Genomic DNA, 226,696 nt, shown 5'->3' on the forward strand with positions numbered 1-226,696 from the left:
GATTGCTTTGCCTGGAATGCTCTTTCCTGGTTTCTTCCCTCAGTTAGTTACTCCCCAAACCTCACATCTCACCTGAAGGGTCATTTCCTCAGGGAGGTTGTCCTGCCCTGTGGCTTTTGTAGTCCCTGTCACAGGAAAGCCTTGCTTTCCTTCACGTTCCTCAATTTGTGATTTTAGGTGGTTGTTTTGGTGTGATTTTAGGTGGTTGTTTCTCCTCCCTTGGGCTGCCCTGAGGTAGGGGCTGCCTCTGGTTTTGTGCCCTAGCAGATCCCCAATAGTACCCAGATCTTATACTCAGCATCCCCTCCAAAATCTGTTGGGTGAATGAATGGGGTGCAAGAAAACCAGGGGTAATAATGCTTATTTATGGAGCACTTACGGTGTGCCCAGCACTGAGCTAAATTCTTGACTCGTAGCATCTTAATCTCCCCAACAGCCCTCTGTGCCAGGTGGTGTGATTATTCTCATTTTACAGACGAGAATAAGGAAGTCCAGAGAGGTCAAGTGACTCGCTCGAGATCACTATTTGTTAGTACAGGGGTGAGAGGCAGAAGTCACCTCCAGGTCCTCCTGCCTCCAAAGCAGCAAAGTGGTGTGGGAAGGGGCAGGGGGAGGGGGTTGGGGTGGATTACATTCGAATCCACGGAGAGTCTCTAGGGAGGGATTGGGAAGCTTCCTCGGCCCAGCTCCAAGCCGGTGGTGCAGCACCCGCCCCCGGTCTCGGGCGCAGACTGGAGGCCGCCTCCGGGCCACGTGGTGCTCGCGGCGGGCGCGTCCGAGGAGCCCGCAGAGGCTCCCAGCTCAGAGCGCTCCGGGCGAGGAGAGCGGGCGGTAGGGCTCCGGAGAAGGGCCGGTGCGGGCGGTGAGGTGGGCGAAGGACGCGCGGAGGGAGCGAGGCGGCCAGGGGCGCTGCAGCTGGCGGCGTCGGGGCCTCAGCCTCGGCCTGGGCCCTTGGCGCGCTCCTCGCCCCTGGTCTCTGCGCCCAGGGCGCACGGTGGAGAGGAACGCGGCGTCGGCCGCCTGGCTGCCATGGAGTCGGCCTCCTCCACCAACGCCGAACTGCAGTCCCCGCTCCATGCCACGGCTTCAGACGCCTTCCCCAGCGCCTTCCCCAGCGCCTTCCCCAGCGCTGGCACAAATGCGTCGGGGCTGCCGGGCGCCCGCAGCGCCTCGTCCCTCGCCCTGGCCATTGCCATCACCGCTTTGTACTTAGCGGTGTGCGCCGTGGGGCTGCTGGGCAACGTGCTTGTCATGTTCGGCATCGTCCGGTGAGTCCGCTGCCGACTGGCGCCACAGACCTGGGCCCGGGGGAGTGTAGGGACTGCGGACTTGGGACACTGACCTCGGACCGTAGACTCCCTGGACCTCCGTACTTCCTGCAGGGGGCGCATGGGGCCAAGCAGGAAGACCACTTCCATTGAGAGGAGGATGCTGGAATTTGCATTCTATCCATGTGTGGTGTGCCTGTGTGTGTGTGTTTAAATAACATTTGATCATCTGCTGGCATTCGCTTACTTCTGCATCGGGCTCTGTGGGACAGTTTGGCAACAGTTTGTGTGTCTGCCAGCTTGTGAGGGGGTGATTCTGTGTTGGTGACAGTACAAATGCACTGTTTGTTTGGACCTCTGAAACCCATAGGGGTGGGCAGGGGAGATGTCGGATGTGCTGTGGGCCTCTGGGGAAACAGCTGTATATAGGACGTCTCTGCAGGTGGGGGCAGAGGACAGTGTGTGTGTATCTGCTCCATGCTGAGGGGGCACTTACCAAACTACATTTGGTGATCATCGGTGGGGAACCCTGTGTTGGTGTGTGCTTGTCCCACACTGTCAGTTTGTGATTCTCTCTGTGTGAGAGCGTGACCATATGTTGTTTCTTGTCAAACCCCTGAAACCTTAGAGGGAGGGGAGCTACTAGAATGGCCTTGGACACTTGTATTTGTGTACGTGTGTGTGTGTGTGTGTGTGTGTGTGTGTGTGTGAGTGTTGAAGGAGAGCCTAGGTACAGTGGGCATCAGCTGTGGGTCAGCCAGTCAGTTCTTTGCTCCTGTCCGCAGTGGCCATCTGGTCAGGAGCTCTGGTTGTGATTTTGAGAAGCCTCAGATCCTCTTCACAAATGCCCTTCCCATGTCCTCCTCCTCTCCTCTGATAGTCTTTTTTTCAAAAAAGATATCATTTATTTATTTATTTATTTTAGGGAGAGGGGAAGAGTGGAGACAGAGAGGGAGAGAAACATCAATGTGTGGTTGCCTCTTGTGTGCCCTCAACTAGGAACCTGGCCTGCAACCCAGGCATGTGCCTGGACTAGGAATTGAACCGATAACCCTTTGGTTCACAGGCTGACACTTAATTCACTGAACCACATAAGCCAGGGCTCTTTTAAAAAATTTTATGCCAAAGGCAGCAGTGGTTTGCCTGGGTTGGAGTTTGTACTTTCACATCAGGAAGTGAAACTCAATATCTGTGGACCTCTCAGAGAGTCTAAAACATCACCGGCTTGCCCCAGAAGCAGTTCCCCAACTGAGCTCTACTAGTTCAGGCATGGGCAAAAGGATTGAAAGGAAACTCCTATTCTTATAACAAAGATGCCCTGGTATTTACCGCTAGTTGAAAATGGGTCCTCTGTGCTGGTTGATCAAGGGCCCAGCCCTAAACCTCTCTGGGCTGTGGTGCCACCAGGCAGGGCAGAGGGAGATTGTGGACCTGGAAGTTGGAGATGTGAATTGTGGTTTCAGCCCAGTCCCTGATGCCCATCAGAGCGAGGGCAACCATTTCCCCTGCCCCAGTGTCTCTTTCTGAAGGGTAGAGACTCAGTCTTCTCCACGGGGAAGTGCAGGGTTTCTGCAGGACAGAGCACAGTGCACTGGGGCACAGTGTTGGATGGCTGTGTGGGTGCTGAGGTGGCTTGGGCATCCATGATCTCTGGGAGATCTTTGCTTCCCCGGGAAGAGTGGAAGACACAAGAATTTCCTGTGTTTGCAATGAAGCATCACCAGCTACAGTGGGCAGATTCTCCCAGCATTGATCTTTGCTTTGTGTCTTTGGCACTGATTCTTTCCACTTTGCCTTTGGAGATAGTGTTGGGTTTTAGAGTTGGGCCAACCTGGGTGTATATTAATCCCAGGTCTGCCATGAACTTGGGTAGGTCACTTAGTCTCTTTGAGCCTCACTTTCTTTACCTATAGAATGGGGTAGTAATAGGACCTTCTACAGGGTTTTTTGTGAGGTGTTGATGAGAGAGCATACATAATGTACCAGCCTGGTGCCTGGTGCCTGGACCCAGTAAGTGGAAGCTGTCTGTGTGATGAAGAGGAGGAATTTTCTAGGTCCTTTAGAATCCAGTGCCGATTAAAGAAAGGAGAGTGAGGGAGGCACCTGTCCTAAGGTGGGCCTGAGAGCAGCTACTGTTCTGAGAGTTCCAGGGTCCTGGCATAGACACTCTCTTGGGGAGCCCTTGGTGCTCTAGCCTGGGGAAAGCTGAGCTCCAGTGCGTTCGGTCCCGTTCCCAGCCTCTTCCCCAGAGCCTCTGGCTGGTGCCCCCACTGCCATTGAGCTGGGGGAAGGCCTCTCATTTCTGGGGGTCTACTCAGGGAAGGCCCTGGGCTCAGCCTGCTAGGGTTACCCCCAACCAATACTTCCCAAATCACATCAAGTACACCTTGCCAGCAGTGCAGCTACGCCCCATGGGTCCCCACTTGCTAAGGCATTTCCCTGGCCAACCATCTATGTGATAACTGTATCTGGGTCAGAATGATTTAATCCTCACCTACCTCCCTGTCAGGTAACCATTAGCATCATTATCATCATGCCTGCTTTACAAATGAGGAATCTGTGGTTCAGAGAGAGGCAGGGTGGCTTGTTCTCCTAAAGGCCCACAGCTAGCCTAGACCTGGAGCTGAACCCTGGGCTTGTGACTTCAAGTCCAGAACCTTTTCCAGAGCTGCCTGGGAGAGGGAACAGACAAAGAAATGCATGGAAGGATGGGGCAGAATCCTGTCCCTCCTCTTGTCCTAGAATCCTCAGAGGATGATGGAGACAAAATGAGCCTACACAGTATTTGGCCCATGTATTTTAGGCTGCAGTCCTTGGGGGGAGGAGAATGAGGGAAGCTCAGAGTTAGTCCTTCCCCACTGGGTGGGAGACTGGTGACAGGGCGGCTGCCTGGGGCTCGGCTTCTGCTGGCAAAGTCCCAAGAGCAGTGGGCGTGGGGAGCCCAGGACAGAGCAAAACCTCTGCTCTGTCTGTCTCTCTGGCCCCCCATGCAGGGGCTGGCACAACCAATAAGCAAGTCAGTTTATTGGTTGAATGAATGAATGAATGAATGAATGAATTCTGCTTGTCAACCTTGAGCTTAGGCAGTTTGGAGGTAGAAGGAAGGTTAGCAAGGGAAGATCCAGAGGCCCCCTGGGGCAGGAAAGCAGTGTGGTGTAGTGTCAGAGCTGGGGCTCTGAAGCCAGATATGTTGAAATTGAAATCCCGAGTTCAAAGCCACATTCTTGCTGTATATTCCGGCTAATGACTTCACCTCTGAAGCTCATTTCTTTGCCTGTAAAGTGGGAATACAATGCATCCTGGCTTGTGAGGATTAAATATGATAACGTGTTGTATGTGAGCCTTTCAAGCTTGCTGAGAACAGGGAGGGTCGGTCTCTGTGTGAAGGAATGAAAAGAGTTAACTATTTCAAGAAAATTCTATGTCTGCTCTGTGCTGGCTGCTGAGACGAGGAAATGGGGAGGGAAAAATACATAGGCCCTGCCCTCATGGAGCTTAGAGTCTGGTGGGAGAAGCCACATTCATTGGCTCTTCACCCAATAGGCTTAAATTTGTAGCTGTGGAAGACTCTGTGGGGGCTTTGGAAGTCCACGATTTTGGGAGGGTCTCACCTGGATGGGGAGCTCAGAGGAGGCCTCTGAGGAACGGGTGGATGAGGAAGGGGTAACTGAGTAGAAAGCTGAGGGAGGAGCTTCTGACGGGAAGACGACATGGATGAGGTGCTGAAGAACAAGAACACAGGGATCTCAGAATCCGACATCACGAAGCACCCTCCATTCCTTTTCCTCTCACATCCCAGCCCTCTCCCCACTTTGTGGGCCTGCCTGAGAGACCCACTCATTCTTCTGGATGCAGAGAGGGCCCTCTGTGAATGGCATTTTTAACAAACATCCTGTGGTTCCTGAAGTGTGAGCAGGATTTTTCAGGACGTCTGGTCCCTAAGCAGAGCATCACTCCTTAGTCCTGTGATGTGAGTTCGGCTGGTGGGTGATTCCGGGGTCCTCAGAGCAGGTGCTGGACAATCCCTGTTTCTGGGTGGAGTGAGTGTCCTGAGCAAGGATGGCATCCCAGAGTTCCCTTTGGCAGTCCTCTGGGCAAGATGGAGGGTGAGGAGCTTAGCGGGAGGTGCCCCCCACCCCCCGATTTCTGACACATCACTTCATCTTCCCTCTACATGGCCCAGAGCTTCCTGGTCTGCCTGCCCCAGAATCCAGGTAGGTGAACAGAGTCTGTGCTTTTCCACTTGGCCTCCGGTCTGTTCCGCAGACTGCTCTGTTTCCCTTCCTCCACTTCTCCCTGGTCCTGGCTTCAGCAGGTCTGCACCCTGCTATGTCTCTTACCACCTAACTCCACCCTCACCATGCCCCCCTGTTCCTCTTGATTCTGTTTTAGGCTCTGTGCTTCTCTGCCCCTGGGTCTCTCCCTCAGCTCATGTTTCTTTGTATTAAATGCTGGCTCTGCCACCTACTAAGATCTGTTAGCAAGTTGGACGGCCACTCCGCATCCCAGTTTCTTTATTTGTAAAATGTAGATTATAGTACCTGCCTCATAGGCACCTTTTTCCTAAACATAAGATGATGTTGATAAAGTGGAGTTTTCCCTGCCATCCCAGGTGACTGGAGCATGGAGCTGGGAGGGGAGGCCGAGCCAGGCAGCAGGGGCTGGGTCAGACTGCGACGACGGGATCTGCTCCTCCACAGGTGCCAGGCGTTACTGGGAGGTGCTCAGGTGTCAGCTTTTCAGAATCGGGAGCTCTGAGTCCCTGCCTTTTTGGGGCCCGGCATAAACTCTTTGCCTTTTGTCTCCCTCCCCTCTCTTGTGGCCTGGGTTGGGGCCACAGAGTCATTGTTCCTAGGCCAGGAGAGACCCCAGGGAGGCACACAGCGCAGTCCTGAAGGCCACAGCTGGAGCTCAGGTTGTGTTCTGTCTCAATCCCAGTTCAATCACATCCTGGGCAAACAGCCTAACTCCCCTGAGCCTCACTGTAAAGCTGGGGTGATCATTGTAGATTACTGGGAGGATTGTGAGCTCATGGGAGTGAAAGGCCACAGCCCAGCAGCTGCACCCCCCACCCCCCCGCCGTGAGCCCTCAGTTAGCCAGCACTCCTGCCACTGCTCCAGGCACGTGGAGTGGGAGGCTCTGAGGCCTGGCTGTATTTTTCACCTCGGGCCCTCTCCGACTTCCTGCAGCGTCTGCACATTTACTCACTCAACAAGCATTTGCTGATGCTGACCCCTGCCAGACCTGTCCAGCCCCAGCTCCCACTCCCAGACTCTCAGCTTAAACCTCAGCATGGCCTCTGGCTCTTAACACAGCCACACCCCGCAGGACCCCCTGGGCGGTCACATTCGGTGGAGCATTCCAGGCAGAGGGAACAGCATGAGCAAAGAAGGGATCGGTGGATGTTCAAGAGCTGCAGAGGGCAGGGAAGTTCACTGTGGCTGAGCTTACCAGGGCTGAGTGGCTGTGGCAATGGAGAGGCCGTAGGGACAAAAGCCGGAAAGGCCTTGCCAGCAGGTGTCCTCCTCACCACGGTTGTCATGGTGCCTGCTATGTGCTTAGCTTTGGCCAGGCTTCAGAGCCAGTGATGAATCCACCAGCTATGGTCTCTGCTTTCCAAAATTCCCAGTGAGGTGCAAATGTTAGAGGAACTCCACGGACCAGCCCCAGGTAATTGGAGGGAGTCATGCTGGTGGGGAGTGGGGAGGGAGGACTGAGGAAGGAGAGCCTGGCAGGACTGTGTTGAGGGCCAGAGGTCATACTGAGGCTCCAGTGTCAAGTTTGGACAGTGGGAGCAGGGGCTGGAGAGGTTCTCAGGTCCCATGGTAAGGTGGCCATGCTAGGAAATGAGGCAGCTTTGGGTCACAGGCCATGGGAGAAAGGACTTGGGAGCAATCAGTCTGTCCAGAATGGTGTTCAAGAGGATGAATTTGGTTGTGAGGTGGATTGGATGGGGAGGGCCTCAATGTAGGGAGAGGCCAGCTCAGGAAGAGAGCTGTGTGACCTTGGACTGGTCACTGAAACCCTGACCTCATTTGTCCCCTGAAGCACTGTTGGACTTACAAGAGGGCAGGAGGCTAGGCCAGATGACCTTTGGTGAGGAGGAGCAGGGACAGCGAGTAGTAGCCCTGGCTGGTGTCCCTGCTCTGTCTCCTGGCCTTGCCTCCGAGCCAACACTTCCCAGGCCTTGGGTTCATTCCTTGGGGAGTGTGTGACTCAGAGACAAGGGATTGAGTCCAGAGGAGTCACAGAGAGCACTGAGGAGCCTCCTGAGCTTCTGCCACATGCCAGAGGCCTGTCCAAGCTTCTCAATGACTCTGCAATGGGGGCTGTAGATTCTCATGTATAGATGAGGGCGTAGGTGCCATGCACAGCCAGACAGGTGCAAACCAGGTCTTTCCGACTCCAAAACCACTCTACTCTGACTCTGCTGCTGCCGTCCATGAGACACAAGGGGAATGGGGGTGAGAGCTGGGGGTGTCTGTTAGAGAAGGGAGAACAGAGCAGATCGCAAACCTCTGAGGCCTCCCTCTGTGTGGGGTAATAGCTGTTGAGAGCCTGGACATTGGAGTCAGACTGACCAGCTGTGCCACTTGCTATATACAACCTCTCTAAGCCTCAGTTTTCTTGTCTGTGAAATGGGAGTAGCAACAGACCCATATAAGGTGGTTATGAGAAGTTCAGGAGGCAAGGTGTAAAGGACTTCAGCACAGAGCCAGGCTTTTAGTAAGTATTCAATAAACATTTTCTATTACATCTAGTTAGAAGAGGAGTGCGACTTGCTTCTCATTCATTTGATCGACATTTATTGAGCCCCCATAGTAACAGAATTATTGCGTAGATACTATAGGGAACTTTATCAGTTCAATATTAGAAATATTCTTTTACTATAAAGATAACACAGTAGTTATTTCAGAGAAAAGCTTTATCATTTTGGTGTATTTCCTTCCCGTCTCTCTCTCTCCACCCCCCTTTCTGTGTGTCTTAATGACATCAGGATCACACTATAAATAATGATCACATTACATAAAATATTTTGTAAGCTGCCTTTTCACTTAACATTATGTCACAAGCACAATCTCATGTTATCAAATGTTCTTTGAAAACATGATTTTTTGATGGCTGCATTATGTGAATGTGTTCTATTTGGGGAGACTTACGTTATTTCCAATATTATGCCAATCTAAATAATACATCTGTGAACATTCTTGAACACTTACGTTTGTGCCCATCTCCTATGATTTCTATAAGAAATTTCGCAACTGTCAAAGCTCTCCAGGAAGGCGTGGGCTGCTGTGTCATGCAAGAGGACACTGGACCATCCCTGGGTGCAGGTCTGGCACTGCAGATTTGGGTGGAGGAAAGATGAGACTTGGCTCCACTCACCGAGGCTGAGATTTGCAGAATGCTTCTCAGATGCTGTGATCTCAGATTGCCTTTCTCCCCTTCCTGGCAGATGACGCCTGGACTTTGAGAGGAAGGGGGCTGTGCAAGGGCAAGGCATGATTTCATTAAACTCAGAGTCCTGGGACCTCTAAATCCAATTGGCTACCCAGACCATCATAACATGCCCAGGAAGAGGGGTAGTCGTGGGGTGGGTAGAGCAGAAAGCCTGGCTTAAATGAGCAATTTAGCATGATGCAGGCTTCAGCAGCCCCATTACCAGTGTGGCACATGGGGTGGGATGGGGCGTCTGGGTTGTGCTCTGTTGATTTATAGCTCCCGGTGCAGCTGCAGAAATCAGCGGCTTAGTCTCTGGCCTGGGTGGGTGTGTGCGGAAAGAATTGTGTCTTTTGTAGCTTTCCGAATCTCTCTTGATAAATGGAAAGAACTCAAACTTCAAAGTCCTCTGAGGTCAAAAAGCCCTGTTCAGTGAACATCACACAGAGAGAGGTGGAAACAGCCTCGCTCTTCTCCCTGCAGAAGTAACCTTTCATCACAGCGTAGAATTTTGAATCATGGATGATGATTCTCCTTATTGAACACTTATTCTATGCCAGGTGCTCTGCTTAGAGCTGTGTATACAGTATTTTATTTCATCCTAATACCCATATGGAGTGAGCCCCATTTTACAGATGAGGAAAGGTGAGGCTCAGAGAAGTAATATAACATGCTCCAAGTCCCCGAGTCAGGTTGAAATCAGGTTGTTCCGATTTTAGAGCCCATACTTGTAACCACTGCCCTGGCCTCTGCCACCTTGCATGTGAAGTTCAGCCCATCTGACTTACAAGTGAGGAAACTAGGGCCTGGAGATATTCTGTGTGTTTCGAATTAGTGGCCAAGTCAGGACTGGAACCTGCTTTTCCTAACCCCTTGCTCCCTCTTCTTATATCTCTTTCCATGCTTGGGATTACCCGGGCTAAGGGAGAACCAAGGTGCTGGAAATAATAGTACCCGGGAGCATGAGAAGTGGGTTCCTGCACAGGGCAGTCCAGCCTGGGGGCCATTGACAACACCTGATAGGCCCTCGGAACCCCAAGTTTCCTGGGGCAGGGCCAGCAGCTGGCAAGGCAGCTATATCTTTCAGAGGCAGAGAGATTGGGGTTCAAATCCCACCCTTGAGCTCACCTCACTGAGCCTGTTTTCTCATCCATGAAATGGAGATGATAGAAAAACACCTGTTGAGCAAAGAGGAAAAAGGACTCATGGACACGGGCAACAGTGTGTGGGGATTGTGGGGGTGGGGGTGTGAGGGGGCTAAATGGTAATGGAAAAGGAATACATTAAAAAAAGAAAATGTACACTGGAAAGAAAAGCACCTATATGGCAGGATTGTGGTAAACATCCACTCAGCAGCCCCTCCTAAGTACCAGGGACACATCTGGGCGCAGGGCAAGCAGCAGTGAGCAAGACACAGTCCCTACTTTTATGGAGATGATGTTCTTGTGGAGAAAAGAAAGACAATGAAAAAACAGACGTGAGACCAAGGCTATGGGCAATGAAGTCAACTAAAACAGGCATGGGGGGGAGAGCCTGGCAGGGCTGTGGTGAGGCTGAGGAGGAGGAACTAACAGAGGCCTGTTTCTGGGAGGAAGTGTTTTAGGTAGAGGGTACAGTGAGGGCAAAGGTCAAGGGAGGAGCTGTATGGCCTTAGTGCACAGCCTGGCCCATAACAGGAAATTGTTGGTGATAATGATGTCTTTTGGCTGGTTGCCTAGCACTTGGGCACCAGAGAGAGGGATTAAGCTGAGGGAGAAAGGCCGCTTCTCCAGGCCAGCCCAGATACCCCTGCAGGATAGATGGAGGTAAATCTATTTCCCTTGGTTACAAAAGTTTATCCTCCTGAAATGCTAGGAAATGCCCCTCATCTAGTGATTTTCCATTCCTTCCTGGAGGCAGGGAGCAAAGCCCTGCACACGCCCGGGGGCTGTCCTGCCGGGAGGGGCAGGTGGCCTCCAGGTGCTCCCTCCACCTGTTTAGCCTTGTCCTCCCAGATAAGAGAGGGCTCAACAGCAAAGCATGGCAGATTGGCTCCATGGGGCTTCACACCCAAATTAGGTCCCTGACCTTTCTCTAGTGCTGACAAGGTGGTTAGATCTCTGCTGAGCGCCTCATGTATTATCTCACTTAATTCTCCCAACTCTGTGAGGTTGGCACCATACTTCTTTCCATCTGGCAGATGAGGACACGGTGGCTCAGAGGTGGTGACTTGTTTGCTGAGGGCCATGGTTGGTAGTGGCAGTCAGCCTTTGCACGCAAGGGCCCCTTGCCTCCCAGAATCCATGTGAGCCAAGTGTCTATGGAGCAATGTCCATGAAGAAGGTCAAACTCATGATACTCTCTGATTCCAACAGTAGAAAAATGATTTTTCCATACGGCCAGAGATTGGGAGAGGCCATGGAGCAAGGTAGACGGGTCTGTAAAATTTTTAAAATAATAAATTGTTAGTAAATAAAACAGAAATGAAACTCTGCCATGTGTTAGGCAGAGGGAGATGTGACATGTAATGCACAGCCTGGCCGAAGGCCTAGAGGTGGGACACCTGGGCTTTCTAGAACATCTGACTTTGGACCTTGGTTCTGCCCTTTCTACACTCCCAGACCAGCACCTCCTCTTTGGGTCAGTTTGCTTCTGTGAACAAAGTGGGTATGTATTGATTGATACCCCATCCTGGGGGGGGGGGGGGTGTCGAGTCAAAGGAGGGAATGTGGGTAAAGTGCTCTGCACAGGGCCTGCCTTGCCCCTTTGTCCTCAAAGAGTGTGCCCGGGTGGGTGGGGGACAGGTTATGCAAAGTGTAGCATCCACACAGGGTCATTATAAATGATAAACTTGTGAGCAATATTTTTCCATGGAATTGTGGGATTGGAACCTTTCCTTGGTGATGGTAAGAACTCAAAATGGTCAAGAAACTACCAACTACAGCTGTGGCAAAAAAATGAGCATGTGCCTTGGTCCTAGACTTCGTACAGGAGCCCTTACATGCAAAAATCTTATTTAATCTCTACCGCACACTAGGAGGCAGGAAGAATTTAATGTGCGCCTTTTACAGATGAAGAAACTGAGGCTCAGAGACGTTAGGCTTTTGCCCAAGGACACCAGTGATAGTGCTTGACCGCAGAGACTTCCCTCGCTTGGTTTCATCACATCGCCTCTCATTTTCTCTGACCCTGGCAACAACCCTACCTGGTGTGGTTGTCATTGTCCTTTTCCAGGTAAGGAGGCCATGTGGCTCCTGGCACCCACCTCAGCCTAGAGCATGGGCTTTCAGGTCTGTATCAGTGAGGGTCCTAGCAGAGAAAAAGAATCAGTAGGATACGTTTCAAGGAATTGACTTACGTGATGGTGGGGTCTGGCTCCGCACGTCTGAAATCTGCAGGGCAGGCTGGCATGCTGGGGTCTCTCAGGCAACAGCTGAGGCTGTGGTCCACAGGGAGCCTTTCCCTTTCCTCTGGGAAACCTCAGGGTTTGTTTTTGTTTTTGTTTTTTAACATGTTAATCACAGTAATTTCAATTTTATTTTTGAATTACATGGGAAACCCCATTTTTGTTCTTAAGGCCAACCCTCATTATCAAGGATACTCTCCTTTACTTAAAGTCAACCGATTATAGATGTTATCCGCATCTATAAAACACCTTCATAGCAATACTTAGATTTTAGTGTTTGATTAAATAACTGGCTACTATAGTCTAGCCAAGTTGATACATAAAACTAACCCATGCTTGAGTTCTGGTACTGTGTGGCCTTGGGCAAGTCTCCCTGCCTCCTTGAGCCTCACCCTCTCTCTGCCACAGGCTTACCACAGTCATTTGTTATGAGGATTAAATGCAATGATGTAAATCAAGTGTGTCCGTCCAGAGCCTGTCATATAGAAAGAGGGGAGACGCTCACATAAACAGATGGTCATGAAACAGCGTTTTCTAATTGCAGTGTAATTGTTTGTTCCTATGTTTGCCTTTCCTTTCACACTGGCTGCTCCTGGAAGGCAGGAACTGTTTTCCAGCTCAATCCCTGGTCCTAAGGAGCCATCACTAAGTATTCCTTAAATACCTAGTTGACACTTTGTTAATGGGACTCCCTCTGTTGAATTGGGATATATAATAAAAATCCCCCAACGAGAAGGAAATAAAATGTGCAGGGACCTCAGGCTTCTATTCTCTCTGCAATAACCCTTCCCAGGGTAGGGAATCTTGCCTTCAGGTGGCCTTCGCTGGTACTTCTCCTCTGTGTCCCCACAGTGCCCTAGGGGGCCCCCATCAGAGCAGGGACCACACGCATTTTCAAACACGTGATAGCTCATCTCTTTCTCTCCTCCTGAAATGAATAGATGTGGGGTTAGGGACAATCCTTTGTTCATAGCTGGAGTCCACTTTAGGGGCTGACACCTAGATGTCCTGTCAGTAGAAGTTTGTAGCAGGGACATGTCCTACTTGCAGAGACCCATGGGGTGACAAGTCACATTTGAGGAACTCTGCTTCCTTGGGGCCTCCCTTACGTCCAGCTGCCCCATCACTTTGTCTGGCCATCCTTAAGCCAGAAGTAGGGCCAGGCGGTGGAGAAGACCTCTTCCCTGCTTCCACGAGCATATTGTGGTTTTTGAACAAGGAGTCTGCCCTGTTTATTGCTGACCTGGCCGGCCTCCCTACTCATGTTCTTCTCAGGGGCCCTGTGCTTCCTTATTCCAGCTGCTAATCTCCTGTGACACACTCCCTGGACCTCATTATAATTAACCACTTTTCCTTCCTCAGGCTTTGCCAGACTGAGACAGTTAATTAATTTCTGGCCACCCGCCACTCCTGTTAAATGGTGGGCAGGGGCGGAGCCTGCAGCCCTTGCTGCCCAGCTGCCTTGTTTTGCCAGTCTGAAGAGCAACCGCCCTTTGTCTGCAAACAGGGGGAACCCCCCACCGAACCCCCCCACCCCCCGCTGGCTGGCAGCTGCCTTATCTAAGCTGTTTCCCACAGTGGGCAGAGCCTTTGTGATCACTGCTCTAGCTGTGCCTTGGTTTCCTCATTTGTAAAACAAAGGGATGGAACTGTGCTAGAGGTTAGGAGTGTGGATTCTGGAGTCAGAGGGACTGGAGGCCCAACCCAGGCGCTGTCACTCCCAGCTGAGGCCCTTTTGGTGGGTCACTTCACCCCTCTTAGCCTCAACGCTCCTCACCTGTAAAATGGGGTTTATAATGCTTGCCTCCTGTGGTGATTGTGCAGGTTCAGTGGGGTAATGAACACACATGTGGCACGCACTTTGCAGGGCAGCTGGCACCTGGTGAGTGCTCAGTAGACACTCCCGCCAGCCACCTTTCCTTTCAGTGCTAACGGTCTATAGTCCTGATGAAAAAGTCCTTTTGTTGGGAGAGCTGGGGAGTGCAGCAATTTTAGGCCATGGCTGGCAAGATGTTGAACCCCTCTGTTAGTTTCCTGGGGCTGCTGTGACAAATTATGTAAATGGGGTGGCTTCAAGAAATGTATTCTTCACCGTTTAGGAGGCTAGAGGTCTGAAACCCAGCGGGGCCACGTTTCCTCCGAGGTTCTGGGGAGGAATCCTTCCCTCCTAGCTTTGGGGCTCGCTGGCAACCCTTGGCCTCCCTTGGGCTTGCCACGGGGTCACTTCAGTTTTGCCTCTGTTTGCACATGGCCCTGTGTTCCTTCTCTATGTGTGTCTCTGTGTTTCCTTTTATAAGGCCACCAGTCACATTGGATTAAGGGCCCACCCAAACCTAGTATGATTTCATTTTAATGAATTTCATCTGCAAAGACCCTATTTCCAAATAAGGTTACATTCTGAGGTTCCGGGTAGACATGAATTTGGGGGGCACCTACTCGACCCAGTACACTCTCCAAGGCTCACCTTCCTCCTGAGTATGAGGACGATAATAGTAGCAGTTTCATAGGGTTGTTGGGGTGATTAAATGAAGTCATCCATGTAAATGCCATGGTCAGAACAGTAAGTGCTGAGTCTGGCTGTGTAGCTGCTGTGATGGAGATGGTGGGCAGAGATAAAGACCGTGACGGAGGCGGTTCTACCCATGGACCTACCCTACCCTGGGTAATCACTGGACATGGAACCTAGAACGTAGGCATCCACTAAGAGCCCAGGGCCACTCGGGAATTCTGAAGCCTTGGACAGAAGCCCCCTGTTCCTCTGGCCTCAGCTATTTTAAACCCCCATCTGGGACTGGGCTCCTGGGAGGGCAGCTTGGAGAAGTAGGAAGAACTTGGCCTCCCAGAAGTCAGGAGAACTAGTACTCTAGGTAACCTTGTGCCTTAGGTCTTTCCCCCTCCAGGCCTCAGTTTTCACATCTGTGAAGTGGGAGAGGGGTTTTGAATTCACAGTTACAGATCAGAGCCTGTTCCAGTGCTGAAGTTCCAGCACGGGGCTCTGTGTCCCACCCCAACGGTGGCAGGTTACCAAGGATGAGCACAGGAATCAGGCTCCTGGGGCTCCCAGAGCAGCTCAGCAGGTGTCATTCTGGGCCCACTTTCCCCATCTGGACAAGAGGAGAAGCTACTGTTATGTGAGTGTGCCCAGCTGTGTGCTAGGGCACCACAGGCATGAACTCATTCAACACTCTCCACACCTTCACATGGCAGGGTTGTTATGCCCAGTTTGTTCACAGAGGAACAAACTGAGCCTCGGAGATGTCAGAACTCGCCCAAGATCAGACTGTTAGTTAGAGGCAAAGCTGGGGCTTAAATCTGGTGCGTCTGGTGCCAAACTCTGTGCTTCTTCCTGTGCTGTGTTAAGGGCTGCCGTACCACATTGCCACAAACTTGATGGCTTAGAGCAATAGAAATGTGTTCTCTCACAGCTCTGGAGGCCAGAAGCCTAAAAAATGTCTGCAGGGCTGCACTCTCTCTGAAGGCTCTTGGGGAGAAACCTTCCCCGCCCCTTCCAGCTTCTGGTGGCTCCAGGCATCCCTTGGCTTGCTGCTGCATCAGTCTGATTTCTGCTCCTGTCTTCACATGGCCGTCACCTCTTCTCCCTGTGTTTTTCTTACAAGCACACTTGTCATTGGACTTAGGGTCCACCCAGATAATCCAGGGTGGTGTCATCGGGAGAGTCTTAATTTAATTACGCCTGTAAAGACTCTTTTTCCAAATGAAGTCACATTCACAGGTACTGGGGGTTGGGATGTAGGCTTGTCTTTTAAAAAAATTTTAAGAAAGATTTTATTTATTTATGCTTAGAGAGGATGGGAGGGAGAAAGAGAGAAAGAGAAACATCGATGTGAGAGAGAAATATCGATCAGTTCTCACCACAAACAGGAATCGAACTGGCAACCCTTCACTTTGTGGGATGTCACCCAACTGAGCCACACCGGTCAGGATGTGGTCTTGTCTTTTTCAGGGCCACTTTCAAACCACTACAGTTATGAAAGCCTTGGTGGTGACAGTATCTGCTAAGTTCCTGACCCACAATGTGGAGGTGCAGGGAGCAGGGAATTTCTGGAGTGATTTAGAAGTAGAAGGACATGAATCAAGTTGTGATTTGGGGAGGCCAGTCTGGGGGGCATGTGTGACAGAGGGTGCGGCTTCAGCTGATGTTCTGCCAGCTGTGATGCCAGTTGGGTAAGACATATATGGAAGCCACATCTGGTTATGGGTGGATGCAGCCAGCCACGGGGCAGAAACCTGGAAACCTGTCCCCAGAAGCCATTTGTGCTAACTGGGGCATATGTCCGTGTTAGTGCAGCGAGGTTAAAGACCTCACAGAAAATGAATTTGGCCTCATATAGCTGCCTGGAGAGATGGGAGAATGCCAGGCCTGAGCACCCTCTGTGTGCCCCTGGCGTGATTTACCTGCATCATCTCGGGGCCTCCACGAGCCTAAGAGGTGGTGTCCTCTTTACCTAGATAATCACAGTAATGAACACACGAGGAGAAACCAGGATGGGCTCCCAGAAGGGCCCACAGTGCTGAGAAGGCAGCTAATTAACCAGCCATGAGCGCTAATGTGTACTGAGCACTTACTTGTATTAACTCAGGTCTCACCGCGCTGCATGGGGTTGTGTACTGTTAATATCTCCATTTTCCAACACGTGAAAGGGAGAAGGGTTAGGTTTAGAGTCTGTGGTTTCATGGGCAGAACCAGGAAAAATGGTGCCAGGTAAGAAGGAGGCAGTCGTTAGCTAAAACGGAAGGAAGGAAGGAAGGAAGGAAGGATGGAAGGAAGGAAGGAAGGAAGGAAGGAAGGAAGGAAGGAAGGAAGGAAGGAAGGAAGGAAGGAAGGAAGGAAAGAGCGAACTTGCCTGCCCCGTGAGTTGCCCCAGCAATGGGGTAGATTGGCCTGCAGGTGGTGAGTTCCCTGCCTTCCACACACTCAAGTAGAAACTGCGCGGCCATTTGGCTGGAGTGCCGTAGAGGGAACACCCTCACTATGAAGTTTCCTTCTAGCTCAGGTTCTAGGATTTTGTTTTTCTCTCTAGGAGACCATCAGATAGCTGTGTGCATGAAGATATTTATGACAGCATTATTTATAATAACAAAAAGCAGAAACAACCTATATATCTTTCAACAGGGGATTTATTAAGTAACTATATTTGAGAGCTTTAGTATCTGTGAGACTAGATCTAGCCTGAAGTCTATTTTTGGGTGGTCTTTGAGCTAAAAATGGTTTTTATACTTTCAAGGGGTTCTTAAAAAGAAAAAAAAAAAAAAAAGAGTAGCCCTGGCTGGTGTGGCTCAGTTGGTTGGAGCAGCAGCCCATAAACTGAAAGGTTGTGGGTTCGATTCCCAGTCAGGGCACATGCCTGGGTTGTGGGTTCTGTCCCCAGTCTGAGCACATGTCTAAGAGGCAACTGCTCAATGTTTCTCTCTCACATAGATGTTTTCCTTCCTCTCTCTCCCTCCCTTCCCCTCTTTCTAAAATCAATCATGTCCTCGGGTGAGGGTTAAAAAAAAAAGAATATGCAACAGTAACCTTATGTGGCCTACAAAGTCTAAAATATTTACTCTCTGACTCCACAGGAAAAAAGTTTGTTGATCTCTGCACTAGAATAATTAGTTTGGTCACCACAAATTATATTAATTTGTATCTATGATTATAAAAAAGTGGTCACAGCATATTTTTGAGAGAAAGAAGCAGGTTATATAACAGTATTAGAGCAGGATCTCAATGATATAAAACAGGAGTATGTGTGTTTGTATGTTATCTGTAACGATGGTCTGTAATACTAATGATGGTTTTTAAGCTTTCTTAATTAAATGCTTCTGTATTATTTGAACATTTTATAGCGAGCAGCTGTTATTTTTGAGATCTCAAAAAGCATTTGGGAATGAAATTAATTCTAAGTACTCCAAGCAATCCATGCTGTTTGGGATCAAATGAATTTTGATCTAGGCTGAAGCCACTTCGTTTGATTTGGTTCTTCGGGTACAAGGGCGATCAGACTCGGGATTGGTGCTCTTACCTTGTTGCTGTTGCTGTTATTGTTTTGGTTTTTAGGTCTCTTGCCCTGACTTTGGCCCACAAGGGCTTTTGCGCATAAATGGGGAAAAAATTCCCCTTGCTTTAGGTGAAAACAAAAGAGCTCCCTTGGATAAATGCTCTGACAATATTTCCCTTTGTTGCCGCAGAGCTGAGTCACTTCAGATTCAGGGCAAACAGGGTTAGGCCCAGATGTCCTTCAGGGGCCTTGGGTTGGTTCAGGTTGAGGGAAGAACGGAGAGCGGCAGGAATGTCCCTGTTTGAACTCTTCACTCTGTGGCTTGTTCCTTCCGAGGATCAGGCCACCTTGACCCCTCTGTCCCCAAGGAGTCCTCCAGTAAACACTGTGCCCCCTCAGTATAGGATGAAGGGGACACTTTCTGCCTGAAGGACGTCCCAGTCTAGTGGAAGGCTGATTCATTGACCTTCACTCGTTCACCAAATGTGTTTGGAACCCCTGCTTAGTGTGAGGCACTGCTGTGAGTTCTAGGAGCAGAGTGGTGACCAGGACCAATGCCATGCTTTCGGGGAGCTTATATTTTAATGGACAAAGAGAGTATGTGAGGGGCATGCGGAGTACTTTGGGTCCACAAGAGAGAAGCGGAGGTGGAAGCCAAAGAAAGGTACTGGGGTTTCAGGGAAGAGCACTGTATTTGACATTCTGCTCAGCCTCTTTCTAACTGTGCACTTCTGGGCCAATTCTTTATAAATTGGGAATAATAAATACTGTCTACCCTGTAGGGGGTTCTGGGAGGATTAACTGATATGCAGAACACTTCCCCAGTACCTCGTACATAGTCAATGCCCAACATGTGTTTATTACCTATTAAAAAAACAAAAGAAACACAGGTATAAGGAAGGAGTGCATACAATCATGCCTGAGAACACCTTACACTTAGTTGTTTATAAATACTGGTTGCTGCCCCCTTGTGACCAGAGGTGTATGTTTTGTGCTGAATTGATGTCTCCCCCTTGTCCCATAGGGCCCCGTCATTGTGCCTGTGACATTGTTCTGATGTTTGTAAGTCTGTCTCTCCCGACTCCACCTGGATTGTGAGCAGGTTGTCTCCAACCCCCCGGATGTAGCAGGGGCGAGGATCGTGTGAAAGCCAGATGCATGCTATGGAATCAGGCCGCCCCTGGCCTCCGGGTTGGGCTCCTTGCCATGGCCAATGTTTGAGAGGGCAGTGCAGGTGGCAAGGAGGCTTGGGAACAGTGAACAGCAAAGCACAGACCCGAGAGGTTATAAGCGTGGAGCTAAGTTTGCATCCTGTCACTGTCACTTCCTAGCCATGTGTCTTCGAGTGAGCCATCTAACTTAGTTAGCTCCTCTGTGGAATGAGGATGGTACTAACACTCAGGGTTGCAGTGAGGACGAAATGGAATCATGCCTTTGCTGCTTCTGGCATAGTGCCTGGCACATGGAAGAAAAGACACTCAGAGAATATTGCTTAAGGGAAACAAACAACCCACCTAAAGCTGTCAGATCAGCCCCATCTAGAACTTGTACAGAGGAGGGAATGTTTTAGCTTTCTTCTGGGTGCAGGGCATGAAGACATCAGCCAGTCTAACCAGCTGGCCTGGGTCTGCCTGGGGGAGAACATTCTTACAAGGAGCTTACTTGTCATCTGCAAAGCCCAGCTCTTCAGAGGCTCAGGAGGGTGTGCAGATTTAATGTGGCCTTGGCTGTGCTCCAGGCACAGAGCACGCCCAATCTCCTTCAAATTGAAGGAAAATTAATAGGGATGGTAATGATCTTCCCTGACAATGGGGCTGCTTGACAGAAGACGGGATGGGTTCAAGAGCTCTGAAACTCAGTGTTTCGTATAAAGGCAGCCTCGCCCAGGACTGAGATATTTGGGAGCAAATTCCTTAGCAGCTGCATAATTCAAGAGGAGCCAGTAGGGATTTTGATTTAGAAAAAAAGGAAAGGGTTTCCCAGTGCATCTCAGTGGGTTCAGTCAGAGCTTAATGTCCTCACCCCCAGGTTTGAGTCCAATTATTAGAATTGAAGCTTATGATAAAAGAGCAGAAACTATCAGAGGAAAAAGAAAACCAAAAGGGCTGTCAGCTCTTGTCTACATGCTGGCTAGTAAGCTGGACATTTTCACATGTTTTTTGCTCCTAAAAAGCATGATTACACTGAAATTACCAAGAAAACAGATTCAGAGAGGTAAAGTAATTTATCCAAGGTCACACAGGTAAGTGTGTGGTGGAGCCAAGATCTGAACGGCCCTGAAGGACTCCCTCACCACATTCTCCAGCTTAGAAAATGGACAGCTCTTTATTAGTCACAAAATTTTTTTTATTGTGATAAAATACATATAACATGAAATTTACCATGTTAGCCATTTTAAGTGTCCGGTTCAGTGTCATTAAGTGCATTCACACCGTTGTGCAGCCATCACCACCATCTGTCTCCAGAACTCTTCTCTTCTTCCCAAACCAAAGCCCTCTTCTCATTAAATAACTCCCCCTCCCCATCCCCCCAACCCCTAGAAACCACTGTTCTGCTCTCTGCCTTTGTGAATCTGACTAGGAACCTCATATAAGTGGAGTCATATAGTATTTGTCTTTTTTGTGTCTGGGTTATTTCACTTGGCACAGTAGCCTTAAGGTTCAACCATGTTGTTTCCTCTCTGGTTCACTACCCTTTAAAGACACTTGATTTTTGTCTATTCCTGCAGCTCATCAAGCTCTTTCCTGCCACAGGGTCTTTGTACCTGTTGTTCTTTCTGTCTGAAACAGCCTACCCCTTTAGCTTCATGTGACTGACTTCCTCTCATTCTTTCCAACCTGGCAGAAATGTCGTTTTATCTTAGCTCAAACTGCCATAACAGAATACCATAAACTGGGGGGCTTAAACAACAGAAATTTATTTTCTCTTGGTTTTGGAGGCTAAAGTCCAAGATCAAGGTGCCAGCATGGTAATTTCTGATGAGAACTCTTTTCCTGTCTTGTAGATGGCTGCCACCTTGCTGTGTCCCCACATGGCAAGGGGAGAGGGAGAGGATCGAGAAGGAGAGAAAGAGAGAGAGATTAGTGCAAAGTTATTACCAGGTGTGTTGGTGTGAGACTACCTCAGTTAAATACCAGCTCTGCCATTTACTGGTCATGTGACTTGGGTAAGTCACGTTACCTGTTATGCCTCAGTTTATGTTCCTTAAGAGATGTCAACACATATTTGGATGATGAAAAGCAATTGGAAGAGCAGTAACAGGCTGAGCAGGGGTGAGGTGTGGGACTGAAAACAGGGGTAGGGGATTGATGATCTATAGAGGGAGCAGTGAGACCCTTAGGCTTCCCACTCTTGGACCCTGCACACCTAGGTCAATCCTGCAGGAGGTCAAGGTTTTTTCCCTAGAGAGGTTAACCTGGAGAAACTGAACTCAGGGCCATCAGACACAGAAAAGGTCAGAGTGAGATACCAAATGAAAAATGGAGGGACCCCCAGATACCTTTTCTATCTCTGCTACCAGGATCCTGACAGCCAGTCGTCTGTTGCCAGACAGGAGATGGGAAGATTCTTTTCTGAAGGCCCCAGAGAAGAGAACTACAAACACTGATATTTAGATGTCCCCCAGTGTCAAGCCAGATCTTTGCTCAGTCCTCCTACAGTGAGAACCACCAGATCAAGTTCAAAAAGCCCCTGCACCGACACACACACACACACACACACACACACCCCCCTGCCAATCAGTTATTTAGTGCTTCACTGAAAGATCTACTTTGAGTCACATATCACCAGGTATTTGAAGGAAGTCTCCAGGATAGACGAGAAAAGCCAAAACAGACAAATAAACAAAAGCATTTGTAGCAAAAAGACAATGCAGAGAGCAGGAGAAAATACAGAAAACAAAAACTATCATATCCTTAGAGAGATAAGAGAAGACATTGTATCCATGAAATAAGATGTTATATAAAAAAGGAATAGAAGAAAGGGCACTGAGAAAATAAAACACAAGAGCCATAACTTTTAAAGAGTCAATATAAAGGGTAAGAGATAATGAAAAGGAAATTTCTCAGAGGAAGTATCAAAAAGACAAAGAGATGGAGATAAGAAAAGAAAATTAGAGATCAATCCAGGAGGCCCAGTGTCTGACTAGAGGATTGTCCAGGGATACCAGACAAAGCAGAGCGGGGAGGATGACTAAGTAAATGAAATGAGGACATTTCATAGTGAAGGACATGACTCTCCAGACAGAGAGGGCCCAATAAAAATGAAAAAGAACCCCCCAAAAGTACATCATCACCAATGTCAGAATACCAGGGATCAAGAGACAATACTAAAAGTTTCGGGGGTGAGGAGGACAGCTTACATACAAATCACCAGGAATCAGAATGGTTCAGATACCTCAGTAGCAACATGCAAGTCAGACGATGAGGAAACCAGACCTTCAAAAATTCTGATGGAAAACAATTTCCAACCTACTATTCCTTATACAGTCAAAGAAATCAGAAGTGAGGATAGAAGAAAGTCATTTTTAGACATGTAAGAGTAAAAATTTTATTTTCTATGTGTCCTTCCTTAGGAGGTGACTAAAGAATGTGCTCCACCAAAATGAGGGCATAAACCAAGGTAGAAAAGGCTTGCAAGCCACGGAACAGGTGCTGTAACACAGAAGGGCGGGGGTACAGCTGATTTAGAAATCAACCACTCCCAGACTGAAAGCAGAGGAGGGAGGAGGCTCCAGGAGGTAGATCGCTAGGAAAACAAAAGGAACTGGTAGATTACATGACTGTGTGGAAAAGACTGGAGTGTTTGAGGAGATTTAGCAATATGCACACAGCAAATGAAAAAAAGGTGGCAGTTAATAATTCTAGGAAAAAAATCTGCTGTAGAAAATAAATGTAATTATAGCATACCATTTGGCTCAGTGGTGGACAATGTCTACAAAGTCAAAAGAATGTAACCCCCCTCAAAAAAAAAAAGTATAAACACTGATTTTCAATTTAACTGAAAATTAAAAAATTGAGAAGATGGAGAAGGGATGTGGAGTTGGGTAGTGTAAGAGAATTAATCCTCACCTACCATAATAGGGAGTTGTGGGGGCCGTTACTAGTGTTCAGTAATATCTGGTTGTCCCTGCTTCTGGGTACAGGAAAGATTGTACTTCTCAGCCCCTTGCTGTTGGTTGGGGCCACATGACCAGCTTTCCTCAGTCTGCCTCAGGTGGAAGTGCAATGTTGCAGCTCGTCCAGAGCTTAGATGACCCTGCAGCTGTCTCTTCTCCCTCCTGGTGATCAAGAAGGCCTCAGGCAGAGCCACAAAATTGTAGCATGCTTGAATCGCCTCGTGGAATATAGTCCTAGAGACACTGAAGAAACTCTGCAAGGGTGAGAAACCTTCATTGTGTTAAGCCGTGAGATTTTGGGATTGTTTGTTACTGCTGCATAGTCTGGCTTAACCGAATACAAACTTCAACAATTGCTGTCTAAAACTGCTGCATCAAGAAATAGCTATTTAAGCCCTGACTGGTGAGGCTTCGTGGGTTGGGCGTCATCCTGCAAATCGAAAGGATGCCAGTTCGATTCCTGGTCAGGGCACATGCCGGGTTGTGGGCCAGGTCCTGGGTGGGGGGCATGTGAGAGGTAACCAGTCGATGTTTCTCTCCTTTTCTTTCTCCCTCCCGTCCCCTCTCTCTAAAATAAACAAATAAATAGAAAGGAAATAGCCATTTAAGCATACTGTTCAGAATTACGGAGATAGTCACTAATAGAATAACTGAAAACATGAAAAGTGGTAGCCTCTGGGGAGCAGGACAGAGGAATGAGGAAGGGTGGGGCAGAGGGACACCTATTTTGATTATAGTACTATGTGACTTTTTACATTATGTAGTGGTATTACATTGGCAGAAATAAAATTTTATATAAAGCTAGATGCATGTATGTGCTTTGGAAGAATTCAGAAGACAGCAGTGGCTGTCTCTTAGGAGGAGGGTGTGCGCGATCGAAAGTCTGCGGAACTGCAGATGTGGCTGGAAGGCACTGTGGGGAAGGACCCCACGCAGATGCAATGTTGGTGTGAGGAGTTTGGATTTTATCCAGGTGGCAATGGGGAACCACAAAAGGCTTGTAAGCAGAAGAGTGCCCTGAGCAAGTCTGCCTTTTATCGCGAGCACCCCAGCTTATGTGGACAATGAATTGTGGGGCGGAGAGGCCACTGCGGTGGTCCCCGTGACAGCTGATGAGACCTGAACTGTACGACAGATGGCTATTGAAAGCTTGCTACTTACCCGGCACTATTGGTAGGGCTGGTGATACAGCAGGGAACAAAATGGACAAAGCCCCTTGTCTTCAGGGAGTTTACATGAGTGCGAGAGACAAATGGAGAGAAAAGAAGACATATATTAAGTCAGGCAGAAGTTTGTACTATAAAAACATCCTGAGCCCTGGCTGGTGTGGCTCAGTGGATTAAGTGTCGGCCTGTGAACCGAAAGGTCGCCAGTTTGATACCCGGTCAGGGCACATGCCTGGGTTGCAGGCCAGATCCCCGGCTAGGGGCATGCAAGAGGCAACCAATTGATGTTTCTCTTGCACATCAATTATTTCTCTCCCTTTCTTTCTCCCTCCCTTCCTCTTTCTCTAAAGATAAATAAATAAAATCTTAAAAAAACAAAAAAGGAAATAAATGAAGCAGTGAAACAAGGCAGTGTTAGGAGACAGAGTGATAGAGGGAGGGGGGTAACCTTAAGTAGGGAGGTCAGGGCAACCTCTCTGAGGAGGTGACATTTGAATAGAGTCCTGAGTTAAGTGAAGGAGCAAACCATACAAAATTAGGGGTCGAGCTCTCAGGAAGACAGAGCAGCAGTCCAGAGGCCCTGAGGTGCAAATGGGCTGGATGTGTCTGAGGAACAGGGGAGAGGCCAGGGGGTGGGGGACAGCCATCAGGGGTTAGGTTCTGGGAGCTGAGACCCTTGAGGGGGTTGGGGCAAGTCTGTGAAAAGTGGAGAGAACTTTGGAAAGCCACTGGGGCTTTGAGAGCAGGAGGGTGGCATGGTTTGTCTGAGGAGGCCAGTAAGACAGTTCTTGGCGCTGGTTAGCTGCTGGGTGGGGGACCCGTGACGGGGGAGCTCCTGGGCCTCTGGCCGGCCATCAGTGCTGGGCCTCTCAGCTCTGCCTGGATCAACTACAGCAGCTTCATCACCCACTTCCCAGCATCTCAGCACCCCAGCCCCCTCTGGGAATGGAAGGATCCTTCACAAGTCAAAATAGCAGGCAAAGAACAGCCTCTAATTGTTCTGCGTAAAAGAAGCAAAATTAGACGAGTCAGCTGTGGGGTTGAGACTGCCTCCCACACAGCTGTGATCCCACACCCCGCTGCAGACAGACTTCCCAAGACTTGGCAATTCTGCTATCTCCGAGCAAAACTTTTTAGTTCTCCAGCTGCAGGACAAATGACAGCTATTTTGGGAGGGAGTGGGACAGATGCTGGCCCTGGGGGACAATGTGAGTGAGTCAGTATCTTTTTTTTCTTTTTAAACCAAACAAATCAGTGACTTCATGAAGGAACAGCCTTAGCTGACAGAATTTGTTCAGTCATTCAAAACACCTTGACAGTGCTCATCCTGGGTGCCCGTGGCGCTGCATGGTGTGTATGTGTGGGGGGGGGGGAAGGGGTCGGTTCGGCCCTAGAGGGGTAGAGTGGAGAGAAACATTCGAGTTCCTGACTTGGCTCTGCCACTGTCACTGTATGACCTTGGCTCAGTTTCTCCATATCTCCTCAATATGGGCTTCAAGCTACTCATAGTGTTTTTCAAACTTTAGGGTCCATAAGAATCACTTGCAAGAAGGGCAGTTCTTGTTAAGGATGAAGATTTCCAGATTAAGATCTAGAAGGTGTGTTGTTGGGTCCAGGAATCGGCATTTCTTACAGGTTCCTTCAATGATTCTGAGGAAGTCCTTGGCCCACACTTCCGTAAAATCACTTCCCCTCGACCTCTCAGGGCTCCTCTGCTCTGAAATTTGAGGAGCCGCTCATACAATTCTTCTCTGGGTTTCTTGATCATTTCAGGGGCATGAAAGCAGTCCTTCCCCCTGCCTCAGTGTACCTACCTGTGTGTTTCTGCGATGATCACACTGCACTGGGACGGTTTCAGTGTATGCAGCCTCCTGCAGTCTCCTCAGTGCCCAGCCCAGGCCCTGGGTACAGAGGGGTGATGACTGTAAGTGTTGGCCAAACAAGGGGCCAGCTGTAGAGCAAGTTGTTGTGCAGCAGCACAGAGCATGGAGGGATGTTGGAGAGTTTCAGGAGCAGGGCTTGGTTGCAGACATCTGGCTTGGATACCTGGGCGGATGCTCTGATGTCTGACACTGTCACCTGTTCCCTTTCCCTACAGCTGGGTGAGTCCAGCTGCTTGGGAACAAGATGGTTCGGATAGGACCACAGGAAGGACTGGGAGCCCTGGTCTACCGGGGAGGACACCCCAGGTGATCTAAGGCCCCAGTCATTCTTCTAGGCAGAGGCCCTCCCTCAAAGCTGCCCAGTCATATTCTCAAAAGGCCAAGTCAGTGGCAGAGGGTCAGGTCACTCTGGTCTAGCGCCCAGCTTCATTCTTTGTATATGAAGAATAATAACAGCTATCATATACTGAGCACTTACCATGCTTTGGGCTCTGGGCTAAGTGCTATATCATTTCATTAAATTTCATAACAACCCAATGAGGTTGGTAAAAGTGTCACCCCTCTTTTTATGGTTGTGGACTCCAAAGCTTAGAGAGTTCAAGTTACTAGCCCAGAATCACTTAGCTTAGTTTTATTTTTAAAAGATAAGGTTTTTTTCCTAAAATACCTTCTGCCAAAGTCACCCCCAGCCCAAGAAATGCCCTTGCTTCCGTTGTAGTGGAAAAGAATGATGCTGAATCAGGTGGGTCAGGGTTCCCGTCCCACCTCTGTCTCTGACCTTCTGTGTGACCTTGGAGCAGTCATTTCACCTCCCTGAGTTTCATGGCAAACTGAAATCTGTGAAATGGAACAATTACTTATATATGTACTTCCTTTTAAGGTACACTAAGATGAAGACAGCCACCAACATCTACATCTTCAACCTGGCCTTGGCAGATGCGTTGGCCACCAGCACGCTGCCCTTCCAGAGCGCCAAGTACCTGATGGAGACGTGGCCCTTTGGGGAACTGCTCTGCAAGGCTGTGCTCTCCATTGACTACTACAATATGTTCACTAGTATCTTCACACTCACAATGATGAGTGTGGACCGCTATATTGCTGTCTGCCACCCTGTCAAGGCCCTGGACTTCCGCACACCCGCCAAGGCCAAGTTGATCAACATCTGCATCTGGGTCCTGGCCTCGGGTGTTGGTGTACCCATCATGATCATGGCTGTGACCCGTCCCCGGGGTAAGTGACTGCAGAGGGCAGCACATGGGCCTCCATGGGTTTGCAGGCCACTTTCCAGGGTGGAGGTGTGTATTGCTGATCAATGAGAGTGTGGATGACTGGCCAGTGGGAGTATGAATAGTCAGCCAGTGGGAATGTGAATGGCTGGCCAATGAGGAATGTGAATGGTTGGCTGTAGTGAGGATGAATGACTGCTCAGTGGTCATATGAGTTGCTGGGCAAAGGAAATTACGAATGGGATTATAGATGGTTGACCTATGAGTGTGTTGCTGCTGGTCAGAACCGTGTGGATGATTGACCTTTAATGAGAGAGAGGAATGACCAGTAGGGTGAGGGTCACTCACTGATCAGTGAGCAGTGGAGGTCCCAAGATCTTCAGTTCTATCCCAAACTCCCTTCCACCCCAATTGGAAATTATTGGCCCAAATGACCAAAGCAAGGCCTAGAGATTGGCCTTCAGAGAATGACGGATAGGTACATTTCCTCAGAGTAAATGGTAATTATTAATATAGTAACCACATTTATCAGTTAGCTGCTCAGTGGCTTAACACAGTAGAAGTTTATTTCTCACTCACGTTACAGTTTAATACGAGCAAGAAGAGGATGGTCTCTACACCACACAATCATTCAAGGACCCAGGCTCCACATGATGGTTTCGGAATCCTCCGCTGCTGGCATCTGGCCAACAGATGACTATGGAGAAGGAATGATGAGAAAGCACAACCACTTTTAAATGTTATGGCTTATCTCTTCTTAGTGATAGCTGGTCACATGACCCCAACCTTGATGTGAAGAAGTGGGAAAGGTCGTTCAGCAGGGTGCCAAAGTCATTGGTCACTAACCTATCTGAGCCACACTATATTATCATGGGGTGTTGAGAAAACTAAATGAGGTTTTATGTGCAAAATACTTAGGACAAGTCCCGACTCATTGCCAAGGCCCAATAAATAGCAGCTATTAGAATGGTTAAGCCTATGAGACAGACAAGGAGAGACTCCTACCTCCATTTGACAGTAAGAAAGCTGAGAATCAGAAAAGTCAAATGATTTGCTTAGAGTCACACAGACAGACATTTGGTGGAATCTGGCCTAGAAACCAAGGCTCCTGCCCCCGTATCTTGCTCCTCTCGGCCCCTGCTGTGAAGGGTTACAGATTATCAGTGGTGTGCTGGGAGAGTGAAAGAGGCTTGGTGGGAGGCTTCTTGGCTACCATTGACTCCCGCAAGGGTAGAGTCCTTATAAAGTCTTTGAGCTATTGGTCTTGACTCAGCAGCTGAGCCCCATTTTTCACTGTCAGCCTTCAGTTTACAGGCCATTAACTGCAGCGCTACTGGGGGCTGGGCCAGATGGGCCACTACACACACACACATACACACACACGCACACACACACGCACATGCACACTTCCCCAGTGTGTGCCATTGGCACTTGTATGCCACTTGCTGTGTGACCTTGGACAAGTGCAGTTCTTTTCTGGGCCTGGTTCTACCATCTATACAATGAAGTCCTTGGCTTCTGCCATCCCTGTGGATCCTGCCAGTCCGATGTCCTGGGTTCACTCTGTCTGTGGATCCCCAGCCCCCTTCTCAAAACTCTCAGGCTCCAAATCCACTGTGTAGCTCCTCAAATTCCAGAATTCCAAAAGACCTGGGGAGTCTCCTGGGCCAGCCTCAGCCCTCTGTCTGTATCTCACAACATTCCGTGAGGTACTCCTCCAGCCCAAGCCCACACTCTAGGAACAGGGAGCTCATTCCATCCTGGGTGCCCCTCTTATCTTTGGCCAAGTCTGGCAGTCAAAGTTTTTGTTACGAAGCTGAGATCTGCCTCCCCAGCCCTAGGCCTAACCTCTGGACTCCTGCATGTACCTGCCTCTCTGCCTGGTGAATGCACCAAAAGCTCGAACCCCACTGTGCTAAATGGTGTACATGCCTTGGCCCATTTAATCCTCACGACAACCCTGTGAGGTTTAGGTACTGTTATTAGCCCCACTTTAGGGATGCTCTTGAAGTTTGAATAATTTGCCCAAGGCCACACCACACAGTTAATTGGACCTGAGTCCTACTCTTAACTCAAGCTCTTTGTTAACAATATTGTCCCCACTGAAGCTACTTTGGAAATGTGTAAGCTGTTTTGAGTTATCACAATGATTGGCATTTAGTGGGCTTGGGCTAAATTATATCATTATTGTTGTCCATGGACTGGAGTCTCATAAAGAGACTGGGAGAGCATATTGGAAGGTCTTCAGTGTTAGGGCCAATCCTAGTAGGGTTTTGAAGGATGAATAAGAGTTCACCAAATGCAGAAGTAAAGGAGGATTTTCCAGGCAGAGGAATCACCTTAAGCAAAGGCCAGAAGGACGCAGTGGGACTTGACCAAGCTCAGAGGGGAATGGGGCGGGGTACGGTGAGCAGGCAGGCAGGTAGGCAGAGTCTCTTAGGTCCCCAAGCCCCTCACCCCATCTGTCTTTCTTTGTTTCCTCGACTCAGACGGGGCAGTGGTGTGCATGCTCCAGTTCCCCAGCCCCAGCTGGTACTGGGACACAGTGACCAAGATCTGCGTGTTCCTCTTCGCCTTCGTGTTGCCCATCCTCATCATCACCGTGTGCTACGGCCTCATGCTGCTGCGCCTGCGCAGCGTGCGCCTGCTCTCAGGCTCCAAGGAGAAGGACCGCAGTCTGCGGCGCATCACGCGCATGGTGCTCGTGGTGGTGGGCGCCTTCGTGGTGTGCTGGGCACCCATCCACATCTTCATCATCGTCTGGACGCTGGTGGGCATCAACCGCCGCGACCCGCTGGTGGTGGCCGCGCTACACCTGTGTATCGCGCTCGGCTATGCCAACAGCAGCCTCAACCCCCTGCTCTACGCCTTCCTCGACGAGAACTTCAAGCGCTGCTTCCGCCAGCTCTGCCGCTCGCCCTGCGGTCGCCCGGAGCCCGGCAGCTTCAGCCGCGCCCGCGAAGCTACGGTCCGCGAACGGGTCACCGCCTGCACCGCGTCCGAGGGTCCTGGCGGCACCGCCGCCTTACCAGGCTCGGCCGGCCCGCAGCACACCCCTCCGGAGTGACCCGCTGGTCCCGCCACGTTCTAACGCGGGCGGGGGCCGCAACGGGGAAGGGGGCAAAAGGGAGGGGGCACAAGGGGACTTCCATTTTGGAAAACGGAGCTGGGCTTGAGGTGAGGCGGGGTCCAAGAGATGGGGCTCCTGCTGGGGGTGGACCTCTGAGGCGGGGCGGGGGGCAGGACGGCGGGGCGGTGCCTCTGGACTGAGTGCGCAGTCACGGGCTCTGGGTTGGGGACCAGGGAGGAGGAGCTAGCGACTCCCAGGGAGTAGGACAGTGGCTCTAGAACTGGTCGGATAAACGGGGCCACTGCAGCGGGGCAGGGGCTCAACCTTGGGACAGCTTCAAGTGCTGCCCCCGGGCCTGGCTTGCCAGTGGGGATACCGACGGAGACCTGAAGATCCCGGGCCCAAGGCCCAGGAGGGGCAGAGGTGGGGACGGCAGCGTGAGAACTGAGCTGCAAGACTGGGCCTCTGAGTAGTGAGGAGGGGCCTCTTCTCCCGCAAGGGTCACAAGGACAGGACAGTGAGGCCTGGCCACTGCTGAAGACTGGGCCCCAGAGATCAGGTCTGTGGCAGGGGGTCGCGGCCTCGACTTTGGGGGAGAGTCCCAGCCCTGAGTTCTGGCAGGAGGTGGGGCTCAAGGCCAGGCTTGCAGAGGTCCAGGTCCAACTTGACATCTTTATAAATAAAAAGAAAAGAAAATAGGGAGAGAAATATATATATACCTTCCCACTCCTTGCCAGTCATTTCGTTGGAACAGGCAGAGGTCCCCTCAGCATGGAATTAGCGTCCCCAGCACTCAGCACTGCCTCTCAGCGGGGGTTGGGACAGGACACTGGAGCAGGGTGCGTGGTTCCAGGACAGGATACAGCACAGGACCTCAGTTGGGGTAGACTCCTCAGTCCCTGGTCCTTAATGGGGCTCAAAGAGGGAAAGGGGGTCTGGGGCCTACGGTTCCAAAACCGAAGCTGCAGGTCCGCCTCTGTACCAAGAGGTGGTGGTGGGTGGGCTGAGGCAGGAAGTGTGTGGGGGGTGGTTCTGCTTTGAGGTTAGGTCCTGAAGCCAGAGGGCAGATGCTTTTCTTTGTCCCTGGGACCCTGGCTTTCCTGGCCCAGGTGCTGGAGGACAGTGAACCATGGGTCAGAGCCCCATGGAGGGGGCGTGCCCCTGGGACTGAGTGAGGCATCTATTTGAAGCACCAGGCCTTCCTGAGAAGAACCTCTGAGAAATCCTCTTTCCCTACTCCCGCTATCTGGCTGCGCGTACGGTGTCCAGTGTCCCCAGTGAGCTGCAGCTGCCCCCACAGGAGCCTGACTCTGGAGGAACTGGGGAAGAGGCTTCTACAACGGTAATGCTCTGTCAGTGCGTGGTCCTCTGCCTTTTCCCGCACCTGCTCTAGCTGTCCGCCTCAAACTGCCGAGAGAGGGGTCCACCCGGAGCTGGGCAGAGAGGCATTTCTTTTCATTGGTCTGTCATTTTAGTCAGGCAAGTCCAGATCTTTGCTGCCCCCAGTACTAGTGTCTGTCCTTGTTCCCTGTGCCTCCCGTTGCTTCATCTCTCACCCTACCCCACCGCTCTCCCCTTCCTCACAGAGGCAGCTTCAGTCATATGCCCTGACTCCCCATTGAAGCAGTGTTCTGACATCCTTGTAAAAACAAATTTAATCTTCCCTTTTTGGGACAGAAGGAAAGAAATTGACGTCTTTGTCTTAAGCAAAAAGAAAAAGAAAAAGAAAATGTACCTCTTCTCCCTTTGACAGTCATTTCCTGGAACAAAAGCCTTTCCGCTCTCTGGGAGGCTGTCACTCCAGCAGGGGCTGAGAGGGGTGGATTTGGGCACATTAGGGGTAGAGATGCCCTCCCTTAGTGGCAAAGCACAGTCCCCTTCTCAGGGCAAGGTCCATGGAAGCTGCAGACCTGGAGATTTTCTTCATCCAGGAATGGCTTCTCCAGTGCCCAGGGAAAATGTGGGGCTGTGCCCAGACTGCTAAGCTACCTATGCCTGGCATCCCAGCTCACCTAGTTCACCTTCTCCATCCACATGGAGCCTCTGACCATAGAGAACTTTGTGTCTCAGTGGGGGTGGGTATCAGCAAGGGGGGAACACTTCTGGACTTTCCTCATCACTTAGGACCCCTTTAGCAAATGCCTTGGGGAGCTGTCAAAGGAAGCAGACAGTTTAGCAATCAAGGAAGACTCCTGAAGAAGGTGACATTGGAACCAGGTCTGTTCATTTTCCTTGCAAGAACTGTGTCTGCTTCAACCCCTCTTAGAACAGGCCTATCTCAAGGCTGCTCCAGGTCTGTTTGCTGCCATTTTCTGTAGCTATAACAGACTGGCTCCTTTTTGCCACTTCTTATTCATGAATTTGCCCTGAGGGCCTGGGTCCAGACCACATGCATGTAAGGCAAAGCAAATTTGTACTGAAATCTACTTCATGCCAGGCTGTGTGCATGCTGGGCACTGGGACTTGGAAGTGAGTCAGGTACAGCCCTGCCCTCAGAAAGTTCAAGCCCGTTCTCGGAGACAAACACAAACAGATCCTTGCCAGAGGCAGATTTAATGGAGGGCGCACTGGGCACGCGTGCTGGGCTCCAACTTCTGAAGGTCCCTGCAAAACTCCAACTTTACACTTTTTTTATATGACACCAAGTTTGGTTTCATTACTACGCTGCATATGATATGGTTAACATGTATTTTTATTTTCCCTGTCTCTTTTTTTAAGCGGCCCAATATTTTCTTCTGCATCTGGGGCCTCAGCTGACCTTAATCTGCCTCTAATCATTGCATCTCCCTGCGGATGTGTGCAGTGACAGGGAGCCCCAGGGAGGGTGTCACAGGGAAGCACCTTTTCTAGCTTTTTATTGAAACATATTTGTAGCAATTCTGGAAGAGATGGAAAGGGTTCAGAGGGTCTTCATGGATGACTCGGAGTTGGCCATCAAGAAGAGGTAATAGCATGTGCCAAGCCAGGAGATAGTCAAGTGCTTGGCAAACCTGAGAAGTTGTGTGCAGCTGGAGCATGCCACTTAACTGAACATTTCTGATGACATCCGTGGGGGAGCATGGGGAGGGAGTGAAGGTAGTACTATTACTATTACTCTTATTTTAGACAAGAAATCAGGCTCAGAAAGATCAAGCCACTCACCCCTAAGTCACAGAGCTTGTTAGTGGTGGCAGAACTCAGGACCGTGGAATGCTAGGATCCAAGTTTCCAGGAATTTAATGATGAATCCCAGACATTATTGAAGTAGAAGAGCCATAGTAGCTGGAACCCTGGGATGAGGTTGTTGAAGACGTAAGACCAAATGGAAAAACCTGAAGGAAAATGACAATTTTTCCACAAACTTGTGTTCCTCCTGGCATTAACTTCACATTTTAAAATGTACTGCACACAATGCCTTTTAAAGCTCCAAATCAACAGTGTAATTCTAGAGCATCACGGGACTCTAAAAACTAGAGTAGGTCTGATCTCCCTCAAAATTTCCATTCCTCTCTCTTCAGGAGGTGGGAGGGGAGGAAGTTTTTGCCTCTGGTTTCAAAATATCCTACAATTTCATATCTCTTGTAATAGAAGTAGTGGTTGAGGCTAGAGGCAGATCTTGGCTTTTCATCTCTGTGCCTCCGTTTCTTCATCTGTAGAATGAACTTCCGCCCTAGCTGATGTGGCTCAGTTGGTTGGAGTAGTTGTCCCATAGCTGAAAGTTTGTGGGTTTGGTTCCTGGTCAGGGCACATACCTGGATTGTGTTTTTGATCCCCGGTCTGGGCATGTACAATCCCCATTCCCAGCTCATATGTGTGGCAGCCAATCAATGTTTCTCTCTTACATCAATGTTTCTCTCTAATTGCAATGAAAAAAAATGTCCTTGGATTGAGTGCTGGCCTATGAACTAAAGGGTCTCCGGTTTGATTCCCAGTCAGGGCACATGCCTGGGTTGTGGGCCAGGTCCCCAGTTGGGGGCATGTGAAAGGCAACCACACATTGATGTTTTGCTCCCTCTCTTTCTCCCTCCCTTCCCCTAAATAAATAAATAAATATATAAATAAAATCTTTTAAAAAATTTAGAATGAATTTTCTTCATGGCACTGTGAGGATTTAATGAGTTAATGTACAGCAAGTCCACCCTTAACATCATCTATAGTTTATTGGAAAGTGCAGCTTTAAGTAATATGATGTATAATACAACCATTTTACACAGGCTAGTTGATACAAGCGATATATGCAAGACTTAAGTCCTTGCAGGATATTTCTGGCCACAAAAACATCACACAGCTTCTAAATAGAGACCCAACACACTTCTAATATTGAACATTGAAATCAATGTGAGCTAAACATACATTTAAGAAAGAGTGATAAAACCAAATAAGATAATTATTTTTCAACTCTCTTATTCTAGTTCAGGGTCACAGGTGGCCAGAGCCTCTCCAGGCAGCTTGGGGAGCAAGGCAGGACCCACCTTGGACAGGATGTTCTTCTATCACAGGTCACATCACACACACACACACACACACACACACACACACACTCAGATTGAGACAAGGTAGACAAGCCAATTCACCTCATGTGCCCACCTTTGGGATGTGGGAGGAAGCCAGAGTACCCAGAGAAAAGCCACACAGACATGGGAGAACATGCAAACTCCACACAGACAGTGGCTCCAGCTGGGAATCAATTTTTTTTCCTTATCGACATTAAAATGAAACAGCATTTAACACAATAGCCTTATTCGGGGACCTGCTGTATAGGGTCCAGCACATAACTAAGCTCTTAGCACATAGTAAGTCGCTGTTATTATTTAAAAGTGGAGTTGCAGTGCAGGGTCAGAGTTCAAGACCTAAAGGGAAAGTAGCTGAGCTTCCAGGGGTAGTAATGAGAGAATAGAGACCGGAGATTTAGCCTAGGGATCCCTCTAGGCTCAGGAGCCACTGTGGAGAGTGAGAAGTTGTCAGGAAGCCGGAGGAGGATGGGGAGATGTGCTGCCATGGAAACTGGGGGAGGAGGGCGTTCCCAGGGAGAGGGAGTGATGGATAATGTCAAATGTCATATAAGAAAGGTTGGGGGTGGGGAGGGCTGGAGGGTGATGGGAGTAAACCAGAGTCCTCAAGTACAGTCTGCTACATGGCCTGGGAAGCTCCAAATCTGCATTCAAATCTCAGCTCTGATGCTAACTGGCTGTGTGACCTAGGAAAGTGATTTGCCCTCTCTGGGCTTCTGTGTCTTTCTACGTCTAAGTCCAAGGAATGGGTCAGTCTCTGATAGGGTGCTTAGTCTCATGAGAGTCCTGATTTTGCTGGATTCTTGGCCACTTGCTAGCAGTGTTATCTTAGTCAAGTCATTTTACTTCTAAGAAACCCCCCGCCCCCGCCCCAAGGGCTAGAGATAATGCAAGTGAGGTGCTTACCAAAATGCCTGACACAGAGCAGACCCCAAGACAGAGTTATTCTGTAACCATGATGGGGGTGCCAGAGGCAGCTCTCTAAGGAGTTTTGCTTGGGTTGGAATTTGAAATGATCCTCAAGGTGTAGAGGGGCCACCAATGTCCTGAGAGAACTTGGAGGAGCAACAGCCCAGGCAGGGCACCTGGTAGGTCTTCCATCAAAGTCCAGACCTCTCTGCAGCAGCAGCATCTCCCTAGCTTAGGGCTTGGCCTCTGGCTGCCTTCCCTGCCTGGCAACTACTGCAGGTCCACGGGGAACCAATTCCAGAGGCTCAAAAGCCCCTAGGAAGTACTGGCCCAAGGTCATGGTCCCCATGCTTACACACAAAACACAGACACACACATTCATCTCATTGTTGATTTACTCGTTTATTCCTTTTTCCATTTCCGGGCACTGAGCACATAGTGCTGGGAGCTGGGGGTGGTAATGGGAGCTTGAGGATGTTAGAAGACAGAAAACTAGGACAGCTGGCTGTGGGGTTCTGGCTGTTGGCAGTTTGGGAATTCAAAAAGGAGCTGGTGAGGGCCTTCGCGATGGACATCCTGATGGAGTCCTGATTGCTAGGCTGGCAGGGTGGGGGGTGCCCAGGTTGTAGCTCTGTCATCTCCACTGGCCAGGAGCCTCACCTGGTGCCCCGCTCTTCCCAGAGAACAGAGTGCTTTCACACAGCTCTCTCAGTAAGAACAAGACTGTGCAGTTAATTACAGTAGGTAAAGTGCTCATCATTGCTCTAAACAGTTTACATGGGGTAACTTATTTAATCTTCATAGTTGACTATGAGGTAGGAATTATGATTGTTACCCTGATTTTATAGATAAGAAAACTGAGGCTCGAAGAGCGGAATGACTTGTCCAAGGCCACATGGCCTTGTCAATAGCTGGGCCAGCGAGGATACCATCTTGGGTCTGTCAAGTCCTGTTCCTCTGCTTTCCTCCTCCTGCGTCCCAAGACGAAACTATGATTACTCAGAGGACACTAGGGAGACCTTGTATCCAGCACACAGGCATGACCTGAGCCTTCTCAGTGCCAGGTTCTATACCTCATCACCTTGGCAGCAGAGCCACATGCCAGCTTCCCAAGAAACTGCTGAGGCCTTGGCAAGTTCCTCTCCCCTTCCCTTCCTCCCTGCCTTGGATGATCTGCTTGTTCTGTAATTTTTCTGGCTGCCTGCCATGAGTTTGCCCTATAACCCTGGGCAAGTCACTTCACTCTGAGCCCATTTCCTCAATCGTGTGCAACTCTTACCTAGTAAGAAGTAGTGGAGATTTAGAAAGGAGCTGTGAGTGAGGGACCTGGTCCATTTTGGTCAAGACAGTGTTCCCAGCAAGTGGCACTGCACACAGTGGTTATTCTCCTCGGTGGATGAATGAAGTACCTGGTGCATAGCAAGTGCTCAAAAATTGGAGCTTTTTAATATGTAGTGTTTTAGGTTACACATGCTCTGACCCATGTCTCTTAATGCTATGAGTCAGGAGCAAAGGACTTCTTCCTCTTTTAATCACCTCCTTGAGCTTCAGAAGATGGAACACAATGCATTGGAGAAGAAAATTTTAAGAGGCTATCTTCTCTCCAAGTACCTTATACATAGCTGCCCCTTTTTGTCCTCACCGAAACTGCCCTCCCAGGGACCCAAGAGGCAGACACAGCCTGGGAGAAAAGAAAGGTCCCTGGGTGGCACTGGCCTAGACCTTCTAGCTTGAACATTTGAGTCATGGCGATGGAGTCCCTCAGTGGGTGTCAGTGCAGGTGACATCCATCTGATGTAGCTTAGCCTCTAGAATCTCCTCTTGGAATGAGTCCCAAGCCAGGAGACAGGGAATGTGGGTTTGACTCTGTCCTCCACTTCCTTGCTGTGTGACTTTGGGCAGGTCTCTGTCCCTCTCTGGGCCTCTACACAATGGAGGGACAGAGGCAGAAATTGATGGGTTCTAGGGGTTCTACCGTCCTGGGAGAGAACAGAGACATTTCCTTCTTGTTCCTTGACCCCAGAAATAGACACCTATTGATAAAATTCCCTTGCACATCTGCCTAGAGGCAGGAAAAAGGATGCCTGGGGCTGGGGGCTGGTGTTTGTATTTGGAGCTGCTTCACTCTGGGGATGAGGGAAGCAGGCATGTCACAAATGAAGCTTGGCTCAAACACTGGCTTTTTGTTAATCTCTGGTCTCACCTTGGTACCAAGGACCCAACCTTCTGTTTTCCCAATGAAGTTAGCTCTATTCCCAGTGTCCATATTTCTGGCTGTTCCTTTTGCTCACCTTCTGTGACTTCCTTGTGTGTGTGTGTTTGTGTGTATATATGTAGGGGGCAGTTTGCTAGGTGATATAGACCTTCCTGCTCACACTGTGGGAAAAGTGTAGCTCTACCCTCAGGACCTGTCTTGGAGGTAAATACAACACTGTCCTTAAGAATCCCACCTGAAACCCCTGGCTGCTGTGGCTCAGTGGATTGAGTGTTGGCTTGCGAGCCAAGTGTCACTGGTTTGATTCCCAGTCAGGGCACATGACTAGGTTGCACGTCAGGTCCCCAGTTGGGGGCACGAGTGAAAGGCAACCACATAGTGATGTTTCTCGCCCTCTCTTTCTCCTTTCCCCTCTCTCTAAAAAATAAATACATAAGTAAACAAATAAATAAATTACTAAAAAAAAAAAAAAAAAGAATCTCACCTGATGGGAGAGACAGACATGTAAGGCAGCTGTAGCTACCTCCAGAGTACACCCCAGACCAAACCAGGCCTCTGGGCCTCCTTCCCCTCCCCCCACCTCCAAATTGGCTTCTCCTCTTCCCTGTGGCCCACTCTCCCTAATCTAAGTCCCTTGTCCTCCAGAGCCCTGCCCACCCCATATGCCTCCTGGGGCTCCCACTAATTCCCCTTTCCTTCCATCTTACTCCCACCTCCCTTCTCTCTCCCTGCCCTATGGCTACAGAAGTCCCAAATCTCTGTGCATTCAAGGCAGCTCTGGGGATGGGAATTAGAGGCTGATGTCCCAAGAAACCTTTTCCACTTCCTCAGTGTTCTCCTCAAATAGTTGTTGTCCACCCTGAGGGTTAATAAGTAACTCTCTGGAAGGAAAGCTTCCTGATCTGGCATCTGCCTCTCCAACACGGGTGACCAGGTCATTAAGAGAGTACCAGGGCACAGAGCTCCTCTTCCTTTTCGGGGGCAACCTTCCTTCAGAGACCAGAACCTCAGCCCAGGGCTGCCCACCTGAGGCTGCTATGTCAAGGTGACAGCACCAAGGCGATGGGCTGCCCTGCCCCAGACTGGAATCTCAGTCCCACTCAGTTGCATGTTGTGTGGGCAGCAGCCTGGGCAGGGCTACCAGGTTCCCAGGGTGGGGAAGTGGGCTTGGCTGCGCGGTCTGAAGCTGCTCACAGAGAGGGACTCCTGCCAAGGAGCCTTCGCAGAGGCCTGGTAGCTCCACCCAGAGCCAGCTCCCACGGAGGCTGGGATAACATCTCTGAAGGCGAGAGAGAGGGTTCGCACAGCATGCTGGGGCGCGCCTGGGTGTTAATGGGAGTGCGTGTGCACAGTGGACTTTTCCTATTCCCAGAGGAAAAGCATATCTGTTTGACCGCTCTGGGCATCATGTTTCTCTTTTGTAAAACTGGGTAACAATTATTATAACTAACTTACCAGGACTCTCCTGTGGACCCAACAAGACAACAGTTTTGCATGGTAACTAGGGCACACTATTACCGCCACGGAAACACACTCTGCCTCGAGCCTTCAATAGCTGAAGTTGCTCGAAAAATCCAGATGACCTCTGATGCCCCTTCCCTATGGGGAATTCTAGGATTCTAAATTCAATCTTGTCTTCCTGCAACCTCAAATTCCTGCCGTGGGAGAAGGGGACCCTCTACAGAGGAGGACTGTGGAGGCTCAGCCCAACAGGCAGGCAGTTCTCAGAGAAGTGGAGTAGACAGGGCAGGCTCCTGTCCTGTGCCAACTTCACCATCCTTCCAGGTCAACTTGGCTTCCTCTGCCTTCAGGAAGCCTTCTCTGATTGCTCTGTACTGACCCTTTGCCCTGGAGGGACCGTCTCACAGCTGCTGTCAGGGCTCTCCAGCACTGAGCAAGACCTGCTCTTTCTCAGCAGGCTGCTGGGTCCCCACAACATCGCCAGACTCATGGGAACCACACTATACCCTAAGGGGATAAGGAGACTGTCGGGAAGGAACAGGGTTTTTTTCTTCCATAACATTTATGGTTATCATAGATTTCTCAATATAGAAATCTGAGAAACCCAATAAACTTAAAAAGAAGGGGAAAAACGTTATCCAGTTCCCTATTCTATTAACATTTGGGTGTATTCCCTTACCCGGGGGCATCCACAGGTGATTCCAGAGCCCTCTGCAATAGGATATGCTCTGTGTGTCACTGTGCCTTGATGCAGGATTCACTGGAGGTGCCAGGGGTCTGGGTCCAAGACCCAAAAGTTGAGGAGGCTCTGGGAGAAATTTAAGACAGGCTGCCTGAGGACAGGCTCATTTCACGGACGCTTCTACCACCTACTGGCCACACCTGGCATTAGCACCCTTATTTAGTTCCTGCTCCTTTCTTCCACCTGGTGTCCCTAGCTTATCCACCTACCCCACCCTCTCCTCGTCCCTGGAAGCTGTGGGCTGGAACTGGTTCCTGAAAGAGGGACTTGAATGGGGGAAGCATTCTGTTGGGAGACACTAGGTGAGTGTGGGCTGGAGGGGGTGGGGAACTACCGCTGACTGACCACTCTTTATGTGTCAGGCAGTGTCGTACTCTACCGCCATCGATTCATTTATTTCCTCAATTCCATGTGCTTTATGTGATGTCCAGTGTGTGACAAGTCGTAATAACTACTTCAATTGAATATTTAAAAACACTATAAAGGGAGCATTTTTAACAAATGAGGAAATGGAGGGTCAGATAGGGGAAGTGACTTTCCCAGAGTCACAAAACAGCTTCCTCTGATAGAACATTGTTCTGAAGAGAAGGAGAAGGAAGATGCAGCAAAACCGAAAATCCTTAATAAGACCCCCACAGGAAGTCCAGCCCAGACCCCCACCCCCAGGAGACCAGGAGAAGTACCCAGAGGTGGATGAGGTCAACCTGGACGGATGATTTTCCCACCCAGGAGGGTTCCTCTACGCTAAGTTGCTGCCTCAAATTCATTCATTCAACTCACCGAATATACTGACAATAGTGTGTCAGGCTAGAGGCTCAGACTGAGGGCAGCAGTGAACCAGCAGATAAAAGTCCATTCTCTGCTCTCATTTCAGTGTAGTGGTCCCAAAACGGACCCTTCCTTACTGTCCGACTCCCATGGGCCTCTGGGATCCCTCTGAACATCTCTTTGCCATTCTGGCTGTGCTGAGTGGATGGAGGATCCAGAGTGAGAGCAGGGAGATGGGAGTCAAGGATGGGAAGGGATGGTTCAGCCCCCACTCTCCAAACTTGAAATCAGGCAGAGAGCCTCACACCTGGAGTCTAGCAGACCTAGGTTAGAATCCAGTCTCAGCCACTAACTTGCTCTATGACCTTTGTCACATCTCTTACCCTTGCTGGCCTCTCTGTTAAAGCAAAGGGCTTAACTTGAACAGTGATTCCAGCTCGTACTTCCTTGGAAGGGCTGCAAGAGGCCAAGCAGAGGGTCGGATGGGGGAGGCCAAGCACATGGAACTTCTACACCCCTACACACCTGCTATTTCCCTCTGTTTTCCACACTGGGCTTCTCGAAGAGTTTGACAATCACCTGCACTAGTTGATGTCTAAGTTATTATTGGCCTAAAAGTTTTAAGATCCATCCATGTATCTTTTGACCATAAGATTGTGAGCTAGAGGAGGGCTGGGATAGGGTCTGAGTCCTCTCTCTGTCTCCCACTGCCCACCCCCGGGCCTGGCTGCAAGAGGAGGGGCTTAGAATGTGCCCATCTGGACTGACCACATGCGGGCAGCATTAGATTGAGCACTGCAGGGACCCAGACCGCAACCTTGCACTGGCCCAAGGCCTCTGTGCCAAGCAGAATGCTAGCACTGCCTGGAGAGGCAAGGGCAGGCAGAGAAGGCTTCCTGGGGCTTATGGGGTTGGCCCCCAAGCCTAGAAAGCAAAGGAGGGTCTGACTGGGTGGAACAGAGGATCCCTGAGCAGTCCTGTCTGTAAAAACCCAACAGTTAGGATGTGGCCACACAGACGGTGTAGTGAGTATGTACTCAGTTCTAGGTAGGAAGCTCTGGAAATTCTGAGTGAAAGGCATGCCTACCAGGGGGATGGGAGAGTTGGGGGTGATTGGGAGACGTGAACCCACGTCTGGCTCTGGCTTCAGAATCTCTAAATCTCCCATGGGAGACCTCATACTTGACTCCACCAAGCCTAGGGGTGAACTCACCATAAGGCTTATGTGTAAATCAAAGCTTCACACTTGAATAGGTCCTAGAGGGACCCTGGCTTTGTGTCCACAGGGTCACATGTTTCTGTGAAATTTGCAAAGGTAAAATATGTTCACATCAATTTGTTAAGACCACTGTCTCTTTCCACCTGACTTCCTCTCCTTCCAGCTTGAGTGGTTACAGGCATTTTGTATTCTTAGCTTAGCTTTCTTTTTCTTAAAGAGGCCCCCAAATAAGCTTCCAGCCCCACAATCCTGGATCTCATCACAGGGTCCTTGGTTTTCCCAACTGCAACAATTGCATAATGGCTCTGAAGGGTCTTTGCAAGAGTAAAGACTATCCCTTTTAATGTTCTCAAAGGTTTCGAGAGAAGAGATGAAGAGCAAGGTTAGGAGACTTGCCTGGGATCTTACAAATTGTGGCGAGCTGGAATTGCAATCAGGACAGTCCCAAATGAGAGCCCACCTTTTCACTATAGCCCCATGCTTCGGAGCTGACACACTTGCACCCAAGGCAACTCCCCTCAAGTTCCCCGGGCTCCCGGGATAGAGCCCCTGGCACAGCTCCCCTCCCGCAGCCTGAACGTCTCTCTGCGGCTCTGCCCAAGCAGCTCTATGACCACAAGGTGGCAGCAGACACCTTCTTTCCTTCTAGAGCAGCGGTTCTCAACCTTCCTAACCCTTTAATACAGTTCCTCATGTTGTGGTGACCCCCAACCATAACTAAAGCATAGTGATTAATCACAAAAACAATATGTAATTATATATGTATTTTCCGATGGTCTTAGGCGACCCCCGTGAAAGGATCATTCGACCCCCAAAGGGGTCACGAGCCACAGGCTGAGAACCGCTGTTGTAGAGTGTGTTTCTCCCAGGTTCCCTGGCCCCACAAAGGCAGAATCTTAATTTCCCCAATACCTGCCGCCCTCTCAAGAAATAAGGAGTGCTGCCTTCAAGTCCTGGCCTTGCCATATGCTGCCTGTGCAATCGCCAGCAGAACACTTTGCCTCTCGCTGCCTCATTTTACTCATCCATAAAACGCGTGTTTGATGGGTTAGGGTTAGTGGTACCTCTCAGGTATATTATAAGCCAGTCATTGACACCCACTGCTGTTTCAACAGGGGCTTCTGGAGATGACCCTTTCCCTGGGAAGGAGTTCTCCTGATGGGATTGGCCCTCTCTCCACACTGCAGCAAACCCAGATGAACTCCTGGACAGTAGGGTCTTTCAGAGCCTTTAAATGCTCATTGGTGGGCACCCTCTGTGCCCATACATGGGTCCCTCCCTGGAATGGGGCATCCGACTGAGCTTTTCTCCATCCCCGTCAACATTCATCTCTCCCTTGAAGAGGTTTCTACAGTCTCTTGCCCACCTGAATGTTGTTCTGCGGATCCGCCCCAGGCTTCAAATAGATCCTCCTGGGGAGGAGGCTCTCTGAACTGCCTGCCAATTCTCCCTCTATTCTCCCAACACCCAAATCCCCATGACTGCCACACCCTAGCCAGAACATGGCTGTCTCTACCTCAAAGGCTCCCTGGCTAACCCCAAATGTCAGTATCTCTTCCCACCCCATCTGCCCTGGTTTTAACCTGGCATTGAAGGCCCTCCACAATTTGGTCTCATGATCCACTAGACCATTTTCTGCTGCCAGACCCCATCTTCACTATTCCACTTCCAGGCCTTTGTACAGGCTCTTCCTCTACCTGAAATGCCCTCTTCCTTTTTCATATAGTAAATTCATCCTTAAACATCTAGCTGGGTTAAATATAAGAATTGAGAATAACTATTACATTTTTATTTAAAAAAAAAAAGCATAGCCCTGGCTGATTTGGCTCAGTGGATTGAGTGCTGGCCTGCAAACCTAAAGGTTACCAGTTTGATTGCCGGTCAGGGCACATGCCTGGGTTGTGGGCCATGCAAGAGGCAACTGATCCATGTATCTCTCACACAGTGATGTTTCTCTCCCTCTTGTTCTCCCTCCTTTCCCCTCTTTCTAAAAAGTAAATGAATAAAATCTAAAACAAAAAACAAAACAAAACAAAAGTGTAGCTGAAGGTCATCTTCTCCAAGCACTCACTTTTCCCTAACTCTTTACAGAGATCGTTTCCTCCCTCTGGGCTCTGGGTTGACAGTCGCTTTAGGGCTTCTCATACCAGAAATGTCCATTAAGTATGGAAAGCAGCTCTCAGTTTACAAATGGCTTTCCCGTCTTGTATCCTGGAGTGAGGAGAGGCAGGCAGGATGAGCACCATTACCTCATCTGACTGATGAGGAGACAAACTGGGAGAGAATTACAGCATTCCCTCACTTATTACGGGTATTACATTCTAGACCCCCCCGCGATAGGTGAAAATCTGCGAAGTAGGAGCCTTACATTTATTTTAGTATTTATATATATTTTGAAGCTTTATAAACCCTTCCCACACACTTATACACCGTTCCCAGTCCCTTATTTACCTTTTCCACACTTTTATAAACATTACTTAAGTTCTTAAACATATTCTACACTCTTAAACCTACATAAATTTAATAACATACGTACACAGTACCGCAAAATCCTGCAATATAGCGAAGAATCCGCGATAAATAATTAAATATAATATTTTTAAAAATCCCGGGATACAGTGAGGCCGCAATAAGTGAACCGCGATATAGAGAGGGACTACTGTATATAACTGGCCAGGTCACACGCCCTATAAATGGTGAAATCAGGATTCAAACCTGTGACAGATTCCAGCCACACCCCCTGCCTCAGGCCTGAGCTTCCCCCTCAGTTTCAGCTATTCCTTGTGGCCTGGCCTTGTGACTCTTTTCTCTGAGACTGAGCTGGGTAGTGGTCAGCTTTAATTCATATGTTCAATAAAGTTTTGTTGAAGAAACAGATAGTCCCATTTTGGCCCCTTCCTCCCTCCACCCCTAGCCACTGTCCTGGCCTCTTTATCACCTAACTCAAGACTTATTCACCCAGTCGAAGCTGGTGACAGTGTCCAGGCTCTGGAAGGATAAGGATTTGGCTGAAGGCCCAGGCAGCTCAGAGGAGAAGGAGGGGGAGACACAAACATGTACCTTTCCCTGCCCCCAGGCTTATCAGGCCCCCCACAGGCTCCAGGCTGACTGGGTGCTCAGCTTAAGGGGAAGACCTGGCTGTCCTCTTCATGCCCTCCATTACTTAAGAGCTCTGTGACCTGGGGCTGCTGTCACTTCTGCTCTCTGAGGCCCACTCTCTTCAGAACTTTTTTTTTTTTTTGGCTGTAAGAATTCATCGAGATCAAATGAGAGAATGCATGTACAATAGTGATCACTAAATGTCAGTTGCCTCCGCTGGGGGTCTCTCTCTCTTCACAGGGAGCATCTCAGGTAGTAAATTGCTCCCTGTGTTCAGGGGAGGGAGGTGGAGATTTCACAGGCAGAGGCAGTGGGGCAGGGGCGACAGCACCCCCACCCCCACCTGTACAGCGACCAACAAGGTCACATTCAACCTTACAAGTACACAAGTCACCTCAACAAGAAACACATGCTGCCTGGACAGAGAGGCCCCTGGGGCAGGGCAGGACTCTCTAGGTCTCCAGGCCCTGGAACAGGGTTGGGGGGAACCTGTTTATATGACACACAGAGACAGACACAAACAGAGTCACACCCTCTATGCAAACTCAACCACACACGGCACACCCTCACGCACACAGATGCACTCCCCTACACACACATACACAGAGGTGACACACACAAGATCAAGATCACAAGCGCACTTCTACATGTGCTTCTCACTCACGAACTCAGAAACAGAGCCCTCCCTGCCCACCCGCAAAACGCACACACATTCACAGGCACACACCCTTATCAGGCTGGGCAGGCGCTGGCCCTGCTGAGTCACCCACAGGCAGCTCGGCCCAACCGAGCCCGAGCACTCGCCCGCCCCAATCAGGGAGGGGGCGGGGCCTGCGGCAGCTCCTTAGTATAATCCCTGCCGCTGCGGGGATTCTCCCCGCCCCGCCCCTTCGATTGAAGAATGCGGGGAGCTGGAGAGGAAATCCCTGTTTGCAGAGGATAAATTGAGGCATTCTCTCCTGGGTGCATGAATACATGCGGGAGCAATTAAAAAAATAGTGATAGATCCATTACTGGGTATTTGCATATATATTTTTACATAACTCTCGTTTAATTTTCTCAAGAGCTCTATGTAGAGTTGGGGCTATTATTAGTTCTCTTTTACTCCAGAGAGAAAGCGTCTTGCCCAAAGGCACAAAGCTGGTAAAATGCAGAGCCCAGATTAAACTGCCACCAAATCCCAAATTCTTAACCATAGGGCAATGTCACCTGGTGGGCAAGTGAAAATGTGCACAGGTGAAAGGTGTATCAATATGCTTAGGAGCCTGGGCGTGTATGTCAGCATTCCCCAGGGTCCACAGGGCTAGGGACTGGAAGGGCCTCAACTGTCCATATTTTTGGTTAAAGGAACTAAAGCTTCTCTGATGTGTTAGAGCTCACTCCCCTATATCAGAAAGCATCCCTCAGATCTTGGGGCTCAGTCAGACCCTCCTCTGTGACACTGAGCTTCTTCAAGTCAGGGAACAGGGCCCTGGGGCTTAAAACAAGACCTGACTCGGGGGAGACTTCAGCAAACTTGGGGGTGGGGTGGGGCAATACATGAATTTATAACCTTGATATAACATTAACATCTGTAATCATAGTAAGTGCTAACCCTTTTTTGGATGCTTACCCTGAGACTGGCACTATTCACAATACTTTACATGGATTATTTAATTTAATTCTCACAACCGTTGATGAAAATACTTTTATTAACCCCTTTTACTGAGGAGGAAACTGGCTTGGAGAGGGTTAGTAGCTCGCTCAAAATAATGCACAGCTTATAAGTGGCAGTGTTGAAGATTGAGATCCAGGCAGTCTGATTCCAGAGCTCGTGTAATAGAAAGACCACTGAACCATAAGACGTCACTTGCCAACAGTGGGTCTTAGTTTTTCCCACTTGCCCCCCAAAAGTGATTAGCTCTCCATGGCTCTCTGACCTGAAATATCCTATGATCCTATGATTCTGTGATTCCTCTACATCAGTGGTTCTCAACCTTCCTAATGCCACGACCCTTTAATACAGTTCCTCATGTTGTAGTGACCCCCAACCATAGAATTATTTTTGTTGCTACTTCATAACTGTAATTTTGCTACTGTTATGAATCGTAATGTAAATATCTTATATGCAGGATGTATTTTCATTGTTACAAATTGAACATAATTAAAGCATAGTGATTAATCACCAAAACAATATGTAATTATATATGTGTTTTCCAATGGTCTTAGGCGACCCCTGTGAAAGGGTCGTTCGACCCCCAAAGGGGTCGCGACCCACAGGTTGAGAACGGCTGCTCTACCTAGAAGAGGGATTAGGTTTGTTCTCTGTGGGCAGAAATCATAGAGGGCAGATTTGGTCTTAATTTTAGAAAGAGCTTTTGAAGTCTCAAAACGGTTTTGAAATGAAAAAGGCCAGCCTGGGAGGTGGTGAGTTTCCTGCTATTCGAGATATTTGAGCACAGGTCTGAAATGAGGTGGAGGGGAGGAGACTTGGATCCCTGACTATATGAGCCCTGCCTAACACTGACATGGAACAGCGGGAGGGAAAAATCTCTGAGAAGAGTGGCAAGATGGGAATGAGAGGAACCTGAATCCGCATTTACTGAATATCTCCTGTGTGCCAGGCCTGTGCTTGCTTATACTGCTAATCTCAGGAAGGCACGGTAAGATTTATAGTTCAGGAAACGCAGATTCAGAGAAGTGACTTGCTCAAGGTCGCACAGATGAAATGGTGGGCAGGTGATCCAGGTGTCTCGCCAAGGTCACTTCCTTATGTTCCCTAACACGAGTCCCCTCCTACCTCTCTTTCAGCCCTTAGGGGCAGCACTACATGGCAAATTGCATCACACTTTTGCCACATGATGTCAGAGACCATACGAGCGAATCCAGTAGCTCCCCGCTCAACCCTCCCCTGAACCCCTCAGATCAACACGCGGCTGCCCAGGGCTAGGCGTCCGGGTTCGGCCGCACCTGCAGCCCCCGCCCCTTCCCGGTTGCGACGCTCGCACTTCTCGGCCCAGTCCTCTCCGCCGCCCCGCCAATTGGCAGTTGCCCGCGCCAATCAGAAGGCCTCCCGGGTCGGGGGCGGGGCCTCAGTCAGAGTTGCCCTGTCAGTGCAGGTGGAGGCCCCCGGCGGGGCAAAGTGGCAGGAACCTCTTAAAGCGAGAGAACAGCGGACAGCGAGAACGCGGCCCGGCTCGGCCTGGCCCGGCCAGTTCCGCGCCCCGTCCGGCACAGGTGAGCCTGGACCGCCTGCGGAGCGACCCCGGGTCTCCGGGAGGGACGGGATGAGACCAGATGGACCCACTCCCAAGGGCCCAGGCCGTCCCTGTAGGGGAGAGACCAGAGTGTAAAGGTCGAGGAAGTGGGGAGTCTAGGGGCCTCGGGTCCCAAGTTCCGAACTGGAGGTCCAGAGGGTCTTGGGCATTTCGAAGTTCAGGGTGCGGGAGGGGCACTGGCGACAGAAGAGGAGGACCGGGATCTCGGGTCTGGAGCTGGACTCTTGCCGCTGACGGTCCCAGCCGGTCTCGTGCCTGACTGGGGCGGGGGTCGTGGGTTAGGTTCCCGCTGGCCGGCTCCGCGGAGTGGTGCACCCGAAGGTCCCCCCTCCCAACCCTGCCCTGACCGCCCCGCGAGCTCTTGCTGAATCCTCCGCAGCGCGGGCAGGAGCCCTGGGCGGGCGGCGCCCAGCGGGAGGGGGCACCAGGGCCTGGAGCCCCGCGCCCCGCGCCGGGCTCCGGTCCTTACGTAACCGACTTTGAGTTTCCGGACAGTGGGACCCGCGAGCTGGGGCGTCGGCATTGCTCCAGACGCGCCCTTCCAGGCTTGGTCTAGGGGACTTCCCTCTGTCTCTGGTCTCTCCCAAGTGCCTCTGTCCGTCTCAGATTCCTCCTTGCTCTCTCATTCCCCGATGCCCTGTGTCTCTCATCTCTGGTCTCTGTGTAGCCCAGTTTTTCCCTGTCCGTGTTCTCCGTCTTTCTCCTAGACTCTTCCTGCCCGAACCTACACTTTCTGGCAGACCCCAACTCTTTGGGGTAGAACAGTTCTCCCTTCCAATAAATTGGAGCAGTGACTTGTCCAGACAGACCCCAGCTCAAGTTTGCTCCGGGAGAGGGGAGGGGAGGACTCTCCCGGTAGTGTTGGGAGAGGGTATTGCTAGGCCCACAGCTTCACTTGGGAGGGAGTGGCTGGCTTTAGGCAGCCCCTTTTGTGTCTTGGAGCCCTTTCCTCCAGAAGGAGGAGGCTTGGGAGAGCCTGGCTGGGGCTGGTGCTTAGGGCAGCTGGGGGCCCTTGTGAGAACTGCCTGGTGTCAGGGCTGGGTCGTACCCTCCGCTACCGAAGGGGAGAGGGTAGGGCCAGTGCACAGACACAGGGCCCCTGAAGTTTCAGCGAGCTCCCCACCTTCACCCCAGTTACAGGCCTGGGGGCTTGTCTTGGCAGGAGGCTGGGGATGGGGAGATCAACAGGAGAAGGCCAGAGGACTTTTGTATGGGGTGAGTGGCAGGGGAAATAGAAGTAACAAACTGTCAGGTCTAAGGAGCACCTACTGGAATCACTCTGCCTTCAAGGTCTTTCTGTGTGTCGGAGGGACAGACACTTCAGAAATAACTCCTGTACCCTGCTACTGTTGGGCATGTAAACATGGTGTTATACCAGTCAGGAGATGAGAAGTATTAGTTCGGATTAGGAATGGGGGACGAGGTAGAAGTTTTGGGAAGAAGGGGATCCAGAAGCTGTAGAAGTGGAGAGGAGGGAGGATATGGGACATCCTGTGCCCTGTAGGCTTTGCATGCAGCAGAATGGGCTCAAATCCTGGCCCTGCCATTTCCTTGCTGTGTGATGTTGTTGCATGTCATTTCACCTTTCTGAGTCCCAGGTTTAGTCAATAATCTGGATCTCACAGGCATTAGCAGAATCAAATAAGGTAATGAGTGCAGGACCAGAGTGGTAGCTGGTCTGGGGGCAGGCCAGTGGGGGTGTTTTAAGAAGGGAATGGAGTGGAGAAGCCCTGAGGTTTCCTGTGTGTGTATAGGAGACTCAGGTAGGGCCTGCCAGGTCTCAGCAATGTGGGATGCAGGTGGAGCACCTGGGTGTGTAGGTGATACTCAGTGAGGCAAGGAGGTCCACACCTGTCTGTCTGCTGCTCAACCCATCCCTGTACTGCCTAGGCCAGGCTGGCCTCCCTGCCGTAGTCCTCAGGCGTGCCAATAGAAGCTCCCAGTGCTCCCAGGCTGCACCACCCCCTAGGCCAGCTGGGGTGGGGCCCCTGGCAGGGCAGGGCTAGCACCCCCTCTGCAGAGTGGATCCTGGCCAGGAGTCCAGCTAGCTGCACTGAGCAGGAATATTCCAGTCTGACTGGGAAGGTGATGACACTGTACAGGCCTTGGGCGGCCCAGAACTCTGCTGGCTGGGGTCGGGCCCAGTTTATGATACCTGGACTGTAGGGTAAGACAGAGGCCAGGGTGGGAATGACTGAAGAGAGATAACAAGGAGATACCCCTGGAGGGAGAGTCTGAGCAAAGCTCAGAGAGAACTAGAGAGAAACTTCATGGGGTTATACCCTAAGTCTTTCCTGAGTACCCATTGTGTGTTTATACAGATCTGCTAGCGACGATCTGCTAGCCACAGAGCTGAAGAGGATACCCATGAAGGGCTCACCATAGAGGTTATGGTGGGCTGAGATTTGCTAGGGGTTAATAGAGTGGATCTTTATGATAGGCCCTGGGGTGGGGGTCATTCAGAATTTCCCCAGGTCTTAAGATTTGGATGTTGACTAAAGGAGGCAGGCTTTCACTCCATTATAGTCTATGGACCAGTCATTTTTCTCCTTGGATTTCAGTTTCTTTTTCTGTGAAATGAAGTGGGGAGATGAGCCTAGAGCCTCTAACAGTCTTCCGGTATCGATTTTGCTATAGTCTCCAGTACCTGTTTTGGGACTTAGTCGACCCCCTACCTCACCCTACAAAAGGGGGAGTGGACAGTATGGGGTAAGGGCAAGGGTGAGTGTGATGTGCCCCAGATCCTTTTCTAGGCCTACATTCCCTGAGCATAATTAGAGCCACACTTGCTGTGCATGGAACTCTGTGCTAAGCCTTTAATATGCAGCATTAACTGATGTCAACCTTACAACCTCATGAGGGACTAGGAATTATCTTTATTTCACAGGAGTTCAAGGAGGTGAGTTGACTTAACCGAAGTCACACAGTGAGGAAGTGGCTGAACTTGGGATTTGAACCTAGGTCTGTCTGACTTCAAAGCCCAGACTCACTAAAACAGGGAGCTTTTACCCTACAGGTACTAGCCCTTACCTGCGCCCACATTGCGTACCCTTAACCTATGGAACCTGCCTGACTCCGCTGGGTAAGCTCGGAGCTCTGGGATATTCAGGCTGGGGAGCTTGGGGACATGCTATGCCAGTGCCCACTGGGCTAGGTATGGGGGGAAGGAGCAGAGGGAGTGTACGGCGGGTCAGAGTCCCACGAGAAGTTTCTCCAGACAGCTGTCTGCACTTGACTACTGCTCAGGTGCAAGGGCTGGGCACTGAAAGGCAACCTTGGTTATGTGGCCAACTTTGGACTTCAGTATCTCCATTTATAAAACTTGAATTTTAGTATTTGAGCACAGGCTTGGTTCATGGGTTTGTGGTTGAAGTTGATGATGGGGTAAAATGTAGAGGTGGGGTTGGGGTAGTAGTGCCTGAGCCTGTGGAGGAAGAGTTTAGGTCAGGAGCAGTTTGGATCCTGGGCTGGCTGTTGGGCAGCTATTGCAGATGAAGGGACTGAGGTTGGAGAGGTTCAAAGGCTTGTCTGGGGCTGTGCAGCTAGTGTAGCGGAGACTGAAGGGAAAAAAGCAAGGGAGCACCCGGAGGACAAATCCAGGCAGATGCCAGCTGGAATCCTGGCTCGACCACTTAACTAGGCTTAGAGATATGAAATGACATGCCCAGAAATACTCAGAGGAGTGAGTCCCTTCTCGCTGTCATCATCTGTAAAATGGGAACGATAATAATTTTGCCTTTGTCCACTTCCTGGGTTATTGTGAAGGTCAGAGGAGATGAGGCATTTGTAAAATCAGGTGAGAATGGGGGGTGGGGTATTTTTCAGTACAAAGCTGCAGTTCTGGTGTGTGTTTGTGGGGAGAGGGCACTTCTGACACCTACTCTGCTGAAATGCTTTGTGCTGGTGATGTGTGGAGAACAGCCCTAAGAATGTCACCCCATTTATTGAATAGTTACAGTGCGCCAGGCACCGGGCTCAGAGCTTCACCTCTCATTGTGTCCTTTAAACCCTATGTTGTCAGGCAGGTGGTGGCCTGACCCATACTAGGTCCCTCTAAAACCCATGCCTACAGCTCCCTGGAATAATAGTAGCTAACACTAATGGACAGTTCACTGTGTTCCAAGCATTGTGCAAAGTGTTTTACATATGAGAGGGGACCCAAAAATAACCCCCAGAATGATCTTCTGGAGGGCGGGCCCCTTGTAGTACCAGCTTCCCCTGCTAGGTGAGTGTTCTAGGAACCTATCTTTATCAGTGTACCAGCTGGTATGGTTGTGAGAGGCTGTGTTTGGCTTCAGTGAATATGTTTTTGAAAACTCTTTTAACGCTTTTTCCCATTTCATGATGGGTGATTATGGACGCACCTGCCCACACTGAGTGTTCAGCAGTTTTTGACCGAAACACCATGACCCTTGTGCTCCACCCTCCCTATTCACTCTATCTCACCCCCAGCAACATTTTTTTTTCCTCCCCCGGATAAAGAAAGTCCTGAAAGGGAAATGTTTTGCCAATGTGGAAGAGGTGAAACAAAAAACAGCAGAAGCACTAAAAGGCATCAAAATCAAAGAGTTAAAACTGGTTTGAGCAGTGAAAAAAAGTCTTGATAGGTGTGTTGCATGAAATGGAGAGTACTTTGAAGGTGACTGAAGTTTAAACATTTAAGAGTAAATACACAGTTTTTTAATACATAGATTCCCCCTCATATATTTACCCATTTAATCCTCACAGCAACCCTGGAGGTTGCTATCAATGCTACTGTCATTTGACAGATGAATAATTGAGTCACAGAGAAGTTAAGAAATGGGTCCAATGTCACAGAGCTAGTGGGTGGTAGGGCCAGGGTTTGAACCCAAATTCTTAAGTTTTCTCTTTGGAGCATTCATCACAGTTGTAATTCAGTTAATACTATATGATTGCCTCCTCGCTGCACTGTAGGCTCCATGAGGGCAGGGATCATGTCTGTTTTCTTTATACTGTAGCCCCAACACCTGGCACACAGTAGCTGCTCAGTTAATATTTGTCCATAGGGATCCTGCTGCCTCTAGTGGGCTGTGCCCTGGGAGTCATGATGCGCTGAGAGTGGATGATCAGACTGTCAGATTGCTGACTAAGAGGGTATCTGCTCCAGCAGAGACCCAGCAGGGGCAGGGGGAGGGCAGAGTTTCAGGTCCAGGCTGAAGAGGGGCCCCAAAGAGCTTGTTTCTTGGTTGTGCTTGTGTCTCACTGCTGTCCTTTGCTTCCATGTGCCACTGTGACGACGGTCCCGCGGCTGCTCCTGATTGGCTGCATGATCCCGATGGCTTCTTCTGGGTGAGTACTGGGTTGGCTGAATGACTGCCCTGTGGGCTCGATTCTAACATGTGTCCTGTGGCTCTGGGGCCACTACAGGGTGTAAAGAGAGGCCCGGGGTGGGGAAGGAAGAATCAAGAGAGAGCATCCTGCCACAACGAGCTGACTTCTCTCCAGGTGTTCAACACACTGGTGTGATGTTTGGGTCATGTGATACCATGCAAAAGTCTTTGGGGCCAGACTGGTCTGGAATAAAATCCTTATTCTGCCACTTGGAGCTGGTGGATCTTTGCATCTCTGTTTCTTATCTGTAAAATGGGAATATTAATACCAATTACAGGTATTACTGATACAGGTATGCTTGTTCTTTTCTTCATGTAATCTCCATGTGGGCAGGGACTTTTGTTCATCTCTTCACTACTGTATCCCCAGCACCTAGGGTAATAGTGGCATGTAGTAGGTGCTCAGTGAATATTTTTGAATGAGTATTTATTCATTCAGTGTCACTATGTCCCATCAATGTTCTTTGTATTGGATTTAAAGGGTGATGGATATAAAGTGCCCAACATCATAAGAGCTTGTGAATGTGGGCTTCCTCTTTGCTCACTAGACTGTGAGTTCCTGGGGTTGGGGGGCAGAGCTCTGTTAAATGAGCTCTGGGTCCTCTGAACTGAGTGTGGGGCCAAGTACCAAGCCTATCAATCAGCAGCAAGGCATCTAAGCAGGTAGACTCAGGGCCTGTGCTTAGAGCTGGAGAGGGAGTGATAGAGCCTCTAGGTTTCATCAGAGGAGAGGGGTGGTTTGGGAGATCTGGGACTGAAGGTGGGGGGTGGTGAGGAGAGACTCTGCCTCTCCGAACTTCCACTTTCCTCGCTGTGTGACCGTGGACAAATCATTAACTTCCCTGCCTTGGAGACCTCATCTGTGACAGGCGTATCATAATACTTCCCCCACATGGGCATGGGAAGGAGCCAAGAAGTGCAAGAGTCTCTGTGATAATTGTTGGTCCTCCCAGCTGTGGGCTCACTTTGGGAGGGGACTAAGTAAGGTGTCCCTCTTTTTGGCTCCTTTCTCTTACTTTTAACTTCCCACCTAGTTGGGACCTGAGCCTAGGAGTCTGGAGCCCCAAACTCTTCAGCAGCATGGTCAGGGCACTGGGATAAGGGCTGGGCTCTGCCTAGTGTACAAGTAGCTCAGTGGAAGTCCTAGCATGGCCATTCTTTTGCTGTGTGACTTGATTCAGTAATCCACCTTCTCTGGGCCTCTATTGCCTCACCTATGAAATAGGCTTAATAAAGGGCACTTCCCTTGAAGAATTATTTAATGAGAAACTGGGTGGGTTAGGTGTTAACATTGCTATTACTATTTGGGTCTGGCTAAGAAGGCTCCAGGGAGGGCCCCGGAGAATTAATCCCATCTCAGCCTAGGGATCCTGAGAATCTCTAGTCATCATATGTATTATTGCCATTTATTGGATAGTTCTTACATGCTGGGCTGGTTGTTTATGCTATTTTAGATACATTATCTCATGCGGTCCTCCCAGTGACCCAGGCATCATGATCCCCTCTTTATGGAGGAGAGAACTGGTGCTGAGTAAATCAATTCAGTTACCCAGAGTCACATAGTTATTTAAGGGTGGAGCTTGGGCTCCGGATCAAGTCTGCTCACCCCAAAGCCCAAATTCTTAGTATGAAACTCTCTTATTTCCCCCAGGGAGACAGAGACTATGTTTGAGTGGTTTCTGTTCATCTCCAATGCCCAGCACAGGGTCAGGGGGGACTAGTGGAATGTTTGCTGAGTGAAGACACACACACACACACACACACACACACACACCCCCTCCCAGGCCTGCCTGCACACACCCACACACCCCCTCCCAGGCCTGCCTGCACACACCCACACACCCCCTCCCAGGCCTGCACACACACACACACACACACACACACACCCAGGCCTGCTGCTGTAAGAGTTTTGAAGAGAGAAGACAACTGAAAGCAGGGGAAAGCCAGACACAACAACAATTGAGTCAGACAGACCTGGCTTTGAATCCTGTATCTATTGCTTACTTATGTTGTGACCTTGGGCAAGACATTTCACCGCTTGGAGCCTTGGTTTCCTTACTATAAAATGGGGATGATAAAAAAACCTACCTATCTCCTAGATCTTGGAGAGTTCTTCTGAGAATTAATAATGCATATGAGGCACATGGTGAGTAATCACTGATAGCAATTATTGTTATTATTATAATTATAATTATGAGTATTATTTTGGGATTATAAAGATATCCCTTTTGGGACAGTGGAGACCAGGTCTGGGAGGGGTCTGCTGGAGACAGGCAGGGAGCAACCTAGTCTGTCAGGTTCTGAAAGCATCCGTAAGGTGAAGAGAGGGAGGAGACCTCTTGGAAGGTCATCCAGTCACCTAGCTGTCTGCTTTGACTGCATCATCTTCTTTCACTAACACCCACTCTGTGACAGGGCATGGGACACAGAGGTGAACCTGTGTTGTCTCTGCCACTTATCCCTCAGGGAGCTCAGAGTCTAGTTCTGGGGAGAAAGACACAGAAAGCACCAACTCTGCCTTTGATTGATGCACTGAAGTGTGAACTGTGAATATCTCTCAGGCAAAGACCAGGAGAAGGGGTATTCCTAGCTGAAGGCACTGCTTTGCCAACCTGCGGAGCCATGACCTGCACTCGGGGGATTGTGGTTGGAGAGACAGTCTCAGGAGAGTTGTGGGACTTGACCCAGAGACAATGGGGAGCCATCGGCAGGAGAATGACATGGTCAGGCTTGAATTTTGGGAGGATCACTTGATGTGGAGGATGAACAGGAGGGGAGGGACAGAGGCAAATCTCCAGGTTAGAGATGCTGAGATAAGGGGCAAGGATTGAGCCATGGGATGGGGAGCAGTGGGGTGAATGTGAGGTCTGTGTAGGAGGCAGAGCCAGCAGGATGTGATAGTGGATTGCAGTGGGAAGGTAGGAGGAGAAAGAGGTGAATGAGATCTTAGGTTCTGGAGGCTGATGGGGTCTGCTGGGGTCTCTAGCCAAGGGACACAGTGGGAGGAGAAACCAGAGCTGGGTTGGGGCAAGGGAAGCCACCCGTCTCCTCCTTGCCACCTTCTGCCTCAGTTCCCCCAGTATCAGCTATGGCTTAGCTGAACATTGGGCCAGGCCTCTGGTCACCAGGGCCCATACCCCTCCACTCCTGCCTTGGTGGTGGTGGTGGGGGTGTCCCTGTGATGATGCTGACAGGCCTGGCAGCAAGGACAGTTCTTTGGGGTAGGGGTCATGCAGGGGCTGTGTGGTAGTGCTACCAGTGTCACTGAATGTCTGCGTGACCCTGAAGTCACTCTCCCTCTGGCCTTCCTTTTCCTTGCCTTGAGAGCAAAGATAAGAAAGCTGGTTTTGCCTGCCTCAAAAATTCAGTGATCAAATCTAATTAGAGACAACAATAATTCATTGAACACTGACCTTATACTATGTTTTGGGGGCACAAAGATGACTCAGACAGGGTTCCTACTTCTCAGTAAGTGTGAAACACATCCCAGCAAGCCCAGCTCAGCGGGTAGTTAACTCTTTCTAGGCACCAGGGGAAGAGATATCTAACCTGGGATTTGAAGGATAAATAAGTGCTCTCTAGGTGGGTGGTGGAGGGAACAAATTTCTAAGTGTAGGGAACAGCATGTGTGAAGGCTTGAACCCGCTTAATGTACTCAGGGTATGTATGTACTGTAGTTTGGTGTGGCCAGAGCATAAAGGGAGAGGTAGGTGGTGATGGGAGTGAGGTGGGACAGGGAAGCGGGGCCCAGCGCACGCTGGCCTTTGAAGACTGTCCCTTGGCAGGTGGTCACTTGCTTCTCCTCCCTGCATCCTCATAGCTGCCTGTTCTCAACGAAACTGCCAGGGCCCTTCCCACTCTGCTCCTCGCCCACCTCTCTCCTTGTTCCTTTCTCATTCCTACCCTAGTCAAACCCAGTGGCTGCCTCTCTCAGGAGCCAACAACCTGCCACTTACAAGTAGTGTGGCCTGCAGTCCTCTCTGAACCAACTTAATTTGCCCCTCATTGAAATGGGGCCAGCAGGCCTTCCTCACAGGGACGGGTGAGGCTTCAATGAGATAATCCCCACAAGCGGCCTTACACAAGGAATGGACACCCATAAACAGGATTATAGCATCATGATTTGAACTGCTCTGTCTCCTTGGTTCCACCCACTGCTTCCCCTGCCTCTTTTGGCAGCCTCATATGGCCAACAAAGGAAGGAAAGAATTAAGAAACAAGCCCAAATCTCCAGAGGGGGCCTGGCCCATTGCCAGCCTGCTCTCTCCTGCCCCTTGCTCCCCTTGGCTTCAGGCTCAAGGACACAACACTGAGTCTTGAGGCCTGGGCTCCTCCCAACTCCCCACCCTATAGGCTTCTCCCTGGCTAGAGGCCAAAGCCAGCAGCAGCCTTGGAAAAAGGAGAAATACTTTGAAAAGAAACATGTAGTTTTATTTTTTTCTCCCTGGAAGCTGGTAATCAGGTCCTTTCTTCTCCTGATTGGGAGAAGCGCGAGTGTGATGTCTGGTATCTGTGGGAGGCCCCATAGTTTGGGCAGAACTGGGTGCCTGAGTCTCCTGGATTCTACAGCAGAGGCTGGTGACCCAAGTTCTTTTTGGTACAGATGCGGAACCTCAAATCAGAGCAAGTGGCTAATGGTACGAGGTCACGCAGCAGGAACCTAGGGCTCTGGACTCTTTTCTGCACCATCCTATGACTGGGTATGATATGATGACTGACCTTGGCTATCACTGTACCTCTTTGAGCCTCAGTTTTCTCTGCTGTAAACGGGGCTGATTTTACTGTGAGGACTGGCAGTACAGTAGTCCCTCTATATCATGGTTCACTTATGGCGGCCTCACTGTATCGCGGGATTTTTAAAAATATTATATTTAATTATTTATCGCGGATTTTTCGCTATATCGTGGGATTTTGCGGTACTGTATACGTATGTTGTTAAAGTTACATAGGTTTAAGAGTGTAGAATATGTTTAAGAACATAAGTAGTGTTTATAAAAGTGTGGAAAAGGTTAATAAGGGAGTGGGAAAGGTTAATAAGGGACAGGGAACGGTTTACAGGTGTGTGGGAAGGGTTTATAAAACCTTAAAATATATATAAATACTAAAATAAATGTAAGGTTCCTATTTCGTGGATTTTCACCTATCGCGGGGGGGTCTAGAATGTAATACCCGCGATGAGGGACTACTGTAATGCAGGTGAAGCACAGTCCAGTGCTCAGCACTATGAGTCCTCAATGGTAGGTAGCTATGTTATTGTCTTCTCTGCCCTACCTCTTTCCAGTCTAGGGGCTTGGAGTTTTGATGCAGTTTCTTGTTGAACAAATAATACCCAATAAACTGGTTTTAAAAGCCAGAGGCTCAGCATCTCCCTTCCACCCCACAATGTCCCCCTCTCCTGGTTGGCTGGAACACTCTGGCCTCACCCTCGGCCTGAATTTGGCCCCTGCCCCTAGATGATCTCTGTCCTCCTGGCTCCACGCCTGCACCATCTCTCTTCCAGAAGCCGCACAAGGACAGTTTCCCTCCTGCAGCCTTCTCTGATCAAATGCCACTGCATTGGTTTTCTGATCTATAAAAGGAAGGGGATGGATTGAGGTTTCTACTAATATTATAGGATTAAAAAAAGGGGATTTGGGAGCCGACAGACCTCATTTAAATCTCAGCCTCACCACTTGCCAGCTGGGGGACCTCTAACAAGTTGTTTTACCTCAGTGAGCTTTCATTTTTTTTTACTTATAAAATGGGGAAAATATTAGCCTCTTCTCATAGGATTACTTAAGGGCTAAATTAGATAATTTGGGGAAAGTTTTGTCTATAGTGGGTATAGTGGAATTACTGCTTTTATTCATGGTTTAGTAAAGACAAAAAGAAATCAGTGAAGGCCAGTCAGAAAACAGTTGGTCGAGAGGATTCTTTTGTTATCATTCATTCACTCAATGGATATTTTGGATTTGGATGGACAGGACACAGAGAAGCAGAGCAGGGAGCCTGGAGAAAGCTGGAGTCAAATGGACCTGCCTATTCTAGGTGTTTGATATGGGGCCGGTTACTTTTTTTCTTTGGGTTTCATTCCCTCAGCTGTAAAATGGTGAGAATAGTGAGCATAATCTTACCTCCAAAATTGTCCTAAGGCTTAAGAGCGTTCAAGTTCACAGTGGGTGATCTCTGTCTGATTCCTTTCCTCTTCCAGTTCTGTTAATGATTTGGAGGTATGATCTCAGGAAAGTCCTTGAATACCCCAGGCACACTTCTGCCCCGGGACCTTTGCACTTCCTGGTCCTTTGACCTGGAACACTTTACCTCCAAATACTTTTGTGACTGTTCTCTCATCTCCTTAAGTTTTTTGTTTATGCCCCCTTCTCAATAAAGCCTTTCTTGACTACCCTATTTAATATTGTGACATCCTTTCCTTTTGCAACACATACATTCCCTGTCCCCCATCCTGGCATATTTTCCCCCATATACATCATATGTGTGTGTGTGTGTGTTTATGTATATATATATATTTTAAATTTTTATTCATTTATTTTTAGAGAGAGGGGAAGGTAGAGAGAGGGGGAGAGAATCATCAATATGTGGTTGCCCCTTGCATGCCTTCACCTGGGGACCTGGCCCACAACCCGGGCATGTGCCCTGACTGGGAATCGATCTGGTGACCCTTTGGTTCACAGGCCAGTGCTCGATCCATTGATCCACACCACCCAGGGCCATGGCATACTATATTTTATTGAATATTTGTTTATTGTTTGCCTCCCCTGACTGGAATGTAAGCTCAGTGAGTAATAGTGATTTTTGTCTGTTTTTGTTCAGTATTATATTCCCCGTACTTAGAATAATGTGTGGTTCATAGCAGGTGCTTAGTAAATATTTGTGGAATGAATTAATGAATAAATAAAGCTTTTTCTCTCCGGATCTAGCACTGTGCTAAGCACATAGTAGATTCTCAATAATTAATTATACATGTAGTCATCATCCTCTCCGCTTGTCAGGTAATACTTTGGCTGGGTCAGCCCTGAAGCCCTTTTGCTTCTGACATTTTCTGCCAGGGCATCGGTTTCAGTTAGAGTGCCCAAATGTTTTGTTCCTGAGCCTGGGCTAGGCAGTATTTCTAGTTGAGGCTGTTTGGCTGTTGGGCCCACAATGGTTATTATGTCATTATTGGTAATTAGCACTTAGGCTCAGAGGATCCAGCTTTTGTTTTTTCACAGAAATTACAGCAGAGAGTTTCAGCCAGCCACTGGGGCCCAGGCCTAGAGCAGCTTCCTCTGTAACTACCGCCTTCCCAGGGTCCATGGCTCAGGGAGACCAAGATGGAGGTACCCCCAGCTAGGGACACTTAAGTGGCCAGCTCAACTGCTGTGTTCCCTAGGCAGTATTCTGCCAAGTGTCTCCCCCACACTCCTAAACAGAGGGGGCTCCCTGTGCCTCCGGCAGGCGCTAGGTATAGTTTTCCCAGTGTCCAGCAGAGACATTTTCTGATGCTCAGGATCCAGGTAGTATGGGTGGAGGAAGTAACCCTGGGTACAAGACTTAGGAGCCCAGTTGAAGTCCTTGCTTAGCTGCTGAGTTGTTGGGTCACCTTAGGCACACAGATCACTACCTTTGGCTGGGCCTCAGCTTTTTCATCTGTCAAATAGAGGTAGAGACACCTCCTTGGCTTCATTGCAAAAGAGAGACAGGATAGTGTAACAGCTGGCAGAGGGTAGAGTTCTGAAGTTAGACACACCTGGCTTCCCAACTATACCCCTTTTGAAATGTGTGACACTAGGCAGATTGTTCCACTTCTCTGACTTCACTTCCCAAAGCTATAAAATGGGATTAAAACAGAGCTCACTCCATAAGGCTGCTATGAGAGCTAAATAAGAGAATGCAGGTCAAGTATCTAGGCACATAACAAGTGCTCTATACACCTTTGCTGGTATTATTATAATGACCGTCACGGAGATGCAGGTAATCTGTAAACTGTGAGAGGGTACTAGCAATAAAACCAGGCAGATGTGGTTTTGAATCCTAACTCTGACACTTACCAAGTGGGTGATCTTCAGTAAGTTTTTCTCTTCCCTCAGATTCCACTTCCTCATCTGTAAAATGGGAATTATAGTCAGATCTTCCTCCAGGGACTGTTGTGAAGGTTCAGTGACATGTATATAAAGTCGTCGTCGGCGGCGGCAGCCGTCCGTCTCGAGAGACGATGGTGTAGCTTCTTAAGAGTCTATCTGCACCGCCGAGAATGGCTGTGCAGTCCGACTCGGGAGTGACACGGTATCTGTCTCCTCCTGTGTTAAATCGACATCTTGCGATGACGCTGGAGTGTCCTCTCCACCAGTGAAGCTGAAGCTACAGAGCCTGGGCAGGGTGATATGGAGGGTCTGCTGTTGCCCATGCAGCAGACCCCCCCCTCTCTTCGCAGCTGAAGGGTCCAAGGGAGAGACGTAGTCAATACAGCTTGGCTTCAGGTGCGCCGCAGGAGTTGCCGGTGTTGACTACAACGTCAAACCGCCTTAGGGACTCCGGCTCCGGATTTTCTGTCGGGGTTTACTCCCTTAGCCTTTCCCCTGAAGAGGTATGCCGCAAGGCAGCGGAGGTTTTTTGGAGTCAGAGTTTTCCTTCTCTGATCTGATGTGCCCTGACTGGAAGATCGAACCAGCAACACTTAGCTCGCAGGCCGACGCTCAATCCACTGAGCCAAACCAGCCAGGGGCTGTATATAAAGTACTACTTGATAAAGTGGTTAGCACATGTCATCCATATTTTATAGATAAGGAAGAGAGGGAAAGTGACATGATTGAACTTACATAGTATCTTAGTGGTGAAGCTTTGATTTAAACCCATGTTGGTCAGCCTCAGAAGCCCACATTCTTTTTGCCTTTTCTTGCCATCACCTATATATGGGATGATGATGATTATTCTTTAAAAAAAAAGATTTTATTTATTTACTTTTAGAGAGAGGGGAGTGGAGGGAGAAAGAGAAACATCAATATGTGAGAGATACATAGATTGGTTGCTTCTTGCTCACCCCCAAATGGGGACCTGGCCCACAACCCAGGCATGTGCCCTGAATAGGATTAGAACCAGCGACCTCTCAGTTTGCAGGCTAGCACTCAATCCACTGAGCCACACCAGCCAGGGCAATGATGATTATTCTTATGGGTACTGGACTCCTCTCATTCATTATGTGATCCCCAGTGCCTACACAAAGGAAGTGCTCACTAAATGTTGGGCGGATGAAGAAAGGGGGTATCAGAGTGTCCTCATTTCCAGAGAAGCTTTTGCTTTGGGGTTGAAGAATTTTTTTTTTTTTGGCTTGGTTGACAGCAGAATAAAAATAAATAAAAATAAAAATCACATGCAGTGCAAGTGTGGGCTTGGTAATCTTTGGAACCCTTTTTCACCCTTCACATAACTGGACCCTAATTGCTACCCTGTGTGACATCCTGCGTAGGCATTGCCATGTCTGTTTGGTGAGGATATGGGAGCCCAGAAAGGGTGTTATGGACTGGATGTTTGTGTCTCCCTCACTCCAATTCATGTGTTGAAGCCTTAAACCCTAGTGTGTTGGTATTTGGAGATGGGGCCTTTTGGGGGTAATTAGGGTTAGGTGAGGACATAAGGGAGCGGCCCTCATTATGGGATTAGTGCCCTTATAAGAAGAGACACCAGAGAGCTCACTCTCTGCCATGAAAGGACACAGGGAGAAGGCAGCCACCTACAAGCCAGGAAGAGAGCCTTCATCAGAACCCAGCCAGGCTGGCATCCTGATCTCGGACTTCCAGCCTTCAGAACTGTGAGAAAGTACATTTCTGTTGCTTAAGCCACCCAGTCTATAGTGTTTTGTTATGGCAGACCAATCTAAGACAGAAGGTGAGTGACTTGCCCAGAGTCACACAGTGAACATTTGGCAGAGCTAAGGCTGGAAGTTATTTGTCGTCATCTGTCTCTTCCCGACTGAAACCCTCTAAGTGTCTGGAAGGCTTAGAAATTGAGACGAGCTAAATGCTAGACAGGCAGCTCAGGGACTGTCCTGCCACAGAAGCTTTGGAGGGTCCTGGGGCAAGTCAAAGCTAGGCCATTTCTGGGTGCCCAATGGCTCCTTCTTCCCTATACCTCCTTCTCTACCCTCTCCCAGGGGTGGGCCAAGCTGACTTGACCAGTTTTAGAAGGGGCTCCAATAGCTGATGGCACTGTGTTTCTTGGGAAATTCTGCAGCCTAGATGGTTCCTTGCCCTAGGGAGAGAGAATTAGTGGGTTAAGCTTGAGTGAGCTGGAGGCTTTGCTGGATCAGTCATTAGGCTCATTCAAGCTGGTGAGAGAAGGGGGGTGGGAGGGTCATGGGAGGCCAGATGCTTCGATCCCTCTTTGAATGTCTCAGGGCTACAATCAGAAGCAGTCACAACAGATTTTTTTCCTTGGGGTCTTGGGACAGATTATTTATTTATTTATTTTGAGAGAGAGAGAGAGAGAGAGAGAGAGAGAGAGAGACATCAGTTTGTTGTTTTGCTTATTAAGCATTCACTGATTGATTCTTGTATGTGCCCTGACCAAGGATCAAACCTGCAACCTTGGTGTATGGGGACAACACTCTAACCAACTGAGAAACCTGGCCAAGGCCAGGACAGATGTTGATGTTGTTCATTCATATCATTTCCAGACTGCTTTCCTGAGAGTGGTATGAAAACAGTGTGGAGCAAAGGACAGTGGCATCACACATATCTAGTTTAAGCTGTTTGACTTTTAGGCAAGTCACCTAACATTTCTAGCTGTAGTTTCTTTAACTGTAGTTGAAACTAATGCCTTGCAGGGCTACTATTGGGTTGCCCAAAAAGTCAATACAGTTCTTTCCGTACGATGGCTCTAGTAGTGCTTAGTTGTCTTTTTCACTTGCAACAATTTTGTTAGACTGTATTGTGACAGCTGTCGTATCAGTGTGCATTTAAAAATAACTTATCAAAATTGGTGAATTTTTGTGCAGCCACTTTAATAATGAAGATGGAAGAAGATATACAACATTTTTGGTGTATTATGCTTTATTATTTCAAGAAAGGTAAAAATGCACCTGAAACACACACAAAAAAAGATTTGTGCAGTGTATAGAGAAGGTGCTGTGACTAATTGAAGGTGTCAAAAGTGGTTTGCAAAGTTTCTGGATACTATTGACATTTTGGCCAAATAATTCTTTGCTGTGGGACTGTCTTATGCATTGGATGATGTTTAGCAGTGCCCCTGGCTTCTACCCACTAGAAGCCAATAGTGGGAGATAGCCGACATACTCAAAATATCCAAATCAATAAGGTTAATGGTGAAAATGAAAAATGTGTCTTTTATTTTACAGAAAAAATGATATGGACTCTTTGGCCAACCCAATATAAGGCTGAATGCAATAATGCATATGAAGTACTTAGTATGTGCCAGGCACATAGTAAACACCTAATAAACATAGTTGTCATTATTTTTAATAATAAATTACCTCTAAAGTCCTTTCCAGCTCAGACATTCCTAGGTTTTATGGCTGTAGAATTTAGGCTGGCCTCCAGCTTTGGAAAGGAAATGTAACTGAACTTAGAAGAAGGCAATGAACAGGCAGCCTTGTATGCTGTAATAGTATAGTTCTTTCATATTTTTGAGATTTGCTTTATGGCTTTATGTGTTCAATTAAAAAAATTGTTTCACAATGCTTGAAAAGAACATGAAAAACATACTGCTGTCATCCTAGAAAAATAATCATGGGTATGATTTAGATAAAAGGATATTTGTCAGGTATCATATAAGAGAAAAAAAAAGGGTGGGGGAATAACCTAAATATCCAACATTTAAGTTTAACTAAATTATTGTATATCCACTTACTATTTTAATACTATAGCAGGGCTCTGTTAAAAATGCTAATGCAAATATCATAATATATTGTTACGTGAAAAAACAATATGACCTAAAATTAAAAAGCATTAGGTTGAACCATATGCAATTTGCTGATATTTGACCATTTTTAACCTATAAAATCAGCAATTTTATATGACTTAATTAAAAATATATAAAAAGAAAAAAGTGTATCTGTAAGAAAAGGTACTTGAAGGGAAGTTTGCCACCAAAATATTGATGGTGGTTATTTCTGACCGATGGCTTTATGGTGATTGTAAATTTTTTCTTTTAATATAACTATATATTTTCTATGAAGAATTCAAGTCCTACTACTAAAAATCATCCCCTAGAAAGGCATACCACTGTGTGAACAGTAATTTTCCCGCCCTGTTATAGCTTGTTTGATTTATCATTTGTGTTTAAAAGGTCTAAAATGACTGCAATCTTATGACCATGGGCAGGATGGAAAGCTCTACTCCTCATGTACTTTTGGTGCCAGGATTGGTTTTTATTCAATAGTGGCTGTTCAGAACACTTTGCTGGTGGGCCCAGCTTTTCAAAGCCCTCTTCATCTCTTGCCATCCCTCCCAACAGACGAATATTTTCCATGAGCCCTATCACTGGGCTGTCAGGCCAGCTGTGTCCCTAATCCGCCTACGTCCCAGATTTGGGAATGGCTCAGACTCCCAACTGTGCCCCCACTCTACCCCCACTTTTTTTCAATCTCATCTCTTCCAGGTCATTGGAGGTCCCATCTACTCTCCCCGGCTCTCTCCGCTGGTCACCAGCTAATTTCACCATCTAATTTCACCCTCTTCCAGGCAGCTGGTGTTTGCTTTGCTGGAGCTCAGTTTGCAGTGGGGAAGGATTAGGATCCTTTCATGCCATATTTTTTTCTTTTTGTTTTTTGTTTTCTTAGTGGCCTTGACCGCTCCAGGGGCTGACAGGCAGCTAGCAGGGCCTGTATTTCCTAGGAAGGAACAGGAGGGTTGGTGGGGGAGACAGTGGCAGGCTCAGCTGGCAGGCGGGATTGAGATGGCCCCTAGAGATCCCATCCTGGGGCTTGGAGCATGGCACAGCCGTCACCCAGATGTGACCGTGGAGCCGAGTTTCTGTCTAGGTGATTAGCTTCAGAGATGGTGCTTGAGACCTTTCACCTTGGTACCCAATGGCAGCCTCTGCAGGGTGAGCTGGGACTCAATGTCTGTTTTGCAGAGGTCTCTTTTGAGAGGACAGATGGGCATATGAGTAAGGGTAGTTTCTCTGCCTTCAGACTGGGCTTTACTCATTCGCCACCCTGCTATAGGCACTGCTATACTCAGGGAGTGGGCATTTAACTTAACAGGTGATGATGTGCACTTAGTAATAACAAAAAATCCCCCTCGTGTGGATGGTACTTTACTGTTTACAAAGCGCATTCATCTTCAGGCTTAGAATTAAAAGCCAGGACTAGAATTTAAGTCTTTCACATTCTAAAGCCTGTGCTAACGGTTCTTGGTATGGTGTTGCATGGCACTGTGAATTTAAGAGTGGTATACACCTGCCTTTGCTAGCCTGAGATCCCCTACTTTTTCTCAAAGTGATGTTTATTAAATACTATACACTCCATGCATCCAACCAAGCCTCTGCAATATGATGTGTCATTGCCTAGCACTTCATGGCACAGAGAATATTGGTAATTATAAATCTGAATTTGGTGGTGTAGGAAGCCTCTGAGGCACCAAGGTGGCAGGGCTAGAACTTCCCCAATCAAAAGCACAGCTGAACTGGAGGACCTGGCACAGGGGACTGGAGTATTTAAGAAGAGGGACTTCAACCCTAGTACACAGAATGACCTTGGCCAACTTACCGATCTTATAAGCCTCAGCTTCCTTATATGTAAAATAACTTGTTCATGAGATGAAGAAGAGGGACAAAGTCCCTGCCCTCCTGGAGCTTGCAGTCTAATGGGTCTATACTGCAGCAACTTATTGAGAGAGACAACAAATAAATAATACATATATAGTAGAGTCAGGTAGAAGTAAGTAAGTGCTATGAAGCAAAATTGGAGCAGGGCAAGGGAGTGTGAGTGAAGGCAGTTTTAGCTAGGGTAATCAGGTGGTCCTCTAGGGGTTCTCAGGATGTTTCAAACAGATAATTCCTGTAATGTGCTCAGTTCATTGCTGACAAAAAATTGAGTGCTTAACAAATATGGACCTCTCAGTCCATATTTTAGTCTCCAAATAGCAGTAATAATGAACAGTTACGTAGCTCTTACTATGAGCTAGGCACTGTTCTAAAGACCTTTACTTATTTTAACTCATTTAATTCCTACAATAACTCTTGTGAGGCAGGAATTATTATCATCCCCTTTTATGGAGTCCAAAACAGGCACAGAGAAGGCCTAACAATTAGGAGGGCTAGAGTTTGGGAACTGAGCCTCAGTAGCCTGTTTCTAGAGGCTGAGCTGCGCTGTGAGAGGGCTGTGATTAGATACCAAGGGACAGCGTAGCTGGCATATACAGGCTCTGATGTCAGATTGCCTGGCTTCTTATCCTGGCAAGTCTAAGACTCTCTGCTTGGGTTTCTTCTCTAAAATGGGAATAGCAGAACCTGTTTTACCTTTTAGGGGTCATGCCTAAAACAGAGGCTTCTTTCTGCTCTGTGTGTGTGGGGGTGGGGTGGGGGGGCAGCCTGTTCAGGGACCAACTTGGCAGGGAACGGGAAGGGTCAAGGGGCCTCTGAAACCTCTGAAAGGAAATAAAGGCACATAAGGCAATTGTCAGAGCAACCTTAAGTTCAGCTAGGTTTTTATGATTTTGAGGGTGCCCGGGCCGAATTAGGAGCTCTTTAAACCCAGAAGACAGCTGAAATCTTGGCATGGCCACCACACTCAGCTTCCATTTCAGGCCTTACACAGTTGCGAGGAGAGGTAGTCTAACGGAATGTCAGGGTTAGAATAGAATGGCTTCCAGAGATGGTCAAGTTACTAGAAGGGGAAACTGAGGTCTAGAAAAGCTGAGTGACCAAAGTCACTAGGTGCATTAGGGGGCGGTTGGCTGGAGTAACCTGGCAGCAACCTCAGCTTTCCCTGGGGATTTCAAATCTCGGCCTCTTACCTGGCCCTCTTCTGGGTGGAAAGGGCCTCACCTTTGTCCTGGGCACTAGCTACTTCATTACCCACGTGGGTGCTGCAGGGGCTGGGAACACCCGGACTCACAAGCGGGCTCAATTTGCGCGTGCGCACACGAGGACAGCACCTAGCCTTCTCCCCTTTTTCCTCCGCTCCCCTTTCCTTACCCGCCTAGGGGGAGTGGGGAACCAGAAGAGCCCGTTGGCCTCATCCAATGGGCTGAGGGGCCGCAGGCCCGCCCCCCTCCTTCCCTCCGATGCCGTCCAATAGAAATTTACTACAATGTTGTGGCGACCAGAGTGGGAGGGGCGCGTGCCTGCGGGCGGGCTGGCTGCGGGCCGGGCCGGCCTAGCCTCGCGGAGGGAAGGCGGGAGGGCGCGCAGCGGAGCCTCCTGCTTGTTCACTTGCTCCCTCCCTCTGCCGGTGGGTTAGTCAGTCAGTTAGTCCGCCTGCAGCCGGCAGGCCGCCAGTCGCAGAGGGTCGGAGCCTGGAACACCGGCGCCTCCTCCTGCCATTGTTCATCCGACAGCTGCAGCGGCGGGCGGGCGCGGGACCCCAGGCCCCAGAGCCACCGGTGAGGAAAGGCGGCTGCGGTTCGCTAGCGGGTTGCTGGGGGCCGGGGGGCGGGGCACGGAGCTGTCCCGCAGGGCACGGTCCTGGTGTCCTGGTGGCCGCAGCAGTGCTGCAGCCTCTTTGTCTCCTGCCCCCCGCATTCCCCGGGCCAGGAGCACGGGCTCCAAGGCCCTCGCACACCGGAGGCTAAGAGACTGGAGCCGGGAAGCGGGGGGCCTGAGGAGAAAGAGGCGGGGGCTGATCTGGGGGAGCGTTTTGAAGTTAGGTTGGGGTTCTATTTTTGACGCGGGGAAACCGGCACTGTCCGGTCCATCTATCATTGCACAGTGGGCAGGAGCCTCGGAAGGAAACGTAATGGGGGAGAATTGCAGGTTTCGGTTGGCCAAGGTGTGGGGTGCAGCTGCAGAGCGCTTTCTTCGTGATGAGGCAGCTGGCTGCCTGGAGAAGTGGGGCGCAATCTGAGGGGTGGCGGGAGCCCTGCGAGGACTTGAAGGCCTTCCCGCCATAGACACCCGCATCATTAAAAAAATTCGCCAACCCAGAGGGCTCAAATGCTCTCCCCCTTAGTCTTCACGGTTCCTGTGACCAACGGGTTAAATCTATTCTCTCAGCATTGTGACCTCCTTTTTCAGTTCGCGCATCTGTCGCCTTGGAAGTATTTCCTTCTGCTAGCTGGGCTGCGTTTTTTTTGTTTTTGTTTTTAATACCTGTGGAGAGACTGGATGGAGACTCTCTCTCTCTCCCAGATTCATCAGCAGGCTGTTCTTCCTGAAGGGGGTTTGCCAAAACTGGTTTGTTTTCCCCAGCATCTGGCATTCTGTGGAGAGAGAAAGTGATCTCACGTGAAACAAATTGCTGACGGATTGGTTTCTGGCCACATGCTAGCGACTGTCATCCTGTTGTGTCTCTAACTGTACCCTCCACCACAAATGACTAGTCTGTGGAGACGGGTCGGTTTGGGGCATGTAGTGCAGACTAGGAGACAGCGGTGTGTGTTGGAGAGAGGCTGAGCTTTTTTTAGTAGTCTGGGTGATTTCACAGCTGCTATTTCGTTCTTTCTGTTTTTAGGGAAAATTGCAAGAAATGGTTCTGTCTCGTACCTCGGATATTATTATAGTGCATTTATACTTTCTTGAGGATATGTACTCAAGGCTGTTCATCGTTACTGTTTTCAGTATTCTCAGTCCTGGCAAAAATTTTAGTTGGTTTGATCCCTTTAACTAAGTACATACACACATTTTAAAGCTAGCTTATATATATATATATATATATATATATATATATATATGAAATACGCCCCTCCTTTGTATAATTCTTCTCCTCCCAATTTTGAGAGTGTAGCATTAACCCTTACTTTTTTGGGAAACTTACTCTTCATTTTCCTTTTCTGTAAATTGGAAACCTACAAGTTCTTTGTTAGCTGTACAATTTTTGATTTTACAAAATCCTTTCTCAGGGTGTTATTAATATAATCCATGTAGGCAATATAGCAGCGTTTGTGACACACAGTAAGCACTCAATAAATGACATAAAAAATATGGGTATAATAACTGAACATCAGATTACCTTGGTATGAAGGTGCCAATTCAGAATGCTTTCTATGGGAAGGTTATAATTAAGATAAAGATAGGCATTATTCATATCCCTGGGGAGATTGAAGTACAGTATCTTTGCCACTATTAAAAGTGAACTCACTGGTAGACCAAAGCTCAGCATGCTCACCTGATTCCTTTTTCTTCTAGTAACAAAACTACACATTTTTAACTTGTGTAGTTGAGTTTAGGCTTAGAAATAAATGCTTTTAAGCTTTAGGCCTCACCAGAATTCTCTCAACATCTATACCAGTGTTTTCTACCAAATGTCTTATACTTAAGTCCTTGTACAATATGGCACCAATCTAAGTTCCCACCTTTATTCTCCTTTAAAAAAGAAAAGATTTTATTTATTTCTTTTTTGAGAGAGGGGGGAAGGAGAAAGAGAAGGAGAGAAACATTGATGTGTGAGAGATATATTGATCTGTTGCCTCTTGCTCACTCCCAGCCAAGGACCTGGCCCACAACCCAGGCATGTGCCCTGACTGGGAATCAAACCGATGACCTTTCGGTCCACAGGCCAGTGCTCAATCCACTGAGGCACACCAGCCAGGGCTATTCTCCTTTAAAATAATTTTATTTGTTTATTTACTTATTTTTAGAGAGAGGGGAAAGGAGGGAAAAAGAGAGGGAGAGAAACATCGATTGGCTGCCTCTTGCACGTGACTGGACTGGTGGCTGAACCCACAACCCACGCATGTGCCCAGACCAGGCACGTGCCCAGACCAGGAACCGAGCCAGTGACCCCTCACTTTGCTGGATGACACCCAACGAACTGACCCACACTGGTCAGGGCTATTCTCCCTTTTTAAAGCTGCTTAAAACAACACAAATTTATTCCCAGTTTCTGTAGGTATTCTTATAACTTATATTTTCCAATCAAAAAGAACTGCTCAGTAATAACCTATACCTTCCCATCTCTGTACCTCTGGCCACATGGTTTCATCTGTGCTTGTCATATATGTGTGTTCCTCCTGACTTTTTTCAGGTCTCACACCTTAAAAATGTTAACTATACTAGTAATTTGAAGTGGGGGGGGGGGAGATTCCTATGTTGAAGGTACTTGAAGGAATTTTTTGTTTTGTTTTGAATTTTCTTTGAGCTTCATTAGTAGTATGGCTAGCCAGTTGAATTTTCTTCAACTGGTGTTCATTTAAACGATTTAGGCCCTAAGTGCTGCATCAGTGTGTGCAGCCCTTATGGCAGGTGATGGTTGATGGTAGATTAAGGAAAGCTCTTAGGCTTCCATTCTCTTTCTTGGTGGTCCTTAATGTTTGTTAACCACGGAATCATACTTAGGCATTACAGTAGTAGATATGGTGAATAAACCTATGTTTTAAAGTAGGCTTCTCCTCAATAAAATATATAAGTAGCATGATATAATACTTTATATATTAACAAAATAATATACAAATCTCCCTCTTTGTATATTTAATCTTTCATCTTACCTCCTTTTTCCCTTGAGAAACACTTCTAATATCTAAGTAAACAAATGATTTTAAATGATTCCTGTCTCCTCTCAAAAAAAATGGTTGTGGTATTTTGTTGAGACATGACCTATATATTTTTCTTGTTTTGTCAGGTTTGTGCCCCACATTTAAAGTTCACCTGCGTGGTGTTTTCTTGTGTGCAGCTTGAACTTAACGTTTCTGGAAATTACAGAGCTAGCCTTCCATCTAATTTCTTAGTTTATGTTCTTAATTTTTAACAAATTCATATTATGGGGGATAGTGTGCTTACAGTGCTATTTGGTTTCCTTCCTCCTGTTCCTAAGAAAGCTTTCAGCTGAGCTTGTCAGAAGTGTTGCCTAATAGTAGTCAAGAGATTCTTGAATTCTCTGCAGGCACTTTGATATACTTACTAGTAGACTGGTGATTTAAAATACGTAATCTATAATTTGTGATGTGAGTGATTGGGCTTGCTTATATTGTATTCTGAATGTTCAAATCCAATTTAATATTGATGATCTGATGCCACAACTTTAGAATATCAGTGGACATCGGGGACTGATTTTGGTTCTGAAATCAAGAGGCATGTACGTTTAGACCACAGTCTGTTTCCTTCTTACCTAAGAAGCAGGTCAGCCCAAGTGCTGCCACTGTATTTTTCCAAGTCTCATCAGATTCATGATTGGTCACATGCATATTGATATGCATTTTCATTGCTACCTCTAAAGGAATTGTTTTCCCCTTATTGCTTGAGCACAGAATCACCTTTTTTAATTTATGAGCTAAACAATAGTAATTCTAATAACTTTTTTCTAATGAACAATTTTGCTTTATTCTCAGAATATTGTCCCCAAAGATGAAACTTAAAAATTTTTTAAAATAAAAATAACATGATGAATTGATCAGTTATGGGCCTTATTTATGTAGAATTATTGGAAGGTAATTGATTTATTGCATTTATAATGGCTTTTAGTCAGAGAAGAGCCAGATCTCAAATATGTGTGTTAGTTGTCTATTTAAACTTGTTGGCCTGTCACTGAGTATTTATTGTTTGTCCTTTTTATGAGTGGGGTCATGATTTGTTCAGTAAAATGCAGTGTAAGAAATACTCTAGTGTATACACTGGGTTAGATAAGTATTTTGATTTACTTTGCTGTTATTTAGTGAATACACAGTGAGAAGGATAGAGAAAAAAGCTATAGCTATGAACAATACTGAGAAATTGAAGGTCTTAGAAAGGAGACCTTGATATTTTGATTTTAGTGCTGATCTTATTTAGAATTAACTACCTTGCTGACATTACTTCAAATGTTGGTTTTAGAAAAAGTCTGTTTATACTTATTGTTGCTAATTATTTTTATTTAACTGGGATTGTACCCATCTTGAAGTATTCAAAAATAAATTGGTTAGCTCTTTTAACTTTAAAGAAAAGCAACATACTATGGGTGTGACCTATACAGTTCAAGGTATGACTTGGAGAGACTTTAATATCCCCTACTCCCAATCTTCATAGCTTTCCCCAAAGTCACCTAAGTATATATGCTACCCCTAAAAATCTCTTCTAAATAGAAATTTCAGAGCCATTCTGGCATCATGTTTATTATAGTGTTTATTTACTTTATTATTTTATTTCACTTATTGAGATCATTTCTCATTTCATAGTTATCTCACTATCTCCAAGATAAATCCATATGGGTTCAACTGGGATTGTTTGTTAAGTTGCTATTTCTCTTCCTTCAATGGCTGAAGGCTCTTTGGGTCACTTCCACCCAATTAATCTAGGGCCTCTTCTATCATTCTTAACTTTCAGGGCAATCTCTATTTGTAGAAATTAAACTTTTTTCTGAGCTATGTGGAGTGGAACTTGGGTTAAAGTAATTTTGCAGAGTGGGTAGGAGGAGGCAAGATTGTTGGTTGAAAGGAAAGGAACTATGACTAAATATTTATATTGATAAGTAATATTTGAAGAAGAAATAGTTGCTCTATGAATATTTATTCTATATATAATCAATGTATATCTATAATACTATTCATTAATAATATCTACTAGTAGGGATAAGAACACCTCAATTTCTTTGTGGAAATAAGTGGAAAAAGTAAGATAAAATAGGGTATAACATATACTCCTGTATTTAATTGTGATTTATAAATGCAACCTGACTGCTCCTGTGCCTTCTGTCCCCTACAAAAATAATCCTAATCCAAATCAATTTTTGGTAGGCCCTCTACATGTCTGGATTATAGCACTGGACATAATATAGACTGAGGGAGATACTTTCTACATTAATATTCACTCAGAAAACTTTTATATTTTGCTAATATCTCCATTGAACCATAAAAAGGATTATGATAAAAAATCTTGAATAAGAAACTCTCAGTGATTTAACATTAAAGCATAGGATTATTTTGAAATAGTTCAATTTAAGCCTGTGACCCACAAGTGTAATAGAATTGTATACTTTCGGTATTTGTGAATGTATATACTATGCCAAGCCTCATTTGTGATTGCTATTTAGCCATTACTTAATGCCTACATAAATTAAGTAATGCTATTAGAATCATTTTAACACAATGCTGTCTTAACAGTATATCTTTGAATATAAAAATCAAATACCTTAAAAAGAAGTGTTATTTTAATTGATACGTCAAGCATATTTTAATTTACCAATTTCATGTTCTACATATATTCAGTGAAAAGTGTTTCACCTTAATAATACACTTGGTACAGAATGGTGAAATGCATTCCCTCCTTCTTCCCTGCTCCCCCTCCCCACCTCCCCAGTTTTTGACCATATGGACACAGGCAGAACTGTCAAGAGCTCCAAGGATTTAAGCCCTCAAATTTTATCTGCCAACCATTTCAGTGTGCCATGGGGACACATGGAAGGCAGCTTAAAGTGAAGGCTTTTTTTTTTTTTTTTTTGCTACTACCCATTTGCTGTTTCTTGCCCTTTTATATTTTTTAATGATTCAGAGAATCAATACTGTTGCTAATTTACTACTTACAGCGTCCTGCTAGTTTTGATGGTATTACGTAATTATATAAACCTTTTCATGGTGTCGTATGATGTTGTATATATGTCCTCCCACACATGTGTCTTTAGAGTAATTTCTTTCCATCTGGTGTTGGAAATGAGCTCTTTGTGAGGTTATTTTTAAATCTTCAAGCTTTCTGGCATCCTCAAGATTTGAAACAACACAATTGTTTCTGAAGGCAAGGAAATTCAGATAGTATATTTAGTGGTTTTTCCAGTAAAAATGTAAACAGTATTTTATTTCAAAAATCATATCCTGTGTTCCAACCAGGCAAAACATGTATTTTATGTTTAGATCGTCTCTGATAATTTTGTTAGGTAGGAAATAATCAGTCGGTTGGTGCCAAGTAAATAAAGTAAAGGAGAAGTACTTAAGGGAAAGGAGGCCAAGAATAAGAAGCTTGTTAAAGAAAAGAAGTTTTAAAGGTATTTTATTCTCTGAAGGTTTATTGGTATCCTCTTCTGAACTCTTGCAGCATTTATTTGTTCAACACCAGATTTGTCATGTATTATTTTATATTGCATATAAATTTCTTATTCCCCCAAAAGACCATCAGCTTCTGGAGGGCAAAGCGTCAATGTCATGTCTTTCATTGCCCCCCCCCCATTCCCCCAAACAGAAATATTGCTTTATATAGTGGCGAGGTACATAACACAGGGGACACACTAGACATATAGAGGTACAGTGAGAATGTGAATCCTAGGATAATTAAGATTTAAGACCTGGGTTATAATTCTGACTCTGCTTCTGATTACCTCTCTCTGTATGTGTGTGCATATATCCTATTTTCTTGGAAAGTAAGGTTCAGATATCATGACACTTGATTCCTAAAACATTTCACTATGCCTTTCCTGAGAATAAAGATGTTATCCTACATAACCACAATACCATTATCATACCTAAGAAAATTAATAATATTTCTATAACATCAACCAATATCTAATACATATTTTTTAAACAACTGATGTCATGTACTTAGGAAGATTTATTGAATAATTCTTTTTTCTCTGGATGCTATTTTTGTTGACTGATCCTTGCAAATTGTATTATTTCTAATATGGCTGTTAATGAGCAGTGGTTAACAAGAAATGTTCAACAGTTAGTGTATGCCCTTTGGTGTTTTGTAAGATTGAAAAGACTAGCATTGGGGTGGATGATTGCATAATGATTATAGAATCTTATTTAAATAGATACACTAAAGAATATATCAGGTAGCTAAAGGAAAAGGTGTGTTTTTGTTTTTAAAGATTTTTATTATGCCCATGGAGGTAGGCAGCCTTTAAGATAGTTCCAACAACCCCTACCTCTTGTATTCATGCCCCTGTGTAATCCCTTCCCTGGAGTTGTTGCCTGGACCTGTGACTTACTACTAATTGGTGGAAGACACCAGTGAAGGAATATCACGTCCAAGATTAGGTTACAAGAGGTTGTGGCTTCTGTCTTGGGCACTCTCATTCAGGACACTCTCTGGCCCTCTCCCTGTCACTCAGATCACCAGCTGCCATATCTTGTGAATGTTCCAGCAGCCTCAGCAGAGACCTGCTTGGTGAGAAACCAAGGTCTGTCAGTAACTATGTAAGTGAGCGAGGAGTGGATCTCCTGATGCCTGACAACAACCATGTGAGTGAGCTTGGAAGCAGATTGTCCAGGCAGAGTAGAACCTTGAGGTGAATGCACATCTGGCTGACTGCTTGGCTACAACTTCATGAGACATCCTGATCCAAAGGCACCCAGCTAAGCCATGCCTGAATTTCTGACCCACAGAAACTGAGATAATAAATGTTTATTTTTTTAAGCCACCAAGTTCTGGGGGTGATGTGTTGTACAACAATAAATAACTAATACATCTACCATTTATTAATTTAATAACTATTTATCGATTGTCTACTATTACCAGGCACTGCCCTAAGTGCATTGGGACATGCAGTGAATAAACTTATCTAATAATAAGATAAAGAATAGAAATATCTGTTTTTGTGGGGCTTACATTTTAGTGGGAGAGGACAAATAATAAACAAATATACAAATCAGGAATAAAATATAAGATTTTATTGAAGATCAGGGAAAGCAGGATAAGGGGACAAAGAGTAAGGGAGGTGGGGTAGATATTTTATTATTTATTTATTTATTTATTTATTTAGATTAGGCAATGGTTTATTGAGGGAAAATGTGGGGAAGAGGGGGAAGGGGAGAGCCAGCTCTCAGACCAACTCAAGGGCCCGTAGGAGCAAGGGGAATGGGGAACGGGGAATGGGGACTCCTGGTCCTCCTTATGGGCCTTTAGGGGTCCCCTATTTGCATTCATTGGTTGCTTCTTGTACGTGCCCTGACTGGGGATCAAACCTGCAACCTTGGCATATCAGGACACCACTCTAACCACCTGAGCTACCTGGCCAGAGCTGAAGCTAATGATTTCCTAATGACTGTGATCTTGTGAAAGTACTTTTCTGTGCCTCAGTTTCTTCTTCTGTAAAATGAGGATAACACCCACATTACACAGAATACATAGTAATAACAAACCAAAATAAACCTTGCAGTGAGCCTGTCACATACAGATACTCAATAAATAAATGTTAGTTCCCTTTTCCCTTTGATAAAATCTGACCTCGTGGAGATGGGGGACAATAATCTTTGGTAAAGAACAATAATTTTTGTATCTTGACCCACACCTTTTTCTTCTTAAATTGGATATTTATGTATCTATATGGTTATCACATGTAAATAAATATAGCTATAAAGAAATATACTATATGGTTTTGTCTAGTGGTGATCTTTGGATTTGATTCAAACTTATGCTGTAATATTTTTAAGCCTGTGTCTAAAGACCCATTTCACAGCAGCTCTGGCTTCATAGCTTCATTTCCGGGTTGGTAGGACTTGGTCATGTGGTTGATGTCCCTATTGTTGCTTTTATCTTTTGCAGCAGATGTGAAAGTAAACATACAAGGTGAAAAACAGGAAGGGGTTTGGCTGCTGTTCGTTGGGAGGGTATTTTTGTGGGGGAACATGCACACAAGCCACCTGAAATCTTAAGTACCTTGAATCTTCGTGACTTTTGGCAGAAGATATGATACCTTATTGTCTTAAAGTAAATAAGAAAGCAAATGATTTTACAGTTTAATGAATTCATGACTTAGCATGTATTTTTGCCTTTAAACGTTGGAGAAGTGAGATAGTGTGTTTTCCTTTTTGTTTGAAACAGAGAAGTGATGTATAGTTGCCATAATTCTGGGTTCTTATTACCTATAGAATACGTTTCAGTAAGGAAGTGTGAAGTGGTTTGTTGTTGTTGGATATCTGTTCTGATATCATTACACTTGAACTTTTTCAAAAGCTAAAACTTAAGGCAGCATTTTTCTTTTTCTTTCTTTCTTTTAAAATTCTCTCCCGAGCATATGTTTATTGATTTTAGAGCGGGGTGGTGGTGGGGAGCGAGAAAGAGAGAGAAAAACATTGATGTGAGAGAAAAACTTTGAATGATTGCCTCCCATATGCTCCCCAAGAAGGCAGGGATTGAACCCGCAACCTAGGTATGTGCCCTGACCAGGGATGGAACCTGCAACCTTTTGGTGTATGGGGATAATGTTTCAACTAACTAGCTGCCTGGCCAGGGCAAGACAGCATTTTTCTACATGACTCTTGTCTTTCTTCCTAAGAAAGGGAATTAACACATATCAAATGCTAGCTATATATCAGGTACTACTTGCCACATATGCTAAGTGCATATATATAAAATAATATTTCTATCTTTGACATTCAGTCCACAATGAGTTTTTATGCTTCGGCGAAATCCCTTTTTTCCTTTCTTTTCTCCTTTTCTTTCCCACCCTCCCTCTCTTTCCACCTTCCTCCTCTTTCGCTTCTTAAATAATTCTCTCCTATACTTTTGCTGAACCATTTTCTATTTATAGTATTTTAGAGGCAATGTGATGTAGCAGCCAATAAGAATACAGATTTGGAATCAGATAGATCTGGGTTTATAGTAAGGTTAATTTTTGGTAGGAAAAACCGCTTTCTATCTTAATAAATATAAGTCAAGATCTTCTCGAATTGACTTTAGAAGGAGGTTCTGCACATGGGGTGGAATAATTGGAGTTCACAGCAATAACTTTTGTTCCCAAAGATTCACCTTCCTGCGGGGAATACCCTGCTGACATTAGGGAGTGTTGCTTTCTCTTTAATTTTCTGTCCCAGAGTGAGTCTTCTCTTAATATTTCCATAGTACACAGCTGAGATCAGGCTGCAACATTTAGTATTTACTTTACTAAAGGCTCAGAGATACAAAAGGGAAATAAACACAAAGTTACTAGTATGCTCCCGTGTAATCTGGCTCACAAGGTAAAACTCTTCTTCAGTTTGTGATCTTCTATTGGGATACCTCTTTCTTGACTGTAACCCATCTGCCTTCCAGTGGCAGAAGCCTTCTCTAACTCTTACACCAGGGAGTGCCTCCAGCATATCCAGATTGCTTTAAACACAGAGGAGAAGGCCCAGGGCAGAAATGGTTTCTCTATCTTGCTAGCCTATGATTATAACTGAGAGAGGACTCACTTCTTGCTTGTGGTCAACTATACAACCCTTAGGGGAGACCACAGTTACCCATAGAATATCTAATTACTATTCACAGAAGAGAAGCACAAACAATAGAGCGATTTGGTGGTAGATGTGGGAAAGGGGGGCTCCTTTTAATCATTTACCTCAGATCATACAATCTCCGATCACAGCTAAGTAATTTGGTACAAAATAGCTCTCAATAAATATTCCCTTCTCATTCTTTGATTCTTAAATAACGTTTGATACCTAAGGAGCTGCCCTTTAGTGTGTTGTAATTTAATCTCAGAGTTTTGCTTAAGAAGATCCTAAGCACTTAATCAGGTCCAAAGTTTGGCTGAGGACAGCGGTGACAAACATACTTTGGAGTGATCAAGCTGGAACACCTGGTGCCCTGAGCAGGCTGAGTTTTAAAGTTAAAGGAGGTGTCCTTTGTGTCACAGGCTATTAATTCCAGAAGGGGATATAGATCTAGGCTATTGACACAAGGTTCCTGAGCTTGTATCTGAGATAGGAAAGAGTAATAAGGTCAAAGACCTTTGCAGTCACAGCTCTGGTTTAGAATCCTGGCAATACTGATTAGTGATGTGTATTTAGGCAAGGTACTTATCTTCCCTGTTTCTCAGTTTCTTCATCTGTTCAATTTATATAACATTTGACATCATAAACCTACCTTTTAGAATTTCTGAAAAGATTAGAAATAATATATAATTTGCTTAATGTAGTGCTTAGCACATAGTGGGCACTTAATGAATAAGAAATTATTATTATTATTATTATTACTTTAAATAACATGTCTTTAAAATCCAGCTTGTAGATGACTTACATATGTTCTGATCTTTTTGACAGCTTTATTGAGATATAATTAACCCAGTATACAATTTACCCATTTAAAATGTACAATTCAATGTTTTCTAGTATGTTCACGGGTTTCACAGCCATCACCTCAATCTAATTTTAGAACATTTTTGCCCCTCCAAAAGAAATCCCATATCCATTAGTGGTCAATCCTCATTTCCCAACCTGTAACTCCAGCACTAGGCAACTATTAACTACTGTATATCTTTATAGATTTGCCTATTTTCGATATTTCATGTAGATGAAAACATATACTATGTGGCCTTTTGTAATTGGCTTATTTCACTATGATAGCATTTTCAGGGTTCATTCATGTGGTAACATGTATCAACAGCTCATTCCTTTTTATTGCTGAATAATATTTTATTATATGGTTGTACCACATTTTATTTATCCATTCATTAGCTGGTGGACATTTGGGTTGCTTCCACTTTTTGACTGTTATGAGTAATGCTGCTGTGAACATTCACACATAAGTTTTTGTGTTAACATGTTTTCATTTCTTCTGAGTACCTGCCTGGGAGAGGAATTGTTGGGTCATACAGTACCTTTGTTAACATTTTGAAGAACTGTCCTTGGTTATTTTTTAATCTTTTTTTTTCTCTTTGATTCCATGTTCTCCTGTTTTTTTTCAGCTATCTTCACTGTTAGTTACCAATAGCTTGCTGATTATTTTTGATTATGTTCTGTTTAGCTGTACTCTGTCCTGCCTAAATAAATAACCTCATTGAAAATGAATCCGTTTTTCTGTAGATGTGCTACCTGTCTGAGATGTTCTTTCTCATTTGCCACCTTTTCATCACTGTAATTTCTCTCTGGCTGAATGTGACTTTAAGAAATAAAGTTCTAGCCCTGACTGGTGTGGCTCAGTTGGTTGGGTGTCGTCATGCAAAGCAAAAGGTCGCTGGTTCCATTCATGGTCAGGACACATGCCTGGGTTGCAGGTTTGGTCCTGGTAGGGGCACAGATGAGAGGCAACTGGTCTATGTTTCTCTCTCACATCGATGTTTCTCTCTCTTTCTTCTGCCCTTTCCCTCTCTCAAATAAATAAATAAATAAAATTTTAAAAAGAAAGAAATAAAGTTCTAAATAAAATTCTGCTGAAATTTGATCTGTGCCTTGATATAGTGTACCTGGTGAGGAGTAATACCCAATATCTGTGATAGAAGGAGAGATCTTTAAGCAGGTCTTTAGTAATAGAAAAACAATAAGAAAAGAAATTTAAAAAATTATATAAAAGATAAACAGGTCTTCAATATAATGATATTAAAATTATGAGGTAGGTTAAATTATTACAGCAGTATTTAAAATGCTCACCAACAGGGACTTTTAAAAGAAAAAGAATACAAAGTTATGGCGACAAAGTTAGAGAGGAAAAGTATTTAGAAAGAGAAAATAAATCACAACAAATTACATATTTTAAAATGCTGTAAAAGAGCACAAACATCACAGAATTCAGAAAAATAACATGGCATTTTTTATAAATTAACTGCCTGTTATACTGCTGTAAATTTTTCCTATATTTTTGGCTTCATACTGCAAAGATTTTCATATTCTGACTTTGTAATATCATTTTCTATAGAGACAATAGAAAGATAATTCACTCTTTCCTCTACCACTGGGACTTGGCAGTACAAATGAGGGCCCTGAAGCTTAAGTATTTTTAGTTTCACAGTAAATCTACCTTTGCATAGTAACTAATCTTAACATACTAACCAAGGAGTTATAATATGCATATTCTGTGTTCTCTTCACTGATTGCAGTTGTTTATTAAAAGTTACTTCTTGTGAATTATTCTTTCTGGGATTAAATGTTCAATTATAAATTTATTTATGTACATTTCTATAATATCTTTTCTTCTAGGAGTGTGCAATATTACTTAGTCATACTTGACTGCCAAAGATTTTGTTCACCTCCTCCCTCCCCTCCAAATGCAGACATCTTTCTTTCCCAGGCCGTTTGTGTTAGTGTTAGTGTGGGGATAAAAAACAGGCCAAGCCTGAGTTTGGTACAGCCGTGTATTTTTCAGCCTGAGATGCCTAACTCTGTTCCGTTTCAGACTAGTGTGTTTTTTCAGGCTCTCAGCACATTTACTCTTTCATGTCAACTTTAATTATGTTTATCTGTTCTTCTGGTATTAGTGTAAGTCAGATACAGTTAGACTTTTAAAAGACCACATGCTCTGCAAATCACTTAGAAGTAAATTTGCTCCATGATAGTATGACCCTGCTATCTTATTAATATTATTGGTTATTTACAGTTTTATTTTTGGAGTGACTTTCTGGAGGTCAAGAGTTAACAAATAGGACAGGAAAATACAAGAAGTTAGTGACGGTAGAAGAACCAATCTTTTTCTCCAAGGCGTATACTACTGTTTTATAAACAAAAATCTAGACATTTTGTTATATTTTAAATACCTTTATTGACAATTTAAGTATCAAGAGCACAGTACAGTTATATTTTGTTTATTTAGTTTGTATGTAGTTGAGTATTTCATATTTTTCCAGTTTTTAAGAGCTATTACATCTTCTAATGCAAATTTAGTGATAGGTCTGTTAATTTACTTTATAGTGCATTATTTTGCATAATATACTATATTTTAAAAATTAAATGAAAAAAATTAAAAACAATGTGATTTCTAAATCACACTGGAAATTATCTGATATGAAATGTCCCAGTTCAACATTTGAAATTTCTTTTGTTCCTTTTTTTAAAAAGATTTTTTTATTTTTATAGAGAGGAGAAGGGAGGGAGAAAAAGAAGGAGAGAAACATCAATGTGTGGTTGCCTCTCACATGCCCCCAACTGGGGACCTGGCCCCGCAACCCAGGCCTGTGCCCTGACTGGGAATGGAACTGGCAGCACCAGCCAGGGCTTTACTTAATATTCTTACAGCAATTGCATGAGTCAGGTGATGGTATTATCCTTTAATAAAGTAGTAAACTGAGGTGAGGAGAGGTGAAATAACTTGTCTAAGGTCATACAGCTAATAACTGGGGTACTTAGACTTAAACCCAGGTTTAGTTGACTTCAAAACTGATTTACGGCTTGAGGATTAGATTTAGTGCTCCTGTTATGGGTGGGGTAGTGGTAAACTTTCATTTCATCCTATTCAGATTTTTACAAGTCATATTTTATTGAACTCTAAATTATTGAACTTTTACTGCAGTGTTCTTATGCAACATTTTTGGGTAAAAGAATATTAACGTCTCTATTTCAGTATTTCTTAACCCTTAATGTGCATACTGAGGATCTTGTTAAATGCAGATTCTTATACAGTAGATCTGAGATGGCGTCTGGGCCATATTTTGAGTAGCAAGGTCCTGTTAGGTGAGAGAACAATTGTCCATTTTAGGATGGTAGAAAGGCAGAGTGAGAGTCCAGGTACAGAATAGACAGATGAGACATCTTGTTTTTTTCATAACTTTTGGCAAGGATGGCACTGAAAGTCTGTTGGTAACTTTGTTCTGATATTACTAGGTATTCGTACTTTTTGTATTTAAATATACTTGAGAAGTAAATGCAATCCTACTATAGTTGAAGAAGAATAAAGAGCCAAGGTAATTCCTAATTCCTATAGTGCCAGACACTGCTTTGAGTACTTTTCATTGAGATTTTCATCATTGATTTACTTTTTGGGATAAATAAATTTAGAGAGTCATTTTAACTGAATTTGAAGCTCTTAATGTATGGAACTGAATTTTCCTATATAAATTAGTATGTTCTGCTTGATGAAATACTTGACTAACTTAAATGTCTATGCGCATTTCTTTGCCTGTTTAGATGGAACTGTTACCATTAATATGCAGCAGCTTAGTTTTTAAAATTGTGTGAGTTGGGGGCAAGGGCAGCGGGAGAGGAAACACTTTGTGATTATATTTTTACAGTTACTTAATTTTGAGATATAATTTATGTATGATGATGTGCACAAATATATTTTTAAAAAATTGTTTTTAGTTTGATGAGAGAGAGATATTGAGAGAGAGAGAAAGAGAGAGAGAGAGAGAGAGAGAGAGAGAGAGAGAGAGAGATTGAGAGAGAGGAAGAGAAAGATTGATTTGTTGTTCCACTTTTTTACGCATAGTGGTCAGGTTGATTTTTGTATGTGCCCTGATCAGGGATCAAACCGTCAACCTTGGTGTATTGGGACAATGCTCTAACTAACTGAGCCTCCCAGCCAGGGCAACATGCACAAGAGTTAAAGTGAACAGTTGAGTGTCGACAAGTGCATAAGACTTGTGTAACTCACACCTCTTACCAGACATGGAACATGATATAGAAGAATAGTTCTCAAACTCCAGTTTGCATTAGAATCACCAATGCAGAAGCCTTGCAAAGATAGTGCAGAAAGTTCTCATACTCTTTACTCAGCTTCCCATACTCTTAACATCTTTCATACTGTTGGCACATTTATCAAAAGTAAGAGATTAACATTGGTACAATACTGTTAATAACTACAGACTTTATTTCAGTTTCCCGTATTTCCACTATTGTCTTTTCTTCCATTCTAGGCAGGATTCAATGTAGGATACCACATTGGATTAGTGGTCAGGTCTTTCTTAGTCTTCTTTAATTTGTGACAGTTTCTCAGTCTCTCCTTGGTCTTTCATGGCCTTGAAGCTTTTAAAGAGTACTGGCCAGATATTTTGTAGAATGTCCATTAATTTGAGTTTGACTTTTTCCATAATTAGATCAGTTGTACAGTTTGAGAAGAACATTACAGAGATGGTGTGTCCTCATCACATGTCAGGTGATATATGATATCATTACTTATTATTTTTTAAATTTATTTATTTATTTATTTTTAGAGAGAAGGTAAGGGAGGGAGGCAGAGACAGAGAGAAACATCAATGTACAGAGAAACATCACTCAGTTGCCTCTCGCACACCCCCAACTAGAGACCTGGCCTGCAACCCAGGCATGTGCCCTGAGTGGGAATCAAACCAGCAACCTCTCCGTTCACAGGCCAGCATTCAGTCATTGAGCTATATTTAAAAATCTGAATTTTTAAAAAGATAAATTAGGGAGAATTGATTCTTGTCAAAAAAGGATTCCTTTTATTCTCTTCTGAAAACTTATATACTTGTATGTGACATGTTTTATATTGCCTTATATCATTTCACCTGTATATGACATCTTTCCAGCTAGATTATAAATATAATTGTGTAGACTTAGTCTATTTTGTCATATTCCTTATAGCACCTAGAAATCTTAGACATGGTTAATAAATATGACTGATTGGTTAAAAGAAAAGCTCTCTCTTTTTTGTTTCCCTTGCTCCTATTATTACTAAACTTTAAAATAGCCAAATGATTTCTCATTTATATTTCTATTTTACTTTCTTTATAACCATATGGAAAAGCAGGTATGACAGATGACAGATTATTGATTCTTATCAGAGAGGTTACATGTTAAAATTGTCATCAGGACAGACTGGTTTTACTTTAGTGTATATACACATTGAGAAACTCTTTGCCTTTTCCTCTATATTTCAACTTCATTTCTCTAAGATTTTTATCTATTTTTAGAGATTCCATTACTACCTGAAGCAGTTGAATCTAAGAGTTACATTTTCCAGCCCTGCCACCCATGTTCTAGTCTGTCTTTTCACTGTCTGTGGATTAACACCATTTTCGGATACTTTATGTCATCACCTCTCTCCACCATTCGTCTGCCCAGTACCTTATTCTTCGTTAGTCACTGTACAAGAAATAAGGATTTCAGAGGTGGACAGGCTACAGTTCCTGCCACCAAGAAAACCAAAGTGGGAATAGCTCTTTAAGGAAATAAGCCCAGGATATTATGGGATTACAGGGAAGAAAAATCAAGGAAGGAAAGCAGATTCTACCAGAGGTAAGGGAGTGGCCAGGGAAGACCTTCCTAAAGGAAGTGACGTTTGAATAGATTTTCTAAGGACTTATGGGAATTAGCCAGTCCAGCTGGAAAGAAGTGTGTGTGAAAAGCTCTTCAGATAGAGGGAACTGTAAATACAAAGGCGTGAAACATGTTTGGAGAACTTTGAGTAATTCTCTGTCTAGAGTACATGAGGCAGAGAGAGTAAGTGAGAAATCAGATTATGGAGAATCATGGATGCCATTATTAAGGCATTTAAACATTATTTTGCAACATGGTGAGCCATGAGCAGCTTATATTATTGAAAGATTATTCTGGCAGTTCTGTGGAGGATGAATGGGAGAGGACTGAAACTGGAGGCAGGAAAACAAAGGTTACTGTGTTAAATAAGAACAAAGATTATTGGGTCCTGAACCCTGGCTGGTTTAGCTCAGTGGATTGAGCGTCGGCCTGCGAGCTAAGTGTCGCTGGTTCGATCTTCCAGTCAGGGCACATCAGAGAAGGAAAACTCTGACTCCAAAAAACCTCCGCTGCCTTGCGGCATACCTCTTCAGGGGAAAGGCTAAGGGAGTAAACCCCGACAGAAAATCCGGAGCCGGAGTCCCTAAGGCGGTTTGACGTTGTAGTCAACACCGGCAACTCCTGCGGCGCACCTGAAGCCAAGCTATATTGACTCCGTCTTTCCCTTGGACCCTTCAGCTGCGAAGAGAGGGGGGGTCTGCTGCATGGGCAACAGCAGACTCTCCATATCACCCTGCCCAGGCTCTGTAGCTTCAGCTTCACTGGAGAGGACACTCCAGCGTCATCACAAGATGTCGATTCAACACGGGAGGAGACAGATACCGTGTCACTCCCGAGTCGGACTGCACAGCCATTCTCGGCGGTGCAGATAGACTCTTAAGAAGCTACACCATCGTCTCTCGAGACGGACGGCTGCCGACGACGATATTGGGTCCTGAACCTAGAGAGTGACAGTGGAAGAGGCTAGAGATAAGAGGTATTTAGGAGTTAGGTTAAGTTTTATTTGAGGATGCATTGATTATGTGAAGTGAGGACAACTAGATCTTTTATTTGAGGGACAGGGCTTATGATTAGGTTTCATTTTAATATGTCTTGTATTTGTCCTTATGTTTGTATTCTTGCTCACAGCACTAGCTCAGACCAAGGCTAAGTTGTCGCACTAACTTTTTTAAAATATGTGAACTTCTATCAGTTTTAAATATACTGGATTATTGTGAAAATTATACAGAATGTTCCTATTATACCCCACTCCCAGTTTCCCCTATTATTAATAATCTTATATTGCTCTGGGATATTTGTTAAAATCATTAAACCAACATTGACACATTATTAACTGAAGTCCACACTTTATTCAGATTTCTTCATTTTTTCCCAATGTTCTTTCTGATCTAGGATACCACATTATATTTAGTAGCCATGTCTTCTTAGACTTCTCTTGGTTGTGACAATTTCTCAGACTTCCCTTATTTTTGATGACCTTGGCAATTTTGAGGATTACTGGTCAGCTGTTTTGTAGAATGTACCTCGGTTGGGATTTGTTTGATGTTTTAGTCATGATTAGACTTGGATAATGTGGTTTTGGAAGGAAACCATAGAGGTAGAGTGCTGTTCTCATTCTTTCCTAACAAAGGTACATGCTGTCAATGACTTATTACTCCTGATGTTAACCTTGATCTTGACTTGAAGTAAGTCAGGTTTCTCTACTATAAATTACTCACCGCCCCCCCGCCCCCACTTCCCTTCCATACTGTACTCTTGGAAGAAAGTCACCATGCACAGCCCACACTTAGGGAGTGGAGAGTTGTGCTTAGGAAAAAAGTATTTACCTTCGTTATTTGGAATTCTGCGCCAGAGATTGGCCCGTTCTCCCCCACTTATTTATTCAACCATTTACATATGTAGTATAGATTCATACTGATATGGGTATTTACTTTATACTTTGGGTTATAATTCAATACTACTTATTTATTTTGTTGCTCAAATTGTTCCAACTTTAGCCTTTGGGGGCTCTTTTTGTTGGCTTGAGATTCCTTTTACGTACCCTCATCAGTGTGTGTGTGTGCGTGTGTGTGTGTGTGTGTGTGTGAACACTTTCTTCCTTTCTGACACCACAGGATGCTCTGTGCTTATCTTACATAATTCCTGATCCAGTCCTAGAGTCAAGAACCAAGGAGCCCTGGTTCCTCTTATGGGAGAATAATATTAGAAACCAGGATCTGTGTATTCATTATTTAGTTTATCTTCTTGCCTTTAGTCTTTTTCCTTTCCACTTTATCCTGCCATATTCATCTTCCTTAAAAAGAGCTTCCATGGAGTCAGTAATTTTTCTCCTCAAGAGTTATTGTAGCTCATTACTACTTACCTGATCAAATAGCCTTTGCTTAGCTTTCTTGGCCTCACCTTATTTACTTTTTTCATTATTAAATGGTTTATTTCTCTTTTATTTCCTTCTTAGGCTGTTCTAAACCTAGCATGATTTGCCCTTTCTAACATTCCAAGTCTAATGCCCACTTTACTTTTTGTAATCTTCGTGTGCTTTAGGATTTTGAGTTGTTAGACTTGTATATCTATCATGTTTGGTAATTAATAGTAACAATTAGAAATTAAATCCAGAAGAGACTTAAGAAAACATTAGGCCCATCTTCTCATTTAGAGTTCAGGAAACTGTGACTCCCAAATTTGGAGTGACTTGACCAATTCATGGCAGAGGCAGAACTAGATTCTTGGCTTTCAGACTTGTACAGTATTCTTTTCACCACATGCAACTACTCCTTCCCCCTTTCCATATCCTTTTTGAAACAACTGAGATATAATTTACAGAGCATAATATTTCACATTTAAAAAGGTAAAATTCACTGGTTTTGAGGGTGTTCACTATCATGATTATTTAATTCAGAAGATTTTCATTACCCTAACAAGAAAGCTCTTACACATTAGCAGACTTTGGCAACTATTCTACTTTCTGTTTATATGAACTTGCATATTCTGGATGTTTCATAAACATGGGATTATACAATATATGACCTTTTGTGTCTGGCTTCTTTTACTTAGCATAATATTATCAAGGTTCATCCATGTGCTAGCATGTATTAGTACTTTATTCCTTTTTATTGCTTAATGATATTCTGCCATGTTCGTATACCACATTTTGTTTATTATTCATTAGCTAATGGATGTTATATTTATACTTTTGACTATTATGAATAATACTGTTATTGATGTACAAGTTTTTGTTTGAATTACCTGTTTTCAGTTCTCTTGTGCATACACCTAGAGGTGGAATCGCTGGGACATGCAGTAATTCTATGTTTAACTTTTTGAACCATTGCCACACTGTTTTCTACAGTGGTTGCACCATTTTACACTCTACCAGCAATGTATAAGGGTACCACTTTCTCTGTATTGTCACTGACACTTGTAATTTTCCTTTAAAAAAAATTAAAGCTGTTCTAGTGGGTGTGAAATTGTATTACATTGTGGTTTTGATTTGCATTTTCCTGATGACTAATGATGTTGAACATCTTCTTATGTGCTTGTTGGCAACTTGAATATCTTCTCTGGTGAAATATCTATTTAAGTTATTTGCCTAGTTTTTTATTAGGTTATTTGTCTTTATATAGTATTCTGGAGACTGGACCTTATCAGATACATGATTTGCAAATATTTTCTCCCATTCTGTGGGTTGTCTTTTCACTTTTTTGATTGTGTCCTTGGAGGCAGGGAAGTTTTTAATTTTGGTGAACTCCAGTTAGTCAAAAAATTTTTTTCATTGCTTGTGCTTTTGATGTCATATCTAAGAAACTGTTGCCTAATCTAAGGTCATGGATATTTACACTTGTGTTTTCTCCTAAGAGCTTTATAGTTTTAGCTCTTCCATTCATATCTTTGATCCATTTTGAGTTAATTTTTTATATGGTGTGAAGCAGGAGTCCAAATTCATTCTTTTGAATGTCCCAGCACTGTTCTAGTTTGGTTAACAATTATGTTTAATTTTGAGATAGAAAGCTCTTCTGGTCCTAAATTGGGAAACCAAAATATCCAGAGATTGGCTGTTATATAACCAAAAGAAAATATTTACAACTGTCTGACATGTGATATGCCAAGAAATATGTATTAGGATATTCAATGTGTTGCTTGATAAGAAAATGAAAGCATGACATTTAGTTTTTTTACTGGGGACTTTTTGCGTCTGGAAATCTTAATGAATTACCCATTACCCAGGAATATGAGATATGAAAAGCACATAGAATATCACTAGATTGTAATTTTGGTTTTCAAGATATGCTTCATAGTTTTTGACAGAATACCAGATTATTATAACATTTAATGTGGAATCAAATGATGAGGAAAAATGAGTTGTATAGGTGTTTATAAGCAGGTTTTATTAGATGAGTATTTTTTGGAGGAAGAACTGTTTATAATGAATCAATACCGAGTTATAAGAGGTACTTGTCAAAAAAACAACCTAAGTAGTGCTATTAATTTATCAGCAGAGATAGTTTTTCTGCAAAGAAGATTTGTAGAAATAAATTACTTAAGTGCCTTTCTTCCTGATTTTAAAAGTAATAATTGTGGAGTTTTAGAAAATTTTGGCAATAAAATATAAAGACAAAACTAAAATTACCCATAATTTTATCAGACAACAGTAACACTAGAAACATTTCGATAGTGTTTCTCTCTGAACTTAAAATTTTTTCATTTGATGAGGAAATATGGAGCTTTGTGGATTTTATACTCCCTACCTCTCCCACTCTGATTTCATATAGTTTTAGCTCTTTGTTCTTATTTTGATTTTGTTTTCTAAAATTCTAATATGAATATTAACTCAGTTTATTGGAAGAAAAGAGCAAAGAAAAGAAATACGAAGAGTATAGGTTTCAGCCCTGGTCAATGGAACAAACAAACAATCTGCTGTGAGTTTGGTAGAAAAACTTTCTATAAAAGCAGTTTCTTTGATTCTAAAGAATAAAATCAAGATTTCAAAACTAATTTGGAAAAAACAGAATGTAATTCTATTTATAAGTCTACAAATTTGAGGGTAATAAACATAGTTCTTACTAGTGATATGAACTAAATTGGTTCTGATTATGCTATCCTGTAGTTGACTTTGTGACCAGGTAGTCACTCTCGTTACTTGGTTAGTTATCTGATGATAATCACGTGCAGACAATTTTTGGATAATATGCGTACCCGAGGAAAACTGCACTTGGATATAAGTTGTTTTTTTTTTTTTAAGTTATATTGATAAAGATGGTATGCATGTTTCTTTAATGATATGTCTGTCACATAATAAGAGTTCATTTAATGTTTGTTTATGATGACGACTACTTGGTGTTTGCAGTTTTGAATTTTTAAACTGATGGCTTTTAAAGTAGCTATATCACCAACCCAAAATATTACAAATGAGAATAGATATAAGAAGGTATCTTTTACATGGCAACCTAGCATCACCCTATAGTTATGAGTTTCATAACTCTAAAGGAAGAAAGATCTTGTGAAACAGTAGAATGTATTAGGTATATGTATTTAATGTTCTCTTTTTATTTTAAAGATTTTATTTATTTTTAGAGAGAGAAGAAGGGAGGGAGAGAGAGGGAGAGAAACATCTACGTGCGCGAGAGAAACATCGATTGGTTCCCTCTCACATGCCCCCAGCTGGGGACCTGGCCTGCAACCCAGGCATGTGCCCTGACTGGGAATCAAACCAGTGACCTTTTGATTTGCAGGCCGGTGCTCAGTCCACTGAACCACACCAGCCAGGGCTGTTTTTCCTTTTATTTTCTTTGTTAGAAAATGGGCTAAAGTTATTGGATTGATGTGCATTGTAAGGTCATCGTTAGAATACTCTGTATATTAACATATTGCTAGACAACTGTGTTTATATTTTAATTGTCTATCATAGTGGGGTTCCTTAAATAGATTTGACAACAAAGTTAGAAAATAAATTTGCTTTCAATGATACAAATCTTATTGAGCTGACTGAATTAGATTGACATCTAAAATTAGTCGAGATTTGCCAGAGAGATGTTGTAGTAGTATTGATTAACAGAATCTCATTTTGCTTGATAGCCTCAGGCTGCTTTTATACTTGAAAATCAGAATGTCCGTTGTGACTGTGACAGGAGAATGGACATGGTATGGTGTTTGGAAAGTCTGTCTTTGAAGAAGATGAGTTTATGACTTTCAAATAGATATTGTGAACGAATGGAAGGATAAAAATGGTGGTGACACAGATTTGGGTTGTTAATGTATAATATGTTATTCCTTTGTAAATGTAGCTTTTTATTACTGTATATAATACTCTATGCTTGAAAAGAACCTTAAAGTTTATCTGTTTTAACTTCCTATTCAAAAGAGAAATCTCCTTTGCTGTCTCACCTACCCATAGCCAGTTGAATTGGAACTTAGCAAAATGTGGACATTAACAATCAGGATGAGTGGGCATGATGTGAACATTCTGGATATTTGATATTTTAGAGCCCATTTTTTATTTTGGTCTATTGATTTCCATTAGATGAAATTTTGGATTTGTGTAATGTGTAAATAATTGTAACTTGAATAATACTTGATTAGAATTTTACTTGCAATAATGATTCCACTTTTTGTTTCATTAAGGTAGCAACTGCATTTTGTTTTGTGCCTGTACTCCCTCTTCTCCCCTGTATTCAGCATATAACTTTGACCAATAAAAATCAAGTCATGAAGATAATGTCTCAAAGGACTGTCCTGGAGTTCGCTGGCCCGGTTCATGCTCTTTGGTGTAGTCAAGACATTTATAAGGGTAACTAGAGTGCTCATGAATACTTAGGTGTTTATGTCTATAATGTGGAATGAAGTAAACTCATACAAAAGGAGAGAGGTAGAGAAGCTTACATCATGGCTGAAAGGGAAGTTCCTGTGTATGCAAAGGATATGCAGAGTGCAGTGGGAAAACAAAAAGGGAGATGAGGGGAGTATGTAATTATTCAGGAATGGGAATGGAGCAGCTGTGGGTGTGTACAAAAGGGAAGGCCAAATTAATAGGTAAGTGTAACTTCAGATTCTTTGCTTAATTATGAATCTTAAATAGGCCTTTTAATCCCTCAAGGCTGAATGGCTTTCATTTTGATAGATGCAATCGGGGACTCTTCCAGTGTTTGGATGCCATTAAAAATTTAGTTATTTTTAGGTATTCCACAGAATAGGTCGGACATCTTAATGTTTAATTTTTACAATAATTCATATTAATTCTTGTCAAATAGCAAAATTGTTTTAATTACTTTAGTGTAATGACTAAAATGCATTTTGGCTTGCTATAAATTGAAGTTATTTAATAGTTACAATTTTTTTCACGTTATCTTTAAATATTCCCCTGATTCCTTATAAAACATACTTGTGGAAATTGTCACATCTTAGCTTTTAAACTAATCATACTTGTAGAAATTATATTTTGTATGTATCAAGTCACATGGAAATTTTATTTTTTCAAGAGAAATTTGACATGTACTCTGAGAAAGAACAAAGCAAATCAACAGTTCTTGGAAAGCTGCTAAGGAGAGTACAACAGTTATTTGTGTTAAGTGGTGAGAATTGGTTATTGAAACTGAAGCAGCAATTATTTGAGTGCAGCAAGAATGGAATTTCTTTTTTATTTATTTAAATCAGCACTTTAGTATCCTTATTCACTTTTTATATGCTTATTATGTGACATTTGATACATTAAAAGACTATATGAAACATAAAGTGAATTTAGGAAGCATAATAGTAAAAGAAATACCTCTAAACCTACTATCCAGTGTAAGAACTAGGACATTACCAGTACTCTTAAATCTACCAATGTTCCCCTCCCCCATCCATTTTCCTGCATTCCTCTCAAGAATAACTGCTACTGTACATTTTATATTTTACATTTATTTAAAAATAATTTTACTATATATATATATCCTTAGAAATATATCATTTAGTTTTGTCTGTTATTGCTTATAATTGTAGTTGATTCACTTTTACTATGGTATAATATTCCATCGTGTAACTATTCCGCAATTAATTTGTTCATTTTCCTGATATACATTGCGATGCTGCTGTGAAAATTACATTTTTGTTCGTGAGTGCTTATATGTGTGTGAGATGTCTCCTTGTGTATGTATGTGTGTTGGATGTGTAGACATGTATAAGCATATCAAAGTTTCTCTAGGGTAGATGTTTATGAGTAGAATTGTTGGGTCAATAGAGTATACATGTTAAACCTTACAAGATAATACTAGGTATGGTACTAAGCATTAGAATTGAATAATCAGAACAGCCCTGACTATCAGCAGTTTAATAAAGAAACTGACATAGAGATATTGAGTGTCCAAGAAGCCACATAGGTAGCAAGTTGGCTGAAAAGGTTCAGGTTCATGTTTAAGTGCAGGATCAGAGCATAATCAGTAAATTGTTTTCCCTTTCTATGCTAAGTATCCATAACCAGGTTTTAGATATAGTATAACTGGGAGCTTTTTAGTGTGAATGTTTAAATCATAGATTTATTTTAGAGAGTGAAATCTATGTGTTTATTAAACAACAAACTTTCATAGTTCTATGAAATTAGGGAACTAGTCTCCTCCTAAATTATGCTCTGCCAGCCTTAACATATGGATTCCATTTTGAAGGTCATAAGATGACTGCTTACATCCCACTGAGCCATCTGCGTTCTAGGCAAGGAGGCAGTAGGGGGAAGGGTAGAAGGCCAAAGGGCAATGACTTCAATTTATATCTCACTGGCAGACTCTTTATCTGTAAGGGTAGCTGGGAAATGTAGCCTTTTAGTTGGGCACATTCTGCTCTTAATTATGTGGGGATTTTGTTAACAAGGAAAAGAGAGACATCTTGGAAAGGCACTGAGCAGTTTCTGCACGTTTATATCAAGGCCACGTGAAGAAATACACCACTCTTCAATTTACCAAGGATGGTGTTATAGTTGTTGGTATTTAAATTTTTTTCATTTATTGATTTTAGAAAGAGAGAGAGGAAGGGAGAGAGAGAAATATTGATTTGTTGTTCCAGTTATTTGTGCATTCATTTGTTGTTTCTTGTCTGTGCCCTGACTGGGGATCGAACCCACAACCTTGGCATTTTGGGATGATGCTATAACCAACGAAGCTACCCAGCCAGGATTTTAATTATTGAGAAAATGTGTTTATAAAAAAAAACTACCTCTACATGTAATTGATAATCAGGTTCAGGTTGAACATTAGTTGAATCACATGAACTTTTATATTTATATCACCCCAATGTATTGGTGCTTAGAAATAGGGTAAGGATTGAGCACAAAATATACTAAAATAATGAAGTAATTTGCTGTATGTTGGAGGAATTGAAGGATGCGACTGAAAGGAGTACAATAATAGAGTAGAACAAATCAATTAGAAAAAATTTGAATGAGAGGATAACTTCTAAGGGGATGTGGTCTAGGCAGACAGAAGTTGTTTAGAAAAAAGACACTAGTTGGCCCTGGCCATGTAGCTCAGTTGGTTAGAGCATCATCCCGATGGGCCACAGTTGTGAGTTTGATGCCTGGTCAGGGCACATACATGAAGCAACCAATGAATGCATAAATAAGTGGAACAACAAATCGATGTTTTTCTCTCTCTCTCAAATCAATAAAATTTTTTAAAAAAGAAAAAAGACACTAGTTTGTGGATTATTTCTTGAACCCAGAAGATTTCAGACTAGGACGTGATTTGAAGATTAGTGTTATCCAACCTTTGAAGCCAGCCTTTGGAGAAACAGAGGTGACCTGTCTTCTCACTGATGAGGACTCTTGAGAAAAAGATGTCTAGTTTATATTGGGGGATAGAAGCAAGGATAAGGGTAGAATAAAAACAAAATTATAGCCTGTGTTAAGTTGGGCCAAAATGAATTGCGTAATGAGACTTATAATTTAGTATATCATGTGGTATAGTAAATTTTCTTCTGTCCCTGAAGTGGAGGGCTACTTTTTCTTCCCAGTTATCAAAGTGATACATGCTCGCTCATTGTAGTAAATCTGGAAAATACTGAAAAGTAGAAAGAAAAACATCCTTCCACAGGAAGACAACCATTGTTATTTTTAGTATATTTCTTAAATAGTGTATTATAAATATACAATATTGATATGATGGTGTTAGATTATCAATTGTGTATATTATGTTAGCCCTGGCTGGTTTAGCTCAGTGGATGGAGCGTCGGCCTGCGAGCTAAGTGTCGCTGGTTCGATCTTCCAGTCAGGGTACATCAGAGAAGGAAAACTCTGACACCAAAAAACCTCCGCTGCCTTGCGGCATACCTCTTCAGGGGAAAGGCTAAGGGAGTAAACCCCGACAGAAAATCCGGAGCCGGAGTCCCTAAGGCGGTTTGACATTGTAGTCAACACCGGCAACTCCTGCGGCGCACCTGAACCCAAGCTGTATCGACTCCGTCTTTCCCTTGGACCCTTCAGCTGCGAAGAGAGGGGGGGTCTGCTGCATGGGCAACAGCAGACCGTCCATATCACCCTGCCCAGGCTCTGTAGCTTCAGCTTCACTGGAGAGGACACTCCAGCGTCATCGCAAGATGTCGATTCAACACGGGAGGAGACAGATACCGTGTCACTCCCGAGTCGGACTGCACAGCCATTCTCGGAGGTGCAGATAGACTCTTAAGAAGCTACACCATCGTCTCTCGAGAGGAACGGCTGCCGACGATATTATGTAAATTTTGGAGGATAACTATTTCCAGACAAGGGCTGCTATCTTGAAGTTTTTCTCGTCTTTGAATAATTTTTTATTTTTTAAATAAATATCTTGCATAAATTACAATGAAGATAAAGATTTAACTTGCCTTTTCATGAAAGCATTATGACAGATTTTATGCAGGACCTCAGCTGTGGTTTCTCCATCACCCCATTTAGGAAGAAATTGATAGAGTGGCTCAAGGGAAGAAAGCATATGTATGCGCACTATGACCATTTAATAATGCCTTAGGCAGCTGAGGTCATCAACATAATTATCTGTATGGACCTAGGCACTGGGTTGGTAAAATACGGGTTGTATAATTGTTTTTTCTTAGATAATTAAAAATACTTAAGATAACTGAGCAGCTCATAAGAATGTACTGTAACCATATCTTTCCTTAAATTGCAAAGTACAGTATTTAGATTTGTGTTTTTACAGTCTTTAAGTGCTAAGTAGCTTATTTTGAATCTTTTCCTGATTTTAACGTTTCAGGAAATACATGGAAGAAATGTTCCTGTCACAGTTTTGTCCATCTCTTTTAACTTCATTCAGTTTAAAACTTTAAAATTTTGGATAACTTTAAACATACTCGTATGTATTATAACAGGATAATTGAAAGTGTACTATAATGCACCTGGGTACTCATCACCCAGCTTTGACAGTTATCCACTAGCTTTTCTTCCTCTTGTGTTATTTTTAAGAAGATCCAAGAAATATAATTTTATTTGTCATAATTGGTATTTCTTTAAAGATAAGTACACTTTAACAATAATTATAACACCATTATTGTATCTAAAAATTAGCTGATTTATTTATTTATTTATTTATTTAGTCCTCACTGAAGGATGTGTGTATTGATTTTAGAGAGAGAGATGAAAGGGGAGAGACATACACACACAGAGAGAGAAGCATCAATGTGAGAGAGAAACATTGATCTGTTGCCTCTCATACATGCCCCAACTGGGGATCATACCTATGGTATGTGCCCTGATCAGGGGTCAAACCAACAACCTTTTGGTATACGGGATGATGCGCCCCAAACAACTGAGCCACTTGGCCAGGGCAGCAGCAATTATTTAATACCAGATATCTATTAAATGTTCAAATTTCCAATTGTCTGAAATAAAATTTATTTTTTTGTACTTTGTTTTAGTTAGAATCCATTACGGTGATTGATATGTTTCTTAAGTTGTTTTTCTTTTAACCTATAGTTTCCTGCTTATCTCTCTCTCTCTCTCTCCTTTTTCTTATAATTTGTTTTTTGAAGAAATCGGGTCATTTATTCTGTAGAATTTCTACTTTGTTTAGATTTTGCCAACTTCAGTTCCATGGAAAGGTTTAGTAGGTGTCTTTGTTCTTTGTATTTTCCGTAAATTGATAGTTGAATCTAGACATTATTTAGTCTTAAAATTAAAATGAAGAAAGAAAACTCATGTGGTCTTTTCCATCTCAAGGGTTGCCATTAGTCAGCTGACTTGAGAAACTTGCTACCCAAGACCAGATGAAGGATAGACAAAATGGCATGCTAACTTTGGATCTCTTGCTAATGCCAGGCACTTTTATGTTTAAAAAGGAAGCCTGATCTGAGAACTTGACAAATTGAACCATTTTCCAATGAAAGTCATAATAGTGTTAATGATTCATTAAGACACAAGAAAAATTTTCTATTAAAAAATGTGTTAAGTATATATGTATTAGTTAAATAACATTTTTGCCTTATAGGATTAATGAAGAGGGGGTGGAAACCATGGTGTAAAGGAGGGTCTCAGACTTGAGCATGCATCAAAATAACTTGGAGGTCTTGTGAAAGCAGATTGCTGGACATCATCCCCAGAGTTTCTGATTCAGTCAGGGGAATGTCTGGGAATTATGTTCTTAACAAGTTCCCAGGTGACGTTGATGCTATGATCGAGGGACTACACTTTGAGAGCCTTTAGTTTCAATTTTAACCAAGAGTCTGCATTAGAATTACCTTTGAAACTTAAAAAAAAAAACCCAAAAAACAAAAAGAAACACTCTTGAAGATGCTCTGCTGGGGTCTGGGCATCTATATTTTTAACATATTTCACAATGATTCTCATGTGCATCCTAGATTGAGAACCACTGCTATCATTGTTTAGTTTATTCCTCTATATTTTCTATTATTTACCAAGAAATGTTCATTCATTTTCTATTTTAAAATGTTATGGGATTTTGATATTGCTATAAAAGAGGCAAACGATTAGGGAGGATTCATTGTTTTACACTGTGCTATTTATTGTCACAATAGAAGGCAAAGTAAAAAAAAGGCAAAAATAAAAAACAAAGCTGTTGGCTCCTATCCTTGACAGATCAGTATTGATGCTCTTGCTTACTGGAAAGCATAACTGCAATTCCAAGGTGATTAATATTTTCCAAAGGGAGATTGAAAATAGTTAGGTCTGAGGGACCTCACACAGGGAACCCCTTTGTTTAGCATTAGATACTGAACTTTTCATTAACCATTATGTGTGTGAGCAGTGATGATTATTGACATCTCAATCACATTTAGTGTAGAATCTTAGAGGTTAGACATGCCAGTTTGCATGATAAGAAATTTTTAGTTCTTGAATAACATTTTCTAAGGAAAGGCTCTAATTTCATACAATATATTAATATTTCTACTTTACATCTCACATGTTTAAACATTTTAGGGTTTTAAAATCTTTTACCCACTTGAAAAACATGCAGAAGGGAGATTCAGACTCCCCATGTTTAAGCCATGTTCAGTGTAGTTCAAAAGCATATTTATTCAGTAACTCGTATGTGTTACTGGTAACAAAAAGTTAAGTTATATACAGTTCCAGTTCAAGGAGTTCAGCTTCATGGAGTGATTTTCAGCCTTAAGACTGAGATTTTCGACTTTCATTCATCCTTAATTTGCAAACTCAATTAATAACCATCGGTTATGTAGACTCCTTTCTAGGTAAATTATTTTAGTGGATCTTCACGTGACAGTAGCTATAATTTCAGTAATTATTAATTAACAAACTATATGACAAAACCATTGTAAGTCAGTAAATCTTTTCCAAAGTATTTTATTTATTTTTAGAGAAGTGAGGGAGGAAGAGAGGGAGAGAAACATCAATGTGAGAGAGAAACATTGATCAGTTGCCTCTCGTATGCACTCTGATCAGGGACTGAACCTGCAACCCAGGCATGTTCCCTGACTGGGAATCAAACCGACTGAGCCACACTAGTCAGGGTATAAATCAGTAAATGTTTTAAATGTAGTCGGATTGTATTAATCATAACAGCATCTATATACTTTTGAAAAATAGTAGTATATGTGGGAACCATTATTTAGTCTACAGGCAATATTGGTGAATATGGCTTTTTGAACTCTTTGTTAAAAATGCCAAAGCCTCCATGGCCCTTACGTTCAATGAAGTTTATCATTACATTTACCAGTAATAACCATTGCTAATGCAAGCACATTGGCCAATTACAATGGATATTTGTACAAGAGTGAAGGAATTTTCATTCATATTGCCTTACTGGGGAAGGGAAAGGCTTTTATTTCTACTTTAATTTTACTTGTAAATTAAAAGTTTAGCACATGAATTGTTGGTTTTCTCTTCACTTTGATAATGTATTTTTCTACTTGACTCTCCATTTATTGAAAGAGTGTGGGTTGGAGCTTGACAAGGTTAATGACAAGCTCTGCAGAAGATTGAGTGAAAGGTGATGCTGGGTGGGAGCCTGAGGAAATTGGATGGTGAAGGGAACGTAGAACAGGATTCAGAGTCTTCATATATATGCTGCCTAACTATCTTAAAAAGCACCAATTAATCTGTCTGGCTGAAAACTATGACTTTACAGCAAAATCCCAGTAAACTGTCATGTAACAAACACCACAACTTTTGTAGTAATTTTTGGGAAAAAAATTCCTTGACAAATGTGGTTTACTTACTAAGGTCTGCTTTATGACTTGTATTCATAATTTTACTCAGTCTCAGCTAGGTTGTTTCCCTTCCTTTGATTGTGTGTGCAATAAGAAAAGGGATGAATCAATTTGCAGTCAGTGTGGTGAGTTAGCTGCAGCTGCCAAGTAAAGTGCTCTCATTTAGCTGTTGAAGGCTTGCACGTGTAAAATGTTCCTAATTTGTTAAGAACACACACGGCTGTGTGTGTATACACACCATTGTGCTGTAGGATGTTCGTTATTAGAAAAATATAGGTCCCTGTGGGGTGCTAATTATGACTTTGGCTAGCAAGCTGCAGAAAGGCAAATAACAAAGGCAAGGAAAAATATAGAGGAGAGGGGGAGAGATCTGGGCTTTGCTATTTTACACCTCTAGTATAAATGAGACGTGGTGTGAGTAAACACAGCTGTATGGAAAAATTTGTTTAAAAAAAAATTGAAAGTAAGTAACTGCCACTTATTCAGCAGATCTACATTCAGGTCTCTGAGAACAAGAATTTTTTCTTGAAATTGAGAGAACTGTCACAGATTAAACTATTCATTTCTTGGAAAGTTCCTTGACAGATGAATCTTTGTGTTGGGTTGCAATAATTATTACTAATACTGCCTTTATGCAACATGTAATCACAAGTGAACTTTAGGAATTCCATGATTAGAGAATTATATGTAAAGGTTTAATATTTACATTACTATGAAAATAATTCACAATAGGAGTAATTTAAAATGTCATTTATTGAGAACCTTCTGTGCAACTCCTCTGGTTAGGTAGTGTGGAAAATACAGATGCTTAGGATATAAGCCCTGCCTTCAAGAAGCTTGAAGTTTAGTAATACACATGAAATAATGGAAGAAGTAGCATTTAATGAAATGCTGGGTAATGTGGTATAAACAGGCTCTCTAGATTTCAAGGGGAGAAAGACAGATCATGGAGGGCTAGAGTGAAGGAAAGGCTTCCTGGAAGAGCTGCAACATGAGCTCGGCCTTGAAATAGCAGTAAGAATTCTATAGGCAAGACATGAAGAAAGCATAGCTTAAGAAAGATTAAATTGTATATAGTGTGAGGAATGGATAGTAGTGTGGTTGAATCTGTAGTCAGTCAACCATTAAATAGGAAGCTCTTGCATTAACCCTTTGAGTGCCAACCTTGCTGTGAGTGATGCTGACAAATTTTCCCCGAAGTGCCAGCGTTGCTCCCAGCGACTCTTTTTTGATGGCTATAAATGTAAATAACAATGGAATAATTCGTATTTTATGTTTTGTTCTCTTTTTTTGTACCTCAGGTTATATATTGATATAACTTTTTCTCATGTTGATCCAAATTTCGAATTATGCATGGCACTCCAAGGGTTAAAGTTGGGCAGGCAGTGTATCCTCTACATATGGTTTACATCTTTCAGTTGTGGTTTTGGCATGATAGAACCACACTATATAGCAAAAGCCTTTTTAAAAAAAATAGTTTGTGTGTTTGAACTCATTTATTTAATTTTAGAGAGGGGAAGGGAGGGAGGAAGAAAAAGAGGGAAAGTTTAGGAGACGCATACCTGTGAAGAAAGAAGTGGGGGATGAGGTGGGAGGCGATGGCAGGGCCTCCCCCCCAGGGGGAGAGCGTGCACCTATTTGTAGCATTCTTGAGTGAATGAGAGCAGGAATGGTAAAAATGTAAACGAGTTAGGTAGATGCAGAGGTAGAATCTATAGGATTTGGCAGCTGATTGTATTTAATTGGGTACAAAAAGGGGAATTGGATAATCCAAGGTTTTGGGTTTGAGAAGAACAGTTACATTATTCCTGCCTTCTTGAATATGGTATATGGAATTGCCATTCTTTTATTGCTGTTTGTGGAGTGTGATGAACAGTAAGAAAGACCTTGAACTATGTAGGATTTATTACCCCTTCAAATGGTCAAGATTGCTATGCCTTTGGATTTTTGTGTCTCCTTGTTGTCACTTTACTCTCAATACATACGTCTAATAGAACCATAACCTCTTATACTTTTAATTTATCTGATAAATTAGACAAACAAGCTTATTAGAATTAGTTTTAAAATAGAGGTAAATGAACTCTGAGTGAGGGCCAAAAGAAGCTTTCTTATAAGTGGTATGTGTTGTGTAGTGTTGTTTATTTTTACTCTGTGACATTTGAGATTTTAAGATGAATGACCTTAGATGAATTAGGTATTAAGTGTGTTTGAAGTATTTTCTATATTTCCAGAGTATCCTGGTGTGTAAATAGATTGTACTCTATTAAGAATTAATAATACCATAATTTAGAAATTAGTTTTGTTTTTCCACAAACAATGTATTAAAGTATTTGAGCAACAGACTTGTTGAATGAAGGACAAAGCATTCTAAAGCTAGATAACATTGACTTAATGAAAGTAAACCAGTCGTGGGAATCAGAGCACCTGGTTTATAGCCTCTGTTCTGCTATCCTAGGGTCTGGAATAGGTCATGCTAGTCCTCTGAGATTATCTTTTTTGATAAAGTCAGTGTAATATCTGTTTTATCTACTTCTTAGGGATGAAATAGGGTAAGACTGTTGACCAACTTGTGTCCTTCTATGTGTGCATTAATATGTAATACGTTTCTCAAGAATATGTTATATTAACACTCATAACTCTCATACTTTCACAACAGAAAAATGAAGAGTTCAATTTTATACTATTGCAAATTACTGTCATAATTCAGGTTTGATTCTTCCTTTTAGACCCAGATCCAGGAGTGCAATAAATCTCTAGAGTTCATTTTCAATCTGTTGAGGAAACTCCCATCAATTTTCTCTTCTTTTGTGAGAACAGATTGGTTATACCTCTATATAGAAACTCATCATGGGTTGGCAATGGTGACTTTAGTATCCATGTTATTATAGTTCCCAGACTTAGAAGTAATTTTTAAGTTGGTTTTTGCTCTTACTCTTAAGTAGATTTCTCTAGTTGATATTAGTGCTTTGCTTTTTTATTGAGATATAATTTACAGATCACAAATTATACACAGGTTATATACTACAGTGTATAATTCGTGGTTTTACTGTGTTCAGAAGTTGTGGGTTGATCACTGCCACCTAATTCCAATTCGTTTCATCACCCCAAGAAACCCTTGCACATCAGCAATCACTCCCTAGTTTCTCCTTCTCACAGGCCCTGGCAACTACGAATCTCCTTTATTTCTCTATGGATTTGCATATTCTGGACATTTCATGTAAATGGAATCATACAATATGTGGCCTTTTGGTTTCTTTCCCTTAGTGTAATGTTTTTCAAGGTTCATCCACGTGGTAACAGTATTTGTATTTCATTTCTTTGTATGGCTGATTAATACTTTATTGTGTAGGTTTATACAATGTTTTGTTTATCCATTCTTCAGTTGATGGACATTTGGGTTGCTTCCATTCTTTAGTTATTAAGAGTAATGCTGCTCTGAACATTCATGTATCAGCTTTTTTATGAACATGTTTTCAAGTCTATTGGGTTTATACCTAGGAGTGGGATTGCTAAGTCATGGCAACTCTATTTTTAACTTTTTGAGGAACTGCCATACTGTTTTCCACAGTGGTTGTACCATTTTATATCCCACCAGCAATGTATGAGAGTACCAGTTTCTCCACATCCTCACCAACACTTGTTGTTTTCTGTTTGTTTGTTTGTTTAATTATTTTTATTAAAGCCGTCCTAGTGGTTATGAAGTTGTATCTCATTGTGATTTTGATTTGCATTTCATTAATGACTAATGATGTTTAGCATCTTTTCATGTGCTTATTGGCCACTTGTATGTCTTTGGAGAAATGTCTATTCAAATCCCTTGCCCTTTTAAAATTGGGATATTTGTCTTTTTTGTTGTTGAGTTGTAAGAGTTCTTTATATATATTCTGGATACTAGACCCTTATCAGATATATGATTTTCAAATATTTGCTCCCATTTTGTGGGTTGTCTTTTCACTTGTTTGATAGTATCATTGGGAAGCATAAAAGAAAACTTTTCGATGAAGTCTAACATCTATTTTCTCCTTGGTTACTTGTGGCTTGGCTTTTGTATCTAAGAAACCCTTGCCTAACCCAAGGTCATAAATATTTACATCTGTGTCTTTTTCTAAGACTTTTATAGTTTTAGTTTCTATAGTAGGACTTGATGTATTTTGCATTTTTTTGTATATGGTATAAGGTAGGGGTCCAGATTAATTCTTTTGCATGTGGATATCCTGCTACTGTTCTTGTGGTAATAATTCTATCACCAGACATAAAGGAATCATATATTTTAATATTAGTACATGGGTTTATTTGAATTAGTGAAAGGGTTTTTTATATAGTTTATAATTATGATATAACTTTAATTTTTACTTTTCTCAGAAAAGGAAAAGAAAAATATTTTGTTGTTTATTAATGGAAAAAATGCTGTTTTTTTATTGCAATTTTCATTGCTTCCAAGAAAATTTTATATACTGTTTAAAAAATTTTTATAGAACCTAAATAATTAAGGGAAACATTTTAGAATTACCTTTTAAGAATTTTTTGAGGCCCTGGCCAGGTAGCTCACCTGGTTAGAGTTGCATCCTGATACGCCAAGGTTGTGGGTTCGATCACACCAAGAATCAACAAATGAATGCATAAATAAGTGGAACAGCACATTGATGTTTCTCTCTCTCTTCCTTCTTCGTTCTCTCTAAAATCAATACTTTTTTTTAAAAATAATTTTTTGGACGTTATTTCTTGATAGAAAGAACTCCTTATAGGGTATTACTGCTTAAAAGAACAGTTGTTCGTCTGGAGACTATATTAAAGAGAAAGAACATGAATGAATCAGATGAAATATAGAATGAGTTAACAGTGTTTCTGGTATCTAGTTTGGTGCACGGTCCTCTCAGCAGTGGCAGTATTGAAACACAACCTTATTTTTTCAGAGCACGTAGAAATGAAGAATGACCTGGAGGTTAGGTAGGAATGGCTAGGCCTACTTCTCTCTGGACTCAGACTCCTGGGAGCTGACCCAGAACTGTACACCCTTAGGGAATCTAAGGTCATTGCCATTTGCGTTGATTCTCATCACTCTGATTCCCTATGAGTGTTACCTTTGTTAGAGACTATCTGGACTACACAAGAAAATATTTGGAATAAACGAGTACTTTCAAGGTCTTGGCATATTAATTTCCTTTTGTAGCTAGGTAAAACAATAATTTAGCTAATTGTTTTATAATTGAATTACAAAAGCAGTCTTCTATGAGTGAATGCTTTTCTTTAAAATAGTATTTATAAGTTAAAAAAGCTTTAGAAGACTAATACAAAGTCTTTGATATTGAATATTACCCACGATCAATTAATTTTAAAAGGACTTAGCAGTTCTACATCTGAAGTCTCTGAATACCTTGGATATGTAAATAAGCCTTTTGTATTCTTCTTGAGTATGTCTGGACTCTGAATTTCTTTATCTTTTACTAAATTATCTGTGTACATCTTTTATCATGAGGAAAATAGTTTTTGAGCTTTAAGCATATCAAGATCAGTTTCTTTAATTCATTTGTTCATTTTGTTTTTTTCTTTAAGATTTTTACATTGTATTTATTGGGATAACATTGGTTAATAAAATTATATAGGTTTCAGGTATACAATTCTATACTACATCATGTGTATATTGTATTGTCTGTTCATCACCCAAGTCAAGCCAGCCTCCTTCCTTTACCATTTATCCCTCCTTTATTCTCTTCTACCTCCTCCCACCCCCTCCCTCTGGTAATCACCATACTGTCATCTGTCTGAGTTTTTTTTCTTTGCTTAATCCCTTCACCTTTTTCACGCAGCCCCCAACCCTCTTCCCCTCCAACAGCTGTCAGTGTGTTCTCTGTATCTATGAGTCTGTTTCTATTTTGCTTGTTAGTTTATTTTCTTCATTAGATTCCACATATAAGTGAAATAATATGGTACTTGTCTTCCTCTGACTGGCTTATTTCACTTAGCATAATACTCCGGTGCAGCACTCCAGGTCCCAGATATGAAGCAGTGAACAAAACAGGAATAATCCCTTGCTTCAGTGGAGTTTACATTCTAGTGGGTTAGACAGACAATAAGTAAAATAAATAAGGAAAAACTATATAGTATATCATTAAAGAGTAATAAGTGCTACAAAGAAAATTAAAGGAAAAGGAAAAAAATTGCAATGGGGACTCCAATTTTGTGTAGGGTGGCTAAGAAAGTCATATGTGAGTAAAGATCCATTGGGAACAAGCCTTGTGGCTGTCTGGGAAACAGCTTTCCAGGCAGAGGGAAGAGCAAATACAAAGATCCAAATCGAGAGTGTGCCTAGCATGTTTAAGGAAGAGTGAGGAGACCAATGTGGCTGGAGGGGGAGAGGTGGTAGAAAAGATTTTGGCTTTTGTTCTGAGGATTGACTTCAGTTTTCAGTTCAGAATTAGGTTATACAATTGGATTCATATCAGAACTTTTCTGATTACGGTCATTTAGGAAATGTATTTGGTTTCCAGTACCACATATAAAAGAAACATACTGGTACTCTGGAATCTTTGGAGGAGACTGATGAGGATAGTTGTTACTGATGCAAAGACGATGTACCCAACACTTTGAAAGCCCAAAACTCAAAGTCAGAGTCTGGAGTAAGGAAAGGTTTATTGATTGAGAAGATGACAACCAAGAAGATGGGAGACTTAGATTCATCTTCAGAGAGTACGGAGTTCAGGCTTTTGTTATGTCAGGGGAAAGGGGGAAGTGAGAGGGGCAAGAGGTGATTGGTGATTTAGACATCTGGGCACCAGGAGAGGTTTGAGGAAGACTGTACTTGTTGACCCTAGTTGATATGAGTCTGGTCACAGGGTCCTGCAAATCTTTGATAAACAATACACACTTCCCTTATCTCCTCTGGAGAGGCACTTTCGGGTAATGGGCTGATTTTGTAAAATCCAGTCTGCAAGCTGAATTCCTCTAACAATTAGCATGTTTATATGCAAGACTAAGCAGAAGCTATTAGCCTGAAGGCCATCGGGACAAAGCAGGCTTGAACAGGATGGAGTCAGAAGGGCCAAGTGTTTCACTGCGTAATATAGTGAGGAACCGGTAAACTATTCTATATGAACAGTTTAAGGATCTGGGAATATTTAGCCTTAGAAAGAAAAGACCAAAGGAGACTGGAGCAGTATGAAGGCTGAAAAACAATATATTAGGTTGACCCATATTGACAGTTTCATCTGGTTCCAACTAATTCTATCTTCAAAGATTCGAAAAGCCATTTATAAGGAAGCAGAAGTAGGCTTATTTTGCTGGATTATCTGAGGTTCTGGTGTCTACACTCATCATTCTGATCATTGAATATACTCCGTTTTGTTAATGTCCTGCTTAACACGTAGTGCTCAGAATAAAACAATATTCTTTTTTTTAGGATTTAAAGAAAACTGTTGTTCTATTACAGTTGTCCCAGTTTTTCCCCCTATGCCCTCCTTCACCCAGCCTGCCCCCGCCCCCCTCACCACCACCCTCTTCCCCGCTCCCATAGTCAATCCCCACTGTTGTCCACATGTTCTTTGACTAGTCCCTTCCCCTTCTTTCCACCATTATCCCCCCCCCTTCCCCTCTGGCAGCTGTCAGTCTGCTCCATGTTTCCATGTCTCTGGTTCTATTTTGTTCATTAGTTTATTTTGTTCATTAGATTCCCCTTATAAGTGGGATCATATGGTATTTGTCTTTCACCAACTGGCTTATTTTACTTGGCATAATATTCTCAAGTTCCATCCATTCTGTTGCAAAAGGTAGGAATTTCTTTTCTTTCTGTTGCATAGTATTCCATTGTGAAAATGTACCACAGTTTTTTTATCTACTCATTTACTGCTGGGCACTTAGGCTATTTCCAGCACTTGACTATTGTAAATAGCTCTGCTATGAACACAGGGGTGCATAAGTTCTTTTGAAATGGTATTTTGGGATTCTTAGGGTTTAAAACAATATTCTTTGCTTAACTATGAAGAATGCAGTGGCTCAGTGATTTCCTGTAGTATGGGTACTGCATTTCTATCGAGATTATATTAATCTTTTTAGAAATTACATCCCATTTTTGGATCATATAAAATCTTTAAGAATAATATTATCCAGTGGTTAGGTCTTTTCCATAACATAATTACGTAATTCTTTTAAATTTTGTTGAAAAATATTTAATAGGTAGAAAGAGATAAACATTACCCAATTTACAAAATAGAACATCACTCATAATAGTTGAGAGTCCCTGCAGTCTCTCTCTGCAATCTCATTTCCCTCCCTGTCTCTGGAGGTTATCACTAATCTACGTTTTGTGATTATGCATTTCTTTATGTTTTTGTTACCTGTTTATTTCTAGGCAATAGATGTAATATGTATTTTGTTTTTCAATTTTATATAAACAATATTACATGTTATATTTCTTTAGTATGCTTTCTTTTTCATCAAAGAAGGCATGCATCTGTGCTCACATGTGTAGTTCTTGTTTGTTTTCACTGCTGTAGTTTCTGTCCTATGAATTTGTTATTAATTTATTCATCTGTTCGATTGCTGGATATTTGTTTCTACCATTTTTTGTAATTATTTTTCAAACTTCAATGCAGAAACCTTACATTTCTTTAAAATTCACCTTGTTGAGCTTGGTCCATCTTTCTATCTTGAGATATTTTTGAACCATGATTCAATCAAACTAATGTAAATTTGCTAAGGACCCTTGGTATGTTAGTGAATCTGAGATCAAATTTTGCAAGTTACTTCTGAACTCTGAAATATGATTTTTTTCTGGAACTGGAGAAATAAACACATTTTAATATGTAAGGTTACTTATACTAGCTTGAACTGTCTTTGGTTGTAAATTCTTCTCTGTTTTATTTGATTTGAAAGAGCACAGGTAATTTTGTCTCTGACACATGTTAATGTTAACACTATTCTGTTTTTCTCTCAAGTTTTAGTTTGAGTTTGACCTTTCTTCCCATCACCCTTTTCTTTTTTAGAAGTGTTCTTTTTTTAGCTTCATCTTTAGTTGGCCTTAGCCTTTTGGCTATTATTTTTATAAGTATTCTTTTGGAGTGCTATTATTAAAACATTATTATACATATGTCTCCATAATCTCCCTGCTGCTCATGACTGTGTCTTTAATATTTTCCTCATGTTTTTCTGTAAATTTCTAATTGTGTAGAAAAAATTTTACTGTCATATCCCCAGGGCCTAGAAAATAACCTGGAACTTAATATATATCTGTGAAATGTAGTGAATTAACTTCACATTCAAGAATTGCCTTATCCTTATAAGTTCTATATTCCTATAGAATCCTTGGTCATGCAATCATGCCTTACTTTTCTTTAGGTGTTTAAAAAATTTCTTTATAATAAGCTTACTTATTTGACTATGACCTACCTCTTTTCTCAATACACACAAAAATTTTTGTGGAATTATTTTCTGTCCAGGTTCCAGATATGTTCATGTCACCAAAAAATTATTCTTTATTGCTCAGAATTAAGTATACAATAAGAGGGCCTTTCTCTTTGGAGAGAGAAAAATGTTGTCAAGCTTAATCAATAATTTTACTGAATGCTTTTCACAAATAGTGGGTTGTTTGAAATACTCCACCATCACTAAATCTTGTCTGTATGCCAGTGTTAAAACTGTGTGAGAAAGCATTATACTTCCTGGCAGTCTGTAGTATATTTTTCATGTTTAACAATGGTGGGAGACAATTACAGCATCTGTTCCAATCTTCTGATATCTGTTAAAACAGGCCATGATTCATACTTATATTCTAATCAGATGACATTTGTTATTCAATTAATTTACTGTTGCTTTCTGATTAAAGTGAAATTTACCAGTATAATAAATCTTGGATATCTTGAGTTTAGAGATTATTAAATATGTTAGATTGAATTAACTCTAAGATAAAATAAAGATAAGATTCTGTAGTCTTAGGTTAAACCCCTTTTTAGCTAGAAATTTTCGGATTTTGTTTGTATCTACCTTGAGATTTTTAAAAAATATTTTATTTATTTATTTTTAGAGAGCGGGAAAGGGAGTGAGAAAGAGAGGGAGTGAAACATCAATGTGTGGTTGCCTCTTGCGCACCCTCAACTGAGGTTCTGGCTTGCAACCAAGGCATGTACCCTGACTGGGAATCAAACCAGCAACCTTTCAGTCCGCAGGCCAGCACTCAATCCACTGAGCCACACCAGCCAGGGCATGTTCCATGTTCCATGAAGAGTGAAGCCTAGGAAGTCAGGGACTGTGTGTGCCCTTCTCACTGTTGTAGCCCACTGCTTATGATATTGCACAGAACATCATAATGTTCTCTGAAAATACATGTTGAAGAGTCAAATGAATTCTCTGGTTACTGTAAATCTAGAAATGCAGCTAAAGATTATTAGCTACTTTAGAATTTTATGTCGGGAGCATGTTCAACAAAGACCTTACCATCCTTTTCTTATGAATTATCATCAAATTGTAAACCTCCACCCAGTATATGTATAAGTGATATGGTTGAACGTAAGTTATTCTTTTCCCTTATATTTATTCATTTACTGAACAGATATTTATTGAGTATCTACAGTATTCTGTGCTATTTATTACTAGGTTCTGTGCTAGGCACTAGGTATACTGTGGAAGGAAAGACAGCCTTTCTGTCATGGATATGACAGTGTAGATGATAGTGGTGCAGTGTGGAAGACAGATACCACACAGGTACACAAGTATGTTCTTATACACTGAGAGAAGTTCTGTGAGGGAGATCAATGGTAGCAGTAGAGAGGGGGAAAGTGGACTGGTTCTAAATGTATTTTGGAGGTAGACTATTGTAGTGACAGATAGATTTGACTGGGGAGGAAAATGGAGAAGACTGAGGCAAGGATGTTGCTTAGGTTCTGGTGGGAGCTACTGGATGGGAAAAAGAGAGCGAATCAAGAGTTTAATTTTGGGTACGTGTTTTGAGATGCCTGTGAGATATCCATCTCTCTTCCCTTCTCTTTTCTATGGCCGTACCTCCTTTATTAAGCCATTTATCAGAGTGGGTCAAGGAAAGTTTATTAAAAAATTGACTTCAGGATCAGACATGAAACCATCTGGGTTAATGAGAAACATGTTAATGAGTAAGCCAGAGAAACTAAGGTCGACAGTAGTTCTTAAGCTTTGATTGCAAAGGCTTTTCAAGTTTCTCTGCCCAGTATTTGTTTCAGCTTCTCTAGGGATTCCTATTGTGAATTTATTCACTGATAACCTGAATTTACCCAATCATTTGCTGAGTTTCTTTCTTTCTCTAGCCTCTCCTGCCTTCACTTGTTTACCCACTTCACTGTTTAGAAACCTTCAGTAGTTCTTCGGTGCCTTTGGGATAAAGTCCAAACTATTTAGCATGTTATTCAAATCCTTTCATAATCTGTCCTCTTTGCCTGTCTTTCCCTGTTTCCCCATTCCATCTTTATATACACTCTATGAAGAGAGAAATATGTAAATGAGTGGGGGTCTTGAAACTGGTGGGAACAGAGGTAGTCTTGGCCAAATGAATAGCCTGTTCATAAATTCTTAACAGAAAACAGTGGAGTAGAAGCATCTGAAGTACCAAGTTTTAGAAAGACAGATACTACCCTAGGGATTTACAATAGAATCACTACCCTGTAGTATATTAATAGTTTCATTAAAGCATGACTTAGTTTTATAATCTGAGGAAAAATTTTAACCTCCCAGAACCTGTTTATCTGGGAAATGAAAACACCTACCTTATAGAATGGTTGTAAGATAACATGGTGAAGTATATGGTATTCAGTAGGTGCTCAAAAAATGGTAGCTACTATTATTTAATTTAGTTAGAATTAATTTTTTCTCCCCCCATACCTTCTTCTACTTCCCCCCTACCCCCTTTCCCTCTTGTAATCACCATACTATTGTCTGTGTCTGAGGGTTTTTTTTCCCCTTAATCCCTTCATCTTTTTCACCCAGCACTGAAACCTAGAATTAATTTAAAATGGTAACTCTATTCTTTTTTTTTAAAGTATATTTTATTGATTATGTTACAGTAGTCCCAATTTTTTTCCCTTTGCTCCCCTCTGCCCAGTACCTCCCTTCCTTCCAGCAATCCCACCCCCCTTAGTTCATGTCCATGGGTCGTGCATGTAAGTTCTTTGGCTTCACCCTTTCCTATACTATTCTTAACTTCCCCCTGTCTATTTTGTACCTACCAATTATGCTTCTTAATCCCTGCATATTTCCCCATTTCTTCCCTCTCCCCCCTCCCAGCTGATAACCCTCCAAATGATCCCCATACCTATGATTCTGTTCCTATTCTGGTTTGCTTAGTTGGATTTTGTTTTTATTTTTTAGATTCATTTGTTGATAGTTGTGAGTTTGTTGTCATTTTAGTGTTCATAGTTTTGATCTTCTTTCTTAAATAAGTCCCTTTAACATTTCATATAACAAGGGCTTGCTTATGTTGAGCTCCTTTAGCTTTACCTTGCCTGGGAAGCACATTATCTGCCCTTCCATTCTAAATGATAGCTTTGCTGGATAGAGTAATTTTGGTTGTGGGTCTGGTAACTCTATTCTTAACCTTACCTCCTTCTACTTCCCTTTTGTAGCCCTATTTGGACCAGTCTTGACGACTTACTAGTTCCTGATTTCCTACAATATCTGGAATTTCATCTGCCCTTTGCACTTCAAGTTTCTATTGATATCTTATACTCATCCTTCAAAGTATAACTTTAAAACCGTCTTTTCTATATGGCCTTTTATGATCACTCTAGTTAAGTGATTTTTGACCTTTTTCATCTGATGGCACACATAAACTAATAACTAAAATTCTGTAGCACAACAAAAAAGAATGTATTTTTTGCTGATCTGACAAAAAACAAATATAATTTTGATTCGTTCACACTGGTGGCTATTGCTGTGTTAACTACAGCCATTTAAAAAAAAATTGACAGTCTAAGGGAAAAGAGGTCAGTGTCCCTGACTACATAGTCAGGTATTGTGGCACAGCGGTAGAAAATTGCTGCTCTAGTTGAAAGTTCTTTATACTTCTTTGATGCTTAATCGGTTCCACTGGTGAGGACTTGTCTGATTAAGCACCAAGTACTGCCTTGTGTTTTAGTTATTTATATACAGGCTTGGGCAAAAGTAGGTTTACAGTTCATATAGAAAATAATACAATCATTAATAAATAAGAATACAAGAATAAACTGTTTCGTGTACTCACAACTAAAAGCCTACTTTCCCCCTGCCCTATATAAGTCTTATTTCCTTAAGAATTGTATATTGTCCTCTTTTAGTCCCTCTGTAAGAGCTGAGCCAAAACCTTATGCATAGCACCCAGTAAACATTTATAGGTATTCAGTGAGCTAATTTGAATAGTATTACCAATAGTTAAATCATTAAGCTTTATTCCTAAATGATGATTGTAAGGGAAATTTTTTTAATGGTGCCTAAACTGTGGCTTCTTCACCCAAGAAGCATCAATGGAGTACTGACTGTACTGTTAGAGATACAAAAAAGATGAAAGATAGCATCCAGCACTTGCAGTCTGCTCCGTATCAAGTTTTTAAAGATCTGATTTGCCCGAAGTTAACAGATACACATTGTCAAAACAAGTGCATCTTTGATCTGAGATGGGGTATAATTCCTGGGGTTTGGAGGATTAGAATTGAAACCGAATGGGAACTCATTACTTTGTCTTCAGTGCTGTGCTGATTTTTTAAAAAATCACAAGACCTTTTTCTGACATTACATAAACAGATGCCTCCTTTGGATTTTGTATCCAGGATGAAAAATAGTATTATTTATAGAGGAAAAGCCTTTTTGTAAGCATTTACCCTGTTTTTACTGCTTGCCTTCTTTGTATCTTTTTCTCCGGTTACCAATTCTATCAGTTGTAATGTGAAGAATTTGGCTGCATGTATAACACATTTGTCAGGATGAGTTTGTTTGCACTTTTAGTAAATGGCTCATAGAATTTTTCTTTTTTCTATTTTTTATTTGTTTAATTCTGATCAACCTTAGAGCTAACAGGAGATACTTGCCTGGTTTATTGTTTTCATTTTATATATTTTTTCCCCACCTCTCTACATTTGTTTTTGTGGCTCTTACTTACATCACTACCCATGTGCATAGCTGGAAAGAGCATGCATAAAAACCATCCTTAATAATTTATTTTTTATCTACTTTTCATTGCATAGACTGAGTTTTGGCATCTGCTGCATACTGCATTGTCTGATTTCCAGATTGTTTTCTTGCATTTATGATACTACCTGAAGTTGGTTTCAGTATGTTGCAAAAAAATTCTTTTGCCCTTCTGCTTGTGTGCCTGTTCCTTATATTGTGTATTCATTTGTTCTTGTGTGCAGCTTTTTTTTTTTACATATGTCTAATTATATGGCAAAAAGAATTGGTTTTGCACTGATAGATGTTATTCTCTAATTCTTTATTCATGTCTTGATTATTTCTTCCTAAATGTGGCAAAGAGATCGTATCAATGAAGATAGGAAGAATACTGACAGGGCAAGTGTCATAGCTACATGCATGGACAATTTGGAATGACCACAGCTCTATGGTTAAAAATTTCAATTAACTTTTGATTAAGAGCCAAATGAGTTCTGAAAAATGTAAATAGTTTAGCTTCCGCATTTAATAAAATATGTTGCATTCTTTGCTTTGTTCATTAATTCAGCAAGCATTTGTAGAACATTTATTGTGTCAAGTATTTCTCATTGTTCATATTCCACTTTCTTAAAGTAGCTATTACCGTCTTTGCTTCTTAGGCATATTGAGTATGTTCCCAAAGTAATACTGATTTTTTCTGCCTTGCTACTCAATATATGGTCAGTGGGCCAGCAGCATTGGCAACATCTGGGAGTTTGTTGGAATCCCAGGATCTCGGTGCCTATTTCGGATCTGCTGAATCAGAATCTGTATTTTAACAAAGCTAGGTGATTTGATACACATTCAGGTTTAACAAACACACATATAGCATATGAACTGTTATTATTTGGGTGTTTTTGTTTCGCAGTTGGGTACTTATACTCATTCAGCTACCTTCTTAGAGATAAGACACCCTTTTATGTGAAAGCAATTATAGGAGCATCCTTAGAAAATCTTTTCTATTTTTAAAATTATAAGAACAAATTTTAAGACAGACAAATAAATACTGTTACTGTTTATTTACTGAAAGATACAAGTAAAAGATTGTTAGAAAATGAGGTTTAAATGATTTTCATATCTGCTGAAATTTTCACAAATGATGTGTAATTTTTTGTGGGTCTTTATGAGAGAGCTCTTTGTAAGATAAACTCTGTTGTATAGGGAATGTTACTATAGAAGTCGTGCCTGTGCCTTTTCAGTCAGGTGAATGGTAAAGTCATATCTGAAATCCATGGGAATAGTGCAAAATCCTCAGCCTGTCCTCTGTTTATTTTTGCAAAGAAAGTATAAAGAAATTGGTGCACTCAAATCAAACCATTACTCTTTTAGAATAACTGATGATTTGATATCTAAACTTTCTTTCTGGGTCACATTTGATTACTTAGAGATTAAAGAAAAAGAATTCTGGAAAAATAAATTGCCTACTCCTAATGTAAGGAGGAATTGAAGATAATCTTATTTCTTTTATTTAAGTACACGTATACTTCACTTAGGGGTAACAAATTAAGAATGTATGTTGGTTGGTAAATGTTTTAAGTAGTGTTTATTAAGAATAGATTACTTATTTATTAGTGCAGTGTAAGTTTGATGACTTTAGTAAATGAGACTGAAAAATGTGCTTTTGTAAAATTTTTTATTACTTAAAATATTTTTAACACTTAAAATAATTTGAGTAGATTAGCAGTACAGTAGTCCCTCTCTGTATCACGGTTCACTTATCGCGGCCTCACTGTATCGCGGGATTTTTAAAAATATTATATTTAATTATTTATCGCGGATTTTTCACTATATCGTGGGATTTTGCGGTACTGTATATGTATCTTGTTAAAGTTACGTAGATTTAAGAGTGTAGAATATGTTTAAGAACATAAGTGGTGTTTATAAAAGTGTGGAAAAGGTTAATAAGGGAGTGGGAAAGGTTAATAAGGGACTGGGAACAGTTTATAAGTGTGTGGGAAGGGTTTATAAAGCCTTAAAATATATATAAATGCTAAAATAAATGTAAGGTTCCTACTTGGCGGATATTCACCTATCGCGGGGGTGTGGTGGGGTTTGGAACATAATACCCGCGGTGAGGGAATACTGTAAGAGCCAACATAAAGACTTTTTCTTTTAATATACTTCTATTTCGTTTAATACCACTTGAAGTGATAGATTTATCACCTACTAGCAGTGTGATCTTGGGCACCTTACTTTCTGAGTTTCAGATTTCTTCAGCTCTAAGATTAGGCGATTCCTCTTTCCCTTTTGGGGGTTACTGAAAGGCTTAATTGACATAACGTAGTTAATGCTCCTGATAGTGCTCAATAAAATTAATTTCCTTCTCTTTTTACTGCTTTGTTCTATTTATACACAATCATTTAGATTTTGCTCATATTGTAAATAAAACATCTCTTGAATTTTTCATACTGGTTAAAGTTGAAGCAAGAATATAAACTCCATAAATGGCATAGACCTTATTTGTTTTGTTTGTTCGCTGTTGTATCCCCAGCACCTAACATAGGACCTGTGCTAGGTGCTTGATAAGGATTTGTTGAATAAATGATTATCATGCATTTGAAGTAAATTTGCTTAAATACATTTAGAGAATGACTTTGCAGTTTATATTTGTCAGGTATATTCAGTTGAAACTAATTCATTCAACAAACTTACAGAGACCTGTAATGTGCCAGGTATTACTCTGTCCTCGTGGAACTTATATTTTAGCTGGGGGAGAGGAAGGGAGAGAAGGATAATAGACCAGTGAACAATTAAGTTAACAGGACAATTGTAGATAATAGTAAGTGCAGTAGTGGTGGGAGGCCGTCTGGAGGAGGAAGGGCCACTACTTTAGCCAGGATGTATGTGGGAGGCCTTTCTAAGGAAGCGACATTGGAGCAGAGACAGTGATGATGAGGAAAGCGACAGCTTTCAAATAGCCAGGAGAACATCATAAGCAGAGAGAAGAGCGAGTGCGAAGGCCTGCGGAGGGAATGAGATAAATGTAATTAATAAATTTGGATCGTTAACATCCAAATAAATTGCTTCAGCTAAGTAGTGTGGAGCAGATGTAAAGACAATGTAAATGCTGCTTTTTGAGTGGAGTACTCTCAGGTTTAACGGCAAATCAAAGTGTAAGATCAATAGTCAGCTTCATTGCCTAGCGTCTCAAAAGTTCCCTTGTGTGTTGGTTATTCTTTAGTAAACAAGGTGTGACAATGCTCTTTGACTGTTATTGTGAGGCTTGTGTAATAAACTGAGATTTTGAGAGCAAGTGGCTAGAAGCCAACAGATTTGAAATATGTGAGGTCTACAGCCTACCTCCTCTCCTACAATTGCATTGTTTGCTTCCTTAATTTTCTTCTCTATTTTGTTTATTTTTTCTGTTATTACTCTACATTGTAATAGTTTAAATGCCTACTCTTAAAAATGCTGAGCATTCAAGATCATATTTATTAGAAGGAAAAAGGTCTTAAAGAACTTAAAACAGGCCCTGACTGGTATGTCTCAGTTGGTGTGTGACGTCCTGCAAAGTGAAAGGTCGCTGGTTGAATTCCTGGTCAGGGCACATGCTGGGGCTGCCATTTGGTCCCTGGTCAGGGCACGTGCAAGAGGCAACCGATTGATGTTTCTCTTTCACATCGATGTTTCTTTTCCTCTCTTTCTTCCTTCCTTCTCCTCTCAATAAATAAATAAATTCTCTTTTTGAAAACGAACTTAAAGTGGGATACTTCTGGAAGTATTGTAAGATGAAAACCTAAGGAATTTTTTTGTGATTCTTTTAACTGTGTACTTGTCATTGCTGTTGTCAAGTTTCATAAATGATCAGAATTCTTAACTTGCTGTTTTTAATATAGGAGTTATGCATTCTAAGAAATATAGGGAGAAAGAACAGTAAAGAGTTGGAGAACCTTTAATATCATCATCTTTTGGGGTATAGAGGAATAATTCCTGCAAACCTGTACCCTCAGAGGACATTATACAAAAAAGATCCTTTTTTTGAAGGATAAAACTGTTTTTGCTATGTACAGTTCTGAGCATTGAATTTAAAATATTATACATTTCACTAAGGTGACCTCAGGGGTTTCTATTTTAAGCCAATTTCTCTATGTGCATATCTTTAGCAAGCCAAGGCGTTAATAATTGATTCAGGATGTGTAGGTAAATATTTCTGTGCTCTAATGGAAAGCCTCATGTTTAATGGACTATTGTCTGTTGGTGATTAAATACCTAAATATATTAATTTGGACACACTTGACATGATTTAGGATTCGCCTACAGTCATGTGTTTTGCTTATAAGGCTTCCTTTTCCAACTTATTTTTAATAGCAACATCATGACAACAGAGAAGAGTTTAGTGACTGAGGCTGAAAATTCACACCACCACCAACAGAAGGAAGAGGGTGAGGGAACTACAAACTCAGGCCAACAAGAAACTCAGCTGGAAGAGGCTTCTCAAGCAGTAGCTGAGGGAGATAATCAGTGTGAGCAGAAGCTGAAAACATCTAATGGAGACACTCCTACCCATGAAGACCTGACCAAGAACAAGGAGCGGACATCAGAGAACAGGGGCCTGTCACGGCTGTTCTCCTCATTTCTCAAACGGCCTAAATCTCAGGTCTCAGAGGAAGAAGGCAAAGAAGTAGAGTCAGCTAAAGAGAAAGGTGAAGGAGGTCAGAAAGAAATAGAATTTGCAACAAGTCTTGATGAAGAGATCATTTTAAAGGCCCCAATTGCAGCTCCTGAACCTGAACTCAAAACAGACCCATCCTTGGATCTTCACTCATTAAGCAGTGCAGAAACACAGGTAAGGATATGGGAATGTGCAGGAGGTGGGTATAATGAAGGTAGGTTAGGCATGTTATTTTTCATTTAAGAACGTTTGTTTTTATTTCTTAATAGCCAGTTGACTTGGCATTAATAGTAGTAAGTAACATGAAGCTTTGGAGTTTCTGCTACAGAGAAATCGATGTAGTCATGGGGATATAAAGTATAGCATAGGGAATATCCTATATATTTATATGTAATAATGTAATAACTATGTATGGGGGACCACTTTGTAAAGTATGTCATTGTCTTACCACTGTGCTGTACATCTGACACTAATGCAAAATAATACTGTGTATAAACTGTAATTGAAAAATAAAATTTTAAAAATAATTAATGTAGTGAATGGAAACTCGATTCTTTTAAAGATATTTATATCGTATAAATAAAAAAATCAAAGAAAATAATTTATCAAATTATTTCATTCTGACTGTATAGCATTTTACTGTAACAGTGGAACAAGTCCATATTTTTAATAAAAAGTAAAAAATTCAGGTGGTTTAGAGTTCATTTTATTGGCATTATTAGTCATAGGATTGTTATCAGCAGACATGATTCTTTTACGGAAGTCTCACAAAAGTCATGTGATAGATTCAGGCCCTTCAGAGGTATGTGATAGATTTGAGCCATGCCTGCCTTATTTTTATCTTCTTCTCCAACTAGATTATATTACCACAGAGTGTAAGAAACAGATGAGGAAGTCTAGCTCTTTATATCACCATTGTAATATAAAGTAATTTGAGGTCTTAATTGTGTTACAGTGTAGTTAAACTTAAACATGAGTTATGAATTTGTTCATCTATCCAAAAAACATTGGGAAATTTTCAGTCTTTATTTTTGAAGCATCTGAGCATTATCTGCATAGTAAAAGTATTAAGTCATATTTTTATTATAGGCTTTGGGTTTGGACTATACAATTTTATTAGAATTTTCTAAAATGTATTACGTGTATTTCTAGAAATATTATATATTAAAGGTGCTAAGAGTAAAATTTAGGATAAAGTTGTAATTATATTCTTGCTATCAATGGAACAAGATTGAAGACACGATTTACTATATAGTGTAACAGATAAGGATGCAGGCTATGGAATCAGACTAGAGGGTTCAAATCATAGAGAAATTAGACTTCTGCTTTATCAGTTTCCTCCTCTGTGAGGATAATAGTATTTACCTCATTTGGCAATTATGAGGATTAAAGAGATAAACATGTAAAATTCTTAAGGCATTGCCTGGCATATAGTAAGCACTCAATAAATGTTATTTATTGTTACTCATTAATAAACATGAACATTAAAGGCAAAGAAACTCTACATACCTTAATATCGTTAATATTATTTTAAGAGTACCGAAAGAGCTAAATTGTACCATCTTTCAGGATTCCTGGTAATTTCAAGAGGTTTTTAACTGCTTTTTTTTGTTCACTGCTTTATGTAGGGAAGAAGATCCATATCTCATTTTAGTTAGCATGTGAATCAGTTGGTTTATTTCGTCTAAAGATCATAGCATTTGTACTGAAGTTGAAACTGATGAAGACAAAATTCTAGATTTAATTAAAATCTCATTAAAACTTCATTAATCCTGAATTGGGATAAATTGTGTGCAGGTATTTATCTACAGAGAAAGAAAAAGAAACAAAATAAATAATAAAATTTCAAGAGGATATTGTTTAAAGGAGAAATCTATTTTGGGGCTTTTTGGAAACTAGTATTTACAATCAAAACCTTGTGAATAAAGGTTGTAGGAGAATTTCATTTGAGTGATCCCATCCAGGATTTTTTAAAAAGTGAGTTTGCCTTATAGTTTTCATCTAGAGTGCCTTGGGTTTTTTTTGGAAGCCATGTGTCAGTTTTTACTATTATTTATGAAACAAATATTTATTGAAAATCTACTATGTATACCAGGCCCTAAGTTGAATATGCACTGGTAAGTAAAAACTGCAATAATGGTGAAGAGGTTTGAGATCATGAATTTTGGAGCCAGACTGACATGTGACTTATTAACTCTATGATTCTAGGCAAGTTACTTGAACTTCTCTGGCCCCAGCTTCTTATCTGTCAAATGGCGATAATAATAGTGCCCTCATCAGAGGTTATTATGAGGATAAAATGCTTTCATATGAGTAGTCCTTTTACAGTAACTAGCCTATTGTAATTGTTATGTAAATGTTCACTTTATTTTTATAAAACAAACATGATCCCTACTCTTGACGACTTTATAGTCTAACAGAGGAGACAAAAATGTAGCAAATACAAAATAATTGTCATAATAAATGTTATGAAGGCAACACACAGGATACCGATGTGAAGAATAGGATAGATAGGATAGCCAATAAAGGCCTCTGAAGGGTTGTATGTTAAGAGGGTCATGAAGTTGGGAAGGAGCCTTTTAGACCTCTTCCAGTATGTAATTAAGGAGCCAAATAATTAAATCCTTTTTCCTAAATGTCAATCATGTATTCTTTTAAAAGAAAGGAATTATGTTTAATTAAGAATCCTTCAGCGATTTTGTTGTGCTGGAAGTAAAAGTCTTCCAAAATGTTGTTCCACTTACCTGTATAGCTTTGGGTTGTAAATTAAAATATATGAAGAGTCATTCTAAGGTGGATAAAGATAAAAAAAAAAAAAGCCCCGTAACAGTTTAGGCCCTAAGAAACCCAGATTTCAATCTGTCTCTTGCTTCTTTGGACCTTTGCATTTATCATGATTGATAGCTGGTATCAGTAACTAATTGGTAGTTAAAGTTGTTGGCCTACTATATATGTTGCTTTATGCTCTAAAGTTGGTCCCCAAACCCCTCTTAACCATTCATAAAATTTAGAATATGTGACAAATCACATCTTATTTTACGATTCATTAGGCCACCTTGCTAAAATTGAGGAGCATGGTGCAGAAATGTTAAAATTCTGATAGGCTTTAAAAATGTATCATGGCATAATCAGGAAGAATATATAATGCTGAAAGCAACAGATTTGTGTCCTTAGTTTACTTGAAACCTTCATTTATTGATTTGAAAGATGGAATTCTAACTTCTGGTATGAAGATTTAAGAATATAGTCTCTAGATCTTTTGGGAGACCGTAATCTCTTTTATAGGAAAGTAATTATTTAATCTTAAGATCACTTATATTTGTTTCAACAAGTTTTCTGCTTCAGTTAGTGCTTTTATTGGTAGCATTATTATAGGTAGACATGTATACAGAATGTTTTGTGAACTGTCTGTATTACTGACTTGGTGATGTCATGTATATGTAGCCTGCTCAGGAAGAACGCAGAGACGATACAGATTTTGAAACTAAGGAAGGAGGAGGAGTTGAAGAGTGCTCTAAAATAGAAGTGAAAGAAGAAAGTCCTGAAACAAAAGCAGAAGAAGAAATAAAAGCTTCCCAGAAATCAATCAGAAGACACAGAAACATGCATTGCAAGGTTTCTTTGTTGGATGACACTGTTTATGAATGTGTTGTGGAAGTGAGTGCATTTTAAGTTTCAGTTGTCAGAATTCTTACAAACTATTTCATGTAGGGTGGGGTAAGTGGTGCCATGGCCTGAGACAAGACCCAGTATAATGACTATTTCTGTGGGCTGAAATGTTAATAGTGATTTTTCTGGAAGTAGAGGTGTGGAAGGATTTTGAGTGAACCTATTTTCTTCAGTTTTTTTTTGCATCTGTCAAATCTTCTGAATTGAGCACATGTTACTTTTATAATCCAAAACAATTTTGTTTTTTAAAAAGTAGGTTTGTTATTTATGGAGTGACCTTCCATGACAAATGTCATAGGATAGCCTCAATTTCTGATATTAGATGCAGCTGTCCCCATAATTGTATTTTCAAAAAAAAATTACTCTGTTCATTTCTGCTCTTTTCTCTAAACCTTAATATAATTTAGTTTACTTAATGTATTTCTTTATCCCCATGAGATAGGATATAAAAAAGTTTAAATCAAGTAATACCGTTTCTTAAAATTCTCTATTATTTTTTGAAAGAATAAGAAATTAAATCAAGATTGAATAAAAATGTCAGTTATTTACTTAATCTTTTGCTCCCTCAGTGCAAGTTAAAATATTTTAAAATCTATTAGTTATTTTTTTAACTAGAGCAGTAATTATCAATTATATGCTTGATATAAAAGTTATTATTACTAATAATAGCTTTTATTAATAAGAATCATGTATACTTGTATCTTAGGTTTATAACAAATTATTTCTGAATTGAATTACTTATATGCAAATGCGAATATATCAAAGCACAAATAGCCTAAAATATTATACTATATTTATTAATAGGTATTCCCTCTCCAAGTTTTAAAAAATAAATCAAGAAAAATAAACTATTGCCCTTTGAAAATAGCTACTATACCTGGTATCTAGAGGAGACCTAGGGTATGCTCTTTCTGCTTCTCACCACTAGTTAGTTTAGAGAGGAGGAAAGCTATTCCACACTCATTCTTCCTATTTGGACCAAGATCCAGATATGTGTCCCTTATATCTGGAACATTTGAGGGCAGATGTGTTTGAGAATTCAGAATACTTTGGGTTTTAGAAAAGCTATAAGTACATATTCTCCATATTTTAGAACACACATAGTAGAGTGTGTAGCAGGCAGACATTAGTTGGTCAAACATTATTTCTGTGGTAAAATATGTGAAGATTCATTCTAAGATGGTTAATTAAAGATCAAAAATAGCCCCATAACAGTTCAGAATTTGTCTTCCAATGAGCTTTGACCAAAAAAAAAAAAAAAAAAAAAAATTACTTCTAGATTTGGAATTATAAACAACGGAGTTAGTGACCTATACGTGAAGAATTCCCAAATCATCTCTGTCATTTAGAGTGAAAATGTAGGTGAGAAAATGGTGTAATATAAATGGGTTAGGTCTGAAAGTGAATTAACATCTGTATGAATTACTAATAGTCATTAAAAATAACTCAGCTCATGGAGAAAAGGGCATGTTATATATCATATGTGTTTCAAAAGATTATTTCTGATTTTTTGACATTTAAAAAATCTTTCTCCGAAGGCATTAATTAGCTGTTTGATTTTTTTCCAACTATTCCAGTCAATAGGTAGGACAGGTATAAAAACAAAAGCTAATGTTCAGAAATAGAAATTGAATAGACTCAGGTTGTTTATCTTGTGTATGGATGAGCCAGGATTTTTTGACCCTAAATTTTAGCTCCTAAGTTAGGACATTTCCTCCCTATAGACAGGAATACAAATACTTAAATTTAGCAGTGGTTTATTTTCTCGGTAAAGGGACATTAAGAAAATGATTTGTAGCACAACTGAAAGAGCAACTGCTATGGTTAATATATGCAGGATATTTAGAATTTTATATTTTATGCATTTTTCTGAAAAAGATTGAACAGACTTGAGACATAGTTCATTCTCTTGGGACATTTGGTCTGAGAATGATAGAGAGTCTAATGATTTCCGTAGCCATTAATAACTGTCAATGTCAACAATTGATTCAGTTAACTCAGGTGGTCATGATGACTGGCAGCAGCCCATAGCAAGCTGCAGGAAATACTGCACCGAAGAGTAAAGAGTGTCATGTTTAGGATGGAGGGGAGGGTGTGGTGGTAGGTGGAGGAAAGGTGGAATTTTGCTTTGAAGCATAGCACTGTTTTCAAGCCACTATAAGTGTGTTGCATAGTTAAGTTGACAAATTATGAAACAAGATTTTTGTAATTTACATTTGAAAGTGTTAGTGATCAAGGATAAAAGAGGAAATTGGAAAATGACACTTTATTTTATTTGATGATGCGTACAAGATAAGAGGAAACCTCAAGTAAAGTATGCATATCTTTGCAGAAACATGCAAAAGGACAAGATTTGCTTAAACGAGTGTGTGAGCACCTCAATCTTTTGGAAGAAGACTACTTTGGTCTAGCCATTTGGGATAATGAAACCTCCAAGGTGAGGAGACAGCTGGTAATGTAAGAAGCTGAAAAAGGAAATTGTTTTAATTCTTTTGTTGTTAAGAATGTATTTATGTTTGCCTCTCCAAGACACAATGCACTTAGAGTTATCCTTGTTTCTCTAGAATGAACATTTTAAAGGAAAAAAATCATTGCTAGTATGTTCTTTCATCATTGAAAGTATCTACTGTTTATTTTAAAAAGACAGGGGAAGTACAGAGCTATGATGTCCTGATTAGCAAGTACATACCAATACCTATGTATTATGCAATTATTATTTGATCTAAGTGTAGGAGGTTCATAATAAATATTTGTTGAGTGGATGGTTCTATCAATATTGCAATTATAGGATAATTATGATACATAGTTATAATTTGAGAGTAACATCATAAAAGAGAATAAAGTTCCTACAGTGTTGAAACAATTATACAATGAATCTGACATTTTATTCCGGCCTAAAAGAAAACCAGTAACTTTTAACTTTAAAGGAAGTAAAAGAAAGTGTGAGAACATGGAGGAAGTAAAAAAGGTTAAAAGTCAAGTATTTACTTCAGAAAACTTGAATTATTTCCTGGACCAATTACTGAAAGTTACAAATATCTAGCTTAAAATCAAATGATGAAAACTTCAGTCTAGTTTAACAGGCATTTGGAGGTGCTATACCTCCAAATATATAGCTGCGAATAGGTAGACATGATCTGTGCCCTCTGGAGCTTGCAGTTTAATGTGATGATGAATGTCATACAAAAGGAAATAGAAGATGCCATGAGACCTGAAGGATAAAATGGGCAAGTGAAGTGGAGAGAGAATGGCATGGAGTTGAGAAAGTGGCATTGGAGGAACTAAGAGCTATCTAGCCTGCCTAAATGTAGGAACCATTTTAGTTGGTTCTGTTTCTAAGATGATTTATATTAAGAGAAGTTGAGGGACAACATCCCTTAACAACTGCAAGCTCCATCGATTGGGTTGAATTAAATAATGCATCCTATATAAAATGGAATTACCCTTTGCCTAAATAAAATCTATTTGTAAAAAATAGTACTGGTAGTTCTAGAAGTCTGCAGTAGTTTTAGTCCTTCTATGAATGACTGTTGGTTCAGACAGAAGAACTATGTCTACCAGCACTAGGTCAATATTGTTCTTTAAGGGTTTATTCTTTACTTTGTCTCCTTAAAGACCCAAGCCGAACTTGTACTGAAGCCTCTAATTCCCATCACAAGGAAAGATCCAATGTAACTAAAAAACAAAACAATATCCCTAGAACTGCAGTGAAAAACTTCCTGCCACTGTTGAGCTAGAAAATTCTTCCATGAATCAAGGAAAATACTCTGAAGTGTATTTTATGTTATACAAGCACAGTGAGATAAAATTGAATGTTTTTGTATTTGCCCAAGGTTGATCTGAGAATAACTGAGAATGCCTGAGTTTGGTATGTAAATAAAGTCACTGAGTACTTACTTGTTTAATGTAACTGAAAATAATTTTTTTATGAACCAGACATGCTTAAATTTCTGAAGCTGGCTCATCTACAGACATTCAGCAAAGGAAATTCTTTCCACCTGCAGTTGAGCTTCTAGGGCCCACATTGGTGCAAACACTCACCCTTGTTGGTGCCATTCATACTCTGTTCTGTCAGCAAATGTTTCCTTTATAGTACATTTCACTATTTATTTATTTTTTAATAAGCAACTATTAAATTGCTTCATTTATATGCATTTATATATTAATGTACAAAGTGATATTAAAAGTGCATAATATAAACGTTGAATAGCAATATAAACCTGATTGTGTAAAAAAAGGCCGACACGGCTCGCCTCTTTTTTTTTTAAGTATATTTTATTGGTTATGTTGTTACAGTTGTCCCAATGTTTCCCCCTTTGCCTCCTTCTGCCCAGTGTCCCACTTCCCTCCAGCAATCCCTTTCCCCTTAGTTCATGTCCATGGGTCATGCAAATAAGTTCTTTGGCTTCACCCTTTCCTATACTTTTCTTAACATCCCCCTGTCTACTTTGTTCCTACCAATTATGCTTAATCCCTGTACCTTTTACCCTGTTATCCCCCTTCCCCCTCCCTGCTGATAACCCTCCAAATGATCTCTACACCTATGATTCTGTTCCTGTCCTGGTTGTTTGCATTGTTTGTTTCTGTTTTTGTTTTTTAGATTCAGTTAAGTTTTTTGTCATTTTAATGTTCATAGTTTTGATCTTCTTTTTCTTAAATAAGTTCTTTTAACATTATTCTGTTCTGGACCACAATTATCATTCTCAACAACAACCTCTTATTTGGTCTCCCTGTGTTCAGTCTTGTTTCCTCAAGTTTATGTCACTCCATTTTAAATCCTTAAGGGGCTTCCGCCTCACCTAGAACTTGATAAAATCCAAGTTTCTTAGCACGGGATACTGTGTCCCTTTCCCATCTTACATCTCCCCTCCTTGCCTCTGTGCTCCAGCTATGTTGGAGTACACGTCGTAACTCTTTTTTGCATGGCTAGTTCTTGTTTGTCCTTCAAACCTCAGTGTAGATCTCCCAAACATTCTTTTGAGGAGTAATTCCTAACTGCCTCTTATCCCCAGTCCATTTTGGTGCACCTCCTCCAAGCACACTCCTCCTCTCAGCATACTCTCTGCTCTTGCATGGACTTTCATACATTTCTGTTAAAGCATTTATCACACCCAGAACTAGCTGATTGTTTGGTGTTCACCTCTCCCATTGGATAAGACAGCTCCTTAAAGACAAATGCTACTTTCAAATTCCTTTTTGTAACTGTGGTGCCTAGTATGTGGAGGCATTCCTCCAATATTTGTTGGCTAAATAAAATGCTAGGAAATCAATCATTTAAATTGAGCATAAAAGGACCTATTCTTGTGCACACTCATTTTTATTATCTTGTACACACTGTTTTTGATTTTGATTTGGAGGTCTAGAAACTGAAGCAACAATAATGTGTTGTGTAAGGTAGCTTACACCTTGGGGTACCATGTGATTGACACAAATCTGGGCTTGCCTTCTCTATGTCAAATTGAGGGGAATTCTAGCCCCAGAATCATAGAATGGCTTATGGAATCTCTGTATGAAACTTGGCAGCTTCAGGTTATTTGGGGAGGTTTCTCTTAAAAGTAATGGAAAATATGTAGTTGACTCACTATGGTGGGGAGATGTTTACTCCAAAATGGTAACAAGCAGTTTTTGTTAAGAATTCTAGATTACATGGTATAAACCATAGTTCTCAGAGGTTCCACAAAACTTATCAGTTGGCACATTTAAAGTCTTTCCTTGCCTTTGGACTTAAAATTCTTTGGTCTTAATGATAGATGAGGCAGAAAGACCTAGGTTACCCCCTTTCTGACAGGGCTTAAACAAATATGTACTTAGTTTTATACTATGGAACAATTTTATATTGTGATATTTTAAACATATTTTTAAATCATCTGTGTTAATTGTGGAAGCAGGGGAGATAAAGGAAGCTAGTCATCACTCCTGTGCTTGCTGTCTGTTGTGGTGACTATCTTTATGTAACAGTTAAAGTGGTATACAATTAAATATAAGATGGTGGTGGCCCAGCCCATTCCTTGGGTGGGGCAAATCGGATGGTCACCTGTGCTTTGCCCTTGGTGGTAGAGGGTAAAGAGGGGACACCTTACTCTTCTTGTCTAAATACCACTAAAATTCATTTTAAACATTTTAGAGGAGGGAATGGAGAAGGATTGGGAGGAGCTCCTGGGATGCTGGTAGTGTTATATGTTTGCTTTGATAATTTATTGTTCTATACACTTGTGTTTTATGTACTTTTCTGTATGTATCTTATGTCAATAAAATATTTTAAACAGTTTAATTTAGAAATTTTTGTCTTTAAAAATTTTCATAAGAACCTATGAAAAATGTTAAGGGTGAGGCTCTTTTCAAGTACCGTTATTTTGCATGGTCCACCCCAGTGGTGGGCACACTCTAAGTGGGGTTAAAGAACAGTGAAGGGAGAGATTAGTGTGGACAAGAGTAGTCAGGGGAAACAAAACAGTCATTCAGTAAAGATTTATTGAGCACAAACCATGTATGGGGTGCTGTGCTGACATAGAAAAGCTAAATAAGACCGGAGGTCAGAGTTGGAGGGAAATATAAGATCTGGGAGATGTCAATAATCCTGGTTATTGATCTGTACTACCCTTTATAGTGCAATAAAAATATCTAGTGCTTATTTAGCATTTCTTGTTTACTAAAAACTTTACATATACATATTCATTTAATCTTCACAATAACTCTCTGAGGTATGCACTGCAACTATCTTATTTTATAGATGAGGAAACTGAGGTACAGAGATGCCTAAAGACACTCAGCTAGGAAGTAGTGGAGCTAGGATTCCAGCCCAACTGTCTGGCTCCCTATTTTCCTACTCAAAATTACTATGATATGTGAAATGAGTACAAAGAATATTGGAGATGTAGGTTGGCCGTTAGCCTGGAAGCACTATTTGACTATGATCAGTAATCCTGATTCTGGTACTCTCTTATTTATGTTTTGGAGATTTGTGTGAATGCCTTTTCTTCTTTTTACAGACATGGCTGGACTCTGCCAAAGAAATAAAAAAGCAGGTTCGTGGTAAGTGAACATTGCCTTTTTTATAGTTCTTCCCTTTAGTAGGTCAGAGGATTTCTAACCATTTTCTGGCTGTTAGTCACTTTAGAGTCCTGACTATAGAAGATGGCTTTGAAATTGAGATAAAGCCTTCCCCCTGGAAGGAGGAGATTCCATAATAGAAAGATACAGCAGTAGTGGACACTGTTGAGATGTAGGTCAGATCTTGATGATTTTTTTTTTACAACTAGGCAAAGTTGGGGAAGATAGGAACAGTTGAGAGAAACAGAAGGTGGAAAAGAACAAAGATGAAAAGAGAAAAAGGATATGGGAGTCAGTTCTCAAAAGAGTAGTGATTGAAACTGTAGTAGCCTTCAATTAGAAAGAAGTACGCTGCCTGATTTTGTTCCTTTTAAATTGTTCTGGACTGTCTTCATGTTTTCCTCTCTATGGTTCTTTTTTTTAAAAAAATTGATTTATTGTTTTTTCTATTACAGTTGTCCCATTTTTCCCCTATTGCTCCCCCCAACCCCACCCACCCTCTCTGGTTCTTTTGTCCATTCTCAACATTCCTTTTCCAAATTGAAGTATAAAAATAGAAGAGTAAAAATTCCTTGCCAATGACCCTTCTGACCTTGTGGCTTTCTCCTAGCTTTAAACCCTCTAGAATATATTATTGCTGTACACCCTTCTCCAATTAGTACCTAGGAATAGATATTTCTAGGTCAAAAACATATTGATTAGTATTTTCTAGATGCAGACTCAATGGGCTGGCTTAAGGGTAGAGACACCCCCCCCCCCTACACACACACACACTATTAATGACTAGATGTCTTTTTATTTTATTTTATTTTGAGGAATCTTCTAGGAACTGCAAAGATATTGTTCATCATGATTAGTAAGTTTTAACTCTTTATCATCTGAAAACAAATTGTAATTTTTATTTGTTTCTTAAAGGGAAATAATTTTATTATGGTGAAATGTTTTCCTTTAGACCCCATTTATAGTTTATATTTCTTAAGGCAGAGAAACAAAATACTCCTTTGGACTGGCAACTTCCATATTTGCTCCCAGACTATAAAATCTTGTTTTAAAATGCAAGTCAGCAAAAAATATTCAGCATACTTGAGACATGACAAGAAAAACATAAGCCCCTTTCAATGAAAATACTTTTAATATTCATTTTTACTTAGAATTAAATGATTATCCAAGAAGATAATGTAAGAAGTAAAGTTAAAATAGAGTTTATAGGCCCTGGCTGGGTCGCTTAGTTGGTTAGAGAGTAAGTTGCATCATTGCAGCACCATTTGCAATAGTCAAAAGGGGAAAACGACCCAATGTCTATCAATGAATAAGGGGTAAACAGAATGGGGTATGTCCCTACAATGGAATATTATTCAGCCTTAAAAAAGGAATGAAATACTGATAACTGCTACAGCATAGATGAACCTTGGAAATATTGTAAGAGATAAAAGAAGCCAGACATAAAAGGCCCCATATTATATGATGTCATTTTTTATGAAATGTCCAGAATAAGTAGATCCATAAAGACAGAAAGCAGATTAGAGATTGCCAGAGGCTAGGAGAGCCAAGGGAGTGAGTGCTTAATGGAAACAGAGTCTTTTTTGTGGGTGATGAAAATGTTTTGAAACTAGAGGTGATGGTTGTACAACATTGTGAATATACTCAATGCCACTGAAATATATGAGTAAGTATACTGAATTTTTATTGTGGGAGTTTCACCTCACTTTAAAAAAAGTTGCAGTCATGATACTCTTCTTCCCCTAAATACTTCAGTTTACATATCTTAAAAACTAGGGATCGGTTTCTTACATAACCATTACTAAAAGCAGGAAATTAATATTGAAGCAATACTGTAACCTACAGATCTTTTTTGTCAAGTGTTCCAATAATGCTTTTATAGAAAAGAAAGTCCAAGGTGATACTTTGCATTTAGTTATCACATCTCTTTAGTGTCTTTAACCTGGAACAGTTCCTGAGTCTTCAAATTATTTCATAATATTAATGGCTTTGCAGAACCCAGACCAGTTATTTTTTAAGTGGTCACTTTGAGTTCATCTAATGTTTCCTCATGGTACATGAAACTTAAAGTTATGCACTTTTGGCAGGAATGTCATTCAAGTGTTGCTGACTTAGAGGCAGAAATTTTAATGTTAAAACTTTTTAGGATTTTTCCAGCCATCATTTTTTTTTTCACTAAACATTCTCTATAAGGTATTACTAACAAAATGTATCATATTCTAGACATGGTCATTGACTAAAGCTTACCTTTAACATTTTAAAAATTCCAAATGATTAACTTTTTTAGTCTCTTTATTGCATTTAACCCTGAGCGTATGTGCAGTGAAACTGGATATCCTCTCTGAAAAGTATCCCAAACTTGTATCTCTTGTATGAAAAGAACCAGAACTGAAAGTTTGAGTTCCTCTACACTCTTAACAAAAGTATAAGAGTTAATTTTGAGGACATCTCTGTTTAGATACTATTTTTAATACAGTTTAATTTCCTTATTTTGGGTTAAATAGAGAAGAAAAGTACAACCAGAATACAGGGTTGTTGTATTTTGTGTTTTTGTTTGATTAGATCTAGTAACTTGAGGTGATTGGGGAATCTGGATTAATAAATAAATAAATATTTTTAAAGTCCTCCCTTGAGGATGTTTATTGATTTGAGAGAGAGAGACAGACAGACAGACAGACAGACATTGATGTGAGAGAGAAACATTGGTCAGTTGCCTCCCATACATGCCCCAACCAGGGGTGGAGCTCACAACCTAGGTATGTGCCCTGACCAGGAATCAAACCCCACAGCCTTTTGGGATTGATGATCCAGCCAACTGAGCCACCTGGCCAGGGCAATAAATAATTTTAATATATTAGTACCTATTCTTCTTCTTTTATGCAGTCCTTTTTTAAAAAATTTATTTTTTTCTGGAGCTGTAGCATTCTCATATAATCTTCACAACAGTTCATGAGCTCAGTTACTTTATTTCATTCATTCACTCAACAAGTATTTCTTGAACATCCATGATATGCCAAGTACTATTTTAGGCACTAAGGATACACATTAAATAAAACTGAAAAAATTCTTATCCTTAGATATTTGTGTTTTAGTGGGAGGAGAAAAAGATTATCCTTTAAAAATATTACATGTGTGTGTGTGTGTGTGCATATATTTATTAAGTAGTACATGTACGAAGTCTAAAGTTCAAATGTTGTAAACTAGTATGTAGTGAAAGTAGCTCTCCCTCATAACCATTTCTTCCTACCTTCTCACTTCCCTTCCCAGGAGTTCCTCTTCTATTTTCTCAACTACTATAACTAGTTTATTGTATATCCTTACAGAAAAAGACTTTTTATATATAATTATACCTGTAGTATATACTTTTTCCTACCCCAGCTTTCACAGTTGCTCTCTGTACTGTTCTTTGCCTTGATTTTTTTCACTTAATGGTGTATCTTGGAACTGTATCTTCCTTTGCTAATTAAATACATTCAGGTTGTTTCCAGACATTTGCTATTATAAACAATTTCCTACACATATTTCACTTTGACCATATTTAAGTATATGTTTAGATAGATTTATGAAAATGAAATTTTTGGGTGAAAGGGTATATATACATTTTACATTTTGATAGATATTGTCAAATTATTCTCCACAGTTTTGTACCAGTTTATACTCACATTGGCAATAGATAAAAGTGCTTTATTTCCCCCACCAGCCCTGTTATTAAGCTTTTGATATCAGTTACTTAACATGGAGCTCAAAGAAAAAAACCCACACTTTATAAACTATTGCTAATTAAAAAAAAAAAGATTTTATTTATTTTAAGAGAGAGGTGAAGGGAGGGAGAAACAGAGAAACTTCTATCTGTTGTGCATGCCCCCAATGGGGGATCTGGCCAGCAACCCAGGTATGTGTCCTGCTGGGAATTGAACTGGCAATCTTTTGTTTGTGGGATGCCGTACAACCCACTTAGCCGCACCAGTCAGAGCAGTAAACTATTGCTAATTTGATTTCTTTACTGTCATTCTTCCTGTACAATTAAAAATTTGTTATTTATATACATTATGAAATAATTAAATTTATGTTTAAAATTCTTAAATGCTTAATTTACATATCTTAAACATTCTTTTGGCTATCTCGTTTTCCATATTGATTTACTCTAGTCAAACATTTTTATAAGTAATATAAAAATCACCTTAAAAAAAAGTTTGTATGGGAAGTTACGAATTAGCAATGGCTAGATTGATAGGATTTTATCATATCAGAAAGTAAAACAACAGCCCTGAGCCCTGGCTGCTGTGGCTCGGTGGATTGAGCACAGGCCTGCGAACCAAAGGGTTTCTGGTTCGATTCCCAGTCAGGGCACATGCCTGGGTTGCAGGCCAGGTCCCTCGTTGGGGCATGCGAGAGGCAACTACACATTGACATTTCTCTCTCTCTTTCTCCCTCCCTTTCCCACTCTCTAAAAATAAATAAATAAAATATTTAAAAACAAACGAACAAACAAAACCAACAATAACAAGAATAGCCCTGACCACTGTGGCTCGGTTGGTTGGGCGGCATCCTGCAAAGCAAGGGGTCACTGGTTTGATTCGCTGTCAGGGCACGTGCCTGGGTTGCGGGTTTGGTCCCTAATCGAGGTATGTACGAGAAGCAACTGATTGATGTTTCTCTCTTATGTTGATGTTTCTTGGGCATATCTTGGAGATATTGCCCATTTGGTTTCAGACCATCGTAATAAAGCAAATATCACAATAAAGAGAGTCACACAAAGCTTTTGGTTTTCCCGTGCACATAAAAGTTATGTTTACATTATAATGTAATCTACTAAGTGTGCAGCATCATTATGTCCAAGAAAACAATGTACATACCTTAATTAAATAATACTTTATGGCTTAAAAAGGCAAACCATCTGAACCTGTTGGAAAAATGGTGCCAATAGACTTGCTCAATGCAGAGTTACCACAAACCTTTAATTTGTGAAAACAAAAAGAATCAAATCAATACAAAACAAAAAACCCACAATATCTGTGAAGCGTGATAAAGCAAAGTTCAATGAAATGAGATATGCGTGTATTGAGAGATATCACAAATAAATAATGCTAATACCAAAAGAGAACATTCATGGATCATTCAAATGGCTTCTGAGGACCCAGAGTGGCATATAGATTACATCTTGAAACCTTGTTGTAAACATGTTGACCTATAAGATGGTTTCCTTTATGTTATTTTGCCTATATAGTTTTAGACTTTTGTAAACAAGGCTATATTAAGTTGGGTTTTAAAAAAAATGAGATGATCTAACCCTACCTCTTAAATGATATCTAAACAACTTTAAAAAATGAAAATATTTTATTCACAAATCATGAAAATATTAAAACTTTAGGAAAAAAAGGAAAATTTGAATATTTTTAGGTATTTCTAACAATCAGAAACTTAGGCATAAGCATAAAATTCTTTTGCATTTCTTTTTACAGGTGTCCCTTGGAATTTCACATTTAATGTAAAGTTTTATCCACCTGACCCAGCACAGTTAACAGAAGATATAACAAGGTAAACCATTTATTAATAGTTAACTATATAATAAGTAATTCTCATTATCACAAGCTGTGGGAATTTCTCTTCTTAGGATTGAAGAAAAATGATGAGCTATTAAACCTAACATAGAAAGTTTCTGATTACCGCAAGGCAGGCTTGCAAATAAATGAGCCCAAAAGCCTCAAGTATCTGTGACTTGACTGAGAAAAAAATTGGCAGGGGAATTAACCTTGTTTATCTTGGGTATTATGCCAAGGCATGGACAGGACACCTGTAAAACATACTGATCCTTTAAAGAGCAAGACACAAATGTAGTAGTAAAATAGCTTCATTTTTTTTTTTTTTTTTAATATTCCTCTTCTACCATGTTCTTTCTTACGGGGATTAAAAAGCTAAAGCCTAACTAGTTCTTCCTGTCTCTCCTTTAAAGTGTATAATTAGGTACATGATCCTTATGAACTAAGTCTTCCTCAGTAAATTTTGAGCCCACTTAATTTATGAAATAAATCTTGTACTTTTAAAAACAGCTTACTGATTTAAGAATATGGCCTTTATTGGATTCTATAAAAATACTAACAAAAAAGAAAATGGAAAAGCAGTATATTATAAAGAGTACTACTATACATATTTATATACATTAGCATCTTGCTTGGAGCCTATACATAGTAGGTGCTTAGCAAATGTTTTTTAAATTGAACTTTGAGAAATCACTTTCTAGTTCTGTTCTTTGCTGTTCAACTATCTGATTGCAGACAAACATTCATTTCTGGGCTTTAGTTTTTCTCTTTCTCAAATAAGAGAATTGCCTAAGACTTAAAAAGTCTATAAAATGTCTATATCATGTTTTAAGAATTATTCTTTGTCTAGTTACACTTAGTACATTCTTAAAGTTGAGATACCCTATCTCTTCCTGAAAAATTGTTTTGGCTATTACTTTTTCACATGTAATATTCGTCTCAGAGTTGCTACTTACTCATTTTTCTTCATTGAGGTTGATTACGTATACAGCAAAAGAAATCTCTAAAAATCTTTATTAATTATCTATATTTTAGAGGAGCTTAATTAAGATTCTTGTGGTTGGTTGCCATTGTTCTTTTTTAAACATAAATGTAGTAGCAACTAATTACAGATAGCAAAAACTATTGCCAATACATGTTATTCAGTATTTTACTATGGTCAAAGCAAGGATATGATTCTAATTAATATAGAATTTTCAATGTAATCATTCCTACCAGCTTTCCTCTTTGGTAAAACAGTTTGAACTGATCAACTCAGAATGAGTGCTAGGAGGACAGAGTCAGAGGTGTGAACATTATACTGACAGAAACGAGTGTCTTAACACATGTGGAGGGACATTTAGTTGGTTTGTTGGACTGAACTGTTTTAACACCAATTTGAATTCCCAACAGTTAGCACATAGGTGGAATTAGTTTTAAAGGGTGATAGCGTGTGAAGGCTGAATGCAATCTAAGTCCCTCTTAGAGGAAAAACACACTGAAAAATATTCATATTTATTACTAGCCAGCATTGAGCAAGCTTGCTCTTTGAGGGTGACTCCTTATCTAATTTAGCACTGATCCTCCCTGACAAGTTTTCTTTGTGAAGATTAGACAAGATAATATATATATATATATATATGATTCATAGTGCACTCAACAAAACATTAGTTTCTTCACATCCTTCAGACTTTTCCCAACTTTTCCTCTTTTCTTTCTAAACTTCCCAAACATGACTCCAACATACAGTTAAAGAAAAACAAAAACTTTTATATGGAAAATTTCATACACATAGAAAAGAACAAATAACAGTACAAGGAACAACCATATGCCCACTTACCTGGATTGAACAATTATTAATATTATCTCACATTTACTTAATCACTTTTTTTTTCTTTCTCCTTTCTTCTCTTCCCTTTTCTTCCTTTTTCTCTCCCTGTATTTTTTTGTTGTTGCTGACTTGGTAACATCTTTTCTCTTTTGGCTATAGATATTATCTATGTCTTCAACTTCGGCAGGACATAGTTACAGGACGTCTGCCTTGTTCCTTTGCAACCTTAGCATTATTAGGTTCTTATACCATCCAGTCTGAGCTGGGTGACTATGACCCAGAACTCCATGGTGCGGATTATGTTAGTGATTTTAAACTGGCCCCAAGTCAGACCAAGGAACTTGAAGAGAAGGTCATGGAACTACATAAATCATACAGGTAAATATGTCTCCAAGGTTTGTTCTGTGTTTGTTTTGGCAATAAGTTTAAACCTTTGACCTGGTATTGATTCAGTATTTGCCTTAGTGGGAACTGGTGCCATAGAAAGAGTTAGCATAAGCTTAATTCCCTCCCAATTCTTTGGGTAAGTTGTTTAAAGCCCTCTGAACGTCAATTTTCACATCAGAGTAATGGGTGTTGCATTGGTGGAGAAAACTAAATGAGGTAATATATTCAAAGCACTAAGCACAGTGTCTCTGGCACATAGTAGGTGCTCAGTAAATGGTAGCTATTATTATTATTGCCTTACCTTATTTTTCCAAGTCTTAAACTTATGCTGTATTAGGTGTCTTGAGATCCTTAGTGCAGGGTTTCTTACTTGGGGTCTATATACATGGATAGACTTCAGAGGGCCAATGAAACTCCTGAAGGTATATTTTAAAGTCTTTATTACATTTACTGCTTTTTTTTTTTTTTTTCCATGAAACTATTGGTAATGTTGGGAGGTATCATAACACATTGATCAAGAGCAAGGGTTTATAGTCTTAGTAAGCTGGGTTACATTCTTGGCTCTGCTTGATCCTGGCGTTGGGACTTCAGGCCATTCATTTAATCTCTTTGAGCTTCAGGTTTTTTATATGTCTGATAGAGATGATTTACCTCAGAGGAAATAGGGTGGTTGGTAGGATTAGAAAAGATAATGTGTGGAAAAAGTTAATACAACATCTTACACAGTAAAAAGTCAATAAATGTTAGCTAATAGTAAAATGCCATAATAATTTGTATTTCTTCCACTATACATCCCATTGTTATTTGAGTGACTTGATACAACTAAATTTTGTAAACTGCCCTAGCACACTAAGGCGAATATCTGATCTTGGCCTTGAGTTAGTACCTTGAGTTATGTTAGTATGAGTTATGTTACGATGTCCCAGAGGGTCACACTGCTGAGAAATCCAGAACAGTCTTAGTAGGCTTTATGTGGTAGTAACAAGTATTCTGTCTGGCCGTTGAGCAATCTTGTTTTCTTTGGAGTGGTTCCAATAGGATTGTATGGATTGAGATGCTTCAAGTAAGGGAGCGTTAAAACAGGGTGCCCCAATTCTGGCTGCCTTATTGCCCCTGTAGGTTCTGGTATATCAGTCATGAGATCCATGAGGATTTTAAGTCTACAACCTACATAGCAGTACTCTTAAAAGAACCACCCTACTTTCATGGGGTCATACTGTTTCCAAAGAGAACTATGCACTAATATCTAGGAACCGCTATATATACCATTTTCAACTTGTTGATTGTAACTTAAGGATGTTGCATTGTCCTTAAATACATTTTAAATATTTTTATTTATATTATGATTATGATTCTAGAAATGTATGTATATAAAATATGTATTTACTACCTATATATATAAAAGCAAGTAGCAGAAATAAACAATCAGTTAAAATAATTTCATTTGTTAGAATATCAGGATTGTAGGGGAATGCTCTCTTTATTTTCTAATAATTTAGAAATTATTTTTATGCCCTGAATTGTGTGGCTTAGTGGGTTGGGTGTCATCCCGCAAACCGAAAGATTGCCTGTTCAATTCCTAGTCAGGGCATGTGCCTGGGTTGCGAGCCAGGCCCTCGGCTGGGGGCATGTGAGAGACAACCAGTCAATGTTCTAGCACATTGATGTTTTTCTCCCTCTCTTTCTCCCTCCCTTACTCTCACTCTAAAAATAAATAAGTGAATGAATGAATGAATGAATAAATAAATAAATAAATAAATAATTCTTATTAGTAGTAATTTAATCTTTGGGCAATCAGTAAAATAGTAAAAAAGAAAAAAACAATTTACTACTGCTCTGGAGCCAAACAGCAGATGATGTCCGATTATGATCAATACCTAATTCTGTCTCTGATGATTCTTTTAATGGTTATTTGATCATAATAGAATCTCAGGTTCTCATCTAATGCTTGACTCTCCTTTGCAGTATTGTTACAAAATCATCATAAGCTGCTAATTGTTGTGTACCTATTATGTGCCAACTACTATAGCACTTTATGTGCAATATCACATTTAATCTTTTTTAAAAAATATTTTATTTTTAGTGAGAGAGCAAGGGAGGGAGAACAATAGGGAGAGAAACATCCATGTGTGGTTGCCTCTCGCTCACCCCCAACTGGGACCCAGCCTGCAACCCAGGCATGTGCTCCGACCAGGAATTGGACCGGCAACCATTCTGTTCACAGGCCAGTGCTCAATCCACTGAGCCACACCAGCCAGGGCTCACCTTTAATCTTTATAACCACCCTTTGAGTTCGTTAGGCCAGCCTGGTAGTCTTCAAGGTTCTTATAAGGGGTCCATGAGGTCAAAATTATTTTCATAGTGATACTATGATGCTGTTCGCCTTTTTCACTGTGCAGAAAAGCAGTGACACCAAACTAGTTGTCATTATATTATGTACCAACATAATTTTTATTTTACTTTTTAACTTGCAGTTAAAAATGAGATTAGAAATTAGAAATTTTCTTGATGAGTCAGTAAAAAAGTAGATTTAATTTTTAATTTTATTAAATCTTAAAATACATTTCTATTTAACGTCCTGTGCGATTATGTATGACGTACACAGAAAGCAGTCCTGCTGCATGCTGAAGTACAGTAGTTGTCTTGAGGAAAGCACCTGCGTAATTGTTTCATGTTGTGAGCTGAATCAGCCACTTTTTTAATGAACACCATTTTTACTTGAAGAAGTGACTATGATTATTCAGACTTGGTTACTTGGAAGATACTTTCTTGAAAATGAAGTGAGTCAGTACTTTTAGGTAGTAAACAACTGACAGTATTTGCTGCTAATAACAAAATTTAAGCTTTCAAGTGAAAATTAGAATTTTGGAAAACTTGTATTTGTCGCCATGCTCTTGACAGGGTCCGAATACTTAAAGGCTTTTCTGATGAAGCTGTGATGATTTTAATGAATGTGATTTTTTTCCCTTATATTATACAATGAAATGTATCAACATTTGGAAGTCTTGCATTACTCAGTGAATCAATATTTTTCAAATACAAAATACATGATATAAGTCATGCATGAGTAAAAAAAGGCCCATTCAAAACATTCAAAATGCAAGATAGACCAATGTATTTTAATGTAACTCAGTATAAAAGTTTATTGATATGTTTTCAGATTTCACATTGCAACTAACCTTTAAGAAACTGCCATTGTTGAGCTTTGGTGTAGTATCAAAGATGACTATTTTAAATTATTAATCTTTTTCCAACTATGTGTCTGGGTGAGATCACATCAATATATTATAACAAAATCAATATATTCCAACAGATTGAATGCAGAGCAGATAGGAATATCCAACCTAAGCCAGACGTTTAAAAAATTTGTAAATATGTAAAGCAATGTCCATTTTTTACTATGTTTTGGGAAAATATTATTATTTTTTACACAAAAAGTTATGTTAAAATACGGGTTTATTATTTAAAGGTTAATAAATATTTATTTATTTATTTTTTATGAACTAAAAAAGAAATTTGTTTATTGAGGGCATGAGGATACAAGCAATACAAAAATCAAAAGCTTCTCTGGCTTTAATTAGCTTTTCTTTCTCTTGTCAAATGGGGGTGGGATTTTATTTGTACATTTTCTAAGGGTCCCAATCTGCTCACGAAATCCTTATACAGGGGGAAGCTGTGGGGCAGATATTCCTTAAATGATCCATTGGGAGAACTCTGTCAGGGAGGAAGTACCTGCTCCTCTGCCTCCTTCTTTCCCTTCTGCTTCATGTGTACTACAAAATAGTCATTGCATGCGATGGTGAGCCCAGCAATTAGCGAAAAGAAGCTCTGGAAGCCCACTCTGCCATCTCAGCACTGGTCCAGGTCCTTCATTATTTTGTCTACAGCCAGAGGGTCTTTCTGATTTTCCAAAAATCCAGGGAACTCCTTTTCCATGAGAACTCTCAGGTCTTCCTTTGTTAAATAGCCTTTATCCCCAATGAATTTGTGAAATGTGAAAATCATGGTTTCCATGGCGTGTTCCATTTGAGATGGCATTTTGGTGAGGTCTTGGCCCGAGGCGCGGCAAGATCGCTAGGCTGGCTGGGACGTGTGGCCAGTTAAAGGTTAATAAATATTTAAGATTTTTCTTTGTTTTAATTTCTAACATAGTAAATATTTATAGAAATAATACACATAGAGGAAAGCTTTTTGGAATCCTCAATAATTATTAAGAGATTGAAGGATTCCTGAGGTAAAAAGCTTTGAGATCCACTGAGCTAGGTACTAAGACAGAAGCATGGACTCTGGAGTCCACCTGTCTTAGTCTTACTTTGACTTCAGATGCCATTCCTTATTAGCTTTATGGCTCTTAGTAAGTTACTTAAGTGAACTAAGTTTTAGTCTTCTGATCTGAAAAATCAGAGTGATGATGTGAATTTTGTGATTATTATATCAGAAAATTCATGTAAAGTGCTTAGCTTCATGATTAGTGTGTAGTAAGAGTTCAGATGTTTGCTAGGATAATAATAATTCTTGTCCCTATTTTATAAGTGATGAATGTGAGTCTGGGTTTAGAGAACCCCTCTTTGGAACTTAGCAGAATTTAAATCTCAAAAGGATTTGTCTTAGAGAACAAATGGATATGGTTCAGCTGATGTTCTGTTAAGTATGCAGATAGAAATTGAGCAATAATGGATCTCCATGAATAGAAAATTTAATAGTCTGTCATTTTGAAATTTAGTTGCTCCTTTTTAGAACAATCGGCAACCCTCACAGACAGCAGCCCCAATGGAAGTGTTAATTATGTCCAACAGCAAGGCATTTTAACCAATCCAAAAACACTTCTGCTTAAGCAGAAGCATTTTACCATGCATTGAAAAGTACAAACAAGTAGCGCCATGTTCCTCAGATAAGTAGAAGACACCAAGGTAAATGGTACCCTTAGTAGTGGCCCTTTGCCTAGACAGGGGCTTTGAAGCTATAATAACACTTTACATTTACACTAGCAAACCAAGCTTTAAAATTAATTGCCCTCCATTTTATGGGTACTGGGAAGGTATGTAAACTTGTCAGTTGTCCTCCTTAATTATTTGAAATCACAGTCCTTAATGAAGAGATGCAACAAACATCATTAAAAGGCTGTCACACAGCAGTGAAACTCACGGAATGGCTCTGTATCCTGACCCCACTTGATCAAAATAAATACAGGGAAACTTGTTATGACTTTCCTTTTTGAAGAGCAGGAGTTAACCAGTGCCAAAGCTCCCTGGTTGGTTACTTTTGTAAGCTGCAATACTTTCAAGTAGTAAATTATTAGGTGGTATTTAATAATTCACAGAGTCTTAATGGTTTTAGAAGTGTCTAATCTCTTCCCAGCTAATTTGTTACTAGTCTCAGGAGACTTGGAAAACTTCCGAAAAGCCATAATCTTTAAAATGCTAAGTTGAAAATAATTTAAGTTTAACATGTGATATTGCATTTATAAAATATATGTTATATTTACATGCAGGGATGTCTGTGGGTGATGGGATTATAGGAGATTTTTTTCCTGTGCTCTTAATGATATTTTCCAAATTTTATACAATGAATATATATGATTTTTATTATCAGAAAAGGCTTCCTTAAACATTTTTGTTCTAAAGCCATTCGGTGGGGTAGAGCAAGATAGCTATCCATGCAGAAGGGCAGTCTGGCTGCAGATATTCGGCCCTAAGTAGCATGGAAAGAGTGTTCATAGGAGTTGGGGGACAATCCAGAATGAAAAGTCAGAGCTCAAATAGGATGAAGAGGTTAGTCATGTGTGGGTACGTGGTGGTGGTTATCAGAGGCAGAGCAGAGTGAGAAAGGCATTCACATGGGGGTAAGGCCTGCATAGTGTGGAGGGCACCCATGTGGGTGGTACCTGAGCAGGATGGAGATGTCCATGGAAAGGGGTCGCGTAACGCCAGGAGTCAGAACCTGAGTGAGGTAAGGAGGACAACTGTGTGTGGGGAGTAGCCCAACATGGGGAATTCGGAGTCCAAGTGGGTGAAGAGGGCATCCACATGGGGAATGGGTCAATGGCAGCAGTGAGAGATTGGTTATATACAGGAGGGCGATCAAACTGGTCAATACATTAAGGATAGCAGGAGCCAGGTTTCTTACTGTCAGTCAAGGAGATACAAATTTTGGAGAATGAGAAACTAAAATGAACCTTGTGATATTGCATTAAAACTGGAGGTTTCAAAGTGAACTCATGGTTCCTGGTAGATAGATAAATAGACAGACAGATACACACACATGCACACACAGACACTCACATGCTCTAACTACTTTGTACCAAAAGGAGGTGCTCAAAAAATGATAGGAAATGGTTAGAAGGACACAGAATCCAGGTTGGAGAGGCTCCCACTGACGAAATTTGGGACAATATAAGCACAAAATAAATAAGGAAAAGAATTTATAATATTGTATTGAATAAAATGAGAGTCCATGAGTTCACAGTGATATAAATAAATGAGTGAATTGAACATTTGATAAGGAATAGGATATTCAAAAGGTTTCAAATGTTACCTCAGTAATTAAAAAGAAGAAGAAAAAAATAGAGGTTTCAAAATACATTCCCACAAAATGCTTATTAATTACAAAGACATAAAGAGGAGAAGCCTGGCAGATATCAGTAATCAAAATGAACATCACCCATGAAGAGACAGATTGAAACTATGTACCACCTGATAGAATGTAATGAGAACACAGGGCCACTTCCGTAATGTTCCTGTCAAAGATGTGTAATCTGAATCAACTCATGGAGAAACATCAGACAGTCCCGAATTGAGGGGGCGTTCTGTAGAATAACTGGCCTATAATCTTCCATAGGTTAAGGTTATGAAACAAAGATTAAGGAACTGTTCCAGACCAAAGAAGACTAACTAAAGAGACATGAACTAAATGAAACTTGTGATGCTAAACTGGATCCTTTGCTATACAGATCATTTTTGAAACTGGCTAAATTTGAATGGGGCCTGAGGGTTAGATGGCAGTAATATATTGATATTTCCTGGTTTTGACAGTTGAGGTTATGTTGGAGAATGTCCTTGCTTGTAGGAATTACACACTAAGGTATTTGGAAGTGATGGGTCATCAGGTTGACAATTTATTCTCATGGTTCAGGAAAAAATTATTTGTATTATAGATAAATCATTTTAAAGATTTTATTTTTCAATTATAGTTTACATTCAACATTATTTTGTATTAGTTTTCGTATTACAGGTAACTTCTAAGTTAGTGTGTTTCAAATTTGTTAAATTATATTATTTTAAACTAATAAGGAAAGTTATAGTTTTAAAGTTAAAGATCTCTTTTTCCTACCTTCCCATAACACAATTTTAAAGCATGCTTACTCAGAAAAGCATTTAACCGCATAGTTTGAAAATTTAAATCTGTGTTCAAATTGATTGACCCCATTAATGTCCCTTAGAGCTGGAGGAGTGAATTTAGGGAAGATTTTGTCATGATTGCTTCATTTAATGTTTTAAAGTTTGTCTTCAAATTCGTGTGGTCAAAATTATTTCTTTTACGAGCTGCATAAGATAAATCACTGTGTCATCGGAAACCTAAGTTATAGTAATAATAAACATTTACATTTTATAAAGCAGTTTCACAACCATTACCTCACTCTGTCCTACAAGTCACATTTATTCATTCAGCAGAGACAAAAGTCATTGCCTATCCTAGCCTCTAAAAGTAGGTATTAATATGATTCTTTATAGTTAGGATATTAAAGGAGACACCAGGTCACCACTTTTAAATGCAGGGGCCAGGATTCCAGTTCAAGTGATAAAACTTGAGTGTTGACTGAATCCTGCTGCTTTATACGAGGAGTCATAACTTTCCCATGACCATGGGATCCCTCAGGGCCTGTTTCTTCCTTAACAATATGGAAGTGTTGGACTCTAATCTTCAAGTTCCGTTCCAGCTTCAAAATCCTAAAATTCAAGCCATCAATAATAGTAACAACAGAAACCATAAAATGACTGTAGTAACCTTAACCATGAAAGTATTTAACTTATGTGTGTGTGGGTGGGGTGGGTGGTGGGGGGAAAAACTACAAACCTTTTCTGATATGTTTTTAATGACTTAAAAATACAGACTTGTAAATGTCTTAATTTTTCCTTTCTTTTTTTTTTTGTGTGTGTGTGTGTATGTTCAATTTCAGATTCATTAATAAACAGAATTCAGATGTGATAGTGTAGTGCTTGTGTAAAGAAGTTTATTCATGGAGGCCGAGACATTAACAAATCTGCTGCCTCTCTCCTGAGATGATTTTTTTGGGGGGGTTGCGGGATTGTTGCTTCGAGGAAACCTTTGTTGCTTTTAATGAGGGTAAGGACAGATGGGCTAGGAAGAGACTTTTTCCTAAGTTTGAATGAATAGGCCGCTGCTGCTTTGTATACATAGCTTGAGGCAGTCTTATGGGAAACAGGTATTTTCCATGGTTTTTCTTTGGGGGTGTGGGTGCATTATTGTTACTATGAAGTTATATTTGATTGGTCTGAATTGTGCAGCAAGCACTAGGAGTGATATCTTTCTCTTCAAAGCTCAACATAACTGCTCATAAGCACTTTTTGAAAGAGAGGAAAGTTAAAAAGGACAGGGAAAGACCATCACAGTGAGTGTTTAGGCAAGGAGACTGATTGTTTGCAAACAAATAAAATTCATTACATGCCTAGTAATGAAGAATCTTAATAACAGAGAAAGCAGCCCCATTATCTACATGCTTCTATTAACCAATTTATTTTGTTTAGATCAGTGGGTAGGAACACCATCTGTTACCAGACATTTTCTTTTCATCAAGCTTGCCCCCATTAAGAGTCTTCAGTTAAGTAACTTCAGCTGCCCTCCTGTTTAATTTCCATAATAATTCAGTTTAGGGGTATGGAGAGCAAAAGGCAGTTAAGAGGATATTGTAAATTATACTGTGCCCTTAGAGGATTTAATCTGGTCACCCCTTAGCAAGAAAAAATTAGTGGGAGGAGTTTATGTGCATTGGAGAAAAAGGGTGAGGAGAGGGAGGGGCAGAACTGATGGTAGGTGAGGGTGTTTTAAGGAAATTGTTTAGTAGAATATTTTTTAAAAACTTTTTCTGATAGCTTTTTGGTGGACTTTTTGTTTTTCTAAGATCTCTAGTTTTAAGACATATTTCAAGAGTCATTTTCCATAATATTCTACTTCCATAACTCAACTATGTCTATAAGCATATTGGTACATATTGGTGTGTGTGTGTTTATGTAAAATACAATTATTATACAAATGTTATTGTAAATGTTGACACTGTCACACTGAAAGAGTTTTAAATTTGTATCCTATTAAAGGTCCATGACTCCAGCTCAAGCTGACCTGGAATTTCTTGAGAATGCCAAAAAGTTGTCTATGTATGGTGTTGACCTTCATAAAGCAAAGGTAATGATAACTTTGGCCTTTATTAATGTGCATGTGTCATACCTGTGTCATATAATAATTCTCACCAACCTTTATCTGGGATATTATTATAAAACGTTCTAAAGAGATAGGAATTCTTGTTAGAATTTTAAGTCCACAAATTGAATCAATCGAGAGTATCAAGTATATAAAAGGAATTACCCCTTTGTAGTTCCATCATCAGAATTCAAACTTCATATCCAAGCCGCTACATAGATCAAAAGATATAGCATCTAGAGAAAAGAAATTATGTTTTCTTAAAACACAGATGTGTTTGAAAATATAGAATGGCATCAATGCATGTTTCACAGCCAATATCACTTATGTCAGAATCACTTGGAACATTTATTAAATACACAGTTTCCCAAACTCCTCCCAGATTTACTGAATTATTTTGGAGAAGAGGCTAAATTTCCAGATTTAGAGAACATCCCAAATGATTCTCAATTATGCTTGCATCTGAGAACTATTGGCCTAAGGTAACAGTTCTCAAAGTGTGGTCTCTGAACCAGCATTTAGCATCTCTAGGAACTTGTCAGAAATGCACACTTCAGGCTCCACCCTAGAATTACTGAATCAGCAGCTTTGTGGGTAGAGCCCAGCAATCTGCTTAACCAAGCTGTTCGGTGATTCTGGTGCACATGGCATGAACAACAGTGGCTCATTTGAGAACCATTGGGTTTGAAATTGGAAATGTGAGCTTTAATCCTAGTTCTGCTTCATACAACCTAACAGAATGAATACGTAAAGGAAGTTACTTGACTTCTGTCATCTCCAGTTACTGAAATAGCTGGGCTGTTGAGGAGTTTTTGAGGCAAGAGATGATCAGAGGTTCATTTAAAGGAACTTAACTAGAATGCATGCAGAGAGGACTCAAAACTATGTCCAATAAGAAACAAGCAAAGGACTAGGGATACTTAGCCTGTAGAAGAGAAAACTGGGAGGGCATAATGTCTGTCTTCATGCATTTAAAGGATTGGTGTGTGAAATAGAGATTTTACTATGGTTCCAAAATATAAAACTAGAGCCAGTAAAATGGAAACTACAGGGAAATACTGTTGAGCTCAGTTTGACAAATTGTCTAACAGAGCTATTCGAAGATGGGATGGGCTTCCTCTAAGGTAGTGAGGTCTTGTTGGAGGTATTCCGAGATAGGCAGTACAGTCCCTTGGAAGGAATTTAGAAAAGGACATTGAAACAGCCAGTGAGTGGAGAGTAAAGTGCGGCAGTGGGAGCTGGTGAGGCAGCGCCACGGTGTTTCATATCGAGGGCCTTGCGCCAAAGCGGGGCCCCGAGGGGTGCGTGAGGCTGTGATTTCCCCCATTCAGAACTTTCTCATCTACGAGGCCCTGCTGAGAGCCACTCCTTTTATCTTAAAGAACTGGACAGCACACACAGATTGGACATCACATGGGAGTGCGTGATAGGAAGAACCTGGTTACAGTTTCTGCTCTGCAAATGAATAGGCCCAGAAATGTGTAAGGGACTCTGAGTGGATGTAAAACTTCTACTGGTTAAGAACAAGTTTGGTTGTGGTGACTACCCTTCCTAGCTAAAATAAATAACTATTTGGAAAGTATGAGAAGACATTTCTTATGCCTGTGATATTCAGCCTCCATGAATGTTAGTGTAATTGTAAATAATGTCAAATTCCATTTTCTAGCAAGTATTAATTATATAAGAGAATTATGTCTGCAGTAGCTCTGTCTTGTCAATCATTCTGTTGAGCTCCTTATGATTAAGTTATGTATTATGGAAGTCAGCACACAAACACAACAACATGTAAGCACGGGACCATTAGTCTATATTGTTAATAAATGTACCAATTAAGAAAAAAAATATGCTGGGTGGTTGGACTAAAATGACCTTTCAGTCTTCTCCCAACCTGAGTATCTGACATCTGAAGTCTCTTTCTTATTTAAGTTATATTAATTCTATTAAAATTTCATTGCATGTTGGTGGTTTTTCTTCAGATGTTGCCCTGGATTGTTTTGAGTTGGGTACAGTAACTTGAATCTATGTAACCTATGAATCTGTAAGGTAGATCATAGGGAGATCAGTACATCAGGTCAGCTCTACTTCCAGAACTGAAATTGTTTGGTTTGCTTCTCAATTCCTTTTGGAGACTGGTTGCTGATTCAGTAATTATCTGGAATAGATGGAGGAGTCAGGTAGCTTGTTCCTTTCCCAAATGTCGTTAAGCAAATTGTTTCTCCAGAACGTATAATTGAGAGATATGATTGTACCCACAGGTTTTAAGAACTTAAGAAGGTATCTTCTTCTGGAAAACTCTCGGTTACGTAGTCATTGAATTGGAGCTGTATATAATTCCTGCTTCTCAATTGTGCTTGTACCTACACATGTAGGCATTAATATGTTTCTCTATACTCAATTCTGTAAAAGAAGTAGTCAAGAAGCATTTAATTCTGTTTTTATTACATATCTAAATAAGTAATCATCTGTAGAGATTAACTCAGGTGAAATTTAGTTTCCTTGAATTGCAGACATAGATGATTAACATATATTTAATTTTTTTAATTTTCTCTAAGAAATGCACGAAGAGGTGAGGGGATTAAGAAGTACAAATAGGTAGTTACAGAATAGCCATGGGGATGTAAAGTCCAGAATAAAATATGGAGTAGCCAAAGAACTTATACACATGACCGGTGGACATGAAAAATGGTGTGGGAATTGCTTGAGGGAGAGGGGGTTGCTGGATGGAGGGGGACAAAGGGGAAAAAAATTGGGACAATTGTAATAGCATAATCAATAAAAGGTAATTAAAAGAAAAAAATTTTTAAGAAAAGACGTATATAAATATGACTTTTATCTTACTGTTCTTCTTAACTTGGGGATGATACTTATCATTTACTATACTTAATATAGTTATAAGAATCTGTGATTCTCTCACACTGAGTTTATATGGGAATAAAGTTGACTGCTTTGCCTATCAGATTTTTGGATGGTACTTAAGTTATATCCAGTTTTTCACTCCTATAACATTCTGAACATTTTCATGTATAAAGCATTTTCTGTGATTTGGATTATTTTCTTGGAACAGATTACAAAAATGGAATTACTGTGTCTGATTTGGACATTTAAAGATATTTGTAATAGATAATAATATTGATTTTTTAAAAATGTAGTAGAGTAATGGCATTTTTACATAGACCTAATAATCCCATGGGCTATGATTACTACTGTTTTTGGTCATTAATATCTTCAGATTATCTAGTAATAGTCGACAATGTGTCGAGCACTGCTCAAGACTGAAATGCTAATGCTTTTCTTTTTCAGGACTTGGAGGGAGTAGATATCATTTTAGGTGTCTGCTCTAGTGGCCTTCTGGTTTACAAAGATAAGCTGAGAATTAACCGCTTTCCTTGGCCCAAAGTGCTGAAGATTTCTTATAAACGTAGCAGTTTTTTCATCAAGATTCGGCCTGGAGAGGTACAGAACTTGTTTCTTTCCTCCTGAATCAAACACAGACCACTTCGAAAACACCTCTTCCTTCCTGTTTTCCTTGTCATGTCATCTGAGAGGGTCTCTCTATAGTTAACTATGCAGAAGCTGATACTCTGTTTTCTGAATCAGTCCTGAAATGCTTCTCTTCCTCCTTACTACTGGCTTTCTGGGTATTTCTCTCTATGTAAGTAAATATACCATGGCCAGAAGTGAAACTTGAATTGATAAACTTGTTCCTTGTTCACTGTAGATAAAATCTGGATGGAAAATAGTTTTAAGTGAAGTAGCGTGGGATTAAGTTACGTTTTGTACCACCAATCTCTTACCTCATGTGATTAAAATGTATCTGTGTGCATAGCTTCTAGTAGTTATTGGGAATATATTCTAGGGTCAAGTTCTAGATTTTTAATAGAGTTATTTAACTTTGTGTCATATAATTCAGTTATTAGTTGGTGAGCAAGTTTTAGGATATACTAATGCTGACCAAATTTAACTTTCATGTTCAAGAGCGATCACAGTATAGCAGGAAATTTACTAGGAATTAAAGTTTAAAAAAGTTCTAGCTCCTACTCTGCCACCTACTATAAAAGACCCTGGAGAAATCGAAGGCTCAGCTTCTTTATCATTCAAGGTGGGTAATACTTTCTCTGTCAGAGTTGGTTTGAAGATCGAATGAGATGACAGCTGCAAAAGATAGAAGCAGCAAAGCATCATTCTAACGTAAAGCGGCTTTTGTGTATATACCACCATCTGCTGGTGAAAAGGACTCATTATCTGGGCATGGAAATACTGAATGTGCAGCCTTAAAAGTCTCATAAGGTTTATCATTGAAGCATTTATTTAATACCATAATTATTTGCCTGTGCCTGTCATAGGGCAATCACTGTCTTCCATCAAAGTGTTTCAAATCCAAGAGTCATTCAGTTAACAGATATTTATTGAGGGCATTCTTTGGGCCAGGCACTGCTCTAGGGGCTAGGAACAGTGAAGGAAAGTGTCTGTCTCTCAACAATCTTACATTTTAATATGGGAAGGCAGGAGAGATATAGATTAGATATAGGTTTATACATATATACACATACACACAAATTTTAATGTTTTATAATTGAAGTCCTTGGTTTCTTGAATGTCAACTCTATAATGTATACTAAAAGCACAGAACTCTTACTTTAAGAAAGCAATCAGGAGCAATAGGACTTTGAGAAATGAAGCATTATGACTGTAGTAGATGACTTAGAAGTAGCATGGTTTAGTGGAAACCGTGAAATTCTGGTTCTGCCACTTCATAGCTGTGAGACGGAGAAGTAACTTGTCTAGCCTCAGTTTCTTCATGTGTAATAAATACTATCTGATCATATTGGCAATAATAGGCACTAGAAATAAATGCTAGTTTCCTTTTCTTTTTAAAAAGTATGCTTAAGGCAGAAACAAAGAAGCACGAGACTAGCAGGACAGTATTTCTAGTAGTCCTGGCAGGATATGGTTTGCTTCAGTCAAAGAGGTATGAGATAGCCCTGGCTGGTGTGGCTTAGTTGGTTGGAGTGCATTCCCGTAACCGAAGGGTTGAGAGTTCGATTCCTGGTCAGGCCAGGCAGCCAGTTGATGTTTCTCTCTCTCCCTTCCTCTCTCTAAAAAGTAATGAAAAGAAATGTCCTCTGGTGTGGATGAAAAAAGCAAAAGAAGTAAGAAAGAGGTATTGAGGTAGAATAATGGTCAACCAAAGGAAAAAAAGACAATAATTCAAGAATTGACTTGATTCAAAATCTTTAATCTTTAGTTCTTATTACTTAAAAAGAGAGAGAGAGAGAGAGAGAGAGAGAGAGAGAGAGAGAGAGAGAGAGAGCAAGAGGCTATATTATGATATTGATTGATTGGAGGAATCATACCTATCCCATTTCCTGAGCATTGAGTAGTCTAGTGTTCCAACTGCAGATGGTCACTTAGGAAGAGCAGTGTCTGGACAATCAAAAGGTGACTTAATTATGACTCAGAAAAATGTACTCTGTGTGTGTGTGTTTCTGAACAAAATAAGATGCGTGAGTAATATAAGATGCATGTGGAAAAGTAACCTCAATGAGTAAATTTCTTTTTGTAAGTAGGAAAAATTTCAAATATTTTATGTCTTTAGGAACACTTTTTAAATTCTTGATGACCTTTTCTGTAGCACCATATTTCTCTGGTCCTGTATCACTTTCATCAGATAATCCTTTATGTTCTATGTTTATTTGTGTTTTTACAGCAAGAACAGTATGAAAGTACCATCGGATTCAAACTTCCCAGCTACCGAGCAGCTAAGAAATTATGGAAAGTCTGTGTAGAGCATCACACATTTTTCAGGTATTGTTCTCACTTATTTTTCCAGGGTAAATTATTTATGCATGTCTCTGTTTTAGGCCTGCTATTAAAATTACCTTCTTTGTATAGCTGGTATTCTTTTACTTAGCTCAGGTAAGATCATCTTAAATAAGACAAAATGAATCCATTTCTCCTTTGTACTGAAAATCATGCCTCGACATTCCCAGAGCACCTTTCTGTGTATGGTGGAAGGAAGAGAGAAGTGAGGATTAGGAACCCGTGTTGACTAGGGGCTCCATGATTGCCCTAACTGGAGCTGAAATCAGTCCTATCAGGAGGGGTACCCTGAACTCACTTCCACATGCAATTTCTCTAAGCAATGCTTAATTACTTCTTGTGGGGCTTTTAGCTGGAAGGTTACAGGTATGAAGCTGATTGTTATCTTGGCTCTAATTAACCCCAGAAAGGGAACGCAGAGAACCATCTTTGAAGCCCGATTCTATCAGATAATAGAAGAAAGTTTTTATCTCCTCTGGTTTTCAAGAGGCCATATCATTAACCTCCTGTTTTCATTTACCAAGAATTTCCTCTGTGTTTACCCTTGTGTAGGTACTGTACTAGGCACTGAGAATATACCACAAGATAGTTCTAGTCCCTGTTCTGATGGAACATACAGTCTAATAGAGAATACAGCCCACAGACAAATAATTACTTGTACTGAAAGGAGAGCCAGCTTGTTATTGTTAGCTTGCCTTTTATTATGGAAAATTGCATAATAACAACAATAAAGAGAATAGTATCATGAACTCACCTAATATCTATCACCCAGCTTCAATAATTATCACTCCAAGGCCAGTCTTGTTTTATCTATAGCCCCACCGAGTTCTTCCCACTACTTCCCAGATTATTTAGAAGTAAATCGAACACTTCATGTCATGTCATTCATAAATAAACTTGACTGTATGAATGACTCTCAAGAGAGAGAATCATGATATCTTTTCCTTCTATTTGCATTTTCATATCATACTTAGCACAGTAGCACAGTGGACACGGAGAAAAGTCAGGGAAAATAACATTTAGATTCTCATTTCAAAATAAAACATGAGGATACATTTTATACCCAATTAAAGAATCTTTAATTATTGGCATTAAGATATTTCTTTATGCTTTCATCATCTTCTTCTTTAAAATCAAACCAAGAAAATAGAAGTTTTAAAAAGGTTAAGGAAAAATGAAAAAAAGTTATTTTGAATGTTTAATATCTATGGTATAGATTTCAGCAATGTATTTACTAATAGGATAGCATATTTAAATCCATTGCATCAAAATAAGAGGATATATAAACATATAATCTTTGTTACTTAAAAGAAAGTCAGTATTTTCTGAATTAAAATGAACCATCTCCAAGGAAAAACTAGTAGTTGATGTAGTAATTTTAAATTCAGCAAACACTCACTGAGTGCCAAATTCATGCCAGGCAGTATGCCAGAAGTGAAAGCACAAAGATGAGTAAGTCATAGTCTTTATCCTTTACCCTGAGAGAGCTCACAATCTTAGAGTGGAGACCAGCACGTAAATTGTTTGAATTCAGTATAGTAAATGCCATTACAAAAGAGAGCACAAAGTATTGCATAAAAAGAAGATGGGGTTCCTAACTGAGTTGAAAATACACCAAATAACCTATTAAATAGGTTACCAGGCATTAATGGAGATTAGAGTGCATTTGACAAAATTATGCTTGTAGAGTGGAAAAAGAGCTCTGGGCTTGGACTCTGTTACTGCCCCATCTCTTAACAGCTATGTGACCTTAAGCAAATAACTTATTTTTTGAGGTTCAGTTTCTTGTATCTATAAGATGATCACAATATTACGGTGTTGTATGGAAAATACTACAGTGCTATAAAAGTGTTCTGAAAACCATAAGGTCCTATCTATAGAGATATAAGATAATATTATTAATATAGGCCACAAGTAAATGATACATGTAGCTTTGAGAAATGACATAGAATTAAAATAATGATTGCTTGATTTGAAATCTATCCTAGTAACTATAAGGGAACTTTGAGAATTTTGAAACTTCAAAAAAATCTAGATTTTTGTCTTTGATCTCGCCGTCTCATTAAAGATAAATATATAATATATAATCATTATGGTTTTATCCCCCCAGACTGACATCTACAGACACCATCCCTAAAAGCAAATTTCTTGCACTGGGATCCAAATTTCGATACAGTGGTCGAACTCAGGCTCAAACCAGGCAAGCTAGTGCTCTGATTGACAGGCCTGCTCCTCACTTTGAGCGCACAGCAAGCAAACGGGCATCCCGGAGCCTTGATGGAGGTTTGTACTGAATTTTGGTGATTTCTTATGGCCCCAACTCTCTAAGGAGAGGTAAAGAAAGTACAAGTATCTATAAGAGAGCCACCTTGAACAATGTCATTGATAAAATGAAATGGATCTCACTAATTGTCCAAGTCAGTGGAATCATCTTAAGAAAAGAAGAAGTGAGGTTCAGAGAGAGTAGTAACTACACCAAAGTTCCACTGGTAGGTAGTAGATTGAACACAACTTAGAATTAGAATCCAGAATATCTACCACAGAGTGAAAACCTAATGCAGTATGCTGAAATAAAGCCCTTTCGAATGTTTTTAAATAGTTATTTTTCCAAGTAGAAAAGAGACAAAGGGTCTGCCTCACCAGAGCAATCATTTAAAAAGTTTAAATGATCATTTGTCATGTGGCAATTATATACAGAAAGGACAGTTCTGTTATTGGAGTCTCCAAATTTTGTTTAAATAAAATAGTGAGGAAATAAGTTTCATGATTGTATATTCTGACAGAAGATCTGTCTTAATTTTTCTAAGTTTAGTCTCGAGGATTTGTGAGCATTACTGAAATGAAGTGACAAGCCATATTCAGTTCTTTATCCACTAAAAAAAAGGGGGGCTAATAAATAATAAGTTCAGAAGGCAGTAACCAAAGTAGAGTTTTGTTATATCTGGTGCTCAGAGCATCTGCTTCACCAGCTGAAGAACTAAAACTGGTTCAGATCCCAGTTTACACGATAGTCACAAGGAGAGCTAATACTGATGACAAAGATTTTCCAACTTATATTTTTGTTGCCTTTTTGCTTTTCAAATCATTACCATATATTCCTGTTTAGTATCAACAATCATTTAGTACCGAGAAGCATTTAGGAATTCTTGTTTTACTCATGAGCAAACTAGAACACAAAAAAAGATATCTAATTTGCTAGGGTCACAACCAGGAAGTTCATCCATTTGGTGAGTAATGGTTGCAGGGATTTTTGCCAGCAGCAAACATCCCTATCATCTTTGAAACTTTAAAACAAAGTGCCCAAGCCTCTCTCTTAGGTATTATCTGTGGTGGACCTGAGCATCTGCTGGCATTTTTTTGTTTTGTTTTGTTTTGTTTTAAGATGATTCATTGGGTGGTCCCTCTGATGACGGAACGCTGATTCATTGCTACCTACTGTATCTGTACTATACTGGCAGAAATTATGCTAGTAAGTTTCAGAGCTAGAACTGGAATTTAAGTCTCCTTTTACTCAATGTGGTGTTTTGAGTTTTACTCTTTACTGCTATAATATATAAGTATCTAAGTTTCTGTTGTCAGACAGAAGCAATGTAATATTGGAATTAATGGGTCCATAAGATTATCACAACCAGCACTCTTTAGATACAGGAAATAATTGAATTTTCAGGTTACAGATTCTCTATACATCAAAATCTTGTAATAGTTAACAAATGAATTCATAAAACTTAAGAGCCAAAACATCTTTAAAAATATTCACTACCTACAACACTGTGAATGTACTAAAAATCATTGAACTGTGCATTCTAAATGGGCAAATTGTATGGTATGTGAATTATATCTCAACAACCAAAGACACTACCATGATTCTCTGTTGTGGCCCATGGTTTGTTGTCTTCTTATTGAGAAGAGGAGAGAAATTTGCCTCTCTCTAGGGCTCCCAGCTTATATCTTTCACTTGAATTGCATTTCTATGTACATAATTTTTGCCCCACATGCTCTTGAAATAATATTAACCCATAACAAAAATACAAAGACTTAGATATGACATTAAAAGTTATTACTATTTAGGATTCAGTAAGTATTTTTTGAAGATTTTATTTATTTAAAGAGAGGGGAAGGGAGGGAGAAAGAGCGGGAGAGAAACATTGATGTGTGAGAGATACATCGGTTGCTTCTCTCAAGCCCCTAACTGGGGCCTGTAGCTGGCAACCTAAGCGCATGCTCTGACTGGGAATCAACCGGTGACCTTTCGATTTGCAGGCCGGCACTCAGTCCACTGAGCCACGCCAGCCAGGGCAGGGTTTATTGTTTTCATAGCCATTGAGTATGCTTCCCCAGTTTTCCTACGGAGTTAATATCTTCCACGTTTTACAAATGATGAAACTTTCTGCCTCTGTTTCTTAACTGCCAGTTTCCACACTTATATCTACTTTTCCACATGTGCTACAGATTGCCAGGGCCAGGAATGCTGAAGGCATAAATCATTTGGCTCTGCAATATTAGTATTGGATTAAAACCAAATGCAAGTGGCAAAATAACACATGGTGAAAACATGGGCTGTGTTTCTGTGATGCCAGTCAGGGTTGAATTAATTCTTTGAGAGGAGGTGTGAATGCACATGTATAATGATACTTCAACACAACTGTGAGCAAAATATTTTGTCACATTCCCCTGTGTTGTTAGTCTGGTTTACCATCTGCCATTCTTGCATTAACTGTCTTAGAGCACCCATGAGTAGCAGGGACTTTCAACAGGGCAGTTTTCATTGAAAGATAGAGTAGATTCTTGTGTTTCTGCTGTTTTTGTTTTTTGTTTTAAAATTATTCTCTGAGGAATTATTTCTTCAATGGAGATCATTACAGGGTAATGAGCATTTCCTTCTTGCTGTTGTCTGAATGAAGTAGTTGTGAATTTCAGGTTTTTAAAAAAGAATTTGTTCTGATTCATGGATTTCTTTGTTTTATCTAATCCTTACTGTTTATAAATCTAAATTTATCAGGATATATTAAATTCAGTATACTCAGTTAAGAAGGCAGGAGCAAGGAGGGGGAAGGGGGGAAAGGGAGGGAGATAGTACAGGAATTAAGAAGCATAGTAGGAGGGAGTGGAGTAGACAGGAAGATGTTGAGAAGAACTATATGCACAACCAATGGGCATGGACTAAGGGTGGGGGGACAACTGGAGGGAGGGGGGGGGCCACTGGGTGGAGGGGAACAAAGGGGAAAGAAATTGGGACAACTGTAACAGCATAATCAATAAAGCATATTTTAAAAAAATCATAAAGGTTTTCACCATTACCGATGTGGCTCAGTTGGTTGAGCATAGTCCCACAAAGCAAAAAGTCACTGGTTCAATCCCTAGTCAGGGCACATGCCTGGGTTGCGGGTGTGGTCCCCGGTCAGGGCATGAAGGAGAAGGAACTGACTGATGTTTTCTCTCACATCGATGTTTCTCTCCCTCTCTTTCTCCCTTGCTTCTCCTCTTTCTAAAAATAAATAAATAAATAAAATCTTAAAAAAACAAAATTGTAAAGATTTTCATACAAAATAATTAAAATTTAAAACTCTCAGTACATGAAAAGATAATTTGTTATCAGAACTATTAAATCATGTGGAAACACACTGCAATCCTAGACACTGCCAGATAGGTGAGGTTTTACCACAAAATGAACAGATGTTTTCTTTTAGTCTTTGGAAGAATGAAGATAAAAATCATAAGAGTGTGAGTGATTGTTTTGAAGTAAGTGATCTTAAACTTAGATGACAAATAGTCCAAACCAAAACAGCTATTAACTCTGAAAAGATCAAATTTTATCATAAACCTACATTGAATATTCTCTCTAAAATAGTCTACATATAGCCTTTTGCAAAATTAATGTTTCTTAACCTCAGCCATCTTGGCCTCTACACACTGTATGCCAGTACCCTCCCCCCACTTCTCTTCCCATTTGTGGCACCCCCACATGTCTCTCAGGGGGCGAAAATTACCTCTGGTTGAGAACCGCTGCTCTAACTACATTAGAGAGTAGGAGTTACAATGCAACTTGGTCAGACTTGAGGAGATGGTAGAACAGAACTCAAAATGTTGGGGTTTTCTTTGTATTTTTCTTTTAAAGACTAACAGCCAAAGGTTTTGAATTCATATTATTTTAATAAAATGACTTATTAAAAATCAAAGTGTTTGGTTCAAAGATTTGCCCTAAGCAATTATCAGAAGTATATATCTTAGAAGATCCATTTATCAAGTGATTTTATCCGTCGTCGGCAGCCGTCCGTCTCGAGAGACGATGGTGTAGCTTCTTAAGAGTCTATCTGCACCGCCGAGAATGGTTGTGCAGTCCGACTCGGGAGTGACACGGTATCTGTCTCCTCCCGTGTTGAATCGACATCTTGCGATGACGCTGGCGTGTCCTCTCCAGTGAAGCTGAAGCTACAGAGCCTGGGCAGGGTGATATGGAGGGTCTGCTGTTGCCCATGCAGCAGACCCCTCCTCTCTTCGCAGCTGAAGGATCCAAGGGAAAGACGGAGTCAATACAGCTTGGCTTCAGGTGCGCCGCAGGAGTTGCCGGTATTGACTACAACGTCAAACCGCCTTAGGGACTCCGGCTCCGGATTTTCTGTCGGGGTTTACTCCCTTAGCCTTTTCCCTGAAGAGGTATGCCGCAAGGCAGCGGAGGTTTTTTGGAATCAAAGTTCAAGTGATTTTATAATCATTCCGTAACAGAAGAAACGAGACTTAATCCTTTTTTCCTAGAATATATTTTTAGGTTCTTGATATTACCAAAAGTGAATAAATCTTTATTTCAAGAAGGCTTCGTGGAAGAGATAAAACTTAATTAACCCCCCTTTTCCCTTACATAGACTGCATTATAGGTTCTTGAGACTAACAAACATATTACAAGGTTAAACCATTGCTAACTTTTTAATAAAATGGACTTTCAATTTCTTTTCTTATTTTGACATCAGTATTTCCACCCCTCAACCCCCATTTCGGAATATGATCACCAACATATGTTAGCTTTTCTATTTTAGCTTTCTTATTGCCATCAGTTACCTGGCAGAGCACTACTAATGATTTATTTTTATATCTTCTGTGCAATAGTCCACTGGACACAGTAGCACTCGTATGTGTCACCTGGTGACTTTGCAGTGGTACAGTGACTCTTGCCTTCTTCATTCATTCTTTTCTTTCCCTCTTCTCACACAACAGCGGCTGTTGATTCAACAGACCGAAGTCCTCGGCCCACTTCTGCACCAGCCATTGCTCAGAGTCAGGATGCAGAAGGCAGTGTGCCAGGTGCACCTGCCAAGAAAACAGTGGTTTCAAAAGAACAGAAGGAAACAGTGAAGGTTGAAGTGGAAAAGGAAGAAGTGCCACCTGAACAAGCTGAGCCAGAGTCCACAGAAATATGGAAGGTATGTCATAAGTCCAAGTATCTGGTGAATTCACCTTCTGATTTACAGGTGGTAACTCCTTGACCAGGACGGTTTTCAAAGCATTGATTCTTACAGAATCCTAACAAAGTTATTTCTTCCTCACTCTTTCTGAAAGAAGGTATCTCCCATGAGCCTGTAAAATGCTTTTATAGAATTATGTCATGAAGACTATAAGCTATCCTGGAAGTTTTCATGTGACCCAAATTTTACCAAACTTTTATATTAAGAAAATGAAATCTATAAAACATGGCAACATTATGATCATCTGATTTTAAAAGTAAGTTTTACTCATCCAGAAGAAATTTCCACAGTTCGTTTTTTTAAGAGTTAGCAATGCTATAACTTGATTTCTCTAAATTGGATATGTGTGCAGCATAGCCAGAGAATATTCAGGTATTACATAAAGCACATCTGTGTGGTTGTTCAAACCTTAAGTAGCTTCAAAAAGGCGGGGGGCGGGCGGGGAGCAGGATCCGTTCTGTAGGAGGGGTTATACTACTAACTTGCGTACAGTTCTGAGCTGAGTGTACCCTAGTCACTGAACCTTGTTGAAAAATCACCAATTTAATTAGATTTCCCAGGAGTAACAGTAATGGGACTGATCTTTTATGTGTTGATAAGCTTTTTAAACACATTTAAGCAGTGATAGAGTTGAGATACTAGTTCAGATTTATTGAAGCATTGTAAATACAAGTCTCAGTATTGACAACAGGAATTAATAGACACCGTCTTTATAAGGAAAATGATGTTTTTATATCTGTTAAGAAATTAAAACCATATAAGACCTTAGTAAGTGCTCTCACCCTGTCAGATGGATTAATCCTGTTCTTTTGGAGTCAGTTCAGTATTTAGTTTATATGTAGAGCAGAGGCCAATCTGGCTCCATTATGACTGTATTAAAAAAAAAGTTCAATGTGACATGCAGTGTTACTGCTCTCTGAGGCCAACTTGAGTCCAGAGAGAGAAAAAAAAAAATTGACCGAAAGGTGGGCATTTGCATTTTTGTATCTAGCCAAATGTGCATGATCTTAGTCATCAGGTTCAGTGTCAACAGTATGTTTTTAATGTTAGAGTACCCCAGTTTTTAATGTTAGGATCTCTCACCTGGCACTTTGATCTATTATACTAACTGGAAAGTGTTAGATTATTGGAGTGAGCAAGGGACTCTCTTTGAGTAGCTAAGGTTCCTTTGGCTTCCAGCTAACTTGTTCTTTTGCCTATAGGCAGACACAAATATCTTCAAGAAAGGTTCTTTTTGCTCTTGGGACCTTGGCAGAGTGGAGAGATCACTTTCTGGTATATACTCCCCATTAATTGGGCTTCTTTCCAATTAGTTCTGTATAATATTGTTTTGAGATACTTATGTGGCAACTAGACTGAAAGCCACTTCTAACAACCTTCTATTACCTTAGTAGTAGTAACAGAATGAAGAGTAACTCTGAGTTGACTTTATTTGTAACAGTTAGAAAATAATTATGGAATTTACCTGAAGGTATATTTATTGTATAGAGCAGTAATAGTAATAAAATAGTCTTGTAACTGTGTACATTTCATTGCCTAACACTAATTTAATGCCAGATAGAGCTTTTTGGCATCTTGAGTCATTTGGCAAGACCTGTTTTGCAGGTGTGTACATCTTTATCTTATTTAATGTTCTCTGTAGGGGCAGATAGAGAACTACTGTTGCTATTTGGCCTCCATTCGTAGACTGAAGTAGAGACTCAATTTCTTGCTCTTGGATTGCTAAGAACTCAAAGCAAAAAGTCATTGTTCATTTACACAAGCAATTTAAGCTTTACAAAAATGATTTAAAAAACTACCATTTGCTAAGCATTCACAACTCCGTGAAGATATTATTTCCACTTTATCAATAAAGAACTTAAACTTAGGTGAAATAACTTGCTAATGGCCACACAGCCAGGATACTGGGATTCAGAGTAGAACTGACCCAAATTGTTAATTAATTGCTTCTGGTAGTTAAAAGTGCTATTGCTGGATGTGCTTATTATTTGAATGTCACAAGTTTGGTGTTATCTTATATTCTTCACGTTCAGTCCTAGAGAAAATAGAACAATGACATTGTATTCTGAAGTAATGCTGCCAAATGTGATTTTTAAAAGTATGTCAAAATGACTGATTGATTTGGTTCTGTGAAGAACTTAATGATACAAAGTGATTGACTTGACCCTTATAAAAACAGTTCTCTAATTTTGAGATATCCAGAGTGTTAGACATCGCCGACTTTGTTATACTTCTTTTTAATAGTTCTGTCTAGGTTTTTTTTTTTTTTTTTTTTTTTTTTTAATTTATACTTACTCCATTTAGGGTATATAAAATGACTATTACAAAGGTATTTTGAAGTTAGTCAGGAGTGCTTTGTTATACTCTTCCTGGTATTAAGGATGAATCTTACCCATTCACCAAACACATGAGTTCCTCCCTAGAGAGGAGATTACAGTGTGTTGAATATTGCAGCTTAGCCCTGTGTGTGCTTATTTATAAATCGGCCTTGGTAATTATTGCATGCATCAGTAACAATTTGGATTAAGGTTATTTTGATGTTTTGTTGTCTAATAATCTCAAGGGTGAAACTGCCTCCTTAAATATATTGATCAACTAACAAAATGTTTTATATTTACTTGCTTGGTGTTTATGTGGTTTATTTATATATGTGCTTTAACTGTGAAGATTTTCTTTTTGTTTCTAACTATATGTGTGTCATACATTGATATCTTCATTTGTAAATTTGTTTTTAAATGTTATTTAAGGTACTTCTACATCATTAAAAGTCAAAACAAAAACATATACTTATTTAAGCCTAATTAACATATGGATTATTTAAGCCTAATTATTATCTTTAGTAAGTACTTTTTTATAAATAAGTATGAAATGTTTTCTTTATCAGTAGAATAATTACCTTAGTTTTTTTCTTTTTTCTTTTTTTTCTCATTTGGCTGTCCATATTACCTCGTTAGCCTTGAAAATATGATGGTGAATTAACAGATTACTCTTGAGAGTAATGTCTGTCCCTGTTACACCCTCTAAAGGCTACATCATGATGATTACATATCAGCTTATTTTACAACCAGCTTAAAGATGTGGCTTATTTGGAAACAATGCTATTCATAGAAACCTACTAACCTAAAATGTTTTTACCACTTTATTTCTTAAATGTAGGTGGAAAAAACCCACATCGAGGTCACAGTACCCACCTCAAACCAAACACAGGTTTGTGCCAGTAGGCCACTTGTTCCTTTCCCACTCACTCCTCAATTATTTTTTCCTCCTCCTCCCCCTCCTTAAAAAAATAAAATAAAATGAAGGTTCAGACAAACTTCAATGAGCCAATATTTTATCATTTTTCTTTCTTTCTTTAATAATGGCAAAACAGAAGCTTGCAGAAAAAACTGAAGATCTGATAAGATTGAGGAAGGTTAGCCATTTTTCACTTTCACAAAGCTCATCAGCATCACCCATGCTGACTTTTACAGTGCATTAAAGAGACAGTGATCCATTCTTTTCATTGATTTCTCTTAATCAGAAATTACTTTCAGGTAGCAGATAGCTATATGTATATATATATGCATATATGCACACACTTATATATACAAAAGAAATTATAATCCTATACTATATATTGAAATTTTTCTCCAGTAGGAAAATATCTGTTGAAACACAGTGAAATCATTAGTAAAGTCCAAACCTATCCTTTATTAAACTTTATAAGAAATATTTCCCAGTGGTACCATATTCTTGAAATCGTTGGCAATATTTTATATATATTTATTATGAAACCATCATAACATCTCCCAGTATTGTTAATAACTTTGTGTTTGACTGCTCTGTGCCTCCTTCTTCCCAATGTTAGAGTGGGATGAATCAGTTTCTAAATATAATATTGAATGATCATATATAAAATGCCCATAGAGCTCTCTTATGGAAAGTATTAGAGATGTACATACTGAAATATTACCAAGTATGAAATATATATTTCAAAAAACTAATGTTTTAAAGTATTTCTCTACTCTATAGAACATGGAGTTTCAAAGCTTCTTAAAATCATATATTTTAAGATAACCCCTCAACAGCTCAGTTTCAAAAATGAACATAAAACAGCTTGTTATGTAAGAAGCCAATGAAGCCAGGAACACTGTCTGTTTAAATAACATCATCATGTGCTTCCATCGGTCATGAGCAAGGTCATCCGTTTTCCAGTGGTAATTGTGTTCTCTGTGTGTCTTTGTGTTTCTGTGACCATTTCATGTTGGCATATGCTGCGCTGTGGACATTTAATTTTAAATAATTTTGGTTTGCCAATTTGCAGTTTTTTCCCCGCAAGAACGACATTTTAATTTTTTATGCTTTTCTGTTTTTCCCCTCTTTCATTTTCACAGAAAAAGAGAGAGAGACTAGATGGTGAAAACATTTATATCAGACATAGCAATTTAATGTTGGAGGTTTGTATGAACTTGAAGCTTATTTCAGTTGGTTGCCTATAACCTTCTGCATTCCCTGTTGCTCCCCTTTCTTCTTTCTGTGCTGCATTTGGTTTTGCATGCCACTGCATGAGAGAATTTTAGGTGTAAAATGCTTCTGCATGTTGGTAAACATGAAGATGTATAAGCATCTCACCTGATTTCTCTTTAGTTTCCATCTCTCATACTTACCTAAAAAAATATATGATTGGGACTACCTTTGCCTCTTGTGGTTCCATTGTTTTACCCACTTCTGGAAAATTCTATATTGCTGTTAAAAATTTCTTCAAATTTGCCAAGAGTATCAACTACTGTATGTCCCAAGCATCAAATTTTTTATCTTCTGAACTGGAAAAGTAAGATAAATGATCCCAATTCAAAATGAGCTTAAAATATTGGGGATACCAGAAAATGACAGAAGGATAGTCAGGGGGGAAAAGTGAGATACAAGAGGGAAAGAAGGGATCCTAGCGTGTAATGAGTAGTTAGTATGACATAAGATAGTTTAATCATAAAAACAGGTGTGTGAGTATGAGATTATTATTTTAAAGATGAGAAAATTGAGGCTTAGGTAAATTAAGTAATTTCCCTGTGCTCACAGAGCTGGTAAATTGGTAAAGCTAGGGTTTCAGATAGGGCCTAACTCAGTTAAACTACACTTTTTTTCCCCCATTCAGAAATAGCAACATACTGTCTGCTATAGCAATTGTAAGGTCATTTTCTTGTTATATTCAACATTGGTGGGATTTTTACCAGAGTTGTATATTCTTACTTAATTTTGGGCTCTCCACATTAGATAAAGAAGTATACATGTAAAACTAATTAGAAAATTCAGGGAACTCTATGAGGAAAAATTAAGGAAACTGGAATTATTCTGTGTGGAAAAGCTGAGGCCATGTTAGTTTATACATTGAAAAACTCATATAAAAGTTGATGACCAGAGTCTTTTACAGTTCTGCTCAAGACAGAGCCAAAAGAAATGAGCACAGGCTCTGCTATCAGGTATTTAACTTAGATATAAAGGAAATTGAAATATATAGGAAGATGATAAACATGGTTCTCGCCTTTAGGAAGTGGCAGGGGGCAAGGGGAGAAAAACAATGAGTAAACAAATAGCAATAAAATGATTACAAGTTGTTATAAAAACAGTGAAGGCAATAAACCATATGCTGTACTAATGAAAGGGATCTACTCTGAATAAAGATGGAGAGGAAAGTTCTCTCTGAAGAGACAACCTTTTAACTGAGACCTGAATTAAATGTGCTCAATATTATTTATCTGGAAGTTGGAAGAAAGTTTTTTAGATAGATCTCTGATTTAATGTAATGGTCTCTAGTAACTATTTAAGCTTGTCTTATTCTTTGTCAAAACATATATTTTGAGTGTCTGCTATGTTTAAGGTACTTTGATGAAAGTAGCAGAAATTATGGCCAGCCTTCCTTAGTCATGTACTAAAGGGTGGGTACCATACCAAGTGCTCTACGTACATTTACCTTGTGTGACATGAGGTTTTCCAAGGCTGGACCCTAGGACATTTCAAACGTGGCGACTAGATCTCTGCTTTAAGCCCAGAATTGAAACTAGACCTGAACGGTTCCTTTTCTGAGATTAGGAAAAATAACAGATGTCAGTTGATCTCCTTGAACTCAGCAATATAACATCTCCCAGTTTCAAGCATGCCTGTTCCTTGGCTAGTCCATCTTTAGTGCTTCCTCTTAACTGGAACCTGCAGGACCAATCATATATTTGTCATTTGTTCCATGAGGTGTGTTATGGCTTCTGAGACTCATAAAGTCCCTGTGTGTGATGTGTTTTTCCCCAGCATTTCATTCATGGCTGTGAGAGGGGAATTCTAATAAGTGTGTGTTTGAAAATTAAAACTACTAACTACCTTTTGAGAATATTTTATATTAAATCAAGCGTTTGGTTTGATTGCTGCTAATATTATAATATGATAGGCATCAAAAAGTGTCTAACCTGAAAACAGCTAAAGTAATGTGGCTAACCATCATTCTCTAGTTATTGTACAAGTTTGGGGTTTTTTTCCTCCTAAGGAAGTTCTCTCAACCTGTCACTCTAGCAATTTTTTTTAAGGATTCCTCCTCCCCCTACTCCTCCCCCACCCCCACTAATGCTTTGTTCTGGCACAAATAAGGTCGAGTTCATTTTTAGATGTACTGCCTCCTCCTCCATCTCCCAGAGGGAACTTGTAGCAAGTGTCTATGACAAATTCTATTTGGAACAGGTCCCTTTGAGATCTTAATTTTACTCTGTGCCCCCACAGGTTTCCAAGAGAGCCAGCTAAGAAGGATGGAGAAAGCTCCCTCAGAAGCTACTGATGTTATTGAAACATTTGTTTTCTCAGGTTCCAAACCAGTGAAAAGCTAGACAAGAAAAGTAACAAATCGCTCATGTTAAAAGGCTAACCTAGAGAGTTATGGTTTTACCATAGCATCTCTTGTTCCTTTTTGGTTTGCTCCATTCACACTTTTAACTCTCCCCCAAATGTTAACTTGTTCTTGGCCCAAGCAGATTTAATTTCCAGTCAGGAGCTGGGTCACAGGGCCTTACATGCCTGGTGGCTCTCAGTTGCTCAGCCTACACTGAGTCTTTGACTGAGCTTGTTCGTGACTTTTCTTTAGCCAGCAAACATGCTTTTCTTGCTGTCAGCTAGAACAGAAGTGCAAACTGTTGTTTCCCCATGATGAAGCCCATATTCATGAGCTGTACTCACAGCTACAGGACTTTCCTTGTGGGGTTAGTTTTCTCCTTGAATGACTGCAAAGCAAATATATGTTGTTCATTCTTGCAAAAATAAAAAGAATAGACTGTTAAATGAATTTTCTGAATGAATATCTCCAGAATCAAAGTTGTGTCATGTTCCTCACTCGTTCTTTTTTCTTATGCTATTTTCCCCTTTGACATTGCTTTTGAAAAAAATTAATTTACTTGAAGCCTAAATTGCTCTAGAGAAAAATTTTTTGATTAAATGGGTTCCAGTTTTTTCAAAATGAGGTTGTTTCCCACAGATTCTAGAAGAATAAAAAAGACTAATCCCAAAATTCACACAGTATATTAGGAGATATATTTAGTATTATGCTTTTCTTGGATATAGAGCTGCCTTGATATATAATAAACACAGAATTTTTAGCAATTATCAAGTGACAGGCTCTCACATATTTTGATCTCAAGCATAGATCTTTTGGGTTTTTCAGAGAAGTATTTTGGACAAAGAACATTTGAGTTTTTGTTTTCAAGTTTTATTTCTCAGATTATTTCTGGCCAATCTCCCTTTTGAAAGTTGTTATATACTTCCTATTACATAAACCTAAATATTTCTCATTATATCCAGCTTTATTAACCTTAGTTTTGATCACTTCTCCCTAGAATATGCCCTTGAAGAGCTTACCCCTGGGTGTTCAGTATGCAAATCTACTGGAACAGTTGATTTTTTTATTATTATTTATTATTTTTTAATCCTCATCTGAGGATGTTTTTATTATTGAGTTTTAGAGAGAGAGGAAAGGAGAGAGAGAGAAAAAGAAAGAGAAACATTGATTGATTGCTTCCTGTATGTGCCCCAACTGGGGACTGAACCCACAGCCTAGGTATGTGCCCTGATCAGGAATTGAATTTGCAACCTTCTGGTACACAAGATGGTACTCAAACCAACCTAGCAACCCAGCAAGGGCCAGTTGAGGTATTTTAAATCATCAAGGAGATATATAAGGTATTTGATGAACTCTTGTTAAATCACTCCCCATTCATTAAAGGTTAGTAGAAGAAGGTCCCTATTTGAATTGTGCTAAGAAATGAAGTGAATCTGTCAGAAGCTTTAAAGCTTAAGTCTTTTAGTTTATGTGAATAGTATTGGCAAAGGAAAAAGGCCATTATATTATATATCCCTGAGTAATTATTCAGAGATAGTAATAACGTGCTCTGAAGGCTTGAGTCATGAATTTCAACATTAATTTTTGTAACCTTGGAACCAATCACTTTCTCCCAGAGGAATGTCTTTTAAAAAAAATTATCGTTGACATACAATATTATATTAGTTTCAGGTGTACAACATAGTGATTCAACATTTATATTCCAGTAATAAATTCTTATATCAAGAAAGGGCTATTCCTTTTTACCAAAAACCAACAACAGCCCCCTAATAATAGGGAAGCAAAACTAGCCCTAGAGAGAAATAGAGGGATACTGCACAGTGGCAACTCACCATTGCAAGGTAGTCAGTGATGGAAGCTGAATCTTTCACCATCTTCATCTAACAGTTTCTCCTTGTCTATTGCTATCTCCATCCTCCTTTAAGCTGAGCCTAAATCAGTTTATATCAAGCTGAGGCTAACTGAGTTGTGGGATCACCTTCCTGGGATGAGGAGTTGGAGAGCTAGCACTGTGTCATAATGGGAAGAAGAGGTGTAAAATTGAGTGAGCGCCTATGGGTCATATAACTGCTAAGAGCTGTGGGGTTATGATTCTTCATTGCTTCCAAGAAAAGCACCTGTTTAAAAAAAAAAAAAAAAAAGCAAGCAAGCAAATAGACCATGTTGTATATTTACAATTTGAATGCAATTTATGGATTAGTAGTATCTATCCTGGATGTGGTATGTTTTCTACCGGTGCCCATAGTCTATGATGGGCTTCCTTGGTGTGTTTTTTCTCTGAGTATTTATTGCTTTGCATCTTTGTCCTTTCAACTATAGGATTTAGAAAAAAGTCAAGAAGAGATCAAAAAACATCATGCCAGCATCAGTGAGCTGAAAAAGAACTTTATGGAATCTGTACCAGAACCACGGCCTAGCGAATGGGATAAACGCTTATCTGCTCACTCCCCGTTCCGATCACTTAACATCAATGGCCAGATCCCCACAGGAGAAGGAGTGAGTACTTTGTCCTCTTGACCAGTTATGAGAATGAGTGAAATAAATGTTTTTGTATATTAATATTCTGTATCTGAGAGAAAGGTTAGAGCTGAAATTTATTTTTGGTGCCTCACCAATTCATTGCAGCTTTAAGGCATTCATAATCAAGCACTTGTTTTTTAAGTCATATGGACTACTACCCAGTCTTATTATGGAAACACTTAGAGCTGCTAGTAGGTGATAGGGTCTGAGAACTCTCTCTGTAGCTGCATGCTAGTGTGTGTTTACCAATTGACCATAAGCCAGTGGAACTTTATGTTCAAACTGTGCCTTCAGGGACCAGAGAGTTTACTAAATTTAGTAAGGTCAAAATTGGAAAGGAATAGCATTTTTAAAAAACTTTATTTGAACATTTACACAACGTAGAACTATGTCTGGAATGGTTGACCACTATTATATAATAAACCCAAGAGGCCCCTAAGCCAGAGAATGTAGAATACCACATATTAAAGGTTGTTTCAATTTTAGAAAAACTATTGATTTTTTATTTTATCTTTATGAGTAACATCAGACTTTTGATACACTGTTTTTATAACATAGTCACAATTAGAGGAAGCCAGAGATACTTTTCAGGGCTATTCTTTTTCTATTATTGTTGTCATTACCCATTTTAGAAATTCTATACCTAAATAAATGAATCTGTGTAATGAAAAATTTACCTCGAGCATATATTCAAAAATTATTTACTTAATATTTAGCCTGACAGGCTAAATATATATAAATAGTCACAATGACTCAATGAGTGATTATAATGATTTTTAAATAATTTTTAAAAAACTTGTTTTTATATTTAGAATTTATGATAAACTACCCAACTTATTTAGTTTCTGGAACTGGAGAAGATAATAAAAGTTGGTTGACAAAGGGTGCTTTTTATGTTTTTCAAAATGTGATTAAAATTGGCTAATGACTGTCTAAATAGAATCAAACCAGTTTCACCAAGTAAGGAAGGGTAGAGAATTCCTGAATGATGGGCAGCTAAATAGAGTTACCAGAGATGATAGGATGCAGTTGTTCCAATTCACAATCCTCTTGGCCTCCATGCCCTGATATATATGGACATCAGTTTTGTATTCTAAATCTAGTGAACTTCCCCTGAACTTTTTTCTCACAGAGAAAATCCCTTGTTGCTCTCTCGCCTGGTAACTGCATATTTTCCAGAAGTTTTCTTTTTGACTCTGTACATATAATAAAAGATGCTCAACTATTTTGAAAAAGTAACACTATTCTCTTGGATGAGTTTTGGTAAAGTTGAATCAGTCTCCATTTCCAGAAAATGTCTTATATCTTAATAGAAACCCTTCAGAAACCGTCTCAGGGCTAGTTTTGGGAATGGTTATGACATTCTGTGGACTTTTTAAGAAATGACTTTTTATAAATTAAATTAGATCTGTGGGGATACTTGAGCCACTTTAGCTTTATGTTTGTGTATATTACCCTCTAAACGAATAATGGAACAAATAAGAACTGTACTGTAATAACCTTTTATATAGGATAATTCCACTTTCTGGCATATCTTACTTTTTCTTTAACAATTAGGACAGTATTTCTGTTCTCTGGGGATACATCTTCCTCCTTTGACAGTATTGTTGTTGCATTGCAAGCAACTGAATTTTATATAATTTGTGTATGACCAGGTGAAGAAAACCTCTGTCCTTCCCTCGGAAAGAAAGGTTGGTGGGCCAGAGGTAAAGCTGCTGTTATGACTTGTGCTTCTCAGTCACAGTTTGCTCTTGCCATGGCACTAAGCAGATAACCCCTCCAGAATCGAACAGCAGCTGCTGAGTAATTATTTTTCTTTTGGCTCTACTAGTAGATTCACATACACCACCTTTTGACCTAACACATAACATTTCCACTGCTGCAGCTTTTGCAGCTTTCAATTTGCTTATTTTGGCGCATGGCTGGTTGAAAAGCTGCATGAAGATATAAATATGTATTCAGAGAAAAAATGAATTTAATTGTACCCTATTCTTTTTATGTTGTCTTTCTTCTCCCCTTTATTTTCTTTTAAAAATCATTATTATAATTTTGCATCCTTTCTTTTCCTTTTTTCTTTTTTGCTGACCAGTCCCCCAGCTACTTTCTCCCTGATACATATCACTTAGGGGTGTGCAAAGAACCAATGTCGAACTTCCAAACTGATCCAAGAAGGCTGTCTCAACTGCGAGAACTTAGAGCCAAGTTTTTCCTTTCATAGATAACATCTGTCTTGACTGGATGGCAGAGTACAGAAATTTGGGGGATGGGGGTTTACAAATGGACAATTATTTAAAAAAAAATTTTTTTTTTTCCTTAAGAGTGTGAGAAGTATTTGCTTAATGTGATGTATAAACCTTCATGATGGTCATTATTATTATTTTAAATCATAATTCCAAGAGAGAGGGGAATGGAGTTTACAATTGCTAAAATTTGTGGGGTTTTTTTTTTTTTTTTTTTGGTAGACCTTGGAGGCACATATAAACTTTTATATATTTTTTTCTTTGCAGTCTTTAAAATGTATAGGATTGAGATTTTTATTCCCTTGAACAAAAGCTAATTGCCATATTGAATGAACTGTTACAGTTTTTTAAATCTATATGGAGAGATATGAGGATAACTTTTTATATTCTATCATTCTATTTGTAATAAAGGTAACTTTTCTGATGGCAAGAAGAGTGCTTCATTATTGGCTTTGCCCGATTGATCTAAGAAAAACTGGCAGCACCAAAGCAATGAAAAATGACCCAAAATTCTTATTTGAATATCTTGGAAGGATGAATAAGTACCATAAGGAAGTCCATGATTCCCTGAACTTTCAGGACTTCTAATGTTCATTCATTAAAAAAAACATATGTATTGAGTACTGTGTTATAAAAACTTTGCTGGGGTAAATTGCCAAAGTAAAGGAAAACAGAACATCCAAAAGATCTTCCCAAATCCTTTGCACATCCCCAAGTATCATTTTTAAGCATTTTTTCATCTGTCATTTTGTTCATCTTTCTCTGTCTTTCTTGATCTTCTACCGTGAAAGCAGACACAGGAACGTGCTCTGTTAGTGCAGGATGAAGAGAAAATTAAAAGGCAAGAGAGACCTACTGAAAGAGCTTTATCCCGGCAAGAAAATGAAGAAGTTCTTCCCAAGGTTTCTATTCCAATCCCTGAAGATCACAAGTCTTTCAAAAAGTGCCACCTCTACTCTAGTACTTTTCCATCTCCTCATATTCCTTTCATGATGTCTTTTCTCATGGTTCTTGCATTGGCTGTTTGGTGGTTAGTCTTTCTGTGATCGGAAAACAGGGTGCTCATCTGAAACGTCAAGACTAAAACCGTCAAACTTGTCGTTGGCTTCTACTGTGTTATCTCCTGTATGATGTGTTCTGATCTTGATAGTTCACTATCCTAGGAAAGCTCTCGTGTTCATTTTTCTGTCAATAAGTGTTACTCTTTATAGAATATGTATTATGGGGTACAAAGGAGTAGGAATAGATTGCCCAAGCCAGCTTTCCTTACTGAAGTTTAACAAGTTTAGAAAAATCAGATTTAAGCATATGGTAGGCTGGCACTTTCCCCCTCTACCTTTTTATTCTGCATGTTTTAATTCACTGTTGCTATGTCCTCCTCTCCGGTGTTTCACACAAAGCAAGGTACTCTGTAGAAACCTTAGATGGACTATTGCCCTGATCTTCTATAGTCATTTGTGTGGCATAGGCTTTGTAGTTTAAGGGAAAAATTCAACTTGCTAACCTTTCAAAAGCCTTAAAATGACACATTTTAATCTATGAATCCAAAACCACTCCTTTTTTTGTGATATCAAACCAGTATATACAAAGGCCTTTTTTGTAAAAGGGCTTTTGACTTCTGTGGCCTTTTTAATGTGTATTTCTGAGATGTACAGGGACAAACAACTTTATCCTGCCTGGTGTAAAGAGATCTGCAAAGGTTAAATGCCATCTTTTCACAAGTAAAATGTTGACGGTTTAAGGAAAATGGTGCTGGTGTCCCTTGGCCTCCAGCCAGGGCTGAATTTCCCACACTACTTTGCCCAGCTATAAAAGTCCTGGACTACAGATTTATTCAAGATCTGTACCTAAACATACCCTCTTCTGAGTTAAAATAATGTGTTACTTCTTTATGACTTAAGTAATTATATTGTTAAAAGCAATATTTAGTCATATAGTAAGCTTAAAATATATATTGATGTATTTCATTTTCTTGATACATTTCAGACATGTTTGTTCTTACGTTTGTGTTGAAAGCAATTGTTTTTTACTGATGGCCTTGTGAGCTATAGAATTCTATGTGACAAGTATGTGTCCTCTGTTTGCATGTTGATTTTTAAGACTTTCCCGAAGTAAAGATAAGCGTGCTCTCTCTTTATAACACAACTTGGATGTCTAACCTGTTCTTTTTACCTCAGCATCAATGAAGTCTTGCATGTTGCTTGCTTTTTGTGGCACTTGAATGTACCAATATGGATGATTTGGTTAATGTTGTCTCAAATATTTGTTTTGAAATCTGAATTCAAAGGGTTATCAAACTGAGATTATTGCACTTTATTTTACTTCTTAATGCTTTTCAGTTGATGAAACTGCTGAACAAGATTTTTTTGTTTTTAAGATGATGGCTTCTTAGAGGAAAAAAATAGTAAGAAGAACAGTAAAGCCAAGAATCTTTTGTCCTTCATTCACCACTGTGGTGTTATTGTCTCTGTGGACATGCAGAAATAATTCTCTGGTATTCCTGAAAACTGCTACTCTGTGATTATAGGCTTTCCAAAGGAAAAAAAAAAGAAGGAAAAAGAAGCAAGAAGTGGGTTAAATTTAAAAATCTGATATGAGTGTGTATATCTTTCATGTCACAGACTTTGCTTACAACAGATATTTTATAATTAAGAATTTTTATTGATTTACTCATTATAAGAGACCTCAAGCCAACCTGAAATATTGTGAAGTTATTCTCTAATCCAGAAAATGATCAGCATAAGTACTTCCATTTATCTGTGAAATAGAGATATAAGAGCTTTCTTTGTGAAATAAACAAAACTATAGCATTGGCTTAAATTCTTTTTTCAAGGAACTAAAATGAAATAATCTTAGAATTTTATTGATACTTTTATAACTGTTTCAGATTGTATTTCCGGTTTTCATTCCTATACACAGCTTTTTATTAATTATTATTGTAAACTTCACTTTGAATTTTGTTTCCCTTTGTATTGGAGTTATCCCAAGTTCATTAAGTCTAGTGTAAGCCAACAGTACTTTTCAGTTTTCTTAAGTGCAGCAGGAGTCCTTTCAGATCCTGACTGATATTGGAGGAGAAGGACCAGTGCAGCCTCAAAAGACATACCCAACAGTTATCAGAGGAAAAATATTGGACGTTAGTTACAGCTTTGTATTACCTAAAGTTAATGCTGCCTCTATTGGTAACATAAAACTGTAAACAGTTTTGGTTTCCTCCTCATACCTCATTCTATTCTCAATACCAGAGACAGATCCTAATAACTGTGTATTGGTTTTACCCTTGTTCAGTTTCTTAATGGCAGGTTGATAAGTAAAAAACAATTTGGACTAAAGTTGTTAATACGGACCAGTAAAAAGTCTTGTTTTTGTCTTGGTTTTGTTAATAATTATTTCTAAGGTGACTGAGAAGTTCACTTAGACCTACCTGATGCCCAGATTTCCACCTAGTAATGTAGAGACAAACCTACTTCATGAGAATGAATCTATAACATGTTCCAGACATCAGAAAGAAGCTCTGGTTATTGTTCAGTTCTTGATCTTTTGGGGACTGGGAAGGTGGAAACTGAAAAACACACACACGTCAACTTCTTGAAATTTTTAATATGAAAGGAAGTAATTAAATAGCTGTGTTTATTTCCATCTACTCCTTATTGATATTTGAACAAGCACTTAAAACTACTAAAGTTAAAAATGTCTTTCCAAATTCTTTATACTCTTATTAAACAATTCATCTTATTCATATAGTATACTCAGAGTGGGCCATACTTGTAAATAAAGCCAGCATTAGTATTTTGGACCTATCTCCTAGCCATTTTCTTATGTGAATACTTGGAGTATAGAGATTCAGTTTGCATGGGCCCGTTTTGCTACTTGTTTACATTTTTGGTAAATGTTTTGAAGGGAGAAGATGTTGACTCCACTAACTAACATTAGACTGGGGTTATCTGTGGTTTAGGTTTCCAGGTCATCCTAGGTGCCAGTACACAGCACACTTTTTCCTATTAAATATTATTATAAACTTTAGTCTGAAATTTCTGTGGATATAAGCCAATTCACTTTCTCCTACATTCCTAAGTCACTTCTGTAATACTTCCTACAGTTAAGCGTACAGGACACACTAGGCATTAGAGGTTTGGTTATTTTTAGAAGGCATTACCAATCAAAATTATATTTAGGTTTTACCCAGTGGTCACATATTTTCAAAAGGAAGCCCCCAAATTAAAAAATAATGTGAGGGGCTTTCTCACTGTTGCTTTTTTTTTTTTTTTTTTTTGTCAAGGGTATTGAGTATAGTAAAGATATACAGAACTTCTCTACAGAGTTTCTTTCCCTTTTATTCTTCTTCATAGAAATTGCAAAATCCCAGTCTTCCTCTCCACCGCAGTGGATAGTATCAATTCTCACTTCTGCTGCTGTTTGTTACCCCTCATACTTTAGGGTCTCCTTATACTGCAACAGAACATGACGCAAAAAGAAACACATAGGTGCGGACTGAGGAATGGGCGCCTGAAATAGTTAAGAAGGTGTGGTTGTTAGACTGAAGCAGCCATATAAAGTCAGGCTGGAAGAGAAAGAGGGCGGCTGTAATCAACAATTACGAATTCCCTGCGGATTTCATTTCGTAAATGAAATTCCTTTTGTATTAAACCTTGAAAGATGGAGAGAAAGTCGTTTATTACATCCATAGATGGGAAATATAGACTAAAGGCTAAATAACTTTTAATAGTAGCCTAACTAAATGTATGGATGACAGATTGTTGAGGAAATGTATGCTTTTCTCATCTTTTGTGATTGATATCCTAGAGGGCAGTCCTTCCCTTTATCATCATCAGAATTCTGTTTGGCATAAATAACAGAATAAATCTTAACATTTCAGAGAAGGAAGTATAGAGTCCCAACTACCTCTTTAAGTCCCCCAGACAATAAAGGATGCAGTTTAGTCTCATTTTCTCCTCTACTGTCTCTTTAAAGAAGACTCTTTTTATGTGCAGGATCCTATCTCAACAAAACACAGAGAATAAAAATTAAGGAAAAGCATGGTTATTGCTATCCATCCATTTGTTCATGGCCCCTATGGTAATGAATTGCAGGGATGTTAAGAAGCAGCTTTATCAGACTTTTAGGATCCAACTCCTCTCTCCTACAATGCTTGACTCTACTGTACAGTATCATTTAGAGATTTAGAGACCAGGTGGTCTCCTAGCCTGTGTTTAAATATCTCCCAAAATATAGCACATTACATCTTTGGACATCTCTGATTTTTGTGTATAAATCATTCTTATGTTAAGTCAAAATGTTTTCTCATAGCTTTCACTTCTTGGTCCTGACGAATTTTCTATCTTTCATATTATAAGCTCTGTATATAGTTAAAAGTAACTCTCATGTTGGATGTAGACAGTTATTGCCCTCAGATAACTTACCATCTTATATTCAGATCTGTCCCAGTCTTCCTCCTAGCACTGTCTACTTTTTTCCTTTCTTTATCCAGTTTTCCATGCTTTATCAGATCTTTGTTTTTCTGGTTCTGTTGCTCATAGGTTGCCTCTCTCTCTCTCTCTCTCTCAGTCTCTCTCTCTCTCTTTGTGTGTGTGTGTGTGTGTGTGGGTGGGTGTATGTTTTTAGCTTTATGTCCTTTCTAAAAGAACATTTTGAAATTCCTGAAAATTCCAGCTTCTTCATAGATAATACGAGCACTTGGGATTTAGTTTTTAAATCAAAGAGTGGGGGTGGAATAGTTTTGTAGCTTTGGAAACTTCTTGTAGCCCAGAATCTGTTGACAAGAAAGTATCATTATTTGATTTTGAAGAAGCATACTGCCAGAGTCTGCATTTTCTCAGTGATGAGAGGCTTTGATTTATTTAGCTGTTTGCCAGTCTATCACCTTTATATCTCAGATATATAACAAATGATAATTGTTAAATTGAGTTAAATGATTAGTCACAGATGGCAATGGGGCAATTCTAACTTTTCACGTAGAATCTCTTCTATTGGAATGCAGATGTGTGCCAAATTAATCACCATATGCCCAGTCAGTCCATGCAGGTAGCCAAAAAATCCCCTTATAACACCCAGAAGCCACTGTCTCTTGTTAATTCTGTAGTATGGTCCCTGGTTTATTCAAAGAATCTATATATACCTCTATGATAGGCGTCAGTCTCTCTAGTAAATGTCTTGTAATTTGGTTCAATTAAAATCTCTTATCCATTTACTACAGGTAATAATCAGCTGTTTTCACTATAGAACATATTATCAAGAGTATGGTCCATTTCTGTATACATAAATTTGTCTTGGATTGTGATATCATAAAAGGAACCAGTTATTTGACAATTTGTGTTTATCCAAAAATACATTGTGGAGAGCAGTTTGATGCATTTGTCTTTTGTTTTACATTATCTAAAAACACCTATTGTTTCAATGTCTTGTGATATCAAGAGTTTTATATATCGGATAGACCAGGGGTTGGCAAATGTTTTCTGTAAAGGGCTAGATAATACATATTTTAGGCTTTGCATGCCATGTAGTCTCTGTCAAAACTTTGCCATTATAGAGTGAAAGCATAGACAATAAGTTAACAAATAAACATAAATGTGTTCTAATCAGACTCTACATATGGACTCTAAAATTTGAATTTTATATAATTTTTATGTCATTAAATATTATTACATTTTCCTCCAAACATTTATAAATGTAAAACCATTCTTAGAAATAAGGAGGGGGCTGGGTTTGGCTTTTTGGCTGTAGTTTGCTGACCCCTTACAGAGGTCTAGAGAACCAAAGAACTGATTAATTATATTTTCTGCCTTTGTACTGTTTTGAAGAGCTGGAGTTGCAATCTTGATGTCTTCATTCAGTGTTGAAGTATTTTTTAATCTTGTTTATGATTAGAAATGGAAAACAAAAGACAAAGTATTTGTTTGTGTTTATGTGGCAGTTCGGGTACACTTGAACTATAATCTAAAATATCTGTAACCACCACAGCACACTTGCTTTTGTCAGTTTTTTAAATTGTTCTCTGTTAACTGTGTTTAAAGCATATTCAGTGATGAATCCAGCTAACTCCTTTGGTGTTTGTTAGTTTGTTTTGTTTTTAAGGTCTACCTCCATTTTCCCCTAAAGAATAAACAGTTCCAAAATTCACCTTCTCTTTACCCAGGTTTAGACATTATCTTACAAACATGGTAAAGAAAGTGAAATAATTTTCACTCTTGGTACACCTTAGTGTTTTAAGCAGTTGGGTTTAGGAAAACATTTTAGAAGAGTTCTTCTTTCAAAATAAAGAGATTTTTCTGAGAGGAATTCCTCAATTCAGAACCTAATTGGGCAATATTTACCAATACGTCAGAATAAAATGAAGTTATATTCTTTTGTAAGTGTCTTTGCTCCCAAGTTGACATGGTTGTGTATGGTTGTGTTCTGAAGGATTCCTTGATCTGTAATTAGCTTTGGGAGGTGCTTTCTAAAGCCTAAACTTATGTTTCTTTTGGTTCCCTGGTCTGGGATTCTTGAGCTCTGATACTCAACTGAGTAAGCTGTTTCTCTATGTAGCAGTTTAGCAATATATTTAAGCCTAAGAAAATCCACTAAGAACTTCTCTTTTGGGACCATTTACTTGATATTTTTCTCATGTTATTTGCTTGTTAATATGTAGATTTATCATAAATAAATCTTACTGCAAATCTGATTTTGGTTGATACTAGTCATTAAGGGAAATAGGAGCTAGTAATGCTGTACATAGACCCACTACAAAAAGAAAGAAAGAAAGAGAGAGAGAGAGAGAGAGAGAGAGAGAGAGAGAGAGAGAGAGAGAGAGAGAGAGAGAGGAAGAAAGAAAAAAAAAAGGAAGGAAGGAAGGAAAAAAAAAAGAATAGGATCATCAAGAGATACTGTCAGCTAGTCTTTCAGGACAAGTTCTCTTGTTTTTCCATGTTTTTACTCTTATCTATGGCCCAGTAGTTGTCTTTCATTCAGTCCTAAAACAGAGATAACCTATTGACATGTGTTCAATTCTCAGAATATTATTATTTTATATCAGCTTGGAACTAATTTGAGTTATTTATGCCAAGTTTTTAAAATAACTTTTTCTAACCAATTTAATGAATCACTATAATACATGTAATTGTCATATCTGTTAGGAGCATTTTTTTAATATACTGAATAGGTCTTTTGGTTTTTTTTTTTTTTTTTAAGTACTCTACAAATTAGTAGCTATTAACGAGCCAGAATTTCCACTCTGATCATATTAAAGAATAAAGAATGGGGTGGGTGTGGATTTGTGGGTGTGAGGAGAGCTTGCTTCTATAATGTGGAATTAACAGAAGGTATTCCACTTGATCTCTTACTTCACCTTGGATAAACCTTATCTCTTATCCTCCCCTCACGGTTCTAGATTCTTTTGTAGTATCCAGGTGATTACTTAAAACCAACACTCTACATTTTGAAGTGGCCAATTTATCAGCTCAAAGTAAGTACCTTGTGGAGGTCTGAGCAATATAAAAATTTTGTAGTGTTTTGTCAAAGCCACATTCCTTTTAGGAATTTGTTAAAAATGTTAATGTAGCAAGCCATTTTCATTATTACAGATTTTTTCGGGAAGAGAAGACACAGCTAGTTAGTATCTAATAGTTTTCTGAAGTGCCTATTATGGCTTTATCATTTTTGGAATTGGGACTTCTGAGAATTCCTACCAAATATGTTTAATTGTGTTCCATACTAAATGAGTTTTTGTACAGGTTAGAGTCCCTTCCTCTCCATCTTCATCTCTCCACCTCAACCATTCTTATTATAATGAAGTAAAATGACCAACCAAAGGCTTCTGGTCTCCTAGATATATTTAGTATAACCTTTAATATTTGCTCCATCACTTTGACTTCTATAGCTCTGTTCAAGTTTGAGAACACTCATTTGATCTGTGGAGTCCTTGCTGGTGAGTGCAGTGTTAAGGCAAAATTTTCTATTACCTAATAGTTAAAATTTTGCAGCAGGCACTGATTCTGAAGCTGTTTGCTTTTACGTTCGCATATGCTGGGGATAATCTAATAACAGCATTATTTGGGAAATTACTAAAACTATGCTTGAAGACTATGTCACTGGCCAATTCCATTTGCTGGCATTTGTGAAAAGCTGCTTTGTGAAGTGATTTTCATATAATAAGCAATGTTACCAACTGTGATTTAATAAGCTCCTTTATCCAGATGTAATCTTTGTATGCCAGAGAATAGCAATGGACCATGAAAATGACTCAAGTTTCATGGAGAAGCTAGTGAGCTCTACAGGATGTATTTCTAGTGAGGGACCAATAGCATACAAACTTTTTTTTTTTTTTTTAAACTTGGGGAGAGTATAGGCAAGAGAGAAACTGGAGAATGAAGAGAAATGTATTGCATGATAAAGAAGATAAAGAATGGCACCCAGGAGCGGAAAGATAGAATTTTTAAATCATCTTTTGCTGGCCACATGGTTACTCTGTTGTTAGTTTATCCCCATCTCGCGTGTTTGCGATTCTAATGTCCTTTTTTTAAACCATCAGTTGGCCTAAGTTTTCCACCAAAAGTGTACCACACGTTATTTATGAAGCTTTTTGGGGGCAGAGGGGCAGGGGATGTTTTTCTTTTTGGTAATTTTTGTTCTTCTTTCTTCATTTCTTTCCTTTTTTGGCTGAAGAATGGGCTACTGCTGCTTGACTTGGCATCTTTATGTGCTGTTTATATGTGGCTTTTACAAAAGAAGCCATTACCACATCTGATTTATCTTTTATTGCAAGTGCCCATTTAAAAGCATTTGTTTTCACCTGACAAATTAAAAAAAATCATGGACAACAGTGTGGTGATTGCTGGGGGCGGGGGGTATAAGAACACTAAATGGTAATGAAAAAAAAATACAATAAAGATTAAATCAAAAAATATCACCAGGTTAATGTTCCTAGTGATTATTATAAAACCAAGGGAAACACAGTTATTATTAATTTGTCAAAAAAAGGAATAATACTACAAATATTTATATGTTTTTTTGTTTTTAGAGCTTTTCCCAAAGGCATTTAAAGCCATTCTTTGCTGACTTGCCATGTTTTGTTAAAGACTGTAGAAATAAAGCACTCGCAATTAACTGATCTTATCAGGACTGGATTGTACATTTTTTAGTTTGCATGTTGAAGACCATTTGGGGATATTATTTAAATATATTGTTGATAATTTAAGTGATTGTAATATTTATTGTTTACTTTAGTTAAGAACCAGGAGCTGAACTCTTCTGCTGGGTATCTTCCTTCTGTGCTAAGATAACCTCGATTCCTGCTGGTTCTGTGGGCATTTGCAGTGCAAAGCATTTCTTGATGGGTTTTCAAAACAAGGGTAACGTGCTCTGTGGGTATCTGTGTGTCTGTGCACACCCTCCCCTTTAAGCCTTCTCTCACCTTCTGCTCACTCCCTTTTTCTTTTCAAAACATTTTTAAAGATTATACAAATCTTACTAAGAAGTCTAACAAATCCCCAAGTCCCTTTTTTTCTGAGGTATTTGCATTTCAACAGGCCACAAAGTCATTGCGAAGATGATGGAGACATTACAAGGCCAGTCCTGACTTTCAGTTTACTTGCTAGAATGACAAAATAGAATGAAGAGAATGTGAAAACCAGTGGTAGTTTAATAGATGTGCTGGATTTAGGGTTCCATTGTGTGAGTGACTATAGAGGTAGTATGCTAAATGTCAGACTCTTTTTTGCAAAAGTCAGTACATTTCAGGAAACAAAATCTGTGGGTAGTAACATAGAAAGATATGCTTTGGGTTTAGAAACAGTAAATCTATTAAGCTTTATTGTAAATTTTGTGATTAATCAGAAATGTTCTCCCTATTTTCTTTCTTAACAGACAGTTATATCTCAAAACCATTAAAAATGGCCTACCTAGTGTTCTTCATAAGGATCTTGGCTCAGGAATATTTATTAAATATCCTCATAGTATACCTACTTTAATTCTTATTTTCTGTCACAATTACTTTCTTCAAAACTCTGCCTGGTGGTGTTCTCCAAAATATAATGGGAACCTGGTTGAGAACTTGCTAAGCTGAAAGGAAGTTCAGCTTTAGTTAAATTTGTAGGCTTGGCCCACTTTGTGTGCTCAAGAAACACTTCCATGTAGGGACTAGATGTCTTAATTGCTCTGCTTCATGTTTCTTTCCAAAAAGTAATATTTTAAGAAATATAGTACAAAGGCAAATAATATCTAGTACTTGCTTAGTACTTCATTTGAGCACTCTACAACAATTAACCCTCACAATAGCCATATCAGGTAGATAATAATGTTCTTGCTTTATATAATAAAATTGAGTCTCAGAGAGGTTCAGAGACCTGCCATTAAAAAAAAAAAAAAAAAAGAGCAGCTTTTGCTTGGCCAAAGTGGCTCATCTGGTTGGAGCGTTGTCCTGTAAACTGAAAGGTCATGGGTTTGATTCCTGGTCAGAACACATGCCTAGGTTGTGGTTTAGTCCCTGGTTAAGGAGGGTATAGGAGAGACAACCAATTAATGTTTCTCTCTCACATAGATATTCCTCTCCCACTCTCTCCCCCTCCCTTCCTCTCTCTCTCTCAAATCAATAAGCATGTCCTTGGGTGAGGATTTACAAGAAAAAGAAAAAGAAAAAGCAGCTTTAAAGTGAGAGAAGTGGAGTTAGACCCCAGATCTTTGTTGTTTCAGTCCAGTGACATTTCTAATTACACCACCGCTGTCTCCTAAGTCATTTAGTCCCCAGATGAAAACTTGGTGGAAGTTACAGAGAGTGAATTAAGGAGAAGGTTGGAATTTGTGAAGTCCTAATGATTTATAAAACTAGGTATTAAAAATTGTTCTCTAAGATCTGGAATCCACTAATGAATTGAGTTTTTAATACCGGACTCCTTTTATCTTGCCTTGAATTCTCCAGGTCGAGTCACACAGAATCTCCCAGAACCTGAAACAGGGTCTCTTTCAGGCAATAGGAACCAGAAGATGAGAATGAGAAGTGAGGCCTTGCCTGTTACTGAGGCAGAAGGTCTCAGGGCGTTCGTTTAGCCGTGGAGATAATCTGGTTCCAATATTAAAATCATTCAATAAAAAGGATCGAACTTTTAAGAAGGAAATAGTAGTTTCCCTTGCATATTTATTGGGGCTATTTAGATAGATCAGTATTTAAATTCCTATTAATTAAACCAAGCCTCAAGCACAAGGTCAGAAGAAAATTAAATTGGTATCCAAATGCATACAAACCAAAAACACCATATTTTTGATATTCTCTACTTGAGCCCCTAAGCATATTTATGTAAATGTGAACCTCTCCTTGACTGGAATAAAGGGTTTGAGACTTTTTAAGATGGTTCTGGTACAATGAAGTAGGCCAGGGTATTTATGCAATTTAGTAAAAGAATTTGTATTTTGGTCTGATTGGACTATGAAAGTTCTTTTTGCAATCATTATTTGTGTTTCCTACTTCTCAGTTTAGTCAATTTGATAAAATACAATGTTGCTTTAGCATGTTAATGGCCCTCCCTTAAACTTTGTCTTGTATGGGCCCTGTCCGGATAGCTCAGGTGGTTGGAGCATTGTCTCTGATACGCTAAGGTTGTGGGTTTGATCCCCCGTCAGGGCACATACAAGAATCAATCTCCCCTGGCTAGGTGGCTAAGTTGGTTGGAGCATCATTCCATACACCAAAAGATTGTGGGTTCAATTCCCAGTCGGGGTGCATACATGAGGCAACTGATTGATGTTTCTCTCTCTCATCGGTATTTCTCTCTTCCTTCCTCTAAAATCAATGAGCTTATGCTCGGGTGAAGATTTTCTTTAAAATCAACCAGTGAATCATAAATAGTGGAACATCAATGTTTCTCTCAAACCAATTTAAAAATTTTTAAAAATTTGTCTCGTATAAAACTTCAGTAAGAAAATCCATATTTATTAACTTGTTTATAATGTATGTTTAAACATGCATATATATGCAGATAAAATTTTCACAGGTATTCTAGAGATAGACCATTGAAAGCATTGAATGGTATATGAGGGAAAGCATTTTTTGAAAACTTAAAACACATAGTGATTCCAAGGACCTCATTGGAAGTTAGCTTTATAACTGACATGACTGTTTTCTTCTTCCTTTCAAAACTTTTCTCTCAGCTGTCTAATTCTGCTTGTGGTAGACTCAATAACATCACTGGCTTGTTTATTTCAGTGCTTAGTTTAACATTATAATACCTGAGGATACAGTCCCCCCACATGCAAAAACAAAACAAAACAAAACAAAACAAACAAGACACTGTAATTAAGCATAGGTCCAGTTCTGATAGAAGTTGGCCTTTCCTCAAGGTTCCACCATTGCCACAACTACCACATGGCCCTGAGTTTATAATGTAAACATATTTAACTGCCATCTGTATATAGCTTTGTCAATATCTTCATTCAACTAAATCTAAGTACCCTGGAGATTGGATCACTTCTTTCTTTCATTATCGCAAGAAATCACCTTAAAGTTCTTTTCTTCTGAGATGGCAATTAAACAACTATCTTGAATTTGGTCAGTTCGTTCTGTTTCATACTTGATTTTAATAAAACAAGATCTCAGCCTGAGGTACAGGCCACTCAACCAAAAGAGGAAGAGAGAGAGAAATATAAGTCCTAAATCATTCTGACGTGAAGTATAATAGTGTTGATCTCTATTACTAATCTAGAGTTATTATTCAGATCAAGTTTGGGGATACTTTGCTTGATCTTTAATATTTTATTCCTTTTTATTTTTTTAAAGAAGAGAAAGGTGTACTTTTTATAAAAGATTTTTAAAATTCATTTATAGAGAGAGGAGAAGGCAGGGAGAAAGAGAGGGAAAGAAACATCAATGTGTGGTTGCCTCTCCCATACCCCCAACCAGGGACCTGGCCCGCAACTCAGGCATGTGCCCTGACTGGGAATCAAACTGGCAGCCCTTTGGTTCACAGGCTGGTGCTCAATCCACTGAGCCACACCAGTCAGGGCTAATATTTTATATTCTTAGTTGCTATCATGACTTTACCAAGAGAGTGATAATTTTCTTTGAGTGTCTTTACTGTTTCGGGGCAGGGGGCGAGGGGTGGGGTGGTATCTAATAAGAAAATTTACTCAGGAATTAAATTACATTTACAACCATATTTTTATTCACATTCTTGAGAATATTCCCGCCTTCTCTAAATCAGAAAACATTAAACACAATATAGGTTGTTTACCAGACTCTTCAGGTTTTATAGATCATTTCATTAGGAAACCATATACAAAAGTTTGTATAGGAAAATAATTTAATAACATTTTTGTTTTTAAAAGTAATGTATATTTATTTTAGGAAGGTTAGGAAGTACAGAGAAACCCAAAGAAAGAAACTAAGGTATTTGTAATCCTACCACTAGTGATATTTAGTGCACCTTAACATCTTTTTCATGTATATAATTATACACATAAGAAAATATAACTTTTTAATGGATAAGAAATAAAACAGCACATTTTCTAGAGGAAGGTTTGGTCTTTAAAATTAGCATTTTTGCCTTTTTCCTCATTCCAGCATCAAATCATGGTCCTGAGATGAAAGTACTTCCCTGCAGTCCCGTGGCATTGCTGACAGGGACACTGCGGTTGTTCCTTTCGTCCTTATCTGCCTGCCCAAGGCTTTAATACAGAGAAAAATGAGACAATAGCAGGTCCTTGTCTTCCTTTAAGAAAATAAAAGATTTTATTTATTTATTTTTAGAGAGAGGGGAAGGGAGGGAGAAAGAGAGCAAGAGAAACATTGATCTGCTGCCTCTGGCACACAACCCGTCCGAGGACCAAACCGCAACCCAGGCACATGCCCTGACTGGGAATCCCTTCACTTTGCAGGATGACGTCCAACCAACTGAGCCACACCAGTCAGGGCTTGTCTTCCTTTTAACAGAGAAAGGATTTGTTTTTGTGTGTTGCTCAGAAGTAAAGTTGGTCTTCACTAAGCAGGAACAAGTGATCAAATATGTGGGGAGAAATTACTACACAGTCTTTCCAGGAAAAAAAATACAAAATTATGACTCTGTCTTATGTAGCAAAATTCTAGAAATATTTTCAGGATTTATTTTTATTGTGATTTTAGAGAATGAGGAAGGGAGAGAGAGAGAGAAGAGGGAGAAACACTGATGTGAAAGAGAAACATCAGTCAGTTGCCTCCTGTATATGCCCTGATCGGGGATTGAACCCACAACCTGGGTATGTGCCCTGACCGAGGATCGAACTCACGACTTTCTGGTGTGTGGCACGATGCTACAACTAACTGAGCCACCGGCTAGAGCATAACTGTGGTTTTTTTAGTCTCTCTAAATATATAAATCCTTTACTTCAAAAATAACCTGAAAAGAAAAATAATCTGGATTGCATTAATGAAATGGCAGCCAAGTACCTGTAAAACACCCATATCCTGAGCTTAATGATATCTGAAATCTCAAAGGCAAGGGAGAATTAATTTGTAACTCTCCAGAGCACATATATACACAGAGTTTGATCATCCTGAGACATAACCCCTTTGAATAAATAGTTTTCAAGAGAAGACTTTAGGGAAAAAATATCCCCTGTTTCTCCCCTCCCTCACCCCAAAGAAAGTACTGAATTGTCATACGTAGCAGGAACATTGACTTTTTAAGTAAAATTGAGATTTTTCAATGAAATTGTGTTCCTGCTCAATTAAATATTTGTCTAACATTCTTCCTTCTCATATTCTTGAAACCAACTAGAAGGACTTTTAGTACTTTAGATAAGCAGCTGGTCTTTCTATTATAGTATCTTTCTTCTTATAGATCCTCCATCAGTCCAGACAAGCAACATCGGAATTAACACCTTTGAATCACATTAAGTTGCAACTTTGTCACTGTGGATGATTCAGATGCAGTCATACATTTAATCATATCCCTGAGAAGTTCCCTTTAAAGTTTTCAAGCCATTTTGGTACATTCATCTGCAGAGTCTTATACAACCCAGTGGTCCTTGTTGATGGTCATAACCAAAAACACAACATTGTCAGCTGAAATTTCTCACTGATGTTATATTCCACATTTTGAGTCTCTTTATGTCATAGAAATTTTATATCTTTTTTTCACCTCAATCTTTTCTTCTGGCTTTCCAGCTTTCTCCTTATATTTAAAAGAGTAGAGCCCTGGCTGGTATGGTTCAGTGGATTGAGTGCAGGCCTGCGAATCAAAGGGTCATCAGTTTGATTCCTAGTCAGGGCACATGCCTGGGTTGCAGACTAGGTCCCCAGCTGGGGGCACACAAGAAACAACCAAACATTGATGTTTTTCACCATCTCTTTCTCCCTCCCTTCCCCCTCTCTAAAAATAAATATTTTTTTAAAAAAGAGAATAGTGTTGGCCACTAAAATCAGACTTTGCTAAGAAGACTTTGGACAATCTTTGTACTTCTCAAAAGTATAGTCAGGCTTGGCAGACATGTCCTTTGGTCCTACTTGAAATATCAATACTTTCTCTTGCCATGGGAAGAAACGGGCTTTAGAACCAGAGACTGACTTGAGTTTAGATCCTCGCTTCATCACTTCCTAGTTCTAAGTTGCTTAACTTCTTCGTTTCTTCATCCATAAAATAAAGATAGTGACTTACCTCATAGTGAGGTGAACAATTACAGGAGGAAACATGTTGACTAGCACAGTACCTGGCACATGGTGAAGATGTAACGATGTTAGTTTTCCTCTTATTTTACTGATGTAGGAGATAACATGCTGGGCTAGAAAATGGGTCTGGTCACATGAGCCACTTCTTATGTTCTCTCTAAACACCCTTTTCAGTGTTTGACTAGCACAAGGCAAAGAAGTTCTCAGTTCACCTGGATGGGGTAAACTTTCAACAAGTTTTTACTGAACATCTGTTATGAGTCAAAGACTGTATGAGAGAGCACAGGGGAACAAAGTAAGTGCTTCTCCCCCGAGGAGCTCTTAGTGAATGGAAAAAACTGATGGCTAAACCAGTGATGATAGGACACAGTGGGGACAAGAGGAATGGGATCTAAAGGTAACTTAGGCAGCCAGGGAAACCCTTTTTGAAGAACTGGCCCTTGAGCTGAGCACAGACTTCAGGCAGAAAGAACACTATTGACAGTATTTATAAAGGCACAGAGGCAGGAGAAAGCTTGCTCTGTTCTAGGGACTGCAACTAGTTTCACATCAATGGGGAGAAGGATGTGTGTGGAGGTGTAGCAGGGTTACACTGGAGAGAGAGATAGGAGTCATATGTTTTTTTAAAGATATTTATTTATTTTTAGAGAGAGTGGAAGGTAGGGAGAGAGGGAAGGAAACATTGATGTAAAAGTGAAACACTGATCTGTCACCTCTCACACAGCCGCAACTGGGGACCTGGCCTGCAACCCAGGCGCGTGCCCTGACCAGGAATCAAACGAGTGACCTTTCAGTTCATAGGCTAGTGCTCAATCCATTGAGCCACACCCGCCAGGGCAGAGGTAGGAGTTATATTTTAAAGTATTTTCTATGTTTTACTAAAAGGCCTGGACTTTAACCAGAAGGCAATGAAGAACCACTGAACGGTTTTAAGCTGCAAATTGAAAATTTCAATGTTTCATTTTAGAAACAACTACTTTAGCAGCAGAATAGAGGGTGTATTCAAGGAAGGTTTGAGATGAGAAAGAAGGAAAGAAAAAAAGCAGTTAATGCATGAGTTGTAAGCTGGGTGAGGCATTGTAAGAGCCTGAATGAAGATAATAAATGTGGAGTAGAAACAAGCAGATATGTAAGGGACATATTAAAGTGGAATAGAAATGATTTGATGAAATAATCTGTGGGAGGTAGGGGGTGAGTGTAAGAGAGGCTTTGATGATGACTCTCGGGATCCTGGCAGGGAAGACTGGGTGAATGATGGTGCCATTTGCCAACATAACAGAAATGATGGAGGAGCTTGGTGTGACGGGTCCAGACAGCAGCAGAGATGAGTTTTAATTCGGGGCATGTTGCGTTCCATATGCCTGGGAGGATGTCCAGGAAGTAGTTGGCTCTGTTGTACGAGAGACCTGGACAGCAGAGCCACCTGGAGAGCTGACTGACCGTATGGGAGAGTGCTGTCAGTGATGATTTAGCCCAACTTTTGTCAGTTTAGCTTTATTTCCAATGACTAACACATATTAGGTGATCAGTAAATATTTGTTGAATTGATATTACTGTGGCTACAGCTTTTGCCCTTGGTCTCCTCTGTGCATGCTTTGAAAAGAATGATTGATCTGTCTAATTTTACTCAGCAGTAGGCAACTTTGCGCTAGGTGGTGCTGGCCTAAACAATGTTTAATTTACAAATGGCTTCTAGGTGACAGACCACCACTTAGCACTTGAGTAGACTGGTACAAAATTGTCTCTTACTTGATTGATTATCTTAGGTATTTTCTTGGTTATTAATCAGCCTTCTCTGTTGTTAATATATATATATATATATATATATGGAAAAGCCATATATATAGGCTTGGATATGCTATTCACAGAGCTAACATATAGCAATTTGAGAAGGCCTATTTATTTATTAGCAGTTCATTTATTTTTGGGTATCTCTACATCAGCTTATCTAACCCAAAAGAAATGGTGAGATAAGTGCCCTAGAAAGTACGAGTTCATTCTAGTGTCCCCAGGCTGTAGCATATTCTAGGTGCTCAGATAATGTTGATTGAATTAAGTGAATCTATATCGTACTCCAGAATGTACAGAGTGCTCTCCTATAGATTATTTTATTTGATTTTCAGAAGCGCTGAGTCAAACCAAGTATTATTCTCATTTTAAGTATGAAGAAATTCATATACTCTTAGCAGGAATATTTCACATATCTCTGATACATCTGCAGACAGAGACAGTTTCTGTCGTCATTTGTCAGTTCCATTTTTTGTCCAAAGTAATGTTTATAACCAGTCAATGAAAGACTTGCCTAGTGTGATGCTCCTCCCTGTTTCAGGGTGGCTTAGGAGAAAGGTTGGCCTCAAGGTCTTCAGTGCACTGCATCTTTTCTTGGCTTAACAGAGCACTATTTCTTATTCATCACAATGGAGGCTGGTTTATAAGTAAAGGCGCAGCAGTGATTTTTTAAAAATATAATACATGTAACATGATTTGAGTACTAAAATATTTAAGGTGGTCCAAGCCTGTGTCATTTACTTCAGGAACACCTTTTTAAAAGAGTCCTTGTCTGTTATTAAGTTCCTATGTGGTAGGTAGTATGCAATTGGACCTCACCAAAATTTCAGACCTAAGCGGCATATTTACAACTTTCTGGTGAACACTTGCATTTGTAACTTTTCATTACACTTGGCTTCTGTTAGATTGTTCATTTTTGAAATGGCTCATTCTTTTCCTACTAATGTGAATTCCTTCTCTTCTTCCACGTTCAGCACATTTCTTTAATGTTTAGGAATAGGTTCATCTACTGTGACATTTTCTTCTCATCCACATTCTCTTGGAAGTACCTATTTTAGATCTGTTTTCCTTGTGATGTGAGGCATTTAGCCAAAAAGGGAATTCTGTGTTTCCAGGATTCATTTCCATTAGGGATTGGAGATGGTAGTCATTCATCTGTGAAGAAATGACCTCAGCTCCTGGGTCACTTATTCTGTTTACAAAGAAATGTTTTACTACTTGTGATATTACATTTAATTCCATGACAATGATTAGGTTAAGTCTGTGCTGGATAAACTCAACTTCTATATCCGTATCAACCAAAGTCTAGATTTTTAGCTTCTGCATTAGGTGCTAGTATGATGATACATATGTCCCAGAGACATGAAATGTTTTTCAACCCAGTCAGGCTCCTCAAGAATGTTTTGATTGACTCACATGAATTGCCTTGTGTCCCGTGTATAGTAATAAGTTGAGTATTTAGGAATGGCAAAGTAACCCCTTTGCGTTTGATGACCGTAGTAGTACAAAGTGCTTGGTACTGGCCAAGGGCCATCGAAATTACTTCTCAGATTAACAGGGTTTTAGAAACATTACCAAAATGAAGTTGGAACTTGATTAAGCTACTTACTTAATTCTTCCTTTGACTACTTCAGGACCTAAAATTATTGTTTTATATTTGTATTAATATTTTTGAGGCCTCTTAAAAATCATTGTTGAGTCTCAGAGTTCACTATATTCCCCACTTATTCCTAATCTTCTTGCTTTTGTGTGTGTTCATTTATTTGTAGAATATAAATGGCATTCGCACAGAGGAGGCGGCTGCCGTGACAAGGGGGCCATCTACCAACCCTGACTCTGAATGGGAGGGCCCCAAGCATTCAGTAATTCCTAGTAAGAGCCAAATGACCACTCCGTCGGAGTCTCCACAAAGCTTCGACTTTGGCTCCCTCTCCATAAGCAGCAAGGAGACAGAAGAGAAGGAGCAGGGGGGAGCTGGCTATCTTGATGTTAAGGAAATGCCACGAGGCCCAAGTGGGGAATGTATAGGAGTGGAGGAACAGGCCAGTGCCTTAAAGTTCTCACTATCACCAGCTTCCTCTCAGCTGCAACTTGGTGAAAAAGAGGCAGAGAGTAGTGAAGAACATGTTCCACCAGGAGAGCTACTTGGAAAGCAAAATGGATCATTTCTTGACTCTTGTGTGGGTAACCAGTTCCCCACCCTCATTCGAAGTTTCCAGGTAGTAACTGATTCAATGATGCAGGTCTAGTGACTCACGCTGGGAGAGGGCCAGAATCTGTTCTGTGGAGGAGGAGGTGGTAGTGGTGGTGAGGGTAGTAGCCTCTCTGCTTTTTTTCAAAATCACAGAATAAAATTGAAGCCCTTTATTACTATAAAGAAATTTAGTCAGAAGAGTCAACTCCATGGCCTCGAAATGCTTTCTCCCCTGATGACTTAACAAGACTCTTGGGGGTAAACTCCAGCTGTTCACCTTTATGAAGCTGGTGTGTGTTTCTCTTCCTTGCTCAAGTATGGGCAGTGTAAAGACGTGAATTTCTGAGGCTTATATGATGAAGAGCCTACAATGTTCTGAGACTGTGCTCAAAAAATTAAAATACTCTTAATTAGAAGGGGTAACTGATTTTATTATGAGATTTCAGGCCCCCCAAATTACTTACGTATTACAACCACACAGCACACCTCACCACTCCCACCAACCCCACTCACAGGGGCTTCCATGATCATAGGCACTAATCTCTATGCTAAGGTGGATGGCCACTTAACTTTATCACAGTCAATTGGTAGTTTTAGGGTGGTTTATAGTCTTGCGAAAGGTGAACTGACGGATAAGTTCACCACTAATATTCCACTAATATTCATTCTTCTGAAATTCTGAGATTAATCACCAGGTGGTGGTAGAACTGATTTTTTTTTCCAGTTTTCCAAATACTGTTGCTTCTCAATCACTCCAAAGTGAACGTCTGACATTGATTTGAAAAAAGTTAATGAATTCCAGGGTAATGCATTTCAATGCCACTGCTGTTTCACGTACCATTTGAACTTAGTGGAGGAAATACGGCTGATTTTCTTAATGGTACAGTCAGAAGGACAAACAAAAAAAAAAAGACTGCTATTTGGCAGATGGTTTTATATTCAAATTCTGAAGGTCAGTCTGATCACAATTGTCCGATCTTTAAGCTTTCCATTAAGTATATGAAAGTGATTACAGTAATGCTGTTCTTTAATATCTCTTAGATCAGAAGAGATCATTCATCTAAGAATGCCCCAAAGTAATTTATTAAAATCAAAGTTGTCTTAGATCTGATTGCTTATATCCATGCAATTCACCTTGTCAGAGCTACTTTGGAGCAGTGCCCAAGTCCTGGGCAGAGATTGAGCTAGCCCTTTGCTTGATTAGAACTATCACTTTCATCAGATCAATGTCAGAAGATTAGTTCTCCACAGCCTTCAGAAGATTCTGGTAACTGTTTCTTTACTGCTTCACAGCCTCCTCTGGTGAAGACTCAGACCGTCACCATCTCAGATACTGCCAACGCTGTGAAAAGTGAAATCCCAACCAAAGATGTCCCTATTGTCCACACTGAGACCAAGACCATCACCTATGAGGCTGCTCAGGTAGGAGGACATGGTTTAATGTTTCAGAACCAAAGACTGGCATAAACACAATAAATAACCTTTCTTCACAGGGTTTCTAATTATTTGCTCCAAACAATGCTAGGCTTTTCTGGGACCATTCCTTTTATAAGAGATCACTGATCTAAGAATGCCCCAAAGTAATTTATTAAAATCAAAATGGTCTTGGATCTGATTGTTTATATCCACCCAATTCACTTAGGGAGGGCAGTCTAGTGTAATGGTTAAGAACATGAGCTTTGGGTCAAACAAACCTGAGTTCAGGTCCTGGCCTCTCCATTTATTAACTTAAGCAAGTAACCAAACATCTTTGAGCCTTGATGCACTGCCCCATCCCCCACCTCCATCCACATGGTGTTAGAACCTCATGCTTTTGTTATGATGATGATATAAGACATCACCCTGGCCAGTGTGGCCCAGTGGGTTGGGCATCATCCTGCATAGTGAAAGGTCATTGGTTTGATTCCCAGTCAGGGCACATGCTTGTGTTGTGGGTCTGGTTCCCAGTTGGAGCATATGTGAGAGGCAACCGATTGATGTTTCTCTCCCTCTCTTTCTCCCTTCCTTATCCTCTTTGTAAAAATAAATATATAAACTCTTCATTAAAAAGTGATTATATGACATAGTACTGCATGGAATTGACTCAAGCACCATGCCTGAAAGCATAAATAACAGCTATAATAATTATAATCAATTTAGTACAATTAAATCAAATTTAATACCACATAAGAATTTATATATTAAAATGTTTTGTTTACTTCTACTTTTTAAAAAGATTTTATTTATTTGTTTTTAGAGGGGAACAGAAAAAGGGAGAGAAACATCAATGTGTGGTTGCCTCTTTCACACCCCCCAACTGGGGACCTGGCCCACAACCCAGGCATGTGCCCTGACTGGGAATCAAACGGGCAGCCCTTTGGTTTGCAGGCTGGTACTCAATCCGCTGAACCACACCAGCCAGGCTACTTCCTACTTTTAATAAAATTTCTTCTTCATTACTGGCAATTTGAATGAGCTATGGTTGCTTATGTTGAATTGTTTTTCTTTTTTTTTTTAATTCACAGAAGCCAACAGTAAGAAAAACTTTTCCCGCTATAAACTGAACTGTTAATTCATCCTACAATAAATATTTCTTGAGCATTTATTTGTTAGGCCAATGCAGTGTACAAGGTAAACACGAGTCCTACCCTCTGGAACTTACATTTAATCAGGAGAGACAGGCGATAAAACACATAAATAAATATATAAACTTTGGACAGTGATAAGTGCTATAAAGAAACTAAAATAATGAGTTAAGACAATCTGGAATTACATGAAAGGCTGCTACTTTGGGGCTGGAAGTCAGAAAATCCTCTCTGAGGAGGTGATGTTTTGGCCAACGCCTGCAGGATGACTAGCTGGATCACTTTAAACAAATGACTAATCTCTAAGCCTCTGGTTCCTCAGCTGTAAAATGGGATAATACTACCTACCATTGCAAGATCGGGGGGAAGATTAAATGAAATGATGTCTGTAAAGTGCTTGGTTAATGTTAGAATGCTCCCGCCTTCTCTCTCTCCTGAGTGTGGATGGAACTTGAGTTTGGGAAATAATGAGAGGTTGCTTAAAGGTTTTTAATAGTGGTGATAAGGTGGCATAATGATTTTGGAAGATGATTCCTAAAGCTGTGTTCTGAATATATTAACGTAGGGGGATGCCTGGAGCCAGAAATATGACTAAACCAGGTCTGGGAGATTCTTATAAAGAACTAAAGTGTAGCTTGAGGAAATAAGAAAGAGCTGTGGCAGCAAGAGAGACAGAAATGAGTGAATAAGACTTGGCAGTGAAGGGGACTGAAAAAGGAAGGAATAGGAAATTACTTGAAGATTGTGCACACAGTTAGCCAGAGAAAGTAGGGAAGAATTACTTGCTTACGGGAGGGAGCCCTTTAAGTTGTCACTACCATGGAAATAGCCTAAATGTCCATCAGTGGGAAACAGGTTAAATAAATGATGCTACATTCAGTTCAGGTAATTCTGTGCAGCTATTTTTAAAATTTCTGATGAGAATGATCTACATGATAAATTGGTAAATGAAAAAGCACAGTGCAAAACAGTGTAAATAACCTGTAAGAAAAAGCGCCTGGTGCTTAATAAGCACCAGATAATTCTTTGCTGTTGTTATTATTTATTTATTTGTTGTAAGTATTTTTACTCATGTTTTTATTATCTTGTCAGGCAACTAAGCCCAGGAACCTTTTTGTTATTCTTCCACAATCCCACACTTTGGGGAACAGGGTGAGAGGAGATAGGGAGCCAGCATAGGGTTTTATTGTTTGTGTATATGTGTGTGTATGTGTGCTTGAGGTCAAGTTTACATCCAGTGACGTGCACAGGTTTTAAGTGTTTAATTTGATTGGTTTTGACAAATGTATATACCTGTATAACCAAGGCGCATTTGGGATACAGAACATTTCCATCACTCCTTTCTTTGTGGCCTTTTCCCGTCAATCTCTACCCTTCTAAGCAACTGCTCTGATTTCTGTCACCATAGTTTTGCCTGTTCTTTGACTTGATATAAATAGAGTATACTGTGGTACACTCCTGTGTTTGAACATGTTTTTAATGTTTATCCATGTTATATGAATCCACAGTTTACTGTTTTTTATTCTCGGATAGTATTCCATTGTGTGAATATACAATTTGTTTATCCTTTTATTTGTTGATGGATATTTGAGTTGACTCCAGTCTGGGGCAAATATGAATAAAGCTGCTATAAGCATTTATGTGCAAGTCTTTCTGTGGACACATGCTTTCACTTATCCTGGGTAAACACCCAACAGTAGAATTGCCGGGTCACAGGATAAATGGGTGTTTAAGTTTATAAACAACAGTCAAAGCCACAGTACCATTTTGAGGAAACATGGGTAAGCGGTCAAAGAGAAGAAGCCTGATGTGTGTCTCCTTCATCTGCCACCTTCTTCAGAGAAAGAAAGAGAGGAGCAAGGCACTGGAGATAAGATAGGAAAAAATTGAGTCACAAGTTTAGTAGAGGAGGAACTCTTTAAAAAGGTTTAGCCCTCCTGGCATGCAAATTGATATTCTTATAACAATTTATAGACTTCTTTCATTTCTGTAATCATTTTTTTGATCTTCAAAATAATGCAGTGGTGGAGGCAGAGCACATATTACATACAGTATTACCTGTTATAAATGGGAAAACTAAAACTAAGAGAAGTCAGAATAACTTGCTCAGTTATTTGAGCTAAGATCCAAACCTCAGTCTTCTAACTTCAAAACCTTGGACTTCAAAAAGTTCCTTGCCTTAAGTCCTAGTTCAAACCCTTATTAACTACAGAACCATGACCAATTATTTAACCTCTCTGGACCTATTTTCTTAACTATATACAGTAAGCATAATAATAAGACCTACCTCAGGTAGTGAGAAATATAATTTACATAACACTTCTGTTATGTGCTTGACGCATAGTAGGAGTGCAGCAAATCTTTGTTACGTATGACTCTATGGTAGACAAGTGGGTCAGGGCTGAAGAAAGTATCAGTGAACTAGCCTATAAGATACCCAGTATGATGGCACCATGTATATAAGACTTAGGTGACACAGCCATGTTCCCTCTCTTGTTCTGTCTGGATTCCTACTTGCAAAGGAACCTAGCTAGGGACTTTTCTCCTTCCTGACTCTCTTCTCCTTCCTCTACTAAACCACCCCCCCATGCCAAAGTTTTGCCTTAATAAAATGTGGTCCTTCTCATTAAAAAGTTGGAGGGCTCTGCTTATAATACAAATGATTTGTGTAAAGGAGTAGAGAAAGGGAAACTAACACATGTTTTGCTTCAGGATTCTGTATGAAAGTAATTGCAATTCTCTACATCCCCCTCTGAAACAGTACAATACCAGTGCCAGGTATTTTAGGTCATCGTCATCTGAAAAGCACGTTGCCGTGGGCAGCCTCTGTCTTCTTAGTCTCCTTCGTTTCCATCTGGTTATGGGGTTAGCAGCAGCTCTGTCAGGCAGCCCAGATGGCTGCTGGTGACTGCTCATCATGTTGAGTTTGGCCCCTGCCAACCATCTCACTTCCTTTTTGCTACTGTTACTTCTCAGCATGACCATAGTATGTTTGTTTTGGTCATATGTGGTGAGCTCCAGAGAAACAAGAAGCAGCCCCAACCCTCATTCTTTATTTAGATTAATTGTATAGCTTGGCATTTTGGAAACTTTTTAAACCCCTCCTATAATAAGGAGGATCCATTTCAGTAACAGTTTTGTCAGAAATGTCATTGAGATATTATGTAGATTTCCTTCAACTTTTCTTTAAAGGGACACTTTCTACTTCATTTGTTTACGATCTTCCATCTCCATCTTCAAAGAAGGTAGCCTGAGATTCCTTGGCTCAACCAACTGAGCCACCAGGCCAGGGCAGGTTTTATTCATTCATTCATTCATTCATTCATTTGGAGATCACTGTAGCCCTGTCCAGGGCTGGTTTTATTTATTTATTTGTTTGTTTGTTTGTTTGTTTATTTATTTAGAGATCACTGTAGCCCTGTCTAGAGTGGCTCAATTGGTTGGGCATCATCCTGCAAACCGAAAGGTAGCAGATTTGATTCCTGATCAGGGCATATGCCTAGGTTGTGGATTTGGTCCCTGGTCAGGGCACATACAAAATGCACCAGATCAATGCACTGATGTTTCTCTCCCTCTTGTTCCCTCTCCCTTACCCTCTCTCTAAAAAAAGAAAATTAAAAGAAAAGGAAAAGATGAAAAAAATTTTTTAAAGGGAGAGAGATCACTGTAAAGGAATCAGGTTTTCGATTTAGAATGAAGAGCAAAATTTCATCGCACAACATTTGCCCACAAAGCTGCCTGCAAGACATAATGATGGGTTGTTTCCTTCCCTTCTGTAGACTGATGACAGCAATGGGGACTTGGACCCAGGAGTCTTGCTGACAGCTCAGACCATCACATCTGAGACCACCAGCAGCACCACCACAACTCAGATTACCAAGGTAACAGACCAGCCAGGACGTTCTTCTGGAATCTGGTGGCATGTCATGCGTGCTGCCTCTCTGCAGGAAGGACCCTGGGCCATAAAAAAGGGTTTTCTGCTCCATCCCTAGTGAGCCAAATAATTCCAAGTGTCCCAGGTAGAAAGAACCTGCTACTTTCCCCAGGAATAAACCTGGGGAGACCTTGAGAGTATCCCAGGCTACTTAGTAGCCTCATAAAGTCACACGTGGTTGTTCTCTATGCACATCCGTCTCTCTGCTTAGTGAGTCTCCTGTCTGGCTGTGGAGGTAAGTGTAAAAAGTCAATTTAAGGGCAAGTATTGTTGGTATTATTATGCAACTATATTTTCTAAGCCAAAAAAATCAGGATCATGTCCAGGATCATGTCCAGGATCAAGGCCATGGGAACTGTAGTTTGGAGGCTGAAATACTGGAATTATTACAGTATTGCTTATGAGGGCAAGAACGACAACATATGTGAAATTGAAACTGCTCTCAGAAAATCAGAGACAATCCATGTTTGCTGTAGCACTAGAGGAAATGCGTTTTCTTTATAAGTTAGAAATGTAGATTTCTGACCAAGCTCTGTCATCAACACACAGATGACTGAAAGCCAGTTACTTAGCATGTCTAGACCTTGGTTTTCTTCAGGTGCCAAGTCAGGAAACCTACCCACCCTGAGGGCATTATTTGAGCCTCTTTTGACATCAATAATAGGAAAATTCTTTAAAATAAAAAGCCCAGCTTCAAGCTGCATGACAGTTTTGGTCAATCTTCTGATTTTTTTTCCTCCTGAAAATAATCAAATAATGAAATATACAGGTAAAGAGTAAACAACATGCCTATCTCTTTTGTTCACTCACTGAATTTTTGTGGTATGTGGAAGAAAAAGGGGAAAGTAAATAGAGAATTATGATTTTCTGTTTACCTTGTTAAAGATTTTACCAATCCAAGGGGATAGAGATGTGTTCATTCAGCAGGTCCAGCCACAATTTGGGACAAGTACATGAGAAAGCTATGCTACCCAGTACCAGCAGCAGATTAAAATTTGGAGTGGAGCTTTCAGAATAATCTCTGGCTGTTTCTCTTTTCTTTCTTTCTCATATGACCACCTTCCTTTGGTTTCAGACTGTAAAAGGTGGGATATCAGAGACCCGGATTGAAAAGAGAATTGTGATCACAGGAGATGCCGATATTGACCATGATCAGGTGGGAATGCGGAGGAGATTGTGGGACTGGGAGGGGTCCCTGGGCAGGAAGATTGATGGAAGTAAAAGACACCTCTACCAGCTTCACCGCCAAAGAGCCCCCTTGGCTACTCTAGCTCTTACTCGAGAAGAAAGACAGCCCTGACCGGAGTGACTCAGTTGACCTTAGAATCCTGCAAAGTGGAAGGTCACTGGTTTGATTCCCAGTCAGGCCACATGCCTGGGTTGCAGCCCGGTCCCCAGTTGGGGCTCCTGCGAGAGGCAACTGATTGATATTTCTCTCACACATCGATGTTCCTCTCTCTCTCTTTTTCTCCCTTCCTTCTCCTCTCTCTAAAATTAATAAAGTCTTTTAAAAAGAAAAGGACAAAGGGAATCAGATCACTGAGGCCTGTGAGATGGGGGCCATTGCTTGGGGGAGCAAGGAAGTGTAATATGAAGACATGGACTTCAGTCTCAGAACACCTGAGTTCAAATCCTAGGTCTTACCAAATTCCAGCGCTTAACTCCCCAGGCTTCCGCTTCCTCATCTGTATGAGGGTGTTTTAGCATCTTCCTCTCAAGGTTGTTGTGAGAATAAGTGAGATACAGATGTCCAGCGTGTGGTGCATGGTGGGCTCCAAGTAAATGGAGCTGTTGCTGTTCGAGGGATATCAGGTACCTAAACCTGTATTAGAGACAATAGATGTTATCAAAACAAAGGGAAGGGATGACCTCTGCCCCCAGGGCTGTCATAGCCCAGGAGACGACTTGATTTCTGCCCTAGATCTATCACTAACTTACTGTGCGACCGTGGGCAGATCACTTTGTCTCTGATTTTTTCTCCTCTCCTAAAACAGTATGTTGATCTAGATAATTTCTGGGCCCTTCTGAGAGCTAAATTCTATGTTTTTGTGTTAATTAGGTGCTAATTGTATGCTGCAAGCAATTAACAAATAACAAGGTCAGGATGAATGTTCCCAATTCCCTGCCAGAGAGGTTAGGACAGGAGAGCTGCAGAGGAGAGGGGGTGGAGGACGCTGCCTGCAAATGCTTCTGGAGTCATTGACAGGGGCTGCTGGAGCGATGAGTCTGTGGCCTTTATTCTGATATGCTGAGTGCCTTTATAAAAAAAAAAAAAAAAAGGAAAATAAAACTGAGCTGCAGTGCTGGCAGTTCTCTTGGTAGCAGGGTTGAGACTTAGAGCCAAGAGTGCCGGGCTCAGGGTCCCAGCAGCAAGGCTGCTCAACCCAAGTGAGGGGCCTTGCAGCCTGCTTGCCCCAGCTCAGCGGATCCTGCCACACCGCCAGCCTGCACCCACCTCCTCTTCTGGTCTGATCTGGGCCCCGCTATGTGCTCAGTCTGTGCTGAGCAGCAGGCTGGGAAGGTGTGTAGCGTTTGGAGTGAAAGAGACGTGGGCTGAATCCTAACTCCATAGCTCACTGGTTATATGCCCTTGAGCAAGTGATTTTATTTCTCTGAGATGTAGTTTCACCATCTATAGAATAAAGATAATCAAAGGTTTCTTTCAGAGTTGTTGTGTCGAAGAGATGCTCCAGGGTCCCTCAGTTCTCCTAGGTATGGAGGACTTCTTGAAAGGATAGGTGTGGTGCCCTCTGGATGGGGGAGGGAAGTAGTCCAAGAAGGACTATTCAGGAGAAGTTGTGTGGTTCAGGCTTTCATAGAGAGATGGGTGAAGGCCAGAGTAACCAGAGAGGGCTTGGGCTGGGCCTGGAAGCATGAGCAGGTGAGTTGGGCAAAAAGGGGTCGGGGAGGATGAGCAGGGGCCTGTAGAGGTGGGGCTTCCAGGAATGGCTTTCAGGGAGTTAGGAGACCGAGAAAGGGATTTTCCTTCTTCCTCTGTCCCTCATGTCCATCTTTGGTTAAAAAAAGTTTGTTTGTTTTTCATTTTATTTATTTATTTTTAGAGAGAGGGGAAGGGAGGGAGAAAGAGAGGGAGAGAGACATTAATATGTGGTTGCCTCTTTTATGTCCCCAGCTGGGGACCTGGCCCGCAACCACAGGCATGTGCCAAGACTGGGAATCAAACCAGCGACCCTTTCGTTTGCAGGCCGGCTCCCAGTCCACTGAGCCACACCAGCCAGGGCCATCCATGTCCATCTAAAGAAGAGAGTCAACAGTCAGCTGGTCAGATCTCGCTAGAATCCTTTTCAGTGGTGGGCGTGGGCCGTCTCTGAGTATTGCTCTGCCACCAGCCTCCAAAGGCTGTGGCACTTTGGGCTGCTCTGAGCTAGAGGCTCAGAGACATGCAGCACCAGGAGAGTAGCGACTTCATTGCTCTTTTTTCCTTCTGCTCCCTCTGGCTTTTCTAAAGTGATCAAAACCCCTTCATATGCTAAAACAGGGTCACTCCCCACCCCGAATCTAAAAGAGAGAATGGTAAAGAGGAAAGTTTGATGGACTTAAGTTAAAACTTCTTTCTGTCGCATTACTTACTAGCTGTGAACATTAAGCACCTTGACCACTGAGCCTCAGTTTCCTTGTCTGTAAAAGGGAAATAACGGTATTCTCCTCACCCACTGGGTTGTCGTGAAGGTTAATTACACGCGTAAAATAAGCAGTGCGGTTAGGCCAGTGCACGACAGTGGGCCCTCCCACTCTTCCTTTCTTCTTCCTGCTTTAGCCAAAGACATCTCTTCCTTTTCGTAGCATGCTTCTTTGTCTCCCTCTCCTGCTCTGAACTTCCCAGTCACCTTTTGTTTGCTTTGTCCTTTAGACTTACTTCTGAGTGGATCCTCCCAGACCCACCGAGCAGGTGCAGCCACCACCCCTGACGTCCCTCTCTCATTCCTTAAAGACGGCTCTAACCTTTCCTGTCTCTGTGTTTTTAGTCCAGGAGCTTCCCTGTGCAGGATGGAACGGTTAAGGTCCTGATCAGCCTGACTTAGCCAAGATGCTGCCCTGGTACTGCAGACAGGATTGAATTCGTCAGAGAGTGCTGTCCTATGACCCCTGCCTTACTTCACCAGCCAGGCTGCTCTCTGCCTAATGGGTGTCCTTTCTGTCTTTCTCAGGTCCTTGTACAGGCCATCAAGGAGGCAAAGGAGCAGCACCCAGACATGTCAGTGACCAAGGTGGTCGTCCATCAGGAAACCGAAATCTCTGAGGAATGAGCTCAGGTGGGGGCTGTTCTTGCTGGGGTGGAGGGTGCTCACTATCCCAGCCTCAGAGACACTGGACGGGAACCCTGGCCACTCTGGGAGCTGTCCCCCCAGTGGTGTCCGCCCTGGCGCTTGGTACAGTGAAGGCAGAGGAGAGACTGATGAGGATAACATTGGAGGTTATTAAGTATCTGGTTCCAGCTGAAGCAGCTGGGGCTCCTTGTGTCCTGCCCTTCCTTAGCAGGCCAGCAGGGACGGGGTGGAGGAGATACCCCAGACGTGGATGCAAGCCCCCACCCACTTCCTGCCTCTTCATGTGACCTGCTTTTCTACCTTGCCTGCCTTCCAGTTCTCTCTGCTGTCACAGGAGGGCCAGAGGAGGAGAGCAGAACCAAGAAAAGCAGGACCAGGCTGTCTGGAAACAGAGGGGTAGGGGGAGGGAAGAAATGGTGCAAGTTCTCAGACTAGACTAGAGGGTTAGAAGTTGGGGGACCGGGATCCAGATCAATTCATGCCTGAAAGTAGTTTACAAGTGACTTGAAGATGCCATCAATCACCAGTCAGGACCACTCAAGCCTTGATTATACTTGTGGCCACAAGAATTTGGTAATAGGACTGGGTAAGTCTTTTCTTTACAAAATTGATCAATTTTGCTTTTCTTTCCTCTAGGAATCGTTTATCCCGAACTCCCTGCCTGTCTCCCATCCAAGAGAAATGATAAAGAAGCTAAACTGCAGTAGTCAGACTTCAGACTTTCAAGATTATTGTAAACCACCAGAAAATTAATTTCATTTTCTATTTGGAGTTTATACCAACAGAGTCTTCTAGACATCACTGATCCTTTTGAATACCTTTTTCTATATTGTGATACCAGAAATTGTTCAACTTTTCACTGTCTGGACTGTTTTTAAAGAGCTTTTGGGTTTTTTATGGGGTGGTTTGTAATCCCTTCAACCTAGCTTCTCCCCATTTATTTCCAACCCAGATACTGACAGGGTCCACAGAATTCTTCTGGAAATCCTCCGAAGACTCTTGTCAGCTGTGTTGGGGGCCAAAGCCAGCTTAATGGGGCTGTTCCGCTCCTCCCCTAGACTTACACCCTTTGAATGACAGTGGAAGCTTCAAAAACCAGCCCTTTCTCAGAGCCAATGATGTGACTTTACCAGAATGTAAGGCAGGGTGCTGCCCTGACCCACAGACCCCAGGAAAGTATCCCTGTCCCTTTGTGGAGGGTGACTTTGGTGAGGCAGAGACCTTTGCTAAGATTCTGTAGTATTGCTTTTTCTTCCTCCCTCCTCTTCTTTCTTTTCAGAGCTTCTTTAGATCAAAGACATAAGAAGTTGCTCATCTATATCTGATACTGTGAATGTTTTAACAGATCTGTGGCCTTCACCTTCCTGCCCTCCCTCTCCTTTTACCTCATCAGAAGTAGTGGCTCTGCTAAGTGCTCCCCTCACCTCCCATCTCAGGAGACCAAAACTCACAGGAAAATAGGCACTTTTGGCCAAAAGCACTAATGGCACATTTTTAGTGGTAATTTGGGCAAAGGAAGTGAGTGAGGTTTTTTAAAGGTTTTCTAGTTCTGGAAATGTGCACTTCACACAAGGGCATGGTGGGCTTTACCTCAGTCAGATCCTGCTAAGAAGTATTTCCAGGTGACCATCCCTGGGCCTCTTCTTTAATCCTGGGATGCTAAGGAATGTGGCTCAGAGAGGAGGTTGTGTTCCTTGACCTGTCTTCTTCCCACCAGCACCTGCCTGCAGACACCCTTTTGGAGTAACGACATTGGCTTTTAGGGGCTGTTCTCCCCACCAGACCCCCCCCCCCCATGCCAAGGAGTACAAGCACCAGCTCTGCTCATCCTCACTCACCATCTGGGGTCTGTCAGGTTTCATAGGCTTGATTTTTATGGCAGATTTGGGTTTAATTCTTTTGGTTTGGTTTGGTTTTGAAAATGAGGGCTGATGTCCCAATTCCACCATTCCTGGTACAGATTTGGGGGCATTTTTATTCAGTAGAGCTTCTCTAATCTTCCAACTTGCCTCCCACAAACAGACCTGCCTGGAAGTCCTTAGAATCCTAATTATGGGACAGAAGTGAACTCATGAGACAGACAGTGGGCCAGAGTCCACAGTCACTGGGGGCTCAAGGGCAGTGTGCAAGCGAGAAGCCTAACAGCCCCGCCCCCACAGTGGGAGGCGCCGGCATGTGTCCGAAGTCTGCCGGCTGGGCTCTGTTTACATGGACTCAGCTGGTTTGAACTTATTTCAGGTGTGTGCCTTTTTCTTTTAGTAGCTATGTGAGATTGTTCTTAAGCAACAGGCAGCTCTCTGGGGAGGTACAGCAAGAGCTCAGATGGGATGTGTGACAGGCTTGGGGAGATTGTCCTGTCTCAGGAACAGACTTAAGAGATGTGGACATAGGTCAGGATATCGATGGGGCTTTCTGGTTGGCACCCAAGCCTGGGCGGTCCAACTCACATTAAACAAGCCCATGTGAGCTCACTCCCAGGGGCCGGCTGGCCTGCTGTAAGCTGCTGTGGCTCCCAGAGCTGCAACCTGCAGAATGAAGAGCAAGGGGAAAGGAACAGGGCACAGCAAGTGTGTTAGAAGTCTGGCAGACTGAATATTCTGTGCCATCCAGATCAGTGGGGCAGCTTTCAGGGCAAAGGACCACAGCTCAGGGAGCCTAACCTTGCCCTCAGCTCTCACCAACTCGCTACACTTCTCGCTGCTTCCTTGTCTGTCTATGAACTGGACCAGAAAATCTATAATGCCTTGCTAGCGCTGAGAAGTCATGGTTTGGACAAGCTAGTAAGAGGGGGGTCCTTCCGAGCCTCTTCCCTTTTCCTCCTCTGGTAACAGATCTTGGGGTTTGGCAATAGTTTGCATTTTTTTTTTCTTCCTGCAATTGTGTGTGCGTGTGTGTGCGTGTGAAGAAAAACAGGCTCTGTCCAGGTGGAAAAGAAGAGGGGAGGGACTTGGCAGCAGTTTCCCTAAAGTGACTCAGACATATCACAACAACTTTTGCTGCATTTTATTTTTATTTCACTTGAGAAGTAAAGGCTTCCTCCAAGCTATATGAGGTCTCTGCCACCCACCCACTCACCAAGCTGGACCTGCATTTATAAACTGAGGGCCCACAAAGCCTGGCTGCAGGGACCTGTCGGCATCTTTGCCGCCCTTCCCAGGCCTACCACCATGTGTTCCGCAGGGCAGCTGGGGATGAAGGGACAGCAGCCACCTTGGGAAATGGAGCCAGATCAACACCAAGGAATGATCATAGGAAATATCTCTCCAGGATCTCAGCCCCAGGCTGGTTGTTTTTACAAATCTCTCTCAATGTATTATTTTGGTGACAAAAATGAAGGAGCTTTGTAAAATTTTTTAAAATTATGAATCATATCAAGTAGTTGTTTACATTTCTTGACAAAATAGGAATTATGGCAGCAGAATCAAATTGGCAAAATCCTTAGGTTAAATAGGCAATAATTAAGTCTGCTGTTTTGGCCTTTCGTAGTAAGAAGTGGCTGTAGTGTTTAGATATGTGTTTGGTCTTGCTTCTTGTACTGCATTTTTCAATAAACTTTTAAAAAAAGGGACTGAATCTGTGAGGATTAATCAGCTTTTGAAGTCCTCTTCCCCTTTTGCTAAAGTAAGCTACTGACATGAGCCAAAATGCAGCTCCAAAGTTGTATAAAAGGATTTCTGAGAACTGGCAAATACTTTTTTGCCAACTGGAGGGAGATTTGGCAGCATAGACCAGGACAAAGGAGAGAAGGGGACTTCTCAGACCTGTCTGGGGAGGGACCAGACCCTCAGCATGAAGGCATTGGCAGTAGTGTAGCCCTAGGAGGATATATCCCGCATGGCTGAGGGAAGAAAGGGATTGAGGTGGTGGGAGTTAAAGGCTCAGTCCCCATCCCAGATGGCAGTGAAGGGTCTCAGCTGTACCCCGTTGCCAATCTGGAGGCCCAAACCTCATCACCAGTGCCACCTTGGAGGGATCCTGTCCCAACCTTTAACATCTCAATCTACCTTACAAGTCTTAGGGATCCTTGCCCACCACTTTGGGTTTGCCAAGACACCAGGTGCATCTCCCAATTACCATGGCCTGGGCCTCCAGCCCCATTAGGTACCTGTTCAGGGCTAAGGCCACTTTGGAGGCTGAAGGAATTCCTGAGGCCAAGTCATGCTGGTCTCCAGAATCCACATTAAAGCACATTCCAGCTTATGAACCCTTGTGCAGCTGGCATTTCTCTGCCAACGTGCAAGTCAGGATGCCTTAGCAGCTGCTGGGGCCAGAGCATCCATTTCCCAGTCTGGGATATGACTGAAGCATCTGCTAGACACTGGTCCTGTTACCATGGTCCATGCTGCAGCCTCATAGCAGGCAATCCCCTGTTCCTCAAACCCGAGCTCCCAAATCCTCTCCTCCTCCCAACTTGGCATAACCCTCCAGACTGAGGCGATCCAGCCGTGGCCAGCTTCGGTGAGCACAGTCCCTCGTAGCTGGGGCCCCAAGCAGGAGCTCTCCAAGGCCCAGGTCCAGAGACTTGGAGTGTTCGATGCAGGAACCAGAGGGCTGCACGGTGATAATCACATGGCCAGTCTGGGTCTGTGGGCCCCAAGGTGGGGGCAGCCCTGGGCCCTTCAGCGGGTAACTGTTGAGCAGGGCAGGTAACCCCAAGCGAGGATTAGCAGGTTCTGAATGCAGACTCCGCACTGATGGGACAGGGGAGGTACCCCGACGTGGGGACAGGTCCCAACTTTCTGGTTCCGCACAGCCTATGGCTTGGGGAGTCCTTGTGCCAGGGCTGGGGAGGACAGCAAAGTCCCAACCGGGGCCATCAGGGGGCCGGAGCGCCTGAGCTCGCAGTACCCCCTGGCGAAGCCGTTTCGTCTCCAAGTCACGGTTTTCATAGAGCAGCGTGTTGGCGCAGATGAACACAAACAAGCCAACGCCCATGACCACGGGCCCAAGAAGCCGCAGCCGCTCGTGCGGGCCGTGGGCCCGGCCGGCGCCGCGACCCTCGCGTCGCAGCTCGCTCACGGGGGGCGCGCTGGCATTGGCAGCCCGGGGCCCTGAGGCCCCGGCGCGGTGCGGCCAGTAGCCGGCCACTGCGATGCCCATGCCCACCAGTACCACGAGCGCCCCCAGCGCTGCGAACGCCCCCGACGGCGAGCGCAGCCGCAGCCGCGCCCGCACCCGCAGAGGCTCGGGCGGGGAGCGCGGGCGCCGGCGGCGGCCCAGGCGGCGGCCCAGGCGAGAGACACGGCCCTCGGGGCTCCTCCGCACCTCTACACGGTCTCCGGGACTCCCGGCCGTCATCTCGCCGTCGTCTGGGCACTCTGCGGAGAGAAGACGGAGGCAGGGACTGAACCGACGGGCCTAGGGTCGGAGCGCCAGGCTGGGGGCACAGATCTGGGAGGGAGGATCGGGCTGCCTCGCCCAGGACGCTTAGAGATCCCTGGCGGCCACCCCCGGATTTTCCCGGGCTGCCAGGCAGGGAGCCGCCCCCACTCCGGTTTTCCGCAGCAGTGCTCAGAGCCAGGGCTGCACGGCAGAAGCCCGAGTTGGCTGGGCCTGCGGGCGGAGAGGAGGGAGGGGGGCGCCCGCTGCTCCCCGGCGCATCCTCGGCTGCAGGGCTCGGGCCGCCGACGTCTTCTTCGCCAACCCGCGGGTCCCGAGCCTCGGGAGGTGCGGGCCCCCCCGAAATGGCGCTTGCAGGGTAAGTCCCACCCGGGCACGACCTCACCCCCGCACGTGGCTGCACTGTAGTAAAGGGGGGGAGCAGACCGCCCGGGTCCGCTGAAGTCGCGCGCTCGCGGGCCCCTCTCCCCCCTGCTGCGCTTTACATACCGCAGCGTAGGAAGGAGGGGGTGTCACTGACTCCAGCCTCTTCCTGCCCGCCCCCTCCTTCCAGATCTCCTCAGTCAGCACTGAAGCTGCAGCAGGAGAGACTTGAGCAAGACTCGGGGAAGACCACTCTGACCATGACTAGCGATGGACTTGGCCCAGGATTTCTTTAAACTCCGCTCATGAGAGGCCACCCCCACACCCCCGCAGCCAGGCTGTAGGGGGTAGGAGGCAGGGGGTTGCAGGGCCGGGAGTAGGCCTTGTCCGATGTACTCCCCTCCTGGCTCTCCCGTCAGCCCCGACAAGGTGTTCCTAGGTTGCAACGTTTCCAATTCGGGTTCCTCTGGATGAATCATCCCTCTTTCCCGCCTCCTGGCTTTCCTTGCGGCCTCCTCTGCCCGAGGCCTCAGTGGCCCGCGTCCCAGCTGGTGCAGCACCGCCCCTGCTCCTAGGGCCGCCCCAGGGTCCGGGCGCCGGGCTCTACACCCTCCCGCTGCTGGTCTGGCCTGGCCTGGGGACGGGATCGGGGCTGGGGCAGGAGTAACCGGGTTGCGAGTGGTGTGGCCCCCAAGGAAGAGAGGGTGTAGGAAGAAATGGGGTACCCGCCCAGGGCGCCCCGGGCCGCAGGAGAGGGGCGTTAGGACTTTGCGCGATCCAGTGGTGTGTCCTCACAACCCCAATCTGGTTTCTAAACAGCTCCAGCGCTGGAACCCGCCCTAAGGCCCCAGGGACGAGGCCCTGCTACCCCACCCACTCCCCATCCGCACCACAGAAGCTCAAAGCAGGACACCCATCCCTACCCCTGAAAGAAGAGCTGAAAGCCCAGGGCCTAGCATAGAGTAGCAGCGTCTACCGCGTCTACAGCCTGCTTTTCACAGATGGCAACCATGGCCGAGCGAGGAGCCTGCCGCAGTCACACCGCCTTGCAAGGCGGGGGCTGCACCAGGACCCGACGCCGGGCCTCCGGACCTAGATCAGCGCTGGGCACTTCACGGCACAGCCACGGCAGGGTCCTAGCACGAGGCGAGGCCCGTTACCCACTTGTGGCTGAGTGTGAGGCCCTCTCCTCAACCCCAAGCCGGAGCTAGCGCCCCAGCCCCAACTCGAGAAAGGTCCCCCCTGAGCCCCCGGGCATCCCTGCGGGGAGGGGGTCGGAGGCGTGCAGAGAGTCGGGGACACGCTCCGAGGCCCCGAGGCTCTGGAGGGCGTCAGTCGACGCTGGGGAGCTCAGAGAGGCCGAAAGTTGGTGACACAGTCCGAAGGTCCCAGGTCGCGGGAAGTTCTTCGAGACCAGGTCCAGGGCACTCCGGAATTCCGCCTCCGCCCACGTTCACTCTTCAGCCGCGGAGAAAGGGAGGACCCGGCTCCCGCCCCCCCCCCAGCGCCTTTCCGGAGGGAGGAGCCAAACAAAAAGTTGGGGAAAGTGAGGGACGAACCCCGGGACCCTAGTTTTGCTCACCTGGCGCCTCTGAGCCCGGGTGGGTCCCGGTCCGAGTCCGCGCGCTGTGGCTTGCGGCGCTGCCGCGGTCTCCACGGAGTCTGGATCCCGGTCCCGCCCCCGCCCCGCCCCGCGCCGCCCCGGCCCCGCCCCCCGGGAGTCCCGCGGACTGCGTGGCCTGAGCCCCACCAGGCCCCACCGCTGGAAGAAAGCAACAGCTCTGGTCCGAGGGTCTCAGGTAAGCGCTGTGTGCACGCGTGGAGACTCGGACCGGGCCCAAGTCCCCCGTTTACGTCCGTAAAGGCCAGGGAGGGCGCCCTCTTCCCACAAGTGGAAACTGAGAGCCTCCTGCCCAGGTCCGCAGTCTGAGGATTCGAAGGCAGCACACCCCTCAGTCCGGGCGCCGGGGGGAGGACTCTCGGGGGCGTCTGAGAGCCCACTGACGCCCAGCGCCGTCCGGGGAGCTGCCCCTAGGAGGCAGCCCGAGTTCCTGCTCCGCTGGCCCTTCCGCTATCTGAACCTCACAGCCTTCACCTGTAAAATGGGCACATGGTGTCTGTTTGGCAAAATGCTGAAGGGCTAAACCCGGGCAGCGCGGGCGGGGCGGACAACACCGGGCGCAACCCCGATACCCCGGCGAGCGCTCAATGAATAATAATCACGGCGGGGGTGGGGGCTGTGGGTAATAGGGACGAGCCCGACCTCCGGAGCTGAGGGAATCAAATGGGGTGTCGCGGGCCCTGCTCGGCCTCCCTAAGCCCCCTAAGAAGATGCGTCCAACCTGGAGGGGGCGGTGCCAAAGCGGGAGGGGGCCATTGAGGACCTCAGAACCCCAGCGGACCTGAAGGGGGAGGCCTGGCTTTCGTGCCCCGCCCGCCCCCAGAGGCAAGAATGTGGAGCGGCGGGGGGTGGGGGGGTGGGGGGGGATGGGGTCGGCTGGCGGCCCAGTTTCCATGACGCGGGGGGCGGGCTCAGAGGACTGGGGTGCAGGAGGATTGCCAGGTTCCGTGACGGGCCCCCACCTCACTCCCACAGCCCTGCCGGGCCCCTCGGGAGGAATTTCCGGCCTGGGATTGATTAGAACACACCCCTCCCCCCCGGCCTCGGAGACACCCCCGGCACGCGGGGCGTGAGGGGAGGGGTAGGGGAGGTAATGAGACCCGGCTGTGCGCCCCAGGCTTAGAGAGGAAACTGGAGGACGTCCCCGCCTGGGCCACCCCACCTCCCAGCGCGTGGCAGAGCGGGTCCCGAAGCCACATGGCACAGCGAGGCCTCAAACGCAGGCTCCGGCCTCCTGGCTCGGTCGAGAGGACTGGGGACGGCATCGGCGCTCCTGGCAGCCCCTCTCCCAGCCCCTGGGGACCAGGCATTCTCGGCCACCCCCGGGAGCGGAGCCTCCACAGGTGGACCGATCTTGAGATTACCCGCGTCCAGAGGAAGCCACGGTGGGTGGGACTGAGCCTCAGCTCCCAGGGCTTCCGCCCTGAGGTCCAAGTGCGAGCCTACCGCAGTTCTCCTGCCGCTTACATGGGACTGAAGGTTCCAGCGGCCTGAGCTGGGAAGAGAACGCCCTCAGCTGTATGGCCCGGGCTGTTGCCTGTGCCTCACTGAGGCAGCAGCGTCCTTCCTGCCTCCTTCCACCTCCTGCCTCCCGCATCTCCTTCCCTTGAGACCCCCCCAACTAGACCCTGTGCAAGGCCACCCTGAGCATGAGGTGCCACTATCACCTGTGTCACACGTGTGGAGCCAAGCTTCCTGTTTAGGACTGTGTGTCTGTCCATCTACTTATCAGTCATCCTGTCCTGCAGAGAACAACTCTCAGGCACTTAGATCACATGGTCTAGTTTCTCCCACCCCTACACTGCAACCCTGGACTGGCCCCAGTTCTGTCTATAATATGGGATCAAATGCCAGCTTCCAGAGATCTGAATAAAGTCCTTTGTAAACATAAAGTAAGGAAGCCCAGAGAGGGTGACTGGCATGCCCAAAGTCACACAGCCTGATGATGGTTTAAGTCACCCCAGTTCGCTCTTCCCCATCTCAGCGAGGCAGGACTCCAGTTCCAGGGAGTAACCCCCTGCCTCCAAGCTGTGTTGAGAGCTTAGTACACAGGCCCCGAGCGACGGGGCAGCAGGAAGTATGCCTGACGCGCAGCGATGGAGACGTAGAGCCGGTGGACTCAGAGAAGCCTGGACACCGAAGGTGGGCGGAGGCGCTGCTAGAACTGGCCTGGCGCCCCCTGGCGGTGACGCCCCGCACCTGCACCGGCGGACTCCTTCCCGCGCAGAGGCCCGGGTCACCCCCCTGTGCCAGCTCCCGCCCGCCTCTCCCTTCCGGGGCTAGAGCACCGTCGCGTTTGCAGCAGAGGCGGGGGCTCAATTCCGCCTCTCCGCCGACTCCCCACTCGGGGATCCTGGGCTGTACGTGTCCCCTTCGGGCCCCCTCCAGAACCTGGGGTCACTGGCCTTCAGGCCTTGTGGATGCGCTCCCCTTGGCACAGCGCTGCTGCTTGCCTGAGACAGAAAGAATCCCGTTGGGGAGGTCGGGGTGCGGGAAAGGGAGGACCTAAAACTGTAGTGAGCCGTGCGGGACGAAGCCCGGTGAGGCCTTGGGAGTGGAAGGCGAAGTCAGACCCGGCGCGGGATCCCCTGTGGGACGCTGCCTGAGCGGGTCCTCTGTAATACTCCGAACGGCCCAGAGAGGGCAGCACCATCCCCTCCCACCCTCCTGACCGGAAACGCTTGGAGGGGCGAATGATGACTGCCACAGCTGGGCGGGACCCCAGGACTGTCTGATCTAAGCCCGAACTCTGCTCCCCGATGGCTTGTCCCGAGCTCGCCTGGCCCGGTCTCTAGCTTGCGCACTCGGCCCAGGCCCGTAGAAGTTTGCTTAAAAAAAAAAAAAAAACTTATCAGACAGTAATGTGTCCTTTGATATTTGTGGTGACTATATCACCGTTGTGAAGGGGACGGGAGGTCTAGGGAGCTCCCTCACTTAGAAGCGCGCTCTCCCCCTTCCTTCCCTTCACGTGCTAGACGATGCAGACAGCAGCTGGACCCAGGGCCATGGACATCAGCGCAGTTTTGTGGTTCCTTTACAAACAAGGAGATCCAGAACATGGCAGGCAGCTGTGGGCAACCCCAGTGGGGTGCCTCCCTCCCCAGTGTGAAGGCTCTAAGCCGGGATAAGGGACCCAAGGAGGCAGCCCCAGTGGAGGGGTTTGTGTGAGAGCAGGAAATGTATTTGAGGCCGAGAGAACCACTCACCTGGCACTCACTCTAAGCCAGGCCGGAATGCTTGACATTGACCTCATCTCCCACAGGTTCAGGGGTGAAAGGACTCCAGACCAGCTCTCTGACTCCTAAGTCTTCTGAACAGAGTAGGGAGATAGGGGTATGAATTTTACAGATGAGGAAACTGTGGCTGGGAGATTTCAAGTAACTTTTCCAAGGTCACCCAGCAAGAAGGTAGTGAGAGTCACACTCTTCCTAGAATCTCTCATTTCCTCTTCTGTAAAATTTGGACGATACACTGACCTTAGGAGGGTGTCGTGAGCCCCAGGTAATCTGCCATGTGCAAATCCCCTCTGCTGTGCCTTGCGCCTAGTCAGTACACAGCCAGTATTAGATCATTCAGTTGGTCTCCTACTGACATTTTCCAGGAACCTTATGTCCCTCATCATATTCCAGTAACCAAAAGGAAGAGAAAATGTCCTCAGATAGTCCCAGGTCCTGGCAGAGTTTCTTCACAGGACACTGGCGCCTCCAATCATTAAGCCAAGACACCCCTGCCTGGGAGTCCTTGCCATGTGTCAGTGGTATTACCGGGTCCAGCACAAGACTTATGGTTTGGAAGAACCACTGATGACGCTCCAAGAGACTTTTCAAATCTCTTGCCAAGAGACACTTGAGGGAAAACATTAAGGTGACTCAAAGATCATCGAAAGTCTACAGCCAACTTTATGGTAGCTAAATGACAAAACCACCAGGCCTTGTCACTGTTGTTTGTGGTCGTGAAGTTTTCATTTCAGATTTTTTGAGTCTTCCCAATAAAGATGATTCATTAAATGATATTCAATATGTAAATCTTTGTAAGCTTATTCATAGAAATAGCCCCGGCTGGTGTGGCTCGGTGGACTGACTGCCCACCTTCGATTCCCAGTCAGGGCACACACCTGGGTTGTGGGACTGGTCCCCAGTTGGGGACGTATGAGAGACAAGTTGATGTTTCTCTTCCTCTCTTTCTCCCTTCTCTCTCTCTTAAAATAAATAAATGAAGTCTTTTAAAAAATAAATTTAGGAATGGGGTTGAGAATTGTGTACTAATCCGGTGTGTGCAGAATGGCCCCTGAGGTTACTTAGTAGACTGGGTTTGGTGAGTTTCCTAATTGTCAGACTTGGATGGCTTCCACTGTTACTGTTATAAAGACCTTTGTACTTGGTGCTCTTTTCTTTGTTTGAGTTGTCCTCTCAGGGTGAATGCAGCAGAGTGGGAGTACTAGCTGCTTTCTCTGGGTTTCTCTGTCATTCTGGGTGATTAATGGCCACTGGTTCAGAATCAGTCAAGCTGCTGGGGACGGGGAGGTGGGGGGGAGGGTTCATAATAGATACCAGGTGTAAATAATACTGTATGGTTGTTCCAAATTCATTTCTTTAGGAATACCCTGAGGTTCTTAATAGACTCTCAGAAATACCAGGGGTTCCTGGAAAGTGTGACTTAAGGATATACGGTATTCTATCTTGTGAAAAAAAGGAATTTGATTCCAATGGGATCTGATTAAGTCTTCATTTGCCTTTTGGTAAAACTCTTTCATTGTGAATATAATACACCTCCAGGAAAGTGCATAAGACCTGAATGTCCAGCTCAGTCAACTTTCATGAAGCAAACTCCCATCCAATCCCCTCTGGGCAAGAAACAGAAGATGGCCAGATCCCAGAAGGCCCCACAGGGTCCTTTCCAATGATTACCTCCTCCCTCCATCCAGAAGAACATGCTATTTTGACCTCTAATACTGTAGTTTAGTTTGTTTTTTTAACAAAGACATTTTAGTTCGGCTGTTTTAAAAGTTTGTACACGTGGAATTTAAGTTTGTGCTTCTTTATGTTTGTGAGATTGACCCATGTGGTTTCATGGCTATAGTTTGTACATTTTTGTCTACATAGTGCTCTGTTGTAGAAATGTGCCACAACTTATCCATGCTACTTTTGAAAAGACTTGGGTTGTTTCTAGTTTTGGGTTATTACAAATAAAGCTGCTGAAGACATTCGTGGGCATGCCATTTGTGTTTGGCACCCAGCATGGTCTGCACATGGAGGGGTACAAGCGCTGGGTTTGTGTCTCTGAGTCACCTGGCATGTTGCACCTGCATTTCAAATCCTGGGATTTTTGCCTTATATAGCTCCACTGAGCATGGGTTAAGTTTATTTGGATTTTAGCATTAAAAATCAAGCTCTGCCCTGGTGGTGTGTTCAGTGGATTGAGCACTGGCCTGCAAACAAAAAGGGTCGCCGGCTGGATTCCCAGTCAGGGCACATGCCTGGGTTGTGGGCCAGGTCCCCAGTTGGGGGCATGCGAGAGGCAGTCACACATTAATGTTTCTCTCTCTCTCCTTCTCTCTCCCTTCCTCTCTCTCTAAAAACAAATAAATAAAATCTTTTAAAAAATAAACATAAAAATAAAGCTCTTTGTAAGTAGCTGAAGCTCCTTGAAGAAAAGTTCATGACTGGTTCATCTCTGTTTCCTCTTTAAATCCTCCAGGCTGACGCCAGATGTCACAAATGCATAGCAGACATTTGTCAATGTGTGACTGCCTGCTCCCTCATAGTTTCCCACTCCTGCCTTGGGGGGTGCTTCTTTTGGGGGTAGCTGAGGGAAACAGACTGTCCTTTCTATACTGAATTGCCTGTGCTCCTTACTGAAAATGAGTTAACTATGTTTGTAGGGGTCTATTTCTGGGCTCTCTGTTCAGTTTCATTGATCTATAGTCTTTATTCTTTAGCCAATATCGCACTGTCCTGATTACTGAAACTTATAGTAGCCTTGAAGTTGAAGAGTACCAGTCCTCTGACTTTGTTCTCCTTCAGTGTTGTGTTGGCTGTCCTGGGTTTTTTTATTTTTTGCCTGTTCATATAAACTTGAAAATCAGTTTAATAGCCACAAAATAACTTGCTGGCATTTTCATTGGAATTGCATTGAATCTATGGCTCAAGTTGGAAAAAACTGACATTTTAACAATATTGAGTCTTCCTATCCATTAACATGGACTCTTTCAATTTATTTAGATCTTTGATTTGTTTCACCGGAGATTTGGTACCTATTTTGTTAGATTTATATCTTAAGTAATGCAAATGGTACTGTTTTTCTTTTTTAAGTATATTTTATTGATTATCTTGTTACAGTAGTCCCAATTTCTTTTCCCTTTGCTCCTCTGTACCTCCAGCAATCCCACCCCTCATAGTTCATGTCCATGGGTCGTGCATATAAATTCTTTGGCTTCTCCCTTTCCTATATTATTCTTAACTTCCCTCTGTCTATTTTGTACCTACCAATAATGCTTCTTAATCCCTGCACCATTTCCCCATTTCTCATCCTTCCCCCTCCCAGCTGATAACCCTCCAAATGATTCCCATACCTATGATTCTGTTCCTATTCTGGTTTGCTTAGTTATATTTTGTTTTTATTTTTTAGATTCAGTTGTTGATAGTTGTGAGTTTGTCATCATTTTAATGTTCATAAGTTTGATCTTCTTTTTCTTAAGTAAGTCCTTTGACATTTCATATAATAATGGCTTGGTGATGATGAGCTCCTTTAGCTTTCCCTTGTCTGGGAAGCACTTTATCTGCCCTTCCATTCCAAATGATAGCTTTGCTGGATAGTATAGCCTTGGTTGTAGGTCCTTGCTTTTCATCACATTGAATACTTCTTGCCTGCAAAGTTTCTTTTGAGAAATCAGCTGAGAGTCTTATAGGCACCCCTTTGTAAATAATTCTCTGCTTTTCTCTTGCTGCTTTAAAGATTCTCTCTTTATCTTGAATCTTTGGCCTTTTAATGATGATGTGTCTTGGTGTGGTCCTCTTTGGGTCTAGCTTGTTTGGGACTCTCTGTGCTTCCTGGACTTCTATGTCTATTTCCTGCCCCAAATTTGGGAAGTTTTCCTTTATTATTTTTCACAGAAGCTTTCAATTTCTTGCTCTTCCTCTTCTCCTTCTGGCACCCCTATGATTCGGATGTTGGCATGTTTAAAGTTGTACCAGAGATTCCTAAGCCTCTCCTCATTTTTTAAAATTCTTGCTTCCTCATTCTGTGCTGGTTGCCTTTTTTTCTTCCTTATGTTCCAAATCACTGATTTGAACCCCAGTTTTCGCCCCTTCACCATTGGTTTTGTGTGTGTTTTCCTTCGTTTCATTTAGCATAGCTTTCACTTCTTCCCTTATGACTTTGCCATACTTAAGCATATCTGTCAAGCCTGTGAGCATCTTTATCACCAGTGTTTTGAACTCTGCATCTGTTAGGTTGGCTGTCTCCTCGTCTGTTAGGTTGACTACCTCCTCATTGCTTAGTTCTCCCACTGGAACCTTGATCCATTCCCTTTTGGGCCATACTTCTCTGTCTCCTTAACTTGACAGGCTCCTGTGTTTGTTTGCCTCTGTGTCTTAGGTAGAGCTGTCGCACCTGTTATGTTGTAAGGGGCGGAGCCTTAGGGATTCATCAGTACAGAGCGACCTGTTTCACCACATTGTGGCGCTGTTTGTGGGGGAGGGGTCTGAGAGGGAAAAATGCTGCTTGCTTGGCACTTGCCCCTTTTCCAGGCACGTCTCCCACTTTGTATGGGATTGGCGCCTCTCTAACTGTTGTCCTGGTTGTTGTTCCTAGAGTGGGTGGGTTTGCGGATGTTCTAGGACCGTGGGGGCCCTTTATACAGGTGGACTCTGCTGAGAGACTGGCAGTCTCTTCCTCTGCCCCAACCCCCACTGGTTTGCACAGTCAGAATCAATGAAGCTTTATTTTCCCTGGGGCTGGGCCGATGAGCTGCACGGTCTGGTCTGGTGCTGGGAGTGCTTCCCACGTGTCCCTCCCTTTAAAACGTGTGACTGCGCTTTCCACTGGTCTGCCGCTGCTGCCACTGCCACCACTGCTGCCACCACTACACCGAATCCTCTCCACCCTGGCTCCGCCCCTCCTACCTGTATGGGTATTTCTTCTTTATATCTTTGTTTATTGGACTTCCATGCAGCTCAATTTTCTGGAACTTCTGGTTGTCTGTAGTTTTGAGGTAGTTTTATTCCTTCTCAGTTGTGGAGGGAGACGCAGCGTGTCTGTCTAGGCCTCCATTTCAGCCGGAAGTCTGCAAATGGTACTTTAAAAAAAAATAATTTGTTTGTTTACTTATTTATTTTTAGAGAAAGGGGAAAGGAGAAAGAGAGGGAGAGAAACATCACTGTGTGGTTGCCTCTCACTTGCGCCCCCAACTGGGAACCTGACGTGCAACCTAGTCACGTGCCCTGACTGGGAATCGAACCAGCAACACTTGGTTCTCAGGCCAGCGCTCAATCCACTGAGCCACACCAGCCAGGCCTGTTTATAACTTTAAATTTGAATTGCCCATTGCTGTACATAGAAAGCAATTGACTTTTGTATATTAATCCAGTATTCTGAAAACTTGCTGTAATTGCTTTAGTTCCAGAAGTTCTTCTCTCAGTTCTTTGGGATTTTCTACAGAGTTGAACACGTTATTTACAAATAGTTTTTCTTCCTTCCTAATCTGTTTACCTTTTATTTCCTTTTCTTGTCCTATTGCATTAGCTAGGAAATCCAATACAATGTTGAATAGGAGTAGTGAGAGGGGTCATCCTTGCCTTGTTGCTGATCATAGAGGAAAAACATCTATTTTCTCACAATTATGTATGATGTTAGCTGTAGGTCTTATGTAGATTTCTTTATAAAGTTGAGAAAAGCTATGCCTAGCTTGCTGAGTTTTCACCATGAATGAGTGTTGGATTTTTTAAAATGCTTTTTCTACATCTATTGATATGCTCACATCATTTTTCTTCTTTGCCTTGTTCATGTAATGGATTACATTAATTGGTTTTTGGACATTGAACTAGTCTTGCATATCTGGAATAAACTGCAATTGGTCTTGGTGTATAATTATTTTTTTTAATTATATTTTATTGATTATGCTATTACAGTTGTCCCAATTTTCCCCCCTTTACTCCCCTCCACCCAGCACCCCCCCACTCCCTCAGGCAATCCCCACACCATTGTTCATGTCCATGGGATTGCATATAAGTTCTTTGGCTACTCCATTTTCTATAGTGTACTTTACATCCTCATGGCTATTCTGTAATTACCTATTTGTACTTTTTTTTTTTTAAAGTATTTATTGATTTTTAGAGAGAGGGGAAAAGAGGGAGGCAGAGATGGAGAGAAACATCGATGTGCAAGAGAAACATCACTAAGTTGCCCCTTGCACATCCCCAACCAGAGACCTGGCCCACAACACAGGCATGTGCCCTGACTGAGAATCAAACAGGCAACCTTTCAGTTCACAAGCTGGCACTCAATCCATTGAGCCACACCAGCCAGGGCTCTATTTGTACTTCTTAATCCCCTCACCTCTTAACCCATTTGTCCACATCCCCCTCCCATCTGGCAATCATCAAAACACTCTCCATATCCATGATTCTGTCTCTGTTGTTCTTGTTTGCTTAGTTTAAGATTCAATTGTTGATAGATATGTATTTATTGCCAAGTTATTGTTCATAGTTTTGATTTTCTTTTTCTTAAGTAAGTCCCTCTAACATTTCATATAATAATGGTTTGGTGATGATGAGTTCCTTTAGTTTTTTCTTGTCTGGGAAGCTCTTTATCTGCCCTTTGATTCTAAATGATAGCTTTGCTGGGTATAGCAGTCTTGGCTGTAGGACCCTCCTTTTCATGACTTTGATCATTTCTTGCTCATCCCTTCTAGCCTGCAGTTTCTTTTTAGAAATCAGCCGATAGTCTTAGGGCAACTACCCATGTAGGTAACTAACTTCTCTTGCTGCTTTTAAGAATCTGTCTTTAACACCTGGCATTTTAATTATGATGTGTCTTGGAGTGGGCCTCTTTGCATCCATCTTGTTTGGCATTCTCTGTACTTCCTGGACTTTCATGTCTATTTCCTTCACCAAATTAGGTAAGTTTTCTTTCATAATTTTTTTCAAATAGATTTCCAATTTCTTACTCTTTTCCTTCTCCTTCTGGCACCCCTATGATGTGAATGTTGTCCTGAGGCTGCTTAAACTAGCCTTGTAATTTTTTAAAAATTCTTTTTCTTCTTCTTCTAAGTATATTTTATTATGTTGCTACATTTGTCCCAATTTCTTTTCCCTTGGCTCCCCTCTGCCTAGTGCCTTCCTTCCCTCCAGCAATCCCATCGCCCTTGGTTCATGTCCATGGATCATGCATATAAGTTCTTTGGTTTCACCCTTTCCTATATTATTCTTAACTTCCCCATTGTCTATTTTGTACCAACCGATTATGCTTCTTAATCCCTGCACCATTTCCCCATTTCTCCCCTTCACCCCTCCAAGCTGATAACCCTCCAAATGATCCCCATATCTATAATTCTGTTCCTATTCTGGTTTGCATAGTTGGATTTGTTTTTATTTTCTAGATTCAGTTGATAGTTGTGAGCTTCTTGTCATTTTAATGTTCATAGTGTTGATCTTTTTCTTAAGTAAGTCCCTTTAACATTTTATATAATAATGGCTTGGTGATGATGAACTCCTTTAGCTTTCCCTTGTCTGGGAAGCACTTCATCTGCCCTTCCATTCCAAATGATAGCTTTGCTGGATAGTATAGCCTTGGTTGTAGGTCCTTGCTTTTCATCACATTGAATACTTCTTGCCTGCAAAGTTTCTTTTGAGAAATCAGCTGAGAGTCTTATAGGCACCCCTTTGTACGTAACTCTCTGCTTTTCTCTTGCTGCTTTAAAGATTCTCTTTATCTTGAACCTTTGGCCTTTTAATGATGATGTGTCTTGGTGTGGTCCTCTTTGGGTCTAGCTTATTTGGGACTCTTTGTACTTCCTGGACTTGGATGTCTATTTCCTTCGCCAACTTAGGGAAGTTTTCCTTCATTATTTTTCACAGAAGCTTTCAATGTTTTCCTCTTTCTCTTCTGGCACCCCTATGATTCAGATGTTGGCACATATAAAGTTGTCCCAAAGATTCCTAATCCTCTCCCCATTCTTTTTCAATTCTTGTTTCCTCATTCTGTATTGGTTGACTGTTTTTTTCTTCCTTATGTTCCAAATCATTGACTTGAACCTAGTTTCCTTCCCTTCACCATTGGTTTTGTGTGGATCTTCCTTCGTTTCATTTAGCGTAACCCCACTTCTTCCTTTCTGTATTTGCCATACTGAAGCATACCTGTCAAGTTTGAAAGCATCTTTATCACCAGTGTTTTGAACTCTGTGTCTGCTAGGTTGGCTATTTCCTTGTCGCTTAGTCCTCCCACTGGAACCTCGATCTGTTCCCTCTTTTGGTTCATACTTCTCTGTCTCCTCTTCTTGACAGGGTCCTGTGTTTGTTTGCCTCTGTCTTAGGTAGAACTGTCGCATGTTGTAAGGGGTGGATCCTCGGGTATTTGGCAGTTCAGGGCGACCTGTTTCACCATGCTGTGGTGCTTATGTGGGGGAGAGGTCTGAGAGGGAACAATGCTACTTCCTCAGCACTAGCCCCTTTTCCACACACTTCTCCTGCTTCCTGTATGGGACTGGCACCCCTCTAGCTGTTGCCCCGGCCATGGTTCCCAGAGTGGGTGGGTTTGCGGATGTTCTAGGACTGTGGGGGCCCTTTAAACAAGTGGACTCTTCTGAGACTGCCAGTTTCTTCCTCTGTCCCAACCCCCACTGGTTTTCACAGTCAGAAGCAATGAGGCTTTATTTTCCCCAGCACTGGAGCTGTGAGCTCTGCAATCTGGTCTGGTGCTGGGAGCGCTCCCCAGGTGTCCCTCTCTACTTTTAAAACGTGTGACTGTGCTTTCTGCCAGCCTGCTGCTACTGCCACTGCCACACTGCTTCCTCTCCACCCCAGCTCTGCCCCTCTTATCTGTCTGGATGAGTATTTCTTTATATTTTTGTTTGTTGGACTTCCATGCAGCTCGATTTTCTGGAACTTATGGTTGTCTGTAGTTTTGAGATAGTTGTATTCCTTCTTAGTTGTGGAGGGAGATGCAGCATGTCTATCTAGGCCTCCATCTTGGCTGGAAGACCCTGTATCTTTTTTATGCTGCTGAGGTCCTCACTAAGTTCCTTGAGCATCCATATCACCAGTTTTGAACTCTGCATCTAATAGATTGCTTATCTCCATTTCATTTAGCTTTTTCTGGAGTTTTGATCTGTTCTTTCAATTGGGCCGTTTCTTTGTCTCCTCATTTTGGCAGCCTGTGTTTGTTTCTATGTATTAGGTAGAGCTTCTGACTCCCTGCTTTGGTACCATGGCCGAATGTAGTGGGTGTCCTGTAGGGCCCAGGGCACAGCTTCCCCTATCACCCAAACTGGGTACTTGAGGTGCACCCTTTGTGTGGGCTGAATAAACCCTCCTCATGTAATTGAACCTTAATTGCCGTTGGCAGGTCAATTGGGGGTAGGGGTGGGTATTTATCCAGGCCAGTCAGTTTCGAGAACTGGCTGTGTCCACTGACCACCAACATCTGCCCTCTGTGGGTCAGCTGTGCAGGGGCAGAATGGTGGTGCTCTTATGTGGTCTGTAGCTGTCCGCTGGGTGTGCAGGCTCTGGGGATTCCCAGGTGGTGCAGGCCAAGGTCAGCCAGCCCCCACCTGTGTTCTGCTTGGGGCCACCCTGCATGAGCTACTGTATAATTATTTTCATGTATCATTGGATTCTATTTGCTAATGTTTTGTTGAGGATTTTAAAATCTATGTTCATGAATATTGGTCTGTACTTCTCTTGTAATGTTTTTGTCTGGTTTTGATATTGGGGTAATGCTGGTCTCATAAAATGAATTAGTTGCTTTCCTATGTACTGCCAACAATTAGAATTCAAAATTTAAAACAATACCATTTACATTAACACCCTTCAAAAATGCAATACTTATGTATAAATCTAACAAAATATGTACACGATCTCTAGTACAAAAACAATCAAAGATCTATATTCCTCTGCTTCGATTTTCTGGGAGATAGAATAGTGGTGTAAAAGATTTACGCCTGTTCAGATGACCCATTTCTGTTAGTCTGGTAGATGGTTTTTCAAAGAATTGTTCCATTTAACCTAATTATCAAACTTGTGGGGATGTTGTTCATATTTGTTGGTACAGTATTAGTAATATATATATTTATTGTGTGTGTGAGTGTGTCGGCAGCCGTCCGTCTCGAGAGACGATGGTGTAGCTTCTTAAGAGTCTATCTGCACCGCCGAGAATGGCTGTGCAGTCCGACTCGGGAGTGACACGGTATCTGTCTCCTCCCATGTTGAATCGACATCTTGTGATGTCGCTGGAGTGTCCTCTCCAGTGAAGCTGAAGCTACAGAGCCTGGGCAAGGTGATATGGAGGGTCTGCTGTTGCCCATGCAGCAGACCCCCCCCTCTCTTCGCAGCTGAAGGATCCAAGGGAGAGACGGAGTCAATACAGCTTGGCTTCAGGTGTGCCGCAGGAGTTGCCGGTGTTGACTACAACGTCAAACCGCCTTAGGGACTCCGGCTCCGGATTTTCTGTCGGGGTTTACTCCCTTAGCCTTTCCCCTGAAGAGGTATGCCGCAAGGCAGCGGAGGTTTTTTGGAATCAGTTTTCCTTCTCTGATGTGCCCTGACTGGAAGATCGAACCAGCGACACTTAGCTCGCAGGCCGACGATCAATCCACTGAGCCAAACCAGCCAGGGTTGTGTGAGTGTGTATATGTGTGCTTACTGGCTAGCCTAGCTAAAAGTTTATAAATTTTCTCAAAGAACCAGTTTTGGTTTTGTTGATTTTCTCTACAGAATTCGTTTTCAATTTCATTGATTTCTGCTCTATTTTTTCTTTCCTTTGCTTACATTGGATTTAACTTGCTCTTCTTTTTCTGGTTTCTTAAGGCAGAAGCCTAAGATGACTGATTTTAGATTTTTTTTTCCCAAATAGGACCATTTAGTGCTACAAACTTCCAAGAACTGCTTTTGCTACATCTCACAAATTTTAATAAACTGCATTTTCATTTGCTCCAAATATTTCTTGAGACTTGTGACCTGCTTTTTAGAAGTGTCTAATACCCAAGAATACTGGAACTTACTAGCTATTTGTTGTTGATTTCTAGTTTAATTCTATAGTGGTCTGAGAGCATACTTGGCATTTAAATATAGTTTTATGGCCCAGAATGTGGTATATATTGAATGTTCCATGTAAATTTGAGAATGTGTATCCTGCCGTTGACTTTATAAATGTCAATTAGATGTTCATTGATGGCACTCTTCAGTTCAACCGTCTGTACTCATTTTCTGCTTGCTAGATCTGTGAATTACTGATGTCAGCTGTATATTGTATTGTGTAAACCACCCCAAGTCTCCTTCCATTAGCATTACCCCCCACCCTGCTACACCTTTCTTTTGATTAGTGTTACCGTGACACCTTTCTCTATCCCTTTACTTTTAATGTCTCTATATTTAAAATGGGTTTCTTTAAACATATAGCTGGGTTTTTTAAAAAACCCACTGCTGGTCTTCTTTTTGAGGGGAAGGGAGGGAGAAAGGAAGAGAAACATCACTGTAAGAAACATCGATTTGTTGCCTCTTACACTTGCCCCAAACAGGGACCGAACCACAGCCTAGGCATGTGCCCTGACCAGGAATCAACTGTAATCTTTTGGTTTACGGGACGACGCCCAACCAAGCCACACCAGCTAGGGCTAGTCTTTTATCTACATAATTGACATTTCAAG

At 41.7% G+C, this 226,696-nt stretch overlaps 3 protein-coding genes and 1 pseudogene across 17 annotated transcripts; 2 read left to right on the plus strand and 2 right to left on the minus strand.

The window, feature by feature from the left end:
- Window positions 1-670: 670 nt before the first annotated feature.
- OPRD1 (opioid receptor delta 1) lies at window positions 671-30,647 on the plus strand. The gene is made up of 3 exons (XM_090271520.1): window positions 671-1,268; window positions 27,142-27,491; window positions 29,977-30,647. Exons 1-3 carry the CDS (start codon window positions 1,030-1,032, stop codon window positions 30,552-30,554), a joined length of 1,167 nt encoding a protein of 388 aa, XP_090127646.1. The 5' UTR covers window positions 671-1,029; the 3' UTR covers window positions 30,555-30,647.
- A 17,911-nt stretch (window positions 30,648-48,558) lies between these two features.
- Window positions 48,559-205,369, plus strand: EPB41 (erythrocyte membrane protein band 4.1). Of its 14 annotated transcripts, none has more exons than XM_090268953.1 (23): window positions 48,559-48,676; window positions 120,058-120,518; window positions 123,789-124,001; window positions 126,346-126,450; window positions 131,003-131,045; window positions 136,526-136,601; window positions 138,573-138,791; window positions 148,133-148,220; window positions 151,536-151,688; window positions 153,943-154,040; window positions 156,166-156,338; window positions 161,265-161,470; window positions 164,669-164,719; window positions 164,883-164,924; window positions 165,886-165,948; window positions 170,676-170,852; window positions 172,532-172,582; window positions 193,301-193,750; window positions 195,019-195,147; window positions 200,069-200,170; window positions 201,299-201,379; window positions 204,393-204,497; window positions 205,149-205,369. In XM_090268953.1, exons 3-22 carry the CDS (start codon window positions 123,948-123,950, stop codon window positions 204,489-204,491), a joined length of 2,460 nt encoding a protein of 819 aa, XP_090125079.1. In that variant the 5' UTR covers window positions 48,559-48,676; window positions 120,058-120,518; window positions 123,789-123,947; the 3' UTR covers window positions 204,492-204,497; window positions 205,149-205,369. The 14 variants fall into 14 exon arrangements, with proteins under 14 accessions (XP_090125079.1, XP_090125083.1, XP_090125084.1 ...); XM_090268944.1 differs by lacking the exon at window positions 48,559-48,676 and adding an exon at window positions 69,438-69,607 and having other exon boundaries at window positions 120,041-120,518; XM_090268947.1 differs by lacking the exon at window positions 48,559-48,676 and adding an exon at window positions 69,438-69,607 and having other exon boundaries at window positions 120,041-120,518; window positions 193,301-193,711.
- Window positions 142,518-142,838, minus strand: LOC150014493 (protein S100-A10 pseudogene; annotated as a pseudogene).
- Window positions 205,370-207,503: 2,134 nt separating the features above from the next.
- TMEM200B (transmembrane protein 200B) lies at window positions 207,504-211,866 on the minus strand. 2 transcript variants are annotated; one of them, XM_090268960.1, is made up of 3 exons: window positions 211,798-211,866; window positions 210,342-210,427; window positions 207,504-209,830 (listed from the first exon to the last, which is right to left on the minus strand). In XM_090268960.1, the coding sequence occupies exon 3, from the start codon at window positions 209,808-209,810 to the stop codon at window positions 208,887-208,889; it is 924 nt and encodes a 307-aa protein (XP_090125086.1). In that variant the 5' UTR covers window positions 209,811-209,830; window positions 210,342-210,427; window positions 211,798-211,866; the 3' UTR covers window positions 207,504-208,886. The 2 variants fall into 2 exon arrangements, with proteins under 2 accessions (XP_090125086.1, XP_090125085.1); XM_090268959.1 differs by lacking the exon at window positions 210,342-210,427.
- Window positions 211,867-226,696: the final 14,830 nt, after the last annotated feature.

The sequence above is a fragment of the Furipterus horrens genome, unplaced genomic scaffold (assembly GCF_987537825.1).
Source record: "Furipterus horrens unplaced genomic scaffold, mFurHor1.1.pri manual_scaffold_3, whole genome shotgun sequence".
Taxonomy (NCBI): domain Eukaryota; kingdom Metazoa; phylum Chordata; class Mammalia; order Chiroptera; family Furipteridae; genus Furipterus; species Furipterus horrens.

What these genes read in the sequence shown, in the direction of transcription:
- OPRD1 (XM_090271520.1), top strand. Translation starts at nt 1,030, where the DNA reads ATGGAGTCGGCCTCCTCCACCAACGCCGAACTGCAGTCCCCGCTCCAT. An exon ending in GTCATGTTCGGCATCGTCCG is followed by an intron (nt 1,269 to 27,141) that starts GTGAGTCCGCTG and finishes CTTCCTTTTAAG; the next exon opens with GTACACTAAGATGAAGACAG. An exon ending in GGCTGTGACCCGTCCCCGGG is followed by an intron (nt 27,492 to 29,976) that starts GTAAGTGACTGC and finishes TCCTCGACTCAG; the next exon opens with ACGGGGCAGTGGTGTGCATG.
- EPB41 (XM_090268944.1), top strand. Translation starts at nt 120,048, where the DNA reads ATGACAACAGAGAAGAGTTTAGTGACTGAGGCTGAAAATTCACACCAC. An exon ending in GAAAGGTTGGTGGGCCAGAG is followed by an intron (nt 172,583 to 193,300) that starts GTAAAGCTGCTG and finishes ATTTATTTGTAG; the next exon opens with AATATAAATGGCATTCGCAC. An exon ending in TCACCTATGAGGCTGCTCAG is followed by an intron (nt 195,148 to 200,068) that starts GTAGGAGGACAT and finishes TCCCTTCTGTAG; the next exon opens with ACTGATGACAGCAATGGGGA.
- TMEM200B (XM_090268959.1), bottom strand. Translation starts at nt 209,810, where the DNA reads ATGACGGCCGGGAGTCCCGGAGACCGTGTAGAGGTGCGGAGGAGCCCC.